Below are 288358 nucleotides of genomic sequence, written 5' to 3' on the forward strand. Positions count from 1 at the left end.
GTAACACTGTACTATGTCAATCACTACAATCATTGTGCCTTTGTTTATTATTTTAAAAAGTTTTTAATTATGGTAAAATCATATAAAATGTACCCCGTTAGTCATTTTTACAGTTCAGCAACGTTAAATACATTCACATCATTGTGCAATCTCCAGAACCCTTTTCATCTTGCAAAATTAAAACTTCGTACCTATTAAATAATACCCCTGTACTTCTCCCTACCTCCAACCTCCTACTTCCTGCCTCTATAAATCTGACTACTCTAGGTACCTCATAGAAGTGGAATCATACAGTATTTGTTCTTCTGTGACTGGCTTACCTCACTTAGCATGTCTTCAAGGCTCATCCGCACTGTAGCATGTGTCAGAATTTCTTTCCTTTTTTATTTTATTTTATTTTAAAGATTTTATTTATTTTTTTTATTAATGAGAGATACAGAGAGAGAAGCAGGCTCCATGCAGGGAGCCTGTCGCGGGACTCGATCCGAGGTCTCCAGGATCATGCCCTGGGCCAAAGGCAGGTGCCAAACCAGCGAGCCACCCACGCGTCCCGAGAATCTCTTTCCTTTACACCGCTGAATAATATTCCATTGTATGTATAGACCACACTTCGTTCACTCATCTGTAATGGGCAGTTGAGTTGCTTCTACCTTTTGGCTATTGTAAATAATGCTGCTATGGACATGGGTGTACAACTCTCTCTCTCTGATACCCTGCTTAAAATTCTTTTGAGAATATATATACCCAAAAGTGGCATTGCAGCATCAAATAGGAATTCTATTTTTAATTTTTTAAGGAACCCATATTCCCAGAGTGGCTGCATCATATTCCATTCCCATCAATAGCCACAAGAGTTCTAATTTTTCCACATCCTCACCAACACTTACTATCTTCTGTTTGTTGTTGTTGTTTGTTGTACTCTCTGTCCTAATGCATGTAAGGTAGTTGCCTTTGGTGTTTGTATTATTTGTTTTTTTTTTTTTTTTGATTGGTTGTTGTTGTTGTTGTTGTTTTTAAGGAGGCTCCACACTCAGCATGGAGCCCAACGTGGGTTGAACTCACAACCCTGAGATCGAGATCTGAGCTGAGATCAAGAGTCAAATGATTAACTCACTGAGTCACCCAGGTGCCCCTGTTTTGAACTTTATATAAATGGAACCACTCCATATATATTATTTTGGGTCTGACCTCTTTTGTTTAACATTATTTCTGGGAGAATCATCTGTATTATTGCATAGGACAATATTTAATTCTCAACACTTTATAACATTCCATTTATTATAATTTGTCTAATATTGAGGGACTTTGGGTTGTTTCTAGTTTTTGATTATTATAACTAGTTAACTAGTAATACTGTGAGCAATTATGTCTTTTGTGTACACACGTATGCACATCTGTTGAATGCATGCTAATGAGTGGGATTTCTGAGTCATAATGTATTCACATATTCAGCATTATTGGGCACTCTCAGTTTTCCAAAGTTGTTCCAATTTGCACACCCACCAATAACGTATGAGATTTCTAGTTGCGCCACATCCTCACCAATACTTAGTTGTTTTACTCTTAGCCATCCTGGTGGGTAAAAGTGGTATCTAATTGTGGTTTAAATTTGCATTTCTCTGATGAATAATGAGATTAACCATCTTTTCAGACATGTATTGGCCATTTAGATACTCTGTTGTGATGTGCATGCTAAGTCTCTTGCCCATTTTTCTGTAGTTTTTTTTTTCTGTTTTTTTTTTCTTAGTAACTTAAAGAACTTCTTTATTCATTCTGAATGAGTCCTTTGTTAGAAATGTATATTGCATATCTCTTTTTTCAGTCTGTGGCTTGCCTTTTTACTCTCTTAAAATGGTATCTTTTGATGAACAGAAGTTCTTTATTTTCATGTAGTCTATCAATGTTTCCTCTTATGGCTGGTGACTTTCATGTCCTGTGTGAGAAATTTCTGCATATCTTAATAGCTTAAAAATATTCTCCTGTGCTATCTTCTAAAAGTATAATTGTTTTCCTTTTCACATTTAGATCTACAACTCAGCTGCATTTTTAAAAAAAAAATTGGTGGTGGTTTTGTTTTTATCATGTGAGGTAGAGATTAAGATGCAATTTTCTCCATATGACTCTCCATTGACACAGAACACGTATTAAGAAGTCCTTTACCCCACTATACTACAATATGGTCCTTGTTTCTGCTTTCTCTTTTTTTGTTCCATTGATCTATTTTTCTCTTGTGCCAATGCCACACTGTCTTAATTACCTAGCATTGTAATAACTTGTGATATCTAATGTAAGTTTTTCAGCTCTGTTTTTCTTCAGGATTGTCCTGGCTATTCTTGGCACTTTGCATTTCCCTATATAATTTAAATGCCACAACTTAAATGTCAAGATCTACATTAAAAAAAAAATCTCGCCAGGATATTTTTGAGGTTTACATTGAAAATATGGATCAATTTTTGGAAATTGATATCTTTATAATATGTGCTTCAAATCACATAGTATATCCATCCATTTAGCTAGATTTTCTTTACTGTTCCAAATAATGTTTGTGGTTCCTGTGTAGATATCTTTCAAATCTTTTGTTAGAATTATTCCTATTCAATTTTTTATGCTATTATAAATGGAATCAAGTCTTAGATTTAATTTTCTAATTATTTGTTGTGGATATTTAGAAATACAATTAATTTTTGTGTATTGGCCTTTTTCCATAGACTTGCTTAATCTACTTATTAATTCTAATAGTTTATTCATGGATTCTATTTGATCTATCAATCCATCTACTCATCAATTTACCTGATCTATTTTTTCTTGCCTTATTACACTGGTTAAGGCCTCCAAAATGATATTAGAGAAAAGTGGTAATGAGATTGTTCTTATCTCATTACCAATCTCAGGAGATTGCAATGCTGCATGAATGACTATAATGTTCCTATAGATTTTTTTTGTATATACCTTTTATCAGATTAAGGAAATTTTCTTCTCTTTTATCATTGATCTGTATTGGATTTTATCAAATTCTTTACCTTTTCTGTTTCTAATGAGACGATTATAAGATATTTCTCTTTTATGCTATTAATATGGTGATTCATATTGATTGATTTTTTTAATGTTATAAAAACTTTGAATTTCTGAGATAAAATCAATTTAGTTGTAATATAGATTCTTGAATTCAATTTGCTATTATTTTGTTTAGGACTTTTATACATATGTTGATAAGAGAAATCAGCCTACAATTTTACTTTCTTTTACTATCTTGTCAGATTTTGTTATCAACCTTATATTAGCTTCATGAAATGGTTTGAGAAGTATTGACTTTTTTCCTACTCTCTAGAAAATGTTATATGTTATCATAGGGGTTACTGTCCCTAAAATGTTTTGGAAGAATTTAGTTGCAAAGCCAACTAGAACAGAAATGAGAAGGTTTTTTTTGTTTTGTTTTGTTTTGTTTTGTTTAAATCAGAGGCAGTCTTTTAAAAAGAAAATAGACTATTCAGATCTTTTCGTTTCTTTTGTTGGTTTTGTTCAGTTGTGCTTTTCTAAGGAATATGTTTTTTTAATCCGCATTTAATCATGTAGTGATATAAAGGTTATGATATCCCCTTATTAGCTTTATAATTCCTGGAAAATCATGGTGATATCCCCTTTTTGATTCCTGATACTGGTAATATGTCCTTTTTCTTTTTTTCTTGATCAGCCACAGCTTGTTGATTCTTTTTCTATTGTATACTTGTTTCCTAATTCATTATTTCTGCTCTTTTATTGTACTTTCTTTGGGTTAATTTGACTTTTTTCCCTAACTTTTAAGATAATGAATTGTTAATTTCCAGTCTTTCGTCTTTACTATTCAAATATCTCCTTCTAAATTATTCATTTTGAGGTTATACATTTTTTTAAAGATTTTATTTATTTATTCATGAAAGACACAGAGAGAGGAGCAGAGACACAGGCAGAGGGAGAAACAGGCCCCATGCAGGGAACCCAATGTGGGACTCAATCCCGGGGCTTCAGGATCAGGCCCTGGGCTGAAGGCCCTCGCTAAACCACCGAGCCACCCAGGCTGCCCTATACATTTTCTTCTAAGAGTGATATTAGCGCATCCCATGTATTTTGTTATGTAGCATTTTCATTACCATCTGATTAAAATATTTTCCAATTCCATTGAGATTGCCTCTTTGAGCCATGGTTATCTAGTAATGCATTGTCTAACATACTAATATTGAGTAATCATCTGCTTATATTTTGTTATTAATTTCTTGCTTAATTCTATTTCAGTAATAGACATAATCTGTACAATTTGAATCCTTTCAAGTTGAATGTTTTATGACCCAGCATTAGGACAATTTAAGTAAAATATCTATGTGAGCATAAAAAATATTCTGTAGTTGTTGAGTGCAGTGTTTAGAACATATAAGTCAAATTCGTGAATTGTGTTTTAAGTCTTCCATATTCTTTTTTTAAAGATTTTATTTATTTATTAATGAGAGCACAGAGAGAGAGAGAGAGAGAGAGAGAGAGGCAAGACAGGCAGAAGCAGACTCGTAGGCCCCCCATGGAGAGCCCAGTGTAGGACTCGATCCCAGGACCTTGGGATCATGACCTGAGCCAAAGGCAGACATTTAACCACTGAGCCACCCAGGTGCCCCTGGAATCATTTTCCTGTCTCAAACACTACTCCCTCCTGTACTTATTTTAGTGCAGTTCTGTTGGCAATACATGTTCTCATTTTCTGTGTCTAAAATGTTTTCTGTTTTCCCTTAAATTTTGAAGGATACTTTAGCTGGGCATAGAATTCTAGGATGACATTATTTATTTTCTCAGCATACCAAAGATGTTATTGAATTGTCTCCTGCTTCTGTAGTGTCTGATAAAATGTTAACTGTCTCTCTTCATGGCTTCTTTGAGGTTAATGTATAACTTTTAAGATTTTTATCAATATTTTGTTTTCAGCTGTGCTGTGCTTAGGTGTGGTTTTCTTTAGAATTTATTACTTTTTGAATTTATTCTTCTTGGGGTTTGTAGAGCTTGGATCTGTAGTTGAATATAGTTTGTTGGTTTGGGGAAGTTCTTAGCTATTATCTCCAAACATTGCTTCTATTCCATGTTCTTTTTCCTCCCTTTCTGAGACTCCAATTACATGCTCACTAGGTCTTTTTACATTGTGTTCTATCTCTTTCTTACATTCCTCCCTATATTTTCCCATCTTTTTTTATCTTTATCCCATCTTCCTTTATTTTCAATATTTTCTTCTGAACTTTCTTTTAGATCACTACTCTCCCCTTGAGTATATCTAATTTGGTATTAAATTCATTAACTAAGTTCTTTTTTTAAAAGACTTTATTTATTCATGAGAGACACAGAGAGAGAGAGACAGAGACATAGACAGAGGGAAAAGCAGGCTCCTCAGAGGGAGCTCAATGTGGGACTCAATCCCAGGACCCAGGGATCATGCCCTGAGCTGAAGGCAGATGGTCAATCACTGAGCCACTCAGGTGCCCCCATTAAGTAAGCTCTTAATTTCAATTATTATATTTCAATTTAATCATTTCTGTTTGGTTACTTTCTTTTAATTGAAATATCATTGATATGTTGCATTGTAGTTGTTTTAAGTGTGCAATATAATGATTTCATATATATACATAGTACAATGATTACTACAATAAGTTTGTTAGCATCCTGGTTACTTTTAATACACTCTATAGTAAAACTTTCCATTTTGTCATCTTTTCTTTTCTTTTTCTTTTTCTTTTTTCTTTTTTCTTTCTTTCTTTTTTTTTTTTTTTTTTTTTTTTTTTTTTTTTTGAGAGAGAAGGAGAGATGCATGAGTCAGAATATGGGCAGAGTAGAGGGAGAAAGAGAATCTTAAGTAAGCTTCACACCCAGTGTGGAGCCCAATGTGATGCTCAATCCCATGACCCTGAGATCATGACCTGAGGCAAAATCAAGAGTAGGAAGCTTAATTAACTGAGCCACTTGGATGCTCCTTGTCATCTATTTTCTGGATTATATTGCTCAGTTATTTTAACATTCCTCTCTGATTAATACCAATGTTTGGTTACTTGTGGATCTGTTTTTATTGCCCATTTTTCACTTTATTTCTGAGCATTTCTGAAGCTGGTCACCAAATTATATTAATTGGGTCAACTACAAGTTCACAAAGCAAATTTTAGATCTCATTCCAACTTTGACAACCTTTTTAGCCACCTCTTTTTAACTCTTTCATATTCTTCATAACTGCTAATTTCTACACCCTCAAGTGTTCAATCCCATTCCTGCTTCTCTCATTGTCAGTTGATGACCTAGATCTCTGAATTTATTAAGGTTTGAATTTATTGAGATCTCCACCTCAAGATTTCTCTATGTTCTTATCTGTCTCCTCCTCCTTTGCTCCTGACTCAGGAAGACAGGTCTCTCTTCCATTGTCACAGAATCTTTGACCTTAATCTCATTTTAATTGACTCCTCCTAAGCTTTGCCCTATCAATTCTTACTCCTCTTTCTTGAATCTCTGAATGTCCTCTGATTGCTTTTCTTTTCTTTTCTTTTCTTTTCTTTTTTTTTTTTTTTTGTCAGTAAGCATGCTCAAATCTCCCTATCCCAAAACAAACAAATAAACAAACAATCCTGTTGCTTTCAGTGGTGGCTACTACTAAGCAGTCATGATGGCAAACTTTTCAAAAAAGTAATTTCATTGCCTCAACTTCCTACCACCAATTGACTCCCTGCAATTTAGTCTCTATCTCCCCCATTCTACAGAAACTCTTTTCAATGGCCTCTTTTGACCTACATCCTAAGTCCAATGGCCTCCTTTTAGTGTTCATCTTTGACCCCTTTGTGACATGGTCAATTGCTTCTTGACACTCCCTTCCCCTTGGGCCTCTCTGAGGCTTTTTCTTAGATCTTCTTACTTCTCTAACAGATCTTTCTGTCTCCCTCACGACATCATCTCTTTTTTCCACTCTCTCAGTGCAGATATTCTTCACGTCTGTTCTTAGTCATCTCCTTTCCATCTCTCCCTACTCTTTCCCCTTTTTGCTGCCACATTCATTTCTTTTATTACCTTAAGGCAGATAACTTCCCCAAGTTTATTTCCAGTTCCATTTTCATTCATTTGTCTTATAATACCACCTACCTGCTGACTGTCTATTCATGGATGTTCTACTAAATTCTCAAATTCAGCATATCCAAAATGAGATATTTCCCCCAAACTCTGCTTCTTTTTCTGACTATCCTCTCTGTTTAAAGAAGCGTCCAGTAACTCACACCTAAAAATTTTTAGTCACGATTGGCCCCTTCATTTTCCTGTTCTATCTTCCAATCAGACACTATGTTCTGTCAATTCCCAAAATACTTCTTTAAAAAAGATTTTATTTATTTATTTTAGAGAGAGAGAGAGCATGAGTGTGAACAGGGGGAGGAGCAGAGGGAGAGAATCTCAAGCAGATTCCCCACTGAGTGGGGAGCTGGACTCAGGGCTTGATCCCACAACCCTTGAGATCATGATCTGAGCCGAAATCAATAGTCAGATGCTTAACTGACTGAGCCACCCAGGCACCACCCTCCAAAATACATTTTGCATATGCCCCTTTCTTCCATCATTACCACTCTAAGTTATTACTTTTGCAATAACTTAATGTACTTTGGTTCCTGTTTCTACATCTCCTAATCTATTTGGCTTGCTGCCACTAGACAAATGTTGCTTAATATATGTTGAATGAATAAATGAATAACTGAGACATAATTTTAATTACACTATACTTGCTGGTTGCCTCCCTATTGTTCATTAAATGTAATTCAGACTTCTTAGCCTGAGTTCCAAGCTCTCTGAATCTGATTCTAGACTCTATCCATATTTTTCCAGCTTTATTTTTTTTATTATTATTTTTTATTATTATTTTTTAGAGAGAGAGAGCTGGGGGGAGAGGCAGGGGGAGAGGGAGAGAGAGAATCTCAAGGAGGCTCCATGCCCAGCTTGGAGCGCGATGCAGGGCTTAATCTCACAACCCTGAGATCATGACCTGAGCCACAATCAAGAGTCAGACATTCAACCTGTGTTTCAATCACATATACCATCATTTTTCAAGTTGTGTTCCGCAATATAATAGTGCCCTTCAGGAAGTAAATATTTGTTCCTTGACCAAAAAAAAAAAAAAAAAAAAGTTCTTTTATAATTAAATTTAACTACTGTTAAATAGCTTTCCTATACAATCTCTCAAAGCCTTCTTTTTTTAAAAAAAAAAAAGCCCTCTTTTTCTAATATATACCATGAGTTTCCAACTTTGGAGGGAAGCATGCAGTATTTCTCAATGCTATTTGACTATGAACTCTATTTAAGGGACTACTACTTATCTCACTAGACACTAATGTTCCCAGGAACACATTTTGAAATAGGCTGATACAGAGCTTCTTTATTCCCCAAACATACTCCATTTCTAACATCATTCTCTTAGATTAGAACAGTAGTTCTCACCGAGGTTGATTTTGCCCTCCAGGGGAAATTTAGCAATGTCTAGAGACATTTTGGTTGTCAGAACTGGGAGGGGTATCTGATGGGTAGAAGCCAGAAGTGCTGCTACACATCCTACAATGCACAGGACAGCCTCCCACAGCTGCCTCAAACTATCGGTAGTACCAAAGTTGAGAAATCTGGATGTGGAATATCCCCTCACTTCTTCCTTCTGCCATTCAAAGCTGTATTCATTTCTTAAAGTCCAGATCAAATATTATGTCTTCAGTGAATGCTTGCTTTTATCACTGAGATTTTCTCTCTACTGAGGAACAAATTCTACCGCACTTTGTAAACTCCTACAGCATTTGTCAGAGTCTTTCCCATGTCATACACATTTCTGTATATTTAATAACATCTTATACTAGGCCACAATATTTTAGGACACTATCAAGTATCCTATATATAGGGGCAATATTGTAATTATTTTTTTGTTCTCCTAACAGGACAGTAGTAACAGGAAGTTCTTGTTTAAGGAACAAAATGAAACTTTATTTAACTCCCATTTCAGTTACATTCTATACTTCATTGTTCACCCAGTCTTCTCAGTTTTTCCTTCATCTTTTCCCCACATCTTTCTTATCCTTCCATGTCCATTGCCACTGCCCTGGTTCAGGCATTGTGACTCCATGCAATAGAGAGAGAAAAGTGGTGTCGAGGACAGAGCTCCAGCCTGCAGTCTGACAGGCCTCCGTGGGACACTGGCTCCGCACCCCCTGCCTAGCTGCGTGGCCTTGGGCAAAGTACTCGCTCTTCCCAGGGATTGTAGTTCTCCTTGCCAATGTGAAGGTGATTATATCTGCCTTGCAAGGTTTTTGTGAGGATCAGAGATAAAGTACATAAAGTCCCAGAATCCACAGTGGTGCTCAGTATATATGAGCTGTAATAGTCAATAGCTCCTGAGGGGCTCTGCTACCCCAGCCTCTGCTTCAAAGCCTTTTCTTTGATTCTCCATCACCCACAAAGCCTGAGCTGCTGGTATTCAGAGATCTGGATATTCATTACCAGTCTACTCAAAGACACTTACCTCTTATTATCCGTCCCAGGGTCTCAACTTCTGACAGACTGGTTTATTCCCTGTATTTCAAACACACCTGAGCATTCCCATCTCCACTCTGGTTCCTGAGATTCTCCCCCTTGGAAACCTCTCTTTTTCTGTACACACATCCTTCCATCTCAGCTTTATCTCTTCATTCTACAAAGTCTCCTTAACCCTCTCTACCTGTAGGGATCCTTTTCTTTCCTGAACATTTGGAGGCCTTATAGTCTTCCACTACTGAATCAGTTAATTTCTATTGCCTAACAATATTTCTCATGTGGAGAACTATTAAAATACACCTTCTATGATTATGTAGCTTTTTGTGTGTTTTCTTGCTTTCTCATTTTAGATTGTAAACTGCTTGAGGACGGTGACCATGCCTTATCCAAATTCCCTTGCACATACCAGAGGCTCCAAAAATATTCAGTCCAAAATATTTGGCCTTCTCTTAATTTGGAGCATGTCTTAAAATACCTCTTCTCTTTCAACCTCATGCCCATTTTTAGAGGCTCCTCAGTCACAGGCAGAAACAGAGGGTGATATCAAGACTCTGGATTTAGCATGGATTCAACAGGGGAACCAGGGAGGTACAACGCACCCAGGCTCTGAGAGAATTCTTATAAACAAGAATAAAGGCAATCCGACACTAACATTTTAATTAATAATTTTAATGGCTTATCCAAAATAATCCTCTTGATTTGGAGGGATTCAATTCCACTTGATAAAACTACCCATCCATGTGGAAAGATGTCTCACGTGCTGCTCTTGTACTTACAGCAGGGTCGTTGGGACAGGAGGGGTCATTCACCAAAGTGTACAGCTGGTGGGAGCCACTGTCCCCAGGCTGGTGGAAACAGCCCTGCATCCTTATTTATGCTTCTTTGTTTCCCAAACATACTCCATTTCTACCATCATTCTTGCAGATCAGAACAGTGGGGTTCACCAAGGTTGATTTTGCCCCTTCTCTTAAATCTCACACATTAGGCATTAGCATCTGAAAACCAACAACAACAATTGCAAACCTACAGAGAAGCTATAAGAATAGGAATAGTACCCGGTATACCCCCTGCACCCTTCCATAGGATTTACCCTTTTTTGCCCATTTTATTATTTGTGCTCCTTCCCTCTTCCCCATCTTCTCAGCCTTGCTCTTCTATTTTTTTCTGAACTGTTTGAGACTGAGTGACATATATCAAGTCCCCTTATTCCTAAACACCTGAATGTATATTTCTCAAGAATAATACTATTTCCTTGTGTAACTACAGTAGAGCTATCCACTTCAGTAAATTAAGCATTGATACTATTCTTTTACCTAATCTGCCATGAGTTCTCTAATTTAGTTAATTGGCCCAATAATATTGTTTATAGCACACCTCCCATAGAATGCAGTTTAGGGTCAGGGATTTCATTTAGTTGTCATTTTCCTTTAGTCTCCCTTATTCTGAAATACTTCCACAATTTTTCTTTATCTTTTATAACATCAACATTTATGAAGAACCTTTTTTAAAAATAAAATGTTCAGGGCAACCCAAGTGGCTCAGCGGTTTAGTGCTGCCTTGAGCCTGGGGTGTGGTCCTGGGGTCCCGGGAATAGAGTCCCATATCGGGTTCTCTGCGTGGAGCCTGCTTCTCCCTCTGCCTGTGTCTCTGCCTCTCTCTCTCTCTCTCTCTGTCTGTGTCTGTCATGAATAAATGAATAAAATCTTTTTAAAAAATTAAAAATCTTAAAAAGTAATAGAAAATTAAAAAACCCAAATGTTCATTGATTAAAAACCCTAAAGATTACACACACACATACAAAACACCTCAGAATGGGATCCCTGGGTGGTGCAGCGGTTTGGCGCCTGCCTTTGGCCCAGGGCGCGATCCTGGAGACCCGGGATCGAATCCCACGTCGGGCTCCCGGTGCATGGAGCCTGCTTCTCCCTCTGCCTGTGTCTCTGCCTCTCTCTCTCTCTCTGTGACTATCATAAATAAATAAATAAATAAATAAATAAATAAATAAATAAAAACAAAACACCTCAGAACTAATAATGAATTCAGCAAAGTTGCAGGATACAAAACCAGTGCACAAAAATCAGTTGTGTTTCCATGCAATAAGAATGAATACAAAAAGAAAATTAAGGAAACAATTCCATTTACACCTTTGAAAAGAATAAAATACTTAGGATTACATGTAACCAAGGTTCCACCAAGGAGGTGAAAGATTGATACACTGAAAACTATAAAACATCATTTAGAGAAATTTAAAAAGACATAGATAAGTGGGAAAACAACCAATATTTATGGATTAGAAGAATTAATATTATTAAAATGCCCTGGGGCAGCCTGGATGGCTCAGCGGTTTAGCACTGCCTTCAGCCCAGGGCCTGATCCAGTGGAGACTCGGGATCTAGTCCCACTTCGGGCTTCCTTCGTGGAGCCTCCTTCTCCCTCTGCCTGTGTCTCTGCCTCTCTCTCTCTCTCTCTGTGTCTCTCATGAATAAATAATTAAATCTTTAAAAAAAATGTCCTTATTACTCAAAGCAATCTATAGATTCAATGAAATCCTCATCAATATATTAATGGCATTTTTTGCAGAAATGAAAAAAAATCTTAAAATTATTTATATGGAATCTGAAAGGACCCTAAATAGCCACAACGATCTTGAGGAAGAAAAACAAAGCTGGAAGCCTCACACTTCCTAATCTCAAGACAGTAATCCAAAGAGTGTGGTATGGCATAAAGAGAGACATACAGACCAACAGAACAGAATAGAGAGCCCAGAAGTACACCCTTAGGTGTATACTCAAATGATTGTCAACAAAGGTACTAAGGTTACACAATAGGGAAGAGATAGTCTCTTCAAAAAATAGTGTTGGGAAAACTAGATATTCACATGCAAAAGAATAAATTTAGATCCTTACCTTATAGTACATAAAAAAATAAACTAACAAATGGACAAATACCTAACTGTAAGACCTCAAACTATAAAACTCTTAGAAGAAAACGTGGGGGAGGGGCACCTGGGTGACTCAGTGGGTTGAGCCTCCAACTCTTGATTTTGGCTCAGGTCATGATCTCAGGGTTGTGAGATTGAGTCCCACATCGGGCTCCACACCTAGTGATTAAAATTCTCTCTCTCTGTCTCCTTCTGCCCCTCCTCCCCCTACTTGTGCACATGCACACTTTCTCAAAAAAAAGGAGAAAGAAAGAAAGAGAAAAAAGAAAACAGAAGAAAACAGAAGGGGTAAAACTTTATGACTTTCTCTTTGGCAATGGTAACTTGGATATGACACTGAAAGAAAAGTATAGGCAACAAAGGCAAAAAATAGACAAATAAGACTAAATTAAGCCTAAAAACTTCTGGGCAGCAAAGGAAACCATTAACAAAGTGAAAAAACAACCTATGGAAAGGGAAAAAATATTTGCAGACCATATACTTGGTAAGGGGTGAATATCCAGACTCTATAAAGAACTCATACATCTCAACAACAACAACTACAAACAATCTGGTTAAAAAATAGACAAAGGACTTGAATAGACATTTCTCCAAGAAAGATACACAAATGGCCAACAAGCTTATGAAAAGATGCTGAACAAAACTAATCATTAGGGGATACAAATCAAAACTACATGCCACCAGAATGGCCTTTATCAAAAAAATAGAAAATGACAAATTTGGCAAAAATGTGGAGGAGAGATCTCTCATGGACTGTTGGTAGGAATGTAAAATGGTGCAGTCACTATGGAAACCAGTATGAAGGTTCCTCAAAATATTAAACAGAATTAAATGTGGTCCAACAATCCCACTTCTAGGTATGTAGAATAGAAGGCAAGATCTTGAAGAAATATTTGCACACTCATGTTCATAGTAGCATTATTCACAATAACCAAGAGGGTGAAAAAACCTAAATGTCCATCAACAGATGAATGGATAAAAAAAAATGTGGTATATACATATACATACAATGGAATTTACTCAGCCTTAAAATAGGAAAGAAGGAAATTCTGACACATGCTACAGATGGATGAACTTTGAGGACATTATGCTAGCTGAAATACGCCAGTCATAAAAAGAAATACTGCCTTATTCTATTTACATGGAATATGTAAAGTTGTCAAACTCTTAGACATAGCCAGTAGAATGGTGGTTGCCAAGAACTTTGGGGGAGGTGGGTAAAGGAGAGTTGCTCAATGGATATAGAATCTCAGTTTTGCAAGATGAGAAAGTTCTAGAGGTCTGTTGCACAACAATGTGCATATAGTTAATATTACTGTAACCTTAAGCATGTTTGAGATGGTAAATTTTTTGTGTTTTTTACACATAATTTTACACAGTAAAATTAAACAGAGAGTGAGAGAGAAATACATTGTTCACCATTTGGGATTTGTTGAGTGGTTTCTCATGGTTAGATTCTGCTTATGCTGGAATATGACCCAAGTCGTGTGTTCTTCTCAATGTATCCTATCTGGAGGCACGTGACGTGCAGCTGTTCCTCATTGGTGATGTTAATTTTGATCTCAACATAGTCTTATTTCTCCACTGGATAGTTACTATGCTTCCCCTTCCAACTAATGAGCAATCTGTGGGGAGATACTTTGAGACTATGAAAATATCCTGCTCCTTATCAAAATTTCCCCTAAAGTTAGAATTTATTGATTTATTCTTGTCTACATAAATCTTCACTATGAGACTTTAAAATGATTTTTCAACATGAAAATGTTCAAACCCTTTCATCAATGATTTCCTTGGCAAGTGATTTATTGGCTGGCACTCAATATTTTGCTGTAAGCAAAAGCTTTTCCTTCTCTACTTATTTATTTGTGTTTGTTGATTCCATCGTTTATATATTTGTTATTGGCATGGACTCATGGATTCCTATTGGTTTTAAAGATTTTATTCATGAGAGACACACAGAGAGAGGCAGAGATATAGGCAGAGGGAGAACCAGACTCCCTGTAGGGAGCCCCAATGCAGGACTCAATCCTAGGACCCCAGGATCACGACCTGAGCCAAAGGCAGACACTCAACCACTGAGCCACCCAGGCACCCCTCTTACTTTGTAAAAATGGTTTTTAATTCATTACTGCCCTCCATTATTTTCATGCTTACATTGCTGTGGAGCCTTTTCCAGCTGCTCCTGTGTCCTTGTGCCCCATCATTTTCTGAGTACTTGCTTTCTGGCAACACAAAATGTTTGGCTTTTTTTTTTTTTTTTTTTTTTTTAAATCCTAGGTGATATCAAGAGAGAGAGAAAAGCAAAGGAAAGAAGAGAAATAAAGTATAAAGCAGGATAAAACAGGAAGGAAAAAAGAGAAATGAGTAGGGGCATTGTGGGGAGATTGTTGGCACAGGTTCAGATCCACTGGCTCCTCTGGGAGAGGTGGCCCATTCCTCCACCATCCTAGACGGCAGAGCTGTGCCTGAGAGAGACCACAGAGGACTCTGTACGCTGGGCCTTTGGAGGTGACAGGCTTTGTGTACTCTTCATGTCTCTGTCCACTGCAAATGATGGAAACCCAACTCAAAATGGGGAAAGTGAGAAAGGGGGGGGGTGTTGAGAATTTATTCGTTCATATGTCTGAAGATTATGTGGTCAGTTTCAAAGAAAGCTGAGTTTAGATGCTTGAATAGATCCTAGAAATCGATCACTATGTCCTCCCACCCTCTACTCTCAGTTCTGCTTGGCTTTATTCTTGGTCAATCTCTTCTCCCAAGTTGACAGAGGTGCCTCTCGGCTATGCTAGAACAATCCTATTAGTTTAGCAACTCCAGCAGAAATAGAACACCTGTTTCCCAATGACTGTGACAAAAACCTCAGGAGTGTCCCTGACTGGCCAGCGCCTGAACCAATCACTGTGCCTGGGAGGGGCGGTCCTGTCACTGGCCAGTCCTTGGTCACATGCTCCCTTCCAGGGCTAAAGTCCCCCTGGACCACATGGGTTGAGAATGTTGGGAGGGGCAGCACCCCAAAGAGACCTTGGGAGCACACTTGCCAGAAGGAGGGAAGGGATGTTGGGGAAGCTAACCAGAACCTCACAGTGGATGGATGGCCCGTGGTGCACTTAATCGTACCAGAATTTTGACTTTGAGGTACACAAAAAACCCCACAGACCAGCCTCTGTCATGACAATCTTTCTCCCCTTCCCACAAGTCTCCTTACAAGAAGGAAAATCTTTAACTCTCACGGGGAAGCCTCTGTCCATCTGACCTTGCCTTTGGCCTGGGAAGTACTGGTGGGTCCCTGGTGCCCACCCACAGGGAGGAGAGGAAGCGAACAAGCCCCGAGTACTCTGCGGAGTGGTCCCCTCTCCACCCGGACAGGTCTTGCTTTCATCATTTCACCCACAGCCCAGGCAGGCCCAACAGGGAAGTGTCAGTCACGGTGCTGTGTTACGTCATGTCAGATGGCAATCGAATGCGCTGTGAACATAAGCTGACAGGAAAGCTCCAGCAATCTGCTTATCTGGATGCCACCCTTGCTGAGTAAAGGGTCATTATCAGAATTATTCACACAGAATTATAGCAGTTGGAAGTCTACAGATTAGTCATTACATCACCCTCATTTTAGTCACTCAGCACAGATTGAACCTCAAAGGAGCCTGCCCTTACCCTTTCCCCTTACTCCTTCCCCCCTCCTTTTCTTGGCACATTAGAGGCTTTTGTCTTCCCCCACCCACTAGCCACAAGTGAGAAGTTACATTAGGTTAGCCCAGGCCCGGTCTTCGCTGTGGCCCGGGATCTCTTTCCTGTGTCCACTGCTCCAAAATGAGTAGGGTCACCTCCCCAGGAGGCCTCTGGGGGAGAAGGGCTTGGGGTGCCTTGCAATTAAACCCATTCCTAGAATGGTCCCACCACTGCCTTTGGTATCAAAATGTCAAAACAAGCTATTTAATTGAGCTATTAAATTTCAGGTCTGCTTCCCACAGCTGCTGCTGGCTCAATATACATTTTGCAAAAGAAAGGATGCAAGGATTCTGAGAAGGAGGCACCTTCGAGAAGCTGTAGACCCACCAAAATGTTCCCCAGCTTGCTCACATGTGCTAACCTCGGCCTCCACCCTGACCACACCCACCCCTCCCGTACCTTCTCATCCAGCAAGCCTGCACCTGTGATCTGAACACACTCAGCGCTCACCCAGCACACACATCTCCGCGTGCAAAACCCAACCAAACTGATGGTGGACGCTGTGGGAAAGAGGCAGGAATGGAGAATGTGGTTAGCGAGGTAGGTTCAAAGGCGTGGGCTTCTTCATTACTACCAGCCAATAATAACACATAAGAATACTGTGCTCTGAACTTGAAGCGCGGCCAGAGGAAGATCAAGGCTTATGGGCAAGGGAGAAATACTCCCTAGACTGTTTCCCGATTTGCTTTGCAAATGTGCTTCAGATTCCTGAGCATGCACATAGTCTTTAAAATAACGCTTTAGAGTCGCCTAGTAGCTCAGTGGTTGAGCCTCTACCCACTGATCCTGGGGTCCTGGGATCAAGGCCCACATCAGGCTCCTGGCAAGGAGCCTGCCTCTCGCTCTGCCTATATCTCTGCCTCTCTCTGTGTGTCTCTCATGAAAAAATAATAAAATAAAATAATGCGTTAGAACCCAGCGGCCATCTCCTGCCTTAACCCCCATCTCTGGGCACTGCTGCTTCAGAAGACCCAATGCTTTGTAACTTGGTGATTGAATGTGATATATGCAGTCAGGGGCTCAGGCCTTTTTAGGTTCTGAGTGGGACAGATGTTTCCTTCGTTCTTATAATCCCAGAGGCCAGAGAATCAGAGTGTTGGGCTGAAAGGCATTCTGGAATGTGTCTGGCCAAATTTCTAATTACCCAGAGCTGTGGAAGGATCTACCCAAAGACACAGCCATCCGGAAAGTACCCAGGGATAGGCCCTGTGTATTCATTTCCTAGGGCTGCAGTAACAAAGTACCACAGACCGGGTGGTGGCTTACACAACAGAGATTTACTGTCTCCCAGTTCTGGGGGCCAGAAGTCCAAAATCCAAGTTTCAGTAGGGTTGGGTCCTTCTCGGGGCTGTCAGGGAGAATCTATTCCAGGCCTCTCTTGTTGGCCAGGTCTTTTCCCTGTGTGTATCTCTGTGTCCAATTTTCCCCTTGGTATAAGGCCATCAGTCACATAGGATGAGGGCCCACCCTATTGGTCCCATTTTAATGTGATTGCCTCTGTAAAGACCCGATTTCCAACAAGGTCATATTCTGAGGTACCATGGGGGTTAGGAAGCCTACATATACATGCGCATATGTATAGGGAGGACATGAGTCAATCCATAACGCTTTGGTTCTCTTGGCCTCTCATCCAGTTGTGTCTCTGCTCTTAAGGCAGAGCCTGGGTACTAACACCTCATGATTTTTCTGTCAAACCTTCTCAGTGACTAAATACTTTGACAAACTCTCACATCTATAGCTTATGGGGAGTGCTTAAAATCTGAGAAGTCATGAGATCAGAAGCCTGGGCTTTCTTTCTCGCAAGATCTTTGGGGCATAGGCTGCTGAGGTTAGGTGGGGTTGCAAAAGGTAATGGTCTTCCCCTTGAGGTTCCCCTCCTCTCAGCTCTGAGGTGCTCTGTGGCTGGGGTCTCTGTATTCCCGCTGGGATCTGTAGAACAGCGAGTAGCGATGAAGGCAACTGTCCTTGGGTACTTAGTAGTTATTCTAGTTAAGAGAAGCAAAATAATTTGTGGGATCCTGTTACTCTTCACCCCAATTACATGAAGTCCAGGTGCCTCCGGCCTCTTGAAACAAGTGAACTAGTCAACCGTTCTGGCCTTTGGCCTTTGCCGTTGGGGATGCTTTGGTAACTACCTAAACTGTCTGGGGAAAGGACTGATAAAGGAGTCACCCTCATTTCAGCCTTTTCTAGTCCCAGACAAGGCAAAACAAACCAGTTTGTGCCTGAGAAAACATCTATCTGCTCAGTTGCACCCCATTCCTTCCTCCACACCCTGGCCTCCTGCCCCCTCCCCCAACTTGTTACTCCTGATCTGTGAGGTGAATGGCTCCTTCTGAGTTGGGTTCCTGTTTCATCTTCTTCCTGTTAATTAACGTGAAGGACCCGTTTCTGAGAAGTGCCCAACTATTTACTTCAGAACAGGCAAGTCTGAACATAGCTCTACCAACCACAGGAGGAGAAAGAAGAGGTAAAGGCACTTGGCTCAACTAGACGAGAGCCATGGGCACTGGGGTGCTGGCATCAGGGAGAAGGATGTTCATTTTTAGGACATAAAGTTCAGAATCCTTGAGATCCTCTCTGGAAGATTGGTCTTCCCAGTATGGAAAGGAAGGGCTTGCTTCAGGCAGGGTCTATGGTCCATAGCCACTTTTCACCACATTAGCAACCACCCCCATCCCCAAATTACACTATTAGAAATTCTATTCTTTGGCTCATGGAGGTTTTGTGGAGCTCCTTGTGAAATGAAGGTAACCTCAGAGGGTGTTTTACTTTAGCGAGCAACGCTTTTCAGAGCTGGGAGTCGGAGTTCCCATGTTTGTGTTGGGATGGGCGATTGTGGACTTAGGAGAGAGGTGGTCAGAGAAAGAATGGGCCGCAGCAGCTAAGTGGGAGCAAGGGCCCCTGGAGAAGAATTTTGTTGGAGAATTGTGCTCAGGGATAGCCTTGTTCCGTGGTTACCAATCAGAAAATGTCAAGCTGGGGTCACTGTAGTCATTGCCTTCTACAAAAGAGGACAAAGGCCAGTTTGTGGTCAGGGAGCACAGGGCAGGATGGCTGGATGTGAAGAAGGTTAAGTTTGTAATGTATTAGTCTTGTAAAAATGGTCTTTAGTCAGTGAAGGAAGTTTTAAATGAGAAGGGGAACCTGATAGGCAGGCTCTTTTATTTTGTTTCTATTTACTGGGGAGCATTCATAGGGAAAAAAAATCAAGATTTCTCAGGCATTTTTTTTTCCTTTCAAGAACCCTTACAACTAGAGGGTAAAAACATCACAACTGAAAGGATTCTTTTTCTCCTGCTGTGAGAGACCTCCGAGAACTTTCTCCCTCTGTGCTGCATGGTTAGGATGTTGTTATGAAACTTGGGCCTGGGTACTTCAGACTGGGGGGAAGAACTGAAAAGAGGCCCACGTGTTGTGGAAGTTGGGGCATTCCCAGGCTTTCCCAGGTAGTACAGACTGGTTCCCTGCAGCCTACAAATCAAAAGCTCAGCCTCCTTTGTGCAAGGAATTTGCATCTGAGGCAAAGATTTATAGCGAGTGGCCACCAGATGGTGTCTTAGCCCTCCTCAAGTCAATATTCCAGCTTCCTTTGTTCTCTTGATGAGAGCTAACATTTCAGAGGAAGAATGGTCAACACCAGGGAACATGGTAGGACCAAAGGGGTCACAAATATGATTTCATTGGTTCAGCCTGCAAGGCTCCAAGCTCATAAATGTGGGGAGCTACAATCACTGACCTAGAGCTAATGTAAGTGCATGTTTCTTCACACAGTGGGATGCAACGATTAAAGTCATATCAGCTCCCAACATGTATTTGGGTCTGACTCAGTGTTAATTGCTCCCACCAAGCGTGTTGATGCTGGATTCATAGCTGATTTCTAGCTCTTGGGGTGTTTGGGTGACCTTGCTGTGGAGGGAGATGAACTCTGTTTTTATGAAACCATCTTTGCAAACCACGCTGACATTCTAAAGAAATCATGTCAACTTAATTTCTTAAAACGTTATCTTTTAGAGACTGAAATATATATTTTTTAAAATTTTCCACTAGGAAGAGAAAACAGGAATCCAAATTGGAAAACTTGGTAGTAAATGAGCATGGTGACCTTTAAATTTTTCTTCTCTTTCGCAGATATTTGTACTGCTTTTCCCAAGGATTTCACAGTTAGCCAGGATAACTGGTCAGGCTCCTCTGAGATACTAGATTTCTCAGAACTTGGAACGTGGGTGTGAGCTGATAGTACAGTAGGGGTAAATATTGGTACTTCTCATCAAATGGCTCTGTTTGCCCCCTTGAGCTGTGTCTTCTGTCCTTGGAAATGTTTGACATCTGGCTGTCACTGCCATTTTTATTATGTAGCGCACATACACACATGAACCTTAGGCAGAGCATAAAGAAGGAAAGATCCTTGTCTCCATCTTTACCCTTTCATCTCCCAAGTCCCTAGGCATCAATGCCTCATGTCTGTTCTCCGCTGTCTATCTCCGATCATGGAGATAGGCGGGCCATGGTTGAGCCAGCCAGGAGGTCATTTACTCCTCCAGCAAGGAAGAGTCAACATACCGATGACAACTCCTGTAGCCTCTCAGTGCCTGAGGTTGTCAGAGAAGAACACGGTCAGACCATCCATCCTTCTGTGACTCATTCTCCCTGAAGAGGCCATTTGCAGACTTGAGATCCGTTTCCGTGGCAGCAAGTCCCTGGCTTTGCAAACTAAGTCCAGTTTCTTTTATTTTTCACTTATACAAACGGGGGCTACTGGTCAGAGAGGCCTCACAGGGATTTCAGAGCCTGGGTTGGGATTTGCTACTGACAGTAACTCTCTCCTTCATTGATTATAGGAACATCCACGTTAGTGTGGCATGTGTCTACTCCTTTACCATTACTTATTTAAGCATTGATTCTACATGCTATTTGCAGAAGACATAAAGGTGTTGCAAAGGAGCTAACAGGAAGTGATGGCTTGACACCCAGATCTCCTCCTGTCTTACCTGTCAGCCAAGAGTGGAAATAGAGCAGCTGGTGGAAATATGCCGTAGGAGTCAGACCAAATGGCTAAACTCTTGGTTCTGCCACAGGGCGGCCGTGTGGCTTTGCACCAATCACTACTGGGAACTAGTTTCCACTCCATTCCCAGGCCGCAGTAAGAGGGTTGATGGGGGTAGTGGGTCTTGGCAACCCCAATTGCATGTGGGGCCATCTGGTGGTCATTAGGAGGAGAGCAGCCTCCTGAGGAGAAGACAGTTAAGAGCAAGAGGGACTTTTAAGAATGATTTAATCTTGCCCTCTTATTTTCTGTGGAGGAAATTCAGGCTTAGCGAACATGACAGGCTTGTCTGAGTTCTCACAGTGGTAGAGTGTGGTGGTTAAGTACAAGCATTCTGGCGTCTCTGTGTCTGAATCCGGACTTGGCAGCTGGGAGCTAGCGTAACCTTGGGCAAGTTTTGTAACTTCTCAGTAATCAGTTTTCTTATCTCTGAGACAGAGAATAATGCTCACTACCTCAAGGGTTTTAAAGATTAAATTAGGCAATGCATGTGGAAGTGCTTAGCACCGTGTCTGACCTCAATAAGAGATACATCTCTAGAGCCACTCTCTCTTACAGCAATTAATCTGTATTTATAATTTTCCCTACAATGGAATGTCTTCTTCAAATTTCTCATTTTTGACCTGAGTGTAGGAAAATGAAGAATCTCAAAGACCACTGGAGAAAGCAGAAGCAGATATTTGGCTTTCAGGTAGAACATTTGACTTCGGTCATTGAGCAAAGGGGAGAGTGGACATGACTTTTGGGTGCCATTATGGCTTGAATTCGTTATCACAGACTACATGTCTTGGGTACACTATCAATATTTGTTAGATGAGCGAAGGTAAAGGGTCCCGAGCACAGGGCTTGTGGGGCAGGAGTAGCCCTTGTCTCGGAAGTGAGTCTCATTTTGCACTGTCCACTGTGGCCCCGAACACCAGCTGGGAACTACTGCAGTGGAAAAAATCTCTCTGGCTTTCTCTGTTCTTGAAGTAATGACACGTACAAAGCCCACTTCCTTAATGCTTCAGATACCATGTTTTTTAAGTAAGTGTGGATACCTTTGTCCTGTCTATGACTGGCCTGACAGTTTTGTTGAAAATAGGACAAGTGAACTTTGCCAGAAGCCAGGCAGATAGGAGAGGAAACAGGAAATGAATACCTCTACCTCTTTCTATTCCTTCTTTCTAATCTACTAAAGGTGCCTCCCATGGGTCTGACCTAAGTCAGAGCCAGGAGGCAAGGAGCCCAGGTGATACAGCCCAGAGATGTCAGCTTTCCCAGGGCAAGGACTGGTGGAAAAAAAAAAAAAAACAATCTGAGAGAGCAATAGAGAAGAATATGCACAACCAATGGCTTATTGGATGTGCATGGAGGTTTACATTTTTCTATTGCTTATAAATTAACTTTATCTCTCTCAATTTGAAGAGGTTCTTTATAAATTAATCTTATGGGACTGTATTTTCACTGGTACTACCCCCCCCAAAAAAAATAGTGGTTTTCCTTCCTTCCCTGTCCTTTTCCCCATCCTCCAAAATTGTATTGTGGCTCAAAGCTAATATCCAATATGAATGGGGATATTAGGAACTTATATGGAAATAGACAGAAAAACAGACAAATGCACCCTTCTAGAACATTCCTCACTTTTCCCAAATTCAGTATATTCTCAGGCACCTGCTCATGATGCTGGTGCCTAAGGGTCAAGGAGGAAAAGGCAAAAACAGAGGGTGAAGTAGAGAATCACCAAGAAGGAAAAGGGTACAAAGCCTCCATTGTGCCCTGACTTGCAGGAGACACCAAAGCTCTGGTTCCTTCACTCTATTTCTATATGGCCATGGATGCACTCATTTAATTAATTAGTATTTATTGGAAATATAATTTGTGCCGGACACTGTGCCAAGCACCAAATAGTTTGGTCCCTGCCTACAGGGACCTTACGGTCTACATCATACTGGGGCTCATGATGCACAGCAGTTCACATTTACCATGCAAGATAGAGATGTGCCCAAGGCACAAAGGGAGACCAGAGGAAGGCCCTGAAAAGTTAGGGAAGGCTTCCTGAGTTGACTCTTAGGAACTGAGTATGGGGCCAAGAGACAAATAGCTGAAGAGAGGGGAGGGATGGAAGACACCCTAGGCAGAAGGGAAGGGCTTGTGCAAAAGCATAACACAGTGAGATGAGTGTGGGGCCAATTCTGAAAGACTGAAGCAAAGAGTGTAGAAAGCCCTAGAGAGGGGGCTCAGAGAAATAGAGAGGTCCCAGAACAGAGAGCCCTGAGGGCTGAGACAAGGATTGAGATTTTATTCTGAAGGCAAGAGGAAGGTACCAGGATATCCTATGAGAGTAGCCTGGTGAACGCCATTGGTAAAAACAACCAGGTGGAGTAGGGTGGAGGTTGAACGAGGGCTGAGAAATGGGCATAGCAGGTTTTTACAGTAAATGGAGTGATTGATGGCAAACCCTCACATTAGCTAGCGGCAGTAAGAGATGAAGAATGAGGGATGATCATCAGAAGGAGAGGACAAAGAGGCATGGCGTCTGAGAACATAGCTTCAGTTTCTGCCTCACGCAACTTTGGTTTTCTGCATATACGAGATTACTCTGTGAATTTTGCTACCTGTTTCACTTAAATTCAACATGCACAGGAGAGAAAACTCTTTCTAGATGACTGTCTGTCTATTCCTTACAGGTCATGGGGTCTCCACTGTCTACTTTGTACACAAATTTCTACTCGATATCAAAGAGATATGACACGATCTTTGAGGGCTTGTTCTTGGCAACACTAAGCGCCCTGGAAACTCTTGCTGGGCTGAAACTCAGAAGCAGCATAGAGAAGGGCCGGTGCCCTCAAGATGTCAGGCCAAGGGTATTATGGATGTCTCTGCCTGGACTCTTCTTAGGGTGGGCACCCATGCAGATCATTGCCTTACGTGAGGCAAAGGCGATCCTGACTGCTTTGCTTTGATTACCTCCTTTTAAGTTTCTTCCTGTTAGTCGATGAGGAGCAGCTAAAACTAAAACATGTTCCATAGACTGACTCAGTAAGCTTACCTGACTTCCACTGGATGGCTGCCTGTCCGTCAACCTCCTAAGTTTATACCCATCCTCTGAAGACCCGACATAGCTTCCATTTGGAGAAAAGAACAATTTGGAATGAATGTCACTGCTCACCACTTTCTCTGGGAGCTTCTTCCCAAATACCACGGCAAGTCTCAGGTGGACAGTGTTGGACCTATCCACAGTCCCTGCTCAGGAGGGTTTCCCGCATCTGTGAACCAGGAGACCGGGTTAACATTAGCTGATCTTTGAAGCTGAAGGGTTTGTTTTGAAAGCACCTATTTAATTTTCATTCCGATTGTAGACGGTAGGATTAAAGCGTATAGTTGAGGATTCTGGTAGGACATGTTTGTTAAAAACCTAACTGATGGGCAGCCCAGGTGGCTCAGTGGTTAGCGCCACCTTCAGCCCAGGGCGTGACCCTGGGGACCCGGGATGAAGTCCCACGTCGGGCTCCCTGCACGGAGCCTGCTTCTCCCTCTGCCTGTGTCTCTCTCTTTGTGTCTCTCTGTGTGTCTCTCATGAATAAATAAATAAAACCTTTAAAAAAAAAACCTGACAAAGAAATAGCTTAATGCAATAGTGTCTTTGCAGTAATTATAAAAAAAATGTAAAATTGTCGAAGCAAAGCTATAAGATAGCATATAAATGCAAGACACGTTTATTGAAGTGTGTTTTTGCAAGTAGATTGCTATTTTAACACAATTCCAACAAAAGCTGTGTACAATAATCATAATAAAAAGCAATTACAATACTGGTGCCTTCGAAATGAGAATATTTTGCATTTTTGAAGAATGAAATTACTTTCCTGAAAGAGTCGACATAGAGAAAGGCAAAGGAACATAAGAGCCCCTGCTTGAAGCGTTCAGCTGCTAAGTTAGAATTTGCGAGTCAAAACTTATTTGCATCTAATTCTCAAACAAAGAGGAAGGCCATGAAATATTACTTCCGGGAGAAATGTTAAAGATTATTAGGAATTTCTTTGAGTAAACTAGGAGACGGGAAACAAAAAGTTAGGAAACAAAGTGATTGGCGCTTGTCTTTGGCCCAGGGCGCGATCCTGGAGACCCGGGATCGAATCCCACATCAGGCTCCCGGTGCATGGAGCCTGCTTCTCCCTCTGCCTATGTCTCTGCCTCTCTCTCTCTCTCTCTGTGACTATCATAAATAAATAAAAAATTAAAAAAAAAATTAAAAAAAAAAAAGGAAACAAAATGAGACATATGTGTCACTATTGACACATCAGAAGCAATTCTGAAGAAGGCTTATGTGTAAAACCCCAGTGAGCACGATTTATAAGAGGCAGCCCATGCACCTGGCTCTCCAGAAAAGAAAAACACGCATTAGGTGTGGTCCCTATACATTTATTTACCTTGTAGTTGGGAATGTAAGACACTGGGATGCAAGACAAGCATCCACACAAGTGCAGACATACAATTCACACCACTGAGCAGCTGTTGCGTGTGATCTGAATACATCCTTTTCTTCTTGTAAAGCTGAAACTGCGCAAGAAGGCAGTTCAAGCAGCTCAACAAATGGGCAACAGAGGCCTAACAGGCCTGGCTTTGACATTACTTAAAAACAGCTTTGCTGGGGTACCTGGGTGGCTCAGTCAGTTAAGCATCTAACTCTTGATTTCAGCTCAGTTCATTATCTCAGTGTCCTGAGTTCAAGCCCCACATTGGGCTCTACACTCAGCGGGAGCCTGCTTGAGGATTTTCTCCCTCTCCCTTGCTCTCTACCCCTCCATCTGCTTGTTCTCTCTCTCTCAAATAAATAAAATCTTAAAAAAAAAAAAGAATAGCTTTTGTATTTCAGCTTCATTTTTCCTTTTAGGCAGATCCAGAACATTTCCCTTACATATAGCCTCCCTTAGCTTTCTTCAGCTCTGAGTGGGAATAACAAAGCTGGTTGACTTAGCTGGGTTTGGAGGCAAAGACTCTCCTGTCGGGTAAGGTCTCTGTGGTGACTGGGATTCAGATAAGGATGATTATAGCTGTGGAAAGAGGGGCTGATCAGTTTGGACTAAAACTCCACATAGCAGTGGCTTAAAACAACAGAACTGTGTTCTTTCACTACCCTGGAGACCAAAAGCCTGACACCAGTAACCCTCCAGGGGCTCTAGAGGTTGCTGCCAGCATTCCTTGGCTTATGGCTACATCACCCCAGTCCTCGCTCCGTGGTCACTATGCATTGTCTCCTCTGTGTGTCTGTCAACTCTCTCTGCCTTCCTCTTATAAGGACATGTGATGGCATTTAGGACTCACCCAGATAATTCAGGAAAATCTCCCCACCTTGAAATCCTTAATCACATCTCCAGAGACTTTTTTCCATATGAAGTAAGATTTACAGATTTTTGGGATAGGACCTGATATCTTCGGGGACTGTTCTTCAGCCTCCCACAAGGACTAATAGGAGTACGATGACAGAGCGTTGTGAACATCAAATAGTTCAATACACATAAAGTGCTTAGAACAGGGTCAGGCATGTCGAAATCATGATGAAAGTGTTGGATTTTGCTGTGCCTTTTATACAGGTAAAGTAGCTGGTGAGATGGTCAAGAAAGGATGAAACTAGGGAACTTGGGTCTGAACCCAGTTCAGAGAGCTTTCCACTAAAATTCTACTAAGTCCCCCTACAAACTCCATTTCTTTTCTTCTCCCCCTCCTCCTCCTCCTTCTCCTTCTTTTTTAAAGATTTTATTTATTTATTCATGAGAGACACACAGAGAGAGGTAGAGATATAGGCAGAGGGAAAACAGGCTCACTGCAGGGAGCCCAATGTGGGACTTGATCCCAGAACTCCAGGATCATGACCTGAGCCAAAGGCAGACACTCAACCACTGAGCAACCCAGGTGCCCCTTCTTCTTTTTTTAAATAAACATTATTTATTTATTTGAGAGAGAAAGAGCATGAGCAGGGTAGAGGGGGAGAGGGAGAGGGAGAAGCAGACTTCCCTCCCTGAGCAAGGAGCCTGACTTTGGGCTTGATCCCAGGACTCCAAGATCATGACCTGAGCCAAAAGCAGATACTTAACCGACTGAGCCACGCAGGTGACTCCCTTTTTATTCTTAAGTAAGCTCAATGCCCAATGTGGAGCTTGAACTCGTGACCCCATGTTGCATGCTTTACCGACTAAGCCGGCCAGCCACCCCCACAGCCCATTTCTGAGCTCCAGGCTTCGGTAAGCAGATTATGGAATGGGGAGCACTGTAAACACTTGCAAATCAGTGCTTCCCAAATGCTCCAGCACCCTTTCAGAAGGCTTCTCTTTTGCTCCAAGCTGTTTTCCCCACATTTTTGCCTCAGTCTGCACTGGCATGTCCTTTCTCCCCATAAAGAAAGCTAGACCAAGCCACCACCCAATAGAGGCCATATTGTGAGACACGGTGGCTGGACCCAAAAGATGTGCAATTGTTCTAACATGGGAAGTGTGTGTGTGTTCTATACAAGCCCATGTGCTTATCGACAAACACAAAGTTGTGTGTTAATCCGAACAGGCTAGGTAATGCCTGTTCCTCGTTGTGTCCTCACATGGCTGAGAACAGAGAGAGGAGGACTCTACCGGTGCTGGTGCCACTGTGAGGGTTCACCCTCATGACCTCATTCAATCTTAATTACCTCCCAAAGAGGGGGGTAGGGTCCCAACATATGAATTTGGGGGGAATGCGAACAGTCAGTCCAGAACACAGGAAGAATTAGAGTGTACTCCCTCCTCTGTTCTAGAATGGCTTCACATGGGAACCAGGGCCCAGGGCATAGGTTCAGAACTGTAAAACTTGACTGAACTGCTGTCATCACTATCTGTGTCCATGCACTAGGTATAAAGGATATCATCCGATTCGCATTGCTCTCTGTGTTTCTCCCTTAACTATTTTTCTTCACCGTATTTTGACAGATTGAAAAAAAAATCAAGAAAGCACTTTTGGGGGATCCCTGGGTGGCTCAGAGGTTTAGAGCCTGCCTTTGGCCCAGGGCGTGATCCTGGAGTCCCGGGATCGAGTCCCACGTCGGGCTCCCTGTATGGAGCCTGCTTCTCCCTCCTCCTGTGTCTCTGCCTCTCTCTCTCTCTATCATAAATAAATAAATCTTAAAAAAAAAAAAAAAAAAAAAAAGCACTTTTGTCCTTAATTATTTTCCTGAAACAATTTCCTAAAACAAGTAGAGACCTGTGCTGCAAATTTTACCCTCATCTGGCGAACAACATGTAGAAGTTAAAACATGTCCCCAGTTCGCCACTCTCTGAGAAGGGGTGGGTGGTGAGACGTAGTCAACACTCCCTCGCTGTGTGTCTATCCAGCCTCCCCGCTCACCTCAGCCTCCCCACCCCCTGGCAGCCCATCAGTGCGATTCAGTCCTGCACAGAAATCTGATAACTGGGTTTGCGGTTCTTTCTTTGAAAGAAAGACACAAAAAACCCTAAACCTGAAACTTGAAAGTAAGAGACTTGAGTATGTTTGCCGCCTCACGCTGCTTGCAAATCATGTCCCAATATCCTCCTTTTCCTTTAATTCGCGAAGTCCCAGTTAAAGCAATTCTCATCTGAGCATGAGGAATTGATAAAAGGACTCCACAGGCAGCGGAGAGAGCTCTGGTCTGTACCTAATTTGGGCCAAAGCCCAAACCCCTTCACGTGGGGTTCTGTAAGATGTTGGCTATGTTGGTTAGAAATAGCTGACTTTAGGGACGTCTGGGTGGCTTGGCAGTTGGGCATCTGCCTTTGGCTCAGGGTGTGATCCCAGGGTCCTAGGATCAAGTCCCCCATTGGGCTTCCTGCATGGAGCCTGCTTCTCCCTCTGCCTGTGTCTCTGCCTCTCTCTTTCTGTGTCTCTCATGAATAAATAAATAAAATCTTTTTAAAAAATTGCTGACTTTAGGGGTGTCTAGGTGGCTTAGTCGGTTAGGCATCTGCCTTCAGCTCAGGTCATGATCCTGAGGTCCTGGGATCTAGCCCTGCATCAGGCTCCCTGCTCAGTGGGGATCTGCATCTCCCTCTCCCTCTTCCTTTGTGCCTCCCCTCCACCTCCTCACAGCTTGTGCTCTCTCTCTCTCTCTCTAATAAATAAATGAAATCTTTTTTTAAAAAAGAAATTGCTGACTTTGGCATGGGAGATTTCAACATCTGAGATTCTAAAAAGGAAAGTAGTCAAGAAAAAAGGAAGATTCTCAGAAATAAAATTCCAAGCAGAGAAACATGAAGGAGCCTATTGCTAGAGAAAGAGGTGGAGTCTCTAGAAGCCTGTGGACCTCCTGTTCCTTCTGTCCCCTCTCCCCCCCCCCCCCCCCCCCAGGTACTCTTCTGGGACCCTGCTTCTTCCTGCTGTCCCAAGGGCCTGGAATTTGGCCTGGTTACCCTTCCTTGTCAGACTTGTTCCCACCATCTCTTTGGCTTCCCCCTCCCTAAAATCATTTGCTGAGTGGGGCAGCCTTTGAAGCTTTTTTTTCTCCCCCTCTTGCTTGCACAAATCTGCATTTAATCCTTTTTGGGTTAAGGCTTTTTATTGGTAAATCAGTGAGAAAAACAGATGAGGGTCAGGCATATGCAATTATGAAGACATTCCAGAGGCTCCAAACATCTCAGGGGCCTTCAGTAGGCCATCATCAGGAGGTATACTGAGGCACCGCCGTCCCGCCTCACCCCCTCCTGCATAGCCTCTCTGCCCCTGCCCCACAGCCCAAGCACCTGACCCAGGAATGAATGCTTGTGACTGCCCAGATGTGGGAGGTGGGAGTGATGGTACAGGTGCTTAGAAGTCCCAACTTGTACTTATCACAGATAGTTCACATTTCCGGAGAATTTGAGATGAATGATTTAACATCAGTGAAATATTTTCTCCATAAAGGAATCATCTTTAGGTGCTTCATCACAGGACCTGGAAGTGTATATACACTTTGCAGGAGGTTCAAATTTTAAACATGGGCAGACAAACACAGAACAGAATGGTATTATAAAGGAGGGCTTGGGACCTCCAACTAAGTGGCAGTTGCTAATTCAAATGCCCAGAGCAAGTCAGGTAATGGAACAGGGCCACCTCAGGCCCATATGGCATCTTCATGTCATTTAGGAAACAGGGACCCTTCTTCTGGGAAATAGCTCCTTTCATCAAGGCCACAGCCTGGTGAGCAAAGCCTGACTTTATTTCAGTGTTCCCTTGTGCCCTGGCCAGGTGCCACTCCATGGGCACACCTGTCCTCTGTGGGTAGGACCTCAGGTAGGGCAGTAGGGAGGGCTGTGGAGCTGGCTGGGGCTGTCACTCAGCCCAGATCAAAGTTTGCTTCCTGGGGATGCGGATCCAATGTTGCTGGTTATTCTAATATTTCAAAAGAAGCTAAGGATCCAGACTTTTTAAAAAGATTTTATTCACTTATGAGAGACACAGAGAGAGAGGCAGAGACATAGGCAAAGAGAGAAGCAGGCTTCCTGCCTGGAGCCCAATGTGGGACTTGATCCTAGGACCCTGGGAAGGGTGACGCTCAACCACTGAGCCACCCCGGCGGCCCACTAGGGAGCCAGACTTTAACATGAGTGCTCCTGATAAATGTATAAATATAAGCAACTGTTTCAAATATTTTTAAATGCCACGGGAACCCAACAAAACAACTAATGGCCTCTGAAGCAAAAGGTCAGGAAGCCAGGCCCAGAATGTTCTGATGCTGGAGAAGAGCGCTAGAGGTGACAGCCGCGGGGTTTTAGAGTGAAGGGCAGACAAAGAAGGCAAAAGGAGGAGCAGGCCTTTCACTGGGATGGACCTTGAAGAAACCAGAGTGTGGAATACTCTGGTTTTGTTCTGTTCTGCACCTTCCTTCCGGGGGAGAGCTGGAAAGGGTGAACCACGGTGCTGTGGGCGGAATGAAGCGGCACTCGGCTTCTCCACAGTCCACACTTGTGTCTTGGCAAGTTCATCATAAGAACCCACACACACAGTGTATACCGTGTGTCAGGCACAGCGCGTGGCATTTCACTCAGTTCTGTCAACAAGCCTACCGGGTGGGTGTTGTTATAATCCCCATTTTACAGATGAGTAAACTGAGGCTCAGAGTGGCTACATTACTGGCCAAAGGTCACACAGCTATGAAATTGCAAGCTAGGATTTGAGCCCAGGCTGTCTGGCTCCGGAGTTTTAGCCACTACCTCCCTTTGGCGTGAGAAAAACATGCAGGGGCACCTGGGTGGCTCAGTGGTTGAACCTCTGCCTTTGGCTCGGGTCCTGATCCTGGGGTCCTGGGATCAAGTCCCACATCAGGCTCCTCGCAGGAAGCCTGCTTCTCCCTCTGCCTATGTCTCTGCCTCCCTGTGTCTCTCATGAATGAATAATAAAAAAAAATTTAGAAAAAAAGAGAAAAACATGCAGACGGGAAGGACTCTCAGCTTCTCACCTGTGAGAAGCCTACAGATAGGGAGGGAACCAGAAAACTGGAGAGAGTCATAGTCTGTCCTGATTTTGTATAAAATGTTATTTATTTATTTATTTATTTATTTATTTATTTATTTAAATAAAATGTTTTATTTGTTTTTTCTAATAAAACGTTTTAAATAAGACATTTCACTTAGTAGCCTTCCTCACGTATACAAAAATATGGATGATAACACAATGACTTGCCTGTGTGCTTACCACCCAGCTTGTTAAATAAAAGTTTACAGGTACGTTGCTGCACGTGGCGCGTGGCCCTCTAAGCTCACTCTTTTGCCTCTGCACCCCGTGCGCATTTGAATACTTTTGCCACATCTGTGTGTATCCATAAACAACTCCCCTAATTGTTTGGCTTCATATAAGCCAAATTTGTAGACTTCATATAAGTGGCACTATACTCCATGTAGCCTTCAGCAACATCTGGTTTTCGTAACCCTGTGTCTTTTAAATTGATCCATGATGGCATACACAGTTCACATTCGTCCCTCTTCTCGTGCACTTCTTTTTATTGATGTGCAGTATCCATTTGATAAGACTCACAAATCTTAAAGATATAGCTCAAGGAATTTTTTACAAAGTGATTGCATCTGTGAAGCCACGACTCTGCTTGCAAAAGATCCGCAGAAGCCCTCCTTATATGCCTTGTCACACTCATTCATGTTAATTGTGAAATGGAATTCTATTGGGTAAATAGACTATGGTTTTAAAATCCATTTTCTTAACTGATGGAACATTTAAGTTGTTTGCATTTTTTCTCCTAATAACCAATGATGCTCTGAACATCTGGGTCCAGGTCTCCTTGGTTGTATGGACAAGAACTGGTCTCTGGGCTGCACCCAGGCACCATCTCGTTGAGGCTGGGGCTGCGCACCTCTAGCTTAACTAGATGTGGCCCCGTTGCCCTCCAGAGCTGCCCCAATTCCCATTCCCCCACAGTGTGAGGAGTCCCCTTCCTCCATGTCCTCACAGCACTTGGAATTGTCTTTCCTAACCTAGAGGGTGACATAGTCTCTCATCATGACTTTAATTTACATTTCCCTGATTGCAAAAGAGGTGGAGTACCTTTTCGTATCTGCATGGGCTATTCGGGTTTCCTCTGTCCTTTGCCAGATTTTCTATTGAACTTTTTCTTATTGATTTATAGGTCCATACACAATCTGGATCCTACTCCCATATTGGCGACACATCAGGGTGTGATGATTTGCTCCAACTTTCAAAAAAGGAGAGAGATTGGTTTCATAAGCTCTAGACCACGGAGTTTGATATAAATTCCTAGGAACATTCTAAAACCTTATTCAATGGGTAGTTTGTAAATATTTAGAATGGGAAGTCCTGATCAGTGGGAGGGGCACAGATCACCAAAAACAGGTCACACGAGACTCTCAGCCTTGTCTAAGTAGAGCTTCAACTGCCAACCACTACCATTTGGTGGCAATCATAAATTTGGGGCTGCAAAGTGCTTTCACATACATCATGTCATGACAGCCCAAGATCAATATTGCCCCTTGTCCTCATTTTACAGATCAGAAGAGTGAGGTTCTAAGTCTCTGAACAGCGTAGTGATGGAGGAATAATCCTGGCCTTGTAGATCAGGGGAGCGCTGAGATTCTCATGCTGGGATTTCGGTAAGGCCTTTGCCCTTGGCCTTGTCAATGTGTGGAGGACTTCCGGCAGAATCATCCACTTTGGATGGGTTGTTACCATGCCCTGCAAGTGTCAGTCCCTACAGGAATTTTTTGGAGGCCTACACCTAGTCTCTGTTCTAAGCCCATTCAATAAGCTCTGTCAGTGTCTTTAAAAGCGCAGAGACAGCATGCAAATTATACTTGTAAATGGCTTGAAACTGAATTAGGCCAACAATTCTTAACATATGGGCCAATTTGAACCAAATGCAGATTAGTAGAGGCACATAGAAAAAGGACTGCCTCCTTCCACCCCTCTCCAAGTTCAAAGACCTCACTAGGGAGGAAGTGAGAGCGAGAGTCCCTAGGTGTCCAACAGGGGACTGGGCATCCTCTTGGGGTGGGATGGAGAAGAAGCCAGAGGATAAATCTAAACCCAAGAAGAGTTCATACAGGGTGAGTCTTAAGAGCAAGAACAGTGCCAGAAAGGGCAGCAGAGGCCTAGGGCCAAGAGGGGATGCAGTGCCAGAGGGGGCAGCTGGAGAGGAGTGGGAGCAGTGCTGGGAAGGAGAGAAGGAGGGAGGAGGCTGGGAGGTGTCACTGCCCCAACCTGGAAGCAGCCAGGTTAGTGGCAGAGGAGGAAAGGCTGAGGACCTTGGGCTCCCTGACAGGTATCAGGTGAGGGTAGGCAGGTCTTAGAAAAAAAAACAAAAAACAAAACCAAAAAGCTGGCTGCACATTTGCTGGGTGTCATATCCAAACAGAAATGAGCTCTGTCCAGGAGGCTACTTGTCTGGCACACAGTGGAAGACTCAAAGATCCAGAACACCACAGCTGTTTTAACTCCAACTGAATATTTTGATTCAGTGTGGGAGGGGTGGCTAAGGAAGCAGGGCTGACAGGGCGTGAGATGTCAGGGGCAGAGCTGCAGGGGGAGGATGTCTGACAATTACTATGAGCCAAAGGAAGCTGCTAGAATTTTCTTTATCCTGTATTGTTTTTTTTTTTTGTTTTTTTTTTTTTTTTACAATTTATTTTCTTACTTGCAACCATTAGTCCCTGAACATTTCAAAGTAATTTCAAAAGTTTCTTTAAATAGCCCTCTCAGAGGTGTGCCTGGGTGGCTCAGTTGACTGAGCGTCTGACCAGCTCAGGTCATGATCCCAGAGTCTCAGGATGGAGCCCCACCATCAGGCTCCCTTCTCAGTGGAGAATCTGATTCTCCCTCTGCCCCTCACCCCACTCATGCGCTTTCTCTCTCTCTCTCTCAAACAAATAAATAAATAAATAAATAAAATTTTATACAAAAAAAAAAACCCAACCCTCTCAGAGAGAGGGAGAAACATTTCTTTTCTTGAGAAGTGCAATAGGACTAATTCTCTTTCATTTTGTTCCTCAGATCACAAAAGTGATAAACATTCATTGTCATTTCTGGAAAATCCAGCAAAGTAGGAAGAAAATAAAAATTCCCCATACTTCTATTTACAAAAGACCGTTATTTATAACATTATAGTATAATATAGTCTATTTCCAGGCCTACATAGGCCTGGAGAGAAACCTTTGTTTGTGTTGCCAAATTGGGATCGCATTCTATGCTTTATAAACTGATTTTTGCACTATTTTTTTGTGAACATTTCCCCATATTCTTCAACCACGTAATCTGTAATGGCTGCATAACCTTCTGTGGTATGAGTGTATCATAATTTCTTTAACAGACCCCTTATTGTTAGACACGCATTCATATAAATCTTGAGAGGTAATCTGGCCATGAATCTCGACAAACAAGCTCGAATGCCTCAGCTCTGCCTTTAGGAAATGACTGTGGGGAGTTAAGCCAGCTGCACGTTGGAGCTGAGTGCACCCCCCTCCCCTCTCATCCCCCCCCCCCCCCCCCCCGAGTCCCCCGACAGGTGCTTCTGGGACAAAACCCCAATGAGGGCCCCAAACAAGCCCCCAAGGCCCCAAACAAGCAAGCTGGGTGTTGGGAAGCCCAGACCCCGACCTGCAGCTCGCCTCCCTCTCGGGACTGCAGCCTCCGAGAAGGCCTCCTGAGCGTATCCACTCAGTCCTGTGAGAATCTCAACCTCCTGGCAATTGTCCCCTGACCTGTCCCTGTTCTGCCCTCCTTGTCCCCTAAATGGGCCCTTGCCTCCTCTTGCTGGCACCCCCTGCTCTGCTGTGATTGGCAGACACTACACCACCAGCCCCTCTCTGCGTGTTCCATCCATCTCTCTGTTGACTGACACCGCACTCTCCCCCTACCACCCCCCCCCCCCCACCACCCTCCACCCCCCCACCCCCACCCCCCCCCCCCCCCCCCCCCCCCCCCCCCCCGCCCAGAACATCACTTCCCTGGGAGTACTCCCCTATTGCCATTTCCAAACTATTTCTCTTCTCTTCTCTTCTCTTCTCTTCTCTTCTCTTCTCTTCTCTTCTCTTCTCTTCTCTTCTCTTCTCTTCTCTCTCTTCTCTTCTCTTCTCTTCTCTTCTCTTCTCTTCTCTTCTCTTTAAAAACCACATCTTGGGGGGGCCTGGGTGGTTGGTTGGGCCTCTGCCTTCTGCTCAGGTCATGATCCCAAGGTCATGCATGGAGCCTGCTTCTCCCTCTGCCTGTGTCTCTCCCTCTCTCTGTCTCTCATGAATAGATAAATTAAAATTTTAAAAACAAACAAGCACAGCTCACCTGAAGCTTGTGCCACCCAGCGATCCCACAGCTTGCTTTGCCCCATTGCTCTTTACCAACCTCCAAGTCTTCTCGCTCTTTACCGCAAACCCCAGCTCACTGATCTCTCCTCGACCTCCGCTCCTGCCCTCGTTTGCAGGGACTTGCGTGTCCACGTGGAGAAGCCCAGCAATGCCACCACTGCGGGGTTCCTATATTATTTCCTAGGGCTGCTGTAAAAATACCACACCCTGGCTGGCTGAGAAGAACAGAAAATCATTCTCTCCCAGGCCTGGAGGCTAGAAGTCCTGGATCAAGGTATCGCCAGGCCACGGAGTCCCTCTGAAGGCTCTGCTGGAGAATCCTTCCTTGCCCTTCCAGCTTTTAGTGGCACCAGACATTCCTGGGCTTGTCGCTGTGTGACTCCGATCCTTCACGTGGCCTTTTCCTGTGTGTCTAGGTCTTCCTCTCTTCTTTCTGTTATAAGGACACTTACTGGATTCAGGGCCCACTCAGCTAATCCAGAGTCCTTAACTGAATTACATCTGCAAAGACCTTTTCCAGGTAAGGTCACATTCACAATTCTCAGGGTATGAACATGTCTTTTGGGGGTTTCCCATTCAGCCTTACCATGTTCCCCCTCAACTACTTCAGTCTCACAGTCACACCAGAGACCTCGTCATAGAAGCATCTCCACCACCTCTAAAATAGCCATCTCAAACATCCTCCTCTCCAGCCACTATCTCCCAGCTCCCAGCTCCCAGCTCGCCTACGTGCCCTAGGACCCCACCCCAAGAGCTCGGGGGATTCTTCGATGACCCTACCTTCCTGACTTTGCCTTATCTGCACCCCCTCCCTCATCATTGCCCTCCTTACATGCTTAAATTAGAAGATCTGTCATCATAACTTCTCCCTGGAAGATTTCCTCAACTCCCATGCTCCTCTCCTCTCTAAGTCATACCTTTATGGCAAAACCCCAACCTTAACAAATATTGACCCCTTTACCTGCCTACCCTTGGGCAGCTAACCCTGATAAGAAAAATAACCACATAATCAGGCTGGTTGGTTTTACTTTAAAGTCATGGCCCCAGATTTCCATGGGCACTACTTAGCTACTCTATTGGTTTCTATCAACAGTTGACTTTCCCCAGGCAGCAATGTCATACTTATCCTCTGTCCTCACAGCTCCCATATGACCGCCTCCTCTCCTAATGTTAGTTGGTGACCTGCTTCACACTTAGCTTCACAGAGAAAGCAGACACCATGAAAGGGGAATTCCATTCTCTTTCCATCCCAAGCCTACAAATGTGCCCACATTTATACCTGTCTTGGTCTTATCAAAAGCCATCCTTTCACCTGAACTCACCCCAGAATGGAGGCTCATGAGAGTGGCAACCTTGTTTGGGTCATGAGGTGCTCAATGGTGGGTGCTCAGTACAGTGCTTGACATGTGGTAAGCATTAAATGTTTGTTGAATGAAACACAACTTTCTTTCTTTTTTTAAGATTTTATTTATTTATTTATTTTTTTGAGAGAGAGTGAGAACAAGTGTGGGGAGGGGCAGAGGAAGAGGGAGAAGCAGACTCCCTGCTGAGCAGGGAGTCCCATGCAGATCTTGATCCCAAGATCTGGAGATCAAGACCTGAGCCAAAGCAGACGCCCAACCAAGTGACTCACCCAGGCGCCTGAAGAACTTCCATTCTCCAGTTATCTCTTCTTCTCTTACCCCATCAATCTCTTCTCTCCTAGGTCATTCCAACTAATATACAAATATGGGCTGGAACCACCCATCATTTAAAAAAATAGTATTTCCTTGACCCCACATGCCCTCAGCTTCTCCCCACTTTGTTCTGCTTCATAACAAAACTTCCCCACCAAGTTGTCTACAACACATAATTATCTCTACTTAATCCCCCACTGTTAACTCTTCATTTCCCTCCAGTCTGGCTTCTGGCTCCATCACTCTCCCAAAACTCCTCCCATCAAGGTCATCAATGACTACTATGTTGTCAATTCCACTTTTATCTATTGTAACCATCTTGCAAGGTGGAACATGACCATCCATTCCCTTCCCTTAAATCACTCCCTTCTCTCATTTTCCCTGATCTAATACCCTCTAAATTTTCCTCCTATCCCACAAGGCACTTCTAACCCATCTCCACTGAGCCAGTCTCTCCCTGGCCTCTACATATGCCCTCTTATTCTTCCCTTTCAATCTTTTTCCTGGGTGTTTTCAACCATGGCTTTAAACACCATCTATTTGCTCATGACTTCCAAATTTACTTCTTCGTTGAAATACCCTTGACCACCAAACTCCTATACCAGTCAAAATACTAGCTTGGCATCTCCTTCAGATATTTCAGGAGCATTGCAAACAGACCATTTCCCAAATGTTACCCATGATTCCCACCCCCTTCACCCAACCTGTTTCCTTCACTAGGCCCTAGAAAATGGTACCACCATCTTGCTTGTAATTCAAGCCCAACAACATCATCCTTGTGGGATTGTTTCTGGAGATGAAGTTCTAGAAGAGAAAATGCTAGGTCAAATGGCTTGTGTCATTCCTTAAATGTGTAGAGATCATTGACACACATTTGTCATAAATAACAAATGAGGCTTTGAAGCTTCTGACTTTAACATCTCCAGAACGAGTTACAGATTTCCTTTACCTGGGACCCTTCCTCTTCTGAGGCATTGGTTGAATCAGCTAGGTCCTTAGATGCAAGCAATGGTGGCCAGCTCCAGCTGATTCAGGTAGAAACAATATACTGAAAAGATACTGGGTAGCTCATAGAGCCACTGAGAGGAATGAAAAACTGTGGGGATAAAGGGAGCCCCAAGGCCAGAACTCAACCAAAATCATGCCCTAGAAGCTGGCTATGAGGTTTCTGCCCACACCAGACTCTGGACATGGTCACTGCTCTGCTGCCATCATTGTCACTGCCTGAAAGGCAGTCTCCTTGTCCCTGACTCTGCTTCACTAACTCAAGGTTCAAAACTCTGAGTAGATGGATCTGCCCAGCTGAGTCTAGATCCTGTGTCCTGGCTTCTCAAGAGCTGGGAAAGGGCGTGTGGGCCATTATAACACCCTCCCCCAAGACTCCTATCATGTGTTACTGCCTAGTTAGCCTCCAAGATGACCCATGCCCATGGCATGGGTGCTGAGGGCTTTCCCAGATCTCATCACCTTTCAGCAGAGACACCTCCAGCCACAGCAGCTTTATTACAGGCTGTTGGACTTTGGAGAGGGACTTGACTTGGAAGGTGGTGAGGCAGCGTGTAGAATAAGGATTGGTTTATGTCATTCTAAAGTTCTGGCCAACAGTACCTCTGTCTGTCTCTCTTGCCAGCCAGTTCTGCATTTGGAGTGTCAGTAGCTCTTAATATTCATGCTGGGCCCCTCCTTCAAAGTAGTTATAGTGAACATATTGCCAATTTTTGTCCCTTTCTCTTTTATCAGAAGGCTGAGGGCACTTTGCAAACATGAATACATGATAAGACATGAGTCCACAGGCGTGAGTAAATCGGCAGGAACTTTCTCAGCTGGACTCTTCCTTGTTTTCTCCCTTGGCTCATCAAGAACAGCAGGGAAGGGACTGGACTCCCCTTTCTTTCAAGCATTACCTTACCATCTGACTGCCACCCCTGGCACTTACAGTGGAAACTTGCCTCTTCCATTTCTAACTAAATAAATAATCTACTTTCATTTTGGCGACTAGTCCCGTATTTTTTTTTCCATGAGGCTGGGTGATGAGCCTTGCCCTGGTTTCTGAGATCTCGTGTTAACGAGCCGTAAGCCAGGCCTCCTTTTTTCCCCTGGTTTTTTTCAAAGGAGAGGAAACCAAGGCAGGTATTTAGCAAAGGTGGCCAAAATGCTGAAGCTGTTGTTCTCAAAGTATATTCTACCAGCCACTGACATCAACAACAATTTGAAGTGTGTATTCAAAATAACTTCGTCACCAACTCCCTACCAACACCCCCCCCCCGACTCCCCCCCCCCCCCCCGAGCCCCCACCCAATCCATGTCTTTGGCAGCAGAGCCCAGGAAACTGCATTTTTACTAAGTTCCCAGAGGACAGTCGTACATTCTAATCTGAAAGGCACTGGCCCAGACTGTCTGTAGGAATCAGGCCAAGGACAGGACTTGAAGTCACAGACCTTCCGTCTACACTCCTCGGGGTAAGTAAGGATAAAATGAATGCAGCAGGCAGCAGGTGAATGCTCTTTAGGCGTCTCCCATCTGTATCACAAGTATTTGCTAATTATCTATTATGTGCAAAACCCATGGCAGAAAGTATTCAGAAACCCCTCAATTTAAAAATTGCATTAACCCCACTATTTTTTTCTGTCTTCTAAAATGAGGGAGCCAAATAGATGGAGTTGGAGGGTCTTCTAGCTCCAGTTTCTTACATTTTGAATTTGGCCATGACCATTTCCTAGGCATACCTCAAAAAAAATTTTAAACACACCCAAAAACAACCTAACAGATACCCACATGTCAAATGCTAATATCAAACACATTTTTAACATTTGGTAATATTTTCTTCATACATTTTTAAAAGAAACAAATCTTTATAAGTACAGTTGGAGTCCTCACTGCCATCCCATTTAGCTCCTTCCCTTCCTTCCTCCCCAGAAGTAATGATCCTAAAGCTAGTATGTGTCCTTCACTGTGGTTTTATTTATTTTAAAAAGATTTATTTATTTATTTATTTATTTATTTATTTATTTATTTATTTATTTATTGAGAGAGAGAGAGAGAGAGCATGTGGCTATAAGCAGGGGCACGGGCAGAGTGAGAAAGAGAATCTCTAGCAGACCCCACCCCCCCACCCCTGAGGTGGAGCTCGATCCCAGGACCCTGAGATCATGACCTGAGCCGAAACCAAGAGTTAGCTGCTCAACCAACTGAGCCACCCAGGGGCCCTTCACTTGTGGTTTTATAATTTAAAAGTATAATTTGCTGTATAGTGTGTATGTATTAAACCAGTTATGAAACTATATACCTAGAGAGAAAGAGAGAGAGAGAGAAACAACAGAAATGCCATGTTGCATGTATATACACCATACTGTGTGGTTTCTGTTGTTTTTCAGGTACAGAGAACCTTTCCTGCCTTTTTTGATTCACATTTATAGTTCCAAATATATCTACATTAATACATGTTTATCTACTTTGTTTCATTTCAGGTGATATACGGAATCCCAACAGATGACTATTGCCACAATTTATTTAGCAGCCGTCCCCTACTTACTGACACTTCTCCAGCTTCCATTTGCTCAATTGAGATGACAGCAAATTGCTTCGCCATATGGTGGCGCCACCTGCACTCCCACCAGTGCCACAGAGGCTTCCATTTCCCCTTCCGCTTGCCAGTTTTTCTTTCTTTTTTTTTTTTTTTTTTTCAAGTAGGCTCCAAGCCCAGTGAGGTGCCCAAAGCGGGGCTTGAACTCACGACCCTGAGATCAAAACCTGAGCTGAAATCAAGTGTGACACTTAACTGAGCCACCCACTTTTGCCAATATTTTTAAGTCTTTAACATTTTTGCTAATTCGACAGGTATGAAATGCTGTCTCTTTATTATGTTAATTTGAATTCCCTTGAGGGTTTTTCCCCCCTTTTTTAATGGCCGTGCATATTTCCTCTTCTGCAGATTGTTAATTCCATACTCTGCTCACTTTTCTATTGGACTGTCTTTTTTTTTTAAAGATTTTATTTATTTGAGAGAGGAAAAGCTAGCAAACACGAGTGAGAGAGAGAGAGCAGGGAGAAGGGGGAGAGGGGCAGAGGGAGAAGCAGACTCCCCACTGAGCAAGGAGCCTGATGCAGGGCCCCATCTCAGGACCCCAGGATCATGACCTGAGCCGAAGGAAGATGCTTAACCAGTGGAGCCACCCAAGCACCTCGTTTTTGTCTTTGTCTTTTTTTTTTTTTTTTTTAAATTCATTCATGAGAGACAGAGAGGTGGAGAAGGAGGCAGAGAGAAGAGGCAGAGGAAGAAGCAGGTTTCCTGCTGGGAGCCCAATGTGGGACTCGATCTGGATCCCAGGATAACACCCTGAGACAAAGGCAGATGCTCAGCCCCTGAGCCACCCAGGTACCTCGTCTTTGTCTTTTTTAAAAAAGATTTTATTTTAAGTAATCCTTACATCCAGCATGGGATCTGAACTCACAACCCTGAGATCAAGAGTATCATGCTCCACTGGCTGAGCCAGCCAGGTGCCTCTGTCTTTTTCTTACTGAATTGTAGAATTCTTTATTTTTCTGGATTCAAATGCTTCATTGGTTCTATGCATTGCAAATGTCTGTGACGTAGAACTTGGAAACTGTTAGAAAAAAAAAAAGTTACCCTCTGCCCTGGGCCCTAGGATTTTGCTAGTTCAAGAATAGTTTTTATGTGAATTTCTTGACTTGCAATTCCCTCATCTCTCAGATTGTGTGAATTTGGGCCTCACACCCACACTGGACACAAGCTTGGGATTTTGATGTCTTGTGAAATTTTTTTTTTTTTAATCTGCCCAGGCCAGAGACAAGCTTCCTTGCCCTTACCTGGGCTGCTGGGTACAGCTGCCCGCCAGGGCCCCTGCCTAATGCCAGGCCTGTTGTCTTGTGCATGCCCAGACCGTCTCCTGTCCCAGATTGGGAATTAGGCCCTGCATATCCTTAGCTGCTCTTTGGCTCCAATATCCTCTTGCCTGCAGGCCCACCTCCTGTTACTACCCCGCTCACTACTCTGGCCCAGGCTCCAAGCTCTCTTTTTGTTCCTAGCACCTGGGGATTTCTCTCATCTTCCATTTGAGCTCAGATGTGAATGTTATAAATTCATATTAGAGTTAAACCAGCATTCCCATGGAGTCTCAGTTTAGAGGGTCAGCAGGGGTACTGGGATTTGGACGTGTATCAGTTTATAAGAGCCAATTAAATTTTCAGGAATTTTGAGCCCCTTGCTACACATCACCACCATTAAAAACTACATTATAAAAACTCACAATTAAATAAGTTATCATAAAAACAAGGCAATAAAAACTCAAAACTTAACACTTGCAATTTATTGTGCTTTATTTAGGAAAATCTCTGTCTTGAATCTAGTTTCTTTCTCTTACGGTACATACTGTTTGGACAACATGGGATGTGATTTTCTAAGCCACACGTGGGAACGCAAACAGCAGAATGGAGATGGAAGCTTCCCAGTAAATGTCCTCAGGTCACCATATGGAATAGAACCAAATGCCAAGAATCACTCACCTCCAATGCTCCTTTCACACACACCAGCAGGAGAGGGAGGCGCTGGAGGTGGCTTTGCACAGATGGGCTAATGAATCTAAGATGCAACTAGAAGGTTTTTGGTGTTTTGAAGCATATCGAGTTCTATCAACTATCACTCTGGACAAATTTCTTTTTCTAGTTGGTAAACTAAAATTCCGTGGTATGCCAATCTTATGATAAATTTCCCCCTGGTTTTCCAAGTTTGATTTTGAGGTATTGGCCAGGGACAAGGGGGTCTTCTTCACCACCTTTGGTTTTCTAAGTTCGCAGTGGTTAAAGGAGCAGAATTTATAGCCCGATCCAGGGGCGTTTTTACATATCATATTCTGCTAGACAAGAAGTGGCACAAAATCCGAAGTGCCCCACGGCTTGGACTGTGAGTCAGATTTAAAGATGAGGTCATAAAGAAGCATGTCAATTCGACCTAAGATTCACTACATTTCTTTATGGCAAAATACCAAGCAAATCTGGCATTTGTTTATAAAGGTAAAAGTGAAACCTTCAGCCCAAGCCCAAGGACTTTTGAGGGGCTGGGACCCTGCTCCTGGCACATAGTCAGCACCCAACAAATGCTTTGAGGGTGAAGGAAGGAAAGAACAACAGGCAGGCCCGGAGGACTGAGTCTGGAACCTCATCCACACAAAGATCCTTAATTTGAACTCTCACTCCCAAGGAAGTGACTCATAGCTGCTATCTGATGGGGAATAAGAAAAATATGTGTTTCTATTAGCACATTACATAGAAGAATAGTATTCATCACTGGGGCATGATGTGTGTTTTGATAAGTTTAATGTTTAACATAAATATAAAGGCCATCTGTCATCTCAGATGCTGGGCTCTCCTTGGCATCAAGGTTTATCAGGGAACTTGAATTCTTTTCTTCATTGGTGTGGAGGCTCACATGGGACTCCAAAAGCAGAAACTGCATCATCGGGCCAACGTTTACTAAGTGCCTACTGCATGCTGTAGTTGCAATAAAAATATGCCCTAGGGGTACAGGATGAGAGACAGTCAGAAGCATAAACACAGGGTTACAACACAAAACTGCCAGCGTCATAGGGGCAGGCAGTGGCCCTGCTTCCCAGAGGAGGGGCACAGACCTCATGGCACAGGGTAGGGAGCATTTTCCCAGAGGAGGCGAGGAGTGAACAGAGAGTTGGAAGAAAAGGTTCAGATTTGCTAGTGTTTCAAACTTTCAAGGCTCTCCCTCCCTCCTGACTTCGTGTGGCCCTACAGTCTTTGGTGAGTGTTAGGGTCAGAGGGGATGACAGTTAATTTTATGTGTCAACCTAACTGGGCCTTGGCACCAATGGTGCTCAATTGTTTGGTCAAACACTAGTCTAGATGTTGTTGTGAAGGTATTTTTTAGATGTGATTAACATTTAAATCAGCAGACTTTAAGTAAAGTAGATGAACTTCCATAATGTGGGTGGACCTTGTCTGATCAGTTGAAGGCCTTAAGAGAAAAGACTGAGGTCCTCTGAAGAGGATGGAATTCTTCTTCCAAATGGCAGTATAGAAATTCTGCTTGAATTTCCAGCCTTCAAACTCAAGATTGTAATATCAACTCCTGAGTTTCCAGCCTGTCAGTCTGTCCTGCAAATATCAGACTGGTAAACTCCCACAGCAGCATGAGCTAATTCCTTAAAATAAAGCACTTTAAATATATATATATATATATTTGTATATGGCAGCCCGGGTGGCTCAGCAGTTTAGCGCCACCTTCAGCCCAGGGTGTGATCCTGGAGACCCGGGATCCAGTTCCGTGTCGGGCTCCCTGCATGGAACCTGCTTCTCCCTCTGCTTGTGTCTCTGCCTCTCTCTCTGTATCTCTCATGAATAAAATAAAATAAAATCTTTAAAAATATATATATATATATATACATATACATCCTATTGGTTCTGTTTCTCCATATGACCCTGACTAATACAGAGGGCTTTATATTTAAACCACAGGGTTGGAGGCTGGGGCCCCAGCTGGATGCCTTCAAAACGAAAACACAGAACACAGCTACCCTGGAGGAAATAAACCCAGATTGTGCATGCCCTAATCCCAGCTCCACTTCTCTGTTTCTTTGCTCTTGTTGACTCACTAACTCTGGGGCATAACCTAATCCCAGGATATCCTGGCAGCTTTTGTTGGATTTGGTCCTCAAGCAGCCCTGCCCAGCCTGTCGCCCTCATGCCCGATTTTGCTCCTACTTTCAATCCCAATCTGCCAAGTGGTGGTTCCTGGCAGCCCTGTGCGGGGGGTACCTACAGCAGCTTATGCTTGCATTTGCATGTTGTATACCCTCAGTCCCTCCGTGGTCCCTGGGCAGGTAGGTCTAGAGAACACACTGTTGTTTTACCTGCATAAATTTGCATTTTGAATCTCGGGAGAAAATTTAAGACGCCAGGCATTAGTAAGTGCCCCTCCCAGTTACCGAGGGCATTGGGCCAACCACTATTGAGGGTCTTGTCACAAAATATTTTAATTAGCTGTGATTCCCCACCTTCCACCCCCAACTGGAGAGAATAAATTGGGTCCTTCATCTTTGAATCTTGCTTTGAAAATAATAGGGGCTCCATAAATGCTCCTTACAATGTCAACAATAGGTGAGGATGAGTGTTTAATATGTGTCAGAGCCTAAGCATTATATATTATCCATAATATATAATATATTTGTCCATTTAATCCTCAGAGCAAAATCTGAAATGGTGTCTGCTGCTATTATTCCCACTTTACAGATGAGGAAGCTCAGGCACACAGAGTGAGATCGCTTTACTAAAGGCAAAAGAACTAGAATCAAGATTCAAACTCCTGCTCCAGAGGCCTCCCTCCTGACAATACGCTGCTGATATAACTCCTATAAAGTCTAGAACCACTTTGATAACATTCGAGGTCATCTCGCCACATCTTCCTACAATTTCCAGGAGAAGGACAAGAAGGGTTTATGGAAAGAGTCCTGACGGGGAGTGGGGAGACCCAGGTCCTGTAACTTTGAACTCAGCCTCCTCATTTATAAAATAAAGGACTTGGACCAGTTGCCCTCTTGGCCCTTGTGCAGTGCACACACTGCGGGAGGCTCTGTCCCAGTTCTTGGCTCTTCTCTCTACCAAGTCTTGATAACCTGGCTTATCACTCAGTCCACACTTGTTTCTCTGACTTTAGCTCATTCACAATCCCTTTGGGGTGGTTTGCATGGCCCTTTGGGAGCCGTAAGTCCCTCTGAGAGTCCAAGGAAACCAAAAGCTCATCCTCTCGGGGGAAAAAAAAAGTACATTTTAAAAAAAGGATTCATTTATTTTTAGAGAGAGAGAGAGAGAGAGAGAGAGCAAGCATAGCGGTAGAGGGAGAAGGGGAGGGAGACTCTCAAGCAGACTCCCTGCTAAGCACAGAGCCCAATGCGGGGCTTGATCTCATGACCCTGAGATCAGGACCTGAGCTGACACCAAGAGTCTGTCGCTTGACTGTACCACCCAGGCGTCCTCCCCCAAATGTACATTTTCATAACCACACACCTCACACGTGACTTCAGGACATTGTAGACCGAGATGCTGTCTATCCGTAAGGCCCCAGGTTAAGATCTCAGCCCAAGACAATGAGCAAGAAGTAGCTGAAGTGAATAACAGCCCAGACCGAGGATGTGCTCAGGGGGAAGGGTGAGCTCTGGCTGAGGGGGCGCTGGGCCTGGGGTGGGGGCGGTGGCAGGGGTGCCTGGCCTCATCCTGGCCCCCCAGTCAGCCCAGATTGGAAGCCAAGCAGCACAGGGGAGGAAGGTGGAGCAGGGCGCCCCACGGGCCTGCCCGCACCTCGCTCTTCTCAACTTGAAGCAGCTTCCGTGGACACTCTCTGGGCCCTGTCCCCCGCATTCCCCTGGCGGCTACCTGATGGGGCGGAACTCCACAGCTCTAGTGTTTTGCCATCAAGTAGCATTTCCCTCTTAGCTCCTTTTGGACAATCCTGTTGCTCTATAGTTTAAAAACCAGAGCAGGATCTGGGGCCTGTGTGTCAGATGTGCGGCCACCTTCTGGGTTCTCTGGGGGGCGGGGGTTCTCTGCACCCTCAGTATTTCGAGAGGAGTGTAGGTGGGAAGCAGCCTGGCTGGGGATCAGAGACTGTCAATGCAGACAGGGGAGGACAGTCCCCCACACACCGCAGGAGACCCTTAATCTTCAAACCCCATCTCCCCTGCCTGCCTCAGTGCCTGAGATGCCACCATTTGCACCCCTTTCTGGTTAAGATAGAGACCCCTTATTTCACTGCGAATATGTTTGTGTTTCTCATGAAGCCATCGTCCGTCCTGAGGAAAGCTGGCTGGCTCAGCTCCTCATCAGCTGGCATGAGAGCGGTGCCAGGGCCTGGGGGTGGTTTGGTGAGGAGCAGATACTGACCTCATTGTGCCCTGACACTGCTGGACCCTTCGACCTGGAGAGAAGAGACTCAACCGGGAATAAAAATAGAAAATAAATTCTATTTCTATTCTAAAAATAGAAAAAAAAATTCTCCCAAGTTTAAAAAAAAAAAAACAAAAACTCACCCGAGCCCTCCACCAAGGCCTCACATGCCCTGCCCGGGCCAGTCTGCCCTGGCAGGGGAGACCAACTGCGAAGACAGGCCTCCTCCCGACACACCTGGCCTGACGCACCTGGCCTGACGCACCTGGCCTCTACCAGATGCATTCCAGCCGGTGCCCTGCAAGTGTGGCTGCTTGCTCCATATATGGGAGCCCCTGCTTTTTAAGAGGAGCCTCACTTAATTCAATACCTTAGGGTCCCGCAGGCCAAGAGATAGCCCTATAGATAAAACCCCAAGGAGCTCAAGGCTTTTACCCTAATTGCTTCTAAAAATACTTTTTGGAAAGGCGTGCTCAAGTTCAATGTAATACTTTCAAACAGACCCTAAGGAAAAGGACCCTAGCGGGATCCTTCTCGAACACTGTAACCGTCCGATTGTGTGTCTCTCGTGCGGGATATTTAGCCCCAACTCCGTAATGCGTGGCCAGAGCTTCTGCAGCAGAGCTCGTTTTGCGCAGCCAGACTTCGGGCCTGTTGCTCCCCACGACACAGCCTGTCAGCTCTCCAGCTCTGCTCACTCTTCGGTCCTTGGAGGGACAATTAACCCATCTTTCTGGAGCAGCAGAGCCTGCCTCTTTGCAGATTAAAGTACTGTTGTTTGCTATAGGGAAGAAAATGCACAGGAGACCTGAGGAACTAATGTCAATGTTAGGAGCTTAAAGACCTGTAAGTAAACAAGGGGTTGGGTTCCATTTGTGTGTTTGCTTTGAGTTGCTCGCTCTGAGATATTGCTTTTTTTGTGTTTGCTGAGGAATATGTACTGTTTTCTTAAAAACAGACCAGGAAAGTGGCTCTGGGTTTTTTAAAAGCATAATTATTTGAGTAAAGCTATTGGTGCGGATGAGATGTGTTTTCCGTGGAGAACAAACAGAGCCAGGGATAAGCCCATGGGGCAGGATTTGGGGGCGTGCTGAGTGACCGCTGGCTTGCAAAACAGGGCACTTCGACTGCTGTCCCACCGAACGTGACTCATGTTAAAATAGATTGTTTTGGAAGCAGCAATGCCTGCATGCATTTCATTCTGGGAAAATAGAGTTCAGGCAAAATCGACCAGTGAATAAATGGGCATTCCTAGGATGGTATTGCTACACTAAACAATGTCTTGGAAAAACCAGTGCTTGCTAGTTTATTTTTAATGCAATATTCGGCCTGTCTGAGACAAGATGTGGTCGAGTTAGAGGCTGTTTGTGGAGATTATGGGAGGCCACAATAAGTACCGAGTTTCTCTTGTTTTTTTTTTTTTTTTTTTTTTAATTTACCCTTTTGTTCTTAATCCTCTGGGTGGAATGTGCCTCTTTTGTTCTTTGCTGCTCCTCTTCGGCAAGGGGTTCCTTTGAGTAGCCTGGGGAATGAGTGCCCTCTTCTGGAAAATTTACTAATTACAAATTCAGGAAGCGTTGGTCTGGTTGCCAAACAGGACCTGTATTTAAATGTTCTCGGGAGAGAACACAAAAGAAATTATAGTAGGTCTCATGCATTAAAGGGCCTGCATTTATCTTCATAGATACAACAGCTTGTTTTGGAATTTTCAAAGTGATTTGGAGAGACCAGGAGATCAATTATTTTAATAGTTTTTCTTATAAAGGTATGACCTCACTTTCTAGCCAAAATTTCATTTTTAAACCTAGTGATTTATGTTTTGCTCTAAATTACTTTTAAATGTATGATTTAAAACTCCTTCCTTTTAAAAGATTAGAAGCAAGATGAATAATAGCAAGGGCACATAGGACATTTTTTTTTCAGCAAAGATAGGTGGATCTTTAGTATCACTTCAAGAAGATAAATTATTTTTTGTAAATCCCAAATCAAATTATTGTCTTGCCTGTCAGTAATTTATCACAGAGTACTTAGGACAATATCCTCCACTTCCCTAAAGTGCTATTTACCAAAGATGAATCTGTCCATAATGAACATTGAAGAGTGAATACTCCATTATTTCTTTTTTTTTTTTTTCACTCAGCAGAGGAGGGGAGACTAGAATCCTCATGGCCTTGCTATTCCCTTAATCTTATTTGTGCGCATTTTCAGCTTGTGGATCATCAGCAAATTTCAGGTTTACCACTTCCTAACTGAAGACCTTGGATAGGTCATTTGGCTTTTGCAAACCTCAGTCTCCCCCTTTGGGACACGGGGATACTAGTGGTGATGATGGTGGGAATGAAATGAGCTAATCTATGCTTGGTGCTGAGCACTGCACCTTGCATTAAGAAAGTGTTCAGTAGGGGATCCCTGGGTCGTTCAGCGGTTAAGCATCTGTGTTTGGCCCAGGGGGCAATCCTGGAGTCCTGGGATCGAGTCCCGTGTTGGGCTCCCGGCATGGAGCCTGCTTCTCCCTCCTCCAGTATCTGCCTCTCTCTCTCTCCCTCATGAATAAAAAAAAAAAAAAAAGTGTTCAGTTAGTATTAGCTACCACTACCATCAGCATCAAAATCACTGTCTTTCTCTGCTCCTTTCTTTTCCACCCTTTTATTATAAAATAAAACTTATAGAAAATCTCCAAAACATGGGCAGCCCAGGTGGCTCGGCGGTTTAGCGTCTGCCTTCAGCACAGGGCATGATCCTGGAGTCCCAGGATCGAGTTCCGTGTCTGGCTCCCTGCGTGGAGCCTGCTTCTCCCTCTGCCTCTGTCTCTGCCTCTCTCTCTCTCTCTCTGTGTGTCTCTCATGAATAAATAAATAAAATATTTTAAAAAAAGAAAATCCCCAAAACAAACGCAGAGCTTAACGAGTCATTGTAAGGTGAACACCCACATAACCAAAAGTGCTGGCCACCCCAGGCTTCCCCTGTTCTCCTGTTCCCACCTCAGTTCTCTCCCTTATGTGAGAAGTAACCACTATGCTGATTTTTATCATGGTAACTTCCTTATTTCTTTGTGGTCTTTTTTTTTCTTTTTAAAGATTTTATTTATTCCTGAGAGACACAGAGACACAGGCAGAGACACAGGCAGAGGGAGAAGCAGGCTCCCCAGGGAGACCAATGTGGGACTTGATCCCTGGACTCCAGGATCATGACCTGAGCTGAAGGCAGATGCTCACCCACTGAGCCACCCAAGTGCCCCCTCTTTTTGGTCTTAACACCTAAATGTGCATACCTCCACACTGTAAGTTTTTAGTCTGGGCATCCCCCTCCTCTCATTTTTACATTTTATGTCTTTTAAGTTTATTTCATTTTTTAAATTTTTAAAAATATTTTATTTATATATGAGAGGGAGGGAGGGAGGGAGAGAGAGAGAGAGAAAGAGAGAGAGAGAGAGAGAATGAGCAGAGTGAGAGACAGAGGGAGAAGCAGTGCCAGATGCGAGGCTCCATCCCAGGATCCTGGGATCATGACCTGAGCCAAAGGCAGATGCTTAACCAACTGAGCCACCCAGGTGCTCTTTTAAGTTTATTTTAATCTATAGGTTTCCCTCCATTCCTCTCTTTCTTCTTCAATTTATCTGTTGAAGAACCTAACCTGTAGAGCACCTCAGAGTCTATATTTTGCCAACTGCATATCCATGCTGCAATCCAATATATTTCCTGTCTGCTGTATGTCCTGCAAATAGGTAGCTGGAGCCAGGGGCTGGGTCAGACTTATATTAAATGCTTTCAGCAGGACTGAAGGTGGAGGTGTATTCTTTCATCAGGAGGCAGGTTATCCCTGCTTGTTTTTTCGTGATGATACCAGCTGTTAAGGCTCAATGTCAAGAACCATGAATTCACCGGGGTCTGCAAAATACTGATATTCTAATTTCACCATTTATTTTCATTTACTATTTGGAATTCTTTCATAAAGGTCTGCATCTCTTCATGTTGCTTTTGGTTTCTCAGTGGCACAGATCACTTGGAAGAATTCTAATTTTCTTTGCTTTAATTACCAGTTTTCAAGAAAATGAATTAGTTCCCGTGGTGGTTTTATTGTTTTTTATTATTATTTTTTTAAAGATTTTATTTATTTATTCATTCATGAGAAACACAGAGAGAGAAAGAGAGAGGCAGAGACACAGGCAGAGGGAGAAGCAAGCTCCATGCAGGGAGCCCGACGCGGGACTGGATCCTGGGACTCCAGGATCATGCCCTGAGCCAAAGGCAGATGCTCAACCACTAAGCCACTCAGGCATCCCCATTTATTTTTTTAAAAAGATTTTATTTATTATTTGACAGAGAGAAGGAGAGAGAGCATGAGAGCATGACCAGGGATGAGAGGGGAAAGTGGGCTCCATGCGTGCCTGACATGAGGCTCCATCCCAGGACCCCAGGATCATGACCTGAGCCAAAGGCAGACACTTAACTGACTGAGCCACCCAGGTACCCCTCTCCTTCATTTACTTTTATACTTGTTCTTCATCTACATTGTCTGTACATACAGGCATAACATACTATGTACTCTCCTTTTAACCCTCTTTTAGTTCTACAAGTAATCTGGGTATGTCTAAGGTGCCTCACCAGTCCATATATCAATGTATCTCTAGTCATTTTGGTTTCCAGAGACTCATTCTCCACTTGATTCCTCAGGAAAGGCTCATGGAAGCAATATCCCCTGAGTCCCAGCATGCTGACAACATTTTGTACCTTTTACATAAAAGTCAATTTTGCTAGCTATGAAATCTTTGCTCACATTTTCCTTCTTCAGGTGTCTTAAACATATTACTTTATTCCAATTTCTTGTGATGAAAATCTGATTTTCTTTCTGAGAAAGACAGCATAGACAGCAAAGGACTCTTTTTTTTTTAAAGTCCACTATTTTTTTTTACCAGAATATATCTTGATGTCGGTTATTTAGAGTCAATATTCTGGATATGTGTTATGTCTGTCATTATGTAGTCTTAATCATTTTTACTGCAGGGAAGTCTTTTCAAATTATAATGTTCTGTACTTGCTCCTTTCTCTTGCTTTGAAGTGTTTCTTTAGAAATTCCTACTCTCCATATGTTGGATCTTCTTTGTTTCCAATATTTGTCACTTTCTCCTGAAATTTTAGGGTATCTTTCATTTCTTTTTGATTCTAAAAAACCCTTCATTTTCACCTTCTCTTTCTAAAGCATTTTCTGTTGTTTTGTTCAATCTATTCTTCAATCTTTTAGTTTAGTCCTCGTTTCTGAAATGATTTTTTTTTATTTCTAATTCTTTCTGAATTCTATCACCTCATTTTTGAGTTTGTTTAATTCTGGCTTACATTGTTCTTTTATGTCTTTTATAATTTTCTTCTCATCAACAAGAGCTTTTTGAGATAAAATTCTCATATCACACAATGCACTTATTTAGGTTGTACAGTTCAATACTTTTTAGTATATTTATGGAAATGTGCAGCCATCATCACAACATTAGACCATTTTGCCACCCCAAAAAGAAACTCTATGCCCACTAGTAGTTATTCTTTATTTCCCCTCAACTTCTAAGGCAATCTCAGAATATGTTCTATCTTCATAGATTTCCCTATTCTGGACATTTCATATAAATTAAACCTTTTATAGACAAAGAGAGGCAGAGACATAGGCAGAGGGAGAAGCCAGCTCTCTGTGGGGAGCTTGGTCCTCAATCCCAGGACCCCAGGATCACCACCTGAGCCAAAGGCAAGCACTCAACTGCTGAGCCACCCAAGCACCCCACAATATGTGCCCTTTGTGTATAGCTAGCTTTCCACTTAGCACAGTGTTGTCAGGGTTTGTCCATGTTGCAGCAGGTATCATTAGTTTATTCCTTCTTATGGCCCAATAATAGCCCATCGTATGGATATACCATACTTTGTTTATCCTTTTAGCAGTTGATGGACATTTACATTGTTTCTACTTTTTGGCTCTTACCAATAATGTTGTTATGAATATTCATGTGCAAGTTCTTGTGTAGACATATGTTTTCAGTTTTCTCGAGTCAATACCTAGAAGTAGAAATGCTGACTCGGGGGACGCGTGGGTGGCTCAGTGGTTGGGCGTCTGCCTTTGGCTGGGGGCCTGATCCTGTGGTGCCAGGATCGAGTCCCACGTTGGGCTCCCTGCATGGAGCCTGCTTCTCCCTCTGCCTGTGTCTCTGCCTCTCTCTCTCTGTGTCTCTCATGAATAAATACATAAAATCTTTTAAAAAGCAATGCTGAATTGTGTAGTAACTGTACATTTTACTTTTTGAGGAACTGCCTAGCTGTTTTCCAAAGTGGCTGCATCATTTTACAATCCCACCAGCTATGTATGATGTTTTCAATTTCTCCATATCCCTGCCAACCCTTGCTATTGTCTTTGTGATTATAGCCCTCCCGGGGGTGTGGTTTCGATTTGCATTTCCTCCAGAGCTAATGATGTTGAGCAGCTTCTTTCTTGTCCTTACTGTCCATTTCTATGTCTCCCTTGAAGGAATAGTTACTCAGTTGTGTCATTTTCTTTTCTTTTTCTTTTTTAATGATTATTTATTTATTTATTTGAGAGAGAAAAGGTGAGAGGGAGTGGCGGGATGGGTGGGCAGAGGGAGAAGCAGATTCCCTGCTGAGCAGGGAGACTGATGGGCTTAATCCTAGGACCCTGGGATCCTGACCCGACCTGAAGGCAGATACTTAACTGACTGAGCCACCCAGACATCTCTAGTTGTATCATTTTCTTAATGTATTTTCTTTAAAATTGTATTTATTTCAGGGAGAGAGCACATTTATTTAGAAAGAGAGCAGGGGGAGGGGCACAGTGAGAGGGAGAGAAGCAGACCCCCCCGCCCCCCCCTTGCAGTGTAGAGCCCAATGTGGGGCTCAATCTCACAAACCTGGGCTCATGACCTGAGCTGAGAAATTAAGAATCAGATGCTTAACTGACTTTGCCAATCAGAGGCCCCATCATTTTCTCAATGACTTTTAGCCCATTTTGAGAGAGAAAGTTATGGCTATGATTTTTTTTTTTGGTGGATTTTTTTTTTCTGGCATGCTTACAATGTCTGTAGTATAGCTGTTCCACATTTATTGCCCTTTTTTCCCTTAAGGACTTTATATGGAATTAGACTTTTTCTGTTGTGCATTTTTAAGGAAAATTAATTTTCCTTAACTTTTAGAAGGAGGCAGGGTAGCTTTTCTATCTTCATAGAGCTCCCTCTTGGTTTCTGATTGTACGCATATGTGTAATTTGCTTTCTGGTACTGTCTGGCTCTGTTCCTCTCCACCACTTTTATCTAGACCTTCCTTCTCTGTGTTGTCTCTATGTAATTGCACAGTTTCTCCTCTGTGTGGAGCTCCTTGCCTGGAGGGGACTCTGGCTAGACTCTGGGCAGTTCATGGGAGTTAGACTGAGCTTACTATGGACATCCTTCATTCACCTGTCATTGGACTGGATAAGTCCCTTCCAAGTCTCAGCTACTCCTCTCAAATTGTTCTCAGAGAACACCTAATGGGTACTTTGTAGTTGTGTTCAAAGGTCTGTCCGTCGCCTCATTGCCTCCTTTTGCTTTCTTCTGTACAGATGCCATAAGCCTTGTGGCTATTTGCTTGTGGTTTGGGGTTTGTGGGGATGGCTCAGATTCCAGTCTCATGGTAAAAGATGTCTGTGGATTTTTGGTTTTGATACTTAGTTGCTCAGTCTGTTTTTATGAGGGAATTTGGTATGACTTAAACACTATGCTATCACGGTGCCTGGCTGGCTCACTGCATGCGATTCTTGATCTCAGGGTGATGAGTTCAATCCCCACACTGGGTGTAGGGCTTACTTAAAAATAAAGACAAAACAAATAAATAAACTCTATGCCATCACCACTTCCACCTTCCTAGGAAGACTCCCTCTTGGACCATTTCACTGATAGTGAAATTTAATTTGCCCTTCTCTTTTGCTCTTTACATTGAACTTAATTCATCTGTCTAGTGCACACTCAGGTTGAGGTTGATAATCATATTGAGGATCATTAGTTACTTCAAATAGCATATGTTCTTCATCACTAGAGCTAAATGCTATGGATGCTCTGGGTTCTTTCAAATCACACACGTCAGTAAGCAATGCTCAAGGCCAGTGATTCAGCAGGTCCACTCAGGGCCTCTGACCAAGAGCTGAGCCACATCGGATCAGGCTGGGACTTATATTTTCTGGCCCTTTTGCATGTCTGCTATACATCTTGCTGATATTTTACCTCTTGCTGAGAACTTACTAGGGACATGCTTTGTGAAAATTTCAGGATTTCCCTTCCTAACCCATGTGCTAAACGTCTGGGATCCAGTGGATTCTGTGGACTCTATACAAGCTCACAACCTCCAGAACAGGGATAACCTGAGTCTAGACTAATCTGCTGTGACTGAATTGTTCTTGTAGTCATTAGCTCCATAGGCATTTATCAAGTGCCAGCTATATACCAGACACACAGTGCTGGATGCTAAGAATATCAAGATAAATGTGATGTGCTCTTGCCCTTCCAGGGATAGAGAAGGATGATACACAAATATTAATTATGATGCAGGGAAATAATTGTTAGGACAGAAATGCAGATCATATGATATTCTATGGGAAAGGTGCAAAGAAAAAGGAGCAACTAACTGTTAATAGGAATTCCTATGGCAGCAAATAAAGCTTCACGTGTTCTATGTCCTAATATAAAAGTGTGTGTATTTGGCAAAGGTGAGAATGGAATACACAATTGTGGAAATAGTCTTTGCATTAGCAGAAGAATAATGGGCATTTTATTTTGTTAAATTTTTATTGTTATTACTTTTCAATAATGGGTACTGTTTTATACATGTACACACGCACACATACATACACATGCATGAACGTGACTCAGCTAGTTTCTTGATGCACTTTTCACGTGTAGATAAGCAAACCTCTTGGCCCTGATGGTAGACACCTAGGAGGGTTTCCCTCCTCTTTCCCTCCTCCTGTATAATAGCTGGAAAACACCATGGGACTTTAAATGTGTCACCATCGCTATGATTTTCAAAAGAGAAAAGAAGTAGAAAAAGCTGCGAGGAAAACGACTGGTGTAAATCCCAGACAGGACAGTTTTGGAGCAGACGCTAGAGAAGGGAAATGCCAAGCAGGTGTCTTCAGAGTCATAACGGGACCTTTCAACAAGCCTGGCAGAAGGCATCTTTGTGACTGAGAGATTCAAGGGACACTCAGGGATGGTCACGTGCAGGGAATTCACAGGCCCTCCGTGGCAGAGGGACAGAGAGACAGCAAATGGAACTAGCCCAGAGGTAGTTCTCTGGCTGCACCAGACTGGGGAGAGCAGAGGGATTTTAATATGGGGATTTTTTTTTAAAGATTTTATCTATTTATTCATGAAACAGAGAGAGAGAGAGAGAGAGGCAGAGACACAGGCAGAGGGAGAAGCAGGCTCCCTGAAGGGACTCGATCCCAGGACCCTGGGATCATGAGCTGAGCCAACGGCAGATGCTCGACCACTGAGCCACCCAGTGCCCCCAATATGGGTTTTAGAGAAAATGACCCACGTGCACTCTTCATGCAGACAGAATAAGAGAGGCTGAACTATGTTAGAAAGGGAGAGACACTCGATTAATCTTGGACTTAATCTAGGAGGCTTGTCAACCGGGGCACTAGAAGCTACATTCTGGTCATTGTAGCATCAGCTGAAGAAGTTCCCTAGAGCCCTGCTCCCACCTTCCAGCACCTGCTTGCATTCCCAGCTCTGTGGGAACACAGCCTGCCGTCTGAGCAGTGTCAGGAACTGCAAACAGCGAAGCAGGTACCTCCCTTCCCTGCCCAGCCAGACTGTAACTCAGAACCATGAATGAAAGTCTCGCCGCCTCCTGAGGCTGACACTCTCTAAACCGTCCTCTCCTGGCTCACGACCCCCACCCCTCCCAGAACGCTGAGGCCGATTGGCAGGATTTTCAGGAGACTGCTAGACAGAGTGTGGCATCCACTTGGCATCAAACTTACCAAATTACAGATAAAGGATTTCCGTGTGTCTGAAAAATCTGAATTTTTCTAAATCAAATTTGATTGAACATGTCTCAGGGGAGCTCTATATTATTTTTATTTTATTTTATTTTTAAAGATTTATTTATTTATTTATTTATTTATTTATTTATTTATTTATTTATGATAGACATAGAATGAGAGAGAGAGAGAGAGAGGCAGAGACACAGGCAGAGGGAGAAGCAGGCTCCACGCAGGGAGCCCGACATGGGACTTGATCCTGGGTCTCTAGCATCAGGCCCTGGGCTGAAGGTGGTGCTTACCACTGAGCCACCCAGGCTGCCCCTCTATATTATTTTTAAAAATGATTTCAGTGGGAGAAAGAAGGAAGGGAAGGTTTTGGGGAGGGGGTGTGTTTCCTCCCATTATTGAATTTTTTTAAGAGGATTTTTTTTCATGGGTTCAGTGGCAGAGTGCAGACAGACACGTGGCAGGTGTTTGACATCAAGGATACTTCAGTCTGATTTCCTGGGTATGGGGTTCTCAGGAGCGAGGGTGGGCGTGGGGGGTAAGGGTGAGAGCAAGCATGAGCAGCTGTTTCTCCAGCCAGAGGGGCTGGGAGGCTCCCAAGGGTGGAAGCTGCTCCCCAGATTACAGGGGATGGGCCTGGGATTCCAGGGACCTGCAGCATCTGCCCTGGAACAATTTACCATCCAGCTCCAGCCAAGAATCACTGACCGCGAACACGGGATCAAGTGTTCCTGGGACACAACAAAGGCCGGTGTTGGTTGAAAGGGAGAAAGCGCCAAACAATCTCGTTAGCATCAGCATTCCTATCATCACCCTCTGAACTCCTTTTTGGGTTTGATTTGGTTTCCTGCTATGGTCATGTGCAGCCCTTATCTGAACAAGGACACCCTCCTCTGGTCTCTGGGATCTGGCTGGTGGCTGGCAGCTTATCTGAAATGACAGAAGCTTCTATGACTCAGAGAGCTAAGTGCCTCTTTTCTTCTTTTAAACAAAAGCCTTTGGTAGCAGAAACACTAATTTCTCTCTTGTTTCCTGCAAAGCATGAAATATATGCACCTCCTCCAAATTCTGAGGGTTGCCGAAGCACGATCCTCTGCTGTGACAATGACATGTTTTACTGTGCCAGAAAACGTCTTGGTTGGACTAAATGAAAGTGTGTTGCACTTAAAATCTGATAAATAACTATCTGAATACACAGAATGAGATAATCATCTTGGGTACCAAATCTTTCTTTTCCCCTGGAAAGGATTTATCACAAAGCCTTTCACAGAGCAGGGTCCATTGTTCTTTTATGATAAGAAAGAGCCTATAGAGGTTCAGCTAGTGGGCCACCTGAGCTCAAGTCTGGCTTTGCTATTTGTATCCACTGGGATTTGGGGTGAGCTAAATAATCGCTTTGTGCCAAACTTCCTCATTTGTGCCATGAGCCTGCTGCACTGAGCTGCCCTGATGATTCCATGAGATAAAGCCTGGAAGAAAAAGAAAATCAGCCTAGTGCCTGGTACAGAGAAACACTCAGTAAATGTTAGCTATTATTATCAAGTTTAACAATTGTTTCTAAACAATTTTACAAACCGGTAAATGCAAAGATAGGCAATATAAACAGGGAGGGATCATTCTTAAACCCAATGAATTAAAAAAAAGAAATTAGGTGCCATAAAACACGTAATCTGAAAGAGGGCCCCTGTCTCTACTCCCAGGGTTGTCTCCTACCATGTGCCGAGAGAATGCAGAGAATTCATCGCTTTCATCATCTGCAGGGGAAATGATTTTACGTCCAGTATCTGCCCTAGAAATGCCCATGCCACCAGCAGCTCAGCATACACACCATGCATTTGCAGACCAATGAATCCTAAGCCTTGATTTATGTTGTGTCAAGTTGCAGACCCAGGCAACAGGCTTCTCCAAACGCACCAAGGGGGGTGGACACAAGGCTGGCCCCAGCTGGTAGGAGTATAAACCCGGTATGAATGGGGCTGAGGAAGGGGAGAGGGCAGAGAACACTTGGGGTAGTACACAAGAAGAATCTTCTGCCCTCAATGTTTGGGTTTGCCTATAAAGTCACAGGGCCTAAATATAAGTCAGTGAAGAGTTGTTGTTGTTTAACGTTTTATTTATTTAAGTAATCTCTACACTCCACATGGGGTGCAAACTCATGACCCTGAGATCAAGAGTCACGTGCTCTTCCAACTGAGCCAGCCAGGTGCCCCAAGTCAGTGAAGAGTTTTGATAAGCACATTTAAAATCATATTTTAAAAATATGCATAAAATCTGTCATTTTAACCATTTTTAAGTGTGCACTCTTGTGGCACTATGTACTTTCACACTGCTGTCCCACCATCACCACCATTCACCTCCAGAAAGGCATGTTCTTATTGTGGCTGTTGGGCACAGAGGATCAAGGATGAAATTTTGTTCAACAAAATGTCAGAAACCCGGAGCAGCTAGGGGGCTCAGTTGGTTACATGTCTGACTCTTGATTTTAGCTCAGGTCACAACCTCAGGGTCATGAGATTAAGCCCCAAGTCAGGGGTGGAGGGGGGGGTGGAGGGGGGGTGGAGGTGGGGGTCCATGCTCAGTGGGGAGCCTGTTTGAGAGTCTCCCCTTCTGCCCCTCCCCCTGCTCACTCGCTCTCTTAAAATAAATAAATCTTTAGAAAAAAAAACTGTCATAAACCCATGTCATGTGTGTCCATACCATCAGGAGAAACTGAGGTTTAATAGGAATTCAAAGGAAGGGATGCCCTTGTGGGACACAGGCTGCCTAGCAAGAGTTCTGAGAAACGGTGAAACCAGGATTTCGGGCCTCTGAACCACACAGCCCTCACCAGGTTCCTGCGGACCCAATTCCCACTGTGGTCGCTCTGGGCAGAAGGGAGCAAAAGTCAGTTAGGCTTTGCTTCTGGCCCTTTGGCAAGGCCCTAGTCCCCTACTTCATTCCCTCTTGCTCCTGACTCAAAGGACGTGTTTCCATTAAGCCTTTCATTAAGTGTCATGCAGGGCCTTAATTCCTGCTTCAATTTGCAACCCAGGAACCTTTGGTACCCATGGCTCTTCTCTCTCTCTCTCTCTCTTTTTAAAGATTTATTTACTTATTCATGAGAGACACAGAGAGAGACAGACACAGGCAAAGGGAGAAGCAGGCTCCCCACTCGGAGCTGACGTGGGACTCGATCCGGATCCTGGGATCACAACCTGAGCAGAAGGCAGGCACCCAACCGCTGAACCACCCAGGTGTCCCATGCAGCTCTCCTCATCCTCCAGTCACACTCCCAGCCTCCTCCATCCCATGGTCCTCGCTCTTCCCCGAGGTGGCCCAGTGTGAGATCCTGAGTGTTGGAGCCAGACAGGCCAGTTCCAAGCCTTGCCCTGTCACAGTCACGTGCCCTTAGCCACGTCCCAGCTGTCTCCTCATCTACAAAATGGGAATCAGATCCCTGCATTGAAAGTCTTGCAGAGGGCCCTGGAGTCGGTGCTCAGAACAAGCCAGTTTCCCTCGCTGGACAATGCATGGCCCGTAGCAGAGTGCATTGCACTTCTGATCATTTTCTTTTCCTTTCTTTGTTCTATTCCAAAAATGTATTGCTATTCAATGTAGTGGGTCCACGTGATACACTTTTGGGGCTGTAACAACGAGAAAAGGCTACAGGTGAATGGAAAGAGCGCAACAAGGACACGAAGCGGAGCGCTAGGCACACAGTAGGTGTGCAGTCGCGGTTGTCAGACTCTGCACTGACCAGGAGGAGGTGGGAGGGCTCTGAGCTTCTCCAGAAGGAGCTCTTGTTCCCTTTGGTCAGAGATGGGACCATCAAATTCACACATTTTGTGCTTACAGATCTGTATACTAAGACCAAAGGCAAAAGAAATGCTGATTTCTCACATGATTTTTTTTTTTTTCCTGTTGATAGGTCACAATAGTCAGGAAGAATTTTGAGCACTTGGCAGTTTTGCACCTTAGTGCTGACCTAGAAGGAGAGAGGGTGTGGCATTTACAGATAAGTAACTGAAGGCTAAGGTCAAATGAATGGAGGACCTAATTAGTTTCCTAAACAGAGAAAGGTCTGGTGCCTGCCTGTCCCCACTGCCTTCTGAGGGTGCTGCTAGCTCCAGCCCGACGAGCTCTGGTCTCTGGCTTCTGTTAATGTCCCCCTTAGTCTCAAAGGACATTGCTCTCTAATACTAATATACAATTTTAATGTTTAGATAAATCAAGTGTGCCTTAAAAGGAAAACCGTGAATTTAAGCCTTGTAGTGAAATAGGCAGCTTAGTTTGCAGTGAAAAAACAAGACTGGAAATGGTGAGAAACCAGCAGAGTCAGCCAGGCTAGCCCTCGGTGGCTGTGTTCCTCCTCTCTCAGCCCATATGGTGACACTCCTATGGGCTCCCAGCCCAGAGGGTGGCAGTCAGGATGCGCGGTTTCCAGAACATAATGGGGCTAAATGAAAGGTCTCTAACTCCAACTTTCAATTATAGCTTAGAAACGGTTTTAGTAATAGAATTGAAGCAGAGATCAGCTACGGGAAAGATGCGTAATCAGATTTTCCATGTCTGAAATTGCTCTGGGGGAGGGATCATTCATTTATTCAACAAATATTTGTCAAAGATTCACTATGGGGACGCCTGGATGTCTCAGTGGTTGAGCATCTGCCTTTGGCTCAGGAAGTGATCTCGGGGTCCTGGGATGGAGTCCCAAATCGGGCTCCCCACAGGACTCCTGCTTCTCCCTCTGCCTGTGTCTCTGCCTCTCTCTGTGTTTCTCAGAATAAATAAATAAAATATTTTTTAAAAAAGACATACTATGGTCCCTGGTACTGGGGTACAGTGGTGAATGCACACATGACTCTGTCCACATGGAGTTTATAGTCAAGCACAGAGGAGATGGGCAATAACCAAATGACTCTGCAATTCCACTGTGTATGGGCTATGAATTAAAGATCTAGCAGGGTGCCTTGGCAGCTCAGCTGCTTAAGCATCCAGTTTCAGCTCAGGTCATGATTCCAGGGTCCTGGGCTCCCTGATGAGTGGGGAGTCTGCTTCTCCCTCTCCCTCTGCCCCTCCTCCCACTCTGCATGCTCTCTCTCTCAAATAAATAAACATCTTTAAATTTAAAAAATTACAAGCATATTTAGACACTGTTAAGGAAGTCTTAGATAGATTTTGTGGATTAAATGTGTAGAGAAACTTCCAGTGTAAAACCATCTTAAGATCCTGAATAAAATATAAAGACCATAATCTTCTTTTTTGTCAGTTAAGGTACAATTTACATATAATGAAATTCACTGATGTTAATTGTACAGTTCAATGAAGAACGAATGAATGTATACAGGCACATAGCCACCAGCACCACCATGGTAGAGCACATTTCCATCACCACACAAAGTGCCCTGTGCCCTGTGAAGTCAATCCCTACCCCCCATGCTCCGTCCGTATCTGGTATTTTCAGTATTCCCACCGGAAAGCACTCTTACCACAAGCACACCTAATTGGCATGAAAGCAAATCTGCCACAATAGATGACATCAAAAAATAAAAGGGAGACATTCATTAAAGAGGACATAATGGAACATGAAAATTAATAGCAAAATTATAAAGACTTGATTGCAAAATACAAAATATTTGAATATGTGAAAGATGTGCATAGATTCATGGCAAAACTATGCAAAAAACTGATTTAATTTTGTGGATTGTACCCAAGCATTTGTCTTCAAAATCTCTTGTTCATAGTATTATCCTTTGTTTTTTCTTTTTGATTCTGCCTCTTGTTCAGCACCACACTTTCTTTAAATTTATTTATTTATTTATTTATTTATTTATTTATTTATTTATTTATGGGGAGGGGAGAGAGAAAGAGAGACAACCCATGAGTGGCTGGGGGGTGGGTGGTGAGGAGCAGAGGGAGAAGGACAAGCAGATTCCCTGATGAGAGTGGAGCCTAATATGGGGCTCTATCCCAAGAGTCTGAGATCATGACCTGAGCTGAAATCAAGAGTTGGACACTTAACTGATTGAGACAGCTGTGCGCCCCAGCATCACACTTTTTATTTTTTCACTAAAATTTTTTCCTACATTAAAAGAAGTATCAGTTTCCAAATACCAAGATGCATATGTATAAACAACCTTTCTATTGCATGGCGAGAGACTTCTGCTATTGTTGGTTCTTGATGCATTGTCACATGTCCATTGATAGATGTTCCAAAATCCTACAGGAAATGTGGGTTCAAAACGTTGCACCACTGTATAGACCATTATGAAGGTTAAGATTTAAGTAATATAAAAATGAGAGTACTGCATCAATGGATAGATGAAACTCAACCGTCATTTTGTTATCTTTTTTTAAAAATATTTATTTATTCATGAGAGACAGAGAGAGAGAGAGAGAGAGAGAGGCAGAGACACAGGCAGAGGGAGAAGAAGGCTCCATGCAGGGACCCCGATATGGGACTCGATCCCAGGACTCCAGGATCACGCCCTGAGCTGAAGGCAGAGGCTAAACCGCTGAGCCACCCAGGGATCCCCATTTTGTTATCTTTTATGGCAAAATTGCCCTCCAGTCAATGAGTTACGCAATGAAAATGTTTATGGCAAAAATATTTGCAGGAAGGATGCTTACGGCAAGACTACAGAAACCAACCTGATCCCTGGGAACCATTGATTCACTTCTTGTTACTATAGTTTTGCCTTTTCTAGAATTTCATATAAATGAAATTATACATTATGTAGGCTTCTGTGTTTGAATTCTTTCACTTAGCATCATGCTTTTGAGATGTCTTCATTTTGTCATGCATGTCAGGAGTCGGTCCCTTTCTGTTGATGAGTGGTATTCCCCTGGATGGATATACCACAGCTTGTTTTATTAATTCGCCAGCTGATGGAAATTTGAATTGTTTCTGGTTTTGAGTTGTGAATAACGTGGATAGAAATATTCACCTATAAGTCTTTGGGTAGACATACATTTTCTTTTTTTAAAGATTTTATTTATTCATGAGAGACACGGAAAGAGAGAGGCAGAGACACAGGCAGGGGGAGAAGCAGGCTCCATGCAGGGAGCCCGATGCTGGACTCGATTCCGGGACTCCAGGATCATACCCTGGGCTGAAGGCGGCGCTAAACCGCTGAGCCACCCAGGCTGCCTTACATTTTCATTTCTTTTGGGTAAATACTTAGGAATGAAATGACTGTATCTTATGGTAAGCAGAATTCTGGGGATGATCCCCAAGGACCGTCACCCTTGTATGACCCTCTCTCCTTCGACTGTGGGTGGAACAGGTGAATATCATGAGATATAACTCTCTTGATTATGTTACCTTACAGGCAAAGGGAGATTCTCTGTGTGGGCCTAATTTAATCACATGCACCCTTCAAAAGTGGTAGACAAAAAAGGAAGTCAGAAAGATGCTAAGCGCAGGGTGGTTCAGTGAGTCCTTACTGGCTTGGATATGGTGAGGGCCCCTAAGAAGGAATGTAGACACTGTGCAGGAGGTGAGAGGAGTCTCCAGCTGATAGCTGGCAAGGAAATGGATACCTCAGATCTGCAGCCAGGAGGAACTGAATTCTGCTAACAACCTGAGTGAGCTTGGAAGCAGATTTCCTTCTGGAGCCTCCAGAAGAGGACTCAGCCCAACACCTGGACTGCAGTCTTGTGATCTTGTGATCCTGCCAGCAGACACTGTTTGCCAGTGTTTGCCAGTCCCAGCCGCAGTGTTTCAGATTTCTGACCTTCAGAACTATAGCTAATAAAGGAAGGTAAATTTTAAGCCACTAAACTTGTGATAATTTGTTATAGCAGCAGAAAACTAATATATATGGCATATGTATGTTTACCTTCATAATAAAGTGTTAAATTGTTCCCAAACATGGCTATACCAGTTTTATACTCCCACCTACGATGTATGAGAATTCCAACTCTTCCACATTATTGACAATACTTGATATTGTCTTTTGCATTTTTTAAAAAAGACTTTATTATTTGTTTGTTTGTTTGACAGAGAAAGCGAGAGAGCACAAGCAGGAGGAGTGACAGAGGGAGAGTGAAAAGCAGACTCCACTGAGCAGGGAGCCTGATGTGGGGCTGGATCCCAGGACCGCCAGGATCATGACCTGAGCCAAAGGTAGATGCTTAACCCATTAAGCCACCCTGGTACCCCTGTCTTTTTCATTTTGTAGCCATTCTTGTGAGTGATATTTCATTGTGCTTTTAATTTGCATTTCCCTAGTGATGAACAATATTAAGCAGCCTTTCACGTTATTATTTGCTATCCATATATCTTCTTTAGTAAAATGTCTGTCCATAACTTTTACCCACTTTCTAAATCGTATTATCTTCTACTTTCAAAGCACTGCTGGGCTGGCGGCAAAGTAAAGGGAATAGAAAGCAAAACTATGAGAAAGCCTGATTGCGCAAGGGTAAGAAAGGGTGGAGCAGGCCTTTGCTGAGAGGGGTGGAGGAGAGGTGTTTGCCAGTCCCAGAGTCAGAGTTTAAATGAGTCACATGCAGAGGGCAGGAGATAAAAAGCATGTGGCTTAAGCAGGATGGGAGGCCACAACCCCTGAAAGACCAAATAATGGTCATACAAGAAAACAACTTACCTGAATAAGATGTTACCTATCACAACTGTGATGCTGGTGAAATACAGGAAAATCTCCCTCAAGGAGTCCCAACTGCAGGCTTCCACTACTCACACGTGTTTGAGCCCAAAATTTATCCCTTCTAGAGAATGTAGTATAAATGGACCTGAAAACTTTAAATTGAAACTCTATTTTAGAGTGGCTCCATGTTAGAAGTGCCCCCACATCCCCAATTCATCTACCTGGTCATTGCACCATAATGCAGGACTCAAAGAGGAATCCACAGGTAAAGTTCTAAAGTACATGAATTCACAATAAATAAAAATCACTGAATAAACAAGGACTAGTGACATCATGAATGAAGATCATCTGAGACAATAATACTGGACCGCAAAGATTAATACCGGAATGACTGGATACAGAATATGAAATAAGTGTGTTTAATACTTTTGGAGAGATAACATAATAAAAGCATAACAAGGACAAAAACATTAAAGGTTGACATATTACCTAGAAAAGAAGTAAAAATTGCATGACAGCTGATTACTCAACGGGAACAACACAGCCAGGAGACAATGAGTACCTTCAAAGTGCCAATTGAAAATAACCATGAACCTAAAATTATATGTTATGAAACTATATTTCAATAAAGAAATCAAAATAAAGATATTATCAAACCAAAATGAGCAGATCTGAGTGACAAAAACCATCGCTATGAATCTTAGGGATGTACTTCAAGGAAAAAGAGAATGATCTCAGAAGTTTCCGAGATGCTAAAAGGAATGGTGAGGAATATCAGCAAAAACTGGACAGATGTAAATAATATTGCATATAGAGCATGAAAATGTCTAATTGAAGGTTTAAAAAAAAATATCCAAGGGAGGGGCACTTGGGCCATGGACTCTTGGTTTCGGCTCTGGTCATGAGTCCTGAGAGCAAGCGCTCAGCAGGGAGTTGGCTTAAAGATTTTCTCCCTCTGCCCCTACCCCCACTCTATAGTGCACACACTATTTCTTTCTCTCTCTCTCTCTCAAATAAATAAATAAATAAATCTTTAAAAAAAATACCCAAGGAAGAATTTAAAACCTGTTAAAAAAATAGCCCCCAAATTGGATTTTGATATAATGAACACGTTCTCTGTTCTTCACACCTTATACACTTAATTCTCCCAACCGCTTTATGAGGAAGGTGTTATTATTAGCCTATTTTTCAATTCCAAAGATACACATAACCTTGAAGTGTCACCAGAGACTTTCACCAAGTCTATCAGATGCTGAATCTATTCTCTTGAGCACTCTACCACTCTGCCCTCACTGGCAATAGCTGTTGTGGAAAATATAGGCAAGTATAAAGAAATATAGAAAAGTGCTGTAGGCAAGCATAAAGCCAAGAAGTCCCCTGACTCATGATTATCACATGTATAGTGTATGTATATGTAAGTACACAAAACATGTCATTTTGAAAAAGATTAGGATCATACCTATTTGTTGTTTTGCTCATTTCATATTACTGGTTAATATAATATTCTAACTATAATTATCTTGCTTTTAATTATTCTTTGGAAAGATATTTTTAAATGATTGCATTGCTTAGTATTTTTTAACCTCTTTACCCCTATTCGCATCTTCTGCAATGTTCACTCTTAATTTTTGCTAGAAGTGAAGATAATCTGTTTCAATACTTTTATTTTTTTCAAATTTGAAGCATATTAGGTGAGGGAGGTGGGTTTTCTATAGCTGGGTATACACTTTTTTTTTTTTTTTAAGATTTTATTCATTCACAAGAGACACAGAGAGAGAGGCAAGCTCCACGCAGGGAGCCAGATGTGGGACTGGATCCCAGGACCTGGGGATCAGGGGATCACTACCTGAGCCAAAGGCAGATATTCAACCACTGAGCCACCCAGGTGCCCCGATATATACATTTTTGTTTTCAAGACCTTCATTTGCAAATAAACATCTGTGTCATATGATCACAAAATTATGTGCTTCAAAGGAGATTCAGGGTAGAAAATGTGGATTTTCAAAACATACAAATTAGATGGTTTTGACAAAAGTCCTTGCTTTATTACAAAATTTTCCTGTATGTATTCTTTTATATAAACTATAACTTTAAGATACAGAAATGTCATTTCTTTATGAAAATTGGAAAAAAAAGAAAATGGGATGCATATGGAACTTCACATAAATGCATTTATGAGTTTAAAAGAGATGCATTTGTACTTGTGTGTATATATGTGCACATGTATTATATTTCAGTCTCAAGCCAGAGGTTATCATGTTATTATAATGTGAATAATAAAATCTCATTAACTCAAATATGCCACTAATTTTAAGCTTTTAATTACTCAGATATGAAATATACAATTTATAGTAAGGAGAAACCAATACCAGTATGTGTGTGTATTCAATCCTGTTAGGCTTTGCACAAAGCACTAACTTGTTTCATTTTATTTTCTTAGTACTTGTTTTCTGTTTGATGAGCATAAAATGTCCATACCCAAAGTAACAAGACGTCATATGAACATTTAAATTTTTTTTCTCTAAGAGACACACAGAGAGAGGCAGAAACATAGGCAGAGTGAGAAGCAGGCCCCTGCGGGGATCCGGATGCAGGACTGAATCCCAGGGCCCCCGGCTCATGAACTGAGCCAAACGGCAGACGCTCAACCACTGGGCCACCCAGGTGCTCTGAACACTTAAATTTTCAACAAATAATACGGACAGTCTCATCCACCCTTCTACAATCCCCCACCTAAAACTTCACCTGAAACACAGCTGAGTTTTGTAACCCTGTGTTCATCACAGCCTGTAGCGCAGGGCTGTACTCCAAACAATTCTTGAGTTTCTGTGCATGGGGTCATCCTCGGTCAAGTATTATTCCCACCCGCCTCCCTTCTCTCCATGCATCTTTGCGTGCCCCTCCCCGCTTCTACCGCGAGCTCGCTAGTACTCAGCCTGGGCCAAGCAACTTTTACACAGTATCTTGGGCAGGAGAGAAAGGCAAACACGCTGCAGGGAACGGTGGGATTCCTTCGAGAGCTAAGTATAGGTTTGTTGACGCGGCGCGGGGTGGGGGGCGAGCCACGCGGTGCCCGGGTCACGGGGGTCTGCGCCCTCCAGTGACCCGCACGCTCGGGCTCCCGTGCGCGGCGCCACTGCAGCGGAATCCGGTTCGGAGCAGGCGTCCACTGACATCCTTCCCGGACCGCCCCAAGCCAGCGCGCAGTTGCCAGGGTAACGGCGAGTCTGCAGGGACCGGCTCTCCGCGTTTCCACGGACACGGCTCCCCAGGCAGGTGCGGCGGCGGCGGGCGGGCGGGCGCAGCCCCGCGGGGTGGAGCCCCAGGGGCGGGGCGGGGCGGGGCCCCGGGAGCCCGCGGGGCGGGGCGGGGCGGGGCGGGGCGGGGCGGGGCTGGCAGGTGCCGCGCGCCCCGCATCGGCTCCACCGACGTCTACGATTAAAAGCGCTACTTTCCGAGAGACACCGCGCTCGCAGCGCAGGACGACGACTTCCTTCCGGCCTGACTAGATCCAGCCGCTCTCGGGCGCTGTCTGCGCGCTGGAGATGGTCCAGGTCACGGAGGCTGTGCAGAGGCGCTGCCCCAGACAGTAAGGCTCCGTGGGCGAGAGCGCTCTGGAGAGGTGGGGGCCCTAGTGGGAGCCTCCGGGGCAGGGGGGACACGCTCCCACGCCTCCCGCGTGCGCCTCGCCTGGGCCCGGGGGCCTCTCCAGGCCCAGGCGTCCAGTGGGGCGAGGCGAGGCTGGCGGCGTTGGCGAGGCGCCCCCGACCGACCTCGGCCGCGGCGGGTTAGGGTCGCCGGGTAGGCGCCCGCCTCCTGTTCGGTTTCACGGATGCTGCTGGGGAGCGTGTGGGGAGAGGCCCAGGGCGAGCGGAGAGGACTGAGGGTGCTGGAGGATTCCTGGGTCGGGGCTGCTCGGCCCCCGCAGATCCGCCGCGGCAGGCGCGGCGCGGGATGTGGCTGCGCCCCCGGGCCCAGCCGGTCACCTCTGTGCCTCCGGGGGGCGGGGCTGCCTGGCCCGGCCTCAACCTGGCAGCCGCGCGGGCGGCCCCGGGGAGCGGGAGCGGGAGCGAGGCCGCGGGAATCGGGGGCTTCCGGCGGGCGGCCTGAGCCGCGGCCCGCGTGCGCCCCCTCGTCCCCGGCGGTGCGCGCTGCCCGGGGCCCCGGGACCGAGAGCGTCGGCGGGCGGGGGCGGGGGCGCGCTGGGGACCCCGCTGCCAGCCCGCCCGCCCGCAGGACCCGGCGGCCGGGGGAGGGGGCTGCGCGCGGCCGTCCGCGGGCCCCGCTAGCTCCAGGCCTCGTGCAGAAGGGAGGGGAGATGCTCTTTCCGGTTGGGTGGAAACCGTGAGACGGGCCGGTGCTTTCCCGCCAGGGAGGCCTCGGGGCCTCGGATCCCGTCCCCCCCCCCCCCCCCGCACACGTCGGGTCTTCCAGGGAGACCAGTCGGAGGACCCCAGTTCTCTCCTTTCTCCTCGCACGATGAGTGGGAAGGGCTGTGTGTGTGGATCCCCCCAATGTGGATCGCTAGAGGGAATCTTGCAGTTCAACTTGTTTCTTTTCTTAAGATTTTATTTACTTATTCCTGAGAATACACAGACAGGAGAGAGAGGGGGAGAGGCAGGCTCCACGCAGGGAGCGCGACGCGGGACTCGATCCCGAGTCTCCAGATCACGCCCCGGCCGAAGGCGGCGCTAACCGCTGAGCCACCCGGGCTGCCAGGTCAACTTGTTTCTATTTTTTTACCCCCCTCTGGGTAAGATTTCTGACTTTACGGAGCTGGCATTGTGCCAGGGTCGTTCCGCGGGTTCTAGATTTCTTAAGGGAACGTTGGCTTTTCCCTGGGGGTCCCAAGGAGCATCCACCAGAGTCTGTTGCCTGCAGAATGTCAAGCTTAAGGTCTCTTATGCATTTTGATGACGATCTGGCCCAAATGTGTGGTAGTGAGAGAAGCAGCCTCTGCTCTTGCTGGATCTCCAGCGTCACTGCTGCCATCTATGAGGCTCGATTCCTTGATGGGGTGTCCGGTTCCTAGTATCAGAGGCTGATGACCACCGAAGGGCCCATCTTCTCCGAGGGGCCAACCAGAGCCAGGAGCCATCGGATGTTGGGTGTGTGGCAGTCAACTGTGGGTGAGCTGCTTTCCAAGCCTCAGTTTCTTCATCTGTAAAACAGGTAAAACAAAAATGCTATCTCATGGAGATAGGCTAACATTTGTGCTGGTCTTCCAGCTACATGGTTGGAAGCATATCTGTTATAACTTGAGGATTGACTTAGGAATTAGCTTAGAGGGGCACCTGGCTGGCTGAGTCCGTAGAGTTGTAAGTTCAAGTCTTACCTTGGGTAGAGCAACTAAACAATAAATCAATAACAACGTGTGAGGGACAGCATGCCTGGGTGGTTCAGTTGGTTAAATGTGGGGCTCTTGATCTCAGCTCACCTCTTGGTTTCAGGGGTCCTGAGTTCAAGCTCCGTCCTCTGCTCCATGCTAGGCAGGGAGCCTACTTAAAAAAATGTTCGCTTAGAATTTGCCTAGAAACAGATTAACCTATTGATTGCCAATTGGTTTACAGGCAACGAACTAAAGAACTAAAACTATTATGGACATGCTTTTGTTCCCTTTAATTTTACATAGCAAGTTATGGCCCTAGGGAAGGGTTGATGTCTCTCTCATCTGAAGGCAAGACTTGATATTTGTGCTTTAATATGCCCCAAATCCTGTTTTTCCATCATGGAGTGTGATTTCTCAGGTTTTTGCTATTGAGTTCCTTGTTAACAAAAACCAGGTGATAAAGTGAAAAAAACTATAAAAGGAAATTAAGTGGAAAAAAAATTGTGAAAGGAAATTCATGTGATTCTGAGATTTTAAGTATAAAATTCAACCAGAAAAAAATACCACTATTGAATTCTACTCTGGTAAAAGAATGGTTAGGGTATTGTTTCTAATTTTGTCCATTGGATTTTAAAAAGAATGTGTGTGTGTTGGGTGGGGGGGGAGGGGTTATGTGGCCAACTCCCTGTCAGAGGAGCATGCAGCAATTGATCTTGGGGTTGTGAATTTGAGCCCCACGCTGGGTAAAAGGTTACTTAAAAATAAAACCTATTTTTAAAAATGCAGAGAAGCTGCAGGAGGGGTTGAGAATGGAATAACTAAAATAACAATGAAGGAAAAAGAAGAGAAACTAAAAAGACAAACAAAAACCAAGGGCTGTGTAAGCTGCTAGAAGAATGGAATAAGGGAAAACTAGATTTTGGTAGGATATAATGAAAACCTAAAAAATTGTAAAAATAGTGAAGCCACTGAGGCACTTCGAGAAGAGAATAATTTATCATCCGCCCTTCATGGTCTGGCCTGAGTCGTTTTTAAACCTGGCTGCATGTAAAAATCACCTGGGGACTTTAAAACTCTTCTGTGGCGTGGGTCCCTCTCCAGGCCCAGATTCTGACTTAACTTGTCTGACTCTAAGTGTGGGTTTTTTTTTTTGTCAGAGCTCCCTCCGTGAAACACTAGGGAGAGAGAAACGCTGGTCATACCTAGGATGGCAAAGTCCAGCACTGCAGGGCCCAGCAGGTGGCATAAATGCCTGAGGAAGGCCAGGGGCTTGGCGGGGATTAAGTAGGGAGGGCAGGTGTGATCTGCGGGTGGATGTCAGCCAGCTTTGCCAAATCTTCTGTTTTATCAAGGGAATCTGGAAATCTAGTTTAACTTCTTAATATGAACTCTCCAGATCTTTAAAGGTTAGTAACTAATTAAGGGTAAAGCATTTAAAGGTATGTTGTGCTTGCCAAACAAAACACACCTGCTGAAGCTGGCCCACAGGCCAGATTAGGCAACCCCAACCACAGATATCTTCCGAGGGCAGAGCAGGGGCCGACTAGCTCCTCTCCCAGGATCTCTTCTAGCTTCAGTTCTGGTTTGTTTATTCTTTTTTTTTTTTTTTTTTTTTTTTTAGTTTGTTTTAGAGACACAGCGAGAGAGAGCTTGCATACGCATGCATGAGCCAGAGGAGAATCTCAAGCACACTCCACACTGAGCCGGGAGCCTGACTCAAGCCTCTATCTCATGACCTGAGCCGAAATCAAAAGACACTTAACTGACTGAGCCACCCAAGGGCCCCTGTTTATGGTTTCTTTTTAACTTAAACACTCCTTGGCCTCATTCTCTCTGAAAGCATGTGTCTTCCTGGCTAAGTATCTACTCCTTAATAGATCTCTCTAGATTATTTGAATGAAGAAAAATCCTCTCGTTTCCTAAATTTCCCCTGACTTCCCCTTACCCCTGGCTCCTGGAGACTGGGGTAGTGACCCTGGGCCCTAAGGTAGGAGATAACCACATTTACCTCTCCCTAACATTTCTTACTCAGAGCTCTCTGGCTCCTTCTGCTGGTCATGGAGGTGGGGTGAATAAAGATTGGGAGGCCTCATCATTTATTGGAAGACCTGGGAACTGCCTGGAAGCTGCCTTCTGGTATCTCTTTGGTTTAGGAAAAACAAACATGCATATAAGCAGCAGCAATGTTGAAGCATGAACCATATAAATGGGACTTCAAAAGTTCCCAGTTCACACATCTCTTAAACGTTCCTCTACTTTTCCCTGAGCTACACAAGCAGTGGAAAATAGTATGTCTCCGTGAGCAAAGACGAGACGTTCAGCACCACTTTCCAAAGATAAGAACTTACATACCAGAAGTAGAAAAAAATTCAGACCTAAAAATGTGATTCCACTGGATTCTGCCTGCCTCTTCCATTGGGTTAGGGCTGCTGTTATTTTGTGTAGATGTTGGAGGCAGGTGGTAAAGTAACAGTAAGGCAGGACACCTGTGTCTCTCTGGCTGTTCCCTCTCTGTAGGGCTAAGACCAGGGTGGTACCTCCCTCTCTTCCCAATGATGAGGCACTGAGAGCATTCCAGACTGACCAGAGACCCATGTGTGCAAGGTGGCAGGGACTCAGCGCAGAGGAGATGAGCGTTTACTCCAGTGCTGATGAGCAGAAGCCAGCTTTGTTCAAAGCAACTTTGTAAGCAAGGTGGCACTGTTCCTAAATGAAATCAGTATTCTTTAGCAGCTGCCTATTTCCCAGAGAAAAGGAAAGGAAATAGGTGTTTCCTTGGATTCTGGTCGCCCAAACCCAGATGTGTTTCTTGGAAGGCCAGAAGCCACATCGGCCCTGAGACTGGATTCCTAGATGAAGGCATTTCACCCCATCAGCCCCTGCCTCTAGCTGGGAACCAGTTTCCGAGGACCAGGATGTATGATGGGGTGCCATGAAGCCTGTCTGAGGATCTGATAGTGCTTCACTTCAAACCACCAGGCAGCCTCAGGACTAGGGTCCAGGAAAAGGCTGTACATAAGAGCCCTCCTACTCCATGCTCCTGCTAGTCAAGGGACCAGCCTTACTTGATGCCTGTTTTTCTTCCTCCTGTGGTCCAGGATGCTTGGTAAATACATCAGTTGCCTTGCCCCAGAACCTGCAACATGTTCTGACCCTTTCTGGCTAGATAATGATAGGTTGCCTATGGAAAGTCCTGGCCAATGGACTTGTCCACCAGGCTTCACACAAGCAGCTGGTATTTTTCCTTGAGATGGTTTATCTGGTTGCCTCTCCATTCTAGAACTTACCTGTTGGCTCCTCCTTTTTGGCAAGTTCACTGTGAATGGAAGATCCACTTAAGTGTGTCCAGGGACAAAGAGAAAAGGGGAAACATACTAGTCCAAGTTTTTGAACTTTGTGTTGGTTTTAGAAAAGCTGGTGAAGGGGGAATCTGATGCTGTTGGCAAAAATGCAACTGTATACCCATGACTATTGATCTCTTTCCTGCATGACCAAAGATTCTTATTATAGAAGATGATTAGAAGGTAGAGAAAAGTCATTAAAGTATCCTCCAGGCTGAGAAGGCACTTGAAGAATGAAAAATGGAGCAAGCCACTCCAAACATTTACACAGAGTTTTATGCAGGATAACTTACTAACAGGGGGATTGGGGAGGTGGGCAGATGATCCAGGCAGTAGGCAGCCATCCTCTCTGCTTCTCATCTCCACCAAGTCCAGACCTTACTTCCCAGCTTTTACAGAGCAAGGGTCATGGTGGTGAGGTCACAGGATAATGATGCCGTCTGGCACCAGAGGATCTCGACTAGTTACCTAAAGTGATGCCTTGTGTGTGCCACTTTAGGGATGATCAGAACAAGCTTTCCCACATTCCAGTCAGGTCATACGTTCACCTCCACAGGGCCTGGAACATGTAGCCCCAAGGGAGGTCTTGGTGTGACCATGAAGAAGATGGAGGGCCAAAGACGAGTCAGTGTTGTTAGCACTCCTACAGAGATTGGTAAGAATATTAGTAAAGCTCAGTTATGTAATACTATGAACTATAATCAGGTTTAAAAAGTAATTCCATTGAAAGTTTTATTTTAGGAGCACCTGGGTGGTTCAGTCGGTTAAGCATCTGCCTTTGGCTCAGGTTATGATCCCAGGGTCCTAGGATCAAGTCCTGCATTGGGCTCCCTACTCCAGGGGGAGCCTGCTTCCCCTTCTCCCTCTGCCTGCCACTCCCTCTGCTTCTCTCTCTCTCTCTCTCTGTGTTGAATAAATAATAAATAAAATCTTCAAAAAAAAAAAAGAAAAAAAGAGAAAGTTTTATTTTAAAGTAGATTCATCATTGTATAGTAGCAAACTAAAAAGTGAATTATCCTTTTAATGTACAGTTACATATGGTGGCAAAAAAGTGCCCAAAGATTACAATGAAATTTTTAAATGAAACCTATTAAATAATTACTCTTTCCCACTGAGTATGAAAATGAAGAAGCATATGACAGTTTTTAAAATCAGCTCTTGCCCTCATGTTTGTTTTGTTTTGTTTTTCTTTTTGCCCTCATGTTTAGAGAAGACTTATACACAAAAACCAGATCAAGAACGTAACCAGGCGTTAGGCAAAGTGGTAGCCTGACTCATCAGATAACGCAACAAGTGACACCGACATAGACAAGTTCTATGCCAAGGCTACAAAGGGGGGGACACTGATGTTTGCAGGTGCAGTCAGGGTACTCTGTGGTGGCTCCTGAGCTTTGGGAGAGGGGCTAGACCTGGAAAGGTAAGCAGAGGTGGAGGCCTTTGTCACTGAAGGCAAACAGCACAGTGGCTTGAAAGTCTGAATGACTGGGGACTTGGCTGTCACTTTGGATAGTTAATGGGGAGGAAGAGGAGCGGCCTTCTTTCTGGAGTCAGGTGACGGGGATTTGTATTCTAAAGGTGTGTGACCTTGAGCAGTTTGCTGTAACATGCCGTCTCTGTTTCCTCATCTGTAAATGGGGACAACCATTGCATTATTTTAAAGAACAAGAACGGATGCCAGGGGTCCAGCATGACTCATGGCACACAGATAATTAACCTGTGATGAGTATTGTTATCAAAGACCAAGACAGAAGATGGGACTTTATCTGACTTCAGTGTCAGGATCAAGACTTTAAACTTGCTCCCACGACAATGTGGAGCCACTGTGGAATCTTTAGGAAGTGAAAACTTCCTAGTACCACCTGTACAAAAACATTGCATATTTACAAATTCCTGCATGACCATTTAAATCTCTGTTTGGATTTCATCTTCTCTCTTGCATCGATAATTCAAACTTTAATACTGTAATTTGTTCAAATTAATCATGATTTAAGTATACTCCCTTAAATCCGTAAGAGCACTATCTCCCAGGATGGTTTGCCAGGAAACCCTGTGATCCATGGTCAGCATCGCATCGACTTCCAGCCTTTCTGCACAACTGTCAGTAGCTCTGAGTGTAATAATGTAGGAAGCTGCGACAGCCAGTTACTACTAATGCAAATGAATTTTCTGGAGCTTCAATGCTCAAAATTTTTATTGTATAAGATTACCTAATTTCCACTAGGATATTATTCTTCTCAGACATGTCCCCACAACTCATTATTTTGAGCTATTTTAAGTAAAAGTTACAACTTTACTGTGCTTTTGACTTAACAATGAGTAATATGTTTCCACTGTTGTATCTCTATTTTACAATTTTCCGAACTGTTCAGCACAATTTTTAGAATATGAGTCAGTTGCAATCTTCACACTGTGGTTTTAAAACATCTTTTTATGACCCTGCCGACTGAGATATTTCTCTGAAATTGTTCTCTCCACTCTTCACCTCCCCCCTTTCCTTAATTCCGTTGAGCTGTCTTTGTTAAGCATAATCATTGAGGAGAATAAGCTATGTTACCTGACACCACCTCATCAAAGTTCTAGGAATAAGCATTTCTGAGATGGTCCACTGATCTCATGAGTTTCCCAAGAGGAAAACAAAGTAGTCTTGTGAGTGAATATTAGCATTTTTAGAAGATGATTGTTTTCCAGGCTTCATTTTTAAAAAGGAGTTGCAAGGGTTGGGGGCTAGCTCTCTGCCTTATAAACAAGAACATTTTCAATTTTCTGTTCTTTCATTTACATTGCTGTTTCCCCAGGAAAGAGAGGGAGGTTGAGACTAGGTATGATCCTCTTGCCAATGTGAATTAACTCATCATTGGCCACACTTTTTGGACTTCCATTTACCATCCATTCTCTAGTATTCTGAGTAACAAAGATTTTGTTGTACTTTGAACTAAAATAGGTTCTTTTAGTTCAGTGCTCTGTATTAAAAAAGTAATCTCTGCTGCTGGGGTACCTGAGGGGCTCAGTTGCTTAAGCATCTGCCTTCGGCTTGGTCAAGATCCCAGGCTTCTGAGATGGAGCCCTACCTCCATGAGCAACCTGCTCAGCCAGGAATCTCTTCCCCCCTCCATCTGCCTGGCACCCCCACCCCCACCCCTGTGTTCTCTCTCTTTCTCTCTCTCTCTCTCTCTCCCAAATAAATGAATAAAATCTTTAAAATTTTTTTAAAAATAACATCTGCTGATTGAACATATATACTATATGGCAGGCATCGTCCTTCTCCTGGTGCATGCACAATCCCATTCAGTCCTAACAGGAATCCTGTAGCAAATTGTTGTCCTCATTTTAGAGGTGAGAAAACTGAAGCCCAGACAGTTGGATAAATTCTCCAAGGTCACTGGCTACTAAGAAGCATGTTCAGGGGTTTAACTCAGACCCGTCTGACTTTGAAACCATTGCTCTTTCCAGTATGTTCTACATACCATATGATGCACAGCAGAATCCCTTGGAATATGCTATTCCCCGTTTTGAGTTTTATTTGAGTTCTCTACCTAGTGAATGATTCATGCTCAAAAAAGTCACAGAAGAGACCAGTACACTTACCAGTTTTCTTGGTATCATCTAGTTCTCACATGGGAGGTCTAACGAATTTCCCAGATGACTGAATATTGGGCAGTATTCCAAGGTGTAAACGATGTCTAAGGCCCACTCAAAAGCATAAGTAAAGGTTACTCCACGGACTACTGGCAAATAAATGCACTGTCCCCTTCTTTATGGTACTTCACTGGAAACGTTCATCCTCTAGAAAAAAATCGATAATGCAAGACTGGAAAAACCCAAGTGCTTAAGAAAACTTGGTCAGACTCTAATCATGAATAAGCCCAAAGAAGCCTAAAGCTCATAAGTAAAATCCATGTGCACGTTGTGTCTGTATGGGGCCAACTTTGCCAACTTACTCTTAGGAGCAACTATTTTTGTAGTTTAGTGATAACATAGATAATAGTCTACATTCCTACAATCCAAATTTCTAAATCTTCAAGGTAGGGAAATAGTTTTGATTTTTCATCCTGGCACTTAGCTTACTGCTTGGCATGTAGTACATGTTAAACAAATATTTGTTTGAATGAATATATCAGGGTTCTTCAGAGAAATGGAACCTATTGGATCTGTATTATTATTATTATTATTATTATTATTATTAGGAATTGGCTCACATAATGAGGTTAGCAAGTCCAGTCTGTAGGGTGGGACATCAGGCTGGAGACCAAGGGAGAGCCAATTTTTCAGTTCAAAAGCCATTAGGCAGGAAGAGCCCATGTTGTAGATCAAATCCAAGGGCAGTCTGTTGGTGAATTCTCTATTACTCAGGAAAGGGGCCATCTTTTCATTCTATTCAGTCATTCAACTGATTGGATGAAGTCCACTCACATTATGGAGGGCAATCTGCTTCATTCTACCAATTAAATCATTAATCTCATACAGAAACAACTTTGCAGAAACACTCAGAATAATGTTTGACCAGATATCTGGGCACACTGTGGCCCTGTCAAGTTGACATATTAGCCATCACAACGAGTGGTTGAGTAAATGGGAAATAGTTTCTGAGCTGTGGCAGAGCAAGTGGTATGGCAGGCGTTGGTCTTTATCATTGTAGGTTCAGTTAAAATGGCATAGACTACAAAGATTGAAACCATGATGCCATTCCAGGCAGATCTTCCTTTGGTCAATTTTGCCCAAGTGATCCAAGTTAACACTGGATCAAGTGAATTAAAGAAAGGGGTGGAGACATGTCCCATATTCTCCAGAATCAAGGAATGACAGGGTATCTCTATAAGGGGTAAGATCTTTTTGGTGGTGGAATCCTAAAAACATGCAAGAACCTAGTTTTTCCAAGAACTTATAGTAAAAAGAAACTTTATTCTACCAAACAATATGTAGCCATCTTTAAGACTAATTTGTTTAGTTGACTTAATGCGATTAGGTGGTTACTGTAAATTTCTAAAACTTGTAGATTATTGATCTCTAAAATTATAACTCCTGTTATATAGTCTAAGTTTTCTAGAATAGCACTTTTATGTGCTATGAAATAAAGAAGCCTATGAAACATGCCCCTGCTTTGTGATTTAAGTCATATTTCTTTTTGTTATTTACTTAATACTGTACATTTTTAGACAAAAGGTGGGGGGGAAAGTGTTATTAAGGACGTTAATGAACACTTTGCTCACTCAGGGTTGACATCTGCACAAAGTCTTTACTGAGGCAAATTTTCTTTCACCTAACTTCATTTACTTTTCCAATTAAATTAGCTTCTCCTTGAAAAGTGTTCTCGTATTCTAATGTTGCTTTAATCTCTTTTTTATATATAAATAAATACATAAACTTAACTTTAAAAATAAAATAGAAATTTTATTTTATTTTTAAAGATTTTTATTTATTTATTTGAGGAGAGCACCAGCATTGGGTGGGGGGAAGAGGCAGAGAGAGAGGGAGAAGCTGACTCCTCTCTGAGCAGCAGCCTGAAGGGGTCTTGATCCCAGATCCCAGGATCTTGACCTGAGCTGAAGGCAGATGCTTAACTGACTGAGCTACCCAGCGCCCCTAGAATAGAAACTTTAAGAGCTATACTTAAATATAGCTCTTACCTTTCTACTCCGCCATCTTCTTGTCCTCCTCCCTGAAGATGACCACTTTCAACATTCTTAGCCCTTAATTTGCTGTTTCCTGTTTCTAAAAATTAACCTCTTTCTGCTATTTCCTTTTGTTTTTTTTTTTTAATTCAAAAAGGTAATATATTTACATAGCTCAAAATTTAAAAGAAAAAAAGGATAAAAACAATGAAAAGTCTCCTTCTTACCTTGGTCCTCAGTCTCCCTCCTTCTATCTCTGGAGGCGACCAATAGACAGCCTCTCATTTATTCTTCCTGAGATTTCCTTGCATATACATTCACTACTATTTACTGATCAATTTCAGGTGATAGATATTGACTCTCAATCACAGTAGATGAAAACTTCTCTTTCTGGGATGCCTCAGTGGTTGAGCGTTTGCTTTTCATTCAGGTCATGACCCTGAGGTCCTGGGATCGAGTCCCACATCAGGCTCCCTGCAGGGAGCCTGCTTCTCCCTCCGCCTGTGTCTCTGCCTCTCTCTCATGAATAAATAAATAAAATATTAAAAAAAAAGAAAAGAAAAACTTTCTTTTTTTCCTACACTCTATTTTCTCTTTCCTTCCCCACAACTTGTAAGTCTTGATTAAATCACTACTTATATTATTATGACTATATAAATGTTGTCACTAGGGAGCCAAGTGGTTTACTATAATTATGTTTCCTTTAATACACTGCCTTTTGTTTTTCCCAAAGCTAATAATCACTTCATTTTTTCATCAGCTTTTCTACGGACCTATTGTCAATATTTTTTTCAAATGCTCCAGGAGATAAGTCACATGGTTATTAATCATTTCTTTCATTTAAAAAATTCCAAACATTTTATTGGTTCTACTTTCCTTCCCTCTGAGACTTTCCTGTCTTATACCTCTGTCCTACTGTAATTTGGAAGTTTGTTTTTTTTTTCTCTGCTTCCAGTGTGCTGTTGTTTTGGGACTTGTTTTTGTCATTCTCCTGTGTTTGATTCTTTTTTTCTTGAACCCTGATGTCTTTTTACTTCTTTTTTTTTTTTAAAGATTTTATTTATTTATTCATGATAGTCACACAGAGAAAGAGAGACAGAGACATAGGCAGAGGGAGAAGCAGGCTCCATGCAGGGAGCCCGACATGGGATTCGATCCTGGGTCTCCAGCATCACGCCCTGGGCCAAAGGCAGGCGCTAAACTGCTGCGCCACCCAGGGATCCCTGTCTTTTTACTTCTTGATATAATTCTGTTTTTCTAAAACACTAGTAGTTTTTTTTTTTATAAAGGGCACATGCAAAGTAGTTTTTGAGTCCTCAAATATATGAAAATGTCTTTATCCTATCACATCCTTCAGAGTTTGGCTGGATATAGAATGCCCAGATTAACATTATTTTTCCTCAGGATTCTGAAAGCTCCTCCACTGCCTTCTGGTCCACATTATTGCTGCTGGGAAGTCCTTTACCATTCCCTTTCTGTTTCCTTCAGTATTTTTTATACCATTGTTTTTGATAACTCACAGTGATGTGCCATGAATTCAGTGTTTTTTCATTAATTATTTTGGTCACTAAGCTCTTCTTTTTAAACATATTTATATTTAAATTCAGTTTAGTTAACATGTAATGTATTACTAGTTTCAGGGGTAGAATTTAGTGATTTATCTATCAGTTGAGTGTAACACCCAGTGCTCATCACATCATGTGCCCTCCTTAGTGCCCATCACCCAGTTATCACATCCCCCACCCACTCTCCTCCAGCAACTCTGTTTGTTCCCTATAGTTAACAGTCTCTTGTGGCTTGTCTCCCTCTCTGATTATGTATTATTTTTCCTTCCCTTCCCCTATGTTCATCTGTTTTGTTTCTTAAGTTCCACATATGAGTGAAATCTTACCATGTAGGCCTTCTTAACATGGAAACCCATGTCTTTCATTTCTGGGAAAATGCACTCTTTTCACTTTGCTAATTTCTTCCCCTTTTCTGGAACTCTCGTTAGCTAAACATACCACTTGAATTGATCTTCTAATTTTCTCATCTTTTATGCTATTGAGATCTTCTTTTTTCAAATTTGTAATTTCTAAGGTGTTATTTCTGTTCTTTTATTTTTCTTAACTATCCTGGACTTTCGTGGATGTTATATTTTTTGAGGGGGGGAGGGCTCTGAAGATATTAAATATAATGGATTTTTAAAAAAGATTTTATTTATTTATTCATGAGAGATACACATACACACACACACCCAGACACATAGAGAGTGAGAGAGAGGGGGGCAGAGACACAGGTAGAGGGAGAAGCAGGCTTCATGCAGGGAGACCGACATGGGACTTGATCCCGGGTCTCCAGGATCACACCCTGGGTTGAAGGCGGCACTAAACCACTGAGCCACCTGGGCTGCCCAATATAGTGGATTTTTAAAGACATTTCTTCTAGTCTTTGTATTGTTTCAGTGGCCTCTGAGTTTCCTTTTTTTTGTTTGTTTGTTTCAGACTTTCTCTTCTCTTGAATGTCTGATGATCTTTGGCTGCCCACATACTTAAGAGTGAAGCTCTAAGATGTTGGATTGCAGTCTTTGTGTGATTGGTGGGTATGGCAGTTGGTGGACCTTCTTTGAAGAATGATCTAGTAAGCCAGGTTTTCTTTGGGAGACCCCAAAAGGCAGTATAGGGAGAATTTTTCTTTCATGGGAACATTTAGTTTCTTTTAAGACTAAGAAGTCTCCTAAGAATACTTCTGCTTTGGATAGATAAAATTGATCTCTGCCATTCTGTAAGCATGAAAGGAAAGAAAATCTGGAATGTCTACCATTCAGTATACAGACTTCACTTTATTCGCCAGCTTTCAGTTCAGTGTGCTTCTCCCTCCCAGGAGTCTGTCTTAGATTAAAATTGTGCTCTTCACCGAGTGTTATATGATTTGTTGGAAAATTGAATTTAAATACAATAAAATATATTAGAAGAAAAAAAAAAGAAAATTCTGTTCTTGAGTAGAGGCTGTTAATTTTTAAATCTTTCTTGCCTACCTGTCGAGCTCTGTGTGTGTTGTGGAATCAGCCACATAGTAATACCGAGCATTTACACTCTGCAGTTAGAATGTTTGGGTTCAGATCTTGGTTCCACTAATTACCAGCTGTCTGACTTCTCTCAAGTTCTCTAAGCCCTGTAGTTAGTGACTTCATGCTAAAAGTGAATGGAACAATGCCCAGAAAGGGAAGGAGCCCATAATTTGGGTTTCATTTCTCTTTAATCTGGGCTATTTTGTCTTTTTAAAAAAGATTTAATTTTTGAATAATCTCTACAACCAATGTAGGGATCAAAACTAAAACCCCAAGATTAAGAGTCTCATGCTCCACTGACTGAGCCAACCAGGCATCCCTGGGCTATTTTGTATTTTAAAACTTTCTTCTGTAACACACAAACTAATGAAAGCACAAAGGAATACAATTGCACACATGATCTTTCTGCAAAGATGGCATAGAGTTTTCCACTGAAGTAATTCATTGTTCACAGATTTTGGCAATAAGGAAAGGAAAAAGTCTCTAAACAAATAGCCCATTGAAAACCATACCATGACATGAGGATGATGCAATGGCAACATGAAAATAAATCCTGAATGAAAATTTTGTGTTACAAAAGGATCAAAAGCTGTCCAACAAAAATGGCAAAGAAACAATGTTTGTTTTGAAGTCTTACTCAGTTTTCATGTTTGACTTTACCTTTGGAGTTTTTAACAAGTTTGTGCTTCTTGTTCACCGCCATACTTAGAGTCAGCAGGGTGTATTTCTCAGCTCCTACATTCCCTGCACCTTTGGGATAAGTATAAGATTGTGGAGTGCAGAGAGCCCTCCCATAGTAAGAGGGGAAGAAGGGAAACAAGTAGCTGCTGGGAGGAACGTGCAGGAGGGAAAAGATGTAGACATACTTCAGTCAAACCTCCATAAAAAACACCATATAGGGAGAAGGAGACAGGCCTCATTCAGGCTTTGTCCCCCAGTGAACCTAGGTTTGCCGGGGTTGTTCTGAGTGGTCCTAAATCCCTCCACACAGAATTTCTCTTCTGCAGATTTTTTGGCTTGGAAGGATAGAAAATGACAAAGTATGTAAGTGTTTGAATAACATGAAATATAAAAATATGTACTTTCCAAGGCTCATTTGCCAATTTCCTTGTCATTTACTTAGTTCTTGATTTATCTGTGGTGATTAAAAAAAAAACAGGGAAAATATAGCTAGTTACTTATATGTAAAGAAAACATTTTAAATAGGAAAAATGTACACAGGTGTATGTGCAATGATTTTTTTTTTGCATTTGTAATATTAATTTACCTGCAGTAGGGGACTGGTTAAATAAGTTGTGCTACATTCATAAAAGAGCATACTTGCAAATACACACCAAGAAATGGGCTTATAGAACTAAACATTTCAATAAGGAGAGTTATCCACAATATGTTATTGGTAGTAAGATAAGGATATTATAAATTACTGTGAATTATTTTGTTTTAGCAAGCACTGTTTTTTTTTTTAAAAAAAAGATTTATTTATTTATTTTAGAGCAAGAGTGCAGGGGGAGGGGCAAAGGGAGAGGGAGAGAGAGAATCTCAATCTGACTCCCCACTGAGTGCGGAGCCCTATGCCGAACTAGATCTTACCACCCCAAGATCATGACCCGAGCTAAAATCAAGAGTCAGACATTCAACTGGCTGAGCCACCCAGGTACCCCTTGATAAGCACTGTTTTAATGATATATTAGTTAATTTTTTTTAAGATTGTTGTTTATTTATTTGACAGAGAGAGAGCCAGAGAGTGTAAGTGGAGGGAATGGCAGGGGGAGAGGGAGAAGCAGGATTCCTGCCGAGCAGAGAGCCCAATGCAGGGCTTGATCCCAGGACCCTGAGATCATGGCCTGAGCTAAAGGCAGATGCTTAAACAACTGAGCCACCCAGGCACCCCAATAATATGTTTGTTTAGAAAATCATCTGGTATGATGCTAAACTGTTAAGGAATCAGTTCTATGTGGTAGGATAATGGATATAATTAAATTTTTGCAAAGAACATTTATTGCTTCTGAAACTAGAAAAAAATGTATATAGTGACCAAAGGCAGGCAGCAGGAAGCACAAAGTTAGAAGAAAATGACATTACTATATATACGTTGGATAATCATGATTGATTGAGGTTAAAACTATAAACTTTCCTTGAAATAACTCAAAATGTTAATTTTTCATTTTATCAAATGAAACCAGTTTAATAGACTTAAATATATAACATACTGTCTTAATTTAGAATGTATGAGTGGTACATATACAGTGATTGATTTAATTACACTGTTAAATGGTCTTTAATTTTTTGATTCTCTGTTTTAATTTTTAAATATTTTATTTAAATTCAGTTTGCCAACATATAGTATAACACCCAGTGCTCATCCCATCAAGTGCCCTCCTCGGGGCCCGTCACTCAGTTACCCTATCCCCCACCCACTTCCCCTTCTGCAACCCTTTGTTTGTTTCCCAGGGTTAGGAGTCTCTTATGGTTTGTCTTCCTCTCTAATTTTCCCCACTCAATTTTCCCCCTTCCCTTATGGTCCCTTTCACTATATCTTATATTCCCATATGAGTGAAGCTATATGATAATTATCTTTCTCCAACTGACTTATTTCACTCAAATAATACCTTCCAGTTCCATCCCTGTCGAAGCAAATGGTGGGTATTCATCCTTTCTGATGGCTGAGTAATATTCCATCGAATATATACACCACATCTTTATCCATTCATCTGTCAAAGAACATCATGGCTCCTTCCACAGTTTGGCTATTGTGGACATTGCTGCTATGAACACTGCAGTGCAGGTGTCTCATCATTTCACTGTCTTTGGGGTAAATCCCCAGTAGTGCAATTGCTGGGTCATAGGGTAGCTCTATTTTTAACTCTTTGAGGAACCTCCAGTCTATTTTTCAGAGTGGCTGTACCAGTTCATATTCCCACCAATAGTACAAGAGGGTTCCCCTTTCTCCACATCCTTGCCAACATTTGTTGTTTCCTGTTTTATTAATTTTAGCCATTCTCATTGGTGTAAAGTGGTATCTCATTGTGGTTTTGATTTGTAATTCCCTGATGGCCAGTGATGTGGAGCATTTTCTCACGTGCTTGTTGGCCATGTCTATGTCTTTCTTTGGCGTAATGTCTGTTCATGTCTTCTGCCCATTTCATGATTGGATTGTTTGTTTCTTGGGTGTTGACTTTGATAAATTCCTTATAGATCTTGGGTACTAGCTCTTTATCTGATACGTCATTTGCAAATATCTTCTCCCATTCTGTAAGTTGTCTTTTAGTTTTGTTGAGTGTTTCCTTCACTGTGCAGAAGCTTTTTATCTTGACGAAGTCCCAGTAGTTCATTATTGCTTTTGTTTCCCTTGCCTTCATAGATGTATCTTGCAAAAAGTTGCTGTGGCCAAGTTCAAAAAGGTTGTTGCCTATTCTACTCTTGGATTTTGACGGATTATTGTGTCACATTTAGATCTTTCAACCATTTTGAGTTTATCTTTGTGTATGGTATAAGAGATTGGTCCAGTTTCATTCTTCTGCACGTAGATGTCCAATTTTCCCAACATTATTTATTGAAGAGACTATCTTTTTTCCAGTGGATATTCTTTCTTGCTTTGTGGAAGGTTAGTTGACCATAGAGTTGAGGGCCCATTTCTGGGTTCTCTATTCTGCTCCATTGAACTCTGTGTCTGTTTTTGTGCCAGTACCATGCTGTCTTGATGATCACAGCTTTGTAATACAGCTTGAAGTCAGGCATTGTGATGCCCCCAGCTTTGGTTTTCTTTCTTTTTCAACATTCCTCTGGCTATTTGGGTCTTTTCTGGTTCCATACAAATCTTAAGATTATTTGTTCTAACTATGTGAAGAAAGTCCATTGTATTTTGATAGGGATTGCATTGAACGTGTAAATTGCTCTGGGTAGCATAGATATTTTCACAATATTTATTCTTCCAATTCATGAGCATGAAATACTTTTCCATCTCTTTGTGTCTGCCTTGATTTCTTTCCTAAGTGTTCTGTAGTTTTCAGAGTATAGATCCTTTACCTCTTTGGTTAGGTTTATTCCTAGGTATCTTATGGTTTTTGGTGCAATGTAAATGGGATTGATTCCTTAATTTCTCTTCCTTCAGTCTCATTGTTAATATATAGAAATGCACTGGATTTCTGTACACTGATTTTGTTTAGCAATCTTGAGGCAGAGTCTTTAGGGTTTTCTATGTACAGTATCATGTCATCTGTGAAGAGGGAGAGTTTGACTTCTTTGCCAATTTGCATGCCTTTTATTTCTTTTTGTTGACTGATTGCTGAGGCTAGGGCTTCTAGTACTATGTTGAAAAGATCTTTGAAATACATTCTCAAAGTGATGGTTTTTTCCAGCTATAATCTAGCACTTATTTAAAATTCCTCAAAAGATTTTCATTTGATATAATTCTGTAGTTAGTGGAGGCAACTTGTTCTCTTCAAGAAATCAATCTATATTGAAGTGCTGAGGGACACTTGGGTGGCTCAGTGGTTGAGCATCTGCCTTTGGCTCAGGTCATGATCCCAGGGTCCTGGGATGGAGTCTCTCATCAGGCTCCTCACAGGGAGCCTGCTTCTCCCTCTGCCTGTGTCTCCGCCTCTCTCTGTGTCTTTCATGAATAAATAAATAAAATCTTATTTTTTTAAAAAGAAGAGCAGAGAAGTTGCTATTCATGACATAGTTGGGACCAAAATTTCAGGCAGATTCTTGAAAGCAATGTATTGTTGTGACTGGCATGCTTCAGCAAATGCAGACTCACACATCATGCTTTAATGTATAGATTGAACATATCTTGTTTGCTTTACTGAATTATCTATCCATACACTTGTTATCTGAGTGGCAACAGTCTTAGTTATCAGATTATACAAGGAAAATCTATGTCATATGCCCTGCTTTTTGCACTCTACCTTGCTATATGAATTTTGATTTAATTCTACTTGACTGTTTGAGGGAGTATTTTTTTTTACCTGTCATTTCTCTGGTGTGATTCAAGTTTTATAAATGTACACAAATATATATGCATATGTATAGTATATAAATGAGTGTATATGTATTTATAGAATGTTTTACTCAAAAAGATTTTAAATGCTAAACTATAGCATTTATTTTATTTTATTTTAAATATTTATTTATTCATGAGAGACACAGAGAAAGGGGCAGAGACATAGGCAGAGGGAGAAGCAGACTTCCTGTGGGAAGCCCAGTGCAGGACTTGATCCCAGGACTCTAGGATCATGCCCTGAGTTGAAGGTAGACACTCAACCACTGAGCCACCCAGGTGCCCTTAAACTATAGCATTTATAAAGATTTTTATATTGATGAAGGTTCCTAACATCCTTCACCATAACATTGACAAAAGTGCCAACTTTGTGAAATGCTTCTTCAACTTTCCAGATAGTCTGTGATAGGAATATATTTGAATTTTTGACTTCTCAATGTCTATGCCTGCCATCCATCCATGGCTAAATATGGCACGTGTAGACCATGTACATTTCCCTCTGTAGCACAGTACTTAGCACGAGTGAGGGATGTGTCATTCTGTCATGGCATCCACATAGTGAGGCATATTCTAGCGTCATCTGCATCTGCAGAACAGATGTGTCCTTGTGTGACTGTCCATGGAAGAGTTTGTGGCACCTGCAGCTGGGATGTTTGGATGGTACATTTCAACCCACTGCATAGCCAAGTACATGCTGAAGTGAATGGCCCAATTGTTGGGGCTGACAGTGTTACCCTTTTAATTAAAGGAGAAGAGAGAGGAAAAGAAGGCAGAGAATGAGGGGAGGAGGAGGAGCAACAGAATAACTCCAGAAAGGAGGCTTAGAAGAAGTGGCATGCCGTATCTCCTAGGTAGTATGGGGTGTAGCCAGCTTTCGAACAGCTGTCAGATGACACATCAGCATATCCACTATCCAAGAGGGGACAAGGTTTTTTCCCATGCTCAAGTGGCCAAATATAAACCACTATAGATATTTACCCAGTATATATTTGATATTTGATTGTGTCTAATGCATTCTGTAACTCAGAGTTCCTGCCGAAGTGCTTTTAACATAGCAGAGTTTCAATAAATATGCATTTAATTAATAGAAAAAAAGGGTAATTCCTAGTTCAAGGTTTAGAGATTGTGGATTCAGTGACTTCTAAAATAGTTTTTCTTTTGGAAGGCTTCAAAAGTATACAAAAGTAGAAAGAAGAGTATAACAAGCTTCCATGAATTAAACCCATTGTCAACAATTATCAACCTTTTGCCAACCTCGTTCCTCCTCCCCATAACTTTTTGCTGTTTTGTTTTTTGCTGATGTATTTTATTTTATTTATTTTTTAAAACAAATTTTAAAGATTTTTTTTAAAGATTTATTTATTTATTCATGAGACACACACACACACAGAGGCAGAGACATAGGCAGAGGGAGAAGCAGGCTCCATGCAGGGAACCCAACATGGGACTCGATCCCGGGTCTCCAGGATCACACCCTGGGCTGAAGGTGGCACCAAACTGCTGAGCCACCCAGGCTGTCCTTGCTGATGTATTTTAAAGCCAATTTCAGATATGCCATTTCACCTATAAATAGTTTGGTTAGGATAACTAACAGACAAGGACTTTTTAAAAAATCAAAAGCATAACCACCATACAATGATCATACCTAATGATATTAACAGTAACTCTTAAATCTCCTCTAATATCTCATCCATATTCAAATTGATTGTCTCAAAGCCATCTTTTGATGGTTCGTGGAATCAGAAGGGAAATTATGTGCACTTTACACTTGGTTTTTATGTCTCTTGTATTTTTTTCCCCATAGTCCCACCGGCCCCTGTTTTTTAAGTGACTTTTTCTTTTTCTTTTCCCTTTCCTTTTTTCCCCTCCCTCCCTCCTTTCTTTCTTCCTTTCCTTCTCCTTTCCTTTCCTTTCCTTTCCTTTCCTTTCCTTTCCTTTCCTTCCTTCTGTTCTTTCTCCCCCACATTTCTTCCTTCCTTTCCTTCTTTTCTTTTCTTTCTTTTAGAAACCAGGGCATTTATCCATTACAATGATTTTTTAACTGGCTCTAGGAATACTTCCAGGAGGGAGTTGATGATGATGCCCGATTTTCAGATTTTCATTCCCAGTATCCTCTGGAATGGTGTCTGTGCTGATGAGATTCTGGGTTCGATCTTGACTGTTCCTACAGCGCACAAATGTGTATTGAAAGCCCAGGGTGTGCTGCGTTCTGTCCCACGCGGAGATGAGGGGAATCCCAGTGCTTGCTCTGCTGCAGTGATGAGTGGTGGTGAAACATGATGAGAGCACAGAGAATCACCTGGCTCAGAAGGGGGAGACAGTGCCCTTGAGTTAGGATAGTTTGAGAAGCAATGCAGAGGTGCCATTTCAAGGCCTCAGGAGTGAAGGTCTGAAGTAGAGTGTCCCAGGAGGACAGGACCTTGGAAAGCAGGAGAGCAGCCCAAGGAGCATTCTGGGTCAGAGTAGGGGAAGCAAGCACAATGAGTGAGTACCGGGAGGGCAGAGGGCTCCTTGGGGCTTCTCCCCAGGTGATTGGGAGGAGAATGGATTTTTAAAAAGATTTTATTTATTTATTCATGAGAGACAGAGAGAGGCAGAGACACAGACAGAGGGAGAAGCAGGCTCCCTGGGGAGAGCCCCATGTGGGACTCGATCCCAGGACCCTGGGATCATGACTTGAGTGGAAGGCAGATACTCAGCCACTGAGCCACCCAGGCATCCTGAGAATGGATTTTAACCCGAACACAGTGACTCTTGACGTGTTGTGACCCTGGATTAAAGCAAGTGTAACAAAAATTCCCTCACTATGTGAAGGCATGGGGATGTAGCTGAAGTGGAGTGACAGTCTTCAGGTCTGGGTCTGGGGTCTGTTATCTCCCTCACCTTGACATATTCCCTCACAGTACCAAGATTTAGGGGAGATTTAGGGGAGGAGTACCAAGGAGAAAGAGCTGGAAGGTCATGCAAGACAGAGAAGTGATGTCGCCATGTGCAGGTTCAAAGCCCTACCAAAAAAATGCAGGTGACACATTCTCCTGGTGGCCAGAACCAGAGGAGGGACAGAAACAGCAGTGGTACCAGCTGCCGATACTGCTCAGTCTGGTGCTCCCACCTCCTCTTTGCACTCTCCCCCACCTTTCTCTCTACTTTCTGGTCTGCAGAAGCTTGCCTGGAAACCTCTTCCCGCTTGGAATCAGTCTGCCATTAATAATCACAGCCCAAGGGTGCCTAAGGTGCTGGCTGCAGAGTGTGTGATTTTCAAAGATGTGGTGATAAGAGTGGCTCTGTTTTCCATGGAAATGCTTGCATGGCCTGTGGTGGTTTTCTTTCTCTATCTCCTTGCCCTTCTGGTGATTCTGAGCCAATGGGACTGTAGGTTAAAGATGTGGCAACCATGACAGAAGACAGTGGTCTTCCCTGAAAGTGCAGTCAACACATTTAATTCGACAGAAAAATTTCACCTTCCCACCTTGTCCCTTATTCATTCCAGCTGGCTGTGAGACCCTAGTCAAATGGAGAGTGGAGGGATATAAGTATCTTCCAGGACAGATGGGGTTATCCTTAGGTGTGAGGCTTCCCTAGCTCCTCATCAGACCCACCAAGGGTGTCCGAAGGAGCTCGTTCTTTCTAGTGCATGTGCCAGGGGGACCACACCCCCAGCAGTGATGGCCAGCCCCCCAGCACTGTGATTCCTTGGTAAATATTTCCTGAGAAGAGGGTGATTATTTTAGTCATATGGTCACCTATTCATTTTAACTTCATTAATAAAATAAATTGTTTCTTTTCACTATAAAATGCAGGTAACTGACTCAGTTATTTATTCAATAACTGAGTTATTGAATAAACTCAGGGAAGTTGTAGAGAGCTCTGCTTGTACATCAATAAATAGGCTATCAAGAAACCCGGTTCTTACCATAAAGACAGATAAAATGCAAATAAGCTCAAGGGCAAATAAATCGTATCTCCTAAGTCACTTTTATCAAATGCATTGCAAGATAGTGGTTGCTACTGTATCTGAACAAAACTCAACTGTTTATTTTCTTATGTATATTTTTATTGGAGTTCGATTTGCCAACATACAGTATAACACCCAGTGCTCACCCCGTCAAGTGCCCCCTTCAGTACCCGTCACCCAGTCACCCCATCCTCCCGCCCCCCTCCCTTTCCATTACCCCTTGTTTGTTCCCCAGAGTTAGGAATCTCTCATATTTTGTCTCTCTCTCTGATTTTTCCCACTCATTTTCTCTCCTTTCCCCTATAACCCCTTTCACTATTTTTTATGTTCCCTGTATGAGTGAAACCATATGATGATTGTCCTTCTCCGATTGACTTACTTCACTAAGCATAATAGCCTCCAGTTCTATCCACGTCAAAGCAAATAAAACTCAACTGTTTACTGGCTAACTACATTCAGGGGGCCTAAAGGATCCATATTCCCTCCTCTTTGTTAAGGGCCTAGGCAATTTTTTCTGGTGTATTGATTCTATCAGGCAGTTATCGGGAATGATGTACACAGTGGGCTCTTCTCCACTCTTGAGATGCTCATAGGTGAAGGTTTCTAACACAGCAGTAATGATGACCTCCCTGTAACTGGAATGAGTGGAAGTCACAGAAGCGGGATTGGGGAATAATGGGAGCAGCATGTTGTCTGGTAAATCTAGGGAAACACACTGGGGCAACCTACTGCATTTGGGGGCCCAGAGTTGAGCTTGATAGCAGGAGAATGACAAATTTGTGAATTTTAGAAAAGAGGTAGAAGTGGCAATAAGCTAGAAATGCGAACAATATTTCTTTTTAATTTGGATTTTTCCTTTTTCTTAAAAAAAGAATACTCCCTTAAAAGTTAATATCTGAGTCATGACAAATAAATGTATGATTCTGATTAGATCGTGGGCTGGAAAAGACATTATTGTGACAATTGGTAAAATCAGAATATGGACTAGAGATGAGGTAGTAGTATTGCATCAATGAAAACATTCCTGAATTTTGTAACTATGGTTGTGTGGGAGCTTTTGTCTTTGACTTGTTCACTTTGAAGTGCTTAAGAGTAAAAGGGCATGATGTATGGAGTTCCCTCTAAAATGGTTAAAAAAATTACATGATAAAATTAAGAACAATAAAGCAAATGTGGCAAAACACTAGTAATTGCTAAGCCTGCATAAAGGGTGTACCAGAGTTTTCACTACTATTCATGCAAATATTCTGTAAGTTTAAAATTACTTCCCAATGAGAAAATTTTTGTGTGCTGTTGGTTGCATTGGTTAAGACTTAATTCAGCTGTGACAGAAAACTCACAACAGCTTGATCAAGAGGGAAATTTATTTCTCTCTCAGGTAGAAAGAATCCAGAGGAGAATAGTCCAGTTCATAAAGTTGTCAGAGTCTAGGCTCCATTGCTTTTGTTATTTGTGTACCCTGGTAACTGGCTTCCAACTCATGGTCAAAGAGGGCTGCTGGGGTACCAGCCATTTCCCACATTCCAGCCAGCGGGAAGGGGAAAGGTTTGAAGAAAAGTGGGAAGGGGAACCAAAAGGCTGTGTCACCTGTGACACCTTCCACAAGGTTTCCTGGAAGATGTCGCTAGTTTTTCCCTGTGCATCTCATTGGTCAAAACATAGTCTTATGGCCACAGTTAGCTGGAAGGGAACCTAAGAAATGAAGCCTTTGTTCTAGTGTTCCTGGGCCCACATACAGATCAAGGGTTCCAGCGGATGGAAGAAAGGGAGGATCATAGTGGACAATTAACAGTCGCTACCAAATGAAGTCCCCGCTAAGACAGCTTCTACCCAGGCAGCCTCCGTAATCTTGTGACCCAAGAGCCCTGCTGGACTTTGGGCTGGTCCTACCGTGTGAATGCAATCCATTAGTGCAGCAGGCGATGTTTGTAGGCTGTAGTTTGTGCAGCTCACTACCGTTTCAAATAGCCAGACTCTGGATTTGTGGAAGATTTGCTAACAACCAACTGATGGACTCGTTAAAGATTAATTCCTCAGACGGCTTTGGTCTAAGAGAACAAACTTAAAAAAAAAAAAGCTGAAGAGGATATTGTGAGTCAGAATTAAGGCTGTAGTGCCTTTTGGCTGCTTCCCATGCTTACAGGGAAATAGGAGTAATATTTATTTTGCAGTTGATAGAGGATGAAGAGGCCTATTTTGTGGGAAAGTTTGCTATGCTAACAAGCAGTTTTTCTAGTTCCTGAGACGTTGGCTTTGAGGCAAGGGGTAATACAAAATGATTCTTGATCAAACAACTTGAGAGTCATGGAGACTATAATCTTCTCTTAGATACTCATAGTGCATGTTAATACATTAAGGGCTCTGAGAAGGTCCACAGCAAGGAAGTCTGTTTCATTCGGAATCATCCAGTCTTAACTACAATTTTGTATTTTCCCTGGTTTCGCTTATTTGCTTCTCTCCTGGGGAGACCACCTTGGGAAATGCTGTGTCAAGGCATCTTTTGAGTCATGAAGCCCACACTGATCTGCCTTTAGCTTTATTCTGAAACACTCATGCTGGACTCTGCTCATTCATATTTCACAGAAAAAGGGACTTATATTACCATTTAAGCATAATGACAAGGGTTTTTTTCTTTCAGATGGTTGAAATTGGAAGCAAATGGAAGCCCCAGTCCTGTGGCAGTAGATGGATCGGCACCTAAGAGCTTTTTAAGGGATCTTTAGAAAGTCAACACCTGCTTAATGCAGTATCACATAAGACTAGACTGAGTCACTGGGCACATGAGCCTCAGTGCATCAAGCACCCCGTGGTGCTCCCAGCAGGGACTTGAGTGCAGACAGGCAGCTGCCCTGTATTTGGGATGCTGGTTAGGAGGAGGACAATCTTTAACTATAATAGACTTTTGTTGCCAGATCTCTGTGGTTAAGTGGACAATCACCACAGCCCTGGAATTCTCTTCCAAACCAGGCCAAATTCTCAGAACACAAAATTGAATTTTATTTAAGCTGGTGAGATGAGGACAGATATTTTCACTTGGCATTTGAAACCTGCAGTGAACAAAATGAGCTTGCTTTGTCTTCAGAGGGCTAACTAGTAAACATAATTTTGCCTCTGTGAAGCTAACTAAACAAGAGGAATACTTTGCCCTCAACAAATTAACAGTTCCATTAGCTCAGTGCATTTTTTGGTACATTTTAAATAAATTTCCAAATTGTAACATAAGGTTTTTCTTTTGTGAAGTTCATGGCACATTTCACATGCCATCTCATTAATTTTTACCATACCCCTAGGAGGTGGGAATTATTATTCTTACCAGGACAATAGAGGCTCTAGACAGCCTTGCGTCATGCAGCTAATTGGAAGATGGCCAGAAGCAGAGGCAAGAGCTCCTTGGTCCCAAGTCTTAGCTGTCAGAGCACATGGCCTTTGAAAGTCAAGTTTTCAATGTTGCAATCTTGCCTGGAGAAAAAAAAAATCATCCCTTGGGGAAAATGCTAACTAACCCCTGTTGCTTGTTCCCTTAGGCATCCATTCATTCATTCTACAAATACAAATATCAAGTGCCCCCTTGTATGAGGCATTGTTGTGCTAGAGATGCCCTTGCCCTCAAAAAGATATGCCTATATACTTGCCTCACATAGAGCCCTCTGGGAAGGACTAAGGAAGAGGATCTCAGGAGGATGAGCATGTGTAATTGTAATAATGATGATAAAGAACTAACTCTTACATAATGAACCTTGCACTCTTCTAAGTACTAACATACCGGCTGGCTCAGTTGGTAGAGTATACAACTCTTGATCTTGAGGTTGTGAGTTCAAGCCCCATGTTGTATGTAGAGATTACTAAAACAATAAATAAGCTTTAAAAAAAAAAGTACTAACTTATGTATGCTCATAACAACTCTTTGAAGTGACTAGCATTACTAATCCATATTACAGATGAAGGAATTGAGGCCTGTGGCAGTTCAGTTGCCCAGTTCGCACAGAATAGGTGGGATGCCAGCCAGGCAGCTAGACTAACCCTTAGGCATAATGCCTCTCTAGAAAACCTCTTAAAGACAGGAGAAGGAAGAGAGGTGGTTCTGGGGGTTCCTATGGGCTCTGGTCACAGGTGTCAGGCTAGGGGAGTGGCTCTAGCACACAAGTTCCAACTGTGTGATGGCCAGATTCTGAGTTAGGCTGGGACAGCCATTTGAGCAGAACAAGAGCTCACTGACTCCCCTGCCTCCAGTGGACACATTAGGAAAACTTATCCCCAGACTGTAAGAGGCTCATGGCCCCACACCCTGCCACCTCCCATTCTGAAGACAGCTGTGGCTTTCAACCTTCCATCATCCGCCAAGTACAAGGGGTATGAAGTTAGGGACAGGATGCAGAAGGTGGGGGAGTGGCAGCGATGAGTCCCTGGCACACTTCTCATTTGGACTCAGTCCCAGCAACCCCACATACCAGGGCTGGAGGTGGCGGACGCAGTGTGTGCTGCTTTCTTGAGGCTGTGGGATGCCCATTGGACTCCTGCTCCTTTCATAGCCCAGCTCCTGTCTTCCCTTGTCTCCCCAGGTGACACTGGGCCCCCTGTGCCAGGGAGGATGCTGCACAGAAGTCAGAGGATGTGGGTTTCCACTCTCCAGAAAGTTGTTCTGGCATCTACTTCCTACCTTGAGGTCCTGGCAATGGAGAACCTTGCTTTTAGAAATGGACGTACTCTGGAAAATGGTGTCACCGAATCCCAGTTAACAGCTTTGCATCATCCTCACCTCTGACATTTTCTGCATCCTTGAAGGGAAAGCAAGGAAAGGGCTGAGTGGGGCTCCCTACCCACCTTGGTCCATTGAGGGCTCACAGCAGCCCATTTTACAGGTGGGGAAACTGAGGCCCTCAGGGAGAAACTGAGTTGCAGAAGGGGAAGAAGCTGTCCTTTGGTTCAGAACTGGAAGTGAAGCCAGACGGGGGAGAGCGCTAAGAAGGAGTGCCTCTTGAGGCCGCACCAGATGCCATTGGGTCTGCAGACTCCAGGTGGTTTGGGGGATCATAAAACCAGGAAAGGAGATGTGCTGTCTCGGCTGGGCGAAGCCCTGGGGCCTGAGTACATGGGTTCAGGCCCTAGTCTGGCGCTTGTCTGCTGTATGACCTCGGGTGGTATGTGTCTGAGACTTGGTTTTTTCATCTATACACAGTGTGTACCCCAGAGGACCGTTATTAGGACTGAAAGAGCTGGAACATGAAAATAAAAGCAGCGAACACAGTGCCCGCTGTGCCCCAGGTGCCCGCTCAGGGTTAGTGTTATGGAACTGAGTTCATTCTCAGTCCTTGGGGCGTGCACACTATGATATGGTACATGTTATGATTTTGTGGATTTCTCCCCAAACCCATAAGATGATTCAGAATAATTTAATCCTTTGTTAAATGATAAAAATTGCAATTGTCCTCCAGCCCCACTGGCTTCTTTTTGTTCCTCATTCTCAAGAAGTGATGCCCTACATCAAGGCTGTTCCTTCCCTCTGCTTCCCTCCCACCTCCTCTAGATGCCTTTCCTGTGGCCTGGTCCCTTCCATCAGATCACCCTGGTTATTCCTTTGGAGTTGTTGTCGCCCATGATCTTATTTATTATCTGATTTCCCCCAGGGAGCTTGTTCACTGCTGTATCTCTACCACTCAGCATAGTAGCTGGAACATAAGAAAGATGTGATGAAAGAAAGAAAGAGAGAGAAAGAGAGAGAGTAAATGATAAGGTTGGCTCTCTTAGTGTCTGGCCCCAAAGCCCCAACCTCACCGCCTGATGCCGTCACAGATTACACTTGCTCCAGAACCTTTCCTGCCCTTGCTGGCGCAGAGCCACCTTGCTCTCCCCTGACGCACAGCCTTTGTGGTCTGTGCCGCCACTGGGTGATGTTGCGTAGGCTGCCCTTCAGCCCTCCCGCTTGCATTTATGGTTTAACAATTGCATTATTTCACATTCCTGTGACAAGGCCCCACGGCCCCAGCCAGATGAAAAACGTTCCTGGAAGGTGTGTGTTGGATAAAGTAGAAAAAAAGAGACATCTGCTGAGGGTGTGTACGAGGGCTGGCGGAGGGCCGTAGCAAAGGTTGGAGCAGTGTCTGAGGCCCCACCTCTGCACGTAGGTTCTGTGAGTGACACCCAGGGGGTGGGACAGGATTGTCCAGAAGGGTACAGGGGAATGCAGAAGGAGGCTGTGGGATCAGGCTCAGATCCAAGTTTATGACAGTGTTAGCAAACTCACTCAAAAGAGAGGCCCTGGATGAGAAAGAGCCAAAGGTACCCAATGAAGAAATAAAAGAAGCTCAGAGATTAGTGATAGCAAAAACATGCCAAGCAAAGAGTAGGATCCCTTGCAGGTGCATATCGGATGATCATGAGGAACTTTCAGATCTGTGTTCTAGTTCCAACTCCGCCACTTAGATTAGTCTTATCTTGGGCATGTTTCTTGACTTTTCTGAGCTTCACCTTCCTCATGCGTAAAATGGGGATAACAGTTGCCAACCTCGTAGAGGTTAATTGGCAGAGTCAGGGTAAAGCACAGTACTACTCAATAATGTAATGTCTGTGACAAAGGACAGCCAAGGTGAATGGTGATGAATTTCCTGAACCTAATGAGTGAACCACGGGCCTTTTATCTTGGCCAGGGATTCTAGTTCATGGGGCAGAGAGAGTGTAATTTAATCTGCTTGGGCTGCCATAACAAAATACCATAGCCTGAGTGGTTTAAACCACAGAAATGTATTTTCTCACACCTCTTGAGGCTGGAAGTCTGAGATCAGGGTCCCAGCATGGTCCTGTTGGATCAGAGCCCCACCTTTATGACCTCATTTAGCCTCATTTACTTCCTTAGAGGTCCCATCTCCAAATATAGTCACACTGATATTAGAGTTTCAACTTATGAGTGGGGGGAGGCACAAATATCCAGTCCATAATGGGAGGATAAGGAATCGCGTGAGTGACAAGAAGTCCTCTGGGCACTTTGAGAAAAACTTGTTCTCCCCAGCTGTGGCCAACTAAGATGGGCTTTGGATGGCAGGAGTAAGGATGAATGAGTTCAGCCTTGCTCACCTGTGATTGGCCTGAGGTGACATTCCAGTGGCCCTTTGGGAATCAGGACACTACCATCCATATGCTGCTTTTTCCCTGTCATCAGGAAGTGGAGTGGGGTCTCTCAGGAGAAACCTCAGCACAGAATTGGCTGCCATCCTTCATGCCTGGTGACACATTGCCACGTGCACTAGTCATTTTTTCCATGGTAGGGAATGCCATTCCTTCTTTTGGGAGTGCAGTAGTAGTGTCCTATTCCATTCAAATACCATTTCTAGGACAAATTCCCTAGCCAGATATTCTTTTTCTTTTTTAATTAATTACTTTTTCTCCAGTCTTTAAAAAAATTTTTAAAAAAATCTTATTCATTTATTCATGAGACACAGAAAAAGAGACAGAGACATAGGCAGAGGGAGGAGAAGCAGGCTCCATGCAAGGAGCCCAATGTGGGACTCAATCCCGGGAATCCAGGATCACACCCTGAGCCAAAGGCAGACACTCAACCGCTGAGCCACCCAGGCATCCCAATTTTTCCCCAGTCTTTTTGAGAAATAATTGACATGTATCATCATATAGGTTGAAGTTATACAACGTGATGATTTGATTTACATACATTGTGCAATGATACCACGATAAGTTCAGCTAATATCTACCTTCTTATATAAATACAATAAAAAGAAAAAATGAAGGGAAAAAAATTTTCCTTGTGATGAGAACTCTTAGGATCTAATTCTCTTAACTTTCTGACGTAGCATGCAACTCTGCTAGTTGTCGTCATCATGATATACATGACTTTCCTAGTACTTACTTACCTTAGAACTGGAAGTTTGTACCTTCCGACCACTCTCTTCCAATTCTTCCTCCCCCTACCCACTCACCTCCACCCCACCCCCACTTCTGGTAACCACAAATACGATTCCTTTTTCTATGCATTTGGTTGGTTCTTAGATTCCATATGTAAGTGAGATCATACAGCATTTGTCTTTCTCTTTTTGATCTATATGTATGTACCACAACTTCTTTAGCCATTTATCCATCGATAAACACTTACGTTGTTGCCATGCCTTGGCTACTGTAAACAATGCTGCTGTGAACATGGGGTGCAGATATCTTTCCGAACTCATGTTTTTCTTTTTAAAATTTTTTTTTAATTTATTTATGATAGTCACAGAGAGAGAGAGAGAGAGAGAGGCAGAGACACAGGCAGAGGGAGAAGCAGGCTCCATGCACCGGGAGCCCGACGTGGGACTCGACCCCGGGTCTCCAGGATCGTGCCCTGGGCCAAAGGCAGGCACCAAACCGCTGTGCCACCCAGGGATCCCTCATGTTTTTCTTAATCCTTGGATATATTCCTAGAAGGAGAATTGCTGGGTCAAATGGCAGTTCTATTTATGAGGACCCTTCATACTGTTTTCCATAGTGGCTATACCCTACTCAGGCATTATTTATTTATTTATTTATTTATTTATTTATTTATTTATCTGCCAGGCATTCTTAAAAATTTTTTTAAATTAATTTTTCATTTAAATTCAGTTTACCAACATATGGTATAATACCCAGTGCTCATCCCATTATGTGCCCTCCTTAGTGCCCTTCACCCAGTTACCCCATCCCCCTACTCAGCTCCCCCTTCTTCAACCCTTTTTTCCCAAAGTTGGGAGTCTCTCATGGCTTGTCTTCCTCTCTAGTTTTTCCCCACTCAGTTTCCCTCCTTTCCCTTATGGTCCCTTTCACTATTTCTTATATTCCACATATGAGTGAAACGATATGATAGCTGTCTTTCTCCAATTGACTTATTTCACTCAGAATAATACCCTCCAGTTCCATCCACATCAATGTGAATGGTAGGTATTCATGCTTTTTGATATCATGCTGAGTAATAGTCCATTTATCTGTATATATCTTCTTTAGTCATTCTTTCTTTTTTAAAAAAAAAATTATTTATTTATTCACAAGAGACACAGAGAGAGAGAGAGGCAGAGACACAGGCAGAGAGAGAAGCAGGCTCCCCACAAGGAGTTGGATGTGGGACTCAATCCCGGACCCTGGGATCACGCCCTGAGCCAAAGGCAAACACTCAATTGCTAAGTCACCCAGGCATCCCCATCTTTATCCATTCATCTGTCAGAGGATATCTTGGCTCCTTCCACAGTTTGGCTATCGTGGACATTGCTGCTATGAACACTGAGGTGCCGGTGTCCCATCGTTTCACTACATCTGTATCTTTGGGTAAATACCCAGTAGTACAACTGCTGCATCGTAGGGTAGCTCTAGTTTTAACTTCTTGAGGAACCTCTACACTGTTTCCCAGTGTGGCTGCACCAGTTTGCATTCCCACCAACAGTGTAAGAGGGTTCCCCTTTCTCCACCTCCTTCCTTGCCAACATTTGTTGTTTCCTGACTTGTTAATGTTAGCCATTCTGGCAGGTGTGAGGTGGTATCTCATTGTGGTTTTGACTTGTATCTCCCTAATTTTGCCAGGCATTTTTGACGTCCCCTCAGTAGCATTGTCCCACAGTGATTTGCCCTTTTATGTCCGTTTTTGATACCTACATTCTTCCTATGTATTTATCGAAGGGATTACAAAACAAATGAGCAAATGGGTGAATGAATGGGTGTCTTATTGAAATGTAGTTGGCATATAACATCATATTGTTTTCAGGAGTACAATATAGTGATTTGGTATTTGTATACACTGTGAAATGATCACCACAGTACGTCGATTTACTATCTTGACTCTCTTTCATTTTGACTGTAGTTACCTGAGAGCAGAGTTTAGTTCTTTCTACAAAAAAAAGTCCTGGCCAAAAGAGCACCCACAGGGCTAGTTCCTTACATGACAGGCTCCTCATCCCAAACAGCTATTCAATGCTCAGGATATCAGTTTGGAAATTTCAGGAATATTTTTGCTTTCACTGCATTCGTCTTTTTATTCCAAGTTTACTCAGTGCCAACTTCACTTACATAAAGCAAAGAGGAACGTCAGTCTTAGAGGTTTTAACCTTCTCAGCTCGGTAGTACTCAGCCTTCTCAGGGTAACTCCGTGGATCTGGAACCATAGAGGGACCTGGTGGTCAGCCATTTGCTGGGGCATGGGGTGTGTTCCCTTCACATTTGCTCTGATGTGTACACATGTAAACATCTGAGCAGCTGTGCCTTTGTGTTTGAAAAAGACCCAGCCTCACTGAAGAGTGGTTTAGCCAATCACATTTATTATGCTTCTGCTTTGTCCTTGGCACCACATGCAGTGCGGACGATCTAAGATGAATTATGCCAATCAGGGAGGATATGCCTCCACTCTCAAGGAGCTCAGAGAGGGAGACAGGATATAGACACAGGAAATTACATAAGGAGAACTGCAGAAGCAGAAAAAGATTTCATGATTCCTGTGGGCCTGTTCACCATGACCAGGGCTAATCTCTCACTAAGGAGGCGTTTGATAAGGAAGATTGGGTTCAATTAGCAGCTGAGTGGGGGAAGCAAACCAAGCAAGATGCACGTGTACTACACACTGCCACTGTTATTCAAATTGACCATCTCCTAGCTCATTGTGGTAGGGAGCTGAGGAAACTGGTAGACAAATGGTTCTCAAGCAGGAGACTTTGTCCCTGTGGGACATTTGGCAATGTCTGGAGACATTTTTGGCTGTCACAATGAAGGAGGGTGAAGAGGTACTTCTGGCATCTAGCGGGTAGAGGTCAGGGATGCTGATAAACATCCTATGGTGTATAGGACAACCCCTCACAACAAAGAATTATCCAGCCCAAAATGTTAATGGTACTGAGCTTGAGAAACCCAGTGAGAGCCTGAGGGAAAGTCTGGAGTCTGGTCTGAGTGGTGGGAACTGGGTCACTTTGCTTCCTTGGATCATGGTTTACTTATCTATGACGTAAGAAGCTCTTAGGTTACATTGGGCTCTAACAATCCTTTGATTCAGTGAAGCTGACAAACTGGAGATTGAAGATGAGATGTGAATATCCTCAGAATTTTTTAAAGCAGAAGAAATATGGAGAGTTTTAAGAGATTTTCTAGGAAATAGTATTTAAGCCTCAGATGAATTTTGAAAAATTGGAACCAGTTTATCCTCATAAAATCTGTGAAAGAAACTGGAAGAGCCTTGTTCTCATGCTTTGTCGCTAAGGAAGGAATTCTTGTTGGGGCTCAAGGGACAGCACAGAGCAGAATCTTCTAGAATTACACAGAAACTAAGATGCCAGCCAGGCACATCTGAGGGCTGCTTTTCAAGTATTGTCTCAGCTGCCAAGTTCCTGAAAGGGGAAGCACAGCTCTCCCTAGTCTGGGCCATCTTCTACGTCCTCTCACTGAATTAGAGCCTCACCCTGTCTGCCACATGTCTTCTTCATATCAAAAGATACCTATTCTTCTAGACCTTAAGAATTGACAAGAAGTGAAAGAATGAGAAAACCACCTTTGCCTACTCAGGGAAGCTGGCCTAAAGATAGCTCGAATTGGGCAGCCCCGGTGACGCAGTGGTTTGGTGCTGCCTGCAGCCCGGGGTGTGATCCTGGAGATCTGGGATCGAGTCCCACGTCTGGCTCCCTGTGTGGAGCCTGCTTCTCCCTCTGCCTGTGTCTCTGCCTCTCTCTCTCTCTCTCTCTCTCTGTCTCAATAAATAAATAAAATATTAAAAAAAAGATAGCTCGAATTGTTAGAGTTGTCCATAGATTGGTCATATTACATTTATTGGTACTTTCCAGAAAAAGCAATAGATTCCAATAACATTTCCTTGCTACAAAATAGTAAAGGTTTTTTTTTTTTGTACTGTTAAAACTTTTTTCCAGTATTGAAAATCTCAATCATGCTTGTAAAACATGCTGTTTATAAAGAAAAAATTCTATATGAAGATAACTCTAATTAAAGACCTATTACTGGAAATACAAATCAAAATCACAAGGAGACACCACCTCCCACCAGTCAGAATGGCTAAAAACAGTTCAAGAAACAACAAATGTTGGTGAAGGTGTGGAGAAAGGGGAACTATTGGTGGGAATGCAAACTGGTTCAGCCACTCTGGAAAACAATACAGAGATTCTCCAAAAAGTTAAAAATATAGCAATTGTACTACTAGATATTTATCTAGAGACAAAAATAATGATTCAAAGGGACACATGCACAATATTTATGCAGCAGTGTCCACAATAGCCAAACTGTGGAAGGAGCCACGATGTCCTTTGATAGATGAATGGGTAAAGAAGATGTAAAGTCTAACTTACATACAATGGAATATTACTCAGCCATCAAAAATGAAATCTTGCCATTTGCAACAAAGTGGATGGAACTGGAGGTTATTATGCTAAGTGAAATAGGTCAATCGGAGAAAGACAAATACCATATGATTTCACTGGTATGTGGACTTTAAGAAACAAAACAGATGAGCATAGGGGGAAAGAAGGAAAAAAATAAGATAAAAACAAGGAAAAAGAAAATAAGATAAAAACAGAGGGAGACAAACCACAAGAGACTCCTAACTATAGGAAATAAACTAAGGGTTGCTGGAGGAGAGAGGGGTGGGAGGATAAAGTAATTGGGTGATGCACATTAAGGAGAACATGTGATGCAATGAGCACCAGGGATCCCTGGGTGGCGCAGCGGTTTGGCGCCTGCCTTTGGCCCAGGGCGCGATCCGGGAGACCTTGGATCGAATCCCACGTCAGGCTCCCGGTGCATGGAGCCTGCTTCTCCCTCTGCCTGTGTCTCTGCCTCTCTCTCTCTCTCTCTGTAACTATCATAAAATAAAATAAAAAAAAAATTAAAAAAAAATGAGCACTGGGTGTTATATGCAACTAATGAATCACTAAACTCCACCCTGAAACTAATGATTACTATATGTTAACTAAATTGAATTTTAAAAATTTTACCACGTCATAACACGACAAATTTGAATTCCAGAATCTTTGAGCAACATTTTTATGAAAGTTTCAGAATTTATTTGTGTGGAGGAATGATTGGACCTTGACAAAGGGAGAGTGAGTCTGTGTGAGGTACATTCTTGCATGATAAGGCACAGGCACTCACTGTCAGCTGGAGAAATGTCAGCCATGTCTTGGGAATTTCAACTGGGGTTCACAACAGAGCAATCTCCAAGATCATAAAAGCTTTCCAGAAGACCAAGTGTCAGGTTCAGACATCTGCCAAGTCTCAAGTGTACAAATGTCCTATTATATCTGTACCCAAAGATAGTGACCATCTTTCTGTAATTCTCCCTCCTTTGCCCAAATCTGGAAGGTCAGAAACAAAAACTAAAGGAGGAAGAAGTAGAATCTGGAAGAAAGAATAAAATCTTTTTTTTTAAGATTTTATTTATTCATTCATGAGAGACAGAGAGAGAGAGAAAGAGAGAGAGAGAAAGGCAACAACACAGGCAGAGGGAGAAGCAGGCTCCATACAGGGAGCCCGAAGTGGGACTTGATCCCGGGTCTCTAGGGTCACACCTTGGGCTGAAGGCAGTGCTAAACCACTAAGCCATGGGGGCTGCCCTGGAAGAAAGAATAAAATCCAACCTTCCCTCCTAGAGCCACTTTACATTTCCAGGGTGAAAGCATAAAAGAATTTGGGGAAGGAGAAGCTCTAAATAAAATAAGAGATTGGAGTTGTTATTACACTGGAAGGGATATTTTTAAAATTACTTTTTTTAAGAAGTCTAACTTACATACAATAAACCATCCATTTTAGGTGGACAGTTCAATGAGTTTTGGCAAATGTGTGCCTGCATAACCACCATACAGCATTTCCACCATCTTCAAAAGTTCCTTGGGCTCCATCCTCCTCCAGCCTTAGGGACACTGATCTAACTTCTGCCTCTGTAGATTAACTTTATTTTTTTTTAATATTTTATTTATTTATTCATGAGAGACACAGAGAGAGAGGCAGGCAGAGACAGGCAGAGGGAGAAGCAGGCTCCATGCAGGGAACCTGATGTGGGACTCAATCCCGGGACCATGGGATCGCGCCCTGAGCTGAAGGCAGATGCTCAACTGCTGAGCCACCCAGGCATCCCGATTAACTTTAATTTTATAGAAGAATGAAAAATATAGAATTTCATATAAATGGAATCATACAGCATGCGCTCTGGTATCTGACTTCTTACACTCAGTGCAAAATTTCTGAGATCTATTCATGTTGTGTGTATCAGCAGTTAGTTCCTTTCTATTCCTGAATAGTGTTCTATTGAATGGATATATATTTTTTAAAACAATTTTATTTATTTACTTGAGAGAGAGATCGAGAGAGCACAAGCAGGAGGAGAGGCAGAGGCCGAGGGAGAAAGAGAAGCAGACTTCCATTGAGCAGGGAGCCTGATGTGGGGTTCAATCCCAGGACCCTGGGATTATTACCTGAGCCAAAGGCAGACACTTAATTGACTGAACCACCCAGGTGCTCCTGAATGGGTATATTATGGTTTATTTTCCATCCACCTATTGATGGACATTTGGGCTTCTTTTCTGGATTAATAAGCTATGAGTGTTCCTTTATAAGTCTCCATGAAGACATGTTTTCATTTCTTCTGGGTAATTACCTATAAGTAGAAATTGTTGGGCTATATGGTACATGGGTGTTTACTTTTATAATAAATTGCCAAACGTTCATCCTTAGAGGTTATTCTCTTTCATGATATTGCCACAAACAATGTATGGGAATCACAGTTGTTCCACATCTTCCACAACTTTAGGTCATATCAAGCTTTTAAATTTTAGCTATTCTAGTCATTGTGTGGTGGTATTTCATTGCAGTTTAAATTTTCATTTTCCAGGGATCCCTGGGTGGCTCAGCGGTTTGGCGCCTGCCTTTGGCCCAGGGCGCGATCCTGGAGACCCGGGATCGAATCGCACGTCGGGCTCCCGGTGCATGGAGCCTGCTTCTCCCTCTGCCAGTGTCTCTGCCTCTCTCTCTCTCTCTGTGTGACTATCATAAAAAAAAAAAAATCAAACAAACAAAAAAATAAATTTTCATTTTCCAGATAACTAATGATGTTGAGCATCTTATTATGTGCTTATTGGCCACTTGCATATTTTCTTTTGTTAATGTCTCTTCAATATTTTATCCCATTTTTAAACATTGATTTACTAGTTTTCTAATTTCTATTGTGCTGCAGCTCAGTAATTAGAGTCTTCATATAGTCTGGGCACATAAGTTCTTTGTCAGATACAAGCTGCTAATATTTTCTTCCAGTCTGTGACTTGCCTTTTTGTTTTCTTAGTATTGCCTTTGGAAGAACAGATTTTTAAAATTTGGTAAAGTTCTATCAATTTTTTTCCTTTTATTGTTTATGGTTTTTTTTCAAGAGACATTCAAATTACTGAAATGAGATTGTTTCTGGTATTGAAAGTGCTCAGAGGCTTTTGATTACCTAAGAGTAACTGAAAAAGTTCCTGGGGATCTGTCTGAGATTCCACCCAAAGACAGAGAAAGAAAAGCTGCACCCCCGCCCTGCCTCCAAGGGCCATTCCAGAAAAGGATTGAAAAATGTTAGTTCACCTTCCTATTTTCTGTAGTTCTTTTTTTTTTTTTTAAACAACCGATTTGCTTCATGGTGATATAGTTTTAGGGAAAAGTCCAACTGACAAGAAGGTTAAAAATTACAGGTGGGGGATTTTTCCTTCATATTCTTCTTCCTTTCAATAAGTTCAGAGTCTGGGAGTCAAACAACCTACACTGGTTGACAAGCCTTCCTATAAGGAAGCTCTGGGTTTTGTTTTGTGTGTGTGTGTGTGTGTGTGTGTGTGTGTGTGTGTGTGTATGTGTGTTTTACAAACATCTGTAAAGTCGTCATCCTGCAAGTTAGGCCTATTTTCTTCTAGTTTGTTCTCAGAGGAAAGGAACATATGAGCATCTCTTCTTCAAATTAAATAATTACATGCTCAGTTCCTAAAATATCTTGTCTGGATTTATTTTCTGATTCTTCTATTGTCTTGGTTGCTCTCTGTGAGGTCTCAGCATTCTCCCAATCCCCTTTTGGAGGCTACACCCTGATCTGAGTGGCCAGTGTCCTAGTGAAGCCTCAGGGGCAACAAGGGTAATCCCTAGTGTCCACTCCTCCCCAAGTATCCCAGCATCGTGGTGACTGTCTAGACACAGAATGACAAAGGTCAACCCATTTTATTTGGATTCCACCATAACCACCATTGTATCTGTATGCTAAAATGTGTTGAGGCTCTAAATTCACAGCCAAAGTATCCATCTCTGAACATTTTGGGGGAAAAACATACTTCAAGATCAAGAGATTCTAACTCAAAGTAGAATGAGTGAAATTAATGAAAATTCAACATAGTATGTCCATCTACAGTCAGCTAATCTACAACAGCTACTGAACAGCCAGGCGACAGGGACCTTTGGGCCTTTGCACTTGTTTCTAACACAAAGGATGTTCTTTCTCCAGATGGGCCTGTGGCATGTTCCCTGAGACCATTTGGGTCTGCTCTCAGAGGGTGCCTTGTCAGCGAGGGCTTTCCTGATCACCCTGACTGCAACTCTCTAATTCAGCTCAGCCTACTCAGACCCACTCCTGGAAATTCCCAATCCTGCTTTTAGGCTACTCTGTATGTCCCCAGGGCACTGAACAGACATGGTCTATACTTCTAGGTATCAATTTCCATACCATTTGTCTTCCCTAGTAGAATATAATTTGTGTATGTTATGTTCACTGCTTTATTCCTTCATTTTGGGAAGAGTTCCTTGATCAATAATCTTTGAATAAATCTATGAACGAGAGTAGAATTTTTTTTTGCGGTGAGGAAGAGTACTTGACTGTTAATTCGTATCTATTTTATGCAACACATATTAATGCTTACTAGATCTTATTTAATCTTCATGACAGTCATATGAGGGAGGACAGTTATCCTCAATTGTGGATGAGGAAATAGAGGCACAGTGCTGAGTCACAGCTGGTGTGTGGTAGCCTGCTCCAGGGTCTGCGCTCTCAAGCACTACCATGCTGCCTCCCTTAATTAATGGAATATATTTGGCAGAAACCCAGGACTGGGTAGATTTAGGCCAGGACCAACCATACAGTTCTTTCTAGGTAAGGTGAATGGAGCACAGACAATGGAGAAGAGGCAGTGAGTCCCATCCAAGTGTAGGAGAGTAGAAGGCAGAGATAGGGAAGAGGCAAAATAAGAAGGAGATCAGAGATGTGGGGGGCCCGGGATACCTGAAGAGAGGTGCAGGCGCTGACAAGAGGCTGAAGGAACTGAGGCTTCACCTGGTGTCCCACAGAGATTCTTCACTCCAGCTTGGAATTCAGGAGCAAAGGGCCAATATTGGGCCAATAGTTTCAGCAAATGAAGGCTGGGGAAAGGAGAATGGGTATCGGGCTAAGAATATGAGAGGGCTTTGGAAATGAGGTGGGGAGACCATAAAGGAGGAGAAAAAGAAGAAAACCTAGATTCTGAAAAGTTATGATTCGTGTTCTCTTGCCTCTTCCTTAATCTTGGAATATCAAATCAATGTATTGATTAAAATTCCTTTAAGAAGTGAGTGGATAGGGGTGCCTGTGTGGCACAGCTGGCTGAATGTCTGACTCTTGGTTTTGGCTCCAGTCATGATCTAGGGGTCCTGGGATTGAGCCCCACATCAAGCTCCTCGCTCTATGCAGAGTTCTGCTTCAGATCCTCTCTCTCCCTCTGCTCACTTCCGTGTGTGCGCTTTCTCTCTCTAGAATGAATAAGTCTTTAAAAAAAAGGAGTGGACAAATTGTGGTATGTTCATGTAATGGAATGCTGCTTAGCAATAAAAAAGAATGAACTTGGGGATCCCTGGGTGGCTCAGCGGTTTAGCACCTGCCTTCAGCCCAGGGCATGATTCTGGAATCCCAGGATCAAGTCCCATGTCAGGCTCCTTGCATGGAGCCTGCTTCTCCCTCTGCCTGTGTCTCCGCCTCTCTCTCTCTCTCTGTCTCTCATGAATAATTAAATACAATCTTTTTAAAAAAATTTTAAAAAAAAGAATGAACTAGTGATACACCCCAAAACATTGGATGAATCTCAAAAAAATGTGGAATAAAAGAAGCTGCAATGGTCTGAATGTTTGTATACCAACCCCCCAAAGACATGGTCAGATCCTAATGCCCAAAGTGTTGGTACTAGGAGGTGGGGCCTTTGGGAGGTGATTAGATTACGAGAGTGGAGCCCTCATGAGTGAGGTTAATGCCCTTATAAAAGAGGCCCAAGAGCGCTCTTTTGCCCCTTCCATGTGAGGACCCAGTGGGAAGTCTACAACCTGGAAGAGAGCTCTCACGGATGCTGGCACACTGATCTTGTACTTCCAGCCTCTAGAATTGTAGGAAATACATTTCTGTTGTTTATATGCTACTCAGTCTGCGGTATTTTGCTATAACATCATGAACAGACTAAGACAGAAGCCAAACAAAAAGTATATTCTGTAGTATTGCACTTACATAAAATACTAAACAAGCAAATTAATCTATATAACAGAAAGCAGATCCATGGTTGCCTGGGGCTAGGGCTGTGGATGCAGGAAAGGGCAGGAGAGAGGGATTAGAAAGAGATGCTAGGAAGCTTTTGGAGGTTTTGGGTATATTCCTGTCTTGATTGTGGTAATGTTTCATAGGAGTATACTTATATCAAAGCTCATCGCAATATACACCAAAAAAATGAGAGTGATCAAATCTAGAAATCTGTTCTTGGGAGAGGTTTTTGCAAGGTCTTTAAGTCGAGAACTCTCATCTTTTCCTAAGATTGATAAATAATTTCTTTTTTTCCTTTTCCTTTTTTTTTTTTTTAAGTTGGGGATGAAGAATAGTAGTTAAAAATAGCTTTCTTTGCTCAGCATATCTTCCCTGTACAGAGTTGACTACACTTAACTCCTGTTTCCCTTTCCTGCATTAGGAAACCTGCCTGGCCCCAGATGTTTCTTAGGGCTTACAGTAGATTGAATTGTGGCCCCCAAAAGATAGGCCACCACCTAGAACCTCAAAACATGACCTTATTTGGAATAAGGGTCTTTGCGATATAATTAAGATGAGGGTTTTAAAATGAGATCATCCTAGATTAGGATCCACCTTAAATCCAATGATGAGTGTCCTTAGAAGACATGTAAAAGGAGAAAATACAGAGACATAGGAATGCCACGTGAAGACAGAGATTGGAATGATGCAGCGGTAAGTCAATAAATGCTAAGAATTATTAGCAGCCACCAGAAGATAGGAGAGACATGGAACAGATGCTTTCGCAAAACCTCCAGAAGGAACCAACCCTACCAAACACCTTGACTTTGCACTTCTGGCCTACAGAACTGTGAGAAAAATGTCTGTTTTATGCTTGTAGTAATATGTTATGGCAGCCCTGGCAAATTAATCCAGCACCCCTAGGTGTTTTTACTCCTTAATTAATTCTACTCTCATATCTCATTTTTGCTGCTTGCTCCTCCATCTCTGAACTAATCCTGTTAAAATTTTCCTCTCTTGGTTTTGGCCACGTCCGCATAGATGGATGTTCACTAACTGCTCTAAACTTTACTTTACTCATTTGTAGAGTGGATGTACCCACTAACGCCTAGGGTTGTTTGGGAGGATTAAGTGGGTTAATATGCATACATGCTCTTAGAACAGTGCCTGGCATGTAGTGCTGTATGTATATTATCATTAAGTTTTGCCCCCAGTTCTGAAGGGGTGGCTTAGCTTGTAGCTTCATCATAATTTTAATTAACATTTTCTTCTATTTAAATTATTGCATTACACTTGCATCCAGAAGGGCCCTTTTATGGGTTCCTGGGACCAATTGTAAACTAGGTTTTCAGCAAATCCCTTCATGGTCTTCATCAACTAATTGAAAACTTCTGTGATGTTGAAGCTTGTCATGGTTTGGCTCAATGGACTGGGTGATGAGCAAATGAGCCCAAGGCCATTGCTTGGTCCACCATATAAATAAGTTTATTGCGCTTTTCCATGGCTACAGCCTGACTTTAGGCATCATTTTTGCAAATGTGGGCTATTGGTTATATAGGGACAGAGCAAAAGACTGTAAGATATTTATAAAAATTCATTGGCATGGTTAGAAAAATAAAAGTACATTTATGTTGGTGTGTGGTTAGCAGAGTCCACTTCATAGCTCAAATTCATATGACATCTGACTTAAAGCCTTGCCTTTCTCAGAGAAGTACAAAGGAATCATATAGAATCATAAACATGGAGCATCCACATAGTTATAAATTTCCTCATCTACAAAGAATAAATGCATTTGAAGATAAAGAAAGTTGAACAGAATGGCTTTGAACTTTTCATTTCATTTCAGGTTGTGGGCTGACCTGAGTAAGTGATTTTCACTCATAATTTACAATGCATTGAGGGACAGCTAAGCAGAACAAAACCAAAAACCTTGTCAAAGCCAAGAAAGTTTTGTAGCTTTCATTCCATCTACAAAATCCTTCAATGTCATTGACAAGTAAACCTTCCGTTTCTCCTCTTTATTAAACCATGTGGATAGGCATCCCTTTCATATCCTTAAAAAAGAAAGTAAAAGATTTTTAAAATATGTAATTTAGGTCTTGAAGTTAGTAATTTCTAGAACCATCTGGGAAGCCTCAAGGGATCTGACCATTCATCCATATATTATCCAAATGGCTTCTGTTGTGATTTTACCCAGTCCCATTAACCATACTATTATATGATCTCTTAACTTGAGAATCTAGTATTATGTGTTTATCACTTCTGAAAAAATATCAGCAGCCCATTAGATAAGTTTCCTTCAGTACAGTGCTTTGTATGTTGGCAAATCAGGGGCTTGATGATGAGTTCACTGTGGGACGTTGAATTAAGTCAGTTAATTGGGGCTCCAGCTCTTTCGAAGGGATGGGTGAAGCTCTGCTTATGGGTAATTGAAACTTCAGGTTGCCAAGAGGTAGGTGACTAAGAAGTAGCTGTTGCGGATCAAGGGAAACATTTTTTTTTCCAAGGGAAACATCTTAATTGGATGATGGGCATTCTCAAAGGGCATATAGCAATTTTCTGAATTGCATAATCTAATAGTTTGAAATTTAGAATGTAGTGTGATGTCATGTCTCCAACTTTTAAAAGGACATGCATCTCCCTCTGTAATTATTTTGTGTATTATTTTTCATAACAGCTTAGACTAATGCCAAGGGATATATGATGGTCAGGGATGTGTGGAACCGCTTTGCCAGAGTTTCAGTCCTATGTAGTGGCATTTTCTTGACAAAATTCCTAGCAAAGTCTTCTATGTTTCCAAATCCTCCTTGTTGTCCTTGTTCTCAGTTCATTTCCAAGAAGTTTACCTGTGTTTAAATGAACTCAGATCAAATAAAGTCCTGCCCAGATTATAACTTGTGAATCGCTCTCTCCCTTATTGAGTCTTAACAAAATATGTGATGAAAGAAATAGTAAACTCACCAAGAATGTCAAACGCATTCTGCAGGTCATTACACTCAGTTTATAGAGAATAAGAATTTTGTCTACTGATACTATGAAGAGGTAGAGAATTTGAGATCTACTCAGCAGATTGATCTGGGATCAGTTTCTAAATTTTTGTGTATGGCATAGTAGAAAGAACCCTGGACGAGGAGCTAAGACACCTGAATCCTGGCCCTGGTTCTGCAACTATCTTGCCAGTAACTCTGGGCATATCATTTAATTTTGCAGGGTGTCATTGCATTTCCCATCTGAAAAATGAGGGTGTCTGGTTAGATTACCTAGAAAATCTCTAAAATTCCATGATTCTTTTCTTTTTTATTTTTAAAGATTTTATTTATTTATTCATGAGAGACACACAGAGAGAGAGACGCAGAGACACAGGCAGAGAGAGAAACAGGCTCCATGCAGGGAGCCTGATGTGGGACTCGATCCTGGGACTCCAGGACGACACTCTGGGCTGAAGGCAGGCACTAAACTGCTCAGCCATCTAGGGATCCCCCCATGATTCTTTTCTGAAAATGAAACTTTCTGAGTAAAAGTTTGAGGTTAGCTTTGTTTTTTCCCCTGGTTTGTGTCTTTATCCCACTAGAAAGGGAATCATGCTGCTCTTTTTTGACATCTAAAATGCTTCTTAATAAGTTTTAGTCATTCATTCATTTACGTTGGGAAACATCTTTTTCCCAACAGATTCCTTTCCTCACACTCTTCTGCTCAGGGAGCAGTGTGGTAGAAGAGAAAAGACTTGGCTTCATTGCTTACAGGTTGGGTGACTTTAGGAAATTGATTAAACTCTCTGATTCTCAGTTTCTGTAACAATAAAATGGGAATAATAATTCCTATCAGCACTCCTCCAAGTGGTTTTGAACAGGAGATGGAATCAAGCATGAGATGAGCTCTCATGCAGCATTTACCATGCATGAATTTGCTCACCCTGCTTGCCACCGTCCTTCCCCATCAGATGGTCCTGTTCTTTCTCACCTTTGATAGAGAGTACAAAGGGGTCTCCTGGCACCAAGCTGCCCCACAGTGTCTGGTGCTTAAAAGATGCTGAACATGCAAAAACATTAAATGAATGAATGGATTGAATAAGTCTTAAAAAAAAAATGCCTTAAGTAAACTTGTGGGATGCCCTTACAGGGAAGGATCCTGTTGAACCCAGAAGATACTGAGGCTTAAAAAACTGGGCCGAAGGGGAATGAAATTAACTATTTTAAAGTGAACATTCAGCTGTACATAGTATATTCACAATGTTATACAAACACTACCTCTCTTTAGTTCCAAAATAAAGCCTGCACCCATGAAGCAGTTTCTCCCTATCCACTGCTGCTCAGTCCTGGGCGATCACCAATCTGCATTTTGTCTCTATGGATTTATCTATTCTGGGTATTTCATATAAATGGAATCATATATTATGTGACCTTTTATGCCTGGCTCTTATCACTGAGCACGAAGTTCTTTTTTTTTTTTTTATTAAAGATTTTATTTATTCATGAGGGACACACAGAGAGAAGCAGAGACCTAGGCAGAGGGAGAAGCAGGCTCCATGCAGGGAGCCCAACGCAGGACTCGATCCCGGAACCCCGGGATCACCACCTGAGCTGAAGGCAGACGCTCAACCACTGAGCCACCCAGGGCCCAAGCACAAAGTTCTTGGGGTTCATCTATGTTGTAGTATGTATTGGTAGTGTGTTCCTTTCTATGGCTGAATACTATTCCATTGCATGTATGTACCACAATTTATTTATCCATTAATCTGTTGATGAACATTTAGGTTGTTTCCACCTTTTTATCATGAATAATGCTGCTCTGCATATGAGTATACAGGTAACTATTTGAGTATTTTCAATACTGCTCAGTCCTTTTTGCAATCCTATTTTCAATCCTGGTATATACAGAGGAGTGGAATTGCTGGATCATATGATAATTCTATGTTTGACCATTTTTAAAAAAAGATTTATTTATTCATGAGAGATACAGAGAGAAAGAGACACAGGTACCACAGGCAGAGGAAGGAGTAGGTTCCATGCAGGGAGCTCGACGTGGGACTCGATCCCAGGTCTCCAGGATCACACCCTGGGCTGAAGGCGACCACTAAACCGCTGAGCCACCTGGGCTGCCCTATGTTTGACCTTTTGAAGTGGTGTTTTCCACATAAGCTGAACCACCAGCAATGTATGAGAGTTCTAGTTTTGCCTCATCCTTTTTAACACTTTTTCTTTTTTTTTAAATAGCTATCCTAGTGGTTGTAAAGTGGTACCTTACTGTGTTTTGATTTGCATTTCCCTAATGACTAATGATATTGAGTATCTATTGTTTCATGGGCTTATTGGCCATTTGTATATCATTTTTAGAGAAATGCCTATTCAAGACTTCTGTCCATATTCAAAGTGGATTGTTTTTTTGTTGAGTCATAAGAGTTCTTTATATATTCTGGATATTAGACCCCTATTGGATATATGGTTTGCAAATATTTACTCCAACTCTGTAGGTTACCTTTTCACTTTCTTGATAATGTCCTTTGATGCACAAAAGGTCTTAATTTTGATGAAGTCCAATTTATCTATTTTTCCTCTTGTCATTCATGCTTTTGGTGTCCTGAAGCTTTTGTTTTGTTTTGTTTTTGAGATTTTATTTATTTATTCATGAGAGACACAGGCAGAGGGAGAAGCAGGCTCCATTCATGGAGCCCGACGTGGGACTCGATCCCGGGTCTCCAGGATCACATTCTGGGCCGAAGGCGGCACTAAACCGCTTGAGCACCCCCAACCCCACCCCATCCCCGGGCTGCCCTGAAGCTTTTTTTTTTTTTTAAATAAGAGAATCATGATGCTTTAGAGGAAAACTAGACCTTTTCTAGAAGGTCTGTTCTTTAAAGTCAAGAGCCATGGCAGTCCAGATAACAACAGCTCTTTTGGAATCATTAGAAGAGGAGAATAAGAAGCCGCTTCATACGCTATTTGGAAGGGCCACCAGAGGAGTCTTCCTTTAATAGGAGTTAAATAAAAAAAAAATTAAAAAAAAGAGTTAAATACCAGTGACAGAATCATAACATTTTAAAAACTGACATAGATTAGAAAGGACAGTACCTTTTGATTATGATTTTTATGATCAAAGTCAGAAGGGCTTCACAGAGCATTTGTGGAAAATAAGTATATGTCAACATTTTTCTGTTTCTTTGCTAGTTAATTTTGATAGTTACTCTGCTCCCCTATGTAAATAACGAGACTGCTCCAAACTGTAATGACTGTACTTTTCTCAAAGTTTGTATGACTATAATTCATGCAATGCCACAAATCAGCCAAATAACTCTTAACTTTATTTTTACTTCAGTGTATCATTTAGAAATCATATACAGAAAAAAAGCCACAGTTTATTTTCTTGTTCTTGGTTATTATCATAGGGTATTGAAAGGTTAAGCTGGCATAGTAGCTTTAAAAGCAGAATTTAGTTAAGATCAAGAGAGGAAAAAAAAGCCATGGCTATCCCGTCTTCTTCTTCCAAACATACTGAACTAACTTCTGCTTTGTGTGTATACGTATGATCAGATAAAGTGAGTATCTAAAAAATGAATGTGAACCATTTATATTTGGGGACAAAAATAAGTCTCTTTCTCTGGGTTCTGAAGACATACCAATCAAATCAAACGTTTTCTCTGTGGAGGCAGTGAATGCTTCTCATCAGACACTTTATTCTTTTTTTTTTTTTCAGACACTTTATTCAACAAAATAAGCATGTCATAAAAGCAGCTTCCTTGGACTTTGTTCTTTGATTGAAAAACTGCTATCTACCTAAGTAAATAGTACACTTATTGACCCCAGAAGAGTGAAGATGACTAGTGCAACACCAATGTTTGTGACTTTAAACATATGCATTATTATGTGTGAGGCATACAAACTTTTCCTTGAAATTGGTCTGCCGACAGTAATTAAACTTTTCAGCTTGGACTCCTTTCATGCTGCTGGGCTATAAAGATGAGAACTTGGCCCTTCCTATCTGGCTGTCTCCCTCGGGCTCTCGGTCTGGTCTCCCCGACTTCAGAATGAAACATAATATCTTAAGCTAACAGAGCCCAAAGAGGCTGATCATTGGCTCCCATTGTCCCCTGATACTGCAGCCCCGCCCCTTTGGCTTGTGCTGACAAGCTGTTTATATTTTTGTAAGGGCCACCCTTTAACTCAGCAGCCTGATGACTATAATGGGCCCAATTGTCTGTGGGCTGCAGAGAGCTGAGTCCCCACATCCGAGGAGGCTGGGGCCAGTCTCTGATGCACCAGAGCGGCCGTTATGGAACACGGGTAAGGACGATTCTGAGGACGTGGTGATGCTTTTTACGGGCTAGCTGGTTAGTCCTGGGCACCAGTTAGGAGAAACAAGTTGTGATTGAATTGCTAGCTTTTTCTCGGTTTTAAATTGTGTTGCCTGCTAGCAACGGGAGGAGACGATCGCTTCTCTGGGATGTGCTGACAAAGCTCATAGTGATCCTGGCCAACCCAGGCAAGAGATGGGCAGGGAAGCAAAAAACTAGGGGAGGCACGCAAGTGGGTTTGATGCCAAAGCAACATGGGAGAGGCAGAGCACACGGCTGCTTCAGGGATGTTGTGAGGCTCAGAGGCTGTTTTGTTTTCGGACTTAAGTGTTCACAGTCAGGAGTTTGGCTCTGCCTCTGTGGGGTTTCTGTAAGCCGCTGTTAACCGATGTAACCCTGTTTGAAGGGGTCTGGTATCTGCTGGTATTTCCAAAGGGCAAGCCATAGGAGTCTTGTATGTCATAAATAGTTCTATTCAGAAATGTGGGACCGGTTTGGAGCTGGACGGCTGTAAAGTTTTACTGCCCATAAAAGTGCTCAAAGGGTACTCTGGCCGGCTGCAGTGGGGCTCAGGAATGAAGGAAGGGCCCCAGGCGATGAGGGCATTTGTCCTTGACTAACCGAGGAGGAAGTCAGTGGAGCCAGAGGACACCATGTGATTGGGGGTGAAACCTGAAATGGGCTTGGCCTGCCCACCTGAGGTTCTTTCTGGTTTCTGCCTTGTAAGTAAGCGAGTGAGGGTGGAAGAGGGCTCGGGCACCAGTCCCCGCTGCCTGATTGCAGCGTCCCCGCTGCCCTATTTGGTGCTAAGACCCCCTTTGTGGTGCAGAGGGGCGCTGCAGGCTAGGGCGGGGGCGCGCTGTGTTTGGGGCCATAAAGGGGGGGGCGATGGCACAGCTAGAGCCCCAGGAATGAATTGCTTTGGGACTGACTGCCTCCAGCTAAACGGAAAAGCACCGCCGGCAGCTTTGATCAGAGACTTTTGTGCCCTCCTTCCTGATGCGCCACCGCTCGGTGTGAAGTCAGTGAACTCCCCGTCTGGGGTTTGGGTTCCAGGGAGGAGAACCCGAGAAAGAGAAGAGGTGGAGTTTAACTTTTACAGAAACTCAAAGTGACCCGTGAGACTTTAAGACATCTGATGCTTTATGTTTCTCGCCGCCTGTCCTAACCCCCAGAATTTGTATTTATTATCTGGATGTACCACGTTTAAAGCCAACCTATTTGGGGGCTCCTGGAGGAATTAAGTCAGATGCAGAAGTTGTTCTTAGTGAATTTGATCCAGAGCAACCTGAGTGTTTCGGCTTAGTGTACGAATATAGCAGGTGGTCTCTAAGTGAAGCTGTGGTCTCCTGCAGGGCCTGAGGTCCCGGGAGGGGGGCACAAGTGGCCACGGTCTTGTGCAGGGACAGAACTTCTGACTCTGCTGGTGCTGTGGCAGGTGGTGCGGAGGCTCAGCAGGGACAGGATGGGGTGCCCCAGCCAGCCTCCCACCTCAGGTCTCACACACCCTAACCCTGGCCTCCTTCGGATCTGTGTATCCTCCATTCCCACTGGACAAGCACCCCCAGATGGCAAGACGGCACAATGACAGAGGACAAAGAGGAGAGGGCTGGTGAGAGAGGAGATGGCGTGAATTCCAGGAGACCCCACAAGGCACAAAGACAGCGCTTGTCCAGCTTCTTCTTCTTCTTCTTCTTCTTTTTTTTTTTGTCTTTTTGTGGGGTTGGGGAAGTATGGTTTATGCTGCTTAAGTTAGAATCTTTTATCTTATTTTTAAATTTTTATATATTTATTCATGAGAGATGCACATAGAGACGCAGAGACACAGGCAGAGGGAGAAGCAGGCTCCTTGCAGAGAGCCCGACATGGGACTTGATCCCTGGTCTCCATGATCACGCCCTGAGCCAAAGGCAGATGCTCAACCAGTGAGCCACCCAGGTGTCCCAAGTTGGAATCTTTTTTTTTTTTAATTTATTTTATTTTATTTATTTATGATAGTCACAGAGAGAGAGAGAGAGAGAGAGAGAGAGAGGCAGAGACATAGGCAGAGGGAGAAACAGGCTCCATGCACCGGGAGCCCGACGTGGGATTCGATCCCGGGTCTCCAGGATCACGCCCTGAGCCAAAGACAGGCGCTAAACCGCTGCGCCACCGAGGGATCCCCTAAGTTGGAATCTTTTAATTTAAATTTTATTTATTTATTTGAAAGACAGAGAATGAGAGAGAAAGCATGAACGGGGGGAGGGAGAGGGAGAAACAGACTCCCCGCTGAGCAGGGTGACGTGGGGCTCGATCCCAGGACCCTGGGATCTTGACTGGAGCCAAAGGCAGACATTTAACCGACTGAGCCACCCAGGTACCTCTTGTCCAGCTGCTTTTATCAGAATGGTGGGCATGCCAGGTTCTTAGAATTTCAGATACAGAATTTATATGACCTAATGTTAACATAAGAGATTTACAACAACAAGGTTCTTCTAGAGCTTTAAAGTACCGAGGGCTGTTCTCATGGGCCCACGGAGTCAAACAAACAAGCATGTATGGCTGATATACATGGTAAGTGTCAATGATAATAACAACAACAATTTATTGAGCACTTACTATGTGCCAGGACTTTATCTCACTGGGTCCTCACTAACTCCATAAAGTAAGGACAGTTATTGTCCTCACTTTACAGAGAGGGGACCTGGGGCAGAGAGGTTAAGTAACGTGCCCAAAGTCACACGGCCCGTAAGTGAACGACATGTATGGGAAGATGTATAGTACATAACCATGTGTTATGAACTGAGATTTCCTGTGGACTACAGCTGGCATTTATACTTACGGTTTTTCAAGAATGCACGTAGTCACTTCCACCAAAGTGTGGCCTCCTGCAGAAGCTAATTGGCAACTGGAAAGGAAAGCCAAGAACAACTTCCTTTAAATGGGTGAGAGTGCCGGAGCCTAACAGTGTCGCCCCACCAAGCTAAAGGCCAGGAAGGGCCAGCTTCAGGGAGGCGTTTGGGGGAGGGCAGGCCCTGCCACACAGGTGGGCCCATGCTACATGTGTGGCACCCCAGGAGGGACGACACACAGAAGTAGACACTCAGGAACACAGAGGTTGAAAGGAAAACCTCTGATTCAAACAAACCTGGTTCAAGCCTCACCTTTGCCGGATACTTGTATAATTTCGGGCCAGGTGCCTCTTCATCCTCAGACTCTGTTTCCTCAGCTGGGTGGTGAGGGCAGCTATGTCTGTGTCCCTGGACCATGGGAGGGATGAACTGTAATGGGTAGATGTTCTCACAGTGCTCAGCATACGGCAGATAGTCGATATTCTGCTGGGCACCTGGGTGGCTCAGTTGTTGAGCGCCTGCCTTCAGCTCAGAGGGTGATCCCAGAGTCCTGGGATCAAGTCCCACATCAGGCCCCCGCAGGGAGCCAGCTTCTCCCTCTGCCTGTGTCTCTGCCTCTCTCTGTGTGTCTCTCATGAATAAATAAATAAAATCTTTAAAAAGTATATTAATTCTGCTTCCGGTACTCAAAGGCAGTCCCAAGTTTGTGGTTTGCCTCTTAGAAAAGGGGTAGTGAGAGGGCACAGCATGGCAGACAGAGCAGGAGGCCGGTGGTCTGGTTCCTGCTCCTCCACCAGCCATTGTGGGGGCTCCAGATAAGTACACCTGCTTTGCACCACGGTTTCCACATCTGTCCCTGAGGTGACGTTTCCAAGGTCCATTCTAGCTTCTGATCTAGGACTCACTATCTGATAGAAATCTCCCTCATGGGGACCTGTCAGCATGACTCAATCACAGTCTGAAATCACCCCGGTGCTCATGTTGGTCATGCTTAACCATATGGAAGGATCATCTGAGAATTAAGAGAGGGGCTTGAAATACTCTCTTGGAATCTGCTAGTTTGAGTTTGAAACTCTAAGGTTTGAAAACTAAGCTTCTTTAATTAAAAAAATTTTTTTTAAATTTATTTGAGAGAGAGAGGGAGAGGGAGAGGTGGAGGGAGAGGCAGACTCCTTGCTAAGCAGGGAGCCCAGCATGGGGCTCTGTCCCAGGACCCTGGGATCAGGACCTGAGCCAAAGGCAAATGTGTAACCAATGGAGCCACCCAGGTACCCTTGAAAAATATGCTGCTTCTTTTCTTGGGAGGTAACACATTCAAGTCTGTTATTTTATATAATAAGAAGGCACCCATTTCTTAGATGATCCTTTGGATGTTTGAAGATAATTAGAAAATGAGTTAAATAGACAGTTTCCTGGAGGCAAAAATTGGGGGAAGCTAGAAAAAAAAAAGCAGCTCTCAGTAGCTGGGGATCCACTGCTCTATGTGTGGTCATGGGTGCTAGGCTCATATGTTCTTATTTATTCCCTCTGCCCACCTTCTGGCTGTTTTAAGACCCATGCTCCAACTTTATAACAGCGACAGCTCCTGTTGTGCCAGACACTCACAGAAGAGGTGCTAGGGGCTCAGAGACCTGCAGGGTTGGGAACTCAGATGGTGTCATGTTCATGCCTTTCTCTCCTGCTGCTCTCTTCCTCTTCTTCCCTTTTTCACTGAAACATTTACCGATCACTAGCCACCATGTGGTAGTCTTTGGGGATTTAAAGCTACAAACCATGGTGCTGGCCCTAGAGGAATTCACAATCTGTTGAAGAATTCCACCAGGACAGTGTTATGACAGACATATGCACAAGGTGCTGTGGGAGGGAGCACCCTTACCAGACTGGGGACATCAGGGAAGGCCTTTGTGGAGGAACAGATGATACTAGAAGTGAGGGAGTATAGAAGGTTGAGGAGGAGTGGGTCAAATGGAGATGGAGGGAAGGGTGACTAACACTAGACGTTTCTGATTCAGTTGGCTAGTGATGGGTCTTGTGGACATCAGCGTACCAGGATTTGAAGCCACTGAGTCAAGGGGATCAGCCAATCCAAAGGTCCAGAGGCAGGAGGCAATATTCAGGAAATAACCAGTTGTTTGAAACAAACAGCATGTGAGTGAATGAGTGATCCCGGATGAGGTGGAACTGACAAAAAGTGGAGCCAAAGAAAATTATCTTACAAAAACGAAGCAAATGGGGCAAGATCTCGACAGTTGTTTAATCTGAGTGCTGAATATTTAGGGATCCATTGTACTATTATGTCTACTTCGGTGTTTATTACAAATTTTCATAGTAAGTTTTGTGAAAAGTAGAATATCCCTTAGACGCACCAAGATGGGAATATAGCTCAGAGCTGCACTTGAATCACAGGTCTACTGGTTTCTAGTGACTGCTGGGAACTCTGGGAAATTACTTAACCTGTCCCGTTCTCGTTTTCCTCACACAAACATGGGAATAATAATCATGTCTACCTTATTGGGCTTTTATGAAGATTGAAAGGATAGAGTACGGAGAAGGCCCTCCACAGTATTTGGCATGGAGTCATCCCTTTTCTATCACAGATGGATCATCTCATTCATTCTCATTGAGGTTTCTAGATGATGCTCTACAGGGTGCCACGCAGAGAACATTTAAATGTTCTGTAAATTACAGAAGCATGAACCTGCAAGGCAAGGTCTAGAGTTGGGCGCAGATCTGGGGCAGTGGTGGAGAGTGAAGGATACAACCACACCACAGACCTATGTGTGTAAGTTTAGAAGGTTTAGCCCCCACAGACAATGGCTAAGGAACAGAGAGCCTGCTCACCTCCCTAAATGGAGCAATGGAACATCAATTTTATTCATAATTGTTTGCATCCCACATATTTTCTGTCTACCTAAATTTTCAAACAAGGCACACCGACACCATCACACACACTTCATAGGCAGGCTATTTTGTTACCCAGGATGTTAAAGGGACCCCTTAGAAAAGATGGAAGGCAAACCTGGGATCGTATGCTCTGGGGAACCCTCAGGAGCCATTTAGACACACCTTGAGTCACACCTACTGAAAGCCCTATCACCCTCTTATCACACCTGCAGTCCTGATCAGCTTTTCAAAGAGAACGGTTCCTGGCATGTAGGTCTTTAACTGGCAGGTGTGTTTGCCCACTCTCAGCCTGCACTTTCTAGTACCATACCCGACAAGTTGACACTAAGGGGAAGACACGCTTCACATTTTGCACCTGTTGTGCAAATAGAACTTGAGTGAAGTTACTCAAGCAGTTGACTCTAGAAATCACAAGGAGCCAAAGGGCCAACCTCTGACTTTACAAACAGCAAATACGCGCCTTGACACCAGTCTCTGGAACTAACTTGGGAAATGCTGTGTATCTCTTAAAGGGTGTGTGGGAGGAAAACATTTAAATCTGTAGCCTTAGTGTCAACTCAGGGCCGGCAGTTTCCACGTGTGTTCTTTGAAGGGTTAAAGAGCTAAAGAAATAAATCCTGAGATCCCACCAAGGACCCTCCAAAGGTGGAGTCTCACTGCATGGGAACTTTCTGCTCTTCCCAGAAGGGTAAAGCACAGAGTTTAAACTGAACTTTGAAGCTGTCACCTGACTTCAGACCTGGATGCCATATAGAGCACCGTGTGTTTTCTGAGATAGCTTCAAATCATATAGTGTCCCAAGGTATGCCCAGCTGCAACACTGGAAGACTTAATTTAATTTTTAAAAGATTTTATTTATTTACTCATGAGAATACAGTCCCTACAGGGAGCCTGATGCGGGACTCGATCCCAGGATCCCAGGATCATGATTGAGCCAAAGGTAGATGCTCAACCACTGAGCCACCCAGGTTCCCCAATTTTTCTAAAGATTTTATTTTTAAGTAATCTCCGCATCCACCATGGAGCTCAAACCCATAACCCCAAGATCAAGAGTTGCATGCTCCGTGGGCTGAACCAGCCAGATACCCCTGGATGACTTAACTTTAAATACAAGAACTTTAAGCAAAATGTTGCTGAGGAGCTTGTGTCTGTTGCACAAGTCCTGGGAAATCTGCAAGGCTGGCTCCCTCCCTCAAGCACCTCAGGAGCAACTGGCAATAATTGCATTTCCAGGAACGCCCAAGAGAGCCAGATCTCCTTAATGTGTCACTGACGTACAGCTTCTTCCACTGGGACCACGCAACAAGAACCAGGGCCTCGGGATATGATTCTTCACCTGCACTCCTCACTGGATGACTCTATTTCCTTGAGAACATTTTTAAAAAAGATTTTATTTATTTGAGAGAGCGCACACCAGAGGGAGCGGCCGAGGGAGAGAGAATGAAGCAGACTCGGTGCTGAGCCTGGGGCCCAACGACGCAGGGGTCCACGCAGGGCTTGATCTCACACCTCTGATGTCAGGACCCGAGCTGAAACCAAGAGCTGGTTGCTCAGCTGACTGTGCCACCCAGGTGCCCCTCCTTGAGGGCATTTTTCACAACAACAGAAACATAGCACTGCTTGGTAATGTCTTAGAAACGTGGCCCCTTTATTATTATTATTTTTTAATATTTTATTTATTCATTCATGAGAGACACAGGAAGAGAGGCAGAGACACAGGTAGAGGGAGAAGGAGGCTCCCCACTGGGACCCTGATACCGGGACCCCAGGATCATCACCCAAGCTGAAGGCAGACGCTCAACCCCTGAGCCACGCAGGCGTGGCAGATGTGGCCTCCTTCACCGTCTCCTCAGCAAGGATAACTGTTGTGTCTCCTGGTTACGGTCTGTGGTCTGGGCACACTGGGGGGCACAGCATGAATATTAGTAATGCTGGTCCATTCTGGAAAGAGCATGGAAGGACCCTGTAAGGTAGCAGTGACCCTACAGGCCCAGAAGCCTTGTTGGAACCGTGGCAAGCCGGGCCGGGGCCTGGACAGAGCAGCTCTTCCCACCCTCAGCGCAGGCAGTGGGCCAAGGGGCGCCGTTGTCTGGGCGGGCGCCGAGAGGCCGGGGGCCGGGCAGCCGCCAGCCTTCCCACTGCTCCCAGGGGCTCGCAGGGACACTGGCGCTGTCTGTCTGTCTGTCCATCCCGTGCAAAGCTTGCTTTTCCTCATGGGCTGCGCTCTCCACAACCGGGGCTCGGGGGAGGGAGCTGCTGACAGTGGGGAAGGGACACGAGGTTGGGGTGGAGCTGGCCTGTGTCCTGGCCAGAAACTGGGGTGACCGGGGCAGAGAAGTGCCTCGACACCACTCGATGCAAGGCCGCTCCTTTGGAATGAAAGCGCATCGGGCTCGCATCCACACCTTGGGCCCAGGTTGTGACCCCGGGGTCACAGGATCGAGTCCCACACTGGGCTCCCTGCATGGAGCCTGCTTCTCCCTCTGCCTGTGTCTCTGCCTCTCTCCCTGTGTCTCTCATGAATGAATAAATTTTTAAAAATTATTTTCAAAAGGGCCGGCGGGGGTTCCCTCAGCGCAGCCCCCAGTTCCTCCTATGGAAGCTGTTCTATGTGTGCCCCCTCAGCCCCCCCCCCCCCCCCCCCCCAGGATGGAAATCCCCAGTCCCTGTCCTGCAGTCCCTGGAAAGCCCAAAGTGACAAGGGGAGGAGGGCCAGGGGCAGGGACAAGAAAAGAGGTGCTGAGGGCTGCTGGAGATGAAGGGAAACCCTTCCCGGTTTTTTCTCTCCCCAAGATTTGTTTGTTGCCCTGGTGGGAGTTCTTGTTTGGGGGACTTTTTTTTTTTTTTCTCCTTTTAGTTAAAGTAGTGTGATCTGGTGCTGCCATTGGAACAGCCCTTTCCAGTTCCTTCTTAGGGTAATTGGGCACGTAGCATCCAGGCCTAGGCTTGTAGCTGTAATTCCCTCTATTAATTCCGAAAGGGATTTAGGTTTTGTTCCGTTCGCCTTCTCCTCACAGAGCACGTACTTTCTCAGCCAGTGACTGGAAAGTTTTGTGCGTGTGATGTATCACCAGGCCATTAGGCTACAACTTTTCACTCTACAATAGAGAGGACTAACACTGCTTAAGCACTAACTGTATCAGGGACTGTTCTAAGTGCTTTATGTTTATGAGCTGGTGAACACTCCAAACACTCTTATTCTCTATTTTCTTTTTTTTTTTTTTTAAGATTTATTTATTCATGAGGACACACAGAGAGAGGCAAAGACATAGACAGAGGGAGAAGCAGACTCCATGCAGGCAGCCCAATGCGGGACTCGATCCCAGGATCCCAGGAACATGACTTGAGCTGAAGGCAGATGCTGAACCACTGAGCCACCCAGGTGCCTAAGATACATACTCTTATTCTCTATTTCCTTCTTCTTCTTTTAAGATTTAATTAATTAGTTAATTAATTTGAGAGAGACAGAGCAAGCAGGGAGAGGGGCAGAGGGAGAAAGAAACTCAAGCAGAGTCTGAGCTGAGCACAGAGCCAGCCACGGAGCTTGATCTCATGACCCTGAAATCATGACCTGAGCCAAAACCAAGAGTCAGATGTTTAACCAACTTAGCCACCCAGGTACCCCTTGAGTCTTTATTTTCAAATGAGGAAACTGAGACTCAGAGAGTTAAGAAAGCTGTCTGAGGTCAGACAGCTGGTCAGGGACAGGCTGGCATTCTGCAGGCTCCAGAATCCATATTTTTAACCCCTATGCCATCCCCCCAGGGGTGCTTCATATTCTTTTGTATGGATGCACAAGAGTTTGTGCATTCATCCCCTATTTCTGATCATTTAACGTCTTTCAAAAATTCTTTCTGTTATAAATAATGTCATGATGAATGGTTTTGTAATAATAACTAGTAGTTCTTTTTTTTTTTTAAGATTTTATTATTTATTCATGAGAGATAGAGAGAGAGGCAAAGACATAGGCAGAGAGAGAAGCAGGCTTCCCAGGGAGCCTGATGCAGGACTCAATCCCAGGACACTAGGAACATGCCCTGGGCTGAAGGTAGACATGCAACCACTGAGCCATCAGGCGCCCAATAACTAATAGTTCTTAACAAATGTTAAACCTCTATGTGACAGGTACTGTTTCAAGGGCAACTCTTTGTAACAAACTACTATTATTATCATTTAACAGATGAGGAAACTGAGGCACAGAGCAGTTGGTGAAATATTTTGTCCCAGATCCGCAATTATGAAGTGGTAGAGCTATCCCAGAGCTACTGCCTGCATGATGCTGTCTGGACAAATATCCATGACCACGCTTCTGATATTGCTTTGAGAAAGAATTTTAAGGTGGAAGTACTAGAGCATAGTAAACACATAGTGTTAAGGATCTGGATTCATATCCTTAACCTACTTTCCAGTAACACTGGATGGTTAGGCTAATTTGTGTTCCCATGAGCACCGTGTAATTAATTAAAGTATCTAAGTTAGATACAGCCCTGGGAATTGGAGATGTCCCTCTAGCCCCTGGGCAGTGTATTCATAAACTATTTATTTATTTATTTATTTATTTATTTATTTATTTATTTAGATTTTACTTATTTACTCATGAGAGACACACAGAGACAGAGACATAGAGGGAGAAGTGGGCTTTCTGCAGGAGCCTGATGCAGGATTCAATCCCAGGACCCTGGGATCACGACCTGAGCCAAAGGCAGATGCTCAAACAGTGAGCCACCCAGGCATCCCTTCATAAACCTTTTTCGCTTTTGTGGACTTATCTGGGCACTTACTATCATTAATAATAGTTTTATGAAAAAATATATCTAGCTAAAAACTACATTTGGAAAGGGGAATCCGTGGTGCTGGTAATATTCTAGTTCTTGATCTGGCTGTGGTGGCTCCTTTGTGATAATTCATTGAGCTGTGGCCTTTAGACTTCTACACTATCCTGTTTATAATTTCTACTTATTAAGAGTTTATTTTTTAAAAAGAATCTGTTATCAGATTTACATACTCTGGATGTTAGGCACAGAGCACATTGAAATCTATTGTAAAGAATAAGCAAATGACTCAGTTGTCACCATATTTTCTCCTCATGTTGCATAAAAGGGAATTCTGAAAGAAACATTATCATGGTTTCTTTTTTTAATTGCTAATGCAAGAATTGAAAAGACGTTGAATTACAACAGTCCTAAGAAGAGCGGTTCTCAAAAAGCACTTGGCCTATTCTTATTGGTTTTGTTTTGTCCAAGTAAGATGTTTTGGTTTGAAACTTCAGAAGTGTGACACATATTTAACATATGCCGAGTTTATGATGAGTGAATTTTTGGCAAGGATCTGAGAACAATTATTAAGACGCCCAAAGAGAATTGTTCTCTTTCTGTCTTGGCTTTCTAACGTGTTCCTCCTTAATACTTGGTTTTGAAGTCGTGCGTGGTTCTGTGATCTGGCCTGATGCCCCTATTGAGTAATGTCCCTGGAGACTCGGGAGTATCCTTCCATGGCTAATGCATCAGCTCAAGAAGATCAATATATCATCAAGAAATAGTACGAGAGAGTATGCTTTTACTCTCAGGGAAATCAGTGGCAATTTCCTTGTCAGATTCCCAATTGTTTTGAAATATTATTTTAGTGCTTATTTCCCTCCGCTGATCTTATATTTGATCTAAAATTAATTGTCTAGCCCCATTCACTTTCTTAGTCTCTGGATTCCACTTATAATTTTTATCCATTTTTATTCGTTTGCCACAGGGGATTTAAAAGGAAGCAGAATAAGAGAATATCTTGTGCCTTTTATGACAAGAGAAAATGAGGCATGTTTCCCAATTCTGCCCTTATTTACCACCCCCTACATGGTCTCCTCATGAGATTCTGTGAGTTTTTTGACCAGGTTACTGATATTCCTTTGTTTAGACTGACTTTCCATTTCTAACACCTTACCATTACCTCTGTCTTAGCTCAGGCTGCTATAACAAAATGCCACAGCCTGCGTGGTTTATTTTTTATTTTTATTTTTTAAAAATGTTTTATTCATTTATTCATGAGACACACAGAAACATCAGACGAGGGAGAAGCAGGCTTCCTGCAGGGAGTCCGATACAGGACTCAATCCCAGGACCCCGGGATCACAACCTGAGCCAAAGGCAGATACTCAACCACTGAGCCACCGCCTGGGTGATTTAAACAATGGAAATTTATTTTCTCTCCAGTTCTGAAGGCCGGATATCTAAGATCTAGCTACCTACATGATCAGGTTCTGATGAGGAATCTAGTCTGGGTTGGAAGATAGCAGTTGTGCCTTCACATGGCCTTTTTTACTGTGCATACAAGTGGAGAGAGAAAGAACTCTGTATCCCTTCCTCTTCTTATAAAGATACTATGGATTAGGGTCCCATCCTTATGACTTCATTTAACCTTAATTATTTCCCCAAGGGTCCTATCTCCATATGTCCTAATGTGGGGGTTAGGGATTCAATGTACAAATTTGGCCAGGGTAGAGCAAAGGGAGGGTAGTGGTGGGGAAGGAGGGGAGACACAATTCAGTCTGTAATATTAGCACAGCCAATATAATTAAAATTAAGGTTTGTTTTCCCTTTCAAAGTAGCTCTCTGTCCCCTAGTGTTTCTGTTAAATGACATTTACTTTTTTAGTCTGTAAAACATTTTTGGATTTCTGCTAACTGTATTATGAGAATCCAGACATAAAGAAGACATAGACCCCTACTCAAGTAGACTCTTCATAGAATTTATAAAGTAGTGAAGTAGATGAATAGAATGCACAAATAATCAGAACATTTGAGATGTTGGAAATACGTCAGGAAATACAGCTGTGGGATTTGGAGGAAGAGATTACTCTCATCCAAGGGCCACTCTTTGAGACTCATAATCCGCGACAGGCAGGGTTTGGTCTAGGGAAGATGTAGCTAAGGCCTCCCCAGGCTCAGTGGGAACAGATACCATGAAGGCAGGAAGGTATGGTTCAGTTGAAACTTAGGAAATCAACAGAGGAACACTGTGGAGTTCAATATTTTTTTAAATATTTATTTATTTATGATAGACCAAGAGAGAGAGAGAGAGAGAGAGAGAGAGGCAGAGACACAGGAGGAAGGAGAAGCAGGCTCCATGCCAGGAGCCCGACGTGGGACTCGATCCCAGGACTCGATCGCGCCCTGGGCCAAAGGCAGGCGCCAAACCGCTGAGCCACCCAGGGATCCCCCTGTGGAGTTCAATATTATGTCATACAGGGAGGTTAGGTTCTAAAATTAGCACGTGAGGCTCAGTGACTAAATGGCTCTGGAAAACCTGGACATATTATCTCAAGAGCACAAGTTTCTCCTCAGTGTTAAAACAGACCACGGTTGCTTTGAGCACTGGATAAAGTAACTGGCTATGTTTAGGGGCTGTCTTGGGTGTGGGTGGGGAGGAAGGAGAGTTGGGGGAGAGGGAGGGAGGGAGAGAGGAAAATGAATGAATGAGATCACACTTACTATGGCAGATGCTCATACAGTGGTAACCATGGGAAAGCCAAGAGTGCAGAGAATTGCATTCCCTCCAACTCCTCCCCCCCAAAATGGACAAAGAACATGAAGTGGAAACTTAAAGGAAATATTAATGGAAATGATCATATTTAAAATGTTCCACATCACTAGTGATCAAATAAATACAAATTTAAAAATGTTTATTTTGAGGGCTCCTGGGTGGCTCAGCCAGTTGAATGTCTGCCTTTGGCTCAGGTCATGATTTCAGGGTCCTGGGATAGAGCCCTGCATCAGGCTCCCTGCTTAGCGGGGAGTCTGCTTCTCCCTTTGACCCTCCCCCTTGTGTTTTCTCTCTCTCTCAAATAAATAAGATCTAAAAAAAAGTTTATTTTTAATTGCAGTTTAGGTGACATATAATAGTATATTAACAAATGAATACAAAATTAAAATACAATAATTTACTATTTTCTCCTTGTCAGATTAGCAAATATATTAAAGTAACACTGTTAGTGAAGGTGCATATCTCAATTTCATACATTGCTAATGGGAATATAAATTGGTATAACCTTTCAAGAAAGTAATTGTGCATTGTCCTACTCTCTTGAGAGCCCTAGAAATGTTAATACAGCTTGGCTTGATAATTTCACTTACAGGAGTCTAACTTAAAAATACAGAGATGTGGACAGAGATTTGTGTTCAGCTGTTTCATTGAAGTTTTATTTATAGTAATTGGAAGTTTAGAAACAATCTAAATGTGAACACTATGGAAACTGGTTATATAAATGATGTATATATCAATGGCATATTCATTATTTAAAAAACGTGTTTTCTAATAATTCTACTGATATAAAATGAATATTTTAATGTTTTTTAAAGATTTTTTAATTTTTTAAAAGATTTTATTTATTTATGAAAGACACACAAAGAGAGAGAGAGAGAGAGAGGCAGAGACACAGGCAGAGGGAGAAGCAGGCTCCATGCAGGGAGCCCGATCTGAGACTCAATCCCAGGTCTCCAGGATCACATCCTGGGCTGAAGGTGGCACTAAACCGCTAAGCCACCCAGGGATCCCCAATTTTTTAAATTTTTAAAAGATTTTATTTTTCAGTAATCTCCACACCCAATGTGGGGCTCAAACCTACAATCCTAAAATCAAGAGTCACATGCTTGACCGACTTATCCAGCCAGGTGCCCTTATAGGATTTGTTTTTTAAAAACAGGTTCCAAATTATATATATAGTAAAAATATGCACAAGGGGGAAAAAAAAGACAATAAATGGTAATGTCATTTACTAATTCTGTTCATATGCATATGTAATTATATTCATATACAAATATGTACTAAGCATATTGTATGACTTACAATTTATTTATCTGTATGTAGTAGGTCTACAGATAGATTTCTATTTAATTCTCTTTTTTTAAGATTTTATTTATTTATTCATGAGAGACACACAAAGAGAGAAAGAGACACAGGCAAAGGGAGAAGCAGTCTTCCTGCAGAGCCTGATGTGGGACTCGATCCCAAGACCCCAGGACCACGCCCTGAGCCGAAGGCAGATGCTCAACCACTGAGCCACCCAGATGCCCCTCTGTTTTATTCTTTATACTTTTCTGAGTTTTCCGTATTTTCTAGAGCATCTAATTCCTTATCCTAATTCCTAATTCCTTATCCTTCCTTTATCTAAAACATACATTTTAATAAATCCATTTCATCTCTTAGGGCCCAAGACCACCCTTACATAAAGTTCTGGTTACTGTAGTAGAAAGTGCTCTCTCACTTTTTCTGTGACTTTCATATCTCTTTTATCACATATGGTCTTGAATTACAGCCACTTGTACATGTGATTTTCTTCCCAATTAGTGTGGGAGCTCCTGGGGAATAGGGAGCAAACTACCTAAGTTGGTAAGCAAAGCCTAGCTCTCCCTCCCACCTCTTCCATAAAACCTATCCTGATGCTTAAAAAAGTGGGTGAGTTCTTCCTGTGAATCCTCGAAACACTTCTTTATGGCTCTTTAATTCTGCTGTGGATTATTGTGAATTGTATTTGTCTTGACGCCCCTATTCATCATCCAAGTCCTTCTTACAGGAAACGAATCTTGTTCCTTTTTGTGCCCAGAGAGATGCCTTGCATTAAAGTGTGTGCTCAGTAAACATCAGTTGGATTTATGACTGAATGAACCCAGGCGCTTTCCAGCTATTTCAAATAGGTGCTTTTCAGTTAGCACCTAATCTGAAGAGTTTAAGGTTGCTGAACTGGTTCAGGGGCAAGGGGATGGGATAAGAGAGCCTACAAAAACTAAGTTGACTCAAAGCACTGAGCAGTGGCAGTTATAAAGCCTAATCCACCAGGAAAATCTGCCAGGAAATGTGTTTACTTTAGACTCATGATACCTCCAAGTAATAATCTTTGCTTCTCTCTGGGTCCTGAGAGCTTTCTGTGAAGCTTTACCATTTTTCACCATTTCACAAACTCCTAGAGATTAATTCCCAAAAGAATTCCATTCTTCCTGTCATAAATTGAACACCATAGATTCATCCTGCATCCAATTTTAGGCCTCAGTCCTCCAAACGTGGCCATTAAGAGAAGAGTTTAGAATCAAAGATTATATAGATGTTTTAGAATTTAAAAAATAAGGAAATAAATTACAAGATTCAGTTCAATTTAACACATTGTGCTCTAGGTTTTTGCAAAACCTTGTCCTGGGCACCGTGGATGGTGTAAAGGTTAAATAGGACACTGATCTCATTCCTAAGAGCCCGCATGGTGATGGCAGTGTAACAGAGGGAAGGGAGGGGTGGAGTGGGAGGGGTCTGGAGAGAAAGGAGGACATTGCACTTGACTTCCAAGGTTCTGGGTCAGGACTGGATAGAGGTGGGAATAGTTGGGAGGGCTGCTGGCAGCTGTAATTGTGTTGGTGGTGGCCACTGATACGTTGGGACTGTGCCCCAAAATGTAAGATGTGGGTGAATGGGATTCAGATCAAATAAGAAAAGCTCTGGGCACCTGGATGGCAGAGTTGGTTGAGCATCTGACTCTTAGTTTCAGGTCAGGTGGTGATCTCAGGGTCATGAGAGGGCTCCCCACATCGTGCTCTGTCCTCAGCACAAGGTCTCCTTGAGATTCTCTCTCCTTCTCCCTCTGCCCGTCCCCCCTCAAATAAATAAATAAATACATCTTTTTAAAAATGAGAAAAGCTCTAGAAAAAGAAACTCAAATTCTAAGGCAATATTGGATAGAAGATGTAAATGAGACGTATTGTTCTAGAAAATAAAATAGTAAAGGATTGTATTTAATAGAACTCAGTGCATCTGCCAGCATCCTTAGTTACTGATAATAGAAACTACTCTAGTTAGTTTGACCATAGAAGGAATTTATTAAAAAAAAAAAAATAAGAACAGGGCAGCCCGGGTGGCTCAGCAGTTTAGCGCCGCCTTTGGCCCAGGGCGTGATCCTGGAGACGTGGGATCGAGTCCCATGTCGGGCTCCCTGCAAGGAGCCTGCTTCTCTCTCTGTCTGTGTCTCTGCCTCTCTCTCTGTGTGTCTCTCATGAATAAATAAATAAAATCTTTAAAATATATATATATATAAGAACATCTTCAAGAAAGTGAAAGGGCAACCTACAGAATAAGAAAAAATATTTTCAAATCATATATCTGACAAGAGGCTTGTGTCCAGAATATAAAAGTTCAACTTTAAAGGACAATTAAAGGGGATCCCTGGGTGGCTCAGTGATTTAGCACCTGCCTTTAGCCCAGGGCGTGATTCTGGAGTCCTGGGATCGAGTCCCATGTCCGGCTCCCTGCACGGAGCCTGCTTCTCCCTCTGCCTGTGTCTCTGCCTCTCTCTCTCTCTATGTCTATCATGAATAAATAAATAAATAAATCTTAAAAAAATAAATAAAAAAATAAAGGACAATAAAAATGGAGAAACAAGGATGGTTGCACAACAATGTGAATTACTTAATGTCACCGAACTGCACACATAAAAATGGTTAAAAATGCAAATTCTATGTTATGTATATTTAACTACAATTTTAGAAAGTTTTTTTTTTAAAAATAAATGTGCAGAATATTTCTGGGGCACTTCAGTGGTTCAGTCAGTTGCGCATCTCACTCCTGATTTCAACGGAGATCGTGATCTCAGGATCTTGGGATCAAGCTCCAAGTCAGGCTCCACACTCAGCAGGGAGTCTGCCTCTCTCTCTCTCTCTCTCTCTCTGTTCCTCCCCATTCATGCACACACTCTCTCTCTCTAATAAATAAATCTTTAAAATAAAATAGAATGTGCAAAAGATTTCAGTGGACATTTCTTCAAAGAAGATATGCAAATGGCAGATAAGCACCTGAAAAGATACTCAACATTATTAATCATTAGGGAAATGCAAATCTAAACCACAGTGAATACCACTTCACACCCACTATGAAATCAGAACCTTCATAAATTGCTAGTGGTAATGTAAAATGATGTAACTGATTCGGAAAATAGTCTGATAGTTCCTCAAAATTTTAAACAATTACCATATGATCCAGCAACTCAACTCCTTGGTATATCCAAGAGAAATGAAAATACATGTCCAAACAAAAAATTGTACTTACATGTTCGTAGCAGCCTTATTCATACCAGCCAAGGAGTGGAAACAACCGATATCCATCAACTGATGAATGGATAAACAAAATGTGGTGTATTCACACAATGGAATATTATTTGCCAATAAAAAGGAATGTAGTGCTAGTACATGCATGTTGCAATATGGAAAACCCTTGGAAAAAAATTGCTAAGTGAAAGAAGCCAAAAACAAAAGGCCACAAATTATATGATTCCATGTGTATAAAATATCCAGAATAAGCAAATCCTTAAAGATAGAAAGTGGATTAGTGGTCGCCAGGGGCTGAGATGAGGGGGGAATGGGGAGGGACCACTAGTGTGTATGAGATTTCTTTTGGGGTGATATAAATAATCTGGAATTAGATAGTGGTGACGGTTGCACAACTTTGTGAATATACTAAAAACCACTGAATTGTACACTTAAGTAGATGAATTTCATAGTGTGTGGATTTTATCTAAATAAAACTATTATATTAAGAAAAAAAACAATATTAAGTGGCTCAGAATCTCCAAGAAATCTAGAGAATCAGGTTCAGAGGCTACTCAGCTGAGAGTAATGCCTAAATTATACCACCAGAAAGTTCCAGAATGAGCCCTAGTTCTGCTCCTCTGAACATGGCCATCACAGACCCTCTGGTGGACCTTCACCCCTGTTGGTCCTTAGGGTCCGTATCTCTGTGCCAGGTTCTACAAGCAGGGCCTGTTGTCTCCTCCTGCCTTCATCCAGCTGAAGCCTAACGTCTATCCATCCGATTGCCAGAGTCCACATCACAGTTTCAAGCCTTACCTGCAAGGGAGGCTGAAAGGCAGGCTGTGGTGGGGGAGGCAAGATCCAAACAAATACCCACTTATAGCACACTTCTCTCAATGCCTTTGCCTGGGCAATGGCTTTAAAGTCATAAAATGTTGGAGTTAAGTGGACTCTTTGAAGCTCATCTATTTATTAGTCTGGTCCTATGTCTGCAACAACCCAAAGGCAATAGGCAATTTCCAGCTTTATCTTTCCTGGCTTTTAAAGCATTTGGCAGGGACACCTGGGTGGCTCAGCGGTTGAGCATCTGCCTTTGGCCCAGAGCGTGATCCCCAGATCCGGGATCGAGTCCCATGGCAGGCTCCTTGCAGGCAGCCTGCTTCTCCCTCAGCCTGTGTCTCTGCCTCTCTCTCTCTCTCATTGTGTCTTTCATAAAAAAAAAAAAAAAAAAAGGGCATTTGGCAATGTTAACCTCTCCTTTTTAAAACATGTTTCTTCCCTGTGTGGGTCACCCCTCTTGTACCTTTCTAATCAGTTTTTTCTCAGTTTCTGTCCGGAGCTGCTCTCTTTGCCCACTTAAAGCTGATGTTTCTCCTTGCCAACATGTTTTGTCCTGCTCTGAAGAGCTCAGTCCAAATTGTGTGAATGCTATGGGTCAAATTGTGTCCCCCTGAAATTCGGACTTTGGAGTCATAATGGTCACTACTCACGTTACCTAAGGTAATTTCCAAATAGGAAATGAAAATAAGGACAGATGTAATTAGTTAAAATGAGATTACACTGGAGTAGGGTGTGCCCCTAATCCAATATGACTGGTGTCCTTATAAAGGGGGAATGTGGACACCCTCACCCAGGGAGAGTAGTGGTGAAGACTGGAGTTATGATGCCACAAGCCAAGGAACTACCAGAAGTGAGGAGAGAGTCCTGGAACAGATCCTTTCCTGGCACCGTCAGAGGGAGCATGGTCCTGTTGACACACTGACCTTGGATATCTAGCCCGCAGAAGCCTGAGACAATACATTTTTGTTGTGGAAGCCACTCAGTTTGTGGCACTTTTTTTATGGCAGCCCTAGCAAAAGAAGTGAGTTGTTTTCTACTCCTGTATTTAGTCCTTCTTTTCTTTCTTTCTTTCTTTTTTTCTTTCTTTCTTTCTTTCTTTCTTTCTTTCTTTCCTTTCTTTTTCTTTCTTTCTTTCTTTCTTTCTTTCTTTCTTTCTTTCTTTCTTTCTTTCTTTCTTTCTTTCTTTCTTTCTTCTTTCTTTTCTTCTTTCTTTCTTTCCTTCCTTCCTTTCTTCCCTTCTGATTTTATTTATTTGAGAGAGGGAGCACAAGCAGGGGGAAAAGGAGAAGCAGGCTCCCCACTGAGCAGGAAGCCCAATGCTGGGCTCAATCCCAGGACCCTGAGATCATGACCTGAGCCAAAAGCAGACACTTAACCCACTGAGCCACCCAGGCGCCCCATTTACCTTCTACTTCTAGGTGGACAACTGTCTAATTTGTATTGCTAGCCCATAACACCCCAAATACCTTACAGATCCATGTGGGCTGTCTTGCCTGCTGGGATCTTTGCATTTGGATATCCTACAAAAGCCATAAACTCAACTTGTCTAAAGTCAAGTCATCATTTCTCTGGTCCCACTTGCTCCTCCTCCTTCATTTCTCTGCCTTGACAGATGGTGCTCTCTGTCCACCCTGGTGCACGTCCGTGTCAGAACCTGGGTGATAGCCTACAGCTCTGCTCCCCTCCTTGTTCCCAGGCATGACATCCTAAAGGTTTCACCTCTCCCATCTTTGGAGTCTTTCCCATCCACCCCAGCCCACCTCCACCCCCTTCCTATGCCATCTTCCTTCCATATATATATGCCTTCCTCAGTAATCTGTCTGAAACACAAGGGTTCCCAGAGCTTCCAACTTCCAGAGCTCAGCAGATGAGACCTTTGTGGTGGGTCCTGCATAACCCCATCTCTCACCTCTGTTGCTCTCACCGGCTTCCTGCAGCGGTACAGGAGTTCAGATCTTCCCCCTGCCTCTGTGTCCTCATTCGGCCTGTTGCCTGCTCAGTCCCCAGAACTCAGATGCAGCCTCCTGTGGGAAGCCTTCCTTGATTTCCAGCATGATGGAAAATCTGCTTCTGTGTCCCCCTGACCCTCTGGGCATACCCTCCATCATAGCAATTTCTCCGTGCGATGACACTGTTGGTCTCCTCCGCTCAGCCCAGGCAGCCCCCCAATAGTAAGGCACTTTAGAGTAGAGACTGCAGGCTTTTCGCAGCTTTCCATTCTCAGCCCAGTGCCTGGCACATGGGAGGCACTCATGTATGTTTCTAGAAGGAAGCAAGGAAGTCGGGGGTGGGGGGTTGGGGGGGGCAGACTTCCTACCCCAACCTATTTTGCAGAATAAACAATCAGTCCCCAAGAGGCAGTACTTTCTGGGCTGTGTCGCAGCTGACTCAGTGTCAACTTACTGACCTTACTAAAGCAGACGCAGAGGTGGCTCCCTGTGCCACACTCAGGACTCGCGATTGTCAGGCCAGAGCCGGTGCCCCAGGGGCAGAGCCTGCAGCCGGGCGTACAGGCCGGGCCGGGAGGGCGCGTCTGCAGGAGGGACCCGCCCCGCCCCCCCCCGGGCTGCCGCTGGCCCCGCCCCCAGGCCGGGCACGGAGCCTTCAGCCGTCGCCCTGCGAAAGCTCCCCGGGCCCGGCCGACCCGCGCGGCGGGATTAGCTGCGGGGCGGGCGCGGGGCCGCCAGGCCGGCGCCACGTCACCCGGGATTAGCCGCCGCCTCGCGGCGAATGGGGCGCAGGTGTCCCTCCGCCCGGCGCCGCAGCGCAGGATGGACGTGAGCCGCCGGGGAGCCCCCGGGAGCCGCGCACGCCGCGCTCGGGGCCCGCGGGACCCAGCCCCCGGGCAGCTTGCCCCGCGCCCCGGCGGAGCCCCGGCGGCCCGGCCCGCGGAGCGCAGCGGCCGGTGAAGCAGCCCCAGGGCGCGCCCCCGGGTGGCGGAGCTGCCCGGCCCGCGGGGGAGCCGGAGCCCGAGCCCGAGCCGGAGCCGGAGCCGGAGCCGGCGGGAGCGGGAGGCGGAGCGCGGGCCGGAGCCGGAGCCGGAGCCCGCGGGCGGTGAGTGAGCGCGGCGGGGGCCGGGCGGGGGCCGGGCGGGGGCCGGGCGGGCGCCCCCTCCGCCCTCCGCCCTCCGCCCTGGGCCAGGTCCCGCGGGCTGCGGTGTGGCCGACCCGCTTCCGGATCCTGCGGCTGCGGGCGCTGTGGCCCGGGCTGTGCGGCCCCGGCCCTGGGGGGGATGCGGGGGGGCCCTGCCGCGCCTGCATCTCTGCGCAGCTTCGCCGTAAAGCTGTTAACGTCATTTTGCACGGAGGAGAAGGTGGATATGCTGCAGTCTTAAAAGCAGGAACTTTAATCATTTTTTAAAAGATGTTATTCATTTATTCCTGATAGAGACACAGAGAGGCCGAGACCCAGGCAGAGGGAGAAGCAGGCTCCACGCGGGGAGCCCGACGCGGGACTCGACCCCGGGTCCCCAGGACCAGGCCCTGGGCCCAAGGCGGCGCTAAACCGCCGAGCCACCCGGGATCCCCGCATTTTTTTTTTTTTTTTTTTTTTAATGCGTTTCCTCTCTCCCTCTCTCTTAAGCTTTGGTCGTTTTGCAAAACTGACTGCTCGGATAGATTTCCTTCCTGTTAGCTTCCGTGCTGCTCCAGCTCACGCTGCGCTTCTAGTTTATGAGAGGAGGGAGCTGTGGATTCTTGAAGGTTTGCAGGGCTCTTTCTTGATGCATGTGTCCTGTATTTTGAAAATGCAGGCCCCGCGTTGGAAACTGCCGCCGCCGGGGAGTGGGGCGGGGAGAAAGGTTCGCATGAAACGCCTGTCAGCTCCAGAGCATTCTAGGAGACCCAGATTTGTTCCCACCTGTAATCCAACCCCATCGAGCAACTGGTAGCATTTTTACCCCTCTGCTTCCCCGGGAAATCATCGGCCTTAAATTATGACACAGAAACAGCTTCAGATTCAAATGCTTTTTACGTAGTTTGTTTTAAAGTCCTGAGAGTTTCAGACACACAGAAACAGCTTCAGATTCAAATGCTTTTTACGTAGTTTGTTTTAAAGTCCTGAGAGTTTCAGACACACAGAAACAGCTTCAGATTCAAATGCTTTTTACGTAGTTTGTTTTAAAGTCCTGAGAGTTTCAGACACCCAAAGATTAGGTGAGCCCTTAGGGAAATTGTTATTCCTGTGGACTATGTACACTAATGCTTTTTTTCGCGGGACAATTTTTAGCCTATAAAAATGGAGATTGGTTTTTTTCATCGATATTTTGTGAATGTGGTTATGGGATTGATGCATGACAACTTGTACTGCCAGGTTCCTTTACCCAGGGATGGAAGGACGGTGCCCTGGGTCACTACCTCCCGGCCCTACTTAACCTCTAGTTTCAGATTTCCACTTGATTTCATCCTTGGCAGATGTAGTACCTGCCCTTCAGTTGAAAGAAAAAAAGAGCAGGAATGATTCAGAACACCTTTGACTTCACAACCTTAACCAATGAGGCAAAGAATTTGTTTTTTTAAATTTTTATTTATTTATGATAGGCACACAGTGAGAGAGAGAGAGAGAGAGAGGCAGAGACACAGGCAGAGGGAGAAGCAGGCTCCATGCACCGGGAGCCTGACGTGGGATTCAATCCCGGGTCTCCAGGATCACGCCTTGGGCCAAAGGCAGGCGCCAAACCGCTGCACCACCCAGGGATCCCTGTTTTTTTTTTTTTTTTAAGAGTTTATTTATTCATGAGAGACGCAGAGAGAGAGAGAGAGAGAGGCAGAGACACAGGCAGAGGGAGAAGCAGGCTCCATGCACCGGGAGCCTGACGTGGGATTCAATCCCGGGTCTCCAGGATCACGCCTTGGGCCAAAGGCAGGCGCCAAACCGCTGCACCACCCAGGGATCCCTGTTTTTTTTTTTTTTTAAGAGTTTATTTATTCATGAGAGACGCAGAGAGAGAGAGAGAGAGAGGCAGAGACACAGGCAGAAGGAAAAGCAGGCTCCACGCAGCAAGCCCAATGTGGGACTCGATCCCGGGTCTCCAGGATCAGGAGGCAAAGAATTTGATTGAGTTCTTTATGACGCACATTATGTTTCCTTCCTGTGCAAAATGAGGGACATTTAACAATTAAGGACCAAATTAAGACAAAACAAAACAAAACAAAACCTTTGCCTTCCTCCTCCCTTAAGGTATAAATATGGATTTGGTTGAGTTGGGCAAGGCCACAAACATTAATGAAGTGTCTTCCCGGTGAGGTAATTCACTTATATTCTGGGCTAGGTACAGGGTTAACCCCACACCTCCTCACTCAGCTTCATAAATGCACATTCTTCTCGCTGCTCTTTTCTTTCTACCCTTTTCTACACCATTCCTTTTAGATAAATACTACGATTCTCTTTTGGATCATGGAATCTACAATATCATTACATTTCAGTGTCAAGATTTGTTTAGGTGACAGTGTTCCTTATCAGTACTCTCAGATTTCCCCAGATCCTGTCTTTACTTTCCTGGAAAATCCTAGGTCTATCAAATCCGCGGTTGGAAATTCGACCATATCTTTCAAAAGTAAACATGGCATCTACATCTGGAATTGTTTTTCTTGCATTATCATTTTAATGTTGTCTCGCGTGGTTTCCTGATTGTCTGGTCAGCTTGTTATTTCTGCTTCATATTGGAACACAAGTGGATGGAACTTCTCATAGGACACTGAATATAAATGGGGTCAGGAGTCTTCCTGAGAAGTAACAGCATAGACTCTGACCTTTTCTTTGGTCTGCCCTTCCTTAGGTTGAATTCTGTTCTTTGAATTTTTGTCCACCGACTACTCTAGAAAGAGCTGGATATTTACCTTGGGGCTCAGGAGTGATCTGTTTGGCCTTTTCAGAGCAGCTATAATTTACTACTCCGAGTGCTGCTTGGTGAGAATTTGCCTGTTCAGTGGAGATACGTCAATCCAGTAATACAGTAATGCCCGAGGAACCTTTGAAAATGCTATCCTGAAATCCTAGGGAGATAGCATTATCAGCACTTTTTCCTCTCACCACTCCACTAAAAATGACACTGCACGGTTCTTACCATCTAGGATTATAAATTCCCCAAAGACAACTTTTAGTTTGATTTGTTCAGGCTCTAAAGGTTTATGCTGGCAGGTACCGGCAAGATGTTTTTGATGCTGGTGCTAATGATGTGGGTAAGAACAATGAGTTTTTTTTTATGGGTTTTGTGAGAAAATAGATTCCTGGATGTCTGAGAAACCTCTTTAAGACTGTTACCTTAAAAGCCTTGAGTTAAGGGGCAACTGGGTGGCTCGGTCAGTTAAACATTGGGGTCTTGGTTTAGGCTCAGGTCATGGTCTCTGGGTCATGAGATAGAGCACCGTGATGGGCTCCGTACTCAGTGGGGAGTCTGCTTGAGATTCTCTCTCCCTTTGCCTCCACTCATGCTCTTTCTCTTTCTCAAAATAAATAAAACCTTAAAAAAAAAAAAAAAAGGCCTTGAGTCAAGGCTGAGGTACTATTATACTATTACCAACATTATTTTTTGTGCCCTTTATATATTAGACCCTGAGACTGACCTGCTGGTTGGAAGGTCTAAATAAGCCCCTGCAAGTCTATGAGTTTAGTTCATTATTTTCCTTGGAAGAGAAAAGTAGGTCTTTGATATGGATAGAATTTGGTCTTAGAAGAACTGACAAGTGCAACTTTTGAGATAAGCAAGTAGAGGGGAAATGAAGGAGAGGAAATCTAGTGACTGAGCCACTGTGTACTAGCCACTCAGCTTTTGTGTGTTTTTTGAGAATTTAGTGGAAATTCGGCCTCAGAAACAGATTTCGTGGGCAAATGTTTTGTCATACAAATGCTAATTCTTTCCTGTGTACAACTATCGTTTTTGCATATCCTGCCTGTGAATCTCATTTTAATCCTTGAACAGAAATATCCCCTCCCTAGAATTTTCACTACATTCTTTTTCTTAACATACTGGATGTCTGGATGAAATTTATTTGGGCAGAAGGGCTGGCCTGGAAGATTAGGATGTGTCCTTGAGTCAAACAAAAACATTGTCAGCATTTTTATTAACTTAGGACACTTTAGAAGTGCTCAAACGGAAACCGTGGATACAGGTTTGCTTCTGCCTTAACTGCAGTAAAACATGAGGCAACCTAAGAAGTGCAGACTTTTGGAACCAGAGCAGTTTGCAGAAATGTGCTGGAGGTGGTTGGAATCCTGGAAGATGATTAGCCTTTTAAATCACTATATCCTTATTGTAAATGATTTCTAAGATTTATTTTTAAAAAAGATTTTATTTATTCATGAGAGACACACAGAGACATAGGCAGAGAGAGCAGGCTCCCTGTAGGGAACAGGAGGCGGAACTCGATCCCAGGACCCTAGGATCATGATCTGAGCTGAAGACAGACGCTTAACCGCTGAGCCATCCAGTTGCCCCTGATTTCTAAGTTTTAGAAGGTCAGCTGTTTGAGGGATGTTTTGTTTAAAGATACTCACTGATTTAAACCAGCATATCAAGAGAGAATAAAGTCTTGCTGACCTGCTTATCTCCCAGTAGGGTAAGGACTAGCATTTTAGGACTCTCATTAGGCCTTCAAGGGTGATGACTTGGAGGACCAGGAAGTAAACAAAAGCGAAAGTCTTTCAATTATGACTCCCGAAAAGAGGTCTGACATAAGACCAAAAATGTGAAGGACTAGACTCATTTTTGTTTCAGATTATTCTGTCCAATTAGAAGAAAGGAAAGATGTTTTCAAGCCCAGGCTGTCTGCTAGCAGGATAATTAGGCAAATATTATGTTTCAAGACCCCCACTCTATGATCGGAAAAGTATAATCTAGTGAAAGGTGAGCATATGCCTTGGAAGAAATTTCCAGCCTTGGGGTAATGTTAGACATTAGTGTGCATCCTCCTTCCCGCTGTTCATTGACTTCCTCACCTGGGAAAGAGGTCTAAGGCTTGGGAGGACCCTCTTCTATAGTCCAGCTATAGCCACTTCCTGAGGGAATCACGATGGCCCCTGGACGTGAGATTTGCTTCTGTTGGCAGAGAAAGTTATGTTCTTGCCTTTTTCAACACAACCTGGGTGAAATGACACTTGCTGTGTATTCCAAGACTACTATTCGATGCAGGCCTCTCTGTCCCTATAATGTTTCTTCCCTAGCCACCAAACAGTTCACCAGGGAGCAGGCTAGCACTAAAATGAACCTCAATACGGGCATGCCTGGAGGGTAAATGATAGATATACTTGAACCTCGCCTAAGGACATGAGATCAGGTCTCTTTAATCATGAAAATAACCTCTCAGACTAAACAAAGACCGTCTCGTTTGCTAACCACATGTGATTTATTTAAATTAGTGTTACACATTCGACAGTGGTGTCAAAGCGAGATTATAAAACTGCATATAAGAATGAGTTTTCTGGGCCTTTGCATAGGAATAAAACAGGGCAATTCGCCACATGGAAAGGGATTTGCATCTTGTTAGCCTGCCTGCCTGTCCTCCGGTACTGGTTGCGATGGGAGGGTGCATGTCTTTGTAGCTGGCAGTCTAACTTACTTTTCATTTTGCTGGGAATTAAACTAGTGAACTAGAAGCATGAGGAGTTGGGTGGAGGAGGACAAAGAGGCAGGAACTTGCAGGATCTTCAAAAGGAGGGGAGCCTGGGGGTCAGTCTGATACCACCACCCCCCCTTTTTTTTTTTTGCTGTACTTTTCATCTCTGTGACTTAATTATCTTATAACTGGAAGGTTTTTTTTGTAATTCAAAATCAGTGGTACAGTTGGCCTTCACAACAGCACAGGCTACCTCGGGGCATAGTAATCTCCTCAGTGTTGGCGAGTGAATTATCTCCCTGCAGCACTGGGCCAGCTGGCTCCCCTTTATCGGTCAGCATATGTTCAGAGTTTCCCTCGCTTACTCCACGCATTGGATCTGTTAGGAAAGGCAAAATAATTGCCATTTGAGTCAAAGGAGGAGATTATAAAAGGGAACCTCTTAAGAAATGTTAGCATTTCTTGGATACCCTCTTATTTAGTGTGGCCGATCAGAGGCCACCCAAGGAAAGTGTATCAAAAGGTACTTGAATGAGCAGGATGTTTGTGTCTTGATTGCTGCAGAAAACAAATGGCAAAAATTAGGGGCCTTTTTCTTCTAAATCTCAGCCCGTAATGAAGCCACTGGCCCAAACCCAATTTAGTAGTTCTGGAATGTGGTCTCCAGATTCCCGGTACCATTAAAAAGAATTCTTTTCTTACAAAGCTCTTTCCATTTTAGAGAAGCAATACTTCATCAGTCTGATGGGCCACACATTCTACAACAAATGAGCTTTAAGTAGGAAATCCTTTGTTTTGCCCCAGGTCAGATGGAAGCTACGAGGTCGTGTTGCATGATAAGGTGATGTGACAGGTGCCATTTGCCTAGAGGAAGGATGAGCAGAGGCTAACTGCACTGTTGATCCTGTGTCTCCCTATTGTGGACCATTAAGTAGCAATTACCCTTGGAGCGTCCTTCATCCCTTTCCTCCTTCATCCCTTTCCTCTCTAAACGTCTCAATCCAGAAACCTTAAGTACAAAATAACTCCCTGAAGGCTAAAACCCATACAAAGCTGCCAAACCACATACCAAAACCACATGAAAAAATTTAGAAGACTGGGAAGGGAACAGGTGGGAATGAAGGGTGTAGGGGTCCTGTTCATATTCAGTGTGCCCCTTTTCTGGTGATGTTTACTCCAGTATTTCCACTTTAGCTACAGATCCCACAGAAGAACAAATGTTTTATTCATTTTAAACACAATTTCATTGAAAGAAAAAAGCCAGATTTCTCAGAGATTTCCTTGACAAGGATTTTACTTGTAGTCCACATACATTGTTTTGCTTAAACAAAGGTTCTGAATTTTTAATAAGCTCCTGTTAGAGATCAAATTCATCCTACTTCCTAAAGAGCCTTTACATATCAAGAATGGGAAATCATTAAGAATTTGATTTGAATAGTTAAAGCAGTTTCTGTACTAGGAGGAAGGCAGATTTACTGGGTTATGAAATTCTTAATTCCATCTGCATGGGAGCTGGTTTTCATTTGTAATGCAGTACAAAATATTCTTGGCATGTTTGGGGCTTATTCCACACAGGATGCTCCATGCTAGAACTAAATCTAGATGGAACTAAATTTCTTTTCCTAGACTTTTTTTTTTTTTTCCTAAGCTGTTTTCTCTTCCCCAAGTCCCTTGGATAAAAGCACTCATCAAAGTGCTCCCAGAGCTACCTGTGACTGGGTTAGTCTTCAATCTTCATTATTCAGCCATTCCTCTAGTATCTGTTGATGGGTGGTCAGGGAAGGGATCAGGGGTTTACCAGCAGACCAGGTGGAGACACTCAGACCTCCAGCTTGTGTCCTAGATCTATTTTCCAGTCCCTAGAGATCCAGGGCCCAGCTCTCTCTGGATTTTACACATCATCTCTGCTATAATACGCATGTTTTTAATATGCATGCTGTATTTGGCGTCTACAACTTAAGAGCGATCACTTGATTCACTTGAAATCCTTGGCCCATGTGTAAAATTTGTGAAACAAATACCAAACCTGAAGAAAAGAAAAAAGTTAATGGAATCCCTTTAAAATAGAAACATTTAAGTTAAAAAACAAGTCTAAATTCATATGGCTGATTTTGTAGGGAAGATTTGGTGGTTTTAGGATGTGAATACTAGCCAAACACATGGAGTCTGTATACTACTAAAGCTCATCTTCATAGGAAATTGGAGTGAAGGTTTGGCTCTTCCCTGTTTCAATATGCTCACGGGATGAACCATATTGGAATTCTAAATTGACAGATTGACTTGCTTTTTGTATTGCAGGCAGATGTAGCAATTCTTGATTAATTTTCAGCCTTAAAACTGGTAGAACACAATTATCAAACAAAACAAAACATTAAATAAACTCTTCAATTAGACATAATGTATTATCTTGTGGATTTATTGCACCAGAGCTGATTATGTCAGGGCCTGTTATTTTTTCCAAAAGCCTGGGATCCTGCATGCCTTAGGTAGACTGAGGTGACTGTATGCTGTCTCTCTTTTATTTATGAAGATAACCCTGCTGACCCACCAGGATGTGCTTTGCAGCTTTCTCCATCCCTCCTCTCACTCTGTATTAGATGTGAAAATTATTGGTCCCTGTGGCATGAATCTAGAAGACCCAGCTCGCTTGGCTCAAGTGCATGGTTTCATCAGCATATACTAGCTAACTAGCTGAGCTAAATTGGCACTGGGATGATAATAATGGTTTAATCCCATGTTTGAGCACATCTTTACCTTTTAAAAATCACCTTCAGGGATCCCTGGGTGGCGCAGCGGTTTAGCGCCTGCCTTTGGCCCAGGGCGCAATCCTGGAGACCCGGGATCGAATCCCACGTTGGGCTCCCGGTGCATGGAGCCTGCTTCTCCCTCTGCCTGTGTCTCTGCCTCTCTCTCTCTTTCTCTCTCTCTCTCTCTCTCTGTGACTATCATAAATAAATACAAATTAAAAAAAAAGATTTAAAAATAAAAATAAAAATCACCTTCACATAAATTATTCCATCTTACCTTTACAACAACTCTGCAAGATAACATTTTAGAAATGAGGAAATTAAGACTCTAAGCAGTCCAGTGACTTTTCCAGTAAAGGAGGAAGTAGGACTCACACCTGTGACATCCTTCTCTCACTAAACCAAAATGCTCAGTAAAATTTGATTGGATGACGTATGATAAAATAATACAAAAATTGTGGACAGCTCTAGATGAAAGGATGTTTTATCAAGGAAACAAATCTAAAAAGCAAAAAAACCAAAAAAAAAAAAAAAAAAAAGGAAACAAATCTAGGAAAGTGTTTGGAAAAGTGGTTTCCAATAGAGAATAGTCACCAAACATTTAACTGTAAACCTGAGAATACCACACAAAAAACCATCAGGGAGCTATATAAACAAGACATAATCAAGTGTGTGTCAGTTTATATGATATAGACGAGAAGTACAATGACGATTCAGAGAAAAGAGAGAAAAACATAAGCCAAGAAAGTAGGGACAGTAAACTGAGGAAGAGGGATGAAAGTTAGAGCTTAAAGACTGTCAAGATTTAGATGGAAGAGAAGTGGGTGCGGCGTGGTAGGCTGGGAACACCCCAAGCAAGGGTACAGAGCCACTGTCCAGGTGGGGGTTGGCAGGGAGACACATCTGATTGCAGGAGGGACTGACCAGAGGGTCTGGGTAGGGCCGTGTTGGAAAATAACGATGGGGCCACACCAAAGAGGATCTTTAGTGCCAGACAGAGAAGTGTGAACGGATATTTGGGTGCTGCAGTGTGTGAGCAGGGTCGGTTCTTTCTGAGGGCTGTGAGGGAGAGAGAATCTGTTACAGCTCTCTCCCAACTTCTGGTGGCCTCAGGCATGCCTTGGGGGTGTTCTCCTTGCGTCTTCACATCATCTTCCTTGTATGCATGTCTCGGTGTCCAGTCCCCCCTTTTTATAAGGACACCAGTCATACTGTATTAGGACCCACTCTAATGACCTCATTTTAAACATTTTTAAAATTTATTTGAGAGAGAAAGGGAGAGCACTGAAGGAGAGGGAGAAGGAGAAGCAGACTCCACACTGAGCAGGGAGCCCAATGCAGGGCTTGACCTCATGACGCTGAGATCATAACCTGAGCTGAAGGCAGACGCTTACCCAACTGAACCACCCAGGCACCCCTAATGACCTCATTTTAATTGATTACCTCTATGAAGATCTATTTCCAAATAAGGGCACATTCTCAGATACTGGGATCTTCAGCATATCTTTTTCGGGGAGATAGATTCAGCCCACAACAGGAGCCTTTAAAGAGTATTGAGCTGCAGAGTAAGAGGGAGAAAGGTTGTTTCAGTAAAGATGCACTGACCACAGAATGCAAAACACACCGCAGGGAAGGGAGGGAGCCGTGGGCTGGGAGTGGAGGATGGGAAAGAAATTAGGTAACATCTGCAGACATTTTAGAGGAAGAGCTGAGGGACACCTGGGTGGCTCAGTGGTTGAGCATCTGCCTTTGGCTCAGGGCATGATCCCAGGGTCCTGGGATCTAGTCCCACATCAGGCTCCCCACAGGGAGCCTGCTTCTCCCTCTGCCTGTGTCTCTTTCTGCCTCTGTCTTTCTCTCGTGAATAAATAAAATCTTTTAAAAAACTTTAAAAAATAAAGGAAGAGTTGAAAAGATTGAAATAGTCCCAGTGCTAATACGTTATTAAGTCTAGAACGTGATGGTTCACAGAGCACTCTGTCCCCTTCGGTCTTGATGACCCAGAAGGCTGGGTGGTGTCTCCAGGGCTTCTGGCCTGGGAGAAGGACCAGTGATGAGGTCGTCTGCACCGTTGAGGGCAGCTGGCAAAGGTAGCACGTGAGGGGGGACAGAACCCAGTGGAGACGTCCATGGGGGTCACTGGCCATCCGAACCATGTGTCCTCATCTCTCTAGACATGGACTTGGGGAGTCAGGTGCATTCAAGCAGTCCTTTGGACCTTGGGAGTGGGGAGATCTCTGAGGGAGAGGATTTAGAGAAAGCGGTGGGCTTGGTATCTTGGCAGATTCCCAGATTTAGAGGATTAGGTGAGTCAAAGCAGCATTTAAGGAGGCAGAGGAGAAACTGTCAAGCTCTCTGCCTCCAAAGCTGAAGAGAAAGAGAGTTCTGTGTGGAAGTGTCAGTGCCGGGAGCCACAGGAAGGTGGGAGGAGAACACCAAGGAACTGGCTCAGGACCCACGCGGGGAAGACTTTGGGTTTAGCTCATAGGAGCCGCGGAAGGAGAAAGTGTCAGGGAGAGGAAGGGAGGGAGAGGATGGCCTTCATGGGGTGGCAGGATCAAGGAAAGGGTCGGGGGCTTTGATTTTGCAGTCGTGTTTTTGAGATACGGTTTGTGTATGGTGGCGTCACCCCGTCTGGTGTTCCATTCTGGGAGCTTCGATAATCCCCAGGCCGTGTAACCAGCACCACCACCAAGACAGAGAACAGTTATGTCACCCTCATTATTCCTTCGTGTTGGGGGCCTTATCAGAGGAAACGCATGTGGGTTTGGAGCCAGAGGGGAGGGGAGCTGTGCTCAAGGAGAAAGTGATGGTGCTCAAGAGGAAAGGAAGGGTTCACCGAGGGAGTGAGGCCCTGCAGGTGGTGAGGAGGTGGATGGGCCCCAAAAGGGGTTAATTCCAGTGAGAAGGAATATTTCCCCTCTTCCTCTGAAGTGGAAGGAAGGAGGAATGTGTGCCTTCAAAGTCTATGATACATTGGGGGGCAAATTCCTTGAGTCCTGCCAACAAAACCATCTCCTGCTGAACAAGATGGTAAATGTCATATTCCATAACTTCTGCCTTGGCGGTATTATTTCCTATTGCAATTACTATCTGCAGGAATTACATCAAAGTGGAGGGCAGACGCATGGCTGCTTTTCTTTGGGCTGAGTGCCCAAATCCTACTAATACTGTAGCAATTTTAGAACCGATACTTCCAGATTCTCCAAAGTTAAGGGCATCTGCATCCTTTCCTATTCCATACAGTGGAAAAACTTGGCAGCAGAAATGGCTTTGGTCCCTGTGAGTGCCTCACTGCTGAAGAGCCAGCTTCCACAGACGTGTCTCCAGGCATGATTTGGTGGGAGGGATTCGCTTCTCATCTTGTTGTGCTTTTTTTTTTTTTCTTGTTGTGCTTTTAACTTAAAATCGCCCTGAAGTAAATTTCCCTCCTAGCATCTGTGATGTCACTTCCATCGCCTCATGTTGGCTGTCCCACTGCCATCACCCGAGCGGGGTGGGAGTCAGGAGAGTGTTGCACAGCAGTCCTCAAAGCGTGGGTTTGAAGAGTGCATTGGGAATCAAACTGTGGGCTACAACCAGCCTACTTAAAAAGTGAAATAGAGTAAGACACAGCAGAGGGCTAAGTGTGACCTCACGCAACTTATGTTTCAGTGAAGTGTATGTATCTGTACTGAACTGCAACATAAAGTAGGTCTCTACTGTGGATCACAGGCACAAACATTTGAGAAATTCAGGTGTGGAAGTGTATGGGTCCTCTACCAATAGTGTGGCCTTAGGCAGGATCCTGAATGTCCTGCTGGCTTAGTTAGATACATAGTCTGTAAAGTGGGGGTAAAAACAGTATCATTTCATATGGTTGTTGAAAGAGTAAGAGAAAATGCAAAAAGTGTTATGGACTGCCCCTGGTTAGTGGTCAGTGCTTAGTGTTATGATCTCTTTTCCTGCCTTAATCTCCAGTTCAAATATTTGTTTCCTACCTAGACCTTTCTTCTGAGCCTGGAACTGTGAACCTAGCAGCCCGTTTGACATCTCCACGTGGTGGTCCCCCAGTCCTTTCCAACTCAACATATCCAAACTTGAACTCAGCTCCTCCCCACCTTCTTTCTCCAGTCCTCACCACCCCCCTCTCCGCCCTGCCTCCAAGCATGCAGATCCCCCAGCTGCTCCTCCTGAATTCACTTGTCTCTGGAGGGTGTTGCCATTCACCCACCACCTAGGTTGTCTGAGCATCATCTTACTAATGCTTCTAGTAAAAGAATTCTAAGCCTGGGTCATCATCCTTGAACACTCGATGTAGTGAAATTCTGCTCCCAGTCTTGCCCTGTTCACCACACCTCAGCTGAAGTGTGTCCTTCCTTTCCAGTCTTTCATGTTTCTAAGTCTTCAGTGGCTCTCATAGCTTTCAGGTTAAAGTTCACACTTTCAGTTTACAAAGGAAGGCCCACCATGGCCTGGCCTCTGCCTGCCTCTCCTCTTGCCCCCAGCCTAGTACTGCACACTCTCCTCTTGGTCTTCCCCTGCTGATACTTACACCTGCAACGCTTGCTCCACCTTTCATTGCGTGGCTGACTCTTACTTGGGCTTCTTAGCTCAAGATTGATGTTCAGGTCAGAGAAACTTAAGTTTGAATCCCCTAATCAATAGTTAATAGCCATGTGATTCCGAGAAGTGACTTTCTGAAGCAGTTGAAAGATCTGTAAAATGGGAATAACAATGCCTTTTAAATGAATGACCATGTGTAAAGAACAGTGTCTGGCACATAATAAATAAATGGTTGTGACTGTTGTTTTATTTATAATACTTATTTTTAATTTTAATAAAGGCTCAGCTTACTTCCTCTGGATCTGAATGTGTCAGGTTGTCAAAGAGCTGAGTTGTTTCTCCTGACTGTTCTTCCCTCTCTTCTTCCCTTGACCAACCTCTACCTGTCCCTTAAGGTTCAATCCAAGGGTCACCTCCTTGGGGACTCTTCACAACCCCCTGGGCTCCCAGGGTAGTCTTAACCTCTGTCAGAGTACCTGGCTGCCTGAACAGTGATACGTTCTTTCCCCCTGGATTCTAAGTCTCCTGAGGGGACTCCTGAGTCTCCCTGGTATACCTTGTTCATACCAAGCTCCCTCTGTGCATGCAGGTACCTGACATACAGTACATGATGAATAATAAATGTTTCATTAATGAATGGATGGATGAGCAAACTCTTGTAATTACTTTCTTACTGGTGTCCCTGTTTTCTCTCTTTCAAGAAACTCATCCTGTTAATTGCAACCAAATTAGTTCTCTTAAAGTAGAGTTGTGTCACTCACCTGTGCTTCTCAAATTTTGCTGTCAGTGCACTCTACTAACACTGGCAGTTAGGGCCATTTACAAGATGGCTTCCTTTTTAAAGATTGATTGATTGATTTATGATAGACACAGCAGAGAGAGAGAGAGAGAGAGAGGCAGAGACACAGGCAGAGGGAGAAGCAGGCTCCATGCAGGGAGCCTGATGCGGGACTCGATCCCGGGACTCCAGGATTGTGCCCTGGGCCAAAGGCAGGCGCCAAACCGCTGAGCCACCCAGGGATCCTACAAGATGGCTTCTATGTAGTGTTCCAGTCATTCCTTCTATTTTCCCCATATCTTGTATCTTAAGCAAAACTAGGCTGTTTTCACTCCTTTGTACCTACCCATGCTGGCTCTTTCTGCTTGGAAACACCTAACATCTTAACCGCCTACTGTTCCCCCTTTGATCTTCACCTGTCACAGTCTCACAACCTTGGAAACCCTCTCAAATGCTACCACACAACAATTCCAGAACACTTGTTGATCCATGTTTTCTTTCTCTTTTTAAAAAAAAATTTTTTTTAATTTTTAAGAGAGAGGCAGAGACCTAGGCAGAGGGGGAGAAGCAGGCTCCCTATGGGGAGCCTGATGTGGGACTTGATCCCAGGACCTCAGGATTACGACCTGAGCCAAAGGCAGACGTTCAACCAATGAGCCATCCAGGTGCCCCTATTTTCTCTTTTTTTAAGAAAGATTTTACTTCTAAGTAATCTCTACACCCAGCATGGGACTCAAACTAACAACTCAGATCAAGAGTTGCATGCTCTACTGACTGAGCTAGCCTGCCCTTGATCCATTTCCTAAACAAAAGTAGGTTTCCACAATCCTCCTTTGTACCCTATACCACCTGCCATGGACTTTTCTCCTGGAGAAAGACTGCTCTTTATCTACCAAGTTATTTACATACTTCTTACTGATGGCAAGTTCTTTGACTCCGAGGATTGTGTCTTAAATGCCTTTGTAAACCTAACGGCATCTAGAATATTATGTTGCTTATTGCTTCTCATAAGTGTTTAAGGAAAGGAGCAGAACTGAAAATCAGTTAAATCTAGTTCTCCTTTCTGCTTGCCGATTTAACTTTTAGGGGCTGAAGTAGGAGGAATTAGGATTTAACTCTTGCTTTTTGACTCTTAAATATATCAGTAACTTTACATTGGTGTCATTGTACAACTGCATTGTACTAAGTATTCAATAAGCATGTTTAACAAATTGAAGATTAATTAATAGGTTTTTTTTAAGGTTTTATCTTTTTATTTGAGAGAGAGTATGAGAGAGAACATGAGGGGAGTGGGGAGCAGCAGAGGCAGAGGAAGAAGCAGCCTTCCTGCTGAGTAGGAGCCTGACTCAGAGCTCCATCCCAGGACCCTGAGATCATGACCTGAGCCTAAGATAGATCTCAACCAACTGAGCCACCCAGACGCCCCAGTAGAGTTTGTTTCCCTTTAGAACTAATATGCCTTCTGGTCTGATGTTGATGATTCTTACTTAGTGTGCTGTGCATACTACTAAAACAAAATGAATTAAGAGTCAAAGTATAGGAAACATGAAGATGTAAATATACAAGCACATCACTGGTTGGAAATTTTATATGTGTGTGCACACACACGCACACACACACACTTTCTTCACTATCAAGTAAAAAGCCTAGAGGATGAGGACAGTCTATGTTTGGTCTCACAAATATTGAAACCTAATTTTATCTCTTTTTCAAAGGATAGAAGATCCATTGGTAGTTGGCTCTTCAACTCTGTCTTCTTGTGACCTATGAGCTCCCCAGCTTGGGTGCGTGCCACAGTGGCAAATGGCAATGGAGTGACCTCAAGAGCTGGTCCTGCCTCCAGGTGGACCAAAGCTCAGTTTCTCTCATCCACTTGAAGTTGATCCTCCTTCCTGCAAGCCTAAGGGCAGGAGTCCTTCTCATTTGTTTGTCCTTCCACCCTTCTCCCCATGTAACCCTGAGTAACAGTGAGCCTTTGGGTGGTGGCAGTCATAGCTTTTATGTATCTGAGTCCACTCTCCAAGCAGGTCTTAGAAGCAAGTCAACAAACCAAATTAATACAACTTTTTAAGGAGAGTTTGCCAATTTTCAGTTGTTTACAAGTCTTGATGGGGACTAACTTCCAAAATTAATAAGGCATGACACATGGCATGACACATTTCACAATTTGTACCCAAACAGATTTCATGGAGGTAAAGGTAATGAATTGACTGTAGTGAAATATCACATCTACCCTTACTGGAGCCAGGAATTATATGTGGAGTATATTGATAACCAAAAATTAATTTCCATGTCTTTTTGATGTTGATCCTGAAAGACCACAAAGTCAGAATAATAAAAGACCATTTATCTGGGCACTTAAACACCAGAAACATCCAGGGGTGCCTGGGTGGCTCAGTCAGTTAAGCATCCAACTCAATTTCAGCTCAGGTCATGATTTCAGCGTCATGGGAGAGAGCCCTGCATAGGGCTCCCCACTCAGCAGGGAGTCTCCTTGTCTTCCTCTCTCTCTGGCCCCCCCAAAATAAATAAATAAATCTTTAAAATAAAAAACGTTAGAAGCATCCAAACAATGAAATTGTTTTTAAATGATTTTTTCACCTAGTTTTAAAAAATCATGCCAGTGTAATAATTGAAGAACATTTACTCCAAGGAGCAGTAGTAAGTGGTAATACTGTGATCTGCCGGCTGCAAGTGACTGGTTGCAACAGCACAATCCACTGAATACAGGGTAAACTGGATCTCAGTGGCCTGCGCCACTAATATCATGGCAGTCTTACTGTTCGTGCCAAGTTGGGTTGTTCTTGGTCATTCACGTGTTTTGGTAGGTACAAGCTATGCTAAGACATTGAGTTTCAATTATACTTATAACACATTACTTGCTAAAACACCATTTTCAATCACTGTGTTGTTTTAGAGTTAAGATAACTAAGTTCCAGAAACGTTTTTATTTTTTTAAAAGATTTTATTTATTCATTCATGAGAGACACAGAGAGACAGAGGCAGAGACACAGGCAGAGAGAGAAGCAGACTCCATGCAGGGAGCCTGACGTGGGACTTGATCCCAGGACTCCGGGACCACGCCCTGAGCCAAAGGCAGATGCTCAACCACTGAGCCACCTAGGTGTCCCATGTTCCAGAAATGTTATTGATCCAAAATAGATTTTGGATAAATACTCTTCTCTTATTTCTATAAGGTTGTTCTTCAATCTCTGTTTTATTCAAACCAGTAACTCCCATGTTGCAAAATTGTCTTGAGAACAAACTGGGATATTTAACACAGACCTGGTATACAATAGGTACTAAGTAAGTGTGAGTTCCCTTCCTCTTCATATGCCTTGAACCAAAATGCATATAGGGGAAAAGTAATATTCGTAGAATAAATAGCTGATAATTACTGAGCACTAACTTATATGTAGACTCTGCTGTATCCAGAGATTAGAAGATAGGTAAGGTGTAGTTCCAGAGCTCACTCTCTCATAGGAGAAGTGGATGTTCAAACCAGTAATTACTGCAGGGAGTGATAAGTACAACAGAAGTGTATATATAAACATTGATGGTAACTCAAAGGAGGGATGAATACCTTGCCTGAGTAAAAGAACTATCAGGAGAATTTTCAAAATAGAGGTGATGCATCAATTGAATCTCTGGCAAGAGAGAAAAGAATCGGATTCCAGGCAGAGGGAGGGCATGTATAAAGGCACAAAAGTTTAAGTTTAAACAGAGGAAGGAGAATAACTTAGACTCTTCAGAGGCCTAGAATGAGTGCATTTTAAATTCTTTAAGGAAGACTTGCTAAAAGAAAAGCCTGGAGCCAACAATGGTAGGAATTCCAGCTCCAATTGTTTGCGTTGGAGTTGCTGGGCTTAAGTATGCCACAGTTGGTCATGGAGTCTCTGTGTATCCAGGGATCTAAGTTGGTTTGGATGCTCTAGTCATGGCATCCCAAAGATGGACCCACAGAGGCAGATGAGGGCCAGATCCTCTTGTACAAAACCCAGAAGGCTCCTTGTAATGGACTGAATGTTCGATTTCCTTCCCAAATTCATATGTTGAAACTCTGCACTTAATGTGGTGGTATTTGGAGGTGAGGCTTTGGGGAGATAATTAGGGTTTGATGAAGTCATGAAGGATGGGGCCCTCGTGATGGGATTCATGCTCAGTCTAACTTGTTAGAAAGTAACTTTGGCTTTGATAGAATTCTGTTGGAGATTCTCTTGTAAAGATAGCTCTCTTTTTCTTTTTGCCTTTCTGTTTTTCTCTTCCTGTTCCTTTCTGATCAAGAGAAAAAGTTATCCCCTTATTTGTAGTTATCAGAGAATGCAATCACCACACCTGCTTCGAATTCCCTTGAGTGCAAAACCACTGTGGGTGAAGTTAGCATTCACATTATTGTTGTATGTAAGTGGAAGGAACGACTGTCATAAAGAAGTGGCCTGCACCTCATCTTTTCTCTTGTTCTCTCTTTACCTTTTCTCTTCAAAAAACATGACTTTTATCAGGGAATATCTTCTGTGTTCATCTTGGGCTTAATTAAGCAAAATTTTAGAGCAGCATAAAATGTCTATGCATATAAGAATTTTCCTTTAATAGTATTGCAAATACTTTAGGCCAAACAATAAAAATAACAAGACACAACATCTTATTTCATAGTGTTTTTTTCCAGTATGTTTTTAGACTCCCCATTTGAAGGAAGAGGTTTTATATTATAGTTTGAACTACTCTTAAAACTACATATTTAGGTAAGCAGTATTTTTCTCTTACTTGAAAAAAAATCAAATAACTTTTAATAATTAGATTACCTTTACCCACTGTGAAAGGACTTAGTTAAGGAGTAAGTAGTGTCCTTTCTTGTGTGGCTTCTATCATCAGTGGGAGACTCTCACCCGTGCCTCGAGGACTCTACATATTGTTAAGAGCTCACTGATTCAGAAATCATGAAAAAACAAGAGTGAAATACAGAATATCTAAACAGCTGTTTATTTTTCTCACTCCCAGTGTTTGTGCCAACCCAATAACCATGTGAACATGTTATAAAACACACCTTAATGACTGGATTAAAACATGGTCAGTAAGTAGTGTTGAAAATCTTTTCCTGCAGAGTACATCTGACTTTTAGGCAGGTTATGCTCTCCTGATAATCTTGCTTACCTGGCAGTCTAAATAAAGAGGTAAACAAAGGCAAGCTCGAATTACCAGAAATTGAATTAATTGGGGAATAACAGAGGAATTACAATTCGGGAAACACAGGCTGTAGCAAGCTACAGGCCAGGCTGTTGAGGGTCTGGGGCAGGCTGGATTTCTGGGCCAGGAGTGCAAAGATGAGGAAGTCCAGCCAGCGTCCATGCAGTAAATTCACTTGGCGGATGTTCATTGGTTGGGAGATAGGACTAGGTCTTCTATAATACAGGCCTTAATAGGAAATCCATCACTTGGTTCTTAAATTCTGTTCTTCTGAGGGTGTGTGAGATTCTCTATCTCATATCCTCCAGTTCCATTTTATTTTATTTTATTGTTTTATTTTATTTTTAAAGATTTTATTTATTTATTCATGAGAGACACAGAGAGGCAGAGACATAGGCAGAGGGAGAAACAGGCCCTCTTGGGGAGCCTGATGTGGACCTCGATCCTAGGACACTGGGATGAGCTAAAGGCACACGCTCAACCACTGAGCCACCCAGGCGTCCCCCTCCAGTTCCATTTTAGCTTGAAATCCTTTCACACGCCATTTTCCTAGATTTGTTTTACAAATATAGCTCATAGGTATCTTTAGCTGAGGCTCAGTCATAACAAGCAGTATGGAAGTGTGTCACATGAGGACCTGGCCAGCAAGACTGTGTCCTCCAGTGCAGTATTGGTCGCATGGCCCGGGGTGATGTCCTGGCAGGCTTGACACCAGTCATTCTCCAGCAGACACTATTGGAAGCCATGTGCCAGGGCGGTCTATGTGCTGCGTTGCGTCATCACTGGGGTGTGACCCTGCCCCTGTGGGGTTTACAGGTTGGTGGGGAAGCAGCTCTAACCAAGCAAGCAGATATGCATGTCATTACAAACGGTGACAGTTGTCATGAAGGATTCAACTACGGTGGAGTGCTAGGTAACAAAGGGGGGGCACCCACTTAGGATCGGAGGGACAAGGAAGGCCTCAGAGAGGAGGCAGCATTTGGGCAGAGAGCTAAGGAAACAGGGGCAGCCTTGTGGTAGGAGGTCGGGGGTGGGGGAGCAGGCCAAGTACCCAGAAAGCTGGCACCTTTCTCATGAAGACTCAGTGATGTTGTCATTTACTAACAAGAGGCCACCTCTATTGGGATGTAAGATCTCAGAATTTGCACTTACTGGGCCAGCTGAGTCTTGAAAGGCCAGGAACAGTGGAGAGAGAATGATGGAGGGAAGAGCAGGATCCAGAGGCCACAGGAAGGCTGGATAAAGGTCCCCGAATGCTGCTAGGAAAGCCCTGACTATTTGATCAAATAGAAAAACAGAAATAAAACCTGGTTTTATAATAAATAAGCTTTGTGGGCAAGTCTAAATTAAGGCCGGATTCTTTCACTTCCATTTCTGGGGACAAACAAACATGTGTTAATAGCTTTTTAAAAATAGAATGGAAATTCTCCTGAGGCCCGTCAGGGAACAGGAAGGAGAAGGGCCTGAAGGCGCTGGCCATCCGATGCCAACAACATCAACGCAGGTCTTTTCAGTAACTCCTTGTACTTCTCTCACTCTACCCTCCTCTCAGATTTGACCAGGGTGAAAGGCTTCGTAGCAATCTGTACAACTGCTTAATGACTTCCAGTCTTCTGTGTTTATTTTGGTGTCGGATTTTTATTGTCAAGGTCATTCGAAAGATTTGCAGCTTCCAAACTAGGCAAAGTTGGTCATTTATGTCCTGTATCTTTTTTTTTTTCCTCTCCATTCCCTGGAGTCCGCCTTCTCTGTGAATCCCCCTCTAACAGGATGTCGTGGTTTATTTTTTCCCTGCCCTTTGCCATGTGGATGGCCAGAGTCTTAACCTTTTAGTCCTCTCATGCTTTGTGGTGGATTCCTGTTACTCTATCTTGGGAACTCCTGCATTGGATGTGGTATTTTCGTATCCACATGCTCTAAACCATTAGCTCTTCAGGCAGACCAGCTGAGGGCCCTTTGTTATTCCTCAGTATGGTTTTCTTTTCTCATCTTAGCAAGACCTGTGCTTGTATTTCCAGTCATTTCTTTTGAACCGTCCTACAGAACTAATGCAGTCATAATGAACTCCACACAGCCAGCAAAGACCACCAGCTCCCCAGGCCCACCTGGGAAGAAGGGCAGTGGGACAGATGGAGAGAGGTACACAGTCAGGCCTGAGTCTGTGTCAGTCTTTGCTACCTGCTAGTTATATGACACTGGGGGGGTCTCGTCACCTCCCCAGACTTGTTTGTCTGTAAGATGGTGGTCAGACGGGATATGGCCACAGAGGTCCAGGTGTTCTGAAGAGATGCATGAGGGGTGGGTGGAGGTGGGGAAGACAGCAAAATGAGAGGTGAGCATGTTGGCAGGGCCCCCAGGACCAAGGCCAATGTTTTGGAGAATGTATCTTGTGGCTTTCAAACCAGGAGACTATATCATCTCTATGGTTCTTTGGAACTTTAAATACCTCAGGCGGTATGAAGGGATGGGAATCTTGTGCCTTCCCGCTTCCAGTCACTGCTTCCCTGTCAGGGCAAGAAGGGAAGGGGTTAGGAGCCAGCCTGGGAGCTGGGGTTGTGAACTGAACCTCATGGGATTAAAAAGTGATGGAGCTTATGCTCTTGATTCTGGTTGTTGGTCTGAGACTGAAGATCCATATGACAGTGGGGTGGCTCATATCCCTTTAGAGAGTACCAGCGTCTTTGAACTTAGGCTTGTGGTCTTTCTTTTTTTTTTTTTTAATTTTTTTTTTAATGTTTATTTATTTATGATAGTCACACACAGAGAGAGAGAGAGGCAGAGACACAGGCAGAGGGAGAAGCAGGCTCCATGCACTGGGAGCCTGACATGGGATTCGATCCCGGGTCTCCAGGATCGCGCCCTGGGCCAAAGACAGGCGCTAAACCTCTGTGCCACCCAGGGATCCCGCTTGTGGTCTTTCTTGATGGGGCGGGAAAGAACATTGGGTTCTTTCCGGTTGGGTATATCCTGGCCAAGGTCCCTTGCCAGATCCCAGCTTCTCACTTTCTCCTTTCTCAAAAAGTCCTGCCTTCTTTCTACATCAGAGAGTAGTTAAAACAAAGAGGCAATTCTGTAGGGAGCCAGCAGATTATCTATGACTCACACTATATTATTCATCTGTGCCTGGGCTATGTTCTTTCCAGAGGAGAATCCCCACTGAGTTAGAGGACGTGATTAGGACATCTGACCTTGTGGACTGCTCAACACTTCAGACAGGTTGGGTTAGCAGACTCGTTACCTGGTAGTGAGATCAAGACGCGGATAACACATAGTTTTTTTTAAGATGTACAAGAGGAGATTTGATTCTTGGAATAGCTTTATAAGAAAGCCTTTACATCTCCTTTGAGTCAAGGGAAAGAAGTTTAATTATTAATTGCAATGTGTCTGGAATATGGCCTTTTTATGGCATTAGAGAAAGAATTCCTGACCTGTGAGGAATTTGATATGAATTAGAGAGTAAAAATTTTCCTGACCTGTAGTGGGAAGTAAAGCAAAATGTCCTATTTGCATTCACAGATAGCTAGAAGGTAGGAGACAAGGAAAGAAGGAATTAGGAATTACATGGCATTATCCGCCATGTATTTGACTATCTTACAGCTCAATTATTTGCAATCTGATTTCCACAGTGGTGGGACTTGTTTTCTGGCAGTTTCCTCCAACCCTCCTAAAATTTCCCCTATCCTTCACTCACGGTATATTGTGTCTTCTTTCATCCTCTGTGTGTAAAACTTAGGGATGTTGTGACCTTCCATGATGTTTCTTACGCCTGGATTTCTCTGTGAATAGCACTGAGAAGTGAGGTACAGTTTTTCCATCTGCGGGGAACAGCTTGCCTCTGTCTACAGAACACAGGGTGATCCTGCATCTAAGGAAATGGTTGTTTTTACCATTTCTTGTGTACAAATAAATTGTAGATATTGTAGGTAATGATTACTTAATTATATTTGTGTACAAATAAATTATAGTTACTGTTTTTCTTTTATGAGATTTTTGTTGTTGTCCTTGGATTAGTTTATAAACTTGTTAAAGTTCATCTGGCTGTGTCATAATATTCAGACTCTGAATTAGGGTATAGTGGACCCATTCCTCTTAAAGCAAAATCCATAAAAGCAAGTGCCAGCCACCTCATTAGGTTTGATCAGGGTGGGCAGACCATGGCCTGAGTCTCAAATCTGCCCCACTGCCTGTTTTTCTTACAGTCTGTTAGTTAAGAACAGTTTCTACATTTTTAAAAATATTTATGTATGTATGTATGTATTTATAAGTAACAGGGCTTGAACTCATGACTCTGAGATCAAGACCTGAGCTTAGATCAACAGACACTTAACTGTCTGAGTCACCCAGGTATCCCAGTTTCTACGTTTTTAAATGCTGGTGGTGGTGGTGGTGGTGGTGGTGGGGGTATTAAAAGAAAAATAATATTCTATGACGTGAAATTTCTATAAAACTTATGTTTTTATACATTTTTATTGGAACACAGCAACATTCCTTTGTATGTTGTCTATGACTGCCTTCACACAACAATATTGTTGAGCAGTTGCGACATGCTGTATGGCTTGCAGAATCTAAAATGTTCAGCAACGGGCCATTTGGAGCTAAAGTTTGCCAACCACTAGGCTTGCTAATTAGCAATTAGCAATTAGACTCTTCTGAGCTAGGCACTGTGCTAAACCACTTCCGGGCATTGTCTTATTTAATCCTCATGACAACCCTACAAATATCACCCACCATAGAACACCTTCCCAGTTGGAAGCAACACCTATGAGCATCTTTGGCAGGCCTCAGGTGGAGGCCATAGATAAAAATTGCTTACTTGAGATCAAATCTATTTTTTAATCTAATTTATTATTTGAGATTTATGTCTATGCTCTCTCATGAGTATGCATAAGTTCCGTAAAGATAGTGACCTAATGCCAGTGCAGTACCCAGCTCATAGTAGAAGCTAAATTAAAAGTTTGTTGAACAAAGTGGGTAGGGAGTAGAGAGAGAACAGGAGAAATGGGGAAGAAGAGAGATGGGAAGAGGAAAAACATTATTAAGGAAGAATTGGGGTGCACTCATCATTGGCCCCCTGGCCATGGATGGTTCACTTGGCACCAAGGTGGCTTACTGCATGCCAGGGCTTACAGGTGTTGGTAGGACACCCTGGGCCCAAAAGGCCCAAGCAGACCCATGTACATATCCCCTCCTATAATTTTAGCTCCTATAATTTTGCCCCTGCTCCCTTTGCCTCTGGTCTTCCTGTGACATCCTGGTGTCCAGCCCAGACACACTGCCAACCCTTGAGGTAGAGAGCTGGGCAAGGCAGTATTTGCATTAACACATATCCATTCAGAGGAGAACATGAGAGCAAGGCCTCCCATTCTTGTGTCCAGAGATGATGACTGTCCTCATAGGATAAAATTTTGACTCTGGAAAGGTACCACAAGGAACCATTTTTTGTCTTATCTTTCCAAAAAGGCTGCTGACTCTCAAGGCAAGAAGCTGGCCAGTGAGGACTCACTTCCTTTTTTTAATTTTTTATTTTTTTATTTTTTTTTATTTATGATAGTCACAGAGAGAGAGAGAGAGAGAGGCAGAGACACAGGCAGAGGAAGAAGCAGGCTCCATGCACCGGGAGCCCGATGTGGGATTCGATCCCAGGTCTCCAGGATCGCGCCCTGGGCCAAAGGCAGGCGCCAAACCGCTGCGCCACCCAGGGATCCCGAGGACTCACTTCCACTGGCAGATGAACAGCACAAAGTAGCAGACCTTGTTTCTCGTAAGAACAAGGGGCAGGTCCCCGGGCTGGTTTAGGATTAGGAGTTAGTGTGAAGACTCACCAGGAGCAACAAAGTAGCGCTCCAGCCTCTTAGTCAACTGTGTCAAGCCAGCTAAGTGGGTGAGAAGGCCAGGGGAGGCTGTGTCCAGCTGAGGGTGATAACAGCGTATAGATTTATCTTTTCTGATTTTGCACGACTCAGCCCACTCTCATTTATTGATTTACTTCACTTGGCAGAAGAAAATAACTAAAGGGGAAGAGCATATCATCTAGTCTATTTGTTCATCCTCCAAAATAAATGCTTATTGAGTCCCTATGTGAGCCAGGTTCTAGGAATACAAAAGTAAATCATTAGTCATTCCTAAAAGAACTCAGAAACCTAGTAGTGCCAATACTACTAGTGCTAGTACTGTAGTAATACAGGTATTGACTCCCTCCTATATCTCTTCATAGATGAAACCATTTAATTATCACAATTATGCTGTGAAGTAGGTTATTGTCCCCCTTACATGGATGTGGAAATTGAGGCACAGAGAGGTTAAGTTACTCAAAAGTCCTAAGTGGCAGAGCCAGGGTTCAAATCCATCCTCACGCTCAGGCCCAAACTCTACCCTGCACCACACAGCTTCAGATGCTAGTACTGAGACTGTGTTAAGCACGGTGCTAAGACACGTGGATACTATACCGTTTAACCATCAGGACAGCCTTACAGTATTTTACAAATAGGCTTACAGGGGCAACGAGCAACCTGAATACAGAGCAAATACAGACGTGTCTCCAGAGCCTCTGCCTTAGTTATCATCATGGTGGTTAGATTCTAACCCTGGGAGGTGTGCCCAGGGTGGGCCCGTGCCACATACCCTGCTTAGGAAAATACTTCCAGGGACGCCGCCTGGGTGGCTCCGGGTTGAGCGCCTGCCTTCGGCCCAGGGCGTGATGCTGGGGCCCCGGGATCGAGTCCCATCCACATCGGGCTCCCCGCAGGGAGCCTGCTTCTCCCTCTGCCTGTGTCTCTGCCTCTCTCTGTGCGTCTCCCATGGATAAATAAATAAAATCTTAAAAAAAAAAAAAAAAAAAAAGGAAAATACTCTCGCCGGATTACATGTATGGGGGAGGCCTTCAGCGGGGACGCCAAGTTCCGTCCTCGTCCTGCCTCTGTGCGCCCAAGTGCCCGGACTCCTACTTGGGCATCACCCCGGCTGCAGCACTGAGCTCTAGGCCGGTGAACGCGGGCGTGCAGGCGTGTGGGCGAGAGGGCCCCTCCTCGGGTTCGCGCTCCAGGGTCACGTCGGCGCAGGAGGCCGGATGCTGCAGAGCCGCAGTCCCGGGAAATGAGAGAGGGCCCCAGCCGGGGCCCCCACACTCTTGGGGGGTGCAGCCAGGGCGGTCCCCGGCCCCCGTCCCCACGGCTCGCAGCCCTTATTGCTGCCACCGCAAGCTCGAGCCCCCTCGCCCCCTGGGCTCTCCCATCGCCAGCACTTGCATCAGTTACTTTACCGAGCTGTCCTGTCGCCCGGTGAGAAATAAGGTCAGAAAAAGGAAACCTACAGAGCAGGGGGTTAAAGATCCAGGATAGAAGCAGAGGGGCGGACACCGCGTGGGGAAGGCCCGCGGCGGGTCTTCCGCGGGGGCGGGGCTCGGCGCCCGGGGGCGTGGCTCGGCGCCAGGGGCGTGGCTCGGCGCCCGGGGGCGGGGCCTGTTGCCGTAGAAACCGCCGGCGGCGGCGACCCGCCGGGTGAAGGCTCTCCCCGAGCTGTGGGGCCTGGGAAGCCCGGGCCGCCTCCCCCTGGAATAGAGTCGTAGCCGCGGCGTCATCTGGTCGGCAGAGAGGAACATTTCTCGGGGTCCCGTGCACTACCTGCTGGTTTGCACACAACCCGCTGCACGGGGTAGAGAGGAGGCAGTGGGCAGAGGGGAGGCGGCGCCCAGCAAGGCGTGAGTCGCTGTGCACCCGCGGCCTCAGCGGGCTCCCCGGGCGCCCCTCGGGGCCCTGCCCCCCAGGCTCTGGTCCGAGCCCGGCCTCAGCCCGCCCGGCACCGACTCCAACTCCATCCCAGCCTGCTAGTGCCAGCCCCCCGCCCCCCCCCCCCCCCCGCACTGATTAATTAAACATGGTAAGCCACGAAGCACGCAGGACCTTGGCACCGCCTATCATTCAGTTGTCAGGATGAAAAGTGCGATCGTGAACCTCCGCAGAAGGGAAGAACATCAGCGTGGACATTAATGTAATTCGGAACCCAGGGAAGTCGGGGAGGTTCTCTTCCTGGCCAACTCAGGACAGAGTCAGCTCTGAATTATCCAGGCCAGACGATGGCACAACAAGAGTGGTTTTTGTTTCGGGGCTTTTGCTTTTTATGTTTGCTATTGTCAGAGCAAGACAAAGAATAAGAAGGGGTAGGGGTGGCCCTGGGAAGTTTGGTAGTTCGATGGATGGCAGACCCTTGTGATTTGCTTCAGGCTTCTCTGTAAAGGACATGTTCAGGCTGAGAAGGGGCTTGGGAAGATCACTGGGAAGGAGCTCAGACTGGGTAGACGAGCAGCACAGCTGTGGGTGTGGGTTCCAGCTGCCAATCAGACGCAAAGGGCACAGTTTTATTTTATTTTTATTTATTTTTTAAAAGATTATTTATTTATTTATTTATTTATTTATTTATTTATTTATTTATTTGAGACAGAGAGAGAGAGAGAGTCAGGCAGAGGGAGAAGCAGCCTCCATGCAGGGAGCCTAATGTGGGACTTGATCCAGGGTCTCCAGGATCACACCCTGGGTGGAAGGTGGTGCTAAGCCGCTAAGCCACCAGGGCTGCCCAAAAGGCACAGTTTTAATCTAATTCTGTGGTTAGGAAACATTGGCATAGAATACAGGCCAAGAGATATGGCATCTTTATGCCATTGGAGACCTAGAAACTTCATTTTCCCCATTACCAACTTACGGTATGTACCAGGGATGAGAGCCAAGGTGTGTGCGGGTCATACCCCTTTCTCCCTCCAATCTTTCATGTCATCCTGCTTATGTAGCCACCTCACGGTTTAACTGGTGCACACCACAAATGAAGCACACATCACATTCCCCATTTATCTTAACCCTACTGTCTTCAAGGAAACACTGTTGTGGGCAAACCAGGTCATTCTCAGGCAGGTCTGCATCAGCCCAGGCCTCAGGTTAACCTTTTACCCATGGTAGGTGTTGTGGGTTGAATGATGTACCTCAGAAAGAGAGGCTGAAGTCCCAAACACTGTACCTGTGAATGTGCCCTTACTTGGAAATAGGGTCTTTGCAGATGTAATCAGGTTATGATTTAACCTCATGTGAGAGGGCCCTAATCTGATAAGACAGGGATCCTTTAAGAGGAAAAAGGAAGACAGGGAGGGAAGTGCCATGTGAAGACACAGAGACAAACATGGAGAAGACAAACCTGTAAGAATGGTTAGAGACTGGAGTGATGCCCCTACAAGCCGAGGTAGCCTGAGACTACTGGAAACTGGAAGAGACAAGGATCTTCTGCTAGAGTCTTTGGAGGGAGCTTGACCCTAGGAGCTCCAGTTCACCTTTACTACACAATTGCCACTCTACTGGCCACATAACCTTTCTTTCTTTTCTTTTCCTTTCCTTTTCTTTCTTCCTTCCTTTTCTTTCTTTCTTTCTTTCTTTTCTTTCTTTCTTTCTTTCTTCTTTCTTTCTTTCTTTCTTTCTCTTCTTTCTTTCTTTCTTTCTTTCTCTTCTTTCTTTCTTTCTTTCTTTCTTTCTTTCTTTCTTTCTTTCTTTCTTTCTTTCTTTCTTTCCTTTTTCTGAGAGAGGAAGGGAGAGAGTGCTGTGTGTGGGGTGGGAGGGGCAGAGGGAGAGAATCTTCAGCAGGCTCCACACCCAGCACAGAGCCCCATCTCATGACTCTGAAATCATGACCCGAGCCAAATCAGGAGTGGCTCACTTAACTGACTAAGCCACCAGGTGCCCCATGTATCCTTTCTGAATCTCAGTTTCCACAATGATAATAATAATGCCTCCTCTGTTTCCAGATCAGCATTGCAGATCAAACAGAAAATGTATTATAAAGGTGTTTTCTAAATTATAAACCACCAATCAGGGTGCCTGGTGGCTCAGTCAGTTGAGCACCTGACTCTTGATTTCAACTCAAGTCATGGTCTCAGGGTCCTGGGATCAGGCCCCACGTCAGGCTCCACTACACCTACTGGGGAGTCTGCTTGGGAATTCTTTCTTCCTCTCCCTCTGCCTCTGCCCTTCCCCTGCTCATGCTGTCTCTCTCTAAAATAAAAAAATCTTTAAAAAATTTATTAAAAACACCAATCAGATATGAAGAATTCCCTCTCCCTAATGCTCCAACTATTTTCCAATTCTGAGGTGAACATTTACCTTTATATCATGTTATGTCACTCATTCACTTCTAGAAGGACTTTTGTCATTCTGTATCTACTTATTGGGCACCTACTATGTGATGGGCACTGCACTAGGAGCTGGGGAGTTAGAGGTAAAAATTTGGAGCCATCAATAATTTTCAGCAAAGAATGCTGTGGAGCACATAGGACTGACACTCAATCCAGACTGGGGATGGGAGGGGTTGGGATTGGAGAAGGAGTCAGAATTTTTTTTTAACTTTTTTTTTTTTTTTAAGATTTATTTATTCATTCAGAGAGAGAGAGGCAGAGACACAGGCAGGAAGTCAGGGCTCCATGCAGGAAGCCCGATGCGGGACTGGTTCCGGGGTCTCCAGGATCACGCCCTGGGCTGCAGGCGGCGCTAAACCACTGTGCCACCGGGGCTGCCCCAAGAATTTTTTTTTTTTAAGTGAATGGTGTCTTTGCTGAGTTCTGAAGAATTCAATGAAGTTAAACAGGGGAAGGAGTCAGGAAAGGATAAGAGCATTCCTGGGAAAACAAATGGAATGTGAGCTTAGAGATTCCTATTTCTTAAAGGGAGTGCTATTAGTAATTTGAGGGGACAAATGTACTCATATGAGACTCTCCCATGTATTGGAAGGTGTTTGGCATCTCTGTCCCCAAATGTTGGTAGTACCTGCCTGCTCCCCCAGCACACAATCAACATAATAGCCAAAAATGCCCCTTCACATTTCCAAATGCGTACCCCACCACTTCATGGAGAGGTTGGGGAAGGTATCATTTCCTGGTTGACAGCCACTGCTAAAAAATGCATGGTGGCATGTCTTGGAACTAGAATATGACTGGGGAAGACAGAGGTGGAGAAAAATGAGGAAGGCAGAGGCCAGATCATAAATGACCTTGTATGTCATCCTAAGGAGTTTACTTTCTAGAAAAAAATTTCCTTGATCAGGGATAGGTAGGCTGTATCTAAAGGGCTTTGGATTGAGCCTGGCACATAATACATGGTCAGTACATTTTGGATCTCTGTCTCGGAGGATTGTATCAAATCCAAATAAGTTAGCACATGTTCTGTTCGTTTCATATTCACTATCTGTATACTTCCTGAGTACATCACGGTCAAAGTGACTGATGACAGGTAACTCGCTAATGTATGTTCAACTGGAGGGAAATGGTGGGGAGGGGCAAGACAGCTCCAGGAAGTCAGTGACAGCAGCCTCTTTCCTGTGCAGCAGACTCCATCCCAAGAACTTGGGGTGCTTCTCTGCTCTCACAGCCTTACAGTCTGACTGTGTGAGGCCTCAGTACAAGCAAACTCCAACTCGGAAGGAACCTGTGCCTTGGTATACCAACAGCCACTACCACCACCATCCACCTGTAGCCAGGGAGTGCCAAGGAGAAGATGCTGTGGCCTCCTAACACATCCCATGGCAACCCAAGGCCCAGCTTATAAATAGTTGTATTTATTTGCCAACACATGCACTAAAAATGAGGCTGCGTTTTCCTATAATAAACAATGTTATGTTTGTTAGATTGCAGACTGAGCCCTCCAAACCCATTTACCCATACAGTATTTAAGCCATAGCGTTGAAGGTGTTTGGAACCCAACTGTCCTATGTAAAGCTGTTTCCAAGAAAGAGATATTCCCAATTCTGGGTGAAAGATCAGAAATACATATGACCCCCATTTATTCTATCCTATGACCCCCCATTTATTCTGTCTTCACCCAAGGCTCTAGCCACACTGAACTATGCTCTCAATTCCTGTGAGCCATCTCTTGCCTCCAAGCCTATGCATGTGCTGTGCTCTATTCCTGTAATGTACCCCACGCTTCCCTGCCTCACTATGTCCTTCCTGTGAGCTCCCAGAGACTCCGCTTCTTCTTCCTGTCAAAGTACTTACCACTCAGTGTATCAACTGTCTGATCTTAACTTTCCTGAGGGCTGAGATCCTCAATGCCTACTCAGTGCCTGACCCACTGGACATGCAATAAATATTCATTGGAATGAATGATTGAATAAGCGAACCTTCTGTGAGTACAAGCCCAGCAAAAAGTTCAAGGATCTCCTTCTTCTCTACCATCTTCTGAGAACACAGGCTTGCTCCAGTTGTATGCCCCCAGTTTGGGTTGAGTGGAGGAAGAGGAGAGAGGCCAGGAGATGTGCTGGGGGAGAGGTCAGCATTCAGTGAATTTGGCCTCAGAAAGGGCCAGCAACAGCATGAGTGAGAAGAGGGATTCCCACCATACATACAGGTCAGGCTCCTTTGTGATGGACTCTTGGGAAAAGGACATGGTAAAATGGAGTGAGGGTAGCCTGCTTGTTGTTTTAGGAGTCAGTTCTAATTAAATTGTTAATTTTTTTTAAGATTTTATTTATTTATTAGAGACAGACAGAGAGAGGGAGGCAGAGACACAGGCAGAGGGGAGAAGCAGGCTTCATGCAGGGAGCCTGACATGGGACTTGATCCTGGGGCCCCAGGATCATGCCCTGGGCTGAAGGCGGCGCTAAACCGCGGAGCCACCTGGGCTGCCCCTAAATTGTAAACTTTTAAAACAGAACATATGTCCACCCAACACCTGTACAGAGATGTTTTTAGCAGCATTATCCATAATAGCCAAAAAGTGGAAACAACCCAAGTGACAATCAGCTGGTAGATGGATAATCAAAATGCACTATCTCCATACAATCTACCATAAAAAGGTTGAAAAAGGAACAGAATACTGATACATGCTACCATATGGATGAACATTGAAAACATGCTAGGTGAAAAAAGCCAGATACCTAAGACCACATATTATATGAGTCTATTCATGTCTGGGATCTATAGAGGGAACCATAGAAACAGAGGGTAGATTAATGGTTGCTTAAGACTCTGGGCAGTGGGTCAGGAGTCCCTGGGTGGCTCAGCCGTTTAGCACCTGCCTTCCACCGAGGGCATGATCCTGGGGTCCCGGGATTGAGTCCCACATCGCATTCCCTGCATGGAGCCTGTTTCTCCCTCAGTCTCTCTCTCCCTCTCTGTGTCTCTTATGAATAAATAAATAAAATATTTTTTTTTAAAAAAGACTATGGGTGGTGGGAATGTAGGGGTGATAGCTAAGGCACAAGAGTTCCTTTCTGAGATGATGAAAATGTTCTAAAATTGGCTGTGATGATGGTTGCCCGCATCTGTGAATATACTAAAAGCCATTGACTTATACAGTTTAAATGAGTGAATTGTATGGTATGTGAATTATATCTAAGTAAAGTTGTTAAAAAAAAAAACACAAAACTTTTTTTAAGATTTATTTATTAATTTTAAAGAGAGAGGGAGTACGTGAGCAAAGGAGGGGCAAAGGGACAGGATTTCAAGCAGACTCACTGCTGAGCAGGGAGCACCAACGTGGGGCTCCATCCCACTACCCTGAGATCATGACCTGAGCTGAAATCAGGAGTCAGACTTAAAACTGAATGAGCCACCCAGGCAGCCCACAAAACAAAACTTCTAAAAGCAGGGTCTTAACCTGGGCTTTTGAGAACTGGGTACCACCTAAAAGAACATGGCAACATTGGCGTGTCCTGCCTCTGTCAGTTTCACTGGGCGCTCTATGACCCACTCCCCCAAAGGTAATCCTAACTGGTCCGTAGAGCGGAGTGCCCCGTTACAGGGCTCAATGCAATGCCTGACTGCATGCAAAGAATGTGATGAATATTAATGTAATCAATATGAGAATTAACAATTTTATTATTAAATAAAATGTTTAGTGTCCACTTTAAAACTAATAACTAACCAAAATATAGAATGCAGTATGGTGGGACTCCTGGGTGGCATAGCGGTTGAGTGTCTGCTGTAGGTTCAGGACCTGATCCTGGAGACCCGGGATCGAGTCCCACGTTGGGCTCCCTGCATGGAGCCTGCTTCTCCTTCTGCCTGTGTCTCTGTGCCCACCCTCCCCCGTGTCTCTCATGAATAAATAAATAAAATCTATAAATAAATTAATTAAAATCTTTTTAAAAATGCAGTATGGTTCTCTGCCCCTAGTGCTGTAGAAAAGGGAAAGATTGTAAATCCCATTCCCATATCTAAGTTTTTTTTATTCTTTTTTTTTTTTTTAAGATTTTATTTATTTATTCATGAGAGACACATGGCAGAGGGAGAAGCAGGCTCCATGCAGGGAGCCCGATGTGGGACTTGATCCCAGGACCCCAGGATCATGCCCTGGGCTGAAGGCAGGAGCTTAACCACTAAGCCACCCAGGGATCGCCCTAAGTTTCTTCAATTCTAAGGTATTATTTGTAAGATGAGGATCTGATTGTTTTTATATGGCCATTTGATCATTTTTATGTTATTAAAGCCTTTTAAAAATAAGTTGAGTCACCTAATAGGGAATCAAGCTATGTATGTATGTAAGGTGTGTCAAGTTCCTCAGCCCTTAACTGCGCAAGTTCCCAACGTCAGAAAAACAACAGGTTCTGTTCACCCCCTGAAGCAAATAAATGTACCTTAGGATTTTTGTCCGAACGACCAGAACCACAGAAAGCAGAGGAATGTCGCTTGCATTATGGAAACAGGTGCTCGGGCCTCCCTAACTTAGGGAAGTCAGCGTGCCTCGCACACGCAGTCTGGACACACCTGTGATTTTGAGCTGGGGTTTCGGGTGCCTCGGTTCCCTTCTGGAATCCGCCCCCCGCGGGCCCCTGGGCTGCCAGCTCACCCTCTGTGACTTGTGGGCGGGCGCGGCCGGTGCCCCCCCATCCCCAGCCCCGGGCCGCCGGCCGGGCCGGGCCGGGCCGGGCCCAGGTGTCGGCCGCGCCGCAGCTGACTGCTGACTCAGAGCGCCAGGGCCGCCCGCGAATCTCCTTGCAGCTCGCTGCTGCATCCCCATCCCACAATCCCTTGCTAGGTTTGCTGCAGTCTTTTCAACAGACGCTGAGTGCGAAAAAAGATGTCCTGTAAGATAGAGATTGATTGGTCTGGATGCCGAAAGGGGTCTCCCACTTGTTAATGACCCAGAAACATTCCTGCCGACTTTGCGGGGCCTCCTCTCTTTTCCTCCGTTTGTCTGCTCCTCGGCCCTGTTCCTGAGCTGGCGCATCACCTCACGGAGCAGGAGATATGCTGGGCTGCTGATGATGGCTGCACTGCATGGTAGGGGATTTTAACCAGTCTCTTTGCACGGTGGTGCTTCCAAACTTGGGAGGTTGGCGGAATGTGCATTGTTCTTTTGGATTGCCGTGGAGCTGCAGCGACAGGCTTGGGAGGATTTAAGTCTTTGCCTCGTTGATTAGTCTGTCTGCAGAAATGGGTAGGTCCGAAAGGTTCCGAATTGCCCAGCGTTACGCCAGGTGGATAACTGATGTCTCTTGCTCTCTCTATTCTGGCTTTTTCTCTCTTTTTTTCCACCCTCGTCTCTTGGGGATGCTGCATGCATGCTCTGTTAACTAGCAGAGGGAGACCCACTCTTTGCTTAAACAAAGGCACCAAATTCAGAATAGGGAGAAAGTCATGCAAGATTTTCTGCTCAAGTTCCTAATGTGATCTGACTACATTTTTGTTTTTACCAGTCTTCCATTTTAATGTGTATTCGGCTTATTTTAAATAGAAGATTCCCTCCCCCCCGGCCCCCCACTCCAACCCACCCACCCACCCACCCAGCATTTCTCCGGTGGGTGCGAGGAAGGGGATGAAATATTTGAGTCGCCCGATTCCTTCCTCCATCCCCCAGGGCGGAGGAGAATGTGCGATTAGACCCTTCCCCCACCCGATCCTCTGTCGGAGAACCCTGGGGTTGAGTGCCACGGTTCCCAGTTACCATTGGAAACCCATTCATTCATAATGCATGACTCCAACCTCTGAATCCTGAATGCCATTGATGATCAGCAAATATGCAGACGATGATTTGTTTTTATTTTATTTTTTTGACATTTTCCCCTGCTTTTGAAGTAGACTCAAATCTGGGTGGAGTTCAATGGTGGCTTTACATGAAAAAAAAAAAAATCCTTGGGTTGGACCTTGGGTTTGCTTCCTGAAACAGTGGATATGATTTTTCTGACAGCTTTCTCTACTAGCCTGCCCCACCCTGTCATTATTCCTTATTTTGGGAGGATAGGAAAGCAAGTAGGAAAGCTATTTATTTGAAGCTAAATACTGAATGTTAATAAGTGGATTTCTGAACCAAAAAGCAAAATATGTCTGTCTTAAGATAGATTCGGTGTCATTGCTTTAAGGAGCAGACCTGGATTCAGAATGAAGCATTTTAAAAATGATTAGTTTTGTTTCTTTGGCTTAGATCGTATTACTGTGATTTTCTCCCTCATGAATAAAATTGTTAGAGGTTTTTGTTCATTTTTTTTTTTAGATTAGAATATGTAAGGAGAGACATTGTTTGTCCAGATCCTCAAAATGATTTCTTAAGTATTGGGATTCAGTTCTGCCTAGTGTGAACCTATTTTCTGGTGCCTTTCATTATTTTTTTAGGCAGATGCTTTAGCAGCACCATTCCTAACCCGCTGTAATGTTAAATAATGCACGCCCCTCCCGAGCAAGCACACAATGAGAAGTTTCATGTGTGCTGTGGTATGAGAAAGCAGCTTTTTGTTACAGAGATGTGAGTAGTGGCCTTTCCTAAACCTCTACGTATTTCTTTCCAGTTTTCTCCTAGAAAGACCCAAGTGATTTGCATTGGAAAGGTTAAAATAGGACTGAATGTACAAATGTTCTCTGATAGAATGTGCCTGTTTCAAGAAATATGAATGCAGGATATATATTGGTTTTTTTTTTCAGGATATATAGTCCATATATTTTAAAAATGAGAGTAAAATCTATACATATTTTTCACCATAGTTAATATTATAATCCTGAGATGACTTTTTTTTTACACTTACATGATAAAAGCTTAGTGGATTTTCTTGCTTGTGAAATAAGTAAAAATACTCATTCTTTGTCTTACTAAGAATTGAAAATTCCCTTCATTTAGATACTTGGAGACATTAATTTCTCAAACATATGACTTTATCTATCTTTAAGTCAAAGAAATTATAAGTATGTAGCAATTAAAAACATTTAACCTGGATTTAATTTTTAAGACTTCCTTGTCATTCTTTTCATTACTTCTCTTTAAAACTAAGACTTTAATGAAACATTTGTATGTATTATTGAAATGTATGGAAGAGAAATACTTTCAATAATTTGCTACCAAATTATTTATTCTCATAGTTTTTTTTAATGTGACTGAATTACTTCTAATTATGGCATAATTCTAATTTGCACACACCTGTACTTTTTTTTTCTTCAAATGTCTGATGCCATCTGTGCCCTTTATATTACTTATGTAAGGGTTTTAGTGTCAGAATAGAATTTGTTCTATAATGGGGTTGGCTATTAGAGTTCTCTGAATATTATTATGTGCAGGTTATCTGAAAGTAACAGATCAGCTTTCCTCCTAGAATTTGGAGGTTTAGATTAAACCAGATACTGAAGAAAAAATGAGCCCAGTGTAATTATTCAAACAGCACCATGGAAGGAATCTTCATTACTGCTGTCTGCATGCTGGTCTTTTTACCCTCTTCTATTTTAATCTCGTCTGCCTTCGTGTTCTCAATCACCTCCATTTCCCCATTAAATGATTTTTATTCTTCTTCCGGAATATGTTTTAAGGTAAACATTTATTCTAATCAGCAATAGAATTTAATAATGCACTTCTTATCTACCAGGGGCAAAGGAGGATTTGCTGCTGCATGGGCCTATGCCTTGTGAGGTTCTGATGGAGAATAAATTTCTCAACTCCCTTCTTGCTAATCTCTCCCAACGCCCAGAGCTTAGGGCCTTGGCTTTGCTCTGCCTCTTTTGTGATCCCAGAACATGCAGCCTCCTGGTGGTCCCAAAGGAAGGCAAGGGAGGAGTTGGCGAGGTGATGGATGTGGGGAGAGGAGACCCCACCATCTTTACACCAGGGCGCTGTAAGAGGAATGCCAATTAGCCTGACCACTTAACACTCCCATCACACAGACCTAGCCTTCTGCAACTTGGAAAACCCAAAGCAAATCTTAAGAATTGAATTATGTTGTAAGAGGTGAGGACGTCTCTGAAGAAGGCAATGGCAAACAGTTATCTGTACTAAGAGGTAGAGGACCTAGGCATAAAGACAAGTTGGGGGCTTGGCATAAATCAGCTTCCATATGGTAGAACCCAGCATCCAAGGGAAGCTGTCATACGTCTGACCCTGGCAACAAGAACCTTTGGAAAGCTTAGGCACACCCCTGCCTGGAGACAGAAGTTAAAGTGGATGGCCTCCTGAATATACACCCACTCACCCCCAAACACAGGCGTTCATGCACATATTGTCAGAAAAGATACTGCATCTGGCCTTCTAATTTACAAAATGGCCCATTTGGGATAGATACTTGATTTAACTAGAAATAGGTCACCTTGTTTTAATTTCACCGAAGATTGTCCTCTTTTCTTTCTTCTTCTGTACCAATGCAAATTCAGTTGCAGGTGAATAAGAATATCCTCATAAATTTTGAAAATTAAAAATACTTTGTTTTGTGAATCATGTCTTAACCGGTGTCTTGAGCTCCGGGTACCCCCTGTCCTGGCAGGTAAAAAGAAAGTAAGTTACAGATAATCCTAATGGTTCAAGATTTCCTTTCTATAAACCTACCAGAATATTTTTAATTTCTCGGGAAGGTGGTGTGTTAGCATGTCTGCGCCATTGTCATTAGCCCAAGAACAGTAAAAATGTAACATTGCTAATAAATAAAGCCAGCTCAGTGGCAACAAAGAGAAGCAGTAACCCACGAAGGGCCATAAAATTAAATAGAAATGGAATCTAGCGCCTTTAGGATGGTATATAATCAAATATGCTGCCTCGTACCCACAAATCACAGGCTAAAATTTTTTTTGTAAAGGAATCTTAACCTGTTTCCCAACTGTGTTCCCTAGCCCCGCCAACAAGTTGTCACCAACTCTCTCCCCTTCGCAAGAGGAGTGCTTTCAGCTTGTCATTTGACTTCCACCCTCCTCCCGCCCTGCTCTTCCTCACTCTGGTGTCAGCAATAAAAAGTTTGGATAGTTTTCTGATCTAAATGGTATAATCTGGGGTGGGAACTGTGGTCTCAACCCTAGAATTGTGGACATAGGCATTTTCATTTGTTTCCTCTCCTCCTCTCAAGTTCTTCTTTTCCACTTGGTTGTAGTTTCCACCAAGTTCTGGGAGATTTGAGAACATGAGCCAGGAAAAATACCCAAGATGACATGAGGGAAGAAATTCTGGGATGGGGTTTTTCTGTGCCCAAGGATTTTGTTACGTGCTTATTGCATTGTTGTTACCCTCAAAAGCTGTGTAGCTGGCACACCCCCTGATGAGGAATGCATGTGCCACCCTTCGAAGACTTTGTATTTCTGTGCATATGTGTCCTCAGTGGGTCCTCCATTTCTTTTCTGCATTTGTGAGCGTGTTAAAGTATGTCACTGAATATTTACTCTCTGGCTGATGGCTTATCTTGCTAAAGATTAGACAATCACATGGGAAGGCAGGTAATGTCTGATGTCAAATGAAAACATTCACATGACTGGTGACGACCATGCTCTTTGTTCTGTAAGTCAGCCAGTGCCAGTCTTTCCTGCTCCTGGGACTGAGTCCATTGCCATGTTATACTTCACTTGTTCGGTTCATTCAAAGAAAGAATGTCTGTCATGTGCCAGGCACAGTTGTAGGTGGGTGCTGGGACTACTGCAGTGAGCAGTCAGACAGCAGTCCCTGCCTTCGTGAGTCTTACATCCTAGAGAGGTGGGGAGGAGGCCATGTGCAAGATAAACACATTACATACTAGATCAGAAAGTGATCGGTGCTATAGAGAGACATAGAGCACTGATGGGAGGTAGTAAGTGCTAGGGAACGAGGGGCAAAGTTTCAGTTTTAAACAGGACCCAGTTAAATAAAATATTAAAAAAAAAAAAAAAAAAGGCCAGCCCCAGTGGCCCAGCGGTTTAGCACCGCCTTCAGTCTAGGGTGTGATCCTGGAGACCCGGGATCGAGTCCCACATCGGGCTCCCTGCAAGGAGCCTGCTTCTCCCTCTGCTTATGTCTCTGCCTCTCTTTCTCTCTGTGTATCTCTCATGAATGAATGAATGAATGAATAAATAAAACAAAAACAGGCCCTGGGGCTCCAGGGTGGCTCAGTGGTTAAGTGTCTGCCTTTAGGCCCAGGGTGTGATCCTGGGGTCCTGGTATCGAGTCTCACATTGAGCTCCCTGCCGGGAGGCCTGCTTCTCCCTATGCCTGTGTCTCTGCCTCTCTGTGTCCCTCATGAATAAATGAATAAAATATTAAAAAAAAAAACCAGAATGGTCCAACTGAGAAGGTGCTGTAGAGCAGAGAACTGCAGAGGAAGACTGAACCCCTCTGTAAGCAGTATTGCTGTTGGTTTTCCACTGACAAGGAACCTAGCCAGTCTCCCTACATCATGAGAGCTCTCAAAGCTGGATAATGTCAATGGCACACGAATGTGTGCTATTTATGTAGTTTACAATGGCTCTGCTTGCCTTTCTTCTTTGTCCTTTTTCTTTCTCTTGGACTTTCGTCAATATGTGTGATGCTAGTTCCTACCTCTGAACGGATTCCGGTTCCTTCAGAGACGAAGTCCACTGCTGGCATGTTTACAGGTGCTCCTTTCCAAAAATTGATTTTGCTGATCTCCAAGAGAAGAGTAGTTCTGTATTCTGACCTCTCTTACGATCCCATGGTTATTTCTGCTAGTCATGTGAGTAAGAAGGATCTCTGACCCTTCAGAAACCAAGATGGGAAAAGGAGAAACAGCCAAGAATCTAGATAAGTATTTATTGCTTTTCTAATCAAAATGACCAGAAACTGTGGTGGTGCCCAAACACTTTGATTAAAGGCTGTCATACATTTTATGTGTACTCCTTGCGGCATATTCAAATGGATGGAAAGCTTCCCACGGTGCTTATTAGCACATTCTCTGTCTCCATTTTCCTCAGCACATTATCCCTTTAGGAGCAGTCGAATTGTCTTTCTATTGTGGGGATCCAGTTATATTCAGGGAATAATCATTACCTTGGCAAAGGCTCAGTTTGAGGATCTTTGGGGCTTGGAAACCTTTTGTGTTGATTCTGAGAGTACTGTGAATCCAGATGTCTTCAACAAGTCACTTGTGACAGATCTGTAATATTGTCATGATTTTAAATTAGTGTTAATGAGTAAACTTAATTTACCATATAAATTAACAGTACTAACAAAGACTTACTCTCACCGCTACAACAATCATCATAAAATTAGAATGAAAATTAGAATGAAATGTTTTTATTTCAGCATTGGAAAATGAGATGTCACCTCAGGAAATTTCATATAGTCAACATATATCGTTTGATTAAGACAAATATTTATTCCTTGCCCATACCCTAAAATTTAAAGATTAAAGAAAGAATAAAAGCAATACAATGTTTTATCTCTGTTCTTTTTAATACTCCGCATGACTGATTATTTCAAAGGGTGATATGAAACTTTTCAAAAGCTATTCAAATTAAAATTATTTTTAACTGATATTAATTAAAAAGTTCAATATATACGTCTGTTTTTAAAATATGGAACACTTCACAGATTTGTGTGTCATTTGCTCAGGAGCCAAGCCAATCTTCTGTATCATTCCAATTTTAGTGCTACTGAAATGAGCATTCCATAATTTTTATCACATACACACACCACACTGGAAAGTGTTAAAACTTGTTTAAGATTAGGTATCAGATAAAGCAGAAGACTTGAAATCTGAGCTTTCTGATTCACTGATTTTACTGGATGACCTTGGGGAAGTCGTTTAAACCCTCAGCTTCTGTTTCCTTATCTTAAAGACTGATAAATCCGTTCCTTCCCTGTTCTGATGTCACAGGGATGTGGTTTAAGAAAAAGCAGATGATGTGCCAACATTTTGAGCTCCTGAGAGATGAGCCACATTTAATCCAATCAATGGATATCATTCTCTATTCTAGTTCTTTAGGGAGACATTGTATGAAGGAGTTAGTAGATGATGCAGGCTAATTAGATATGTCACACTCACAACTGTTTTAACTAATGCAGCGAGTTCTGTTTGAACGTGACACTCTTGTACAGCAGGTGCTTTCACAATGTTCTGTTTATTAATCATGCTCTTTAATGAGCTTATCTAGAAACAGAGTTGGAATATGGATGTGGCATGTATCTACACTCAAATACATATATATAGTAGAATTTTCTTAATAAAAATTGGCATAACTTTTAAAAAATTTGGTGATTTGGTGGAAAGAACTATCATTCATGTCTGAAAAGAGTTTCCATTAAACTGTAGAATTGTTGATTCTGTAAATATGATGTAATATTTCCCACTTTAAACACCAGGCCCCAGACCAAGTTAAAATGTTCTATATAAACCAAGCTTGCGTAGTACATACGGTCTTCTTAAAACACAAGGTCAAGGGAGGTGTGGTGGTATAAGAAGGCTATGGGTTTTGCATTCTAGCAAACTTCTTAACTGAGCCTCGGTTTTTTTTTTTTTTTTAATTTATTTATTTATGATAGTCACAGAGAGAGAGAGAGAGGCAGAGACATAGGCAGAGGAAGAAGCAGGCTCCATGCACCGGGAGCCCGATGTGGGATTCGATCCAGGGTCTCCAGGATCGCGCCCTGGGCCAAAGGCAGGCGCTAAACCGCTGCGCCACCCAGGGATCCCTGAGCCTCGGTTTTCAAAACTCTGTGGAATGAGAATAATATTACTGCCTGCCTAGGGTCATATTGAAAATTAACACACACACACACCCTTTTTTCTTGCCAGAGTGTTTCTGTTGGGGTTGGGGGAGGGGCATAGACACCTAAAAAGTATTTAGAAAATTAGGAAGTGAACTTTAGTTTAACCTTGGTTTACCACTTCAGGATAGAAGCCAGACGTTGTTCCAGGTGGTAAATGAAGCTGTTTTATGTTGTAACTTTTCCCTTCCTTAGAGGTGCTCCACTTTTTTCTGTTAACTTCTTCAGATTCTCTTTTTTGGCATGATCCTCCACATTTTGAAACCTTCTCTGAATTAATTTCACCTGGTCCCTCAGATGCCCACACATGAATACCAACAGACATTTCTTAGAATAATAGGAATTATCTGCCTCTGTCCCTGCTCCATGGCAAATACATTTTATTTCATTTTATTTTTTTAATTTTTTAAATTATTTATTTATTTATGATAGTCACACAGAGAGAGAGAGGCAGAGACACAGGCAGAGGGAGAAGCAGGCTCCATGCACCAGGAGCCCGACGTGGGATTCGATCCCGGGTCTCCAGGATCACACCCTGGGCCAAAGACAGGCGCTAAACCACTGCGCCTCCCAGGGATCCCGCAAATACATTTTAGCCTGGAATCTATACACCTTTAGTCCTGAAGAAGATGCTCCGAATCATATACAAATATTTTAATAGGAAATTCTAATTATTCCATCCCTGCAGTTTAATGGTATGTAGGGGTGAGAAAATGTTTCCTCTATACACTTAAGTTCTGTCATTGAAGCCTGTGAATTAAACTGACAAAAGATAGATTATCAGGAGAAAAGGATTTTATCATTTTATCAGTAGTTTATTTTTCTCAAATAACATGTACTATATTTTATTGACATTAACGTAATGTTTTTAATTTTACATGCATGGGACTTCACAGAAAAGAAGTGAAAATCCAAAGAGGCAGTTAGGCCTGGGAGCTTATGTACTATTTTAACAGAGGATGACAAATTGTGGAGAAGTGGCTAGACAAAGGAAAAGGAGGTTTAGAGGCAGTAAATTGTGGGAAAGTGACCAGGAAATGTATAATACATAAGAGTTGTTTAGTAAGGTTTGTTATGCAGATTCTTCTCCTGTGCAGTCTCTGGTGATGGTTAAGAGTCTCCTCTTGTTGGTATAGGAGAGTGGGACACCTTTACAAATGAAAATTTCCTTTACAAATGAGAAATCTATGCCCTGCTTTTAGACAGATAGGAGAGGGCGGAGTGCCTGCACCTCCCGCACCTCCCCCCAACCCTTCCGGCCACCCACCTTGTCTCCACCATGTCTGCTGACTCTCAATACCCTTCAGCTCAAAATAATCCTTAAATCAAGGTGGTATATTTTGGAGTGACATTTTGCTCCCCTTCAAGTGCAATAGATGGGAAAACATTTTATCTTAGAGTATTCTCTTTAATAGAAACTATATTTTAATAAGAATGTAGATATCTAGACAGGTATAGTCATGAATGAAGGAATAAACAGGCAGAGCTGTATCAATATTTTTTATTTTTAATTAAAAATTTTTTAAATTTATTTTTTAAAGATTTTATTTATTCATGAGAGACACAGAGACACAGTCAGAGGGAGAAGCAGGCTTCATGCAGGGGGCCCGATGTGGGACTCGATCCCAGGAGCCCGGGATCACGCCCTGAGCTGAAGGCAGCCGCTCAACCCGCTGAGGCATCCGGCGTCCCTGTATCCGTATTTATGTCCTCAGCTGCCACTGCTTTGAGAGCCAGCAAACATGCTTTTTTATACAGCACACTTCTAATTTGTTTTGTTTGTATGGTGAACATGTGATCATTTTATTGACTTCCAAAACAAACAGCCATCTCACCACATTCCCTCGCCAGCATTGAGGGCTGGTTATGGTCCTGTTGAGGTCACAGCCTGGACTTTCTACCTGGATTCCTAACACAAGGCCTGTAGTGAAGGACCAAGGATTGATTTGCACTTAGAAGTTACTATGTATTTCTTCCTGTCTAACAGCAGCAGCGTGCAGGATCCAAGACAGTTGGCCTCCCATGTCAGTGGTCTAGGATGGCCAGTGAAGCCACCAACATCCCAAGTCCTGTGGTGCGCCAGATTGACAAGCAGTTTCTGATTTGCAGTATATGCCTGGAACGGTACAAGAATCCCAAGGTTCTCCCCTGTCTGCACACTTTCTGCGAGAGGTAAGCCTTCTTTGTGGTCGGAGGAGAGAGGGTCACAGACTGCTCTCTTACAGCCTTCCGAGGGGTTCTTTCCAGAATTCTGTTACCTGTGGGAGACAGTAAATCTTTTGTGCTTGTGATAGACATCTAGAAATATAATCATGAGTTGCCAGTGATCTACTCTATTTTAAATAATTATATGAGTGGGAGAAAGCAATCCAGTAGCTACCGATTCGTTTCCACGGGACATTGGGAGCATTAAATATTTTAAGATTTAAAAATTGTAAATTTTCCCTTTGTTCATCAAACGATTTTTTCAACCACAGTTCCCTTGTAGAGGATCTTTGGTGAGAGCCAATTGAAAATCTTTAATTTCCTCCCATATAACATATCAGGTAAAATACCTGCATATTGAGAGTTAATTAAAAGCAAGAGCTTCCTCTCAAAGATACTTCAGAAGACATGTACTAATGGTACATTTGAATGTAGGATGTTTCAAATGAAGAAAAAAACTACACATGTGAAATAATTATAAATTACCTGAATATGCAATTCACTATGTGTGAAAACACATTTCTTTATCCTTCTTGAATAGTTTTTTCCATTAAGTTAATCAGTTATCAGAATACATCTTTACCTTATTTAACTTAGCACACAAGCAATTAACCATATAAAGTTTATTAGTAAGTAATGTGTTTATCTGTGGTCTAATTTAAATATTTCCCTGATAAGGTCATATTTTTTTCTTAAAAATAAATATGGTGATTGTGTTTTATAGCATCTTGTTAAATACATTTTCTATTATTAAATATACATAATTAAAATCCTTTAATTCTTTTTTAATGCTTTAATTCTTGTTATAGAATAGGAAATTATTATTTTAAATGGCTTCAAATCAATGCTAATTACATGTGCCATCAATTTAATATACATTTGTTAAAGTTGATTTACTTTGAAAGATCTCTATTGCAACAGAATAACCACATCTTGGTGATGACAGAGTGAGAAGGTGGATTTGTTACTGGTCATTGTAGTGTTTTATTTGTTTGCTTTTTAAGGGGCTATTTTGGTGTGTGTGTGTGTACAGGGTTTCCTTTGTTTTAGGGGTGGTATATAGGGCACTAGCACTTTTTACTTTATTCACTATATACTTTAATATAAGTACTTCGTAATTCGTATTCCAAAAAGACTAAATGGAGAGTGATTTTTTTCCCACCTCATCTAATGGGTGTAGCTAACACATGAATACCAGCTAAGTGTCCCTCTGTCCCTGAGCTCACCTGGTAACATCATTACCTGATTTACAGTAATTAGCCTCTTTATATACAACACTGAGAGCCACTCAGTCTGATCTTGCAGAGCTGCCTATCTCCCCGTGTTCATTGCTCAGACAGGCAGTCGTTTGGCTCCCATTTACTTGTTCTGACAAGTAAGAAGCAACACTTTTGGGTTATTCTGTGTCTGCTCCCAGCCCTCTCGGTTGGGTCTAGCCCCATCCGCTTCTGTTCCTCCGTCTAATGGCCAGTGGTGGAGATTTTTCAGCAAGTCTCTATGGGATGCATGGAATGAGTATTGATAAGGTCACTCTGGTTGCAAAATGGAGAAAGGTTAGAGGATTTGATGGTGGGTGACAGTGTATAGAACTACTACAGAAACCCGAGAAAGGATGGTGTAAATCAGATGGTAAGAACTGGAAACGTTAGAAGGTATTTAGGAATCTCCAGCCTCCAGTGATGGGTTGCATATGGAAAATGAAGGACAGTAAAGAAATTACTGTTTTTGACATGGCTCCCAGTATCTACTTTGCCTAGATGTATGGATGGAGGTTCTGTTCATTGAGATGGGAAGAGAACCGAGTTTGAGGGAAGAACAAAGCTTTGGTTTTGGACATGTTGAGTTTTAGGACCTGTGAGACATCTAAGAGGAGATGCCAAGAGAGCTGTTGGTGTAGTGGCCAGAAGCTCAGAGGAAACATCTGTGGAAGAAATAGAAGTGTAGGAGTGTTGTGCTTATGACCATGCATGTGGGTATGATGTTCCTGGGAGAGAAAGGTGCTAACAGCCCCTGTACTGGCCCAGTAGAAAAGATAGAACAGACAAAAGAACCAAGTGAGTGTGCTGTCATAGACAAGGGAAGAAGGATTGGGGGGGGGGGTGCAGTGGTTTGATGAGTGCTGCCAAGAAGGATAGGAGTGAAAAATGTCTATTATCTGGATTTAGATGCCCTCAGTGACCTTAGCAAAAGCTGTTTCGTTTCCGGTATTGATTCAGCGCTAGCTATTTCTGTGACACAGGAAAGTCAATTAACCTCCTTGATGTCATTTTCCTTATGTACATAGTGTGGGGAGTGAGGCTGGATCTGAGGTTTTCGAAATCTGCTTGGCGGAGCAACAGGGAAACATTACGTAGTGTAATTAAGTAGAGTGTAGGTTCTGATGCCCTGTTAGCTGGGTTCGAAGTTCTGTTCTGCCCTTGACCGCTCAAGTTCTGGAAACAAGCGACTTCGCTTTTCTCTGCCTGTGTTCCTTCATGTGTCTAGAAGTACCTACTTCATAGGGTTATTGCAACTACTTTGAATCCAGCGAACAGGATATATGTAAGTCATTATTAGCAATGCATTTTGCTAATTTAATTAATTAACTGTTGAGGAGAGCGAGATCATGTTGATGTGACTCTGGGTGTTCTAGTCCTGCCACAATTACAACATTTTCACTGGGATGTGCTTCTAATATCTGAGATCTGCTTATGCTTTTGTATGCAAAAAGCATTTCAGCACTAACAGAAAACTTTGACCTGTTTCTTCCCATTAAAAAAGTCCACAAATCTGTGAACATGACACTGGTTGTCCTAGACCAATGCTTCACCGTCTTTCATGTGCATCTAAGTCACCTGGGGACCTGATTCAGCAGGCCAAGAGTAGGATCTAAGATTCTGCACTTCTTCCAAGCTCCCTGGAGAGGCCAATGCTGCTCAAGCATGGCAGGCTCCACGGAACACTACCAAAGTCAGTGACGGTGTTCTTTTCCTTGAGCATAATCATTTGCCTGAGCAGTTGACAGGGCCAGTGTGAGCACACCTTACCTCTTGGTTGCTGAAATCTTATTTTCCTAGAAAAGGAGACGACAGAGGGAGTTTCTACAAAGTAGCCCGTGGGTGCAGAGGACATGTGTGGTACCTGTAGAAAGAGGTGGTCGTGCCCTTGCTCGGGAGCCTGCTGTGTTGACAGCCCACCTGCTTCTGCTTCCGCAACAGGTGCCTGCAGAACTACATTCCGGCCCACAGTCTAACCCTCTCCTGCCCAGTGTGCCGCCAGACCTCCATCCTGCCCGAGAAGGGGGTGGCCGCACTCCAGAACAACTTCTTCATCACGAACCTGATGGACGTGCTGCAGAGAACTCCCGGCAGCAACGTTGAGGAGTCCTCCATCCTGGAGACAGTCACCGCTGTGGCTGCGGGCAAGCCTCTCTCCTGCCCAAACCACGATGGGAATGTACGTGAGTGGATTGCAGACTCAGCCTGGCACCCCGGCTGCTTTGATTTGGGGAGGCTTCGGGCAATCAGAGGTTATACACTGAAACAACTCCACCTGGAAAATGAGTAATTAAAAGATATTTTTAACAGCACTCAGAATATTTTTCCTGCTTACTTGCTCTGATCAAAATCATTTAAATAAGGGATCCCTGGGTGGCTCAGTGGTTTAGCACCGCCTTCAGATCAGGGCATGATCCTGGAGTCCCAGGATCGAGTTCCACATTAGGCTCCTTGCATGGAGCCTTTGCCTGTGTCTCTGCCTCTCTCTCTCTCTCTCTCTCTCTGTGTGTGTGTGTGCATGTGTCATGAATAAATAAATAAAATCTTTAAAAAAATCATTTAAATAATAAAATAAATCTTCATTGAGTCTAATAGCACATATTATTAGTTTCCCCGGGAGAGCAAATCCATGACTGTTTGCAAAGTAGGTATTCTTTGACCCACATAAACATCTGTAGAGTAAATTATGGATAATGATTCAATAATAGATAAATTCTGAAAAAAAAAAAAAAAGATAAATTCTGCAAATTGAGAATGATTATTAAGATGTTAATTAGAGTTTTTTATTTTTCTTATGAGGGAAAGTTTTCTTGTGCTCCATTAGGCCCCAATCCTTCATAATAAATAGAATTTGAAGATGTGTGAATCCCTGATAATAGATTATAGATTATGAATTTCAAACATATTTCCTGCTACTGGCAAGCATAATAACTATTATAAACTTAGGAGGATCTGTGTGTGCCATCAATTCACTGATTCATAATAGCTGTGTCCCCTGAAGAGGCAGTGTTGCATAAGAGCACTGGCTTTGGATTCTGACTGCCTGATTCAAATCCTCCTCTTCAACTTACTCTCTGGGTCAGCTCTGGCAAGTTTATTAAACTCTGTGTCTCACATCCTACTCTGCAAAAAAGAAGTAATAACAGTATTTACTACATGGGATTACTTGGAGAATTAAATGTTTAAGTCATATAAAGCATTATAGTAATCTCTTGATAAATGTTAGCTATTCAAATTATTTCTTATCAATGACTTTATTCATTTTTTTCTTAATGATGGCTACTTCACAAGTATGAGAAACTGCTTACAGTATAAGACCCAGGTATAATAAGCAAGATATCAATTATTATTTTTAGAGCAAAGCAATAATTATTAGCCATAACTATTACTTATTTGCTTCATTTCATACCACTCTCTCTGCCCACTACACTGCAGCCTCATGGCCTAGAACTTGGCAAGTGGTTTTCCACCTTGGGGCTTGACTGTTCTCTATGCCTTCTGCTTTGAATGTTCCGTGTTCCCTTTCTCTGTGACTAGCTCACTCTCATCCTTCCTGTTTCAGCTCAGATTTCTTTTACACAGAGTAGTCTTCTCTAACTGCCTATCCAAGGCAAACCACCTCTGTCTGACACCCAGTTACTAGCCTTTACGTCACTTTCTTGACTTCCTTCATGGCATTCACTGTGCTATGCTTGCCTTCATCTGTGAATTTGTTGACCAATTGACCTTCTGGCTTTATTTTTTTAGAAAGTGAACTCCAGAAGGGCAGGGACCATGTTCACCATTATATTCCTAGCACTAAGCACAGTATCTCCTGCATAGCAATGTAGACATCAACAGAGACTATTTATTCTAAGCTTGCTATAACAAGGAATCAGCCACCATATCACTTATGTTTTGGCAGAGACTCAAGGGCAGGCAGAGGAGTGGGAAAGCTCCACAGCAGACAAAGGGAAGGTTTTAGGGATGCTCTGATCCCTAATCCCTTCCCATGTTGGCATGGGGAAGCTGGGGGTGGGCTAATTGATAGTGGAACATCCTATGTGATTGGTTAGGAGTATGTATTTGGTTTTCTCCAGTTGATATTAAGTGGAAGTGGGGACAAAAATTAGAGAAGCAATCAGTAATCAGTTCCTAGCCATTTGGGGCCAATTGTTATAGATGTTATTGTTTTGCTTTTTGGATTAGTGAGGGATAGTAGTCTGGCTTCTTACAAGTAGGAAGTAGTAAGCTGGCTTCCTGGCTTGTTTATTGTAGATAAAAGATATGCTTTCCTTTTCTGACAGGTTGTGGGTCAGAGTTCTGTTTTTTATATGTGACCTGGCCTTGTCCGTTTGTGAATGCAGTCTCTTAGAAGTCAGTCAGTATATATATGTTGAATGAACCTGCCAGACACCATGCTTGACTTTGTACACACCACTTGGCAAAGTAGGTATTAATCACCTTCATTTTATTTATTTATTTATTTATATACTTGTCTATTTGTTTTTAGTTACTTTCATTTTATAGATGAAGAAACTGAGGTTTGAACAGTTTAAGTCCCAAAGCTGGTTGACACATCATAAAAGCTAGACCAGGAAGCATAAAACCTTGAGCTTTTGAGTAGCCAAAATAAGAGAAACATTGTGGATTACATATCCTTAATTATTTAATTGAAAGCACATCAGGCTGTCTATAACCATGGCTTTATAGGCACTGTACTCCAAAGGAGAATGACCATGTAAGTTTAGTGGAAGGAACTTTAAAAGGTGCCTTCAGTTAGTTTGAGTGTTCTTCTTGTGACCATCTCTCACATTGGCTCTTGCTGAGGCTGTCTCCTCCTAGAGCTCACATTCTATTTTTTTTAAAGATTTACTTATTCATGAGAGATACAGACTGAGAGAGAGAGAGAGAGGCAGAGACATAGGCAGAGGGAGAAGCAGGCTCCTCACAGGGAGCCTGATGTGGGACTCGATCCTGGATCCCAGAATCATGACCTGAGCTGAAGGCAGGCACCCAACTGCTTAGCCAGCCAGGGTCCCTAGAGCTCACATTCTAAATACTAGTCTGGGAGGATGTTTCTACCAGGTACAAGAATTCTCTCTCTCTCTCTTTTTTTTTTTTTAAGATTTTATTTATTTATTCATGAGAGACACACAGAGAGAGGCAGAGACACAGGCAGAGGGAGAAGCAGGCTCCCTGTGGGGAGCTCGATGTGGGACTCCATCCCAAGACCCTGAGACCATGACCTAAGCTGGAGGCAGACCCTCAACTACTGAGCCACCCAGGTGTTCAGCTTCAAGAGTTGTCTTAAAGTTAGTCCAGGCATGGAGCTCTCTGGAAATCTGATTTGATAAAGGAGTAAAGTTTTAGGGATATTAAGAGATCTCCTGTAGTCACTAGTCTAAATTTAGAATATGGAAAGCAGTCTCATAGAATGAGAAATATTGACAAATATAAAGATTACATCAATAATTACAGGTAAGAGTGTCATGAATTCAGTAAACAGCTTGTTATCTCAATGTAGTGAGAGCACAGAGATGGGTGCTGAGGGTGGGAGCAAGCTGAGCTGAAGAATACTGGGAGGAGCCTGGAAAGGTAAATAGGGAGAGATTGTGAAAGCTGTGAATATCATTGAGAAAGTGTTTGACCTAAATTCCGTATGCAGTAGGGAAACATGAAAATTTTTTAAGTAGGAGATGAGTATTTCCCTGGCCTTATAGAGTAGCAGAGATGGAAGGTTGCAACAACAATTTTGAGTTTATTGAGTTGTCCAAATAAGAGATGCAAGGGGTAGGAGAATGACATCAAAGGATCTGGAGAAGAGAGGATGAATTTCAGAGAAGAGAGTACACTTTCACTTGAGAATCTGCCTCCCACAAATAAAAAGGCAAGATGCTAAAAGCTTTTCTACTAAGCTATGAGGATTATGAGAATTTGAGCAATTAAAATTGGTCATACACTAGGTCACAAAACCATCACTATTTTTTCCCTTTGTGGAGGTGGAGTTCCTGTACCACAAGGCACTAAAATTGCATTAGTAACATACATTGTAGAAAAACCCCAGATCTTTATTAAGAACTCATAATTACTTAATCAAAAAATTGCAAAATTAAACTATTTACAACACACTGAAAATGAAAACTTTATTAAATGTATAGGATGAAGTCAAATCTATACTCAGGAAATTTTAGAGGTTTATTTTCCTTTATTTAGAAAAGAGTTCAAAATGTTAGGGAAAACAACAAAGTAAATATATGAAACCTAAGAGCAAAAAAAATAATAAAGCTAAACTTAGTTTGAAAATAATAAAACAATTGAGTTAATAAATCTAAGAAGCTGATTTTTTTTAATTAATGAAATAATCTGACATCTGATAAAACAAAAGGGAAATGTAAATACATCAAATTAGGACTAATAAAGAAATACCAGTACGGGTAAAAGGAATTTTTTTGAGATTTATTTAGTTATTTGAGAGAGAGCGAGAGAATGTGAGCAAGGAGGGGAGGAGCAGGAGAAAGGGAGAAGCAGATTCCCTGCTAAGCATGGAACCCAATGTGGGACTCGATCCCAGGACCCCGGGATCATGACTCAAGGTGAAACAATAGTCATACACACACTTAACCAACTGAGCCACCAGGTACCCCTAAAAGGAATATTTTAAAATGAGTAAATTAATGCTATGTGCTAAAGGTTAATATACTGAAAGTCTGAATGAAGTAGATGATTATCTAGGAAATTGAAAGTGATCAAGAATACCTGAATAGATTGAGAATTTTGAAGGAAACTGGCAAAACTTAATTTGAAATTGAATTCCTCCAAACCTGTGTAAAACAAGTATGATCCATAGAATGTATATTCTGCATTATAAGAAAGATAGAGGGATGCCTGGGTGGCTCAGTGGTTGGGCCTCTGCCTTTGGCTCAGGGCCTGATCCTGGGGTCCTGGGATTGAGTCCTGCATGGGGCTCCCTCCCTGCAGGGAGCCTGCTTCTCCCTCTGCCTCTGCCTCTCTCTGTGTCTCATGAATAAATAAGTAAAAAAGAAAAGAAAAGACAGAAAGCTCCCCAATTCACTCAAAATACACTTATAACCCTAATATCAAAATTTAGTGAAGACAGAAGAAGAAAACTATTAATCAGTTTATGAAAGTAACTGTAAAATTCTTTTTTAAAAAAAGAATGGGGGCACCTGGGTGGCTCAGCAGTTGAGCATCTGCCTTTGGCTCAGGGCGTGATCCCAGGATCCGGGATCGAGTCCCACATCGGGCTCCCTGCATATGGAGCCTGCTTCTCCCTCTGCCTATGTCTCTGCTTCTCTCTCTCTGTGTCTCTCATGAATGAATAAATAAAATCTTAAAAAAAAAAAAAAGATTGTATTTATTTGAGAGAGAGAGAGATAGAACATGAGCAGGGGTAGGGGAAGAGGGAGAAGGAAAAGCAGACTCCCTCCTGAGCAGGGAGCCTGATGCAGGGCTCAGTCCTAGGACCTTGAGAGATCATGACCTGAGCTGAAGGCAGATGGTTAACCAACTGAGCCACCCAAGCACCCCAAAAATAACTGTAAAATTCTTAATTAAAATAACCCAGTGGAATGCATGGGTGGCTCAGTGGTTGAGTGTCTGTCTTCGGCTCAGGTCATGATCCTGGGGTCCTGGGATCGAGTCCTTGCATCAGCCTCCTGCTCCCTCTGCCTATGTCTCTGCCTCTCTCTCTGTCTCTCATGAATAAATAAATAAAATCTTAAAAATATATACAATTTCTTACTATGTAAGAATTAAGAATTAACGAAAATTAGGAAAATCACAAAGGAAAATAGGCAAAGAACTCAGAAAATTCACAGAGGATACAAAATGGCTAATTATAGTCTGAGAAAAAATGTCAAGCTTTACAAATAAACCTTTTCAAATTAGCTACAGGTTTTTAAAGATAATAGGCAGTGCTGATGGGGATATGGGGAGACATTTTCGTATGCCGTGGGCGGGAGGGTAAATTGCTCTTCAGAAAGTTTATGTCAATTTGTCAAACTGTAATGAGTGTTTTATACAACTTCCCATCCTTTAATTCAGTCATTCCACTAATAGAAATATTTCTAAGGAGATAGCTGGAGAAGAGAATGAAGATAGAAGAATGTTAATTGAAAATTTTGTGTTATAGTAAAATTGGAAATAATCTGAATGTGTGATATTAGGGAAATGGTTATTTTATTGTTAAGTTCATATAACTGATTATTGGGTAGCCATTAAAACTGATGTAGTGGTTACAAGTAACATTTATGCCAATATGTGACTATGCTTGTGTGTTTATATAGACTTTTGTTTTTAATTAATAAGACCACCTGTATATGCAGTATTAGAAAGGAGTAGGATATTCTGTGCCGCCTGAGGGACAAACAATTCCTAAAGATGTATTTCCTAAATACACCTCAGCAATAGAGACCCTTGGATGCCACAAACTGCCAAGCAGAATCTCTCTTGGAGATGCTGATTCCAGCAAAGTTAAAGAATCCTTTACATTAAAACTCTGCCTTGTCTCTCTACCAAATGCAACATATCAAATCCACTAAAAATTAGATCTATCTAGAGTTTGAACCTCCTTGAAGTAGATGACGCTACTTAAAGCATGTTTCAAGTGCATTCTCTCTGCGTGGTCATTATGATTCTTTGGAATCATAAAATTTATAAACCAGCAAGAGGCCTTGGAAATTAACAGCGTGTGACTTGAATCATTCTATTGTTTCATCATAGGTTGTAGGAGTTCACTGCTACTGCTTTGAAACAGGGGGTCCTCATTGCATATTCAAGTCAAATACATGCAATATTGCAGATAAATTGCTGCAGTTAATTGCCATGGGTAAATCTTTAAAAACAATTCAAGCATCTGAAGGTTAATAAAATCAGGTAATTAACAATAAAGCAGGATGTTGTCCTCATAAACTGCCTGGTGGTGATTAGCACATGTGGATGAAAGCCTGTCATTTATTTTAAGTGCTGTGACACTATCTGTCTTCTAATTAAACTGCCATGGCTGCATTGTCCAAATACAAAGAAAAATGGGAATAATGGTCAGTGATTTAAGAGGTTCTGTGCACGTAAAGCAGACATTTGAGCTCATGCCTTGCGGGCCCAGGAACACAAATGATCATTGAACCCTGTTGTGGCTGGCTTGGGCACCTTACTAATGAGGGTGTTAGGAGGTGCAAAGGGGAGATCCTCATTAGAATGCCCCACCACTAGTCACCACTTCCGCAAGCCTCAGGGCAGCTACAAGGCCCTGACCACCCTTTCCACATGTTAGTAATGCATGTGTCTTGCCTTCTCTTGCCTTGTCATCTTCGGGAATGGTGACTACCTGTCAACAAAAATAAGCTAGTCCTGGCCTCTGGCCCATCTGCCCCTGGGAGCACCAACATCATCTCACTTAAGATGGATGAGCTCAGCCAAGTCTCACACTTCACACAATTAACTCTCAGCTTGAGTCAAAGCTGCCAGAACCCGAGCACAAGCATTTGAGAATGACTCGTTGTTCATACTTCAGAATGATTTTAGGGCCTTCGTTTCCTAGAAACACTTAGGAGACCAAACCAAGGACAATTACCCAGGTATGCTGCTATCTTCAAAGACACATTTTTTTTAATTAATGGAAAATTCATGTAATATAAAATTAAACATTTTAACCATTTAAAAGTATATAATTTGGGGCGCCTGGTTGGCTCAGTCTATTAGGCATCTGGCTCTTGATTTTGGCTCAAGTCATGATCTCAGGGTCAAGAGATCAAGCCCCATGTCAGGCTCCACACTGGGTGTGAGCCTGCTTAAGATTCTCTCTCCCTCTATCCCTACCCCCCCTCCTGCTCGTGCTTTCTCTCCCTCTCTAAATATGTATATATATATATATATATATATAATTTTTAAAAGTAAAGTATACACTTCAGTGGTTTTGAGTATATTCAAGGGATTGTGCGAATGGCACCATTATTTCCAGAACTTTCTCATCATGCCACTCCCCATTCTCCATTACCCTAATCCCTGGCAACTACCAGCCTGGATTCCACCTCTACAGATTTATCCATTATAGACATTTGATGTAAATCAGTCACAAATTATGTGCCCTTTGAGTCTGGCTTCTATCACTTAGCATGTTTTCAAAATTCATCTATATTACAGCAAATAGTAGAACTTTGTGCTTTTTTTTTTTTTTTTTTTTTACAGATAAATAGTATTCCATCAGCTGGATATACCACAATTTGTCCATTCATCAATTGTTGGATATTTGGATTGTTCCCATTTGGGGGCTATTCTGAATGATGCTGTGAACATTCATGTACAAGTTTTTGTGTCGATGTATGTTTTCAGTTCTCTTGGGTATATACCTGGGAGTAGAATTCCTGGGTTACATGATAATTCTGTACTTAACTTTTGAGGAGCCACCAAACTGTTTTCACAGTGACCGCAGCATTTTACATTCCCGCCAGCAAAGCATGAGAGTTCTGATTTTTCCACATTTTCACTAACACGTGTTATTAACTGACTTTTTGAGTCGAGCCTCCCTAATTGGTGTGGAGTATTTCATTGTGGTATTTATTTATTTGTTTGTTTATTATTTATTTATTTATTTTTCTAATCTATGTAATTTATTTATTTTTTATGTATTTATTTGTTTCTATTTAAATTCAGTTTGCCGACATATAATATAACACCCAGTGTCTCATTGTGGTTTTGATTTGGATTTCCTTAGTGGCTAATAATGTTGAGCATTTTCTGGATGCAAATTGGCCATTTGTATATATTCTTTGGAGAAATGTCAGTTCAAGTCCTTTGTCAATTTTTGAATTGGGTTCTTGAGTTGTAAGGATTCTTTATATGGTCTGGATACTTCATCCTTATCATATATATATAGCTAGCAAATGTTTTTTCCTATTCTTTTCACTTTGCTTTTTTTAAAACTTTTATTTATAAGCAATCTCTGCACCCAAGATGGAGCTCAAACTCACAAGCCCAAGATGGACAGTCACATGCTCTACTGACTGAGCCAGCCAGGTGCTCCTCTCTTCACTTTCTTGATGGTGTATCTTGGTAGTGCCCTTGGTGCATAAGATTTTATTTTGAAGAAGTACAATTTATCAATTTTTTGTTGTTGTTGCTTGTGCTGTTGGTTCATATCTAGGAAGCCATTGCTAAATCAAAGGTTGTAAAGATTTACTCCTATTTTTTTCTAGGCATTTTATAGTTTTAATTTTTATGTTTAGGCCATTAATCTACTCTGAGATAATTTTTGTATATAGAACCAGGTAAAAGTTCTACTTCATTCTTTTATACATGGATATCCAGTTGTCTTTGCATCATTTGTTGAAAAGACTATTGCAAAAAAGAAAGAAAAGACAGTTTTTTTCTTCATTGTGTGGTCTTGGCACCCTTGTCAAGAATCAGTTGACCATAAATGTATAGTTTTATTTCTGGACTCACAATTCTATTCCATTGTTCTGAATGTCTATCGTTATGCCATTAACATAGCGTTTTGATTACTCTAGCTTGGTTTTGAAATTGGGAAGTCTGAATCTTCCCATTTTTTTTTTCCCCCAAGATTGTTCTGGCTATTCAGTGTCCCATGTGATTCCATCTGAATTTTAGGAACAGCTTTTTCGCTCTTGTGAAAAAGGATGTTTGGATTTTGATAGATATTTCAGTGAATCAAAATTGATACCAATTTTAGGAATGTTGCTATCTTAACAATATTAAGTCTTCCAATTCATGAGCATGGGCTATCTTTCCATTAATTTCCATTATTTAGGTATTCCTTAATAATTTCAACAGTGTTTTGTGGCTTTCAGTGTACAAGTCTTATACCTTCTTGGTTAAATTTATTAAGTATTTTCTGTTCTTTTTCATGCTAGTATAAATGGAATTGTCTTCTTGATTTCATTTTTGGATTGCTCATTGCTAGTATATAGAAATACAGCTGATTTTTGTTTGTTGATCTGGTGTCCTACAAGTTTGCTGAATTCATTTTTTAATAGTTTTGTGTGTGAGAGAGGGGGGGTGTATTCTTTAGGGTTTTCTATATAAAAGATTGTATCATCTCTGAATAGAGAAATTCTTACTTCTTCCTTTCCAAATTGTATGCATCTTAATGCTTTTTCTTGCCTAAATGCCCTGGCTAGAACTTTTAGTACATTGCTGAATAGAAATGACAAGAGTGGACATCCTTGTCTTATACTTTATCTTACACTTATAATGGGTCACCATTAGGTATGATGTTAGCTGTAGGATTTTTGTAGGTACCTCTAATGAAGTTGAGGAATCTTCTATTTCTAGTTTGATAAGTGTTTCTATCATGAAATGGTGTTGGATAGTGTCAAATGATTCCCCCTCCCATTATTCTATTAATGTGGTCTATTAAACATATTCATTTTTGTATGTGAACCACCTTTGCAGTTCTGGGAGAAGCTCCACTTGGCATACTGTATAATCCTTTTAATATGCAGCTTGATTCAGTTTACTAGTATTTTGCTAAGGATTTTTGCATCTATATATTCATAAGGGATATGAACTTTTCTTTTTTGTTAGGTCTTTGACTTTGGTATTGGGGGTTGCTGACCTAATTGAGTTAGGATATGTTTCCTCCTCTTCTATTTTTTTTCCTCTTCTATTTTTTGAATAGAAAATAGGGTATATTGGAAGGATTGCTGTTAATTTTTTAAATGTTTGTTAGAATTCATCTGTGAAGCCTTCTGGCCCTGGGCTTTTCTTTGTTGAAAGTTTTTTGAATACTGATTCAATTTCCTATTATAAGTCTACTCAGAATTTCAGTTTCTTCTTTGGATCAGTTTTGGTAGTTTGTGTGTTTCTAGGAATTTGTTCATTTTTAAAAAAATATTTATTCATGACAGAGAGACAGAGACAGAGAGAGGGAGAGAGAGGGAAGCAGGCTCCTTGCAGGGAGCCTGACATGGGACTTGATCCCAGGTCTCCCAAGATTACACCCCAAGCTGAAGGGGTTGCTAAACCGCTGAGCCACCAGGGCTGCCCAAGAATTTGTTCATTTTGTCTGTTACTCAGTTCGTTGGCATACAGCTATCCCTAATATCCTGTTTGTCAATGTTGCTGATTTTTACAAATAACCAGCTTTTGATTCATTGATTCTCTCTGCTGTGTTTCTATTTTATCTTCACTTTCATCTTTATTATTTTCTTCTTGGTTTGGTTTTAATTTGTTCTTTTTCTAGTTCCTTAAGGTTGAAACTTAGACTATTGATTTGAGATCTTTTTTTTTTTTTTTTTTTTTTTGAGATCTTTTTAAAGTAGGCATTTACAGCTAAAATTCTGCACTGAGTGCTCTCATAAGTTTTGGTATATTGGGTTTTCATTTTTATTCATCTCAAAGTATATTCTAATTTCCCTTGTTATTTCTTCTTTAACTCATTGTTCAAGAGTAAGTCATTTAATTTTCCAGATTCCTTCTGTTACAGATTTTTAATTTAATTCTCTTGTGGCCAGAGAAGATACTTGTATGACTTTTTAAATTTATCCAGACTTTTGTGACCCAATATATGGTCTCTTCTGGAGAATGTTCCATGTGTACTTGACAAAAAATGTGTATTTTGTTATTGAATAGAGTGTTCTATATAGGTCTGTTAGGCTTAGTTGATTTATAGTGTTTAAAATTTTATTTCTTTATTGATCTTCCATCTAAGTGTTCTATCACTAATGAAAGTGGAGTATTGAAATCTCCAGCTATTGTTGAACTGTTCATTTCTCCCTTTAATTCTGTCAGTTTTTGCTTCATCTATTTTAGAGCTCTGTTGTTGGATACATATTTGTTTGTGATTGTTATATCTTCTTGATGAATTTATCATCTAATAATTATATAATGTCCTTCTTTATCTGTTGTAACAACTTTTGTCTTAAAGTCTATTTTGTCTGATATTAAAATAGCCAGTTCTCTTTCTCTACTTCCTGGGTTTTTTTTTTTCTGTATTTTTTAAAGGATGGGGCAGGGAGGGGCAAAAGGAAAGGGAGAGAGAGAGAATCCTAAGCAGGCTCCACACCTAGCACAGAGCTCACCAATCCAGGGCTCCATCTCATAACCCTGAGATCATGACCTGAGCTGAAATCAAGAGTCTGAGGCTTAACCGACTGAGCCACCCAAGCAACCCACTCCTATTCTCTTTTGATTACTATTTGCATGGAATATCTTTTTCCACCCTTTTAATTTTAATCTATTTGTGCCTTTGACTCTAAAATGAGACTCTTATAGCATACAGTTCATTTGTTGAGCAGTTTTTGAATAATTACTTTGTGCAAGCAATTACCTACGCTCTGGGAAAGATAGTTCCTGTGTTCAGGAACTGAAAATCTTATGAATATTTCATAAAATAGGGGATAAATAAAAGTGATTTGGTGGGAGCATTCAATTTGTGAAAATCCACAAATCTTTAGTAAGATTTATGCCATTTTCTGTGTGTGTTATACTTCAAAAAAAAGATCCCTCCAAGGAGTACTTTGTGAATTCAAAATTAGAAGAAGTTATTTTCAGCTGAGAGAATAGGGGAATGAAAGCTTTCACTGGGAAACTGACTTTCAGGCTTTATGTTCTATTTTTACTGACAGTTCATCATTATCAGAATAAGGTGGCTTTATTTTCATGTAAGCAGATGACACCATCACCTCATCATTTTTGCTGCTCCATGATGCCAGTACCAAACATCATCGGAGTTCTTCATGCATATTAACCTCCTGAATTCTCCTAGCAGCCCTATGAAATAGGTTACTATTACTGCCTCTATTTGACAGAGGGAAACATGAGACACAGTGAAGTTACCTAAGTGGTAGAGGGCAGGATACAAATAGCCCAGTACAGCTTATCTCTTGTAGAAGGAGTATCAGTTTTCGAAGTGTGGTCCAGGAACCCTCATGGGTCCCAAGACCCTTTAGGGAGAGGGCAGTCCACAAGATCAAAACTATATTTATAATACTGTTAAGACATCATATGCCTTTTTCACTCTCATTCCCTCAAAAGTGTACAGTGCAGTTTTCCAGAGATAGTATGATGTGTGCTATCATAACAGATTGAATGCAGCAGCAGATAGGAGAATGCAGCTCTCTTCCATAAAGCTAGACACTGAAGAAGATTTTCAACATGGAAAACAATGCCATTCTTTTCACAAAATTTTTTGCTTTGCAAAATATCGTTCTCTTTTGTGAACTGTATTATTCATGTTAACATTTAATGGGCTTATTATTGCTTTTAAATAACTTAGTAAATACTTGACATTTTTGTTTCAATTTTTAATAGAAATACCTATAGATACAATTCACATAAATAGAAGTACTTTGGAGTTCTCAATAATTTATATAGAGTGGAAGACTGTCCTAAGATGGGAGAGTTTAAGCATCACAGCCCCAACCTGTTCTGTTTTAGGGCAGGAGCCACAGAAAAGCTGGTTTTGTGATGACAGCAGCAGCTTTGGAGTCTGACCCACCTCCGTTGGAGACCTGGTGCCTAACAGTTTATCCTTCCTTTTCTTCTGTGCCACTGGACATCCTGCCTCCATCCTGGGAAGGCCACGAGAATTAAGGGACAGAATGCCTACCCAGGGCCTAGTGCGTAGGAAGCATCGATTAGTGGTATGGAACCTGGGATTGTTTTTGTGTTACCTGCAGGTGATGGACTTTTACTGCCAGTCTTGTGAGACCGCCATGTGCCGGGAGTGCACGGAGGGGGAGCATGCAGAACACCCCACGGTCCCCCTCAAGGACGTGGTAGAGCAACACAAGGCCTCACTCCAGGTCCAGCTGGACGCCGTCAACAAAAGGTGCGCACACCGCCCTAGACTCCCCACCGGCTGTGCCTCACGCTTGGCCTCCGGATCTCCTCTCAGTTGGATAAGAAGTTCACGCTGAGTAAATTCTCCTTTGATTGGGGGTTTGTAGTCATAAACAAGTGAGTGGTAAGGGTCATCCCTTGCTTCTTGGTAACATCTCAACTACCTTCTGTTAAGAGCAGTGGCGTCTTTTTAGTACCTCAGGATGATTAAATGAATAAAATACACTTGAGGAGAATGCTCGCCGATCTCTGAAATTTGTGCCCTGAAACCAGGCTCTCTGAGGAGCTTTACTTAGCTGCGCTTCTTGACATACACAGGACCACTGTGTTGACTGTCACTGGCTCGTCTCTGTTTGAGCCCAGCAAAAGGGTACTGACCAGCGATTGCTCAATTATCTTTATGTTTCCCTGCTTCCAGGCTTTCTCTTTGGCATGGAGATGGGGGAATAGAGCAGCTGTGTCATACATGAGAAAGACCAAATAGGAAATACACAAGCAGTTGAAAATAAATCTTATCACTGATAGTTGTAGTGAGAAAAGTGTGGTTATTCTATAATATTTAAAGGAACTTGGAAGCTTGCAAAACATTCCCAGGAAACTCTGGGTTTGGATAAGTAGTTCATATGATTAGGTGAAAAGATGCAACTATATACTTAGAACAGTGGTTCTCAGTTGTGGGCAGGTATACCCCCAGGAGACATTTGGCAATGCCTGGAGGAGAGTTTGTCGTCACAGCTGTGTGTGGGGTGCTTTTGGCATCTGGCAGAGGACAGGATGCGGTCAAACAGCCTACAACACACAGGATGGTCCCCTGTAACAAAGAAGCATGTGGCCTATAATATAGGGTCAAGTTTGAGAAGGCTTGCTTCAGAATAAGGAGAAGCCATGGTGTTCAGAGAGCCTCAAGGCTTTGTACCATCAGTTATTAAAATCAGATGATCGATTAGATGAAGTAGACGTGGACCCTCAAAGTCTCTCCTCTCAAAGGCAGTAATTATGTCATGTCTTACTCATTCTGTTCTTCAGTCATTACTTTTTAAAGATGATGAAAGGCAGAGAAAATGTTTTTTTGACAAAACATAGTGTTTAGATAGATGTTTTACTGTTTCTGGGTTGATGTTAAATAATCTTTAATGACTGTTCTCCAGGCTCCCAGAAATCGATTCTGCTCTTCAGTTCATCTCAGAAATCATTCATCAGTTAACCAACCAAAAGGCCAGCATTGTGGATGACATCCACTCTACATTTGATGAGCTCCAGAAGACTCTAAATGTGCGCAAAAGTGTGCTGCTTATGGAACTGGAAGTCAACTATGGCCTCAAACATAAAGTAAGATCCCAGCCGTGCTTCTAGATAACCTGTAAGAGACAGGATACCCCGGGCACTTCCCTGCATTAGCTTATTGTGTTCTCGTAAGAGCAAAGGGATTCAGATGGGTCCTTAAAGTGTCACTGTGGCATAGTAAACAGTAGTTTTCCTTTAAGGGCACAGCCAGCTCTTTTTCCCTTCCCCTCTTAAGCAAAGGCCTATGATTCTGTACCGGAAAGTACCAATTTATAATGTGACACAGGGCAAGATTGAATATAAAGTAATGCTTTCAGGATTTAGGGTTAAGCTGGATTATTTTTCCTTCCTTAACGAGAATGTCTAATAGTCTCTTAATTGCTCCCTCTTCCACACCAACCTGTTAGTCAACTTCAAAGTGAACCCTGGCTGCAGCTTTTCACATGTCCCATCACAAAAGCAAGGGATCTAGAGCTTCTAGTATTCGGATGTGGAGGGAGAGTTTTCATTTGTCTGGTTTTCTGTCCCTTTAGGTGGCAGCAGGGGAAGTGGGGACTTTGTGGAGAGATGCTGCATAGTGAATGCTTAAGATGCCGGGCACAGCAGTTTGTTTTCCAGGCTCCCGGTGGTGGTGGTGGTGGTGGTGGTGGTGACGTTTCAGTTCGCCCCATCAGAAACACATGACCCAGGAATTGTGTGTGTGGGAGAGTGTGGGCGAGGCGGAAGGGAAAGCGAAGGTACCGGGAATGCAGTTCAGAGTCAGGCACTAGGAGCGGGCTCGTGGCGGAGGGCGCGGCGGGCGGGCGTGGGCAGGTGCGGCGGGCGGCCGCGGCCCGCGGAGCGCAGTGCGCCTGCGCGCACCGTCCAGCGGGGCCGAGCGAGCTGGGGCCCCGCCGCCGCCGCCGCCGCCGCGCTCACCGCGCCCCGCCCCGCCCCGCCCCGTCCCATCCCGTCCCCGCAGGTCCTTCAGTCGCAGCTGGATACGCTGCTCGAGGGCCAGGAGAGCATAAAGAGCTGCAGCAGCTTCACGGCGCAGGCCCTCAACCACGGCACGGAGACGGAGGTGCTGCTGGTGAAGAAGCAGATGAGCGAGAAGCTCAACGAGCTGGCGGACCAGGACTTCCCGCTGCACCCGCGGGAGAACGACCAGCTGGACTTCATCGTGGAGACCGAAGGCCTCAAGAAGTCCATCCACAACCTCGGCACGATCCTAACCACCAACGCCGTCGCCTCCGAGACGGTGGCCACGGGCGAGGGGCTGCGGCAGACCGTCATCGGGCAGCCCATGTCCGTCACCATAACGACCAAGGACAAGGACGGCGAGCTGTGCAAGACGGGCAACGCCTACCTCACGGCCGAGCTGAGCACGCCCGACGGCAGCGTGGCGGACGGGGAGATCCTCGACAACAAGAACGGCACCTACGAGTTTCTGTACACGGTGCAGAAGGAAGGGGACTTCACGCTGTCCCTGCGGCTCTACGACCAGCACATCCGGGGCAGCCCGTTCAAGCTGAAGGTGATCCGCTCGGCCGACGTGTCCCCCACCGCCGAGGGCGTGAAGCGGCGCGTCAAGTCCCCGGGCAGCGGCCACGTCAAGCAGAAGGCGGTCAAGAGGCCCGCGAGCATGTACAGCACCGGGAAGCGGAAAGAGAACCCCATCGAGGACGACCTCATCTTCCGAGTGGGTAAGGAGGGGGGGCGCGCCGCCGCCGGGGAGGGGCTGGGGCGGGGGATGGGGGCGGGGGGAGCTGGGGGGCGGGGAGGCTGGAGGGCGGGGAGCTGGGGGGGCGGGGAGCTGGGGGAGTTGGGGGGCGGGGAGGCTGGGGGGCGGGGAGGCTGGAGGGCGGGGAGCTGGGGGGGCGGGGAGCTGGGGGAGTTGGGGGGCGGGGAGGCTGGGGGGCGGGGAGCTGGGGGGCGAGGGGCGGGGAGGCTGGAGGGCGGGGAGCTGGGGGAGTTGGGGGGGGGAGCTGGGGGCGGGGAGGCTGGAGGGCGGGGAGGCTGGGGGCGGGGAGCTGGGAGCTGGGGGGGCGGGGAGGCTGGAGGGCGGGGAGCTGGGGGCGGGGAGGGAGAGCTGGGCGCCCTCGGAAAGTCGTGGCGCCGGGAACCTACCTCGCGGGTCGGGGCTGGGACTTCAGGGCGTTGGAGGCACGGCTGCCTTTTATTAGGTGAACTGTGCAGCCTCCTCCGGAGAGTTCCCGGTCTGTGTTCCCCCTTTCCTCCCCCCTCCTCTCTCTGCTCTCTCCCTCCTCATCCCTCCTGCCCCTCATCCCTCTTCCCATCCCCCGTGCCCGTTAGCCTCTCCCCTGTGTCCTCCTCCTCCTCCCCAGAAGACCTCCCCTCCCAGCCCTGGTCTCCATCCCCTCCCTCGCCCTCCTCTTTCCCCCTTTCTGTCCTCCCCACCTCGCCTCAACCCTCCCCCCTCTGCCCCACCCCCTCTGCTCCTCCCCCTCCCCCAGCCCCCCTTCCCCTCCTCGCTTCTTCTCTCCTCCCCCTTTTCTATCCTTGCTCCTCCTCCGCCCCCCCCAACACAAGTGCTGCACGTTGGTTGCAGAAAACTGAAAACCGAAAATAACCAAAAGGATAAATAGAAAAATCACAGCACTCGCAATCCGGAAATCTTACAGGACATGTTGGCAGTCTCACCCCCCCCCGCCCCCTCCCATCACGGGAGCGTCTTCGGGGTAACTAAAGGCCGAGGATCCTTTGGTCAGATCCCCCCCCCCCCCCCCCCCCCCGGTGTTTCTCTGAAATCTGCGGCTCGGGCTGCGCAGTAGCGGAGGGTCTGACACTTCCCCGTCACTCCCTCCGCGCTGTGAGGGCTGGGGCTGGGGGACACGGGGCAGTGCAAGGCTGCGGTGTGTGTGGAGCTGGAGAGCAGCTCCAAAGAGGGCAGGGTGACTGCGAATCCGGAGAATTGAATGGGGTTGGGTGACTGGGTGACAGGCACTGAGGGGGGCGCTTGATGGGATGAGCACTGGGTGTTACGCTATACGTTGGCAAATCGAACTCCAATAAAAAGAAAACACAAAAAATACATTAATAAAAATAAAAAAGACCCTCCCCCCCCCCCCCCAAGAAAAAGGAATGTGGTTGGGGCGGAAGCAAGACGGTTTAGGAGGAGCCAATAGATTGGAGAATGCAAATCTCAGATTCCCTTGTCCGCTTTGTTGCCTCTTTTTGTTAACTGTTTATTCTCAGTAGAAAGCAAACTAAATGTAAATGTCAAGGGACTTTGTGATTCTTAAGAAAAAAGCCTGCATTTTAGCTAATGTTTCCAAAAGTAGCTCCATCCTGCTTGTCTTTCTGCCTCTTAAGTCGTGTGTTGTAGCATCTCTAAAAGGGTGCTGGGCAGTGTATGAACTGACACAGGGAGTCTGGGTTTCATTTTTTTTTTTTTTTAAATTTTTTTTTTTAAATTTTATTTATTTATGATAGGCACACAGTGAGAGAGAGAGAAGCAGAGAGACACAGGCAGAGGGAGAAGCAGGCTCCATGCACCGGGAGCCCGACATGGGATTCGATCCCGGGTCTCCAGGATCGCGCCCTGGGCCAAAGGCAGGCGCCAAACCGCTGTGCCACCCAGGGATCCCGGAGTCTGGGTTTCAAATAGAATGGGGAGACCTCTGTGAAGGAAACAGACTTTTTTTTTTTAAACCACAGAACCTTTATTTTTTTTAAGATTTTATTTATTCATGAGAGACACACACACACACAGAGAGAGAGAGAGAGGCAGAGACACAGGCAGAGGGAGAAGTAGGCTCCATGCAGGGAGCCAGTGGTGGGACTCGATCCCAGGTCTCCAGGATCAGGCCCTGGGCTGAAGGTGCGCTAAACCGCTGGGCCACCCGGGCTGCCCACCACAGAACCTCTAGAATCTGCCAGGATGTACTGTAAGTGTCCAAGGCAGGAGAAGGATATCAGGCAGCACTTCCACAAAGCTTTTCTGAGCAGAGAACTTTTTCCGTGGAACATCTTGAGAAATGAAAACTCCTTGGAACCTTCTTGGGTAGAAGCTGCTCTGTGTTAGTACTTTAGGCTGAATATTGTAAAGGCCATGGCAGGGTATGTAACTTGTCAGTTCACAGCCTGGAGGCCCTCCTTCATTCACTGGCCATTTGTGCAACGTGAGTGCAGAAGTGGGAGGCACGCCTGCCAAAGCAGATGAGATGGGGAGGGTGTAGGATTGGGAGCCTCCGGGGTTTGCCGCTCCGGTTCTGCCACTTAACTTGAACTTCAGGCATATCTCTCTACTTCTGAGCCCCAGTTTCCACGTGCATAAAATGAGAATACAAAAATATTTGCTTCTCAGAACTGTTGTGAGTTTAAGCTTAATGCCTGATGTGTTGGAGGAGCCAGATAAACCAGAACTATTAGTTTTGCACACGCAACGAAGGTCCTTAGAATTTCCCTACCTTTTCTTCTAAAAAAATGTTCTTTCCATTCCCCACTGATCTTCTGCGTTGAGAACAAGCTCTGTCTCATGCTCAGCCCTTTTCCCCCAACCCCTGCCCCAGCCAAGTGATCCCAGTCTCCGGGCAGTGTGCCAGGTGGAGAAAGGCAAGGATCTGGGTCTGAATTCTAAATCTCCTTAGCAGCTGGACAACTCACCTTTTCTGAATCTAATGCTCAATTACTGGTAGCTGTTATTTTCCCATTATTATTAATTGTAGTCTCTATCACCACCTGTGATTCTCACCTGACATACCTCTTAGGGAGTTTTCCCCTATAATACTGATTTTGAATCCCCAGCTCCCACCAGGGAAGGAGGCATACTCTTCTTCCCTCTTACCTGTTGAGAGTTCCTTGATGATTCATTGGCATTGGTGGTGAGGTGTTTAAATGTTTACACATCTTTTTTTTTTTTTTTAATGTTTACACATCTATACAAAGCTTAGAAGGGTGCCTGGCATATGACACTATGAGTTTATTCATAAAGATGCTGTCTCAATTTGCTAGGGCTGCTATAACAAAATACCATAGACTGGGTGGCTTAAACAAAGAAAATTCATTTTCTCATAATTTCAGAGGCCGAAAGTCCAAGGTCGAGGTGGTGCTAGAGTTGGTTTCCTTTCTCGTCTTCTAGATAGCTGTTTTCTTGCTCCTTTGACCTTGTATGGTTGTGTCTCTGTGAGTGCATACCCTGGTGTTTTTTTTTTCTTTTGTAAAAAGAGATTAGGGCCTTACCCTAATGGCCTTATTTTAATTTAATCACTTCTTTTAAGGTCTTTTCTCCAAATATAGTTCTATTCTGAGGTACTGGAGGTTGTGACTTCAACAGATGAATTTTGACAGTTCAGCCCATAACAGATGTTAAGCACCTCATATACGTAGGGCCAGAAAGAAAGGCAGGTCTTACAGGCCTGTTTCTCTTTATGTTTTAATCCAGACCTAGTCATTATGCAATAATTTGGCTCAGAAAGCATTTCGGCAGCATGTAGTGCCTGCTAGGCGCTATGCCAGGTGATGGAATGTAGAGATAAAAGAAATGAGATCTCCTCCCTTAAGGAGCTTACAGTTTGGGGCGACAGATGGATGACCACCTGACTCTAATGTGGTGCCTAAATGGGCTGTCTCTCCATTGGGTGGGGCTCCCAAATATGGGCAGCGATTGAGTGGAAGCCCGATGGCAATGGCGCAGGAGGTAAAAGAATTCACCTGAGGTAGAACAAAGAAGTTTATTGAACCCCACACAAGGGAGTGGTGGGTGGACCAGTAGAGGAGAGACTGAGGCAGTGGGTGGGAGTTGTTTTTAAAGAGGAAAGGTGAGGAGGTATGGGGATGTATGGACTCTTCCCTTTTTTGGGAACTGTGCCTAGTTGCAAGTAGCCCATTCGTCAGTTAGGGCCTGTGGATATTTTGAGTTAGGTCACTGATAGGCCTGTCTGTACTCAGCCAGGTGGTCACTGTGGCCCTTCCTGCATTCCATGGCTCAAGCCTCTTTGCCTAAAAGCGGCATCTACATTTAATAGCGTGGGTTAGGTGAGGGAGCTGAGAACTGAGAAAGAATTAAACGCAGGACATGAACAAAGAGGAGGACTTATCTAGGTTGACAGGTGGAAGCAGCATTCCAGTTGGACCAATGCAAGGAAGAAAGGGAGAAGAGGAGTGAACATGATTGATGGCTCTGAACAACACATCCTGTGAGAAGATGCAGGGGAGCGTAGATCAGAGGATTGGAAAGTGGAGAGGGCACTGGCTGGTGATGAGACGGGACAGATCAGTGTAGGAGCCCGCTGCTCCCTCAGCATCCGCTGTGCCTCCACACCGGGCACCTTACCTCTGAATTCCTCCCCCAATTTTATCTTTCTCCCAAGTACCAACTTCTCCTTTAGTATCCACTGTGATAATTGCTGTTTTTGCTTTGGCCTTATTTCCCAATAAGATCACAGATTGCCTGAGGTCAAGGATGATGTCTTTAATCGTTTATAATCCCCAACAGTACATCAAAGAATACTTTGGGTAAATACTTTGCCCATTCGAATAGCATCCAGTTGTGACCTACTGCATGATTTAACTTCCCTCTCACCACCATCAGGTTCCAGCCCTGAGGTCCAGAGACGCACAGACTGGGCAACAACACACTAAAGCTCAGGGCCAGTCATTCACATGAATTCCCATGCCTGGAACTGTGCCAGGCAATGTCAGGCAAACTGTGCTGACCTTCGGAGAAACGTCTATACTACTGGCTACAGCAGGTAGAGTTTACATTAACAATTAGAAGAGTTCAAGATTTTTTTTTTTATAGTTATGTCTTTGTTTTAGAACTTTTAAGTTTCTCTGTACAATTCGGCTTTTAGATGCATGATAATAGAACATGCACCATTTGGGGTGCCTGGGTGGCTCAGGCAGTTAAGCATATGATTCTTGGCTTGGGCTCAGGTCAAGATCTCGGGGTCAAGGGCTAGAGCCCTGCTTTGGGCTCCGTGCTTAGTGGAAAGTCTGCTGCTCTCCCTCTCCCTCTGCCCCTCACTTCACTCATGCACACGCTCTCTCTCTCTAAAGTAAGTCTTTTAAAAAATGAAATTAAAATACATCTTTATAAAACGTTATAAAAAAACCTGCATAATTTTAGCAGTCCCTTTGTGTATATATTGAAGCCTGTCATGTGAGATCCAAAATTCACTGAAATTCAGCTACACCAGCATAACAATGATTCTGCTGTTCCCTTAACTGTTCTCACACATAACTGAGCTGCTCTCAAGGCAATGAATTTGTGCTTCAAGATACAAAGTTTTCATAATACATGTGTAAGGGTTCATTCAGCAACTGTAAATAATGTGTTGATTTTGTGTATTCACGAAACTGAATTATCCCTTTTTGGGTAACAAGGGATTTTCAGGGGTCAATTTGGCTCACATTTTCACCCTCCTCACCAATTATCCAGCCCCCACGTTAGATGGAACACTGCTGTTTGAATACTTACTATGTGCCAGATACTTGTGGTATAAAGAGGGATGAGATTCTGACTTAGAGGAGGCAACAGTCCATAGGAAACAGACATGTACAAAATGTACCTTCAGTTTGAATCAAGACACAGAAGTTGGGGTGGCAGGGGGTCATGGAAGGTTCCCAAAGATAGCATCTAAATCTAAGATGGCTTTAAAGAGAAAGCATCAGATGGACGGGAGGAAAGGGTATTTTAGCTGAAGGGAGAGCAGGTCCAAAGGCATGGAGGTGAGAAACTGAGTAGTTAAGTAGTGACTCCATCATCCTGGAGCTTCAAATGAAATAGAAGCAGAGAAAAGGTTATGTGTCTTTGATAAGGAGCTTGGACTTGGTCTCTGTACCTGTGTCTCTCAGCCTCTGGGGAGGGCCAGGGATCTGCATCTTGTAAGCCATGGGGGTGATGGGGAGGCACTGAACCATGTGATGTAGTATAGTGGCTTCCTAAGCTATTTATTGCCCTACAGCTTGGAGGCATTCTAGGGGGGATCTACTCAGCAATCAGGGAGCTGCCCCCCTACTGCAGGACCTAATGCAAGTGCCAGGATTAAGAGTGTAGCGATGCAGTGGAGGGGAAATGGCAGATTGAGAAATGCTCAGGAAGGAGAGAGCAGGGCTCAGTGACCAAACTGAATTTCTTGCTGTTTGATTTGAATGCTCTAAGGATGAGTGCTGGTAGAGTCTAGCACTGCATAACTTGCGGTACGTTTTAGAGAGGCAAAGTAGGTAATGCTAATTAATATTTTATTCATAGTCATAGTATGGAAGTGATAACCTAAGTAGTGGAGAACATAGTCAAGAACTGAAAAGACTGACTGCCTCATTTAAATTCCAGCCTATTTATTAGCTATATGATTTAGGGGAGGTTATTTAACCTCTTGTGCCTCAGTTCCTATATCTGTAAAATGGGGATGGTATTTTTTGGTGGGGGGGTGGTATTAACACATACTTGATGGGTACCTGGGTGATTCAGTCGGCTGAGCCTTTGCCTTCAGCTCAGGTCATGATCCCAGGGTCCTGAGATGGAGTCCCACATTGGGCTCCCTGCTCAGCGGGGAGTCGGCTTCTCCCTCTCCCTCCGTCTTTCCCCCCTGCTCATGAGCCTGCAGGTGCACGTGCGCTTGCTCTCTCCTTCCCAAATAAAATAAATGGTGCTGAATTGGCACATTTATTAAAACAAAACAAAACTCTGCCACCTACTTGATATGATGAGGATTAAAATAATATATGTAAAATGTATTCAAACAATACAGGCACATGGTAAGGGCCCAGTAAATGTTGGCTATTGTTACTATTTACCCTTATCAACCAAGGTCAGGACAGTCAGAGGAAGGGGAGTATATTTCCGTTTCGATCAGCCAGGCTGAGGTGTACCATAGGCAGTTTAGAGTATAGATTTGGAGCTCAGCAAAGAAGTCATGGCTCGAGATCAATTTGGGAGCAAAAAGTATAGAGAAGTTACTTTAAATCATTAGCTTCAGCGTGGTTCAAGGGGGAAAGGATGGGGAACAGAAGCAGGAGGAAGGACTAAGTATTCTGGAAGTCCCTGGGCATTGTGCAGTCCATTTCTTTGTGTCATCTTACTTAAAATCCTTGGTAGGGGTAGCTAGCTCCTGGGTTAATGTCTAAGCTGTCTGCGAATGCTCCTGAGTTTTATCCACCAGGTGATTCTTCTAATTATACAGAATCCTATGAAGATGGTTGTGAGGATTATCCCACTCTACCAGAGTATGTTCAGGAACGTTTGAATCATCTTACAGAGAGCAGCCTGGCAGTTTTGAAACTGAAATTGAACAGTTTGCAGAGACCCTGAATGGCTGGGTTACAACAGATGATGCTTTGCAAGAACGGCACTTCCAGTTTCCAGTGCCCCACAGCGCAGTATACCTACCACATCATAACGTGGCGCATGCCTGTGTGCACACCACCTCCTAACTCTGTATTTGGTGACTTCCCTGTTAGTAGCTGGAAATCCACTGTGATGGGCACATTTACACGTCAGAAGTGGGCAAAGGCTACAAATAAAGCTCCTCCCACAGCTCCCACCCCACAAGAGTTAAATTACAAGGACACTGTGTCATCATCCCTGCCACCAAAGGAACCGGGCCAGGGGCGCCTCAGAGAGCCAGGGCACGACCCCAGCCATCTGCGTCTCTGATGCCCCTGCCTTTTTAATTGCACGATTCCTCTTCATCTTAAATGTCTTTTAACTGCTGTGGTTTTCCAAAGTTGAGCTATTTGATACCTCCCACGCCTAAAAACTTAATTACATGCCCACTGTGAATGAGTTATTGTGTTAACTCCGATACTGTGCTGGAAAGCAATCCTGAATGAGTTTAGAGAGGTAGCTTAGAGCATCTGTTGATGAAACACGGGGATTATTTTTCCCTGCGCCGTCAGAGTTTGCTGACTAGAAGCCCTGAGCTGGTTTTGTCAGCTACTAAAGGAAGTCATTGAACAAAGGGGAAGCCAGGAGATGTGGGAGGGAGTGAAAGAAACACAGTTGAACGGTTTCAAATTATGTAATTCATACAGCATACCTTAATGTGCCGGTGAGAAGCAGTGAATGAAACACTCACTTGTACTCTAGAGCAGTGGGCTTTCTCATAAGTATAAAATCACTTAGCATGAGCTCAGAGACTGCATAGGAAGGTATGCTGTTTCTCCCCTGCCTCACCTCTGCAAACCACCACCCTAAAATCTCTGAGGAGAGAGATCATGCTAAGGTGGCATCTCAGGTCATCGTAGGAACCCTGGCACCCTAAAATCTCTGAGGAGAGAGATCATGCTAAGGTGGCATCTCAGGTCATCGTAGGAACCCTGGCACCACCCCTTTGAGAATCTCATCCTCAGGAACTCTTCTTGCATTTCAGTGGGAAAAGATGTCAGTGATATTCCCTGAGTGCTAGGCACTGTGCTGTGTTAAGGGGTGCAGCAGCAAACGGGACAGATGTTGCCCTTGCCCACGGAGAACCTACAGTTTAGTGAGAAACAGTTAAACAGTTCAAATACCATGTGATAAGGGATGGGGATGGAGTTCCTATGGGTTTTATAGAGAAAGCATGATCCATATAAGCCCAAAGGTAATTATCTTCACCTCAGAAACCTGGTATTCTAAAGTCTAATTAGAAACTGGGGTGCCTGGGCACTAGGGTGGCTCAGTCGGTTGAGCGTCTGATTCTTGATTTCAGATCAGGTCTTGATCTCAGGGTTGTGAGATCAAGGCCTGCATAGGGCTCTGCACTTAGTGGGGAATCTGCTTATGATTCTCTCTCCTGGGTATCCCCGGTGGCTCAGCGGTTTAGCACCACCTTCAGCCCAGGGTGTGATCCTGGAGACCCGGGATCGAGTCCCACGTCGGGCTCCCGGCATGGAGCCTGCTTCTCCCTCTGCCTGTTGTCTCTGTCTCTCTCATGAATAAATAAATAAAATCTTAAAAAATAAAAAGATTCTCTTTCCCTTTCCTCTGTTCCCCACCACCAGGACCACCATTTGCTCTGTCTCTCTGTTGCTCTCTCTAAAATAATAAAAAGGGGCACTTGGATGGCTCCATCAGTTAAGTGTCTGCCTTCAGCTCGGGTCATGATCCCAGGATTCTGGGATCCAGCCCCACATCAGGCTCTCTGCTCAGCGGGGAGGCTGCTTCTTCTTCACCCTCTACCTGCTGCTCCCCCTGCTTGTGCATGCTCTGTCAAATAAATAAAATCTTTTTTATTTTTTTTAAAGGATTTTATTTATTTATTCATGAAAGACACAGAGAAAGAGAGACAGGCAGAGACACAGGCAGAGGGAGAAGCAGGCTCCATGCCGGGAGCCCGATGCGGGACTCGATCCCGGGACTCCAGGATCACGCCCTGGGCCGAAGGCAGGCGCTAATCCGCTGAGCCACCCAGGGATCCCCAATAAAATCTTTTTTAAAAGTTAATCTTAAAAAATAAAAAAAAGAAGCAGGGGCTGCTGGCTCAATCAGTAAAGCATATAATTCTTGATCTTTGGGTCATGAGTTCGAGCCCCACGTTGGGTGTAGGGATTACTTAAAATTTAAAAAAAAGAATGTGTATTAGAAAAAATAATATGTAAAAGAGCAAGAGAAGTGGGTTTTATTCTTTTCTCTGTCTTTACTACTTTTGTCCTGTGTCTAGTTTCATTTTCTTATATATAAGATGGAACAGTAATATTTATCCTAACTCATGGGGTTGTGACAGGGAGTGCATGAGAGAATATATTATGAAAGTGCTGTAAATATTACTAAATATTTCATTTTTTTCATGATGCAACCTGGGGTGTAATTTACTCAGTCATTAATAGTTCATCCGGGCACTCATTCAACAAACATTTGTTAAGCACCTACTTGTTTGAAGATCCAGTTTTAGATCCTTATTTTGCCCAATTTCATCCTCTTGCATTATCTCATTTGAAGTATCTAGATTTATTTAGCATTAATTTTCATATTAAGTTGGAGTAGGGGTGGGAGGAAGTTTGCAGTTCTAGATCTCCTATTTCAGTCCAGGGACTTGCCATCTGTAATCTTCCTAGAGGCATGGGTGGAGGTGGCCAGGAGGATCACAGATGAGAAGCTATTGGCTTAAAAATTCATTTTATGCTTCATTGGCTACTTTAACATCTGGGAAAAACCAGTTTAATTATCTTATGGAATTGTTGCCAAGTTGTTTATAATTACTTTTTAAGACTGGTGTTACTCATTTTACTAGCCAAAACATAACCACCAAATGAAATCTTGTACATCAAAGTAGTCAGGAAAATATTTTATGAGTACTATGTATGTTTATATTACATTTATATTCATTTTGAAAGAACCAGTTTTCATTATATAGTAGAATCCTGGGGTGGGGGAGGGCACTTTTCTGTGGTCTAAATAGACTATGCAAAAAATCTTGAAGAGTAAAGCATGATCCCCACATTATTTCTAACTTCTGGAATTTCTATTTATATTATCTTGTTCCCAAGACCCTTTATAAACACCTGGATTGTGGGCATTTCAGCATAATTTTTTTAAAAGAATTTATTTATTCATGAGAGACACAGAGAGAGGGGCAGAGACACAGGCAGAGGGAGAAGCAGGCTCCATGCAGGGAGCCCAACACAGGACTCGATCCCAGGTCTCCAGGATCACACCCTGGGCGGAAGGCGGTGCTAAACCACTGAGCCACCGGGGCTCCCCCAGCATAATGATAATATGCTATATAGTTCCACATTATTACTCACCATGAAGTTTTTTGTAGTTTAACTGTTAGTGAAGATAGCATTAGCTGTCCCTCAGGAACATGCTGGTGGTTTCGTTTTGTTGTTTTTTTTTTTAATTTTTATTTATTTATGATAGTCACAGAGAGAGAGAGAGAGAGGCAGAGACATAGGCAGAGGGAGAAGCAGGCTCCATGCACCGGGAGCCCGACGTGTGATTCGATCCCCGGTCTCCAGGATCGCGCCCTGGGCCAAAGGCAGGCACCAAACCGCTGCGCCACCAAGGGATCCCTGGTGGTTTCTTTTGATCTTTAGGAGTAATACTGTGATCCTGCTATGCTTAGAAACTCCTAGAATTTCAGAAAAATGACAGTAATTTCTGACAAGATGAAAGATGCTTATAAGAATCAGTATTATTGGGGCAGCCCGGGTGGCTCAGCAGTTTAGTGCCGCCTTCAGCCCAGGTCGTGGTCCTGGAGACCAGGGATCAAGTTCCATGTTGGACTCCCTGCATGGAGCCTGCTTCTCCCTCTGCCTGTGTCTCTGCCTTTCTCTCTCTGTGTCTTTCATGAATAAATAACTAAAATAAAGAATCCGTATTATCCATCATGCCAACCCCAGCTATTTGGAATACTAGGCCATATGAATTAAAGAGAAATTTTTTTAAAAAGATTTATTTATTTATGATAGACACAGAGAAAGGGAGAGGCAGAGACACAGGAGGACGGAGAAGCAGGCTCCATGCCGGGAGCCCGATGTGGGACTGGATCCCGGGACTCCAGGATCGTGCTCCAGGCCAAAGGCAGGCACTAAACCGCTAAGCCACCCAGGGATCCCCAAGAGAAATATTTTTAAAAACAAATATAAAATTTAAAACGGCAGTGCCTACTCCATCTAGCTCTTTCAAAAATATATAAGCAGGGACACCTGGGTGGCTCAGTGGTTGAGCATCTGCCTTTGGCTCAGGGTGTGATCCTGAGTCCGGGGATCAAGTCCCGCATCCGGCTCCCTGTGAGGAGCCTGCTTCTCCCTCTATGTTTCTGCCTCTCTCTGTGTGTCTCATGAAGAAATAAAATTTAAAATATATGTTTATAAATATATATGCAAACTGAGACTAACATGTTTTTCCAGCCCTGTGATTTTCTGTATATGTGGGGCAACAGACTCAACCTCTAGTTAACTTGAGATGGAGGATATGAGCTGGGCCAACACCACAAGGTGCTGGAGCTTAGTAGAGGCTGTAGTGTGTTCTTTTGCAACAAGGTTCCATTGCTCTTATGACCCAGTGGTGGTAGGCACGGAGCATCTCAGGTCATTTCACACTGGGCATAGAGTCTGCCTTCTTCTGGTTCTAAATGGTACTGATATGGAGTCCAGTGAAATGTCTTACCAAATTTTACCTACACTGAGAAATGTGTGTTTATTTCTACAAAGAAAAAAGTGTTAGTATTTTTTGCTTTTGTACTTTCTTTCCTTCCACATCACCTCTTTTGTCTTCAGAAGGAAAATTAAATCTGAGGCACCCCTTAACTTCTTTACAGCACTCTTCTCCCCATAATTTTCCCCTTCAAACATTAACCTGCTGCCTGCAGAACCTTCTCCAAGTAGAATAGGCTTTGTCTTCAGCAGGATAGATAAACAGATAAAAGAGGGCAGCAGGCAGGTTTTTGTTCCTGCCTGGACCAGATGGGACAGCACCAGGGTCCACTACCCTGTTGAGGTGTTTCTTATTCCTCTTCCCATTTTCAATCTCTCTTTCATCTGCGTGTCGAGGCCATGGGTGCAGTTCCAATTTTACATAAGCAAGGACCTAGAACAGTCTGGGAGAAAGAAACAACCATTCTTTATACATCATTTTTTTATATTCCAACCTCTTGTAGGACTCTTGCTGTTAACTGTGTTTATTTGGTCCTTAGTTCCCCATCTTGCTAATAATAACTTTAATAAAGGTTTTTGACAAATTAAGTTTTACTCCTGAGAAATCCTGGCCTTGACCCCATTACCTTTTAAAAAGTACAAAAAATAAATAAAAGTAAAAAGTACATAAAAACTGAGCATTTTAGAGGAATGGTTTCTTTTCTTGTTCCTTCGGTTTTTGCTGTACCTGTTAACCAGCGGCTATTCAACATCAGAGGGAATGACCCAAAGCTAAAACCATGTTGGCACATACCTCCCTCCAGAGTTAAGCACCCCTTCCCCTGCCACCAACAGATACCAACACGTCATTTTAAGAGAGCGTTAGCTGATATTGATATGGGAGAGTTTGGTTCTTGTCTCAAGGAGTCCCAAGAATGAATCTCACTGCAACAGAGTGCGCAAAGCCATAGAGCAGTTTATTAAGCACAGAAACTTTCAAAAGTGAGAGGGGTGCTGCAGGGTTGCCACTGAGGGCTTTTATGGTCTTTTATAGGAAACTGACCAGGGAACTTGGTAAATTTCTTATGAATATCAGGGTGAATTTGTAAATGTCATACCTATATTTAGAACAATCGGTAGACTTGCTACAAGTAAGATGTTTCTTTATAAATATCATGAGCACATGTCCCCTTCTGTCTGGCTAATGTCTCCTTAATGTTTCTCTATATCTGCCTAACCTGGTGTTTTCTGTGAGCCTAGTGGCAATTAAAGGGGGATAATCCCTAATAATTTGGAGCTAGGGAGCCAGGTTTATTTTTGTTTTTACTGTTTTATCTCTCCTTTCCTTGGGATGGGCAGGAGCCTGACTGGGGCCTTTCCCTTCCTAGCCTCATCTGCCTCCAACTCTTTCCTACATCAATATCATATACATGCTTATTATAGGGATTCTATTTGTGATACATTTGAAATAAAATAGAACTTTTTTTTCCACAAGGTGGGAGATGTTCTTTCGAATCTGGATCTCAAATTTTTCTTCTATGTTAGTACAAGTAGATGAGAGAGAGGTAGTGAGTAAACTTGATGAGTCCAGGATTTCAGTGAAATAGCTACCATGTGGGTCGGGTTAAAGCCAGGAACCAAAGGGTTAATGGAATTAATCCGTCGCTGCAGACTAAGAAGCATTGTTAGCTGCAATTTTTTTACCCCAAATTTGTTTGCCCTTAAGTTTCCTTGACTCTCCTCCTTGGGGAGACAGATTTGAGCCTTGTCCTCCTTGTCTCCTTCTAGGCTTCCCCTAGAATAAACTTTTTCCTGGCGTTTTCGGTGTCTCCCAGTGACTGCTTTGCAGATTACCTTCGGTTGGGTTACATGGTGAGAACCAGAACCAGGTGGTCTACATAAGATGTTTCTGCCCAGCAATTCTGCTGAGTTTAATTCCATTGCGAGTTTCGCTTCCTAAACCCCAAACCGTTTAAGAAGGGTCTGGCCATTTCTAAGCCGTGCTTCAGCATGTGGCTGACATTAGCCACCATCCACGTGCTGTTTTCCAAGTGCGCCTAAGGCGCTGCATTGATGTCTAAAACCAAAATGTCAACTTGCTTTTTTGAGTAGGATAAAAAAAAAATGAAATGATAATGATGAAATGAAATGATAAAAGCGCCCAAATGAGGCATAGTTTTCTCTATGAAAATTTAAACTTCAAAAAAAAAAAAAAAAAAAAAAGAAAATTTAAACTTCTTCCTGGTCATTTCTAAGCAGAGGTTAGTCTGTTTCCATCTGTTAATATTTACATGGTCTTATTGAAATAAGTTCCACACACTTGTTTTAAAACAAAAACACATCTGTTAAAAAAACAAAAACACACACATCTGTTAACCCATAGACGCCTTGGATTTTCCCCCCTCTAATTTTCCTTTGCTTTTTGTATTTATTTATCCAAATAAATATGGATAGGATATCTTCTATGTTTTCAAGAAGAATATACACCTTACGATATACTGAGTCTTTGAAAATAAGGCATCTGAAAATCAGCCTGCTAGTTTAATAATATCTGATGTATTGTGGTTTGTTGGATGTATTGAAAGCTTCTTCGAAGCTTCTTCAAGTCAGGTTTCTTCCAAGAGCTGCTGAGTGAGAGGGTGGGATTTCAGCAAAACTCTAAAATAAGGCCCTCTCCTGTTCTATATCCTCAATTGTAGTATTAGGGTTTTTTAAATTGTTTTTTGTGAACTCTAAATATATTTTAATATGATTATTAATGTAACATAAAATAATGTGCAGTTAGAGCTTAAGACAAGATTGCATTTGCCTAAAAAAGTGACTTTGCAATGATTTTATTGGTCTAGAAGAGAAGTTCAGGACCATTAGGTCCTAATGGATTAGGTCATGGTGGAAGAAGTTCTCTTTTTTTGAATGTAATTAAAAGAAAAAAATATATATTCTCAGGTTACCTATGGAAACCTAATTCTCTTTAAGAAACAGACATCTAATTCTCTATTGCTTAATTTCTATTTTATTATTTTTTAAATTCCTGTGATTTTATAATTTATTTCTAGGTACTAAAGGAAGAAATAAAGGAGAATTTACAAATCTTCAAGGGGTAGCTGCATCTACAAGTGGGAAGATACTAATTGCAGATAGCAACAACCAATGTGTACAGGTATGGTTCTCAATTATATACCTTCACTTATATGGTAAAACAGATATTTGCATATTTTCCTGCTTAAGACTTAAGATCCATAGTACAAGGACAGAAAGAGAAGCTTACAATGTGTATAGACTTTTCTTCAAATGGCGTTTGCATGTCCTGACCTGTGGTACATAGGATACATGTTTTTGACTGTTTTCCATCTTCACTAATTTCTGTGCTCATTTACATTCCAAGGAATGTCATTTGTTTTGCAGATATTTTCCAATGATGGCCAGTTCAAAAGTCGGTTTGGCATTCGAGGCCGCTCTCCCGGGCAGCTGCAGCGGCCCACGGGAGTAGCTGTGCATCCCAGTGGGGACATAATCATTGCAGACTATGATAATAAATGGGTTAGCATTTTCTCTTCTGATGGCAAGTTTAAGGTAAGATTAAGCTACCAATTGGCTGCTATGCAATAGAGAGAAAAAACAGGAAATACAAGGTGAAATTCAGGATTTCATACACAAAGACATATGATGTTAGTCTAACTTTTATGGAGAGGGGCAGTGATATTGTTATAAATTTTATGAATAGGAAATAGCGGCTTCATTTTATAAAACAATTAGGTCATTCAGTCACTTTTTTTTTTTTTACATACTAGCAGATTTACCTAAATTCAATGAAGACAACTATTCAAAGATTATTGAAGAGGCAATTGCTATCTCCCAAATTAATTTACAGATTGTTTTGTATGAAGTGCTTCCTACTTTCTCAGACCTATGATAGATGAAATGGGAGAAATGGAATCATAAAACATGCTTTCTACCTTTGAAAAGCATACAAGCCCCTTGAGCAAAATGATGCTATAAATGACACAAAAAATTTTGTGTTAGCCTTGAATCAGTCTTATATTGCTTGGTGCAATCTGAAACCTAGTGTTAAAATATAGAATATAGGAATCGGAAGGACAAGAGAATGACAGCTGGCAGCGCGGAGAAAAAGTGAGTTGAGCTGCATTTTAGGAGGCGTCCCCATCATTTGACATATTTGCTATTGTCCCCAGCATCAGCTCTTTCTTGAGCAAGTCACTAAAGAGTTGAGAGCCCTCCGGTGATACCAGAAATCTCTCTTCTAAGGTGTCATCAAAGAATATTATGTGCAGCCCATTTTCTGCATTTGTTCACAAGATTATGAGGCGCTTTGTCAAAGGTGTTTTTAAAGGCCATAAGCACTGTGCATTCTGCATTGTCCTGTCTAGCCTGCTTAGAGGCTTCTCTTTCAGGTGACAACATGAGCTTTTTACTTAGATCAAGACTTTGGAATCCAAAGTCTGCAACTTATTAACTAATAATATCACTTATTTGAGTCTCAATAGACTCATATGTCACATTTGGATTTAAAAAATATATTTTTTAATTAAAAAAAATCTTTAAAGGGGGGGGGCGATTCCCAAGTAGCTCAGTGGTTTAACGCCTGCCCTTGGCCCAGGGCGTGATCCTGGATTCCTGGGATCGAGTCCCACATCAGGCTCCCTGCATGGAACCTGCTTTTCCCTCTGCCTGTGTCTCTGCTTCTCTCTCTCTCTCTCTCTCTCTCTCTCTCTCTCTCATGAATAAATTTTTTAAGAATCTTGAAAAAAAACAAAAAATCTATTTTTTAGAATTTGGGTAAGAATTGCTGGAGATTTATTTCTGGATTTCATATGTGCCTTGTATGAAATAGGTATCTAAGAAATGTTCTTTTCCATTGCTTCTAGTAACCCTGTCCAAAAAAATGAAATGTTTGATCAGCTGTGATTCGGACTTCATGACATGCCAGTACCTGGTCACAACTTTCTTTACCTAATGTTCAGAGATGATACTCTTCATAATCTATTTCAGAATCCTGAAGATTACTCAAAGTTCACTCAGTTTCTTATTGGAGGAATTTGTATTTTCCTTTTTAAAATTGTTGGATCACTATAGTCCTCTCATTTTTATTAAATCAAGTTACTTCCATAATTATTAACCCTCAGATTGGAGCCCCTGTTTTATGTGGGACAGCATCTTTTCAATCTAGGAGAATAAAAAGCCATAGTTTTTAATTCCCCCATATTACACACAACTCTTCAATTGCCCTTGAGGGTTTTTTTGTTCCACCAGAAATTTGATGACTCCATAAGATGGCTAAGTACGCAGAAAGGTCTCTTGCCTTTTTATATCTCTAACTTCCTCTGCTGCTTTTGTATTTTCATAATTATATTTGTAGTCAGATATACCCAAATATGACAACTTTAACATCAACAGAAGAAAAACTTTTCAGTGACCTCTTGAAATTGTCCATCTAGTTTGGAAACACCCTATTCCTCTTGGTACATACGCTAGTGAAACTATGACCTGTCTCTGACTTCATAAGTGAATGCTAAAACAAGGATAAAATCAAGAGTTTTATATCTAATATGCTGAAATATTTTATATCTAATAAAACATTTTGAAACTGGAGTTTTATATTTAGGAGAGAAAGGCTTCTTGTATTATGCATATTCTATATATAATAGACACTCTTCCTGGAAGATCCAGATCCTCAGAGTTGGAATAAACAAGAACGCTCATGCCCTCTAGAGGATAGGGGGAATGGATATGGTATAGTTTCAACAGACCCTTTTGTTTTCAATAGGCATTGATCAGGGGATAAAAGGATAGCAAGTAAAAACGCTTTAGTACTGTAATGGGAGCTCATCCAGCTGACCATATGCATGACCATTTACTGAGATACTTTCTTTTCAGTGGTATTCAGTAAAATAAAACACAAGCTCAGAAAAACAAACCTTTAACACAAAGGTGGATTATTTGTATTTGTTCTAGTTAGTTCTAGAGATACAGCAGCTTATGCCCTTTTCTTTCTTTTACTCACCAGATTCTTAGCCCTGATTCTCATTCATTTTTGCCTCTAATTTTTTCCTTCCCATCTTTTCTGCTGACCTATATCTTCTAGGCCAACTTTTGTGACCCCAGAACAGATACAGAGACCCCAGTCCACCATATTCTAAAATATCTCATCTCTTCCTTCTTCAATTCAAGGACCTACTTGTTGAGTTGAATACCTTTATTTAACTATTCCGAAGTCAGTGTCTAAAATATCTCTGCTTACTATTCTGTTTAAGACAGGGGACACATTGTCAGGCCAAATATAGTAACTATTAATTTCATGTGGTATAATCTAGTGCAGCAAAACTGGAGTGATGAAAGGAAGGTGGAAGGGAAAGGGGTTTGTGTTTGCCCACAACATTTAAGGTGTTTTGTTTTGTTTAAGACCTGCTCTAGCTCTTACTACACGGATGGAAGGGCAGCAATCCCTTCTGTTTTTGTTCTACATAATTACCATCTGCTTGGTATTATATGGCTGAATCATTCTAAAGTAACAACTAGTGTTCATAATGTTAGGCAGTAATAATATTCTTGCTGTAATAATTAGAATGTCCTGTCTTCTTTTTGATCCTTATTGACATATCTTCTATTATAACATGAAAAAAGTATACAATTTTTTGACAAACCGTTATGGTATAGCCTCTTTAATCTCTGGGCTAGATTGCAAAATCCGGATCAAATTTATACTACAGATTCCCTCACAAGAATCCTATTGTTTCCTTCCTTAAGTATCCCTTTATATTAAAGAGATCAAAGCTGAATCTCATTTATCATTTTAACCAGGATTAAAGATCACACACAATCTGATCCCCCACTGTGGAAAACGTCCCTGTCCCTCTCTCCATACTCTCTTTCTGCACTTATCTGTAAGTCTCTGTCAGGAACGGGATCCCTGGGTGGCACAGCGGTTTGGTGCCTGCCTTTGGCCCAGGGCGTGATCCTGGAGACCCGGGATCGAATCCCACGTCGGGCTCCCGGTGCATGGAGCCTGCTTCTCCCTCCGCCTGTGTCTCTGCCTCTCTCTCTCTCTCTGTGACTATCATAAATAAATAAAAAAAAAAATTAAAAAAAAATAAAAAATTTAATAAAAAAAATAAAAAAAAAGTCTCTGTCAGGAAGGATACTCCTGATGGTCAGATATATGATAGCAACCAAATGGGTGGAGATGGGATTGTGTGCCGTATGCTATGCTTGGCACTCTGTCCTTCAGAATTTGCATGACCCAGAAGGTAAATACAATAGCTGCCATTTTACAGATGAGGAAACTGAGGTTCCAACTGGTAAAAGAATAAATTTTGCTCTGAAATTTTGATCCTGGGTTTAAATGAACTGTGGTATGTATCATAAAGGAACTAGGGAATCAGGAGGTACAAATTTGGGTGTTTTTTTTTTTAATGGTGAAAATGAGGTAAGTTTGGTTTAACAGTGTTTGAATTTAACGTAATAACTTGTAAAATAGGCCAGGACTAAAGATACGGATTTGAGATTCTGACAGAGGTGAAAGTTGATGCCATTGAATAAATGAGATCTTAGAAGTACAGAGAATTGCACTGTCCAATTTGGTATTCACTAGCCACAGAGGATACCAAGTTCTTGAAAAGGTACTGGTCTGAGTTAAGATGTGCTGTGCATGTGAAATACACACTGGATTTTAAAGACTTAGGAAAACAAATGTAAAATACCTTATTAATAATTTTAATATTGTTTACTTGTTGAAATGATAACTTTTAGATATGTTAGGTCCAATATAATATGTGATTAAAATAATACTCCTTTTTTCTTTGTTTTTTTCTATGTTGGTTACTAGAAAAATCTTTTACATATATGGCTCATGTTACATTTCTATCAGGCAGTGCTAATACGGAGAGAGAAAACAGGAGGAACACCTGGGTTGCTCAGCGGTTTAGCGCCTGCCCTTGGCCCAGGGTGTGATCCTGGAGTCCCGGGATCGAATACTGCATTGGGCTTCCTGCATGGAGCTTGCTTTTCCTTCTGCCTGTGTCTCTGCCTCTCTCTCTGTGTCTCTCATGAATGAGTAAATAAAATCTTAAAAAAAAAAGAGGAAAAGCAAAATCTATGGAAATGTAAATTTTTTTAAATTAATTTTTTTAATTTAAAAAGTAATACATGCAAATAAGTTTTTAAAGTAACCCTAACTGGGGCTCCTAGGTGGTTTAGCTAAGTGGCTGCCTTCAGCTCCCAGTCATGATTCCAAGGTCCTGGGATCAAGCCCCATGTCAGGTTCCCTGTTCAGTGGGGAGTCTGCTTCTCCCTTTCCTTCTGTCCCCTGGCTCCTGTTTTTCTTTCTCCCCCCCCCCCCAATAAATAAAATCTTAAAATAAATAAACAGAAACCCTGCAGATGAATATAAAATGAAAAGTCAGTTTCTCCTACCACCACTAATATCAGTGGTTTCTTACTTTCTCTTCCAGGAATATGATAGATTTGAGAAAGCATTTCTAAAACTACAGAGAGCTCTACTTGACCCTCTGAGCCTCTCTGCCTGGGAGAACTATGGCTCTTACATCCCTTCTCACTTACCAGGCACTCTTCCTGGCTGCTCCCTCACCTTGGTGCTCATTCTCCTTCCTTATCTTCAGTGACTTGTCATGTTCTTTTAGCCTATTTGAATTCTCTCAAATCTACCAAATCAAATAATCAATACCAAGCACTTTTAAAAGGACCCGGTGAACGTATTTGTCTGTGTAATGTGACTGAGACATCTTCCTGGGTAAGGGCTGGTCTTGCCCTTGTCTACTCCTTGCCTGGAATCATTAGCCACAGAGTTGGTACCCCATTAGTGTTTGTAGAATTAGTAAATAAATGGGTGAGTGAGTCAAGTACTTCTTTATAATGGAGCTATAAAAGTAAAGGTATAAGACCTACATCTCGTAGCAAACAGGGATTTATATAGTCTACTTAGATGAATGAGGGATCCCTGGGTGGCTCAGCAGTTTAGTGCTGCCTTCGGCCCAGAGCATGATCCTGGAGTCCTGGGATCGAGTCCCATATCAGGCTTCCTTCATGGAATCTTCTCTCTGCCTTTGTCTCTGTTTCTCTCTCTCTCTCTGTGTCTCTCCTGAGCAAATAAAATCTTAAAAAAAGAAAGATGAGTGAGTTTTAAAATGTATATGGTATGTGTTTGATAGAAATCTGATGCTTTCCTCCCATCTTAAAATAATGAAAACTAGAACTATTCAGTCGTCATGATTCCCTAAATAATGCTGGACTTTTCAAATCAATATATTGAACAAGTGTTTATGGAGTACCTGTTAGATCCCAAGAAGTATGCTAGGCTCTGAGTACACAGTAGTGGGTAGAAGAGACATGATTCTTGCCTGCATGGAACTTAACACATGGTTAACTAAGCACATGGCAGATGCTTGGCAATTTTAATACCAGTGATGATCTACAACAATGACAATGATAGTTGACCTTTAATGATTGCATAATACATGCTATATTTTACACTGAACACTTTATTCACATTATTTTACTTAGTATGCCAAAAATGCCACTGGGAGTTATTGAAGTCTTTTTTTTTTTTTTTTTTTACATTTTTATGTATATAAGGAATCTGAAGCTTGAAATCAAATGCATCTGTGCTATTCTAGGTGTGTCTAAAGCAAGCTACAGGCGTAAAACTATCTTCCTACTCCTGATCAGTGATCTTTTGCTATATACCACATTGCATCTTTACAAGGGAACTGTGACCTCAGTTAAGGGGATTCAAGAACATTTTTGGTGGTGATCCTCTTAAAAAGTAAGGATTTCAGGTAAATCTTAGTGGCAGATAATAGATGTGACAAAAGCAGAAGATCATTGTGACATATGAATAGCTGTGCACCCCTGTTTGAACATTCAAGTAAATGTGTACTAAAACAAATGTCTGTCTTCATGTTTTGTAGTGTGTTAAATTTCATTCTCTGTGCTTGTCTCTGACAGACAAAAATTGGATCAGGAAAGTTGATGGGGCCCAAAGGAGTCTCTGTGGACCGCAACGGGCACATCATTGTGGTGGACAACAAGGCGTGCTGTGTGTTTATCTTCCAGCCAAACGGGAAAATAGTCACCAGGTTTGGTAGCCGAGGAAATGGGGACAGGCAGTTTGCAGGTACACTCGATGGTAATATGTAAAACCCCTTTTTTATGCTTCTTCTGCTCACATTTGCATGATGGAGCATGTGGAAGATGCCTCAATCCCCAGTGTGTTTGCTGGCTTTGGGAAAGATACTGGGGATGAAATCTAAGCAAAAGCATGATGAGACGCTTCTCAATTACTCCACCTGCAGTAAGTTGAACTGCAGTCCATGCGTGGTTTTTATTGGCAGCAGGCAGAAGTCTAATCTTTGAATTTAAGTAAAACATAAACTCTAAGATAAAATATTTTTAAAATAAAAATATTTGACGAGCAGTGTAGTAACTCCTAGTTCTCCCTAGCTGCAGCTTTGTTTAAAGAGCTTCTGAATGGGAGAGGGTTTTTTTTTTTTCACCTTTCTGGGTGATAAGAGAACAGGACTTTAGAATATTTGCTGAGTACACGAAGGACAGTTCTGTTACTTTTCTTTTTGGTGTACCACTTTGCAAGTACAAGCTTCATAGTTTCTCACATCTGCAAGAAGAGGCTGAAAACAGTGTATACATTTTCTTTTTGAAAGGATGCTTTTGGCATTTGACAATAATTTGCATAATCTTTTTTTTGTGTGCTTTGTCTCCAGTTTTGCCAGGTTCTGAATGTCACCCAAAATTACAAAGTATGGGTTTCTGCTCTACTTTTTTAAAAAAATTCAATATTGGAGTCTTTTTCTTAGGACTGAGAATCCACATCTTTCCTCAGTGGGAACTGAGGGCCCTAAAAGTATTAACGTGTACTCAGAGAAGCTGGCAGATGTGACTTTCAGACGGTGGCTCGGAGAATGAATTCTGATGCTTATTGCTCATTCCACTTCATTAGGGCTGCTGGCACACTCAGCTTGGTCTAAAAGAAGCCAGAGTAGACAGTCCCAAGTATAGACTGATAGAGGACCCACATTATCTAGAGCCAGAGTTCTGGCTGAATGATCTTTCAAGAACTAAGTCTATAATTCTTTCTTCTTTCTTAAATATCTAATACGTTAAATTTTGCAACTGCTGTGGTGTTGTAATCATTTCTATTTTTAGAGTTCTCACATATTTTTTTCACCTTTTATGCAGGTCCCCATTTTGCAGCCGTAAATAGCAATAATGAGATTATTGTTACGGATTTCCATAATCATTCTGTCAAGGTACAATAAAACACGTCAATTATTGTTACCTTTTAACTGCTTTTATTGAGAAATCAGTCTGAGAGAAAATAATATAATACTTCTATGCAAAGGAACTAAAGGAGTTAACCTAAATAAAAGAGTAGATTTTGCTTCTCCCTAAGATGCAAGTTTTAATTTGGACACACAGACTTTGAAGAGTCAGAAAATTGAGCAAAATATGGTGGTGATAAGTTTCTTAATTTGAAACGAGTATAAATGGAGATGACTTAAAAATGAAATTTGAAAAAGCAATTCCTTGAACTTAAAGAGGCAGAACTTTCTGCAGCTTCATAAAATCAGATCACTTTTGCAGTTATCTACACCATAATGCCTTTCAAACAAAATTAGATATTAGAATGCTGCTGCAACCAGAGATTTTAAAGGGAAATAGTCCTGGTATAATTTCTATAGCTATTTCATACTTTTTAGAATATTTTCACACTCTTGGTTTTCCCTAGTGTACAATGCCCATTCCTCTCCCCCAGACAGTGTAATACATTTTTCTTACTAGGTGTAGGGAAAAGAAAGATTTGAGGTTTATTGTGAGCAAATCAGGAAATGCAAAAATGTATCAAAACAGATTTCTCATTTTGCTGAAATGAGAAAATGTTTAGTACCATTCTAGATCATGATTCTCAAGGTGTGGTGCGGGTTCCACTGAAGGTATGCCAGGTGGTCATGGGCAGTGCACTGCCAGACATTTTTATTTTAAAAGTTAAATGTTTATTTTTTAGGGTTACCTTCTGTTTATATCAAGGGGTGCTGGTTTGCACTTATAGAAGTGATATAGTTTTCCTTGTAAGTAAATTCATTTAAATTTTTTAAAGTGAGGCATTTTCAGAAGGAAAATAATAAGGAAACAGCATAGATGATAATATGCCTGTGACTAAAGTCCGCTCCATTGGGCAGCCAAATTGAAAAACAGCTATCGTTGATAACTGGAACAGCTACGTAGGGATAGGATTTCAACACCCAAAGATATTCTCTCTTCTGAGTCCTTCACTGCTTCATTTCCCCAGCTTGTCCCCAAAGATACGTTTAACCTGAGTAAATGGAAAGGTTTTGAACTTTTTTGGTGGGTGCCAAGTCCCTATGCAAAAATAGAGCAGAGCGGGCTGTGGTGATGGGACAGGAGGAAAAGAAAGGATGCCCACCATTGCTTCCTTCTCAGGCTGCTTCCTGCCATGTCGTCTGTCCCACGTTGCTGCCATAGTGATAGAGCGCCATCCCCACTCCCCCCACCTCCCTCCATCTCTTGCTCTCTCTCTCTCTCTCTTTATGTCTCTCTCTCTGGGACCTGTCTTGGTAAAAGAAAGATGACTAGGAAAAGTAGTGGTGGGGAGGAGGGAAACAAAGAGGCAATAGGGCAGTAGGGACTGGGCTATAGACCGTCCTCTGGGGTGGGGGTGGGGGGCTGTCACAGTTTTGCATGATGAGAGTAACTGGAAAGTAATGACAGGCTATTATCACACTTCCTTTCTTCTATTCCCTTTATGGAGGACTCCTTGAACGAGAGGGCGCGTGTAACCAGAAGGTAACCCATGTAGATGAACAGAGGCCAGCCAATGCCTGGCACCGCTCTGCCTACCCCCACTGGAAGATAGTGATATTAATCAAGTTGCTCTTTTCTACTAAAGCGCAACTGTGGCCTCAGAGCCTTTCCGTCCCAGTGCTCCAGGCAGCCTCTATGAATCAACTGGCATTGGTATGTGGGAGGACTCCTATTTACCAGCAGTGGCTGACAATGTAGAAGGAAATAATACCTATGTAAGTAATCAAGATGCAAGGCAAGGTAGCAATATTTTCTTAAAAATAGGTACATACAAAGTTCTGTAAGAATCCAGAAGAAAACAACAGATTTCTGTATCTCAGACTATCAGGGAAGACTGCCAAATGGAGGTGGTATTTGAGGTGAGCAGAATTTTTAAAATCAGGAAAGGATTTTCAAAGTCACAAAAACTTGCGTAAAAACTTGTTAGAAAAATCAAAGCTGTAAAAATTTACTATTTCAGCTCATGCATCTGCCTCTTAATTATGTTTTCATCTGAGTAATTTATAAGTAATTAAATGATGTTTTATTTATAATTATTAAGATTCTGAAAACTCTTCTAAGTTTTCAGTATAGTAGAGGTAGATTATTGTAGTAATTTAAACTCTATTTTCCCCTTATTTAAGAAAACCAGTCTTTTGTTTTTGTTTTTTCTCTTCTCTTTGATAGCTGTTGCCATATAGCTCTTATGGAATAGTTGGGCTTTTGTTTCCCATGTAACACGTGGCAGTTAGCAGTGGCTCTGTATTCTAGTTACTTCTCTGTTGGTCATTGTGAAAACTGCCTGTAGGTCAGGGCTAACAAATGGCCTAAGTCTTTAGCGGTCTTCAGTATGCATTCTCTTTTCATTGCAAAACAAGTAAGACTAAATTTGGCATTCTCCGTCATTCCAACATAGAGTGGAAGCATTTGAGCCATTTGGAGCATGCCAAGGAAAACATACTTACCCAGAGATCAATACAAGCAAACAAAAAGATCATTGGTAGGACTTAAAAAGGGAAAGATCAGAGAATAATAAATTGTGTCCTCACCAGCAAACAAACACTTTCATTGGTCTTTAAAACAAGAATGTTTCATGTAAAAGGATATAAAAAGGAGTCAGGAAAGATTTTTAAAACATAGCATCTTAGCAAAAGCTGGTTCTTGTCCTTTCCAACAAACCAAAGAGGTAGCTTACTTACTTGGCAAATTAATTGAATTAATTCAAGAAGCAGTCATGATTCTTCATCTTAAAGGAAGTTTAGCCTTTAGAGATGGAAGTTTCTCACTTTGCTTTCCCAGTGTACATAACTAGAAGAGTCATTTTAATCTTTCATGATCACAGAGGTGGCAATAGGAGAATCTGTAAAAGATCCTGAGATCATTTTCAAATTAGATCTGCACTTGGTATAGGGAACCCTTACTTTCATGGTGCTTTTTGCATGTAATACTTTTTGATTTGTTAATGAGTACGTCTACACATGTAGGCTAGGTGATAATGGATGCTTAAAATAATATCCTGGGTATATTTCACAACTGTTAAGTATCATCTGAATCATCAAGGTAAAAGTATGCATACTATAGTCTTAAATTTAAACACATATTTAAAAATTTAATTCTGCCCAAATCAGTAATCTTTATTTGATACAAATACAGTAATACTTCATTAATAAGAATATTTAATTAACTACAACAATCCATTGCTTTTCCATATCAGATATTAAAGAATTTGCTAAAGAGTTCTATGTAGCTCCCTACTTCTGTCAGCCCCCTCCCCTCAGTATGCTCCATCCATCAAAACCTTAGGGTCATATTAACTCTCTATTTTAACTAAATATATATGTTGAAAAAAGTATATAAAAAACCCTTCTCTTATTCTTTGCCTGTGCCATTAAACACACACACACACACACACACACACACACTCACACACACACACTTTCCCCTGATGTAAGTGTGAAGTCCAGCCTACTCTATCCCATGTTGAGTTTGCAAAAAGGTAATAAATTCTGAGCATTTGGCCTAACCAAAAACTTTTAGGTCCTGATCCAACTTTGATCATCCATCATGGTAGAAATACAATGCCTGTCCTTCAAATTTAGCTATTTATTTAAAGGCAAAAAAGAGTAATATTGTTGAAAGTTATAGCTCCACTTTCTCACCCTACCCTATATTTGTATATTATTTTGTAATTTATAACAAAAGTATTTTTCATATAAGTATTCAATAACCAGATATAAGCTAGAAATAAATGATTTAGCAAATGATAAATCAAATTTATGTAGCAAATTGGGGAGCCCTAAGTGATATGGGGGTCTACTTTGTAGATTTATTTCTTTTTTCAGAAAATTTTAAATCATAGGGCTTGTTATTAAAAACCTGTGCAGATACATATTTTTTAAGACTCATAATGTTGGCACAACTGTTTTCAACTTAAAATGAAATAATTTAAAAATATCTCTTCTAGGTGTTTAATCAGGAGGGAGAATTCATGTTGAAGTTTGGCTCAAATGGAGAAGGAAATGGTCAGTTTAATGCTCCAACAGGTGTAGCCGTGGATTCAAATGGAAACATCATTGTAGCAGACTGGGGAAACAGCAGGATCCAGGTAAGTGAAAATGCTAATGTATTTGTTTAGAGTGATTCCTATTTGTTCAAAGTGAAGAATTGGCTGTCTCCCAGCTGGAATGTTTTCCTTTCGTCATTGGTTAGGTTCTTCATAGACCATAGGTAATCTCACCAGAAGTGCTAAACAAAGGAAGGTGGAGGAGAAAAAACATCAACAGATTACCAGAGTGAAGCTCTCTGAATTGGGAATTTTTAACATGAATCCCATAGATCCCCAAAGTGTTTGTGGCTAGAACTCAAGAGGTCCTTTGAACAAAAATATTATATTACTATTTTTACTAGGTACTAATGAAAAACATCTTTAAAATTATGAATAGAGGCAGTTGTCACAGTAATTTCAGTAATACCTATAACTTTGTCACCAAGAGGAATCACAGATAAAGAGGAATCACAGTCAAAAGATGACTACTTCATATCCAGATGTACATGGGACACCTGGGTGGTTCACTTGGTTAAGTGTCTGACTTAATTTTGGCTCAGGTCATGATCTTTTATTTAACAGTTGCAGAGGTCTTGAATTATCATTTATGCTCATCATTCTTTCAAAAGTAGTCAGTATTAGACCCATCACTACTTCTTGTTATTTTGTGTGTTGGTTAAAAAAGTACACATATTACTATATCGCAATTTTGTAAAATTTTTACAACTGTATTTTAATATAATTGTTCTCCTTTATAATCCCATGTATTTTGTTTTGTGCATTTAAAAACATTATTCTGAATAACGAGTCAGAGGGGATGTCTCAAGGAAAATTTAAAAATATATTGACTGAAAGTGCAAATACAGCATAGCAAGTTTGTGGAGTGCAGCCAAGATAATTGTGAGAGGGTGATTTTTTTTTTCCCCAGCTCTGTTGAGCTATAATTGATATACTACATGTCACATGTTTAAGGTATACAGTGAGTTGATTTGATACATTTATATATTGCAAAATGATTACCATCATGGCTTTAGCTAATTTGTCCCTCACCATCACATTGTTAGCATTTCTTTTTTTGGTGAGAACATTTAGATCTACTCTCTCAACAACTTTCAAGTACCTAAGTTTTCTTAACTATAATCACTGCACTATGTGGTAGATCCCCAGAACTTCCTCATCTTCTAACTGGAAGTTTATATGCTTTGACCAACTCCCCATTTCCCCCACTCCTCAGCCCTGGTAACCGCCATTTAACACAAGAGGGAAATTAGTAGCACTGAATGCTTATATTAGAAAGTCAGAAATGGGGGCACCTAGGTGGTTGACTGTCTGCCTTTTTCTCAGGTTGTGATCCCGAGGTCCTTGGGTAAGTCCCACATTGGGCTACCCACGGGGAGCCTGCTTCTCCCTCTGCCTAGGTCTCTGCCTCTCTTTGTGTTCTCAGAAATAAATAAATAAAATCTTTAAAAATAGAAAGTAAGAAATCAGTAATCTGAGCTCCTACCTCAGGAAGCTGGAGAGGGAGCAAAACAAACTGAAAGCAAGCAGAGGGAAGGAAATAGTGAAGAGAGGATCAGAAATCAATGAAATGCAAGGCAAACAATAGAGGAAATCAGTGAAACAAAGTTGGTTCTTTGAAAGGATCAATAAAATTGACAAACCTCTAGGAAGACTGATAAAGGAAAAGACACAAAACACTAATATCATTACAGACTTTGCAGGCATGTGGAAATTCCTTTGAACAACTCGACATGTATAGATTTGACAATTTAGATGAAATGGACCTCAAAAAGTACAAATTCCACAAACTCACCAAATATGAAATAAATAATTTGAATACCCTAAAAACTATTAAGGAAATATAGTTCTTAATTTTTACTCCCCAAAAAGAAATCTCCAGACTCAGATGGTTTTATTGGGACATTCTACCCAACTGGGTGAAAGGCACAGGGGATTTCTCTGTCCTATCTTTGCAACTTACTATGTCTTACGAACCTACGATTATTTCAAAATTAAAAGTTGTCAAAAACAAATTTAAAAAATAGTATGTTTTCATGGTTTAGGAATAATGGTGTCATGAATGGCATTTGGCATTTTCGTATCCAGATGTCTTTTGTGAAGACTGCAGTAGTTAACAGTTTGAATCTGATACAGGTATTTACTTCTCAGAAAAAGGATTGAGGGGCATCTGGTTGGCTCAGTTAGTAGAGCATATGACTCTCAATCTCAAGGTGTGAGTTGAAGCCCCACATTGGGTATAGAGATTACTTAAAAAAATAAAGATTGATACTATAAATGTAAATCTAAATGCTTTTATTTCTCCATTATTTTTATCTTGCTTAATTATGCCAGTGGACATCTACACTTGAAAGATGTGATGGAAAGCCAGAATTGTATAAGTGATAGAAAGCCAGAAGCCAGACAGGAAACGAAGTGCACACAGCAGTTCTGTGTAAGACCACAGATGCTGAGATGTTTGGGTTATGGCCATCATAGCACCTGCCTAATCACACTGCCTTTTAAAAGAAACCTATGGGCCTAGCGGAATGGTCAAAAGAAAGCAGCCTGGGCCTTGTAAAGGAGAAGCACTCCTTTTATTTCATCGTGGCAGAAGTTTACAGACCAAAAGATGACTACTTCATATCCAAGTGTACATGGGACACCTGGGTGGCTCAGTCGGTTAAGTGTCTGACTTAATTTTGGCTCAGGTCATGGTCTTGGGGTCGTGAGATCAAGCCCCACATGGGGCTCTGCTCTGGGTGTGGAGCCGCCCTAAGATTCTCTCTCTCCCTCTCCCTCTGTCCTCCCCCACCAAAAACAAAACAAAACAAACATACATGTTGTAAGGCGCCTTGCTGGCTCGGTTGTTGAGCATGTGACTCTTGATCTCAGGGTTGCAAGTTTGAGCCCCATGTTGGGTATAGAGATTACTTAAAAATGAAATCTTTTAAAAAAAACCCACAAATGTACATATTAAGCCACTGACTTCTTGTAACTCCCTCTTTATTTTCTCATTGTATATTGTGACTCACGACCATACCTCTGTGTTCTATTTGCTGATATTTTCCCCTATTATGATTGGGAATAAAAGAGGCTGTAAGTAAGGGGGAAGGTGAAGGCCAAGAGTAAGAAACAAGGGTCCTTCATTTTCAAGCACCATTGAGGGCTATTCCTTGGGAACTGACTACTCTAAGAATGTAAGTGAAATCTGTTGGCCAAAAAAAAAAAAAAAAAAAAAGATATCTGTTGGCCAATGACATGCCTCCTTGTCAGTGACTCCAGGGCATAGAGAATGAGAGGAGAAAAAGCAAGGTTAAGTAGAGGGAAGGAATGGATTTATGATAGTGACCTAAACAAACCTCTGGGCTTACATGAATACTTTTTCTAAAGATTTATTTTTATTCATTTTAGAGAGTGGGGGAAGGGCAGAAGGAGAAAGGAGTCTTAAGCAGACTCTATGCCGAGATCACCACTTGAGCCGAAACCAAGAGTTGGATGCTTAACCAAGTACAACCCCCAGGTGCCCCTTACCTGCATGCTTTTATATTGAAAAGATTAGTAAGGGTTTTCTAACTCCTATTTCATCATATTACCGTAACTTTCTTGTAAAACGTTGACTTTGTATTTTTTACAGGTTTTTGATGGAAGCGGATCATTTTTGTCCTACATTAACACATCCGCTGACCCACTCTACGGCCCCCAAGGCCTGGCCCTAACTTCAGATGGCCATGTTGTGGTTGCAGACTCTGGAAACCATTGTTTCAAGGTCTATCGGTACTTACAGTAATGGTTGGGCAGCTGGACAGCCCCTTTCAAAGGTCTTGCACTATAAACTGGAATGGATTTCTCGACGCGGGACCAGATTACACTAGACTTTTCATGCTAGAAAGAATCAGTGATGAACTTTCCAAGGGTATTTCTGAATGTAACTATTTCCTTAAAAACTGCATATCTGATTTCTGTAATTCACTTCTAGGGTTTAAAGAAAAGAAATCCCTTCTACTGAATCTATGGAAACTGCAAAGTTTTACGCCTGTGAACTATGGCTTATCAGACAGGGATTTGTGTAGTTGAACTGATTTTGCAAATCAAACACTAAAAAAACCTAGAATATTTAAAAATATTCGTTAATCCTGTGAATGGTAGCTTTTGTGCAGAGCTTCCAGAAACAAAACAAAAACAAAATCTGTTGTAGTTACATACTTTATTTAACTTTGGTTACGAGACCCGGGGGATCTTCTAACCTCACTTTTACAGTAGGTATTACTCACGTGACATTTTTTGGTTACCAGTAACTACATATAAATTAGAAAAAAAATAATACCATTTTGTAAAACCCTCCCAGCTGTGATTAGGCAGGCCTCTTTTGAGTTTGGCACTTAAAAACCACTGCAAATTTCCCATCCTTTCTGGATTAGATCTAAGATCCTTTTTGTGTGTGCTTTTCACCTTTTCTCTCCTGCTCACCTTGTATCAAAAAACAAAGTCCATTTTCAAGGAATCCTGAAATTCCCAATCCGTTGAAAAGCGTATTACAATAGCAAATGCCACCTTTTGGAACAGCCCCCCTCAACTCCAGATTAATGAATTGGTATGTAATCAAGAGAAAGTTAGCCACGGTTTATGTGCCATGTTCTCACGTGTCTCTCCTCTTCCACTTCATGAAAGCGAAAGCTTTACCTCCTGCAAGATGTCAGCACATGTAGTAGGACACCAGTATCCTAGGACAGAGAGCCATAAGTAGCCCTTTGGAGGACTGATGGTGTCAACCAAAGGCATGTGATTGATTAATGGTTTCCCCTTAGAAAGCAAATGTTACCAAAGTTGTGTTATCTCGAAAGCATTACAGGTAAGGGCATGTTATGGTTATTTATCATTGTCTAATGAATAGTAGAGGCATTAAAGGACTATGTATACACGATTAGGGTAAGGTGTAGAATGTATCATATATATATATAGCTGAATCTTTGGTGTACTCAAATAGGCAGCACTCTGAAAGACAGAAGCATCGTCCAGCACATTCCTTTACCGCGCAGTTTAAAGCCGTCCTAGTAGAGCAAGCCCGAAAACAGGTTTACTTTTCACCATTGTCCAGTAATGATGATATTGGCTGACTTTTAGCCAGAAAATGGCCTTCTGTGCTTTCAAAAAAACAAAAACAGGTCGGAGGAAAAAGAAACGTTGAACTTGAGTTAAATTTAAGTATAAATGCGTTTGGAGAAATGTGAAGAATAATTTAGTTACTTGTGAATCTGTCATTGATACTGTAAAATAAAATGTGGTCTCTTTCCACTGTTTAATTTTCTACTCAGTTCTACCAAATACGATGTCATGTTTGGCATTTTCGATAATGACTTTGGGATCTCTTTCACTGAAAGCACCTTAGAACTGTACTATGAGAAAACATTTCCCATATGTATATGTTATGTTCATTGCTTATTAATTTATAATTCAGTCATTCTCTTCTATAGGACTTTTTTAAATGTAGAAGGGAAATCTAGCTACTTCCAATTGTCTATCAAATTTATTATGCCCAAATCAACCTCTGAAAGAAAATTTTTCATGAAGATTTACATTAGGTTTACCTTTTTGTTTGTTTTTTAGGTAGTTTTCGAAATATTTGAGACTATAATAAAGTCATAAAATTCAATAACATTTTTAGAATGTAAAACTAAGATACTGTTTGCTAACAACACTGAACTAATAATAATAAGTCTTTGAATTCAGACATTCGTATTCAGTGAGTGCTTACTAGGTGCCAAGCCGCTAATCTAGGCACTGAGGATACAGCACAGCCATGGAGAAAACAGACAAAACTCCCGCCTGCTTGGAGCTTACGCTCTAGGGAGGAATTTCATTTTGCCATTTACTAACATTCTGCATAAGATAAGCTAGACTCTTGATAGCTCCTAGATTCTTTAAAAGAAAAATTTTTAAATTGGTTAAATCAATTTTGGTTTATTTTCACAAGCAAAAATGGCTTCCTATTTAGGTTCTGTCACAGGCTATTGGTCTTAAGACTAGTTTACTTAAAAGAGTTATTTTGCACATCATTGAAATTTTTTTTTTTGTGAATTTAGCAATTAACCAGCCATCATACCGTAACAGGCTGGATATCTCAATAATAGATTGAATACAAGGCTAATTTTTTTTTAATCTGTCATTTTTGGCACAAACTGGAATGGAAAAATAGATACTTCAATTCAGACCTGTTCCACTATGTGTCACTGGAACATATTGCTGTGGGCACTCCAAGAAACACTGTATTTTCCCCCCCAACATATGTAGTCTCTTGTATGTTAAAGTATAGATGACATTTCACATTTGGATACATAGGAGCATTTACTGTATTTCTTAATAAGCATATTCGAGGAGGGGGAAAGTGCTGCTGATAAGCTAGGAATAGGCAAGATTTAAATGAAATTCTGTCACAATCTATGGAAAATGGTTTCTGGTAAACTGAGAAGGATATTAAAATAAGTGACTTTTTTTCCCTGAGCCATCATCGTTGTTTGATTTCTCTTTGTCAAGTGTACAGAACCTGTCATACATTCATGATAAGTAGCACTGAAAAATTACCCATTCAGATGTCCCCTGGGCACTTCTGGCAAAAGATTGCCAGTTCGAATGTAAAGGTCAGTGATGCAGTCCCACCCAGTATAGACCTCTCCTGCTGGACTTGGGGGACATAGTCACTCGACCATCCCGAAACACATGAATAAAAAGCCTTTATGACTGCTCACCATTTTTTTTAATGGTACATAGTATCTTGATCAAACTTTTAGTCTCTAGTAACTAAACAAGTCCCCAAGTTTCCTAATTTTAATTTAGTCTTTGACTAGATTTGAAACAAATACTACAGGTCCATGCAACTAGAATACACTTGCTTCTACTGCTAAGTATACAGGGTATGTCCTCACTTGGAGTTAACTGGAATAGCAGTACGGTAGCAAGTGTCTGTGGATCCTTACCATTGAAGGATATGCATAAATGCTTTGGTAATATCTACTGATAGAATTGGAGGAAATAGCAAATGAACCTTAGGTACTGTGCAGATCACTTCAAATGGGAAAAACCTTTTTGTACACTTGGACTCTATAGTATCCTCCCTATTCACCAGCTTCTGAAAAGGGAGGAGTATTTTTAGTTAAATAATTTAAAAACAAGACATTTCCAGGTAGGATAAAATTGAAGCTATTTGCTGCAGCCATCATCTAATTTTGCTTAAAATCGAAAGTGGTTAATACTGTTGCATTCTGTAAATGTTGCAGGGTTTTAAACTTTACAATTATTTTAATATTTTTGATAACTAGGAATCTAGTATTGCCATAAAGGAAACTAAGTGCCCATTAAAGATTTGTTTGGTATAAATAAATGATTTTTTTTGTTTTGTTTTAAATGACAGTAAGCTACAAATCATGATGTTTAATCTTAAACTTTCTGAAGATGAACTGTGTGGCAGTGATTGTGTGGTCTGTTTGTGGAGAATGTATGGAAAGCTATTAATATTCTAAACTAGATTAATAAATCGGCTATGTTGTCCCAATGAATGTACAGCACGTCCATTAACTTTCAAAAGCAACACAGCCTTAAACTCCGTGCTTTTGCTTTATGACATGGGAATGTTCTGTCCTCAACAGAGTGTATTCTTGTAATAGAATCCTTTATATCATTCTCAATTCTATTGCCTTTCAATCCTATGTATGAGTATTAAGGGTTTTTGCTTCCTTTTTTTCTTTTTAAATTTTGTACATTCCATCTTTATAGGTCTGTTTCATACATTTTGTGTATAGAACACTAAGTCTTGCGCTCTCTGACATTGATAACTGATATTCTCATTTGTTCTTTTACGAATCGAAATGCTGACTGCCTATTTAAAGAAAAGAATGAACGCTGTGCATCAAAGTGTTTGTATGTTCGTAGCTACATACGTACCACAGTATTTTGGATGCTTTAGTCTAAATAAAACTTTAAATTAATTCTGTCTTGAAACATAGGAGAAACAAGTTTCATGTGTATATCTTTACCATGCACAAAATCTCAAATCATTATAATAAAGCTTGTTTTCTCCATTTCCAGGGTGAATGTTTATTTTACATATTGTTTCCTTTTTTAATAAAGGGAAATGTAGAATATGTGGAAGATACCAATACTCAACCAAACTGTGTAGTTAAATTAGTAAAAAAATTTTTTATGATACTAATAATCTGGTTAGCATTTAGGATGTATCTTTGAGAGGAATTTGGAAAACCGTGACACATATTTAGAAGGTGAAATAGGGGACGCCTGGATGGCTCAGCCGTTGAGCGTCTGCCTTCCGCTCAGGGCGTGATCCCGGAATAGGGGATCGAGTCCCACGTCGGGCTTCTTGTGGGGAGCCTGCTTATGTCTGTGCCTCTCATAAATAAATAAAAATCCTTTAAAACAAAAAGAAGGTGAAATAGACCAAAATCACTATGCTTAAAGAATCACAAGATAGATCTTCTAGAAGTCGTGGCAGTCACATTTCTACAGAATGAAGAACTAGAAAGGATCTCACTAAAAATACTGTCTTTAGAAAAAAATAAAAATACTGTCTTTAGGGTCCAAAATTTAATTAATGAATAAAAATTTTTATACTACATCAAGCCAAGCATTTCAAGCAGTAGTCATAATATCTAAATAATATGTCGGACAGTCCTCTGGAGGTTCTGTTGTAAAGGAACCTGATGGTGGATGTATAAATAATGGAGTATCACTGTCATATTCTTGCAAAGAAGTTTCCGTCTTTCTTAAAATTTAAAAAATTTTGAAGTTTTTTTTCTCTATTCATAATTGAAAGTTGTCATTTTAATGCCACTAATCTACAGGCCAGTATGTTCCCTACAAGACTTGAGGATAGATAAGCTGTCAATCATGAGTGGTTTGTGGATTTGATAATTTGGTCTTTTGTTCTACAAAGGATTCTTGTCCTTTTTCATTGACTGTAAACAAGTCATGACCTTACATATATGCATACAAGTTTTTTTCCTCATGCATTTATAGGCTTTTGATGTTTTGTTTTCTGTAATTTATATTTTGCTGTGACAGTGAATACTAAATTCTATCTTTTGAGAATCGTTTGTGATCAATGGAGGGACACAAAAATTTCTTGGTTTTTTTTTGTTGTTGTTGAGAATTTTAAAAATCTGTAATAGATTAGAAATCTACAAGAGGTGACTTAAGTCAGTCTTAGAAATGAGAAAAGGGCCAAGGAGGATGCTGCCAACTAGGAACTGTGAATATTAGTATTCTTGAATCCTGTTTGTATTCATTTATTTTTTCTTTCAACCAAGCAGGCAGCATGGCTGTCGTGAGCCCTTTTGAAGGTTTCAGAAGCAGCAAGTGAGGCATTCCTGATAAAAAGCCAGTTGCCCCAAGTTTAAGCATGTCTCAAATTGTCCTTTGAGGACTCATTGCACATAAAGCCAAGCTGCACCCCTTTCCAGATCAGACAAGTTCAATTAAAGGTGCAATTTATTGGCTAAGTGAAGAGGCCGGAAGGGCATAAATGACATTCTGTCCTCTACCCAACCCTATTGTCTTTAAGTTGTCCTTGCTATTGTCATTGAGCAAATGTGTAAGCACTTGTGATAACAGCAGGGTTTAGGGTAGGTGTAAGGGAGGTAAGGATCAAAGCCTGTAACCTCTTAGGAGCTTACCGTTTGGTTGGTGAACCAGGACAACCAGTTACCAAACCAGGCCAGGTAATGATAACACCAGGAGCTGTATTATATGCACCCATTAGTAAATATTTACTGAGTCTAGTATGTTCCAGCCACTAGGGAATAATAGTAGCAAACTAATATATAATCTATATATATATATAGATAGATTATATATTAGTATATATATCTATATATACCATATATATAACATATATAACATATATATATATAAAAATTTGTGCAGCCATGCAAAATGAAATGCAGGAGCTCTCCTTTACAAAAAATGTAAAAGGCTTTTTCCTTTTTTCTGTGACCTCTTGACCTGTGGTAGTGGCCTACCTAGCTAATGTCACACTCTCTTGGACATAGGAGTACTTGATAGGTAAGTACAGACACCCTCATGGGCACCTAGGGCCCCACACTGTGACTCAGACTCAACTCCCACTCTTCCGGGCTTGTACTCAGGCCCCCTGCCAAGAGTACAGGGTGGCAGGGGTTGCCGGCTGGGGCTGAGGAAGCTGGCAGCTAAGAACTCACCCCAGAGGAAGACAAAGGGGGGTGGTGTTGGGGCCTGACCACTGATAGAGCTGCTAAAAGAGGACAAGAGAGCATGGGTGGTCTAGGGAAGAACAAATAGTTGGATGTCATGAGACCAGAGAATGCTCAAGAAGAACTGAGAGATGAGACAGGGTTACAAAAAGGAACTTACTCTCCCAGATGAAAAGATGAGAAGAGCATCAGTAACTGCTACAGAGCAAATTAAGGTAAGAACCATAAGAGAAGTTTTGGGACGCCTGGGTGGCTCAGTGGTTGAGATTCTGGCTTTGGCTCAGGGGTCCTGGGATAGAGTCCCTCATTGGGCTCTCTGCAGGGAGCCTGCTCTCCCTCTGCCCTGTCTCTGCCTCTCTCTCTGTCTGATGAATAAATAAATAAAATATTTTTAAAAAGAACCATAAGAGAACTTTTAATAAAGCACAGTGGAAGTTCCAACTTACCACATGACTAATGGGGACAATCCTGTTTTATGCTTGTTTTCCCCACATAATTATAAATAGCCCTTTTAATCCGGCTTGGATAATAAATTATTATTTTTTAAGATTTTATTTATTCATGAGAGACAGAAAGAGGCAGGCTCCCAGCAAAGAGCCTGATGTGGGACTCGATCCCAGGACCCAGGGATCAACCTGAACCAAAGGCAGATGCTCAACCCCTGAACCATCTAGGTACCCCTGGATAACAAATTCTATACTTTACACCAGTGTTTCTCAACCTTTTTCCCATTATCATCCCCCCAAGGAGCTCTTGTAGACATTTTTTTCCTAATCCCCCACTCCATGGAATTGTAATATCAGAGATATACCATGTATCTGTTTATGTACTATAGCACTTTGCACAAACCATCTGAGATTTTTTTTTCATTCTCCAGAAACCAGTTTTGGTATTGTCTTCGTTGAGACCGCTCCTCTGTACAAATGACACAATAGCACTGTTATTTCTAACTCGAGGATGTGGTATGACTAAAAAGATGTTAATGTTGACTATTTCTTGTTTAAAATTTTCTCCTCTCTTGGTTTTTTCATTACCCCCCCCCCCTCCTGTTTTCCTACCTCATAGACTTTTTCCTTGTCTCTTTTCTTTCTTTTTTTTTTTTAAGATTTTATTTATTTATTTATTTATTTATTTATTTATGAGAGACACAGGCAGAGGGAGAAGCAGGCTCCATGCAGGGAGCCTGATATGGGACTCGATCCCGGGTCCCCAGGATCACACCCTGGGCCGAAGGCAGGCGCTAAACCGCTGATCCTACAAGGGATCCCCTCCTCATCTCTTTTCTTTTTTTTTTTTTTAAGATTTTATTTATTTATTCATGAGAGAGAGAGAGAGAGAGAGAGAGACATACACAGAGGGAGATGCAGGCTCCATGCAGGGATCCCGATGCTGGACTCGATCCCAGGACCCCAGGATCCCAGGATCATGCCCTGAGCCAAAGCAGACACTCAACCACTGAGCCACCCAGGTGCTCCTCCTTGTCTCTTTTCAAATGATTTTCTTTTCTTACTTCCGCAGGAAGTTTCTTCTAGAGGTCAAACTTTTCAGAATTTCAAGGAAGGACCATGCACGAGAATGTTCTTTTCAGGTGGGGGTGCATTTCCTGAGAAATCAAGGGGATTGAAGGCAGTAGAATGTGTCTCTTCTGGTTGGTGGTGTAATTCTGAGGTTTGGTATTCCAGAACCGTGGTCCACATTCAAGAATCTCCGAGAAATGTAACTACAGTTTAGTGATGTTTAGTACACAGCTCCAGCTCCAGTGGGCAACCCTCTTTATGTGAACTCATCTTTTCCAAGAGAAGACTCAAGTGTCCAAGGCCATGTTGGACACCTCAAAGGCAAGTGGCTTGCTTTATGTTCATCCTGTATACTCTGTTTTTGGGATGAACGCCTAGCCTTGGTGGAGTCAGCCATGGCCCAAATGGCAGAGAGTTCATTTGATGGAAATGGCAAGAACCATGATTCAGTGCAAAAAGAATGCTGGGGGTTTAAAGACGGAAAGTGGCCAAGGGCCTGGAAGGCAACTAGAGATTCACAGTATCCTCTCCAACTGGAGTTGTGTCCTCAGATCTCATCTTGTTCTCTCTCCTCTTACAAACTCTTACATCCTCTTGGGCAAAGGAAGAGTTTGTAAAAATTTTTAAATGCTGAAACTGAGAAGTGCACACATGTTTAGTGGCTTTTCCTTCTTTCCCATCTGACCCTTGCTGCTTCCTCGCTCCCAAATAAATTACCAGCACATCTTTTTCTCAGGCTTCATTTGGGGGAAAACTCAGGCCGGGGATTCTGGGTTTCCAGGCTCCTAGTCTAGAATGTTGTGGGTAACAGGTGGTTATGTCTCTTTGGCACTGCAGATTCTTTCCCTATGGGGAGGGATGTGGCCCGGGTAGGGGCAACAGGGCCCCAGAGCAGGATCTAGGGGAAGAGTGGGTTGCTCAGATGGAAGATTAGCTCTGATGAAAACATAATTCCTTACGGGTGTGGCCTGGTTCATCTTCACACACACTGCAGGCAGCAGATAAAAAAAATAAACAATGTATGCATAGGGTTTTGTAAAACAAATTTGTACATTAAACATTTTGGGGTACCAAAATGCTAGGTGGTAGAAATGAGATCCAAATTCATGAGTACTTCTCAGATGCTGCACATGTTTATTTATCATACTTAAAAACCTATATACTACATCTGCCTGCTTCATCATGTTGCAAAACTTGGGGTGTCTCAAGACATCTGTTAAAATATAAAACCGAAGCATATTAAAAATTTATGAGTTTGAGCAAAATTAATTTTTTAAAAAAAATTTTATTTATTCATGAGAGACACACAGAGGCAGAGACACAGGCAGAGGGAGAAAAAGGCTCCTTGCCGGGAGCCCGGGATCACGCCCTAGGCCGAAGGCAGGCACTCCACCGCTGAGCCCCCCTGGCGTCCTTAAGATCTTACTTATTTACTCATGAGAGACACAGAGAGAGGCAGAGACAGAAGGAGAAGCAGGATCGCGCCCTAGGTGGCCCCCCCGCAACTCAACCACGAGCTGCCTAGGCCTCTGCCGCCGAGCTACATCTAGGCCAGGTTTTTGCAACAAAGTGAGAGCTCAAGAGTTTCTTTTAAAAATAGATGATAAGGGATCCCTGCGTGGGTCAGCGGTTTAGCATCTGCCTTTGGCCCAGGGCATGATCCTGGGGATCCAGTCCTGCATCGTGCTCCCTGCATGGAGCCTGCTTCTCTCTCTTTCTCATGAATAAATAAGATATTTTTTTAAAAAAATGTGATAGATGATGATAGATAGATAGATAGATAGATAGATAGATAGATAGATAGATAGATAGATGATAGAGAAAAAGGCGTCCCATGGGGATCCCTGGATGGCTCAGCCGTTAAGCATCTGCCTTCAGCCCAGGGCATAGTCCTGGAGACCTGGGATCGAGTCCCGCATCAGGCTCCCTGCATGGAGCCTGCTTGTGTCTCTGCCTCTCATGAATAAATAAATAAAATCTTTAATAAAAAAAAGGAGTCCCATTGCACGCCAGGGGCGAAGAGGCAGAAGCAGCAGAACCCCAGGCCCCAGGCCTCGGCGCTTCCCGCAGGCCCCGCCCCTCCCGCCGGCCTCCCCGCTCGGCCGCCAGGGGTCGCCGCGCGCCGCCCAGGCAGAGGCCGCCGCCGCCCCGCCCCGCCCCCGCCGCCGCCCCGCCCCGCCGCGCTGTAGGCGCCAAAGTCAAACCCGCCCCGCCCCGCCCCGCCCCGCGCGCAGGCCCCGCCGCCCGAGGACCCGCCGCCCGCGCCATGGTAAGCGCTGAGGCCCGCTCGGGCTCCGGCTCCGGCTCCGGCTCCGGCTCCGGCTCCGCTCCCGCGCGGCGTCCCCGGCGGGCTCCGGGGGCCTGGCTCCCGGGGAGGCCCCCCCCGCCCCCGCGGCCTAGGGCGCAGCCGAGCCCCCTGGGGCCGACCGCGTGTGCCCCGCATGTGCCCCGCGCGCGGCCGCCCGGAGACCCGGGACGCGAGTGAGCGGCCGCCCGGGGCCCGGGGTAGACGGGGGCTCCGCGAACCCGCGGGCCCCGCCTGTGAATGGCTCCGAGCCCTGCACGCCAGGGGGGCGGGGGCCCCTGAGGGCCGCGGCGCCGCGCGACCTGCGCCGACCTCCGGGCCGCGCCCGCTCCGGGCCGCCCTGTGCCCCTGTGACCTTGACGTCCTCCAGCTCGTCAGATCATCTTCAGGAACCTTCAGTCTCATGTCTTTTTTTTTTTTTTTTCTGCTTCTGTTGGCAGAGGATCAACACCTAATTAAATGGGTCAAAGATTTTAATATCTTAATTTAGTGAAGTGGCCGTTATTTTGCTGGCCAAGGACCGAGGTTGCACGGTGACTCTCTGAGGATTCGTGTCCAGATGCGCTCACAACTGATAACGGCTTCTCTGTGGTTGGTTGAGTAACAACACGGCCACCTGGGCGCGACGCCGGCTCAGAAACCCGACCGGGCCGCGCCGAGATGCGGGGCCTGCGGGGCCGGGCCGGGCCGGGCCGGGGCGAGCTCGCGCGCTTCTCACAGCTCCCGGCCTGGGCCTGATGCGGCGGCTCCGGGGAGCCAGGGCACCACTGCCCGGTTTTGCCCTTGCACCTCCTCTCTGTACGAATCCTCTTCTTTTTTTTTTTTTTTTTTTAATTTTATTTATTATTTATGATAGTCACAGAGAGAGAGAGAGAGAGGCAGAGACACAGGCGGAAGGAGAAGCAGGCTCCATGCACCGGGAGCCCGATGTGGGATTCGATCCCGGGTCTCCAGGATCGCGCCCTGGGCCAAAGGCAGGCGCCAAACCGCTGCGCCACCCAGGGATCCCCGAATCCTCTTCTAATACTAAATGGCAGTATGCTGCCAACTGCTTGCAGACGCTCAGCCTCTGATCATGAAATAAGTCAGAATAAAACTCTTGAGATCCAGCCTGTTTTTTTAATGGATGCTCAAGAAGTGAGTTTAGTATCACGTTGATCAAAAACAGATTTTTGTTCTCTTTCCTTTTTTTTTTTTTTTTTAAAGATTTTATTTATTTATTCATGAGAGACACAGGCAGAGGGAGAAGCAGGCCCCATGCAGGGAGCCCCACGTGGGAATCGACCCTGGGTCTCCAGGATCAGGCCCTGGGCTGAATTTGAAGGCGGCACCGCTGAGCCACGGGGCCTGCCCTGTTCTCTTTCCTGATTGTGAATCGATAGTTGTTTCTTTTGATTCGACCAGGCTTGGTGAATAAAGTCGTAAATCCAGGCATATTTTTGGAATTGGAGGAACTGCAGTGTACCCCTGCCACTTCTGGGGGCAATGGGTATCATCTACTTTTAATTTTTCAAAATGTTCTTTTAATTGCTAAACAGAACTGCTTTTAGGAATTTCATAACTCCTAATTATTCGGGGAACGTTCCTTAGATGGATAGTTTCTTAAGTGACTTCAAATACAGGTTTCCCCTAGTCTTTGAAGGTAGTGTTTCTGTGAAGTCTTCTGTAATCTGAAATGGCATAAGGTGAAGAAACAGTTATTAATTTATATGGGAAAAATTTTTGAGCATTCCTAGACCCCCAAAATAACGTCTCATAAGCCGCTTTTTTTTTTTTTCAATTAAAACATTTTTTTCTCCTCAGGCTTCTCAGATACCTTAGGACACATCTTGCTAACAGATGCACGAAGTAAATTAAGATCCAGCACAGATGCTTACCAACACAGTTCAAAGCTATGGTGGCTTATGCTTGAGATGCTGGATATGGTTTCCAGGAAAGGATTGTGGCACAGCCATTCCTAAAACAAACACTGAGTGCTATTTTTGCTTTTTGCCTTTTTTCATGCAAGTGAAAATGCTCTTAGGATTTCTTTTGATTAATGAAAACAGGTACTATTGTGTAGTTCTTGTGAAAAGTGGGGACAGCTGTATGTTGGTCAGCAGGGAAGCTTGGTTGTCCTCAGGTCTTGACTCTCCTTGCTAATTTGAATGCATCTCTGACTTACGTGGTCAGCAGATTTTCTTTAATATTAAGTATTAAATGAGCCCTTGTTGATGTTTTGGAGAAATTCCTAAATGTGAATTAGCGTGGCATACTTTTACATTAGTTATTTTAATTCTGGCTGCGATACTGTCCTCCTGTGGTTAATAACGAAACCTATTTCTAGTCATGAAAGAGACCGATGAATAAATTGGCCTGAAAACAATGTAAAGGGATGATCCAGCTCATCCATATTTCTTTTTTTATTTATTTTTATTTTTTTATTATTATTATTTTTTTTCATCCATATTTCTTGAGTGACTTTCATAGCTACTGAACTGAGTGATAAAAGCTTTCCTAAAACTGTGTGCCTCCAGGATACTAGGCTCTCCTCATTGTTTCTGGATGGCAGATTCTTAGGGAGTCCATGAATCTTTCCAAGGAGCTGTTTTATAATACCAAAACATTAGGAACCTTTCCTAAAGCTTTGAATCTTCTTTCCACTGACAGGGCTACAGACTGAAGTCCTAAAGGGATCTCAGTGCCCCTGACCCACCTCTAGATTCTGGGGTGAGAAGAGGAGTGTTCTCAATCCTGGGGCTGGTTAAAGCACCTTAAGAGGCTTTTAAAAACATGCCTGCCTAGGCCTAGGCCCAGGTCTGGTCTCAGATCCTGATAGAGTTCAGATGGCATACACCTTGGTATCAGTATTTTTAAAAAGGTCCTGAGATGATTCTTTTTTTTTCTTTCTTTCTTTCTGAGATGATTCTAATAGCAGTTTGAAACCCACTGGACTAGAGAAATGAGCCAAAAGAGCCTTCTTAACTAGGTGTGAATTTCTTGCTTGGTTTATTCTCATACTGCTGAGGCCAGTGTGAAGGGAGGCTAATTAAAGCAGTATTGAATGCTGGCTCTCGACTCCGGGTTTAGTGAGTAGGTCTATATGGTTTCTCGGACTGAGATTTGTGTGATTTTTCTCAGAAAGTCAGTAAATGGTTATCACAGAATTCTTTTTAATTTACCCTGTGTCATATTTATGGGAGTGCAGTGGGTGTTGTGGGGTTTGGGAACCTAAACAGTCTCACATTTTAGGCTTGGGGCTTTAGAGACATGGCCTTGGAGTCAAGGGCTGGCCTTTGTGTCTGCTGTAACCCAGCACCAAGCTCTTGGAAGGCCAGCACAGTGCACATTCTGAAGTTTTCAGCCAGCTAAGAAAGATAAGTATACGAATTGGTTTAATGAAGGTGTGTTCTAGGAATGCATGGGATGACGCTCAGGCTGTCCTGTGAGCTCAGGGAAACTCTTTTACAGAATGCTTACACTAGGCCTTAGGAGACTTTAGAAGTTTGAATTTGCAAGAGGAGCAGGTGTTTTAGATAGAATAGTTTTTTATTATTTATTTATTTATTTATTTATTTATTTATTTATTAAAAGATTTTATTTATTTATTCATAGAGATGCAGAGAGAGAGAGAGAGAGAGAGGCAGAGACACAGGCAGAGGGAGAAGCAGGCTCCATGAAGAGAGCCTGACGTGGGACTCTATCCAGGGTCTCCAGATCACGCCCTGGGCTGCAGGCAGCACTGAACCGCTGTGCCAACCGGGGCTGCCCAGATAGAATAGTTTTTTAAAGACACAAATGGGAAAGAACATGCTGGGAGTGGAGAATTACAAGTACAGATCTTCTTCTTACAATAGAGTTACACTGTGATAGACCCATTGTGAGTTGAAAATATCATTAAGTCAAAAATGCATTTAAAACACCTAACCTACAGAATCATAGCTTAGCCTAGCCAACTTTAAACATGATCAGAACACTTAGACATTAGCCTGTAGCTGGGCGAAAGCATCTAAGACAAAGCCTGCTTTATAATAAAGTATTGGATATCTCCTGTAACCTACTGAGGACGGTACTGAAGGCAAGTAACAGAATGGAGGTGTAGGTACAGGATGGTTGTAACTATCGATTGTTTACTTCATGGTCCCTTGGCAGTTGACCATTGCTAGCCTGGGGAAAAGATTCAAATTCAAAATTCTAAGTATGGTTTCTACTGATTGTGTATCACCTTCGCGCCATCATAAAGTTGAAAAAGTCGAACCATAGTCAGGGACTGTCTAGTTTTTGTATTATAGCTCAAGTTAACTCTCCGAATTATGGTAAAATTTGAGGTGGGGAGTGGTATTTGTGAGAGGTAGATTGGGGTCAGGTGATTAAGGGCCTCGTCTATCACTGTGGAGTGATTGACTACTTCTGGATGGTTCGGAGCCACTGAAGGCTTTAAGCAAAGGAGAGGCATGGGTAGATTTGCTTCTTGGCCATGTGGAATGTGAACTTAGAGGTGAGACCAAGTGTGGCCAGAGGGCTTGCAGGTATGTTGCAGGAAACAGAACACATAATGAAGGCCTGAACTGAGGTAGGGTTTGTAGGGATGGAGCAGACAGGGTGGATTTGAGAAAGTTAAGCACTAAAATTGGCAAAAGTTGGTGATTGCTCTGGTGTGGAGTAAGAGGGGTGAAGGAACATGGGATGACTGCCAGGCCTCTGGCGTGGCTAAAAAGATGGTATCTGAGCTCCAGATCTAGAACAGCAGGTTTGGGGAGTAGATGTAGGAGAAGAAGAGTTCAGTTTTAACCCTCTGAGTTTGAAGTCTGTCCAGCAGGCAGGTAGATGCATGAAATTGAAGCTCAGGATCATTCTTCAGAGGCTGATGTAAAGATTTGAGGATTCAGCTTAAATGTTAAAACCATAAAAGCAGAAGAGATCAAAGAAAAGGTGTGAGGAGATGAGGGGATCAATAAAGAACCCTGGGGGAGCTTCAGTGTTTGCGAGCAGACAGAGGAAAAAGAGAAATATCCCTATTTTACCAGAACAACTCATCAAGGAACCATCTGATAATTTTATTGCTGTGAAAATGAGTGAGTGGGTTTCTAGGCTGTGCAAATAGAATAAAGACTCGTGCACTCTGGTGTGTGTATTCAGAATGGCAATGTCAAATCCCTTTCCCCATCTATTGAAGGCTTTCATTTTCCAGGGGAGTATTGGTTGAACAGGCTCAGTGTTTGTTTTCTGTGTCTCCTTTTTTATGTGGTACAAAGTGTTTCAAAGTTATTACTAAGCATCTTATGTTGTCTCATAACCCTGTGTGACTTTTGAGCACGTCACTTAAAAAATATTAGTGTGGAATTCTCTTATTAGAGATGATAGTTCTCTCTTTTGTTATTTTCTGTGAATCTTCAGGTTGAGGGAATTTGGCCTTTTTAAAAAGTTGGATTTTAGCTTTATATATTCTAAATACAATATAGTGTAAAATTTATAATCAACAGAGATTGTAGTTATATATTAATTATTGTAATTTTTAATTGACTAAACTGTAGTTATAGAATAATAGTTACCTGCAGTAGGCCTCTGTTTTCGACTTGGATAGGTTTTTCCTTCCTCCAACCTACCCTGCAAAATGCTACTAAATGTCGTCTTACTAAAACATAACTAATCTTGTCACTCTCCTGTTTTAGAAATTACTCAGTAGCTTCTCATTGTCTAGAATAACATACATTCTCTTGGACTGGACAGTCAGCCTCCTGTGATCTGGCTCCAGATGACCTTTCTCACCTTACATGCCCCTCCCTCTACATGTACCACACAGTAATCATCCCTGAGTACTTGTTTTTCTGGAGCATTCCGTGTACTTTCATAACATCGTGCCTGTGTGTTCTAAGGACACCTTGTCACCATTTCTCAACTTGCCAAAATCCTTTTCATCTCTACTCTTCCTAGATAGCCCTCAACCTTCCCTGTGGTGGAATTCATTCTGTCCTTGGTAGCAGTTTGTGCAATGACCTCTTCATCATTTATTAGTGGTGTCTATTTTCTCTGAGAGGTTGTAAGTCTCTTAAAGGTAAATATAGTGACTTATCATTGGATCATTTCATAAATACTGAATTTCTATTAACTGCCAGGCTCTGTCTCAACCACAGTTCTTATTACTACACTGGTAGCACCAGCCACAAGGCTTGGCATATAGTAGTTAAAATGAGTCTTTAGGTCTGGCTCTGAGAGTTATCAAACCCATTGGCAGACAAGACCATAACATTTCAGATGATGTTTCAGACCAAGTTGTTTTTAAATGCAAGGTCTTTTTTTTAACACACAGTGTTTACTTTTTTACTTTTGTGCTGTAGTCAAAGAAAAAAGGACTGAGTGCAGAAGAGAAGAGAGCCCGTATGATGGAAATATTTTTTGAGACGGTGAGTTGTTTTCTCTAAGATTTTTAGTATTTTATGTCATTTTCTCCTTAAGTGTATGTCATTCAGTGTTTAACTGTACTTTTTTCATTAGATATCAATGCCCATCAATTTCTTGAAGAATAGATAAAATTCTGCAAACATTTTTTGTTTCTGTGAAGCTGTGGAGTAAGAAAGAACCCTACCCCAATGTTCACTTCTGTCCAGAATGATCTTTCTGAAGCATATATTTGATTGCGTTCTTTCTCTTTCTTTTTCTTTCTTTCTTTCTTTCTTTCTTTCTTTCTTTCTTTCTTTCTTTCTTTCTTTCTGATAGTCACACACAGAGAGAGAGAGAGAGAGAGAGAGAGGCAGAGACACAGGCAGAGGGAGAAGCAGGCTCCATGCAGGGAGCCTGATGTGGGACTGGATCCCGGGACCCTGGGATCAGGCCCTGAGCCAAAGGCAGATGTTCAACCGCTGAGCCACCCAGGCATCCCAGTGTAGGTTATCTGATTCCATCCTTTTTTTTTTTTTTTTTTTTTAAAGATTTTATTTACTTACTCATGAACGACCGAGAGAGAGAGAGAGAGAGAGAGAGAGAGAGAGAGGCAGAGACACAGACAGAGGGAGAAGCAGGCTCCATGCAGAGAGCCCGACGTGGGACTTGATCCTGAGTCTCCAGGATCACACCCTGGGCTGCAGGCGGCGCCAAACCGCTGTGCCACTGGGGCTGCCCTGATTCCATCCTTTTTAACTATGAGATCAATTCTGTTATGATCGTCATTCTACAGATGAGGACACCTGATACACAGCTTAATATACCAGCTCTAGACATCAAAAATAAAAGCAGTTGTACTAGCATTCAAATCCAGGGAAGATCGTCTGATTTTAAGGAGTGCTGAATACTGCCTCTTTACATTTATAAATCTGTCTGTGGTCTAACACTATATCATGGTACATAGGCCACCTTAATTTATTCCAGATATTTGTGCCTGCCACCAATAGGAAATATGTTTGAAGTTTTAGGTCCTAACTGATGGAACCAGGATTCAAACCCAAGCACCAGGCTCTAAAGGCTATTTTGCTTACCATGTTGCTATACAGTAGCTTTTTTTTTTTTTCTTCCATGTTTAAGTCCAAATCTTAGGCCTACAAAAACACTAACTTCCTGTGTCTTAGCCTAAAACTTGACAGGACCTTCAAAGTCTAGTCTGGCCCCAACCTACTAGCTACTTTGGTTGTATACAAATGTGAAAAAGTTGGGAGAAAATGGCAAAATAATATGAAATTAATAAGATAGTTAATGATAATACTTGACATTTTCATTTTGATAATGCAGATTCTCAGTAAAACAAGCAAAACATTCTGGGGAACCTTTGTTTTAAAAACTGCCCTCTAAGTTTAATCTTACTGATGTTATCTGCCTGTAATGACTTACCAAAAGTCATTGGCAATTCAAAACAGAGTATTATTTTAATAATGATGATTAGGAAGGGACACCTGGGTGGCTCAGCTGGTTAAGTGTCTGACTCTTTTTTTTTTTTTTAAGTGTCTGACCCTTGATTTCAGGTCAGGTCATGATGTCAGGGTTGTGAGATTGAGCCCCAAGTTGGGCTCCACACTCAGCTCAGAGTACTTGCAAGCTAGCTTCTCTCTCTGCCTCTGCCCCTCCCCCTGCTCTAGCACTCTTTCTCATAAATAAATAAATAAATAAATAAATAAATAAATAAATAAAATCTTTTAAAAAGAATGATGATGATTAGGAAGATAAATTGATAAAGTTTATATGTGGGGATTATGACTCTTCTACTGAGTTTAAATATTTTTCCTGTGGTCTCAGCAAGAAAAGTAGATTTAATTCTTACTACGCAGTGGAAAGCTGAGGTGAGTGGTGGGGGAAATGATTTTGTCATTTATAATATTGTTAATTTTCTCAAGTATCAAAATTGGCTGTTTCAGATTGAAAATTTTTCAACCCTGCTATCAATGAATAACATCATATTGATGAGTGGTAATAGCTTCCAGAAGTTCAGTGGTTCAGAGTTTTTATGTAAAGCTAGAAATTGATTGTATTGATTGATTTTAGTTCATATATTCCTATATATTCACTCATATGTGTATGTTTATATGTACATACAAATATTATACAAATATACGTATATTTGAAGTTGCTAATGTAATAGAAAAACTTAGTAGCATGAGAGCAATATAATTCAATGAGAGCACTTGCACCTGAAATCTGTTTTACCAAATAACTTTGTGACCTTAAGCAAGTATTGGACCTATGTCTCAGTTTCCTTGCCTATTAAAAAGGATAGTAATAATTGCACCTAGCTGACAGTGTTGGTATGAGGGCTAAATAAGATAATCCACGTAAATTGTTACAATGTTCAGGTCATAAGTACTTAATTACAAGTTGTCTAGCTTTATAACTATATGCCTTTCATGTTATCTTACATGTAATTTTATTTATTTATAGACATAGGTTTTATAAAACATAAAAATTTGTATGTTTATATGTGTTATATGTGTAAAAATGTGTGTGTGTGTGCGTGTGTATAAAGGTTTAGAGCCATTATGTTCATCTCTCCTTTATTACTTCTGTTTAATACTATGGAGGACTAATATTTCCTTGAGACCATATTATCTGTTCACTTAAGTGACCACATTTTAGTTCTGAAGCTAGTACTTTGCAAGCCCTCTTATTTACACAGAAATGCCATGGGGGCAGCCAATATGTCCAGAGCTCTTCCTTGATGACCACATATAGGCATATGTCTCAGTGACTTCATATTCTTTTTCCAGGGAATCTAAAATGATTGCAAATAGATTTGATTAATTGATTTTTAGAAATGTATTGGAGGCCTGAAGGCAGTAATTTATTGCATATTTTCTGAGACCCTAAAGTATTATCTTTAAATGGTTTATTTATAGACATGCAAAAATTGATTTTATACTCTAAGACCAATGACAGTATTTTCCTTAATTTACTAAATGTTTAGTGAGATGAAGTTACTTCTCCCAATATTTTATTATGAAAGATGAAAGAATTTTGCGGTAAATACCTGTATGCCTAACATCTATATTCTACATTAACATTTTACTCTGCTTACTTTATCACATATATATTCATCTGTCCACTCCTTTATCTAGGTGTTCATTTTTTTGAGGGGGGGGAGGAAGAGGGTATACCCTTTAAAGAAGTTCTTTATACATGCTGGATACCAGTCTTTTGTCAGAAATTGTGTTTTGTGAATATTCTAGTCACTATTTGTCTTTGCAGTTTCTTAACAGTGCCCTTGCGTGAACAGAAATTTTAAATTTTTATGAAGTCTAGTTTCTATCCTATTGAAGTTACTTACTATCCTATTGAAGTTAGAAGAAATAGATCCTAGATGTCCATTAAAACAATCACAATAATTCTGTTACAATTATTGAATGCTTGAGTCTTTTCATTTTTGTTATCCAAACTCATTTTACCACTTCAACCAAGGCTTAGTACAAGAATAAAGGAGTGTTCTACGTAGATTTTTTTTCCAACTACAAGCAAGATTAAATATTCTACATGTTTATATTCCCATATTTTGTTTTGCATATCATGAACATGCTGACTGTATAGGTGAATAATTGATAGTCAAAATTATATAATTTTCCTATTGTTTAGGTATAGCTCTTCCAGGAAACCTTAAATATAAACAAATCTTGACAGTTGTCTGTTTTGCTTTTAGTTAGAACTGCTAAATCTGTGATATATGATATATGCTAAGCAAATCACTGTTTTCTTAAAGTGTCCAAGAGAAGGTAATTATCTCATGTTAAATAATTCATTATAAGTAGTTTTTATACTTCATTGAGAAGATGTTCTTTACATTCTGCTCTCCAGTTACTTTTTTTTTTAAATTTTTTTTAAAAATCTGTGTTTATTTATGATAGTCACACAGAGAGAGAGAGAGAGAGAGAGAGAGAGAGAGGCAGAGACACAGGCAGAGGGAGAAGCAGGCTCCATGCACCGGGAGCCCGACGTGGGATTCGATCCCGGGTCTCCAGGATCACGCCCTGGGCCAAAGACAGGCGCTAAACCGCTGCGCCACCCAGGGATCCCATGCTCTCCAGTTACTTTAAATAGTTGCATATTTGTGCAAAATCTGTCCCTTTTAAATTGTATTGAAGATATTGAACAGGATAATTGCAATTTCTTCTAGCTCTGAAATACTTGATTCTGTTGCAGTCTTCATTACTAGGCACAGCTTTTATAGTACAATGTTTTGTTAATATAATTATGGTAAATATAAATATATAGTAGGAAATAAATACATATTTTATCTCTTTTTTTTCAATCTCTTTTAAACAGAAAGATGTGTTTCAGTTAAAAGACATGGAGAAGATTGCTCCCAAAGAGAAAGGCATTAGTGAGTATCAAAGATGTGCTGAGATATTTTGGGAAACATTGGTCATCTTTGCTACAGCAGTCTTTCACTTTATGAAAACATAAAGTTCTAGAGATGAAGAATATTTGTAAAAGACCTTACATGGTATCTTTGGGCCATGGCCATGATTCTTATGTGTAGAATATCTGCTTTAGGAAAATTAAAATGGAGTACACATGTATACCTGTATATATACACACATATTGATACACAAATATACACCTTTATTTATTTATAGGTGTAATTTATTTCAAAAGAAGCAAAAACTGTTGATGTGCGTTCTGGTATTTGTTAAATATGACTTTGTATTTTTACATGGTATATTAGTTTTCTATATTATTGTAACAAATTGCCACAAACCTGGTGGCTTAACACAATAGAACTTATTTTCTCATAGTTCTGGAGGCCAGAAGTCTAAAATCAAGGTGTTGGTAGGGTTGGTTCTTTCCAGAGATTCTGAAGGAGAGTCTATTTCATACTTCTCTCCTAGCTTCTGGTTGTTGCCACCAGTGCTTGGCTTAATAGACAAATCATTCCAATCTCTTCCTCTGTTTTCACATAGACTCCGCCTTTGTTTTTTCCCATTTTGTCTCTTATAAGGATACATGTCATTGGATTTGGGACCTACCCTAAATCTCAGATGATTTCATTTATGATCCTTAATTGTGTCCTTTTACCAAATAAGGTCACATTCACAGATTTTTGGGGGTTATCTTTTGAGGGGTCAGTGTTAAACCCACTATGTGTGGTATATATATTTTTAAACTTTATTTTCATTGTATAACCTATACATGTTTATTTTGACATACTTGAAAATTATAAAGTATATAATCAAAGTACAAATTGTTCGTAGGCCCTCTATTCTGGGATCACCAATGATTAACATTTGGTGTATTTTGATGGCTTATTCTTAGGTTCTGTCTATGTATGTATGTATCTGTCCTTTTTCTTTTCTTTTTTTTTTTTTTTAAGAGGAACCATACTGCATATATAGTTTTGAGTTTGTGTATTTTTTCATATAACATTATATCATCTACATTTCCCTATGTCGTTTGCTTTTTTAAAAAATGACTTACAGGGGATCCCTGGGTGGCGCAGCAGTTTGGTGCCTGCCTTTGGCCCAGGGCACGATCCTGGAGACCTGGGATCAAATCCCACGTCGGGTTCCCAGTGCATGGAGCCTGCTTCTCCCTCTGCCTATGTCTCTGCCTCTCTCTCTCTCTCTCTCTGTGTGACTATCATAAATAAATAAAAATATTTTAAAAAAAATTAAAAAATAAAAAAATGACTTACAGTATCCGCATCCCCTAATGATTCATTCTGTACCATAATTAGCTCAGCCTGTTACCTGTTGTTAAACGTCTAGGTTGTTCCCAAATTTTGCTGTTAAAATTAATGTGTATTGTGCTATCTATAAGTTCATTTTCTAAGAAACTAATTTTTTAGAGCAGTTTTAGATTCACAGAAAAATTGAGAGGAAGGTACAGAGATGTCCTGAATGTTTCCCACTCCCCACACATGCACAGCTTCTCCTGTTGTCAACATCACTCCCCAGTGGTACATTTGTTACAGTTGACCTGTTGTCAACATCACTCCCCAGTGGTACATTTGTTACAGTTGACACATCGTAATCACCCAAAGTCCATGGTTTGCATTGGGATTCATCCTTGATGTCATACATTCTGTGAGTTTGGATAAGTGTATAATGACACGGATCCATCATTACAGTATCATGCAGAGTATTTTTACTGCCCTAAAAAACCCCTGTGCTCCATCTATTCATCCCTTTCTCTCCTCACCCATAATTTTTTTTCCACATCTCCTACTACTTCATTAGGAAATGTTCCTAGAAGTAGAATAGAAAACAGAAACTTGTGGTGCCTGGGTGGCTCAATTGGTTAAGCATATGACTCTTGACTTCAGCTCAGGTCTTGATCTCATGGTCCTGAGTTCAAGCCCCACAGTGGGCTCCAACCTGGGTGTGGAGCCTACTAAAAAAAGAAAGAAAGAGAGAGAGAGAGAGGGAGAGGGAGGGAGGGAGAGAGAGAGAGAGAGAGAGAGAGAGAGAGAGAGAGAGAGAAAGAAAGAAAGAAAGAAAGAAAGAAAGAAAGAAAGAAAGAAAGACTTGTGTAGTTTTAAGCATTTTCTTTTTAAAGATTTTATTTGAGAGACGGCGAGAGTGGGAGAGTGAACACAGGCAGAGGGGGAGGGAGAAGCAGACTCCCTGCTGCCAGGGAACCTGATGTGGGGCTTGATCCCAGGACCCCGAGATCATGACCTGAGCTGAAGGAAGATGCTTAACTGTGTGAGCCACCCAGACATCCCGTTTTAGGCATTTAATATGTACTCTCAAAGTGCCTTCAGGAAAGGCTATACCAAATTATATTCACATTCATTTCTCAGAACTGTATTTTCATTTTTAGAATCCTTGACATTTCATTTCACTTTGTACTTCTTTACAAGTAAGGTTGAATGGTTTGCACATTTGGTGTTGATTTTTTTAAATTTATTAAATCTTTAGTTTTCTAATAGATTTTATTATATTTGGGGATCTACTATAGGAAAAATTAAAGTGGACATTAAAATGTGGATAATTTCTTGATACCATTTTACTTAATAGAAAGTAAGAATTGTTCATTAATTTCAAACATTTATGAAATATGACTCTACATTCTTACATGCTATTTTTTAAAGCTGCTTATTTTTTTATCTTACTGCTAACCGTAACATTCAGTTCACAAGTTTTTTTTTTCTTTTTTAGTTTTCTTTTTTTAAAATATTTATTTATTTATTATTTATGATAGACCTAGAAAGAAAGAGAGGCAGAGACACAGGAGGAGGAAGAAGCAGGCTCCATGCCAGGAGCCTGATGCGGGACTCGATCCCGGAACTCCAGGATCGCGCCCTGGGCCAAAGGCAGGCGCTAAACCACTGAGCCACCCAGGGATCCCCATTTTTTTAGTTTTCTTAGCAAAAAAGGCAATACACATTCATTGTTGGAAAAAAATAAGAAAAATGAACAAAAGGAAATAAAAGTTGGTTCTTACCTACCATTCAAAGATAACCACTGTCACATTTAGTGCCTATATTGTCTTTTACCTTTTTTTAAATAATTCTGTATAATAGATTTTGAATGCATATATATCCATGCTATTAAATACTTTATAACAAATTTAATGATTGGGGATCCCTGGGTGGCCCAGCGGTTTGACGCCTACCTTTGGCCCAGGGCGCGATCCTGGAGTACCGGATCGAGTCCCACGTCGTGCTCCCGGCATGGAGCCTGCTTCTCCCTCTGCCTATGTCTCTGCCCCCCCCCTCTCTCTCTGTCTATCATGAATGAGTAAATAAAATCTTTTAAAGAAAAATTAATAATTACATGGAATCCCATCACAATAAAATACTTCTAAAAGTCTGGTTATTGGACCAGTTTATGATTTTTTGCTGTTGAAAACAGTGCTTTGACAAGTATCCCTATGCATGTCCATCATTATTTTTTTGGCTGAATTTTATAACAATGGAATGTCTATATAAAAGTCATGTACACATCTAAGGTTTTAGATACATATTGCCAGATTTTCTTCCCATGTTGAGAGTACTCATTACCCTGAATGTTTTATTACATTTCTTAATATTTCTAATTTGATAGTCAAGACATCATATCTCATTCCTTTATTTTGCATTTCTTCAATTAATTAGTAGGGCCGAACATTTTTATTAACTGTGTATTTTTGTAGATGTCCATTGATGTACTTTTGTTTTTCTATTCACGTATTTATCTTCTTTTGTTATTTTTAAAAACCTCTTATTTGTTTATGAATTAACCTTTGATCTGTAATATTTGTTCCAAGTATTATCTTCAGTTTTTAGCCTTTTTTTTTTTAGCGTTTTAATTACACTTCTGTTGCGACTTAATTTAGAGTCTTTAAAAATGATCTCTTTTAGCTGCTATGTCAGTGAAAGAAGTCCTTCAGAGCTTAGTTGATGATGGTATGGTTGACTGTGAAAGGATTGGAACATCTAATTATTACTGGGCTTTTCCAAGTAAAGCTCTTCATTCGAGGAAACGCAAGTTGGAGGTTCTGGAATCTCAGGTAAGCCATCACAGTTAAAATCTACAGATTTGCTTTGTAAGCAAGAAATTTGAAGTTAGTGGTTTCCATTAAATTTTTAACATGCATTATTTGACTCAAAGTCTAAAGATAATCAACATTTCTTTCTCCTAAACAATACAAGGAGCTTAGAATGTTTTAACTTTAATCTTCCCTCATGCCATGATATTATTTTATAGTATTTTATGTTCTTTCTAGAGTTACAGCAAGATGGATGGGAAGGCACAGAGAGATCGCAAATACAATTGACCCTTTAAAAACATGAGTTTGAATTGCATGAGTCCACTTATACGTGGGTTTTTTTCAATACATATAATACTGTAAATGTTTCTTCTTCTTCTTAATGATTGTCTTAACATTTTCTTTTCCCTAGCTTGCTTTATTTTGAGAATATAGTACAAAAAAAAAGAATATAGTACATAATACATTTATTATACAAAATATGTGTTAAACAGCTGTTTATATTATTGGTAGGGCTTCTGGGCAACAGTGGGCTATTAGCAATTAAGTTTGGGGAGAGTCAAAAGCTGTATGTAGATTTTGGACTGCATGAGGTTTGCCCCTAACTTCTGCATTGTTCAGTGGTCAACTGTGTAGTTCTCCCCCACTATCCAAAGTGGAGCTTTCCTATGAAAACTTTTGTAACTAAAATGGCATAAAGTGAAAATGCAATTACCATTAATCTATATGGAAAGAATTTCTGAATGTTCCTGAACCCCAAAAGTAACCTTAGACTTCTCTGATGCCCATAGGATACATCTTGCTAACGGACCCACAAAATAAAGATAAAGCACAGATGCTCATAGACACAGTTTAAAACTGTGGAGTCTCAAAAAAAAAAAAAAAAAACTGTGGAGTCTCGTGCTAAGATTCTGAGTGGTGTTCCCAGGGAAGGAGCTTGGTGGGACCACTTTCACTGCTCTGGGTGCACGCTACCTCTGTTATGGCTTGCTGCAAAATGAATGCTAAAACATTATTTTTGCTTTTTACCTTTTTTGGTATAAGCAAAAATACTCTTCAGATTTCTTTTAGTTAGCAAAAATAGGTACTAATGTAGGTCTTTCATAGAAGCAAAATGGTATAATATGAACTTTTGAAAAGGGGGGATACCTATACCACCCCTTCTCCCCACCTACACACAGTTTCTGCTGTGATTTACATTTGTATTTAGCATGGTACATTTGTTACATTCAATGAGTCAATATTGATACCTTGTTATTAAGTAAGGTCCATAATTTACATTAGAGTTCACATTTTGTATTTTATGTTGTGTGAATTTGGACAAATGCATAAATGTCATGTATCCACAATTACAGAGTCATACAGAATAGTTCACTGCCCTAAAAATCTTCTGTGCTCCAGTTATTTGTCCTTTCCTCTCCCCTAATCCCTAACAACCAGTGATTTTTTTTTTATTTATTTTTTTACTATTTTATACTTTTGCCTTTTCTGGAATGTCATACTGTTGGAATTGTCGTCTATAGCCTTTTCAGATTGGATTCTTTCACTTAGTAATACACATTTAGGTTTCTTCCATGTCTTTTGGTGGCTTGGTAGCTCATTTCACTTTATTGGTGAATAATATTCCATTACATAGATGTGCCACAGTTTGTTTATTCAGCTATCAAAGAAAATCTTAGTTACTTCCAAGAACATGTATTTTGTCTGTACTACAAAATTCTACTGCATTTTAATTTAATTTTTTTATTCTTTTATACAACCGAGGGGGTGAATTATGTGGAATTTACAGTGTAGGCAAGAAGTGGAACTTCAGGGAAAAGGGCTATGCACTTGTTTTGGGGTGAAGCAAGGAAGACCCCTGACTAGAAGAAGATAGAAGATAACAGGAATAGGAAAAGTTAATCAAGAATAGTAAAGGAGGGACCCCCGCATGGCTTAGTGGTTGAACATCTGCCTTTGGCTCAGGGTATGATCCCATAGTCCTGGGATTGAGTCCGGCATTGGGCTCCCTGCATGGAGCCTGCTTCTTCCTCTGCCTGTCTCTCTCTCTCTCTCTCTCTCTCTCTCTCTCTAGCTCTCATGAATAAATAAAATCTTTTAAAAAAAAGGTAAAGGAGATGAGTTTTTTTTCCTGTTTGGTGATACTATGGGATTACATTTCTTCACAGGAAAATCCTGAAGCACCACTTTTGAAAATGTTGCTTCTGGGTTTAAGAAGGTCAAAATTTGTAGGCAGCCCTCAGTCTATGTTTTTAATTATAAGCAACACAAACTAACTCTGGTTAACAGCAAAAAAAGGAATTTATTGAAAGATACAAGATGGACTTGCAGCATCACTAAGAAGGTTAGAAACCCAGTTCTAAAAGTAGACAGGAACTGAGGGAAGGTGCACAGCCAGACCACAGCCAAAGTCACACCATGAAACCTGTGTGATGAGGATTGTTCAGCCCCAGTGCCATGAACACTGCACCTAGCTCTGCTGACATTGGTGACCTCTGAAGATGGTTTCACTGGTACTCCTGACCCTGGCTAAAGAAGCAGATGTTGCTGCTACCCACCTTCCCTCCCTGCCCCCTGCCAAAACAAAACAAAACAAAACAAAACAACCCACCCCAAAATAAAGAACTTCTGTCCCAGCTGCTAGTCACAGTTTTGGGAAGTACATGTGATTGGCCAAGCCTGGGTTATATGCCCACACTCTAGTTGCCAGGGGGACTGGGGAAATAAATAATTGGGGTTTCTATGTTGGGAGTTAGGTCCCTCCTATTGGCACCAGCAATTCTCCGAAGTAGGAAGGGGGTTTGAATGCTGAGTAACACTCTCTCTCCTACCAGGATAGATACTTACAAAATAAATTGAGAGAAAAAACTAGAAAAGAACACAGGACTTGGAGTGAGAATAATAACAGCAAAATTATTGAATACCCGCTGTCTTCTGTGTGCCAGATACTATTCTAGGCACTTGGAATCTATTGGTGGGCTAAGAATGGAAGCAGGGAAACAGGTAGGTTAAGTTCTTGGAATAATCCAGTTGTGAAGTAATGGTGATTTGGACCTAGGTGGTAGCAGCTCACCTACACTTCCTTAGCTATAGGTAGCCAGTAAGTTACTTAATTTTTTTTCTCTTTTCTTTTCTTTTTTCTTTTTCTTTTTTTCTTTTCTTTCTTTTCTCTTCTCCTTCCTTCCTTCCCTCCTTCCTTCTCTTTCTTCAAAGATTTTTACTTATTTATTCATGAGAGAGGCAGAGACACAGGCAGAGGGAGAAGCAGGCTCCCTGGAGGGAGCCTGATGTGGGGCTTGATCCCAGGACCCTGGAATCACAACCTGAGCCAAAGGCAGATGCTCAACCACTGAGTTACCCAGGCACCCCCATTTTAAGATTTTATTTATTTTACAGAGAGAGAGTACATGTGAGCCGGGGGAGGGGCAGAGGGAGAGAGAGAATCTCAAGCAGACTCTGCCCTGAGCACAGAGCCCAACTTGGGGCTCGATCTCCAGACCCTGAGATGTGACTGAGCCTAAGTTAAGAGCTAGACACTCAACTGACTGAGCCATCCAAGTGCCCCCCAGTAAGCTACTTTCTATTTCTTGTAAATTTCCTTGTTACGGAAATTTAATATGAATGGAATCACATAATATGTATCTTTCATGACTGGCTTCTTTCATTTAGTATAATGTTTTCAAGGTTTGTCCATGTTGTAGTATATATCAGTGTGACATTCCTTTTTATGGCCAAATAATATTCCATTGTATGAATTTACCACATCTTATTTATCCATTCTTCAGTTGATGGCTATTTGGGTTGTTTCCACCTTTTGGCTATTATATGCAATGCTGCTATAAACTTCATGTACAAGTTTTTGCATGGATATATGTTTTCATTTCTCTTGGGAATTACTGGGTCACATGATATGATTAATTATTTGAAGAACTTCTGGACTTCTTTCTAATTTAGCTGCACCATTTTACATTCTTACCAGCAGTATGTGAAGCTTCCAATTTCACCGCATCCTCACTAAAACTTAATATTACCTGACTTTTTTGAATCTAGCCATCTTAGTGGTTGTAAAGTAGCATCTTATTATGGTTTTGTTTTCCATTTCCCTGATGACTAATGATGTTGCACATCATTACATGTATTTACTGGCCATTTGTGATCTTCCTTAGAGAAATGTCTATTCAGATCCTTTTGCCCCTTTTTTTATCTTTTAAACATGATGCTGCATTTTTTTCCCTGCTAGGAAACATGCATATTCATCACTCAACAACTGTTTTTAAAAATTAATCATAAAATTAGAAACTTTATACAGGGTAATTTACTTTTAGGCCTTATTGCATTTTCCTGTCTTCATGGCTTTTGTTCTTTTATATTCTTTGACCATTCCCTTGCCCTTCTTTCCTACCTAGCCAAATTCTAAACATCTCTCTTCTGAGAAGCCATCTCAACCTCCCAAAGCTTATGGTGTTTAGGCCTTCTGTAATATTTTTAGTTTTACCATAATATAATGTATTGCTTTGACACATACTATTGGTTTTCTATGTAATGAGCATTGCCTTTTCTTCTTTACTAAACATTTTTTTTTTTACTAAACATTTTTTGAGACAGCAGTGTATCTTACCAAAAAAATGCTCCTCTTCCCATACTCCCTTGCAACTAAAGGAATGGAAAACTGTTCTGATGAGTGAGATGTAAGTAGAAGACTAGTTTTGAGGCTTGTAGGAAAATGTTTACTTTCCTGGTAAAAGCAAAACCCCTTACCCTTCTTTTCCATCACATGGACATGAGATCATATTGTAATTCTACAATAACAAGCATTAGGATGAAGACCTATTCCTTAATGTCAGAGCTTGAATAAAAGGTTTGGATCTCTGATGGCATTTTGAGATGCTGCATTAGCCTTGGACTGCCTAACATCTGGACTGTTTAATCCAGTTTTAGTTAAGTATTCTGTTATTGTAGCTGAATGTATTCTAAATGAATGAAATTGCTTTGAAAACTTCTTTTACATAAATGTGACTTAGATTTTTTTATTAATTGCCTATCATTTTATAACAAACTGTGTACTCCAAAACTTTGGGCTCAGAGAAACAAATGCTGATATTTCACAGTTTCTGTGGATCCGGGCATGGCTTAGTTAGGTACCTCTGGCTCAGAGTCTCACATAAAGTTGTAGTCAAACAGATGGCCAGAGCTGCATTCTCATCAGAAGCCTCATCTGGGAGAGGATTTATTTCCAAACTCAACCATATGGTTATTGGATTTAGTCCCTTGAAGACTGTTGGACTAAGGGGCCTTGATTCCTTGATTGTTTTTAGACGGAGGCCTCCCTCATTCCTTATATCCAGGGCTTCTCCATAGGACAGCTTGCAGTATGGCAGCTAGCTTTCCACAGAGCAAATATGTGGGGAGTCTAAGACAGAAGCTACTAGGTTCCTTGGTAACTTAATCTTGAAAGTGACGTCTCTACATCTGCTACATTCTGGGTTGTTGGGTTTTTTTTTTTAAGATTTTTATTTATTTATTCGTGAGAGACACAGAGAGAGAAAGAGAGAGAGAGGCAGAGACACAGGCAGAGGGAGAACCAGGCTCCACGCAGAAGCCCGATGTGGAACTCGATCCCAGGACTCCGGGACCACGCCCTGGGCCAAAGGCAGACACCCAACCGCTCGCTGAGCCACCCAGGCATCCCTGTGCAAAACATTTTATCAGACACTGGAGGTAATTTGTAAAACTAGAAGTCAAGATTCATGATTTTTAAGAACCTGTAACGTGTGCTAAAGATATTTTTTTTTAATTTTATTTATTTATGATAGGCACACAGTGAGAGAGAGAGAAGCAGAGACATAGGCAGAGGGAGAAGCAGGCTCCATGCACCGGGAGCCCGACGTGGGATTCGATCCCGGGTCTCCAGGATCGCGTCCCGGGCCAAAGGCAGGCGCCAAACCGCTGCGCCACCCAGGGATCCCCTGCTAAAGATATTATACACATGAAAGAGTGAAATTAAGAGTGAAAATTGTAATATGAATTGCGAATGAGTGGTAATTAAAAGTGCTGCAAGAGAAGTTGGGATTTATATAAAGATAGAAAGTACTCACTCAGTGTTGCAGTGAACCAGATTCCAAATTCAAGGTTGCTTGGAAGGATTAGTTTATTCAGCCAAAGTAAAAGGTTAGCTTCCTTTTGAGTTTCTTATTAATTACTTCCAGGTTAGAGAATGGGGGACACTCTAAGTTTTTTTTTTTCTCTCTCTCTTCCTCTCCCCATCTCCCCCTCCTTCTCCCTCCGTCCCCCCTCCTCCCTTCTTTCTCCTTCCTTCCCTCCCTTCCTTTTCATCATTCTGTTGTGCTTTGGTTCTGTCCGTGATTCCAGTTATGTATTCTTCTCTTGAGAATGGACATTCTTATAGTAGATCTGAAAATTAAATCAAGAAACACTTTTTTTTTCTCCCTTGACTTTAGGTTGTATGTATTTTTTTATTATTATTATTTTTTAGGTTGTATGTATTGATCATTATTAAAGGCAGTCTAAAGCCTCATGGTTATAATTTATGTTTCTCTTTAATATTTTCTAAGATGGCAAATAACCCATCAACTGTGTGTGGGTCGCATTAACTGCTTTGACAGATATTACTATATGCCTGCTCTGTGCATGCAGTGTGCTAAGTTCGTTGGGCAATATGAAAATACTAGAATATGGGCAGCCTGGGTGGCTCAGCGGTTTAGCACCGCCTTCAGCCCAGGGCCTGATCCTGGAGACCCGGGATCGAGTCCCACATCAGGCTCCCTGCATGGAGCCTCCTTCTCCCTCTGCCTGTGTCTCTGCCTTTCTCTCTCTCTCTCTCTCTCTCTCCCTCCCTCCCTACTCCCTCCCTCTCTCTCTCTCTCTCTCTCTGTGTGTCTCTCATAAATAAATAAAATCTTAAAAAAATACTAAAATATATGTTTCATGTTGAATAATTTATACTGTACTTAGTAAAGCAAGATAAATACCTTAAATGATTAACTTTTTATGAAAAGACATAGTTAATTAGCTTTTTAGTTTATGTAAGATTAGTGCCAAATATTGTCTGTTCTATGGGTCCTAATTGTTATGAGTTTAGAGGATGGAAGATATTTATAAATCCACATACTTCAGGGAGACTTCTTAAAAATAATTATTTTGGGCTGCAAGTTGAGTAGATTTAGATAGATGAAGAGATTCTCAAGGGGGACAGTGGGAGCCACTTATGCTGATGTTGAGAATGGCAGCCAAAATTCATTGAATACTTAGGTACAGTTTTAAGAGTTTATCTTGGTCCATTTAGGCTGCTATAACAAAATACCCCAGACTGGGTAGCTTTTTTTTTTTCTTTTCTTTTTTTTTTTTTTTAGACTGGGTAGCTTTTAAACAACAAAACTTGTTCTCTCATAATTCCGGAGGCTGGTCAGGTAGGAGTACTCTCCTGGGTCACAGGCTTCTTGTATCCTCAGGTGGTTAAATTGCTTAGGCATCTCTCTGAAGCCTCTTTATGTGGTAATCCTATTCCTGAGGGCTCCAGCTTCATGACATCAATACCTCCCAAAGGCCTTACCTACCTAAGGTTATCAACATTATCTTTGGGGGTTAGAATTTCAACGTCTGAACTTTGGGGGGAACACAGACATTCATACCATGGCAGAGCTTTTGCATGCTTTCTAGCATTTGACTCCCCCCACCCTTTTTTTTTTTTAAGATTTTATTTATTTATCCATGAGAGACAGAGAGAGAGGCAGGCAGAGGGAGAAGCAGGCTCCATGCAGGGAGCCCAATGCGGGACTCGATCCCAGGACTCCGGGATCAAGCTCTAGGCCAAAGGCAGGCTCTAAACCACCGAGCCACCCAGGGATCCCCTAGCATTTGACTCTTAATGACTGCATGAGCTGTGGGTATTATTAACTCCACCTATGTGAAAAGACTGAGACAACAAGAGGGTAAATTTAAGTTGCCCAAGGTGACAATATTAGTAAATGGTAAAGCAAGATTTGAATCCAGGCATTTTGACTCCATATTCCTTCCACATAACCACAGTTAAACAAAACTTTAAAGCAAATAATGTTCAGTGGATAGTTGGTGACCAGTTTGGAAAGATGTTGGGTTTTGTTGTATAGTAGTAATGGGAAGATAAGGTTGGAAATTGTATTGAGGCCCACAGTATGGGATGTCTTAGTGGTTGGTTGGATTTTATTATGTACATCAAGCAGGGGAAGTTGAAAATGTATATTTTTATTTATTTTGCTGATGTAATTGTTTTTAAAAATTAGATTATAAACTTAGAAAATAATGTTGTTACATTGTGATATTAAGCAAAAAACTCCCCCTCTGTATAGATGAGTAAGACCTTATAAATGTTGCTGACAACAATGCAATATGTAGTAATTTATTTCTGCATGGTTGAAATAAATACTTGGGTTGGTTGGAAGAAATAATTGTTAAGCTAGTCTCTAAATAGCTATGACGTAGATACATTCCTGGGCCTTTTCACGTAAATTGTAACTTTCTTGGGCAAGAAAAACTTATATGGAGCTGAGGGTAGTGGTGCATGGTTAAGTCTGCTAGTTCTTCTGAAATATATGCAAATATGTTATGCTGTTTGGATGGTAGTAGAAGCAACTCTTTTGATTCAACAGAGAATAGAAATAATTAGATCTTTTTCTCAGAAGTTTTTGTTGTGAATTTTTACATAGCTTCAAAATTAATTACATTATGGGAACTCCCCAGTGAAATGGCATTTCTCTGTATCCTGAAGAGTGTATAGAACTTTTTAAAGGTCAAGAGATTATTTTTTTCTTCTTGATAACTGTTTCAGGAGTTTTGGCTAAAACTTGCTGATTTTTCCCAATATGATAATGATTTTAGTCTGTGTGTGTATGTGTGAAAGAGAGAGAGAGAGGGCAGCCCGGGTGGCTCAGCGGTTTGGTGCCTGCCTTCAGCCCAGGGTGTGATTCTGGAGACCCAGGATCAAGTCCCATGTCAGGCTCCCTGCATGGAGCCTGCTTCTCCCTCTGCCTGCATCTCTGCCTCTTTCTCTCTCTCTCTGTGTCTGTCATGAATAAATTAATAAAATCTTTAAAAGAGAGAGAGAGAGAGAGAGGAAAAGTGTATATGTATGTGGCAGTGTGTGTGTGTCTGTGGTCTTTTTGAATATTTTTTGTAAAGAAAAGCAAGACAAAAATGCATTAGGATCAGCCATTCTTTGCATTATCTCCTAGTTCTCCTTTTCTTTATTTCAAATAGCTTGACTTTAAAAATGAAGGAATAATTTCAACCTCAAGGAAATGACTTCCTTTATTTTACCTTAGCTTTATTGATGGATGTAGGGTGGTGTCCTATAATATGTACTTTACTGGATATGAGCAATAATTATTGTGCTTGATATGCTAATCATACAGAGTCACCTGGCAGTATTGGAAATAGCTGACCACTACAATTTGAAAAGCACATTTTTTAGTCTGTTCCCAAAAGGAATACCAATTCCAATATGCTTTTATTTTTGTATTCATACCCCTGTCTACCCTTCCAGGACTGCTTGTTCTGACATGGATATTTCTTTTCTTAACTGCCATAGTACCCTGAGTGTAACTCCAATCCACCACCCTGAGCTGCACTTATTAGCTTACTCAGCCCTATCACATAATCAGCCTGTATCCTCAGGACTGGGCACAGTTCTTGGTAAATGACAGATATTTGACCAGTGAGTGAGAATTTAAAGAAACAAAGGATATAAAGTTAGTTCTAATGAAACCATCCACTGATTCAGAGAATTTCATTAGTGCTGCAGCAAATCTATATAGTAGTTTTTAACTGATTTTTAAAATTTAATTAAGAGGTCAGGATTATCGAAATCATACCTTTTTAAAAATTTTTTGCTCTGCTAAGGTCTTCCATAGACCTTTAAGTTCTGATTTGCAACCAATTTATTAGGAGTGGAAGGTAGTCTAGGGGACACATTTTCTAGAAGTAGGTTTGTGTTAAGCATTACATTTTGAAATCCACAGTAAGCTGGATTTCAGACATAGTGTATTGATTTTGGGAGAAACTAGTAAATTCTTTTATGATAATTAAAGATTTATTTTTAAACTAGTTTTTAGAAATGAGAATATAGATTATTTATTGCCTAAACTGAGTGAATAAAGAGTAGGTCCACTCCTGGACTATCTGGACAACTCTGAAATGTTTTTGCATAAAAATAGGCATTGCTTCTATTGAAATTCATTCAGTTCAGTGAATGTGTAGAGTGAATGCTTGCCGTGGTAGGCATTGGGACTAATGAGAGGGACATAATCATAAATTAGGTAGTTCCTGTCCCCAGGACCTCACAGTCTAGTGAGGAGACACACATGTCCACAAATCATTGCAGCATGGTGTGTGATATGTTATACCGAAGAAGATGGTAGTATAGGGAGAGGTGAAAGTTAATTCTGCTGAGGATAGCCTTTGTGGTTAAGGAAGAAGACATTTAAGTTGGTTCTGGCAAGAATTATGGGAGTTCATAAGGGTGTTATGGGTGAAGGGCATAGTGAGTACAGAGACCAGTATGTTAAGGCAGTGGCTTAACAGAGTAGACTCAGGACCCAAATTCTTTAGATTCAAATCCAACTTCTTCCATTTACTGGAAATCTCTTCTGCCTCTCTTTTCTCATATGTAAAATGTTCCTACTGTTTCCTACTAAATACGGTAGTTGTGACAACTAAGTGTTATATAGAACTGCTTACACAATGACTAATACATAGAAATGCTTCTTTAAAAAAAAAACAAAACACTACACCCAACCTGGGGCTCAAACTGAAGTCAAGAGTCACATGCTCGGGGATCCCTGGATGGCTCAGCAGTTTAGCACCGCTTTTGGCCCAGGGCCTGATCCTAGAGACCTGGGATCAAGTCCCATGTTGGGCTCCCTGCATGGAGCCTGTTTCTCCCTCTGCCTGTGTCTCTGCCTCTCTCTCTCTCTCTCTCTCTCTCTCTCTCTCTGTCTCTCACGAATAAATAAATAATTTTTTAAAAAATAAAAATAAATGTAAGTTTCCTGTTTGTTGCTTGTCTTGGTGTATAGATGGAGAACATATGCTGGCTGTGTTCTCTGAAAGTCAGGTTCGGGTAGCATGAATGATGACAGTGATGTTTCTGAGTGAAGCTATACTCCAAAACCTTACACAACCACTAGAAATGCTCAAGCTACAAACTTACACATGCAAAAATTAAACCTAATTTCGAATTTGAGCCTTCCTCATAGTAAAAAACTAAGTCACTTGAGGGATTTCTCAATAAACTCAATAAACTGAGGTAAATTCAGCCAGTTTGGATTCTTCCTGCCCCAGTGGCCCACTTTCTCTGTGGGGTGAACATCTGCACCCTAGTGTACATAGGAAGGGCTTTGGAAGAAGACTCTGGTGCTTAGCATTTATCCAGGCTGGCATTACCTGAAGTACCAGGGTCCTTCCTTAGTCCTTTGCCTTGCAACTGCATCTCCTCCTTGGGTTAGTGCACCTTTTCCTTTTCTGGAACATGGCTACTCTCACTGCCAGCTAAGGGTCCCCACCCATTCTGGGTCTGTAAGAATGAGATGGAGCAGTTCCAGGCCCCCTGTGCTCCAGATAACACAGGCAAGAGAGCTGCTTTACACCTCCTTTGCCCTGATAGTGTGGACAACATCTGTAGGTAGGTAGAGTTGTCAGAAATTCTCACCAGGGTTATCAGAAATGTCTACCTTTTCTGCTTGCTTCCCAGACCCTCTTCCTCCTTTCCTGCCTTCAATTTGTCATTTGGGAGGACAGAACAGGACTGATTCTGGCAGGTCTTAGAGTTCTCTGACCTAAACCTAGACTTTGAATTCTGACAAAATGAAAGAAAAATCTCATGGTTCCTCTTTGCTATTATTGAAATTTGTTCATGCTCTATTGGAGCATGACTTTTTTTTATTTTTTTTTTATTTCAACTTTCTCTCCCCAAAACCTAACACTAAGCCTGATAGAAAGTAGACATTTAACCATTTGAACAAATAAATGAATGAACACATCATACAACTGACCAGCTTCTAAACCATGTTCTTACCAGCTTTAAAGTTTTCTAAGATGTTTGATAACAATTACTTTTGTCTGCAAGTAATTGAATATTTGACTAATAGTGGCTTAAATGGAAGTTTATTTTTCTCACATGCAGTCCAGAGGTAGGTGTCTCAATCTTGATCAATGACTCAGTGGTACCAGATTTGGCATATTTATGGTCCTCTTGGCCTTTCCATCATGGTCATAAGATAGCCTTCATAGCTCCTTTAGTCATATCTGAAGAATGATATGGAAGAGGAAAAGGGAAATTGTTAGAATGGCTGTCTCTCCTAGCAGGAAAACAGAGGCTTTCCCAGAAGCTCTCCAATAGACTTTGCTTAATTCTTATAGGTTGAAGCAGTGTCACGCTGCCACTTCTATAGGAGACTGTGAGTGGAAATGGGTAAGGGAGAAAGGAAGTTGGACATGGATTCTATGAGTCAGTAAGCCAGAAGGGTTGGCTCAGGCATAGTAATATAAATAGTACATTATTTTATGGGAGTAGTAAGTTGTATAACTGTAGCATAATTGATCAGGTAATGAAGTATTTAATGATAATATAGTCCATTCTCTATGACTACCTGAGTTATACAGAAAACACTCTGCTTTATCTTTGATTTCCCCCTCCTTAGACTGCAGTGGCGATGCTGAGCTGTAGTGTTATAATCAACAAATAATATGTGTTTTGATTTTGAAAATGAAATATGAAAGTATTTGACCATTTTCTTTTATAATTTTTTTGCTACTTTTGTACATTTTCATTAATGTATATTTATACTTCTATAAATACGGTCTGCCTCAGATTTTTCCACTTTTTCAAATGTCAGAGGTTCTTATTTATTTCAGTTGAAAGGTTCTTCTTGGGGATCCCTGGGTGGCTCAGCGGTTTAGCGCGGCCTTTGGCCTAGGGCGCGATCCTAGAGTCCCGGGATCGAGTCCCGCGTCGGGCTCCCAGCATGGAGCCTGCTTCTCCCTCTGCCTGTGTCTCTGCCTCTCTCTCTGTCTATCATGAATAAATAAATAAAATATTTAAAAAATAAAAAAAAAAAGAAAGGTTCTTCTTGACCAAAGATATTTTGTTTTAATATGTTGTTTCAAAAGATTAATCTTAGCTACATATATGCCATATAGCTCAAAATATGGCTTGTTTTTGAGGATTCCTTGTTTGAAATTGTCCTAGACATTGTTTATTAGTATTTAAAATGTTGACAGATGGGGATCCCTGGGTGGCTCAGCGGTTTGGCGCCTGCCTTTGGCCCAGGGCGCCAAAGTCTCAGGATCAAGTCCCGCGTTGGGCTCCAGGCATGGAGCCTGCTTCTCCCTCTGCCTGTGTGTCTGCCTCTCTCTCTCTCTATCATAAATAAATAAATAAATAAATAAATAAATAAATAAATAAATAAATCTTTTTAAAAATGTTGACAGATTTATTTATTTATTCATTTATTAAGATTTTATTTATTTATTAATGAGAGAGAGGCAGAGGGAAAAGCAGGCTCCCTGCGGGGAGCTCCATGCAGGACTGGATTCCCGCAGGGGGGTCAGGCCCTGAGCTGAAGGCAGACACTCAATCGCTGAGCCACCCAGGTGTCTCAGTATTGACAGATTTAACATATGATACCCCAAAAAACAAGATTCTCTTTGGAAAACGCAGATTTTGATGTCCAGTGACCTGTATTCAACTAACAATATTGCCGTTTACTACCTAGTCAAAATTACCTACTCTCTCTGGATTTCCATTTCTTAATCCATAAAAGGGCAATATTGAAACCTCCAGTGAGATCTTGTATGTACTACATCCCCTACAGGGCCTGGCTTACCTGAGGCCCTCACTGATAACTAGTGTAACAGGTAAGTGACTATTTTGACAGTAGAGAGTACAGGGAGACCGTCTGACTCATTGCATTGGTAGTTTGTTACCCTTGTCATTGTTTTTAAACACTTAGAGGAATAAAAAAGAAAATGTCAAAAGATAATAAAAATTGTTTGGAATGATATTACTTGCTGCATTAGTATTATCAATTATGTTCAATTTGTTAAAATGGTAGTTTTGTAGAAGTCAGTGCAACTTTCTCTCAGTAAAATTTAGATTTTTCTCTCTTGTAAAGCCCTCTACCCATTTGTTAATGAGGAAAGAAGAGTAATTCCACTGTTTTCCTGCAGTAAACAGAAGATCATCACCTAATGGCATAATCACCTTATAAACTACAATAATTATGCCTAATGTTCCAAAATGGACTTCTTTTAGGAAGTAAAATCCTGAGAAGTAATATATCAAAATAAAGCTGTTTTTTCTCAGTGGAAGTTCTATCTTTTTTATATTAAACATATTCTTTTCATAAGATGTTCACTAAGGAATAAAAACCAGTTGGAGAAATTTTAATAATTTGATTCTTGATTTATCATTTTTAGGATCTTTTCCAGGTAAGAAGAGTCTTTGATTTTTGTGGAATTTTATTTCTTTAAGCTCACATTATATCAACAAGATAAATAGTTGGCAACTTTTTATTTCTCCTCTTTAATAAGCTAAATTATAAAGCTACGTAACATTTGTAGTTCTTAAAAAAATTCAGTCTTTCGGGAGTTTTGGTACTGCACTCTACTTGATGGAAAAGATTGAGAGCATCAGGTCTTAGCTTTCCCGGCTTTCACACATGGAGATGTTCATTTATTATTCCATGTCTCATACCCCTACTTTCTTCACCAAGGCCACCTGTACTGAATCAGACCTATGACAACTTTGTATGCTCTCCATTGGCTTCCTCCATTGACTTTCTCGTCCTGTGCTGGACTTTTCCAGTATCTGAATATCTAACTATGAGATATCCTTAGATACAGTGCTAAAAAAGCTTCACCACCCCTTCCAACAGGCTCATTTTCTGTCACTGTGATTCATATGTTCATTCATCCAAGAAGTATTTATTAAACTTCTCTGGGCCAAGCACTGTTTTGGGTGCTTGAGACATGTGTTGGTGAACAAAACAAAGATTCCTGCCTTTGTGGAGCTCAATTTTTAGTAGAGGGAGACAGACATTGAACAATAAACATAATTACTAAGCAGACTGTGATTCACCTATATGAATAGGTGGTGGGTATATGAAAAAAATTAAAAGTAGTGCTAGAGTTGGGGGGCAGGGTACATTTAAAGTCAAGTGGTCAGAGTAGACCTTATTAAGAAAGCAAAATTGGAAGGAGAGGGAGTTAACCTGTGAATATCTTGGGAAGGAACATCCAGAGAGACACTACTGGAACAGAAAAAACAGCAAGTGTAAAGACCTTAAGAGTGCAGTAAATGTACAAAACATCAAAGAGGCCAGTGTAACTAGGGTAGAATGACTGAAATGGACTGTAGAAAGGTAGGTCAGAGAGTTAACGTGGGACAGTGGCCAGACAGTGGAAGGCCATCCACATTCTTGCAAAATTTTACGCTAAGTGAAGTAGGGTGCCATTCAGTCCTTCAAGCTTTTGTGGTCTTACTATGCACTGTGACACCATGCTAACCATGTTCTTGCAAATTCATGTTTCAGTTCAGAAACTAGACCATAAATAAGTTGCATGTTAATTAACATGTTCAGCAAAAGAGAAATGAATGGGCATTATTCTAGAATGAGAGAGAAACACCAAACTCTTAATTTATTATTCTTGCTGCCTCAGTTTTTTCTCCTGGATGTCACTGCTTCTAGTGCCAGTTCGTAATGCTTTCAGGGCCTTTCTGCTGGCTTTGTAACCTCTTCTCCAGTTCTGATGAGGTTGACTGCCTTGTGGAGCTCTTGACTCCTGATAATTAAAATTCCTCTGGCCATTCTATAGTAGTCTCCTCCCTGCCTCCGTTAGCAGTTTTTCTCTCCACAGTGTCCAGAAGCTGGGGATTCTTCTGATGTGTGGTCAGAAGGTCCACAGTGGCCTAATGCTACATCACAGTGTCTGTGTCCTTCACCCCACTTCATCTCATTGCTTAGGTATTTTTCATCTCACATCATCATAAGAAGGGTGAGTGTGGTGCAGTAAGATATTTTGAGAGTAACAGAGATCACATTCACATAACTTTTATTATAGTATATTGTAGTTATTATTATTATTATTTATTGTTGTTAATCTCTTTTTTATGCCGAATTATAAATTAAGTTTTATCACAGGTATACATGTATAGGGAAAACCAGTATATATAGGGTTCAATGCCACCTGCAGTTTCAGGCATCCACTAGGGGTCTCAGACTGTATCCCTTGTGGATGAGAGGCAACTACCGTATTATCATTTATTACTGTTTTCTTCTTTTCACTCTCATGTCCTTCAAAATTGATTCTAAAGGATGTTTTCTCCTCCATACTATTCCCTTAGACTCCACTTTTAATATGTATAACCAATATCTGAATGAGGTCTGTAGCTCTAAAAGAAACTTCATATTCTTTCCAGACTTCTATCTTTAACTGATTATGCCTAAGAATATAGAAAATGGAGTTTAAAAAAAAAATGGAGTTCATCCTGCGGTCTGTCACTTCCACAGTTTTGCTGCCTTCACGTTGGAAGATTAACTTTGGTTCATTTTACCTTTTATGTAATCCATCACCAATTATTGTAAGTTGCCTTTAGTTAGTTTACTATTTCTTGTACTTGCCCTATTTTCATTCCTGTAATAATCCTAGTCTGGTTTATTCCACACTATTAACAAGGACCTGTTTTAGATTCATGACTATAATATTTCATTTCCATTCCTTTTTTTTTCATTTTTTCAACCATAGATCTAAGTGATACTAATAAGAGCTCTTTATAATTGATGTCAAATTTTTAAAAAAATGATGTGAAATAACTAGTGCTAACATGTTTAATTGATATAAATCTAGGCTTTAAAATAGTACTTTAGTCTCCCTAATTATAAAGAAGGGTTTGCATCTTTTCACCCAAGTCTCATTTTTTAAGAACTACCATTTAAGGCTACAATACATGGGACTTTAGCTTATGTAGCCTCCATCTGAAGTAAATATATATTTTCTGTAAAGGTTTCTGAAATAGGGAAAAATAACTCAAATCCAGCAATCTAGGGATTGCTAGGCTGGTCCCAGTGTTCTTAGTCCCTCTACCTTCTTGCTCTGTGCATTCTTCTTGGGAAATCTCATCTACTCCTATGACTTCCATTGCCACTCACATACCTTTGATTCCCCAGTTTATATCTCCTGCCTATACCTCTGCACTGAGCTCCACACTTTTGAGTTCAGCTACCTACTAGAGATCTCTCCTTGAATGGCTGACAGGCAAATCACAGCCCATATGTTCACGGCTCGGTTCATTACCCAAACATGCTTCTGTGTCTTCTAGACTCTGGGACTACTCGCCACTTAGTCACCCAAACCAGGTAGTTGTCCTAGGGTTTTTTTCTTCCTTCCTCCATATCCAGCTCATGCTAAACCTCAGTTGATTCTACACACTGATAACTCTCAAATCTCTCCGTCTCCAGCCCCACTGCCACTGTTTTGGCTTAGACTCTCATGATCTCTGGACCGGAATTTTGAATTATTTTCTTCACTAGTCTCCCTGTCTCCAGTCTTCACTTTCTCCCATCTGCTATAGTAGTTATCTTTAATGTCCTTTGGATGGTTTCCCAAACCTGAATAATAAAGTCCAGATTCCTCAGCCTGACTTTAAGGCTCTCTGTAATCTAGCTCCTGCTACTAGCCAGCCTAATAACCTGCTGTTACTACCCTTTGCTAGCCCTACAGACCAGTTATACTGAATTGTTTACAGCTTCCTAAGTGCTACTCATTTTATATCTTTGGGTTTTTACGCCATGCCTGGCTGGCTCTTTTTACTAGTGCAACTAACAGGACTCCAACCTGCGCATTAACGAGAGACATATATCCATTAAGACCTACCTCAAGAATCTTTCCTTCTGAGTTTTTATCCCCTCCTCCTCAGTCTGGTACTTCTTTGTGCTTTGCCCATCTTATATATATTTCTTTTATAGAGTGAAGTCTTTATGTACCTTATTTCCATGGTAGATGTTCTTTGAGGGCAGAGATATCTTAATCATACTTTTTCCCCAGCGTGAAATGCAATTACTGAGACAGAAACATACTAAATGTTGTTGAGGGCAGCCCTGGTGGCGCAGTAGTTTAGCGCCACCTGCAGCCTGGGGTGTGATCCTGGAGACCCGGGATCGAGTCCCACGTCGGGCTCCCTGCATGGAGCCTGCTTCTCCCTCTGCCTGTGTCTCTGCCTCTCTGCCTGCCTCTCTCTCTCTCTCTCTCTCTCTCTCTCTGCCTCTGAATAAATTTAAAAAAAAATGTTGTTGAGTGAATGCATAAATCAATATAGCTCTGCCTAGTTCCAGTCCCAACTATTGTGTTCTTGGTCTAGGAGTCTTCCTCCTTGGCCTATAGTTTTTCTTTGTTTTCTGATCTACAACATATAGCAGTAGAGGATTTCCACTGAGTAGTCATGATTATAGTAATCTCATTTTGGGAGGGTAGGAATCAGCCTCAGAAATATCATATGTATGAATGACTAAGCATGAATTTTTAACTCCTTTTTTTTTTTTTTTTTACTACCATTTTACCTGAATTATAGTTTTCTGGACATTATCTTAGCATTACCCAAAGTAATTCTGTGGAATGGATATATAAAAGGTGTTAGTTAAAAGGAAAGTTCTATAATCAAAGGTATTGGGGGATCCTGGATTAATAAAGATAAATTAGTTTGAGTTCTCAGATCTAATAATATGCTGGTATATACATTATAATCTTACTTGACCCATTTTCTTTTTTTTTTTTAAAGATTTATTTACTTATTTATTAGAGCATGAGCAGGGAGAGGGATAAGCAGACTCCCCACCAAGCTGGGTGCCCCACATGGGGCTTGATTCCAGGGCTTGGAGATCATGACCTAAGCCAAAGTCAGACGCTTAACTGACTAAGCCATCCAGGCATCCCATACTTGATCCATTTTCATGAGGGAACACACTTTGGGAAATGCTGCCTAACGTTATGGGTTTTTTATAAACATGAATCCAGGGATCCCTGGGTGGCTCAGCGGTTGAGTGTCTGTCTTTGGCTCAGGGTGTGATCCTGGAGTCCTGGGATCGAGTCCCACATCAGACTCCCTGCGTGGAGCCTACTTCTCCCTCTGCCTATGTCTCTGCCTCTCTCTGTGTGTCTCTCATGAATAAATAAATAAAATCTTAGAAAAAAAAACATGAATCAGGATATTTTCAGCCACAGATAACAGAAAAGTAGATCCAAATTAGGTTAAATAATAGAGGTTCTTATATAAGAAGTTTGGAGATGGGCTGTTCAGGATTGGTTAATCTAACCACAGATTGATGACTGGCTTCTCTGCCATTTTTTGACTTTCCCTTTTTGGATGTAGATATATATACTACTACAGTAGTATAGCTACTACAGCTACTATATCTTCCACAACACTATTCAAGCCACCCAGGTGTCCCATTTGGGTGGTTTTTTTTTATTTAAAGTATGGTTCTTACTTGACCAAAGGGTATGGTTCCAACTCCCAGGCCTATATCAAGAGTTTACTTGACAACTTAAAATAATTCTATTTATTAACAGTCATCAAGGAAATCATGGACTCCCACCTCTTCATCCAGTGGCAGAGAACTACTTCATTGAGCTGTTTTTATTTATTTATTTATTTTTTATTTATGATTTATTTATGATAGAGAGAGAGAGAGAGAGGCAGAGACACAGGCAGAGGGAGAAGCAGACCCCATGCACTGGGAGCCCGACGTGGGATTCGATCCCGAGTCTCCAGGATCGCGCCCTGGGCCAAAGGCAGGTGCCAAACTGCTGACCCAGGGATCCCTTTTGAGCTGTTTTTAAAATGGCAATTGGGGGCAAGAATTAAGTTGTTTTTATCATTTTACCCCATGAGTACAGTATAAAATATGTATAGGTTATTTATTAATACAAAAATATTAATAATACAAATCTCATCTTCATACTTAATTCTAAGTCTCCCCTTGATTAAAAAAAAATCACCTGTTGAGGAAACAATTATGTCATTCCAGATAATTTTAGGCTTCCCTAAAGTGTGTTTTGAGTTTCCTTCTCAGGTAGATGAGTTTCTTAACAGAGATACACTATCTAGGACATATTCTTGCCCCCAGCACTGACAGACATAACAATTCCTATTTATTTTCACTATTCACTGGGGTTCTCTTAAACAAGGAAGAACAGATATTGGTAGACAGTGACCTCTGCTGCGTAGCCCTCATCTCTGAGTTTGTTATATTAGAACCCAGTTCTCATGTTGGAAGAGTCTAATCCTCCATAACTTTGTACCTAACTTCACTTCATCAGTTGGATTTTGCATATCTTTGACTTTCAAAATATCTGAATGACTTTTAATTGTATTGTGACTGTAGTCACAACTTCTAAAGTCTATTTTCACTATACTATAAGGCTTCTGTTGGACTTTATCTTCCATATCTCTTAATTACTTTTTAATGTTTTTATCACTTCCTAGAAATCAAAAATAGTTCATTGTCAAATAGTTCAGTTTCAAATAGTTCATTTCCAAATCTTCTTGCTTTCTCCTTCTTGTAATTTAAGTTTTCCATTTCTCCTTTTATTAATCTTATTGAACATATATATTCTTGATATTTCTAATTGAAAGAATGTTTATTTCCTGTTTGTTTTGCATTACTCTGATAGTTCATTTCTTCACATTATAATTTTAATTATTGTGATCTCATCTTCAGCAGGTATATTGTATGAGAGTTTGAGTTCTTTGGGTTCCTAAGTATGCACTTACTAAGTGGCTTCACTTACCCTCTGTGTTGCTTTCTTTTTTTTTTTTTAATATTTTATTTATTTATTCATGAGAGACACACAGAGAGAGGCAGAGACATAGGCAGAGAGAGAAGCAGGCTCCATGCAGGGAGCCCAATGTGGGACCTGTTTCCGGGACTCCAGGATCACGCCCTGGGCCGAAGGCAGACGCTCAACCACTGAGCCACCTGATGGTCCCTCTGTGTTGCTTTCTTAATGGGATCATCCCTATTTCCTGTGTCCATTATTTAAGATCTCTAGTGTACTTTTCTTATTTCCAGGTTCTTCAGTGTGCTGCATAGGTTGGATTGCTAGAATGTGATCCCTCTCTTAAGTGGAGTACTAATTTGCTATATTTTTACTAGTTTCCCAGAGTGTTATTCTTTTAACGAGCACCATCTTATTGCCTAAGGACAAACAATTTAATTCAGAAATATTCAACATTTATTGCTCACTGCATGCCTTGAGTAATTTGTTGCCGTATTATTTTAGTGAAAAGATTCAAGCCCAAAGATTAGCAGCATTATTCTCAATAACTAAAAGGTGGAAACATGGAAAGGTGGAAACAACCCAAATGTCTGTTAACAGATGTATGTATAGTGGGCACCTCATAAAAGCTTATTGAATGAAGAGCCTTCCTGGCATATATTACTTTATTCCGCCCACTCCTATTCTTTTATAACCCAGTATAGAGGAATATTTTAAATCTTACATCTTCCAAAATAATTCACAGTATTCATTGCTAGTTCAGCAGTAAATGAAATAGACTGTTAATTTAAGCTTTATCTGTTGTAATAGTTAAAATGTTTACGTGGTAATGGCAGAAAACCCACATTTACTTGGCATAAATGATAAAGCTGGAATTGACTTAATGGCTTATTTAAATTTTTTCAGAAGTAGAGCATCCTTCAGGCATCATTTAATCAAGATTGTGACTATCTTTTTCTGCATTTATCTTGGCTTTGCCTTTTGTGTGATACCCATGTCCTAAAGTTGGCTTTCTTCACCGTTGTGAGGTGGCTGCCAGCAGTGATTTGGGCTGTTTGTTTTCTTGTAGTCTTGTAGTTTAGAATTCAGAGGGCAGGAGAGAGTTGTTTCCCATAACCATTAAAAGAAAGACTGACTGCATTCTGATTCAGTAACACTTGAAATCAACTACTGTGGCAAAGAGATTCCATACAGTGATAGACTTAGGCTAGGGGTCATTGGCTATCCCTCAGGAGCATCCAAAACAATATTAAACCCTAACAACAAATGGGTAAGATATACATGAAGGAAACTATAAAACTCTAATGAATGACATGAAAGAATTCTTTAAAAAATGGAACACTATATTCAGGAATGAGAAAACTATAAAAATGTCAATTTATGTCGATATAGCTGATGTGGTAACCAAGATCACATTAGATTATTATGCATGATTCTCAAGTTCATGTGGTAGAGAAATTGTAAGAAGGATCAAGAAAGTATTAAAGAACAGTGAGGTGGGATTCTCCCTATTAGATACCAAAACAAATATATTGCTATAGTAATTAAAACTTGCTATACTTGTATAATAATAGAAAAACATAAGTAGAGCAGTAAAGAGAAGCCAAAAACAGGCTTAATGTATACTTGTTTACTTTATGATGAAGATTCCATACATCTTTATCAATTCAGTAGAGAAAGAACAGACTATTGAATGAGTTATAGGAATAATTGGATATCTATTGAAATGAACTGAATTTAGAGCCCTACCTCATATCATTTCCAAAATAAACCAGAGACCTTTTACAAAGTAAAACATCAAAAGAATACTGTACAAATAATAGAAGGGAACTACTTGTACAATACTAGTTTGAGAGGCTTTTCTATACAAGACACAGTATCTAGAAGCCAAAAGATAGATTTGCCTAAAAAAGTTAAAACTTGAACATTGAAAGACAATATTATAAGGTAAACACATATAAATAAGTGATTACCATCTGTCATATATACAGTTCCTAAATATATTTGCGAAAAGGGCAAACATGCAATAAAATAATGGTTAAAGGGTATTAAGTCATTGAAAAAACACATATGATCAGTAGATATATGAAAAGATGCTAAATCTTGGTTATCAAAGACATGCAAATTAAAACAATAATAGAATGTCATATTCAGCCATCAGATTATCAATCTTTTAAACTACCAGTAACCACTTTGGGAAAACGTGCAGGGAATAAGCCTGTTAGATTCTATCAGTGAAGGGTAAAATGACTAAAGTCAAAGTTAAACACTTAATTCACACATGTTATAAAAGAAAAAATTATGTATAACAAATGTTGAAGAAACTGAACCCTTCTGCATTGCTATTAGGAATGTAAAATGGTGAAGCTGTTATGCAAAACAGTCTAGTAGTTCCTCAGAAAGTTAAACATGAAGTTATCCTATGATCCAGAATACCTCTGTGAAGTATTTGGCCAAAAGAATTGAAAACAAGGAGGGGACTCAGATAGCTTTTACCCCAGTGTCCATAGCAGCATTATTCTCAATAGCTAAAAGATGGAAACAACCCAAATGTCCATCAACAGGTGAGTGGGTAAACAAAATGTGATATACACATAAAATGATATATTTGTTATTCAGCCTTAAAAAGGAATGAAATTCTGAGACACCTGGGTAGCTCAGCAATTGAGCGTCTGCCTTAGGCTCAGGGCATGATCCTGGGTTCCGGGATCGAGTCCCGCATCAGACTCCCTGAGAGGAGCCTGCTTCTCCCTTTGCCTATCTCTGCCTCTCTCTCTGTGTCTCTCATGAATAAATAAATAATTTTTTTTAAAAAAGTAATGAAATCTGACACGTGCTACAACATGGATGCATCTTGAATACATTTTGCTAAGTGAAGTAAGTCAAACACAAAAGAATTGTGTTTTCACTTAAATGGAGTGATTCCACTTAATGATTCCACTTAAATGGAGTACTTAGAATAGGCAAATTCATAGAGACAGAGGTAAAGTAGAGGTTTCAAGGCTGCATGGAGAGGAGAATGGAAGTTATTCTTTAATGGATGTGAAGTTTATGTTTGGGGCGATGAAAGATTCTGGACATGGGTAATGGTAATGGTTGCTCAATATTGTGAATGTACTTATACCCACTGAGTTATACACTTAAAAAAAATTAAATTTTGGGCAGCCCAACTGGCTCAGCAGTTTAGTGCTGCCTTCAGCGCAGGGTGTGATCCAGAAGACCCGGGATCGAGTCCCACGTTGGGCTCCCTGCATGGAGCCTGCTTCTCCCTCTGCCTGTGTCTCTGCCTCTCTGTCTCTCTCTCTCTGCATCTCTATGAATAAATAAATAAAATCTTTAAATAAATTTTTAAATTTTATGTGTATTTTCCACAATAAAAAGTGCTAAAGAAAGGTTAAATGTTTATGTCTTGATCCAGCAATTTTGCTTATACTATATGGTACAGAAAGGTTTCCACATGAGCATGGAGATCTATGTCAAATGACAGGAGTTTTGGAAACTTGCTCTAATGAAAAATGGGACATTAACAAAATAGCTATTGATAAAAGAATAGAATAATAAAATAGTATGTAGACACTAGAAAAAGAATGAACACACCACCAAATGCCAGTGAGGATGTGGGACAATAGAAATTCTCATTCATTGCTCTTGGGAGTGCAAAATGATACAGCCACTTTGGAGGAGAGTTTGGCAGCTTCTTAAGAAACTAAACATACTGTTATGGTCCAGCAATTGTACTCTTTGAGATTAACCCATATGGGTGGAAAACTTATATGCACATCAATGTTTATAGTAGCTTTATTCATAATTGCCTAAATTTGAAAGCAACCAAGATGTCATTCAGTAGGTAAATGCATAAATAAGCTATGGTACATTCAGACAATGGACCACTTATATTCAGTGATTAAAAGAAATTTGGTATCAAGCCATGAAAAGACATGGAGGAGCCTAAATGCATACTACTAAATGAAAGAAGCCGGTCTAAAAAGATTACATAATGTGTGAATCTAACTATATGACATTCTGGAAAGACAAAACTATATAGACATTAACAGGATCTCTGGTTGCCAGAGGTTGGCAGGAGGCAGGGATGAATAGGCAAAGCACAGAAAATGTTAAGGGTGGTAAAAATACTCTGTATGATACCATAATGATGAATACATGTCATTATGCATTTGTCACAACCCATAGAATGTACAACACAAAGAGTGAACCTTAATGTAAACTATGGACTTTGGTGATAATGATGTGTCAGTGTAGGTTCAAGGGATCACTCCGAAGCAGGGGTTAAAAATGGAGGAGCTTTGTGTATGTGGGGGCAGGGGTTGTTTGGAAACTGTGTCTTCTATCCACTTTTGTTGTGAACCTGAAAGTGCTCTGAAAAAATCTATTAAAAAAATTAGGGGCACCTGGGTGGCTCAGTCAGTTAAGCATCTGACTCGATTTCGGCTCAGGTCATAATCTCAGGATCCTGGGATTGAGCCCCACATGGGGGTCTGCACTCAGAAGTTTGCCTGAGATTCTCTCTCTCCCTCTGCCCCTCCTCCCAACTTGTGTGCACATGCTCTCTCTCTAAAATAAAAAAATATATATAAAAAAAATTAAGTAGGGGGTGCCTGGGTGGCTCGGTTGGTTGGTTAAACACCTGACTTTGGCAGGGGTCATGATCTCGGGGTCCTGGGATCAAGCCCCACCTTGGGCTCCACGATCAGCAGGGTTTCTCATTGTTCCTATGTCCATCCCCCCGCCCGTGCATTCTGTCTCTTAAATAAATTTTAAAAATTTTTAAAAGATTTTATTTATTCATTCATGAGAGACAGAGAGAGAGAGAGAGAGAGAGGCAGAGACACAGGCAGAGGGAGAAGCAGGCTCCGTGCAGGGAGCCCGACGTGGGACTCGATCCCACGTCTCCAGGATCACACCCCGGGCTGCAGGCAGCACTAAATCGCTGCACCACCAGGGCTGCCAGGAAAGGAATTTTTAAAATAACAGTGACATATGCTTATTATATAGGAAATTTTAAATTATGTTCCATGATACAGAGATGACCATTTTAAAAATTTTGTGCATTTTTTTTCTGTCATAAACTCAAATGTATTGACATTGTTTCCAGCTTTTTAAAAACTCTCTTTATTTCAGTGTCATTAAAGATTCTTCCAAAATATTTCCTTTGGCTACGTAACTGTGACACATTCAGACTATGAAATATTGATTTAACATTTCTCTATTGTTAAGGCAATTACATGGCTCCCATCTTTATACATAAATGTCATTCTTTACACTGTTCATAGTTTCCTTATGACTGATGCCTAAACGAAATACCGCCTTAAAAAGTGGATTTTAAAGTTGTAGATACTCTAACAAGACTTCTTAAATGTATAAAATGTTAAATGATACTGCTCTTTTTTTTAAGGAGAAACAAGAGACATAGAACCTATTTTTCCGTAACATACTGTCTGTGAATGTGATAAAGCAGTAGACTCCTCTTGATTTCTTTTGCTGTTACCTCTCTTCTGAATTCTCTGTTCCTTGACATTCTTTCCCACCTATGAAAACCTCTATATTCCTTCCCCGATGCTTTGACATTTTTTTTTTTATTTCTTAAGAGCAGCAAATCAGAATTCCAGTGCAGCCAGCTTGAATCAGTCTTTCTGTTCCTCTTATGAATAGGCAGTTCCTCCAGGCAGTGAATTAGCCCTTTAGAAAACATTGGCATTATGTTTCTCAATCCAGAGTGTCTGTATAGGTGGTCTGGAATGCATTAAAGAGAGGCATTGTGTCAGAACCTCAAATCTAAAGATGAAATCCTCTTCTTACTAATTATAGGTAGTTTTTACTGTTGTTGCTGTTGGTTTGTTTTTTGTTTTTTTCAGAATCAGTGGGTTTTAAAAGATTATTTAGTGAAAGTTGGAAATGGATTTGGTATAGTATATAGTTGGTTCTTGTTTTATTTATGGAAATGTATATAGAGTGTTCTTCAAAGGAATTTTATGGTGAATATAGAGTATCACTCATTTTTCTAGTTTTGTAAATGCGACTTTCATATTTCTTTTAGTGACAGAATTAATTTATTTTGTTTCCAGTTCAGGCTACAATATTTAGCAGTAATTTTTTGCTGATGAACTAGATAATATTCTCCCATATATTATTATCTTGTGTGTTTTAGTTGAGTTTGTTATTGTAACAAAAGAGGTTTTTGTTAAGATCAGTAGTTCTCAAAAGTGTGGTGTCCCCAAACCAGAAGCGTCAGCATTACCCATCAGCTGGGAACATGTTAAAAATGCATATTATTAGGTTCTACTCCGAACCTACTTACTATTCAGAAGTTATGAGGTGTAGCCAGCTACCTGTGTTATAACAAGCCCTTTAGATGATTCTCATCTATGCTAAAGTTTGAGAACTGGTTTAGATAATATCTATACAGTGGCTAAAAATCTCAGCTCTTTATCAGTTGAAAGCCTAGGTTTGATTTAATTCCAGGGTAGGTGTTAAGAACTATAGCAATATTGCTTCTAAGAGATGTGTAGATGAAAAGCTGTTGGCAAGAACTGCCTTACAAGAGTTGGTTTCATTGTTTCTGATAGTTGAAATTTTAAGAACAGATCACCAAGAATCCTTCACTCTGGAGCTGAACTAAGTTGCTTCACTACTTAGGATAGTTAGCAGAAGCTTCTTATTTAATCACATCATTTAAGTTGTGCCTTCCTCCATTACCAGCATACTTAAAATGACAAATCATGAAATCACATCTAAAGCAGATACCAGGGATCCCTGGGTGGCGCAGCGGTTTAGCGCCTGCCTTTGGCCCAGGGCGCGATCCTGGAGACCCGGGATCGAATCCCACGTCGGGTTCCCGGTGCATGGAGCCTGTTTCTCCCTCTGCCTGTGTCTCTGCCTCTTTCTCTGTGTGTGTGACTATCATAAATAAATAAAAATTAAAAAAAAAATAAAAATAAAGCAGATACCATTTTCAGAGTAAAGGAATTCCTGAATTAGCTCTCTTTCAAATGCTTTTAAGTTATAAATAATTATAAGCAGACATACAGTAACTGGAAAATACTTCATTAAT

The 288358-nt window shown here is 42.1% G+C and overlaps 2 protein-coding genes, 1 long non-coding RNA gene and 1 pseudogene across 34 annotated transcripts in view; 3 read left to right on the forward strand and 1 right to left on the reverse strand.

Annotated features, from left to right (window-relative positions):
- The first annotated feature begins 48251 nt into the window (after positions 1–48251).
- On the forward strand, positions 48252–68530 carry LOC140594247 (uncharacterized). Its single transcript, XR_011994985.1, has 2 exons — positions 48252–48477; positions 65633–68530. It is a non-coding gene; the product is annotated as an uncharacterized lncRNA (long non-coding RNA).
- Positions 68531–69148: 618 nt separating this feature from the next.
- On the forward strand, positions 69149–239616 carry TRIM2 (tripartite motif containing 2). 31 transcript variants are annotated; one of them, XM_072724874.1, is made up of 13 exons: positions 69613–69822; positions 127239–127392; positions 183588–183772; positions 187003–187240; positions 200700–200851; positions 202011–202191; positions 203108–203831; positions 219204–219307; positions 219553–219720; positions 226129–226297; positions 227377–227447; positions 231464–231604; positions 235179–239616. In XM_072724874.1, the coding sequence occupies exons 3-13, from the start codon at positions 183639–183641 to the stop codon at positions 235329–235331; spliced, it is 2235 nt and encodes a 744-aa protein (XP_072580975.1). In that variant the 5' UTR covers positions 69613–69822; positions 127239–127392; positions 183588–183638; the 3' UTR covers positions 235332–239616. The 31 variants fall into 31 exon arrangements, 30 of the variants coding, with proteins under 30 accessions (XP_072580979.1, XP_072580969.1, XP_072580967.1 ...); XM_072724880.1 differs by having other exon boundaries at positions 69658–69822; positions 183591–183772; XM_072724872.1 differs by lacking the exon at positions 69613–69822 and adding an exon at positions 118158–118264.
- On the reverse strand, positions 180403–180503 carry LOC112933472 (U6 spliceosomal RNA; annotated as a pseudogene).
- A 5898-nt stretch (positions 239617–245514) lies between the features above and the next one.
- Positions 245515–288358, forward strand: part of MND1 (meiotic nuclear divisions 1) — a 65635-nt gene continuing 22791 nt past the window's right edge. Inside the window, exons 1-4 of one of the 2 annotated variants that reach the window (XM_072724882.1) lie at positions 245515–245565; positions 251919–251984; positions 256315–256372; positions 260336–260484. In XM_072724882.1, coding sequence (XP_072580983.1) covers positions 245563–245565; positions 251919–251984; positions 256315–256372; positions 260336–260484 — 276 coding nt within the window. In that variant the 5' untranslated portion in view covers positions 245515–245562. The remainder of the gene's footprint in view (positions 245566–251918; positions 251985–256314; positions 256373–260335; positions 260485–288358) is intronic. The other variant, XM_072724883.1, reaches the window with a different exon arrangement.

This window comes from Vulpes vulpes, chromosome 10, assembly GCF_048418805.1.
Source record: "Vulpes vulpes isolate BD-2025 chromosome 10, VulVul3, whole genome shotgun sequence".
In the NCBI taxonomy this organism is placed as follows: Eukaryota; Metazoa; Chordata; class Mammalia; order Carnivora; family Canidae; genus Vulpes; species Vulpes vulpes.

What these genes read in the sequence shown, in the direction of transcription:
- TRIM2 (XM_026016578.2), top strand. Translation starts at nt 118,235, where the DNA reads ATGCACCAGAGCGGCCGTTATGGAACACGG. An exon ending in GCAACAACCAATGTGTACAG is followed by an intron (nt 219,308 to 219,552) that starts GTATGGTTCTCA and finishes TTTGTTTTGCAG; the next exon opens with ATATTTTCCAATGATGGCCA. An exon ending in GGGGAAACAGCAGGATCCAG is followed by an intron (nt 231,605 to 235,178) that starts GTAAGTGAAAAT and finishes TATTTTTTACAG; the next exon opens with GTTTTTGATGGAAGCGGATC.